The sequence below is a fragment of the Hyperolius riggenbachi genome, chromosome 4, assembly GCF_040937935.1.
Source record: "Hyperolius riggenbachi isolate aHypRig1 chromosome 4, aHypRig1.pri, whole genome shotgun sequence".
Taxonomy (NCBI): Eukaryota; Metazoa; Chordata; class Amphibia; order Anura; family Hyperoliidae; genus Hyperolius; species Hyperolius riggenbachi.
The window spans coordinates 493771116-494059473 of NC_090649.1; the positions used below are offsets into that span (position 1 = coordinate 493771116).

Genomic DNA, 288358 nt, shown 5'->3' on the forward strand with positions numbered 1-288358 from the left:
CATATTATTATTATGTATTTATATAGCACTGACATCTTCTGTAGCACATTACAGAGTACATAGTCATGTCCCTAACTGTCCTCAGAGGAGCTCACACTCTAATCCTACCATAGTCATAGTATAATGTTCTACCATATTATTATTATGTATTTATATAGCACTGACATCTCCTGCAGCACTTTACAGAGTACATAGTCATGTCACTGACTGCCCTCAGAGGAGCTCACAATCTAATCCTACCATAGTCATAGTCTAATGTCCTACCATAGTATTATTATGTATTTATATAGCACTGACATCTCCTGCAGCACATTACAGAGCACATAGTCATGTCACTGACTGTCCTCAGAGGAGCTCACAATCTAATCCCTATCATAGTCATAGTGTAATGTCCTACCATAGTATTATTATGTATTTATATAGCACTGAGAAAGAGAAGAACCGAGAGCCCAATATGGTGTAGTATGTAAAGGCAAATGGAAAATTGGAACGAGTATAAATTGAATACTCACAAACCAGGGTTACCTCCAGGCAAGCACTGTATAGGCAGGTGAGGAGATTAGACCTGTCCCCACTCAGGATTAAGAAGTCGCTCTCTGTAGACTTGAAGACAAGAAATGGTATCCCCCTCCACCAAGGGTGGATATAAACGTGTTATATTTGAGAACAGAGGCGCCAAAAGAATAAAATCAGTATTTAAAAGTTTAAAAATTATTGCTTAGGAGGCCGTCACTAAGGCGCCAGGTGCTACCCAGACATACTGCTGTTGTGTGCTCCTTCCTGTATTTGCCTGATGAAGCGGGCTTGACCTGCGAAACGCGTTGCGATCCACTTTTGGAGTATACCAATAAATATCCCTTTTGTGAATACACAGTTTGTTGTGTCTGCTTATGGGAGGTAAGTCCACCACTGCCTCCTAAGCAATAATTTTTAAACTTTTAAATACTGCTTTTATTCCTTTGGCGCCTCTGTTCTCAAATATAATACGTTTATATAGCACTGACATCTCCTGCAGCACTGTACAGAGCACATAGTCATGTCACTGACTGTCCTCAGAGGAGCTCACAATCTAATCCTACCATAGTCATAGTCTAATGTCCTACCATATTATTATTATGTATTTATATAGCACTGACATCTCCTGCAGCACATTACAGAGTACATAGTCATGTTATTGACTGTCCTCAGAGGAGCTCACACTCTAATCCTACCATAGTCATAGTCTAATGTCTTACTAAAACATTATTATGTATTTATATAGCACTGACATCTTCTGCAGCACGTTACAGAGTACATAGTCATGTCAATGACTGTCCTCAGAGGAGCTCACAGTCTAATCCTACCACAGTCATAGTCTAATGTCCTACCATATTATTATTATGTATTTATATAGCACTGACATCTCCTGCAGCACATTACAGAGTACATAGTCATGTCACTGACTGTCCTCAGAGGAGCTCACACTCTAATCCTACCATAGTCATAGTCTAATGTCCTACCATATCATTATTATGTATTTATATAGCACGGACATCTTCTGCAGCACTTTACAGAGTACATAGTCATGTCACTAACTGTCCTCAGAGGAGCTCACACTCTAATCCTACCATAGTCATAGTGTAATGTCCTACCATATTATTATTATGTATTTATATAGCACTGACATCTCCTGCAGCACATTACAGAGTACATAGTCATGTCACTGACTGTCCTCAGTGAAGCTCACAATCTAATCCTACCATGGTCAGTCTAATGTCCTACCATATTATTATTATTATGTATTTATATAGCACTGACATCTTCTGCAGCACTGTACAGAGTACAGAGTCATGTCACTGACTGTCCTCAGAGGAGCTCACAGGACTTGGCGCTAGGGACTGGAAACACTTATTATGTAACCTGCAGTAAACAGATAAAAGATGCTGGATTGCTGTGGATAAATGTTACATTGGCACATATATAACTGTAAATGTTTATTATCAAGTCCACACGACTCCCTGTCTGTAACAATAAGACTGAAGGACTGCATTACTGACTCTCCACAACACACAGCTCGCCAGTACAATACTCTCCTATGTAATATTGTCAGTGCAGCTGAGCTTGAAAAGACAATTTACTAAATTCTGGTGCAGAAGAGAATTGTGTATTAATGCAGCTGGAGGGATCGATACGGTTATGTACCGGTAATGTCACAATTCTGTTACGTTTAATGACCAACATTCAGAAGGAATTGAGCTAGTCATGTTTTTGTAAGTGCAAGTTTGCCCTCTTGTGGTAAAACTACTGAACTACAGTCCTGCATCAGAATAACAAACAGCCATAAGCTGAAGTCCTAAAGGAAAAGAAAAAAATACAACAGATGTGAAATTTAGATTTTAACAGTAAAATTAAAGTTGATTCCCAAAGCGGCGTTAATATTGCCATACACAGACTGCGCCTGGCAATGTTACGGTACTAACTGCAGCAGAGTACTGCACATTGCTTAATGGGTAATGTGAACGTTGCTACGGTAACAAGTGTTACTGTACAGTAAAATCCCATTATAGTAAATGCTAAGGGACTGACCAGGAAAAGTAGTATACTATAACAGAAGTTTACTATATTAGAAGTTTACTATATTAGAATTAAACTTACATTGTATAGTTATACAGAGGCATTTGCTGGGACCTGAGGACTGAGTTCACTCCAGTTTACTATATCACAGTTCACTATAATGAGATTCTACTGTACTAACGTAGAGCGTGTTACCGTAGCAAGGATGTGACGCATGTACTGTGGGTTGCGCTAACTGCGCAAAAAGCAGTACTCTGTTACCATTAGTAGCGTAATATTACTGGTGCTACGTGAATCAGGCCCATTGCTTCTTATTTCTGCTGCACTTCTGGGTAGGGCAAGTGCAGACAAGGCCCCATGTGATGTCATCATTCAGCCTCCACCAATACACAGGCCTGTGCACAGTCATGTGGGCAAGTGCAGACAAGGCCCCATGTGATGTCATCATGCAGCCTCCACCAATACCCAGGCCTGTGCACAGTCATGTGGGTAAGAGCAGACAAGGCCCCATGTGATGTCATCATGGAACCTTCACCAATAAACAGGCCTGTGCGCAGTCATGTGGGGCAGGTTGCTGAATTCTCATTGAAATACACAGTGACTCCATCAGTAAGACAGAATGAGACGAATAACATTTCTATCCCGCTTTCCTCCTGGCGGACTCAAATTACTTGAGCTATGTCCACTAGGGCACGCTCTACAGGCAGTAGCAGTGTTGCCCAAGGTCTCCTACTGAATAGGTGCTGGCTTACTGAACAGGAAGAGTGGCGATTAGAAGCAGCTCTCCTGTATCAGGGGTAGAGCCCTATGCAGTACACTATCCAGTATTTCCAGTGCTGGTACGGCCTAACTATTATATTAACCATTTACCGCCATCCTAACGTATTAAAACGTCATGCTTACCGCTATTAACAGCAACATGACGTTTTAATACGTCGCGCATTCCCGCCGCTGCTACCGCCGTGTGTCCGCCGCTACCGCCGCCATTACCGTCGAGATCCCGTGCTGGGCGATTGGGGAAGAGGACTGAACAGTCCTCTACCCAATCGCAGTGCCTGGAGTGAATGGACGTGACCGCGAACAGCGGCTACGTCCATTCACATAAACAGGAAATGTAACAGTTTAATAAAGTGTGTAAAAAAAAAAAAAAAAAAAAAAAGTGAACACGTCCTATGAGTGTTCACCAGCGCCATCTTGTGGCCAAAAAGTATATTACACCTACAAAATACATACATTTTCAAGTATATACACATCATTAATAAAATTACACTTCCAACCCTCCCCCCCAAAAAAAACACTTGTAAAAAAAAAAAAATCAGCTTAAAAAAAAAAATAAATAGTTGCCTTAGGGACTCAGCTTTTTTTATTCTATATTTTATGGGGGAAAATTAATTTTAATTTATTACATAGGGGCTTGTAATTATGGCCAGAACAAACAGAAAAATAACAACTTATATTTCAAAATAATATACTGTCGCCATACATTGTGGTAGGGACATAATCTAAACGGTTTAATTATCGGGACCACTGGGCAAATAAAACGTGTTTGTTTTATCCACAGGAGAATGTTTAATTTTAAAACTATAAAGGCTGAACACTGAGAAATAATGATTTTTTTTCTTTTTTTTCTGTTTTTCTCATTAAAATGCATTTAGAATAAAAAAATTCTTAGCAAAATGTACTATCCACAGAAAGCCTAATTGGTGGCGAAAAAAACGAGGTATAGATCATTTTCTTGTGATAAGTAGTAATAAAGTTATTAGGGAATAAAAGGGAGGAGCGCTGACAACTGAAAATTGCTCTGGTCCGTTAGGATAAAAACCCTTGGGGGTGAACTGGTTAAAAGCCATTCAGGTCTGCTGAATTGGCAAATTCTGAAACCCATCATTGCTGATTTGTGCAAATCAGGCTTTAGGCTGGATCCACACTATAAGCGCTTTTCTGAGCACTTGCTGACCGAATGTGGTTGCTGAGCACTTTTTAAGAATCAATCCAATTCAATTTCATTAAAATCGCAGTAAAAATCACGTAAAAATTGCCGTGTATGCAATTGTGCAGTCGTGGCGATTTTTATGTGATTTTAATTAAAGTGAATGGGAGTGATTTTTATGAAGCAAGTGCTCAGCAATCACAAGCGCTCAGAAAGACAAGACAAATAACATTTATATCGCGCTTTTCTCCTGGCGGACTCAAAGCGCCAGAGCAGCAGCCACTAGGACACGCTCTATAGGCAGTAGCAGTGGTAGGAAACTTGCTTAAGGTCTCCTACTGAAATAGGTGCTGGCTTACTGAACAGGCAGAGCCGAGATTCGAACCCAGGTCTCCTGTGTCAGAGGCAGAGCCCTTAACCATTACACTTTCCAGCGCTTATAGTGTGGATCCAGCCTTATCAAGCCTTTTACCGTCAATGAAACCTTCAAAAATATGTGTCTTCCACGGAAGCCCTGCATGAAATCATACTGACTCATGCAGTGGCGTACCTAGGGCATTTGACACGCGGAGCTGGGTATTGTAAGACAAAAGTAGCATTGTTGCCCCAGTATAGGTAGCTAGTATAGTTGCCCCAGTATAAGTAGTATAGTTGCCCCCAGTGTAGGTAGTATAGTTGCCCCCAGTGTAGGTCCTTTAGTTGCCCCCAGTGTAGGTCCTTTAGTTGCCCCCAGTGTAGGTCCTTTAGTTGCCCCCAGTGTAGCTAGTATAGTTGTCCCCAGTCTAGGTAGTATAGTTGCTCCCAGTGATGCTAGTATAGTTGCCCCTAGTATAGCTAGCATAGTTGCCCCCAGTGAAGGTAGTACAGTTGCCCCCAGTGTAGGCAGTATAGTTGCCCCTAGTATAGTTGCCCCCAGTGATGCTAGTATAGTTGCCCCCAGTGATGCTAGCATAGTTACCCCCAGTGATGGTAGTATAGTTGCCCCCAGTGATGCTAGTATAGTTGCCCCCAGTGATGCTAGCATAGTTACCCCCAGTGATGCTAGTACCCAGTGATGCTAGCATAGTTACCCCCAGTGATGGTAGTATAGTTGCCCCCAGTGATGCTAGTATAGTTGCCCCCAGTGATGCTAGCATAGTTACCCCCAGTGATGGTAGTATAGTTGCCCCCAGTGATGCTAGCATAGTTACCCCGAGTGATGGTAGTATAGTTGCTCCAGGAGGGGGAGGAAGCGCAGGAAGGAGGGGCAGCGGGGACAGTGGTGGGGAGGGGGGGCAGAAACCCTCCCCCCCCTCACCTGGGTCCCCTCCTCCTGCTCTCTCCCCCCTCAATATATTAGCAGAAGGCAGGAGCGGCAGGTGGATAATTACTCACCGGACTTCTGCATTCCAAGCGCTGGAGCGCAGCGTCACCGTCGTCACGGATCTCCGCCTTCAATGTCGCCCACTGTGCTTCCACTAATCAGGAAGCACAGTGGGCTGCATTGAAGGCGGAGACCTGTGACGACGGTGACGCTGCGCTCCAACGCTTGGAAAGCAGAAGTCCGGTGAGTAATTCTCCGCCCACCGCACCTGCTTGATGCTAATATGGATGGGGAGAGAGCAGAAGGAAGGAGGGGACCCAGGTGAGGGAGGGGGGTTCTGGCCCCCCTCCCCGCCATTGTCCCCGCTGCCCCTCCCTCTAGCGCTGCTTCCCCTCCTTCTCTGCCGCTGTGGGAAGTCGTGGTTACACCCCCCTGGCTGTCAGTCACACGGTCCGCCACGCCCCCTGCGCCCAATGGTTGGAACACCCCTGGACTCATAATAGTTTTATTCACAAGTTGTAGAGCTTTAGAAATAATCATCTCATAATAACTGCCCCCTTTATAACACGTTCAGCCATTAACCCCTTATAATCAGTGTAGCTATTATCTCTTTATAACAAGCGTACCCATAATCATGCCCATATGATAGAAAGCGTCTTGACCAATTGCATGACGGCCTGATACAACAGCTGCACCAAGACTGCCAGAGAAGCCCTTCACGGAGCTGTAAAAACAGCAGAAGCAATTATCGGGCAGCGCGGTGGCATAGTGGTTAGCGCTCTTGCCTTGCAGCGTTGGGTCCTCGGTGTGAATCCCAGCCAGGTCAACACCTGCAAGGAGTTTATATGTTCTCCCCGAGTCTGCGTGGGTTTCCTCCAGGCACTCTGGTTTCCTCCCACATTCCAAAAACATGCGGATAAGTTAATTAGCTTACCCCTAAATTGGCCCTAGAATACAATAAATACACTACACGATATAGACATAGAACTCTGGTAGAGATTAGATTGTGAGCTCCTCTGAGGGACAGTTAGTGACAAGACTATATACTTTGTACGGCGCTGCGGAAGATGTTGGCGCTATATAAATACTAAGTAATAATAACTACCATCACTGGAACTCTTGTATGAAACTCGCTGTATGAGAAGGGCCAAAAATGCAATACAATAACATTTATAAAGCACTTTTCGCCTATACGACTCAAAGCAACTGAAAACCATTTTTTCCCATCTGCCATAAACTTGTTAATCTCAGGGTTAGGGTTATTATTTCAGAGAAGAATCTTCTTTGAAACAATGACCACGGTGTACAAACTGTTTAAATATTTAAAATACCTGGCATACTTGTATAGCATGGTGGCGTAGTGGTTAGCACTCTCGACTTGAAACTCGACTCTCTGCATGTTTCTGCATGGGTTTCCTCTGGGCAAACCAGTTTCTTCCCACATCCCAAAAACATAAAGGTAAGTTAATTGGCTTACCCCTAAGTTGGCCCTAGACTTCGATACATACACTACATGATACATACATAGACATATGACTATGGTAGGAATTAGATTGTGAGCTCCTCTGAGTGAGAGTTAAGCGACAAGACAATATACTCTGTACAGCATTGCGGAAGATGTTGGCGCTATATAATTACTAAATCCTATATAATAAAACCTAACTGCCCCTGCGTACATCTGTCCCTGTGTGCTTGGGTCCGTGCTTTTTGCTACTGCGCATGTGCGCAGCACGGACAGCCGTTGGGAATGGAGGACGGGGCCAGTTAGCTGGGCAGGCGTGTGTGAGCGGACAGGTGCGCGCGTGCACACGAGCGGCGGGTGCGTGCGCATGCGCACTGACATGCAGCAGTGGCAGCGTTAAGAAACAGACCTAGAGCCTGTTTTTAAACGGGCTAAGGCCGTTAGTATAGTATAATTCCTCTATTTCTACCTTTGTTTCTATCACTATGTTCCTTATATGCACCGTGGAGCTGTCACGAAAAGTAATTTTGTTGTGTTGCATGATGACAATAAAGTTCTGGAATCTCTTGAATAACAAAGGAATCCATCACCATTACTAAGTAACAAATGCAGGCATCGTTACCCACATACAACAAATGCAGGCATCATTACCCCCATATAATAAGTACAGGTGGCCCCCTTCTTACAAAGTTGAGTCTTATACATGGTGAAACGTGGATAAATGATTTATTTATGGACAACTGTGGATTTGGACATATGGTATAAACTATGTTTTTAGGTTGTTTCAATGTGCTTTTAAAGTGTGCTAAACTACTTACAATACTTCTTTATACAATACTGTAGAAACAAATATGTAATACAAAACCAGTATTGTATAATTTGTACATGAAGACAACTTTGTATCTCTGAAATGTTGTAACTCGAGTTGTTTGTAAAAAGGGGATTGTCTTTACGGCCATCATTATCCCCAGGTGTCTTCATGTACAAATTATATGAAATTAGAGCGCTCCATAGTGTATTACCAAAGCAAAATGTATTTGTTTCTATAAAGATTCTAGTTACAAGATTAAAACCACATTGGTGCTTATCAAAAGTTAGGAGGCTGGTTCCCATCTCCCTTGTGCGTTAAACCTCTCTGGGCTGTGGCCAGCAGCGGAGGTGTCCGAAGTCCCGGTCTCTCGGCGGGCTCAGGTCTGGGCGGGTCCTAGCTCCTACCTGCCTCCAGCGTCATTATGTGTTTCGGCCTTCACACACCTTCGTCAGATCAGACAAACGCACGTGAATGCTGAAACGCATATTGACGCCTGAGGCAGGTAGGAGCTAGGACCCGCCCAGACCTGAGCTCGCCGAGAGACCCGGACATCAGAGACCTGTGCTGCTGGCCCAGCCCAGAGGTTTGAAGAACAAGGGACACCCATGCTAACCTAGAAATAAAAAAAAAACACATCTATAAGTAGATAAATACTACTTCTACTTACATAACAGATGTATTGTGCTGTCCACGTAATGATTCCTGTGAATTTTATAAAGGAGAAGCAGAAAATCCTATTCTAGGCAGTGGCCATCTTGCTAAGCTAATGCTGACATCCTCCCTGACTCTTGTTTCCCCCCTCCCTTCTCTTGCTCATTGTGTATTCATTAGCTGCCCTCCTCCCAGAGTCTTCAGACACTCCCACTGAGGTGTATACTAACAACTGCACTGTCTTATCCTCCAATCACTGAGTCACCTCAGCCTTGCTTGTAAACACAAGTGTGGGCGTGTGGTTGAGAGACATAGAGTCCCGGATCCTCTTGATCATGTGCACGGCTCTCCTTCCTACCCCTCGCCTTCCAAGCTGCTCCGTCTTGCATCGCATCATTACCCCCCTGCCCCCCCCGCCCCCTCAACTGAACATGTCACTAGAGCCTTGTGATGTGTCTGTACAACACTCAGCCTCGAACTGTCAGCTAAGGGAGCCAATCCATGCGAACAACATTTTTTTGTATCTGTTATTTTGCTCCCCTTTATACTTGCGGTGAAAAATAATTTGAGATAGTTCAGGAGAATTTTTTTGTGGTGAAGAGCAGATGTATGAAACAGCTAATTTTATTTGATTGACTATTTCTGCAGTTTATACAAATGTGACTTGTAAAGCATGTGACTGTGTGTGTGTCTGTGACTGATCATCTGTGACATCAGTGTCACTGTACACCTGCAGTGCTGCTCAGTCACTCTCGTGGGACAAACTTAATTACTGTTCGGGTAAAATTGGGTCCGTGTGTCCGAGTGACCTGATCCAGAGCCTTGGATTGCAAGTAGTGTGGGGCTCGCTCCATCTCCTGACAAATACCTCCCCACATAATCCTTGTTATCGGAGGGCCCTCTCCAAGAGGGAAACTGAAATTCTCCAACCCAGCCAGCAAAGTACACCTGTCTAATGTCAACAGCACGGGGGTCACGGCAGAACCTTGAGTGGCAATCGTGATTTAACACAAATTGTTGATTTCAACACAATCTGAGATTGGATTGTGTAGAGAAAGCACACTTTGTTTTCCTTCAGGCCAGGGAGAAAGCAAAACCAGAAACTAAGATATAGGTGTGACCAAGCCTAGAAAAGACCATTTGGTGTAGCTGCCTGCCAAAGCAAGCCCTAAACCAATGGCAAAGCTAAGAAGCTCTGGGCCCGATGCAAGTTTTACAATGCCCCCCTCCCCCCAAGCACTCTAAACATACAGTGGGATGCGAAAGTTTGGGCAAACAACACAGCATTCCAAGAAAAACACCTGCTACCTACAGTAAAATATGGTGGTGGTTCCATCATGCTGTGGGGATGTGTGGCCAGTGTAGGGACTGGGAATCTTGGCAAAGTTGAGGGACGCATGGATTCCACTCAGTATCAGCAAATTCTGGAGACCAATGTCCAGGAATCAGTGACAAAGCTGGAGCTGCGCCGGGGCTGGATCTTTCAACAAGATAATATGGTAGGACATTAGACTATGACTATGGTAGGATTAGAGTGTGAGCTCCTCTGAGGACAGTCAGTGACATGACTATGTACTCTGTAATGTGCTGCAGGAGATGTCAGTGCTATATAAATACATAATAATAATATGGCAGGACATTACACTATGACTATGGTAGGATTAGATTGTGAGCTCCTCTGAGGACAGTCAGTGACATGACTGTGTACTCTGTACAGTGCTGCAGCAGATGCCAGTGCTATATAAATACATAATTATATGGTAGTAGGACATAAGGCTATGACTATGGTAGGATTAGATTGTGAGCTCCTCTGGGGACAGTCAGTGACATGACTATGTACTCTGTAATGTGCTGCAGAAGATGTCAGTGCTATATAAATACATAATAATAATATGGTAGGACATTAGACTATGGTAGGATTAGATTGTGAGCTCCTCGGAGGACAGTCAGTGACATGACTATGTACTCTGTACAGTGCTGCAGAAGATGTCAGTGCTATATAAATACATATAATATGGTAGGACATTAGACTATGACTATGGTAGGATTAGAGTGTGAGCTCCTCTGAGGACAGTCATTGACATGACTATGCACTCTGTAATGTGCTGCAGAAGATGTCAGTGCTATATAAAAACATAATAATAATATAGTAGGACATTAGACTATGACTATGGTAGGATTAGATTGTGAGCTCCTCTGAGGACAGTCAGTGACATGACTGTGTACTCTGTACAGCGCTGCAGCAGATGCCAGTGCTATATAAATACATAATAATAATATGGTAGGACATTAGACTATGACTATGGTAGGATTAGATTGTGAGCTCCTCTGAGGACAGTGACATGACTATGTACTCTGTACGTGCTGCAGAAGATCTCAGTGCTATATAAATACATAATAATAATAATATGGTAGGACATTAGACTATGACTATGGTAGGATTAGATTGTGAGCTCCTCTGAGGACAGTCAGTGACATGACTATGTACTCTGTAATGTGCTGCAGGAGATGTCCGTGCTATATAAATACGTACAAGTAAAAAAAAAAAAGTGCCTGGAAAAAAGGGCCCATGTACCCCAAGAAATGTAAAAAAAAAAAAAGTTTAAAGGAGATCTTAAGTAAAAAAAAACAAAAAACTGTTTAACTTACCTCTGGCTTCTTGCAGCCCCCTGGAGTCATCCTGTTCCCACGTCGTGCTTCTGAGCCCCTCCGGCCAGCAGCGGCCACCCCTGCAAAGCTGGCTCATCACTACAGTACGCAAATATCGCTAAGGTGTGCACGGCTCGGTCCCATGCGTGCGCAGTAGCTGGCGACGATCCAGCTTTGCTAGCCAGATGGACTCAGAAGCACGTCATGTGCACAAGATGACTCCAGGGGGCTGCAAAAAGCCCCAGGTAAGTTATACTTTTTTTTTTTACTTAAAAGAGTCATCAGGCAAGTTCAAAGAAAATAAGTGGTACTTACCGGGGGCTTCCTCCAGCCCCAAGCTCCCAGCACGTCCCTCACCGCATCTCCGCCCGCAGCCGTTCGCTGTAGGTTCGTCCCGGTGGCCGGTGATGACGTCAGAGCGACCTCCAGGTCGCTCTGTACTGCACCTGTGCGAGCGACGCTGTCAATCACTGCCACGTGGGCTGGAGCGGACTGCGCAGGCACAGTAGTTCTGCGCCTGCGCAGTCCGCTCCGGCCCACGTGGCAGTAATTGACAGTGCCGCTCGCACAGGCGCAGTACAGAGCGACCTGGAGGTAAGTAACACTTATTTTCTTTGAACTTGCCTGATGACTCCTTTAAAGCGGAACTGAATATAAAAAAAAAAAAAAAAAAGTGTTTCATTCACCTGGGGGCTTCTGCCAGCCCCTTGCAGCCGTCCTCCACGATCCTCCGTCCTCCCTCCGCCAGCTAGTTTCAATACCATCGTACTGCAGGTGGGAACACGAAGAAACATACGCGTGGCCGGCGGCGCAGTTGTTGCGTCGACGGCAACTGCCGTCAGGAGAACGGAGTATCATGGAGGACCGGTGCGGGACAGGAAGGCTGCAAAGAGCTGCCGGTAGCCCTAGGTAAGCGAAACACTTTTTTTTATATATTCAGTTCCGCTGTAAAGAGAATCTGTACTCTAAAATTCTTACAGCAAAAAGCATACCATTCTATTCATTATGTTCTCCTGGGCCCCTCTGTGCTGTTTCTGCCACTCTCTGCTGCAATCCTGGCTTGTAATTAACAGTTTTAGGCAGTGTTTACAAACAAACTAACCAGCTTGTGATAGGCTCACATAAGCAGAGTGTGTGAGTCATACAGAGCCTGCAGGGGGCCTGCAGAGGGTGTGTATCGCTTCTATCCAATCACAAGCAGCCCTGCACATTCCACACATTCAAGCCTTAGCCCGACAGAAGGAAACAGATTAGATCATATAACAGAGATAATACAGCCACTGTGCAATTAGGAAAGGCTGCAGTAAGCCAGAGCACATTAGAACAGGCAAAGGAACTTATAGGATAGAAGAACTAAGGCTGAAAATTTTGTTACAGAGTCTCTTTAAAGTAAACCTGAGATAGGCAAAGTAAAAGATTTTATACTTACCCGGGGCTTCCTCCAGCCCCATGAGCACCGATGTGTCCCTCACCGTCCTGAGTTCGCCTGGTAATGTGGCTCAGCCATGTCAGTGATGCTCTTCTGCACCTCAGAAAAGACGACTAGCGCGAATGAGCCACATTACCGGGATTGATACCAGGCGAACGGAGGCACGCAGGAGGACAGTGAGGGACACATCGGTGCTCATGGGGCTGAAGGAAGCCCCAGGTAAGTATAAAATCTTTCACTTTGCCTGTCTTAGGTTTACTTTAAATCTCCCTTTATGCAAAACGCTGATACTCAAGCATTCATTGATGTCTAAAATGACACCTCCCCCCCCCCCCCCCCCCCCAAGCAAAGATAAACAAAACCTAGTAAAACAAATAGCTTTAAAGGGGTTCTCCGGGGGGTTTGAGAATAAAAACAGACACTTACCTGGGGCTTCTATCAGCCCTTTGTAGCTGTAATGTCCCGTGCCTTCCTCCTCCGATCCGTCGTTCCCGGTCTAGCGCGGCATCCCATGCAACTGTGGCTCGCTCCCGCGCGTGTCATCTGAAGCTTACTGCGCAGGTGCAGTACAAGAAAACTTCGTACTGCGCAGTAAGCTTCCGATGACACGAGCGGTAGCGCGCATTATTCGCCTTGTTAGACTAATAATTGCCCGGTGCTGGCGGCGGGAAACAGAAGAGGACGGCGCCGGACATTACAGCTACCGGGGGCTGATAGAAGAAGCCCCAGGTAAGTGTCTGTTTTTATTTTCAAACCCCCCGGAGAACCCCTTTAAAGAGAACCTGTAACAAAAAATATGTTCCCCTGTGGGGTACTCACCTCGGGAGGGGGAAGCCTCAGGGTCCCAATGAGGCTTCCCCCTTGTGACGGACGGTTGCGTAGCCGCAGCCGCGTCCTTGAACCGCCCGTGCAGAACATGCGATTGCAATCGATTCTCTGCATCGATGCGGTTAAGATCGATAGAATCTAGATTGGTTGTGTAGGAGCATCTGCAGTCAATCTGGGCTCTCTTTTCTCAGCAGAGAGCTAGCAGGACTTGGGAGCAGGATGTCTTTTGATTTGTTAATTAGCTTGGGCCAGGCTTGTGTTCAAGGGAATGTTTATTTTTCATTACCTCAGGGAGATGTCCCTAGTCACCAGATGGGGACTCTATTCAGAGAAAGGCTTCCCTCACAGCAGGAGGCTATTCAAAACCTGCCTTCACACAGACTTCATGGCACCGATGAAGGGCAGATCTGAATGCATGTGTGGTATGATTTCCTGTCGGTATACGAAAACCGTTTATCACACAGCTATGAAATTCATATAGTCTTATTCGTTAAAGTCTGCCCAACGTGTGAATATAAAATTCATGGCAATATCTCGTCCAGTTATTGCAGTATGAATCTTCTCAGGAACCTGAGAAGCTACCTGTCAGGAATATAGCCGCTAGTTATGAGGCTGATAATGTTAAGGATAATAACAGAACATATTTCTGTCCTGTTTCTGTCTACTGGGTAAAACCTCAGATGTGTATTGTGCTTGGGAGTAATTGGTGACCTGGCCAGAGTAAACTGAAGTCTAATGTAATTCTGTATGTAGATGTCCATTAACTCTGCCCCATTGTCCAGCAGGGGAAACTGTGTCTACTGCTAATTAGCTGCCAATTGAGGAAGAATAGGCTGGTCGGCATGGCTTTTGAGTCTGGTGTCAGCCATTGTCCCATTATACAAGGCCAGCCTGCCAGAGTCTTGGGGACAGGGGGAAGCTGACACCTGAATGTTTGAAATGTATTTGACAGCCTACTGGAAATGATTGAAGGGGTGAAGTCCTTTTGATACCATTTTCTACCTGTGGAAATTAAATTATTGGTGGAGGTGCAAACTATATCCTTATCTTTGATCAGCTAGGAAATACTGTCAACAATGGGGTTGTCACCTGTAACTTGGACTAGGGAAATCTTTTCATGTATGTGGATGCTAGATCTCTGGAAATCCAATTATGACTGAGGATGTAATTAAATCTAGGTCCCCCCCGTCCACACAGGCTTACAGCCTCGAGGCGAATATTTCATTATAAAAACCAGGGGACAGCTACCTCAAATCAGTCCCCTCCTGACGGTAGCGGCTGCTGGTCTCCTGGCCCAAGCTAGTGGACTCCTGGTCTAACCAGAATTGTGTCCGTCCACAAAAGTCCAAGGTTCTTCTATCTGGATTCCTGTATTTTGGTAAGCAAATTGCTTGGTGTGTATCTTTGTAACCTCCTATTTTTGAAACTTTTATCTTTGTAACTTTTTTACTTTATTTTTGTACATCTTTTGTATATATTAAGTTCTGCATTGCTCTATGTTTTTATGGAATATTAAATCATTATTTAATAAGCTTGACTTCTGCTGTACTAAGCTAACACTCATAGCCTAGAAGAGACTGAAGTGTAACCGTGTATAAGTTCATGCCTAATTGTACGATGTACAACAACACTACCGTATGAGATTGTAATTGCATTGTGTGTATGAGGCACTTCTGCGCTCGACAGCCGAGTGGGAAGTCTAACAGTATCGTTCGGAACGACTGTTAGTGGTTTTGCTGAACGACAGTGTAAGATTGCAACTGTGTGTGTGTGCGTGGCGTTCTCGTATTCGGCCTAAGCGCAAAGCTGACCCAAATACGAAAACGTGGAGTGCGTGTTGAGCACTCGACAGCTGAGTGAACGTGTCTAGCAACGGCTAGTGGTGGCAGTGGGAAGTGTTTGAGGGGTTCCAGCCTTGTTTTTAGCTTAAATAAGGCTGTTCCCCGCTTGATCAGGTCAAACCCGCAGTCGGGAACCGTATACGCAGGCGTGCCGCGGGCCGGTTCCTGACATAATTGGTGGCAGCGGTGGGATCGTTTAGTACATTAGTACGCAGTTTAGCTCGCTATTCTGAGTACTAAAGGCTGAAAGCTTGCTAGAAGCAACTAGCCTACAGAAGTCTACTCAGTGCAGAATCTATATACGGTTTTTTTTTTGTTCAAAGATACACACTTGGTGTTTTGCTTTCCCTTCCCCCCTTTTTTCTTTTTATTTTTTGCAACACGATGGCTCAGAAAGCATCCAGCTATGCAAGGCAAAACAAAGAGATACTACTCAACCTGTGTGAGCACAAAGGCATCGAGACGGTGAGCGGCCAGACTAAGGAGCAGTTAGTTCGTGCGCTCGAGGAGTATGATGAGGCAGAGCGAGCCCGTGCTTCAACGTCAGCGGATGCAGCTCACGACACGCCAGAGGAGGAATCGCTCCCGCCACAGAATGCGAGTGGAGACGATGTCCGGGATGATCCACCAAACATGGGGATGCCATCTCTGGAAGATGATCTACAGCTACTGAACTCGGCTGATCCTGAACTGCGCCTAAATCTGATCCTACTGCACCGACAGGCAGAGGAGGGAAGAGCTGAACGGCGACACCAGCTGGAGCTGGCTAAACTTCAGCAGCAGAACCGGTCTGCTGGACCCGCAGAACGCGAAGGTGAGCGAGTCCACAGAATCCCCCTGGATAAGTTCCCCGCTATGGACAAGGATTCTGACATAGACACTTTCCTACAGGGGTTTGAAAGGACTTGTCGGCAGTATGGGGTGCCCCGTGAGCAGTGGGCAAGATACCTCACACCAGGGCTGAGAGGCAAGGCCCTGGAGGCATTTGTGAGTCTCCCCCTGGAGGAAGAAACAGACTTTGAGGCGATTAAGAAAGCCATCATTGCGCGATACCACCTCACGCCAGAGGTGTATTGAAAACGTTTCAGGACAGTGCAGCGAGGTCCTAATGACAGTTACCTGGATCATGCGTGCAACCTGCGCACTGCCTTCCAGCAGTGGCTAAAAGGACTGTCAGTGGAAACCGTGGATGCCCTGCAGTTACTGATGATAAAAGACCAGTTCCTCCACACGTGTCCTGTTGATGTCCGGCTGTTTGTGCTGGATCGAGAACCAAAGACAGTGGATGAGGCTGCGGAAATGGCCGATTCCTACACGGCCCATAGAGCACCCGAGTCCCGGAGGACTACTACGCCCGGCTGGAGAGGAGAACAGATTGCTAAACCTGTTTCACCCAGCACCCAGAGGAGGCAAGCACCGCTGTCTCCTGGATTCAGGCAACCAACCACTGACACTCGGAAATGCTTTGTATGTGACAGTGTGGGTCATATCAGCACGACTTGCCCAGAGAGGAAGAGGGAGGCCCCAAAATCCAGTGAGGCCTCAAACCCCCGTGAAGTCCCAACTGCTCTGTGTGCTACCAGGAATGCCACTGGCTATGCAGAGAATCTGCAGCTTGTCACGGTTGGGGGTACAGTTGCCACTGGGCTGAGAGACACTGGAGCAGAAGTGACTCTCATACATCCCCAGCTTGTGAACCCAGAGCAGTACATACCTGGGAAAATGATTGCTGTCAGAGGAATTGGGGGTGTCACCCCAGCAATACCCACAGCCTTGGTCCACCTGGATTGGGGGGCCGGCAGCGGACTGAAAGAAGTTGGGGTAACTGACAAAATCCCCACCAACGTTTTGCTGGGTACTGACCTGGGACGGTTAGTGGCCCGGTATGAGCCTACTCCAAACCCCCGTGGAGCCCGCTTCCCCAGCAGAAGTTCAGGACTCTTGCCAGGTGCTGTTTGATAATGCTGTGCAAGTGGGGAGTGCTGGCGAGGCCCCAGGGGCTACGGACTGTATGCTAGGAGCCAGCCCTAGTGATTCTCCAGTGCCTAGGCCTGGAGTGGGACATGTTGATACGGAGAATGCAGAAACTGATGATGTCATTTATGACGCACGGACTATCGAGGCGATCGATGCAGGAACTGTTGATGATACTTGTGAAGTGCTGAGTAGCAATGTGTGTAATGATACCGATAATGTGGATGTTTTCTGTGATGTTCTAAATGTCAATATGTATAAGACGGATAATGCTGATGTCATATGTATTGTGCTACATAATGCTGTGTGTAATGTGGGCGCTCCCTCAGCTGCCGTGGTAACCCGCAGCGCTAGCGAGTCTACAGCAGAGGGACTGTCCACTGAAGTGACAAATGTTGCTGGGTCAGCCACATCCAATTCGGAACCTGGCTCTGAGGGCCCAGGAGCCTCTCCGTCTGCAGCCTTCCTAGAATGTGTGACAGGCAGCACTGAGCTCTCTGGGGCTGTGCGATTTGACAGCAGCCTGGAAGAGCTCAGGGGTGTGGCCAGCAGGTCACCAGCTGGGAGGGGCGGGCTGAGAGGGTTCTGGGAAGTTATTCCCTCGGAGCTGTCCGGAGTGGAGGAGGCAGACCGGCAGATAATCGTTCCCCAAAGGGACCGATAGATAGCTCCTGCCACTGTAGAGAAAGTGCGGGTAGCGACTGTTGGAACCCTTCCCCAGCTGCAGCACCGTCTCTATGGTTGCGAATTCACGGTCGTCACTGACCCTCATTCCCCTGGTTGGTTACGTCAGGTTGTCAGGGGCAATGACACATTGCAGCAACTTGACCTAGCTTTCCAGTCCTGTAGCTTGGAGCTAAGGAGTTACCCCCCCAGGCCCGGCCGTCAGTGTCGGCTTTGGCAGGACGATTCGTTAGAATCATCTGCCGGCGCCATCTGGAAGAGGGGGCGTGTCAGGAATATAGCCGCTAGTTATGAGGCTATGAGGTTTTTAACCGTTTTATTTGCAGGATCAGTCAGTCAGTCGGTAGGGACCACTGGCCCATACCAGTGGTGGTGGCAGATATACCCTGGAATAGTGTGTAAGTTGTAATTACCGTAACCCACAGGCCCCCTTCTGGTTTGTCCCAACGGTTTCTGCGCATTGACTGCGACCACAGTTTGCACCATCTGTGCGCTGGAACCGTTTGGAAGGCATTTTGCGTTCCAGCCACCAGGGCTCCTGTGACACCCCTCCCTTGTAGCTGCAGGCAATCCAGTGCTGGCTCCCCCAAAGTGTCCCAGAATCCTCCCTCGACAAACCTGTCAAGGCTTGCTATATTTACCTTTCCTGGCTCCAGCGGGGGCGCTGTTGCGGCTCTCATCACGGAGATAAGCAGAAATAGCCGATCTCCGTCGGGTCCGCTCTACTACGCAGGTGCAGGAGACTTGCGCCTGCGCTGTAGAGCAGCCCGACAGCAATCGGCTATTTTCGCCCATCTCCGAGCAGAGAGCCGATACACGCCTGCGCTGGGGAGGTAAAAATTTACATCCCCGCTGTTCGGAGAGTTTTATCGTGCTGGCGTGGGACTGAGGAGGACGGGGGAAGCCTCGATAGGATTCGGAGGCTTCCTCCACCTGAGGTGAGTACCCCCCAGGGGAGGTTTTTTTCGTTACAGGTTTTCTTTAAAGGGGTTCTTTCGTGAAAAAAAGTAGGCAGTTAAAAAATGTGACAGATGACAGGTTTTGGGCCAGTCCACCTTTTTAAGGGGGATTCTCAGGGCTTTCTTTGTTTTCAACAGCATTTCCTGAACAACAGTTGCAAAATCTAACTGACATAATAGTGTGCAAGTGATTAGGGAGGCCGGCTGGTATCTCGCTATTTTGGCAGTTAAACTGCTGTTCAGGAAATGCTGTTGAAAACAAAGAAAGCCCTGAGAATCCCCCTTAAAAAGATGGACTGGCCCAAAACCTGTCATCTGTCACATTTTTTAACTGCCTACTTTTTTCGCGAAAGAACTCCTTTAAGGAAGTCACATGTTGGACATGAAGTATCCAGCAGGGCTGTGGAGCCGAAGTCAGAGCAATTTTGGGTACCTGGAGTCGGAGTCTGTGGTTTCCATAAACTGAGGTATCCGATGATTTTTGTACCAACTCCACAGCCCTGGTTTCCAGACAGGATCACAGCAAGTTCATCTACCTGGCAACCTAGCAGGGGCCTGGGGCCTAGTGGATGTCAAAGGGCCCACCTACTCCTTCTCTGACCTCTCTCCACTTCTGCTCACCAAACTGACCACAAGGAGCTGCAAATGTACTACCTCACCCAGGGCCCCATCTTCTGGGAATGCTTTCTTTCACTGTGCGACCTTTTCTTTCAAAGTGTACAGATGAGCATATAGGTGAAATATATGTAAAGCGTATGACTTCAGCATGTGGGTATTACGTGCAAACATTTCTGCTCTCTGCTCGTCCCTCCTCCCTTCTCTGTCCACTCCCTGCCCTCTGTCCATCTTCTCCCCTTCTCTGTGTGTCCACCCCCCTCCCCCTCTCCTGTCCACAGACCTGTCCTGCTGTTCATTTCACCCCCGAATGCTTCCGGTAGTAAAATGATCCGAGATTCGGATCAAAGATCCGGATCTCTTCAATGATCCGATTCGAATCATCCGGATCATTGAAAAGATCCGAACTTCCCATCTCTACTCAATCCATCTCTGGGCAGGATGTTCATAACAGCACCTCCCTTTCTTACATTCCCCAACAACGCCCCCTTTCCCACACTGCCACGCCCAGTCTCCAGATCTACAGCATAACAACTCCGCCTGCTCACCATAGCAACCGCTCTGACCGGCCACGTGCTCAGCCAGAAGGCTTGTCCCCGCCCCCTCACCTCATTGGCTAACCTTGCACATGCTGAGCCCTCAGCCTTGCTTCGCCCCTCTCTCTCCTCATTGGCTGACCGTCCAGATGCTGAGCTCTCTGATTTGTCCCCGCCCCCTCTCTCTTCTCATTGGCTGACCTGCCACATGCTGAGCCCTCAGCCTTGCTCCGCCCCTCTCTCTCCTCATTGGCTGTCCGCAGCGCGCTTGCCGTGTGGAGAGTTTTCCCGCCGCCTGTGCCGTGTGAGGGGGGAGCGGGCAGAGCGGAGCCGCCATGGCCAAGCAGAGCACGCTGTTCAGCTTCTTCACCAAGTCCCCGACCCTCTCCAGCAGCCGGAGCAAGAGCGCCACTTCCGGCTCCCCCACCGAGGCCGACGTGCCCTCCCTGCGGGGGAAGAGCTCCAGCACCTCCCCGGGAGAGTCTGCGGGGACCCCGAGGCATGGAGGGAAGGCGGCCGGCCCGAGGAGGTACCGGGGCTGGGCATGCTGGGAGTTCTAGTGCCGCTGTGGGCATGCTGGGAGCTGTTGTTCCGCTGTGTGCATGCTGGGAGTTGTAGTTCCACTGCTGCTGCCACTCATCCTAAAATGCGACTTATGACTGGGATAGAGAGGGAGGAAAGTGCTAAAGTTGCCCATAGCAACCGCATAAGTGCCACAGTGACCGTTCACACGCCGTAGCGACTGCACATGTGCCACAGTGACCGTTCGCACGCCGTAGCGACTGCACATGTGCCACAGTGACCGTTCACACGCCGTAGCGACTGCACATGCGCCACAGTGACCATTCACACGCCATAGCGACTGCACATGTGCCACAGTGACCATTCACACGCCATAGCGACTGCACATGTGCCACAGTGACCGTTCACACGCCGTAGCGACTGTACATGTGTCACAGTGACCGTTCACACGCCATAGCGACTGCACATGTGCCACAGTGACCGTTCACACGTCGTAGCGACTGCACATGTGCCACAGTGACCGTTCACACGCCGTAGCGACTGCACATGTGCCACAGTGACCGTTCACACGCCGTAGCGACTGCACATGTGCCGTAGTGACCGTTCACATGCCATAGCGACTGCACATGTGCCACAGTGACCGTTCACACGTCGTAGCGACTGCACATGTGCCACAGTGACCGTTCACACGCCGTAGCGACTGCACATGTGCCACAGTGACCGTTCACACGCCGTAGCGACTGCACATGTGCCGTAGTGACCGTTCACATGCCATAGCGACTGCACATGTGCCACAGTGACCGTTCACACGTCGTAGCGACTGCACATGTGCCACAGTGACCGTTCACACGTCGTAGCGACTGCACATGTGCCACAGTGACCGTTCACACACCATAGCGACTGCACATGTGCCACAGTGACCGTTCACACGCCATAGCGACTGCACATGTGCCACAGTGACCGTTCACACGCCATAGCGACTGCACATGTGCCACAGTGACTGTTCACACGGCGTAGCGACTGCACATGTGCCACAGTGACCGTTTACACGCCATAGCGACTGCACATGTGCCACAGTGACCGTTCACACGCCATAGCGACTGCACATGTGCCACAGTGACCGTTCACACGCCATAGCGACTGCACATGTGCCACAGTGACTGTTCACACGGCGTAGCGACTGCACATGTGCCACAGTGACCGTTTACACGCCATAGCGACTGCACATGTGCCACAGTGACCGTTTACACGCCGTAGCGACTGCACATGTGTCACAGTGACCGTTTACACGCCATAGCGACTGTACATGTGTCACAGTGACCCTTTACACGCCGTAGCGACTGCACATGTGCCACAGTGACCATTCACACGCCATAGCGACTGCACATGTGCCACAGTGACCATTCACACGCCATAGCGACTGCACATGTGCCACAGTGACCGTTCACACGCCGTAGCGACTGTACATGTGTCACAGTGACCGTTCACACGCCATAGCGACTGCACATGTGCCATAGTGACCGTTCACACGCCATAGCGACTGCACATGTGCTACAGTGACCGTTCACACGCCGTAGCGACTGCACATGTGCCACAGTGACCGTTCACACGTCGTAGCGACTGCACATGTGCCACAGTGACCGTTCACACGCCGTAGCGACTGCACATGTGCCACAGTGACCGTTCACACGCCGTAGCGACTGCACATGTGCCGTAGTGACCGTTCACATGCCATAGCGACTGCACATGTGCCACAGTGACCGTTCACACGCCATAGCGACTGCACATGTGCCACAGTGACCGTTCACACGCCGTAGCGACTGTACATGTGTCACAGTGACCGTTCACACGCCATAGCGACTGCACATGTGCCACAGTGACCGTTCACACGTCGTAGCGACTGCACATGTGCCACAGTGACCGTTCACACGCCGTAGCGACTGCACATGTGCCACAGTGACCGTTCACACGCCGTAGCGACTGCACATGTGCCGTAGTGACCGTTCACATGCCATAGCGACTGCACATGTGCCACAGTGACCGTTCACACGTCGTAGCGACTGCACATGTGCCACAGTGACCGTTCACACGCCGTAGCGACTGCACATGTGCCACAGTGACCGTTCACACGCCGTAGCGACTGCACATGTGCCGTAGTGACCGTTCACATGCCATAGCGACTGCACATGTGCCACAGTGACCGTTCACACGTCGTAGCGACTGCACATGTGCCACAGTGACCGTTCACACGTCGTAGCGACTGCACATGTGCCACAGTGACCGTTCACACACCATAGCGACTGCACATGTGCCACAGTGACCGTTCACACGCCATAGCGACTGCACATGTGCCACAGTGACCGTTCACACGCCATAGCGACTGCACATGTGCCACAGTGACTGTTCACACGGCGTAGCGACTGCACATGTGCCACAGTGACCGTTTACACGCCATAGCGACTGCACATGTGCCACAGTGACCGTTCACACGCCATAGCGACTGCACATGTGCCACAGTGACCGTTCACACGCCATAGCGACTGCACATGTGCCACAGTGACTGTTCACACGGCGTAGCGACTGCACATGTGCCACAGTGACCGTTTACACGCCATAGCGACTGCACATGTGCCACAGTGACCGTTTACACGCCGTAGCGACTGCACATGTGTCACAGTGACCGTTTACACGCCATAGCGACTGTACATGTGTCACAGTGACCCTTTACACGCCGTAGCGACTGCACATGTGCCACAGTGACCATTCACACGCCATAGCGACTGCACATGTGCCACAGTGACCATTCACACGCCATAGCGACTGCACATGTGCCACAGTGACCGTTCACACGCCGTAGCGACTGTACATGTGTCACAGTGACCGTTCACACGCCATAGCGACTGCACATGTGCCATAGTGACCGTTCACACGCCATAGCGACTGCACATGTGCTACAGTGACCGTTCACACGCCGTAGCGACTGCACATGTGCCACAGTGACCGTTCACACGTCGTAGCGACTGCACATGTGCCACAGTGACCGTTCACACGCCGTAGCGACTGCACATGTGCCACAGTGACCGTTCACACCCCGTAGCGACTGCACATGTGCCGTAGTGACCGTTCACATGCCATAGCGACTGCACATGTGCCACAGTGACCGTTCACACGTCGCAGCGACTGCACATGTGCCACAGTGACCGTTCACACGTCGTAGCGACTGCACATGTGCCACAGTGACCGTTCACACACCATAGCGACTGCACATGTGCCACAGTGACCGTTCACACGCCATAGCGACTGCACATGTGCCACAGTGACCGTTCACACGCCATAGCGACTGCACATGTGCCACAGTGACTGTTCACACGGCGTAGCGACTGCACATGTGCCACAGTGTCCGTTTACACGCCATAGCGACTGCACATGTGCCACAGTGACCGTTCACACGCCATAGCGACTGCACATGTGCCACAGTGACCGTTCACACGCCATAGCGACTGCACATGTGCCGCAGTGACTGTTCACACGGCGTAGCGACTGCACATGTGCCACAGTGACCGTTTACACGCCATAGCGACTGCACATGTGCCACAGTGACCGTTTACACGCCGTAGCGACTGCACATGTGTCACAGTGACCGTTTACACGCCATAGCGACTGTACATGTGTCACAGTGACCCTTTACACGCCGTAGCGACTGCACATGTGTCACAGCGTTTACACACACCTTACTAACTGTTCACACACCTTAGTGATCTTTTTATGCGGCACAGTGTCTGTTAACATGCTGCGCTGCTGTTTACCAAATACCGGTAGCCTGTTCTACTTTTTGGGAAGGGGAGGTGTGAGAATGAATGGTGGGTTCCCTGGTGCAGGAACAATCATTACAACAAAGTTGGCTTGTAGTTGTGAATCACTAACCTTGTCTGTTAAAGAGGAACTCCAGTGAAAATAATGTAATAAAGTGCTTAATTTTTACAATAATTATGTATAAATGATTTAGTCAGTGTTTGCCCGGTGTAAAATATTTCATCTCGCTGATTTACATTCTGACATTTATCACATGGTGACATTTTTACTGCTGGCAGGTGATGTCAGTGGAAGGAGATGCTGCTTGCTGTTTTTGTCAGTTGTAAACAGCTGTTATTTCTTACAATGCATTAATAAACCGAATGGGCGTACAGGTAATATTTGTTCACCAACAAGGGACCTAACCTATATGTACAAAATAAGTGACGTAAGGAGTCACTGGTCAATCAGCTGGATTGTAGTCTTGTAAACCAGTGATCAACAGGTCTCCAAATAACATATATACAAGGATGGGGAGAGACTTGACACAAGTGCAGTCTCACACTTAGCTTCCACCACAGTTATGTTACCATACTCCTACTATAACAGTAATCTGCCGTGGTGGGACTAGCTACACCCCAGTATCCTGTAGCACTGGGGGGGGGGGGGGATCAGCAAAGACCTCTCACCTTACAGCAACGTACTTTTATTTCTTTCTTGCATATATATATGTGTGTGAGTTCTAAAGTGAGACTGACAGTTATGATACTTGTGTCAAGTCTCTCCCCATCCTTGTATATATGTTATTTGGAGACCTGTTCAGTGTTCTCCCCAGAATTTTTTTCCAGCCGGGTGGCATGAAAAAGTAGCCGGGTGGGGCGAGATGAAAATGCAGGGCAACTGTGCTTACAGCATAGGAGGAGGTGAAGAGGTGAGCCGATGACAGCCGGGTGGTCACCAAATCTAGCCGGGTGGAGCACCCGGCTAAAAGAGCCTGGGGAGAACACTGCTGTTGATCACTGGTTTACAAGACTACAATCCAGCTGATTGACCAGTGACTCCTTACGTCACTTATTTTGTACATATAGGTTAGGTCCCTTGTTGGGAGTTCTTACAATGCATCAAGTCTCCCACACTGTGATGTCAGTACCTCAGTGCTGTGAGGCGTTAACATTTGTGGAAGGGGTTTCACCACAATATCAGCCATACAGCACCCCCTAATGAGCAATTGGAGAAAAGGAAAAGATTTCTCATGGGAAAGGGGGTATCAGCTTCTGATTGGGAGGAAGTTCAATTCTTGGTTACGGTTTCTCTTTCAAGCTGTCTCTATGTTTTTGCATGAAAAAGTATAAATAATACAGTAATCAGAGGCAGATTCATTCATTCTGAATCAATGTTATCAGCTATGCTATAGATAGCTATACTTCCCCTAAATGTTTGGAAGAGAAGATCACAAATGTTAACCCAGTTTCTGTATTTAAAAAAATAAATAAAAAAAAATAGTGTGCTGAGACATCAGTGGTCCTGGGATCCATGGTCTCCTTTACAAAGCTGGCTTCAAGAAGTAATATTCAAAAGAGAGCTGCTTTGACTTTAGGCTAGGAACACACTAGGCAAAATCACATAAGCTTTTCCATAGCACGTAGTGGAAAATGCACATGCAATTCTGCCTAGTGTGTTCCTACCCTTAAAGTGGACGCAAATTAAAAATACAAGATTTCAGAAATAAAGTCTATTTTCTAAATTATAATAATAAATAGCCTTTTTTCAGCTGCATGATGACAAATATAAAATATTTTACATTTATTGGAGGAACCCCTCCCTTCCTTCCATATTGCCGGGACAGAATCCGGCACACTGGTGGAGGAGATAAAAAAACAAAACACAGGCTGCTACTGATGATGTCACAGGGGAGGTGATCTCAGCTTGTGTGAGATTTCACATAGATGACACCTCTGTGAGGGAGGGTAGCTGATGACAAACATCCCCATGATCTGGAACCTCCTACTAAGCTCAGAAGTAATGGCTGCCAACTGTATAACCCTAGTTATGAATAGAGAAGGGTGAAAAGGATGCACTGAAATGCTCATAGGCTTGAAGGAGTGTTTGTTTATCTTTGTATGTGTCAGAGTGGTGCAACTAAATATTTTGAATTAAAAAAATGTTTGGTTTGGGTCTGCTTTAAAGCTCAGGTTCAAAATAAGAGATTAACTTCAAAATAAGATATTAACCTGAAGAGGAGGAAGCTTCAGGATCCTATTGAGGCTTCCCTCAGTGGTCCGATGTCCCACGTCACTGGTCCCCTCCTCCCCTGTTACGAGCGAGGCCGCGCAGTAGCACGGAGTCCACAGATCACTGCGCATGCGTGGGCGAGCTTGCCCGGCCACGCTGAAGGAAGAGGCGCTGTGCAGCCTCAATGTGATTAATGACAATGCTTTCCGGGGGGCAGAGATGGGAACATCAGAGCACCGAGGGAATCCTCAATAGGAGGCTTCCCTCTCTTTAGGGAAGGATCTCACAAATCGCTTTAAGTGATTTGTGCATTATCAGATTATATGGGGTGAATGAAGCAGCCCAGCAGGTGTAATCCCTGTGTGACTGCTCTTTGCTGCAGAGATGACCTGGTCACTGGCAGGCATGTGGGTGTTATGTGAAGTAGCGAATGGAGTGACAGTGACTTGTCCCACAGCTGCTGCATCATGGATGTGTGTTCTCAGATCCTGAGTGGAAGGATGGTAAACTTCCTGCTGGAGCTAGTACAGTGATCTGCAAACTTGGCCCTCCAGCTGTTAAGGAACTACAAGTCCCACAATGCATTTGCCTTTATGAATCATGACAGTGGCTGTTCGACTCCCGCAATGCATTGTGGGAATTGTAGTTCCTTAACAGCTGGAGAGCCATGTTTTCTGATCACTGAGCTAGTATGTTTGAGGTGACCGAGCATGAGATTCCATAGGGAACAGTTCTCCAATCACAGCAATGTCTACATCGTGAAGCATTCTAATTGGCCATACAGTGTGGGTGTATTACTACAACCTAACTGTTCAAGAGGGTGCTGTCCCACCCAATCAGATTAACAGAACTTCCCTATGGACTTTATCGCTGGCTCACCTCAACCTTGTGCTGACCTAGTGGAGGCTGCCTGAGCTTGTAACCTTATTTGCTGCAGTGCATTTTTGAGGTGAAGTCCTGACTCAAGCTGGCATCAAGTTTGAAGAAAACCTGAAAGCAGGGGGGAAAAAAAAATAGATAGATAGATAGATAGCTTCCTCCAGCCCCCTTCAGGCTAATCAGTCCTTTCTTGTCCTCCTCCACCACCTATATCTTCTGCTAGAAGCCCCATTAAAGCAGACCCAAACCAAACTTTTTTTTTTTTTTTAATTTCACAATATTTAGTTGCACCACTCTGACACAGAAAGATAAATTAACACTCCTACAAGCCTATGAGCATTTCAGTGCATGCTTTTCACCCTTCTCTATTCATAACTAGGGTTATACAGGTGGCAGCCATTACTTCTGAGCTTAGTAGGAGGTTTTAGATCATGGGTGTGTTTATCAGCTACCCTCCCTCACAGAGGCGTCGTCTATGTGAAATATCACACAAGCTGAGATCACCTCCCCTGTGACATCATCAGTGGCAGCCTGTGTTTTGTTTATCTCCTCCACCAATCTGCCAGATTCTGTCCCGGCAAAATGAAAGGAAGGGAGGGGTTCCTCCAATAAATGTAAAATATTTTTTTTGTCGTCATGCAGCTGAAAAAAGGCTGCTATTTATTATAAGTTAGAAAATAGATTTTATTTCTGAAATCTTGTATTTTTAATTTGGGTCCACTTTAAGCATCTGGCAGCGCTGGCCAAGGTGTTCCAGTTCAAAAAGTGCAGTAGTGTTCGTTTCTGTGGAGGGTCCGACTCCTGGACAACATTCGGCAGAGGAGTCAAGATTGTCCACCGGTGATATACCTATGTGCAGCTTTCATAATGCAGGGTGTGCGTTGGGAAGTGTGCCCAAATGCATAGCTACTTCTACTCCCTCTAGCTTGAATATTGCAGCTTTGTAACTCTCCTCCTAGACCTCCAGGCTCACTGCAGTCTGAATGGGGAAGGCTGGGTCAGCTTATCCGTGAGTGTCTTGTATCTTTTTTCTTTAATTTTGTAGACTTATGCCCATTTGTTTCCTCTTTCAGTGTTTGCGAATTCTCACCTGGTGACCTTGTTTGGGCCAAGATGCCAGGGCATCCATGGTGGCCATCTTTAGTCTACAACCACCCCAAGGAGGATACGTACTTCAGAGGGAAGGGCAAGAATCTCCATATCCATGTGCAGTTCTTTGATGAGCCGCCAACCAGAGGATGGATAGGGGCCAAATATATGAAGAGCTACACTGGTAACAATCGTTTGTTTTGATTGACCAAGGCTTTCTAGGGCTGGAGAGCTTAAAGCAGCATACCTATGGTTTTGGCGCAGGGTTAAGCCGATAGACGGCTCACCCTGTTCCTGTCCTAGTGGCGTTAGTTACTATTTCCCCTTCAGGCCACCGTGGATAGTGGGGGAAAGATGTAATTTGTCTTACAGCTTTTGCTAGCAGCCAAATTAGTTTTGTTGTTTGGTGGTTTGTTATATGGAAGCCGACCTGTTTTTCATTTTAAACAATGCAGATTGCATGGCTTTCCTGCTGGTCCTCTGTCTCTAATACTTTTAGCTACAGCCACTCAACAAGCATGCAGATCAGGTGCTCTGACTGAAGTCAGACTGGATTAGCTGTATGCTTGTTTCTGGAGTTATTCAGACACTACTGCAGCCAAAGAGATTAGCAGGACTGCCAGGCAACTGGTATTGTTTAAAAGGAACTGAATATTGCATCCACCGTATGATTCTCACTTCGGGTTCCCTTTAAAGTGGACCCAAACTAAAAATACAAGATTTCAAAAATAAAATCTATTTTCTAAATTATAATAATAAATAGCAGCCTTTTTTCAGCTGCATGATGACAAATATAAAATATTTTACATTTATTGGAGAAACCCCTCCCTGCCTTTCATATTGCTGGGACAGAATCCGGCAAACTGGTGGAGAAGATAGTGTCCAGCAAAGGAGGAATTGCTAGTGGCTGCCACCTGTATAACCCTAGTTATGCAAAGAGGAGGGTGAAAAGCATGCACTGAGATGCTCATAGGCTTGAAGGAGTGTTTAGTTATATTTGCATGTGTCAGAGTGCTGCAACTAAATATTTTGAATTAAAAAAATGTTTGGTTTGGGTCCGCTTTAAATTATAATCAAAATTTGCTCCAGTAGGTTAACCCCACTATTCTGAACTCATTAATAGGTTTACTTTCATTTTCTCTTTCAAGCCTCATCAGTTACTGAGCTCTTCAGGCTGCCAGGATGCTGGTTTTTAATCTCAGAATATAAGAGATAAGAATTGATGTAGAGAGCTTCTTTGGGCATGGTACATTGACAGAAAATTGTATATTGAGTAAAATCGTGTATATGGTTGAAACTGGATACAGTAATCATTTTATTATGCAGGAAGCCGGCTACAAGTTCAGTTGAATTTTGTGCAGTGGGTTCCATGAATTGGCTAGTATTGGATTTATTGAAGTGTAACTGTCGGACATAAAATCAAAAATCCTTTATTTTTATCTGGTAAACAAGTAATAAGGATGCTAACCAGGCAATCCAAAAGTTACATTCCCCAGTTTACCTGACTCTTATTTGGTACGTTGCTGCAAAAAGGAAGTTGCAGGGCATGCTGGGTTGTCTTTTTTTGCTTCTTTATTTCCCCTCAGACTTAACTAATGTACAGAAGCAAAAAAGGACAACCCAGCATGCCCTGCAACTTCCTTTTTGCAGCAACGTACCAAATAAGAGTCAGGTAAACTGGGGAATGATCATTTATCAACAAGAAAGTAATAGAGATTTTAACCTTTGGATTGCCTGGTTAGCATCCTTATTACTTGTTTATCAGATAAAAATAGTAGTAGCAGTAGGGTATTGTACCGTGTTAGCCATCAGTAAAAGCAAGAAGTTTTAAACCAGGATGATACCATTTAGTGGCTAACTAAAAATGAATAAAAATAAGCAAGCTTCCGGCCTTGCAGCCTTTGTCTGGCTTATATCCTGTTAGTGAATTGATTTTATGCAGTTACTCTTTAAAGAACAATTCTTTAGCACTGACTAAAATTGTGCACACGTGTGGGATAACTGCCTCATGATGTGATCTTTCATGATTGCTTAGTTGATGGATTACCTTCAGTTGATGTACAGATGAGCTGCAGTGTGTCCTATGCAAGGAGGATCAGGAGATGTCAGAACTGTAATAGCACTCCACTGAATATTCTCCAGTGCGGTTCATCTCAGACACCCTGCGGATTTTGACAGGGCCCCTGTACACTTATGTGAATGAATGTCCAAGCTTATAAGAGATGAAGTGCAATCATTTGATTTCTGGTGCCGACGGTAGCCAAGAGTTACCACTAAAAACAACTAGAGGTTTATGTGGTCAAGCTTTATAACTGGCTTCATTAATAAGATTTTACTCAGTATGTTTAGACTAGCTTAAAAAGTACAGTAGTACAATTATACCTGAAACCTATTTTATAATCACTTTGTTAAATGTTTAACTTCAAGCGTAGCTCAGACCAATAAGGATTTATACTCACCTGGGCCTTTCTCCAGCCCTCTGTTGGCCGTGGTCACCCTCGGTGTCCCTCTGGTCCTGTCCGTTTTCCCATCCTCAGCTCCAATAAAGTCCCCGAATGAGCCAATCAGGGACTACTGCATGTGCATTGCTCGTGCCTACTTGTTTGCACTCCCATGTCTGGGTGCGATCTGCACAGGTACAAGAATGCTCTTGGCCACAGGGAGCTGCACGGCTAGATCCGCACATGTGCAGTAGCCCCAAGCTACCGGGGCTGACAGCGGGAGAATGTGCGGGACCAGGCGGACACTGAGGGAGCCCTCTGGACTACAGGGGACTGGAGGAAGCCCCAGGTAAGTATAAGTCTTTGTGTTTGGGCTCAGATTTGTTTAATGCAGGGAATACACCATGCAATCTATTGTCAGATAGATGGGTCAATAGATCATTTCGGACAGGTTCAGTCTGACCAATTTGTATAGAAGTGATCGGAAATCAAATCGGATCTGTTAGAAATTATCGATCGACCCATCTATCTGATGGAAAATTGCATACAGGCTACAACATTTTTCCTGGTATCTTTTCTTTCAATATCCTTTAAAACCTCTGATTAGTAATCCTTTCCATGAATGCTTTGGTTTTCCCACGACAGAATTAAGGGGCCCATACACTGGTCGATTTTAAGCCATAGAATCAATCAGAAATCAATTCTATCAAGTTGGTCAATTTATAGCCAATTTCGATCAATTTGACCTATCTGGCAGGATTGCTGGCAGCAGATCGATGGCCCATAGAGTTGCATTGTATCTAATGGTCTATTGGAAATCTGTTCCTAGTGTGTGGCACACATCGCATAGATTCCTGTCAGATTCGACTTGACAGGCATCTGACAGAAATCTATCTGATGGTCGAATCTGTTGCAAATCTATCAGTGGATGGCCACCTTTACTTTCTATAGAATTCAATTACATATAATTGACTTGAGTAAGCCTAAAGTAAAGGTGGCCATACACTGGCCCGATTCACGTCAGTTTCGACAGCAGATTCGATCCTGGGATCGAATCTGCTGCCAATCGCTTGCGCAAAACGCACCCGCCGATCCGATTTCCTCCCGAAATCGGATCGGTCCGTCGATCGCGCCGTGCGGGAAATTACCCTCGATCGCCCGGCGGTAGGAGCGCGTCGCTTGCGGCGTACGATTCGGGCCCGATCCGACGCATGTATACATTACCTGACGCTGGCTCCGGGGTCCTCTTCTCCTCGCTGCACCGCATTTCCGCATGTCCCAGTGTACGGTATACTTCCTGTGTCACTCCAGTGACCAGGAAGTTGAAATAGAGGGCGCTCTATTTGAACTTCCTGGTCACTGCAGTGACATAGGAAGCGCCGGGATGGAGCAAGAACAGAGCGGTGCGGTGCAGCGCGGAGAAGACGCCCGGGAGCCAGCGTCAGGTAATGTATACGGGGGGGGGGCACAGGCGGCAGGAGCAGCTCAACAGATTGTGATCGGTTTCAGGCTGAAATCGATTCACAATCTGTTTGCAATTAAGGCAGCCATACGATCCCTCTCTGATCAGATTCGATCAGATAGGGATCTGTCAACTGGTCGATCTAATGGCAAATCGACCAGTGTATGGCCACCTTAATGCAAACGCTCAGCTTATTATTCCCAGTTTGTGGATAAAAGGTAGCAGTAACACCCTGCTGTATAGCCAATATCTACTCCTAGAGTTTATTTAGTAAACATTGTTTACTTTTATCCTCACTGTCACTCCAGGTTCCTCGGCAGCAGAGGCCCAAAAAGGTGGAACGTTCTTCAGTACCAGACCTGAAATAATTAAAGCAATGAAAATGGCAGATGATGCAGTGAAAAGCGAGAAGGAGAAGAGGCTGTCCCTGGCTGTGTGCACAGAACCCTCCGATTCTGAGGAGGAAATGGAGGTAAAGAGGTGCATGTGACAGAGATGACCCAGATGTGTGCTGCCGCTTCCTCCCACCAGCCGTGTACCACAGATGTGCTGCCTGTATATAGATCATTTACACTCTGTGCTCATTTCCATTCTGAGCAGTCTGATAGAAAATGTGTGCTGGGTGACTTCTCTATTCATTGGAATGTATTGTATCCATTGTAGATTCTGTTACTTCTCACTATAGCACAGCACACAGAACACCAAATTGTTATATTAAACAAGCCATAATAGTTTAGTGTCCTTGTTACTGTCACAAGTCGCACTTTAGTGTGTGAGGTATATGGCGGATGCCATAATTATTTCCTTTAAAAAATATTAGTTGCCTGGCTATTCTGATGATCTTCTGCTTCTATTACTTTTAGCCATAGCCCCTGAACAAGCATGCAGACCACATGTTTAAAGTCTGACTGCATTTTATGCATGCTTGTTTCATGTGTGTGATTCAGACCCTACTGATGCATGAAAGATCAGGAGGATCCAGGCAGCCATGGCTGGCCTGTAGAAGTAGGAGACCGGGGCCCATATGAAATTCACTTTCTCCTGAGTTCTCTCTTAGGTTATAAGGCATATTATATTATTAATATGCCTTTTTAAACCACCAGCAAACAAGAACATTCTCAAAATAAATGTGATAGTACTTTTTCACCAAGTTTTGGGTACTTATTTCAATTGTAAAAAATTTTTAAAAAAAATATGAAAATTAATTATTTCCTAGGCGATAACTCGGATGAAAAAAATATTTGCATATGGGCCATGGTAATTTTTGTTCTGGACTTTTCTTAACCTCATTTGATTATTTTGTTTCTAGTACTTGCATGTGTCACTAGAAATGCAGCATAAATAAGGGCCTTTTGTTTTTCCATTTTTTATTAGGTTGATGAAAGTTCCACAGTTAGCGATGAAGATGTTCCAGACAGGAAATCAGACAGACCAGCTCGTCAAAACGCAACTAATGGGAAGCCCAAGAGGAGGAGGATCGTGGTTGCGTCAGACAGTGAAGATGAATGTTCTGACGAGGAATTCAAGCCTGATGCAAAGGATTGTGGGAGCAGCGATGAGGCAAGCAGTGGAGTAGATGAAGATGCAGTGTCTTCACCAGAGGATACAGAAGAAGACAGTCCCGTCAAAGTCCCTGTCAAGCGAAAGCGAGTAACTACTTCAAAGGCTCCACCCGCAAAAAAGAATCTGAAAAGCGAGATTTCAGAAACGCCAAAGAGAGCCAGCAATGTATCTGCAGAGGCCAAGCTAAAGCTTTCATCATTTTCAGCCCCAGAGTCCTTCGACTCTCAGCCAAGCGCTGGAGGTGGGGGAGCCGTTACGGTGTGGGATCACGAGAAGTTTGAGTGGCTACATGATGGACGCAGAAAAGATGCCAATCGCAGAAAGCATTCTGATGACAATTATGATCCAACAACACTGTATGTTCCGGATGATTTCCTCAATAGATGCACCCCGGGAATGAGGAAGTGGTGGCAGCTTAAATCTCAGAATTTTGACACGGTCATATTCTACAAGGTTGGGAAGTTCTATGAATTGTACCACATGGATGCAGTCATCGGTGTGAATGAATTGGGTCTTACGTTCATGAAAGGCGTCTGGGCCCACTCTGGGTTTCCAGAGATTGCATTTGGACGATTCTCTGACGTTCTGGTCCAGAAAGGCTACAAAGTAGCTAGGGTGGAGCAGACCGAAACGCCAGAGATGATGGAAGCACGTTGCAAGTCCATGTCTCACCCCACCAAATTCGATAGGGTAGTGAGGCGAGAAATTTGCAGAATTATCACTAAAGGAACACAAACCTACAGCGTCTTGGATGGAAATCCCTCAGAAAGCCACAGTAAGTACCTTCTGAGCTTCAAGGAGAAACTAAACGATTCCCCTGGTCAGCACAGAACATACGGCGTCTGCTTCGTGGACACATCGGTGGGAAAGTTCCACGTTGGTCAGTTTCACGATGACCGACATTGTTCACGGTTCAGAACTTTAGTAGCTCACTTTCCTCCAGTTCAGATACTCTTCGAGAAGGGTAACCCTTCCTCCGACTCAAAGAAAGTTCTCAAAAGCTGTTTGTCCACTTCAATTCAAGAGGGGTTGCAACCTAACTCTCAGTTTTGGGATGCCACTAAAACACTAAAGATCTTAGCTGAAGAAGGTTATTTTGCAAAGGATGGTAAAGGTCATGAGAATACCACTTTACCTCCTGTTATTAAAAACATGACTTCAGACAGCGACTCCTTGGGTCTCAGTCCCGACGACAAGAGCGAGCTGGCTCTTTCTGCTCTTGGCGCTTGTGTCTGTTACATGAAAAAATGTCTTATCGATCAGGAGTTGCTTTCCATGGGCAACTTTGAGGAGTACATACCTGTGGACACGGACATTGAAAGAGCCCAGAGCTTCAGCAGTTTCTTCGCTAAAACCAGTCAGCGTATGGTTCTTGATGGAGTAACGCTAACCAACCTAGAAATTCTTCAGAACGGGACAAACGGTTCTACTGAGGGAACACTACTGGAAAAACTAGACACTTGCTTCACTCCCTTTGGAAAACGCCTATTAAAGCAGTGGCTTTGTGCTCCACTGTGCAACCCATTCTCGATCAACGACCGCCTCGACGCAGTGGAAGATCTCATGGCCATCCCGGGTAAGATGTCTGAAGTTGGGGAGCTCCTGAAAAAACTTCCCGACCTGGAGAGGCTCCTCAGTAAAATCCACAGCATTGGCTCTCCACTCAAAAGCCAGAACCACCCAGACAGCAGAGCCGTGATGTACGAGGAGACGAGTTACAGTAAGAAGAAAATAGCTGACTTCCTCTCCACCCTTGAAGGTTTTAAGGTGATGCGTGATGTGGTTATGATAATGGAAGACGCTGTTGACGAGTTCAAGTCAAACATTCTCAAGCAGGTTGTGTCCCTCAAAGATAAGCATCCTAAAGGCCGATTCCCGGACTTGTCCTCTGAGCTGAAGAGGTGGGACACCTCATTTGACCATGAGAAGGCCAGAAAGACAGGTGTGATCACCCCAAAAGCTGGCTTCGACCCAGATTACGATGAAGCCTTGAGAGATATCAAAGCAGGAGAACAAAATCTAACGGACTACTTAGAGAAGCAACGCAAGCGACTTGGATGTAAAAACATTGTTTATTGGGGGACTGCCAAGAATCGCTATCAAATGGAAATACCAGAGAGTGTTACGGAACGCAATCTACCAGAAGAGTATGAGCTGAAGTCCACCAAGAAGGGCTACAAACGCTACTGGACAAAAGCTATTGAAAAGCTATTTGCCGACCTGGTAAATGCAGAGGACCGCAGAGATGCAGCGCTGAAAGACTGCATGAGAAGGTTGTTTTACAACTTCGATAAGAACTGCAAGGAATGGCAGACAGCTGTGGAATGCTTTGCTGTACTGGGTAAGTTTTGGTCACGTTTCTTTCTCACTAAAAACATAACTTGCAGTGTTAAAGGGAACCTGAGATGAAAAGTAAAAAATGTATAGATACCTGGGGCCTCCTCCACCCTTCTTTGGCCTGATCGCTCCCTTGCTGCCATCCTCCACCTCTTGGATCTTCCATATATATCCTCCCGGTATCTTCGGCTAGTCGGGGCGTTCAGTGCATGCGCAGCCTTGTGGGCTCTCTCTCCCGTCGCCTGTACAATCCTCTCCTGGCCTCGGGAGCGAGACGGGGAGCGCACTCGGCTGCACTGCGCATGCGCACTAAGCCCCGACTGGCCGAAGATATCTGGAGCATTTACAGAAGATACAGGACAGCCTTTCTCAACCTTTAACTTGAAGGAACCCTACAAATTTTTGGATCTCAAGGAACCAGGGCTGTGGAGTCGGGAGTCGGAGCAATTTTGGGTACCCGGAGTTGGAGTCGGTGATAAATGTCGGATGATTTTCGTACAAAATCCACCGCCCTGGTAAGAGACTAAGGAGTTGGAGTCGGAGCCATTTTGGGTACCCGGAGTCGGTGGTTTCATAAACTGAGTCTGAGTTGGAGTCGGAAGATTTTTGTACCGACTCCACAGCCCTGGCCCTGCAAATATTTTGGGATCTCGAGGAACCCCTGCATTTGTTTTGCTAGAGGCATGGTCTTTAAAAGTAGGTGTGGCTGTTTATTTCCCTACCCCCTATTACACTGCCACTCATTATACTGTCTCCTTATTCTAGTGCTTTTTATTAATGTGCTCATTATTATTCTGATACTCCTATTATAATGAGCTCTATTCTACTCCCCCCCTCCCCCCCAAATGATGGGGAAAAATGCCAAGGAACCCCCTGCAGAGTACACAAGGAACCCTGGTTGAGCAAGACTGATCCAGGAGCCGGAGGACGGCGCTGAGGGGAGTGATCAGGCTGGAGGCTGCAGATATGTCTGTTCCACCTCCTGCTCCTTTTCCTGTCTTCAAGAATGTCCTGACCTGCGAGCAGCTGAGCAGTGATCACAGTAAATTGTGGACAACCTATTAAGATGCCCTTACACTGACCAAATTTACGGAGTAACAACTGATCCAATTTACACTTTGTCCTTAAAGGGAACCAGAGAGGAACGGGCTGAAAAAAAAAGAACAAGCTTTTATACATACCGGGGGCTTCTTCCAGCCCCATAAGCCTGGATCGCTCCCACGCCGCCATCCTCCGCTTCCTGGAACCGCCGTTACCGGGCCCGTCACTTCCGGCGGACGCGGCCAATTGTCCGCATCACAGGGGCTCCCTCCATACATGTACGCATGCGGCTGCACAGCAGGCAGCCACATGCGTACTTGTATAGAAGGAGCTCCGTGTGATGCGGCGAATCGGCCGCGTCCGCCGGCCGACTGGCCGACTAGCGGCAATGACGGGACCCGGTACCGGCGGATCCAGGCAGCAGAGGACGGCGGCGTGGGAGCGATCCGTGCCTATGGGGCTGGAGGAAGCCCCAGGTATGTATTAAAGCTTCCCCCCAACCTCTCTGGTTCCCTTTAAAGTGGGATTATACAGTACTCCCAAAACTAAAACTTCAGGGACTATTCCTAGTTACATTAAAGAACATTAAAACAATATTAAAATTAAAAAACAGGGAAAGTAGTACTTGCCTCCCCATAGAGGATTCAATATGAAATTGACAATAAAAATCTTTAATGGTGTACTCCAAAAATGTGGTGGTTTTCGTGGGGCACAGCCCACTTCATCAGGCAATTGCACAAGAGCAGCACGCGCACGCACGCATGCACACGCTTTAGTGTTTAAGTGGAATAGCCAGTTGGTATAGATGCTCTCATTTACATTCGATTTAATTAATGATATGCATGATGAATTTGCATAAAATCATAGTTTGTTTGTACCCCCAGCTTCTCCTGTTCTATTGCCTGATGAAGTGGGCTGAGTCCCGCAAAACGCATCAAATTACATTTTTGGAGTACACTACTGTATTAGGTTATTTTTGTTGCCAACTTTGTGTTGAATCTTCTACGGGAAGGTGAGTACCACTTCCCCGCTTTTTTTAATTCATTTTAATATTGTTTTATCTTGATTGTCGCCTATGTGCCTTCGCTACGATTGCCAAATCCACCTAGGGTGGAGGGTTTTTTTTTCCCCCCAATTTTATTCTGTATACAGAGAGCGGCATCTTAATATACCCAAAGGGGGCGGTTCCAAGTTCCCCCTTCTGCTTATTAATTGGTTGCCGGCGGGTAACCTACACTTGTATGTAATTACTCCGCCTTAAACTTTCTTGAATATGCACTATTGTGGGCTTTTCCCTTTTTATATCTTACATTTACGGTAAAATTTACATTTCAGCCACTAGATGGCAACAGAACAAAGTAGTTCAAAGCTGAAAGCTGCATGATTTTCAGCCACGAGGTGGCAGCATAACTTTTATTTCAGTAGTAACTAGTATTATGGTTTAACTTTAGAGACACTAACATCAAAAAATATCCCCTGGGGGGTACTCACCTCGGGTGGGGGAAGCCTCCGGATCCTAATGAGGCTTCCCACGCCGTCCTCTGTCCCACGGGGATCTCGCTGCAGCCCTCCGAACAGCCAGCGACAGACCTGACCGTCAATTCAATATTTACCTTTGCAGGCTCCAGCGGGGGCGCTGTGGCTGCTTTAGGCTCGGAAATAGACGGAAATACCCGATCTCCGTCGGGTCCGCTCTACTGCGCAGGTGCCGGAGACTTGCGCCTGCGCAGTAGAGCAGACCCGACGGCGATCGGGTATTTCCGCCTACTTCGGAGCCGTCAGAGCGCCTGCGCAGGAGCCAGGAAGGTAAATATTACGTCACCGCTGTACGGAGGGCTGCAGCGAGACCCCCGTGGGTCGGAGGACGGCGTGGGAAGCTTCATTAGGATCCGGAGACTTCCCCCACCCTAGGTGAGTACCCCCCAGGGGATGTTTTGACGTTACAGATTCTCTTTAAAGTTATCCTTCGTCCAGCCTCCCCCCCCCCCCCACCGTCGGCCGTCCTGTGCCTGCTGCGTACCGAACCGATCCTCTGTTCCCCTGCCGTGGCTTGGTTTCGTTTCTGCCGGCTGAGAACCTTTTACTACGCCTCAGTAGGACGCCTTCGCTGCTGTGAATGCTTATGAGGATAGGCTTGGCAAGGGCCGCGCAGGTGCAGTGGACTGCCGACCGAAAACGAAAGTAAGCCATGGCGGGGGAACGGTGGATCTGTTTGGCACTCTTTGGGCACAGGACTGCTGTGGTGCTGGTCGAAGCCCCAGATAAGTGATACTCAGTAAAGTTTTTCAGTTAAAGGACTAATCAGGCAATTTTACAAAAATCTGCTTTACTTACCTGGGGCTTTCTCCAGCCCTTTGCAGCCGACTGTCCCGCGCTGACCGCTCTGCTCTCCGCCGCCATCCCGGGCTCCCCGCACGGGGTCTCGTCAGATGCCCTCTACTGTGCCTGCACAGTAAGCCGCGGACAACGTGGGCTTGAATGACATCGGTGCTTTACTCAGGCGCAGTAAGGGCGACCTCGCGATTGTCCTCTGCACCGTGCGGAGACAGTGGGGCAGCGGAGGTGACAGCGTTGGACAGTCGGCTGGAGAAAGCCCCAGGTGAATAAAGCAGATTTTTGTAAAATCGCCTGATGATTCCTTTAGAGACTCTGAAACGAGTCTTAACTCCACTTTTTTTTAAAGTTGAGCAGTATAAACCTTGCTAAACCGCCGCATCCCCGCGGCAAAATGAGGGGTTTATACCCCCCCCCCCCCCCCCCCCCGATTCCCCTCTTCAAAATCCACGACTTTCTTCGTTGTGCATTTTGCTGCCCAGGGAGGCAGAGATTTCAGTTGCAGCTCTGCCTCCATGCGTGTCAATCGCTGCACGGATCTCCGCCTCTCCCCCGCCCCTCTGTGAAGGCAGATTGTGAGAGGCGGCGAGAGGAAGAGCTACAGCCATAAGCTCTGCCTCTGCAGAAGCGCTTCCCGGACTCAGCAGACGGGATTTGGGGGGTATAGAGCCCTCGTTTTGCCACGGGGATGCGGTTGTTTAGCAGGGCTTATAGTGCTTTACATTAATAAAAGTTATAAAATTGGCTTGAGATTCGCTTCAGTCTCTCTTTAAGGATCACTTTAACCATAATTCTGTGCCTGATTCTCAGAGCTGAGGCTCTGCCAAAATGATTTCCTCCTCCCATTATTTCTGTAAATGAAACTAGAAATGCTAAGAAATAGCCAGTGCCTGTCCAGTGTTAATTGCATCTCACACACTCGACGGACACGTAGACCTATTTAATAAGGAATTCAGGAGCCAGCAGAAAATCTTGGAACAGTTTAAAGCACATCTGAATTGAGAGGGATATGGAAGTTGACATAGTTATCTCCTCTTAAACAATGCACATTGCTGGGCAGTCCTGCTGATTCTCTGCTTCTAATACTTTCAGCCACAGACCCTGAACAAGCATGCAGCAGATCAGGTGCCCTGACGTGTGACTGGATTAGCCGCATGCTTGTTTCTGGTGTGATTCAGACACTACTGCAGCCAAATAGATCAGCAGGGCTGCCTGGCAACTGGTATTGTTTACAAGGAAAATAATATGGCAGCCTCCATATGCTTCACACTTTAAGCGTCATTTAACAATACAAAATAAGGCCCCAGATCAGTTCCTTATGACTGGCACAGCACTGGTCACGTGATCTCTTCTTTGTAGCCCATTGATGTAGTGGCTGTCTAGGCTAGAAGGGCTCCCTCTGCAAACTCCTAAATACAATCTCAGGAAATTTCATGAATTATTACATTCTAATTGGTGTTCAGGAGAGCCGCCATTGCTGCTTTACTGGTTTATTAACCCCTCCAATGGAAAAAGTAACGCAGACACTTGGAGACACCGAAGCGAAAAACAAAATTGATTTGTATGTGTAGTACAGCTAAGAAATAAAACATTATCAGCAGAGATATGAGTCTCATATTGTTTCCAGTACAGGAAGCGTTAGAGACCCCGCAGCCTCCAGAAAACACTGTTTTTATTTTACAATGCTGTTAGTTATCAGGCAAAAAAAATTTCACTTACCTGGGGCTTCTACCAGCCCCATGCAGCCATCCTGTGCCCTCGTAGTCACTCACTGCTGTTCTGGTCCCCCTCCACCAGCTCATTTAGTTTTTGCCAACCTCGGGGTCTGCGGACCGCATTGCGTACATTTTGACGCATTCCCGCTGGTGCAGGAACCGAAACGCATACATTTTTACGCGTTAGTGGTTCAATGCATAAAATTTTACACGTTGAACCAGTAACGCGTAAAAATGTGTGTTTTTCTGTTCCTGCACCAGCGGGAAGGCATCAAAATGTACGCTATGCGGTCCGCAGACCCAGAGGTTGGCAAAAACGAAACGAGCTGATGGAGGGGGACCAGAGCAGCAGTGAGGGCACAGGATGGCTGCATGGGGCTGGTGGAAGCCCCAGGTAAGTGAAACCGGAGCAGTGCTTTTCAGCGCTGCTAGATTTGGGCGCAACCAGCGCCGCCATAGACTAATAGGAATCAGTCTATAGCGGTGCTCAGTGAGTAACATCGGCGCCGTCAGAAGATGGAGCCGAGGTTGCTTAAAAAACACAATAATTCGGCCTCCTGCAATAGCTGGAAGCCGATTTTTTTTTTTTAATATCTTATTCCCCACCATCCACATGGACCTGGAGGGGGAATAGTAATTTAATACGCCCGGACTTGTGCAGAAGCAGGATCAGCCATATACCGGCTGTATCCTGCGCCCAAGTCTACCGGTGCCGATTTCAAATGTACTCAGTAAACCCCCCCCCTTTTTTTTTTTTTTTTTTTTTTTTTTCTCTTCTCTCCTGATAACTCCTTTAAGCATAAATGCCCCCTCTGAAACGCTGCATCCCCACGGCTGAAATCTCAATTAATCCCCCCCAAAAAAATCCACGACTTTCCTGGTTGGGATTTTGCTGCCCGGGGAGGCAGAGCTTTGAGCAGTAGCTCTGCCTCTACTCAATCAACGCTGATCGCCGCCTTTCCCCCACCCCAGAAGACTGAGAGGGGCAGGAGGAGGCAGAGATCCGCGCAGATTGACTGAGTAGAGGCAGAGCTACTGCACAAAGCTCTGCCTCTACAAGGAAGCACTCCCCTAATCTTCCCCTGGGGATTTCGGTGGGGGGATTAATTCAGATGTCAACTGTGGGGAAGCAGAATTTTAGGTAGGGCAATCATGCTTAACAGCATTGTAAAATAAAGTGTTTTCTGGAGGCTTCAGACTCCAGTTGTCTGCATAGAGTTGTGGAACTCTATGCAAGAGCCATTGAGTTCCACAACTTTCAAAGTTGCAGAGAGCTCTGTCTTCTGCAGCTTATCTCAAGTGTCTGACCCCCTTTTTTTTTTTCGTTTGCAGAGAACAGTTTAAAAGTTTACTAGCCTGCTCTGTAAAATCATTTAGAATGTGGAGTAGTGTGTAAACTGCAAATATTAGAGAATGGTGCATTGGTATAAAAACACTATATAACTGAAAATAAATGAGAAAATTTTCTTTGCTACTAATATTTTGAAGTAATTATGCGTACTACACAAACCAATTCATCATATCATCTATTTTTATTTCTTTTCCGCTTCAGTGTCTCTAAGTCATTTTGGCACTATCTGTAAATAGGTTGATCTCATTGTGCAGCTTAAAGTGGACCTGAACTCAGAACTTCTGCTCTAAAAGATACACAACAGCACAATAACCTTTTTAAATAAAAGTTCTTTGTTAGTGCTTGTTCACACTGCAGGCGTGGTTTTTTTTTTTTTTGGTTTTTTTTTTGTTTTTTTTTGTTTAAGCACAGGCAGTTTTTCAAAATCGCCCTGAAAGTGCTTACACCACGATTCTCTATTAGAGAGAGTTCATATCTGAGCTGTTCGTTTCCGATCCGTTTAGATAAGCGAGCCATTTTTGAGGGGATTCTGCCTCAATAGAAGGTATAGGAAAACGCTTGCAAAACCGCTTTGTGGAGCGATTGCCTTTCGCGTTTTTTTAAGAAGAAATGCATTGTATTTATTTTTTGCGGATCAAACAGTTCACTTCCTGACTTGCACCAGGGAGTAATTTACCAAAACGCTCGGGAAAAACTATTAGGAAACCGCTAACCACAAAAAAAGAATCGCCAACCGGAGCCCCGGGAATCGGAAACAAAAAAAAATCTCAAAATAAGCCCACGCAAGCCAAACGCAGCGTGAACAAGGCCTTACGGCTGATACAAATCCTGCAATAAATCTGCAGTCGACTTCCTGCTTTTATGAAAGCAGACAAAGGGTTAACATCCTGTTTACAAATTAGCTGCTCTACCCAGGCAACCAGCTGACACAGCTGAGAGCTCAAATTACAACTTGTGATTAGGCACAGATGAGGGTGAGTTAGACAGGCTAAACTCTCTAAATACATATAGGGTGGATTTCTCTGTTTTCCATCTGTCCTGTACAAGAGTTCAGCTCCACTTTATGTACCCAGTCACCTAGTTGGTCAGCTATTTCTGTTTTCATATTTTACAATATTATAAATATGACATGTAATATACAAACCTGACAACGCTCCCTTTATGATCTGGGGTTCTGACAGTGAGGTTAGATGGAGCCACGCAGCTTTCGTGTCCCATTCACCACTCTTGTGAGGACAGTAGACTCTCATTAGCATGTAGTAAATGAAGCTAAGCCAGTGGTTATTTATTCTCTGCAGATGTCCTCATGTGTTTGGCTCAGTACAGCCGAGGAGGGGACGCACCAGTCTGCAGGCCTGTCCTAGTATTGCCCGATGACACCGCACCCTTCCTGGAGCTCAGAGGATCCTGCCATCCTTGCATCACAAAGACTTATTTTGGAGATGACTTCATACCAAACGATGTTGTGATTGGTTGCAAAGAAGAGGACTGTGAGGAAGACAGTAACGGGGCGCACTGTGTGCTTGTGACCGGCCCAAACATGGGCGGCAAATCCACTCTGCTCAGACAAGTAAGCTAGCCATTCACTGAGGAGCTATGTCACTATTACATACAACTATAGTGTAATCTTGTTACTCTGGTATAGTAAACTACCTCTCCAGGTCCTGGCCAATCTACATTATAACTATATGGGAGCAAAGCCTGGTATAGTAAACCCAAATATAATAATACTTCTGTTTATAGTAAACCTGTGTTAAGCCCTGTGTGATGTGACTCTGGATATAGTAAAAAGTGGGTGGAGCATGTCAGGTCAGTGTGAAACCCATAGTGTGCTGCTCCCTTCAGGCTAGTTGCAGGTGAGTTGATGCCTGATAACAGTTGTTTGAGCGCAGTACAGGCTACTTTCACTTGAAGTGCAGATCAGAGCGAGCCTACTGTCTGCAAAACTAAGGAGAGTGGAGAGGAGTGTTAAGTCCCGCCCGCAGAGGTATTGGAGCCATTCGCAGGAAGCGATTGGCTGCCTCTAGTGACGGCTGCAATTTTTAAGGAGCCCTGGATACTGTACTAGTGAACTGTCCAGCCTGGCTATGCTACCCTAAGGTATACTCCTACTTGTATTCCACCAAATGTGCAAGTGCTTGTACTGTACCTCCAATGGGAGGACAGAGCTGCTCCTGTGCAGCAGAGAATGTACCAGGGCATGCTGGGATATTTCTAGGACAAGTGCTTGTACTGTACCTCCAATGGGAGGACAGAGCTGCTCCTGTGCAGCAGAGAATGTACCAGGGCATGCTGGGCCATTTCTAGGACAAGTGCTTGTACTGTACCTCCAATGGGAGGACAGAGCTGCCCCTGTGCAGCAGAGAATGTCCCAGGGCATGCTGGGCCATTTCTAGGACAAGTGCTTGCACTGTACCTCCAATGGGAGGACAGAGCTGCTCCTGTGCAGCAGAGAATGCACCAGGGCATGCTGGGATATTTCTAGGACAAGTGCTTGTACTGTACCTCCAATGGGAGGACAGAGCTGCTCCTGTGCAGCAGAGAATGTACCAGGGCATGCTGGGACATTTCTAGGACAAGTGCTTGTACTGTACCTCCAATGGGAGGACAGAGCTGCTCCTGTGCAGCAGGGAATGTACCAGGGCATGCTGGGACATTTCTAGGACAAGTGCTTGTACTGTACCTCCAATGGGAGGACAGAGCTGCTCCTGTGCAGCAGAGAATGTCCCAGGGCATGCTGGGCCATTTCTAGGACAAGTGCTTGCACTGTACCTCCAATGGGAGGACAGAGCTGCTCCTGTGCAGCAGAGAATGCACCAGGGCATGCTGGGATATTTCTAGGACAAGTGCTTGTACTGTACCTCCAATGGGAGGACAGAGCTGCTCCTGTGCAGCAGAGAATGTACCAGGGCATGCTGGGATATTTCTAGGACAAGTGCTTGTACTGTACCTCCAATGGGAGGACAGAGCTGCTCCTGTGCAGCAGAGAATGCACCAGGGCATGCTGGGCCATTTCTAGGACAAGTGCTTGTACTGTATCTCCAATAGGAGGACAGAGCTGCTCCTGTGCAGCAGAGAATGTGCCAGGGCATGCTGGGATATTTCTAGGACAAGTGCTTGCACTGTACCTCCAATGGGAGGACAGAGCTGCTCCTGTGCAGCAGAGAATGTACCAGGGCATGCTGCTATATTTCTAGGACAAGTGCTTGTACTGTACCTCCAATGGGAGGACAGAGCTGCTCCTGTGCAGCAGAGAATGCACCAGGGCATGCTGGGCCATTTCTAGGACAAGTGCTTGTACTGTACCTCCAATGGGAGGACAGAGCTGCTCCTGTGCAGCAGAGAATGCACCAGGGCATGCTGGGATATTTCTAGGACAAGTGCTTGTACTGTACCTCCAATGGGAGGACAGAGCTGCTCCTGTGCAGCAGAGAATGTACCAGGGCATGCTGGGATATTTCCAGGACAAGTGCTTGTACTGTACCTCCAATGGGAGGGCAGAGCTGCTCCTGTGCAGCAAAGAATGTACCAGGGCATGCTGGGATATTTCTAGGACAAGTGCTTGTACTGTACCTCCAATGGGAGGACAGAGCTGCTCCTGTGCAGCAGAGAATGCACCAGGGCATGCTGGGATATTTCCAGGACAAGTGCTTGCACTGTACCTCCAATGGGAGGACAGAGCTGCCCCTGTGCAGCAGAGAATGTACCAGGGCATGCTGGGATATTTCTAGGACAAGTGCTTGTACTGTACCTCCAATGGGAGGACAGAGCTGCAGAGAATGCACCAGGGCATGCTGGGCCATTTCTAGGACAAGTGCTTGTACTGTACCTCCAATGGGAGGACAGAGCTGCTCCTGTGCAGCAGAGAATGCACCAGGGCATGCTGGGCCATCTCTAGGACAAGTGCTTGTACTGTACCTCCAATGGGAGGACAGAGCTGCTCCTGTGCAGCACAGAATGTACCGGGACGTGCTGGGATATTTCTAAGACCTTTTCTCATAAAGTAAACCACTTTGCCTGGTGCTTTGGAGTTTACTTTAACAAGATTATACTATACCTGTAGGGAAAGTTCCCCATTTAGATAGTTCAGTAGTGGGGAGACTCTGGATAATCTAGAGGCTCCTCCACCACCGATCCAGAGCAGGGACCTCCCCACAATCCCAGTCAGCAAGGGCGTGTGGAGAGGTGTGCGGTCCGCTCCTGTCTGAAGGGGCGGGGCCACACAGCGCAGGACACCTCCTGGGCAGTAGCATGGAGATGCTCGAGCTTTGTCTGCCAGGCCTGAGCAGCTCCGTGGTACTATACAGTGTGGCCACGCTCCTTCACAGATGGGAGCGTGGCTGCAAACTTCCTAAAGGGTCCCAGCGCTGGATCCGGTGGTCTCGAGGATGAGGAAAGTCTTCCCTCTACCAAGATAAGTATGTGACTCTCTTTAAAGTCACAGGTTTGCCTTAAAGAACACCTGTAGTGAGAGGGCTATGGAAGCGGCCATGTTTATTTCCTTTTTATGCAATACCAGTTGCCTGCTGATCCTCTGCCTCTAATACTGTTAGCCACAGCCCCTGAACAAGCATGCAGCAGATCAGGTGCTCTGACTGAAGTATGACTGGATTAGCTGCATGCTTGTTTCCAGTGTGATTCAGATGCTATTGCAGCCAAATCGATCAGCAGAGCTGCCAGGCAACTGGTATTTAACAGGAAATAAAAATGGCAGCCTCCATATCTCCGTCTTCAGGTGTCCTTTAAGCACCGCTGTTTAAGAATGACCTCATTATACACTGTTAAAGTTTTTGTTCTTGGCGTGTCTATTTATAATCTTCCTGTTTCCAGGCTGGTCTGTTGGTGGTGATGGCGCAGCTGGGATGTTATGTACCTGCTGAAACCTGTAGACTTACTCCAGTGGACCGAGTCTTCACAAGACTGGGGGCATCAGACAGAATCATGGCAGGTAATATTGAAACTCACAAAATGTGAAGATGTAAAGTGCACCTGCTGCGAGGAATTAAATACTGTACAGTGCTATTATAACCTAGTCCCAGTGGCCCCTGTCTGTAGCTGGATACCCCTCCCCCTCGTGACTGTGTGGGAGGGGTCAGATCTGAGCCACAGGAATTGGCTAGCACTCCAATTTTTATTTACAAAAATGGTTTAACCACTTCACGTCCAGACTTTGTTTGCCCACTTATGGACCAGAGCAGTTTTGACATTTTAACTATGTCCCTATTTAATCAGCAGTAACGTTACCCATACTTATGACGCCTAAATTAACCATTTCAGCCCGCTGGGATTTTCACCCTATGCATCAGAGCAATTTTCACCTCCCATTCATTCGCTAATAACTGTATCACTACTTGTCACAATTTATTGATCTATATCTTGTTTTTTCCGCCCCTAATTAGGCTTTCTTTGGGTGGTACATTTTGCTAAGAATTATTTTTTTATAAATGCATTTTAACAGGATTAATAAGAAAAAAATGGAAAAAAAATTCATGATTTCTCAGCTTTCGGCCATTATAGCTTTAAAATAATCCACGCTACCATAATTAAAACCTATGTATTTTATTTGCCTGTTTGTCTCGGTTATGACACCATTTAAATTTTGTCCCTATCACAATGTATGGCGCCAATATTTTCTTTGGAAATAAAGGTGCATTTTTTTCAGTTTTGCATCCATCACTATTTACAAGCTTAAAATTTAAAAAATGTGTAGTATACCCCCTTCAAATGCATATTTAAAAAGTTCAGATCCTTAAGTAACTATTTATGTCTTTGTAATTTTTTTTTTTCCATAAATTTTATTTGGGTAATATTTTGGTGTGGGAAATAAAGTTAATTTTTAATGTTATATGTGTAAATTGTAATGTAAAAAATATGTAGATGTAGTTTTACTATTTACTTTTAACTTTTTTTTTCCCCTCCTTTGTGCTTCTCGCTAAGCAGAAGTACAAGGGGGGATGCGGAAATTTATCCGGGCAGAAAAACTTGAAGCCTCATGTGTGAGTGCTCTGTTTTTTGTGCGGGGGACACAGATCGGTGTTTTGGGAACCATGTTCCTGTTCACTGATCCCACGGTGGCACGATCGGGGCGCACTCGCGATCGCGTGCCAAATCACAGCAGAGCAGCCACCCGGACGTGAGCTTCAATAGTTTTTTTTTTTTTGTTTTTTTGTTTGTTTGTTTTTTCCCAAGACTAACTAGGCCTTCATTGTATGGCTTGGTTTTTTTTTTTTTTTTTTTTTTTTGTTTTGTTTTTACCTCGAAAAATTGTTTTCTATGCATTTTAAGAGGAAAAAAAAATTGAAAAACACAATTCTCAGTTTTACCAATTATAGTTTAAAAATAAAAAGCGCTGTTGTAGATTTGAAACACAATTTTTTTTGTTTATCACAAAACTTAAATTATGTTCCGGTCACAATTGGTCACAATTTATGTTAAAGATATTTGATTCTGAAATAATTTTACAGCCTGTATTTTTCACTATGAACTGAGAAAATAAAATGTTGGTAAAAATCAGGGCTGTGGAGTCTGTACAAAAATCTTCCAACTCCTCAGTTTATGAAACCACGACTCCAACTCTGGGTACCCAAAATGACTCCGACCCCTTAGTCTAATATTTAACAGGGCTGTGGATTTTGTACAAAAATCATCCGACTCCTCAGTTTATGAAATCAACGACTCCGACTCCGGGTGCCCAAAATTGCCTCGACTCCGACTCCACAGCCCTGGTAAAAATCAACCTTATTGGCTCAGGGAACATATATTCCCTTTCACCAATGAGTGCTGCAGCAGATAGTGCTGGAGGTTTTGCACAAGAGCTCGCCCAGTCCTGCACAGCTGTGCTTCAGCTACACAACTTATATCTACGTCCTTGTGGCTTAGAAGAAGTCAGAGGATGTACATGTACTGTAGTGGTGGAAAAAGTGGTTACATTTTGTTTTACATCTTACAGCTGAACAGCTTTTATGTGACCGTTCTTTGTAGGTCTGGTTGTTTGGACATTGTGTGCATGGTCATTTTTAATCAAGGTCAAGCTGAATGCAAGGTGGTGTCTGCTCTGTTCTGTCTGCTAGGAGCAGCTGTTAAAGTCGCACACATATAGCTGTGAAATGTCACCTCCTTCAGGTGACATTGCAAAAATCTGCTAAAGCTCAAGTCCTACCATTTGTTTTGTTTTTGTTTTTTACACTACAAATTAGATTCCTTTAGAAGAGATGTCCTCTTTGTTTAGCAGTAAGTGTTATTTTAAAAATGCATATTTTTTTTTTTTTTTTACCTTTTTAGGTGAAAGCACATTTTTTGTGGAGTTGAGTGAAACTTCCAGTATACTCCAACATGCGACGGAGCATTCCCTGGTGCTTCTGGATGAACTGGGTATGTCTGTATATGTCGTGTAGTATTGTGTAAGAGCTGCAGTGTAAAGATAATCCAGTACAATACATTACTGAGTGAGGGAATGTGTCATATCTTTGGGCTGCTTCACACGGGTGTTACCATGCGGCAGTCGAGGTGTTCGTCTCTCTCATCCTTTAAAATGAATGGAAGCACTTTTTAAACAGTACCGGCTTTTCCCACCTTTGTCAACCCCACATTTGATCCCGTTGTATCTGTTTCCCTAAGGCAGGGGTGTCAAACTCCAATACAAAGTGGGCCGAAAGTGAACAGTGGGACCACATCGCAGGCCAACCTCAATGTCTCCTGACCACCTTCTTCCCTTATACAGTTCCCAGGTGGCCCCCACCCTCCCTTTTTATAAAGTTATTTTTGTGTCTAGTGCTCCTCCCTCCCCTACACAGATTCCTAGTGTTTAGTGCTTTCCCACTGCCTCCCCGTATTGCTTCCCTGGTGTTCTAGAGCAGTGTTTCTCAACATTTTATTATGTACCCTTTTTAAAACCCTGTACTCTCCATACCCCCTAGCATAGTAAACCTTTTCACAAGTACCCTTTGACAAATATATATTTAACCGTAGTACATAATTGGTTTTAAACAATTTCCAAGCATTTACTATTGCTTTTAATTAGCTAAAAAATGAATTTGATGTTTAAATAAAAATGTGTAATTTTCTAAAACTCTAAGTTTGTTGTTCTTGCTTAAAAATATCAAGTCTGAGTACCCCCTGGAACCATCAGAGTCGGCCAAACCTAATGTAACGTGGGGAAACCACTTGAGGGCCAAATTAAATGGCGCCGAGGGCGAAATTTAGCCCGCGGGCTGGAGTTTGACATGTATGCCCTAGGGGGCTTTAAAGTGTGAGTGAAACACTGGTAACCAATGCTAAAAGCTTTCCTGCTTGGGTGAAAAAAAGCTTCTTGCATTGTCTGAAAGCAGGTGGGACCTAACCCTTACTTACAAGCCCCCAATTACATTTCATACTGGTGCCATAACTGTGCAATGTTGGCCAGTGCAGTCTGATGCGTGGTGGTGGATACACTTTCGTCCTGCAACATTGCAGGTCCCTGACTTAAAGTGGATCCGAGATAAACTTTTACTCATTGCATAATTGTGTTCCTTTCATATAGTTTATAGGGCATTCCTCAAGCCAAACACTTTGTTTTTTTGTTTTGTTTTAATACTCTAATTCCCTATAAACTAAACAAGCTGTGCCCACAGCTTTTCAGAGAGCCTTGGCACTCAGTCCCAGGTAGCAAGGGATAAGGGGGCTCAGTCTGGGCAAGAGGAGGAGGTTACTAGCCAGAGATTTTAGAGGCAGAGACATTTTCCACAGGCTGTGGGCTGGAGATGCAGACCAGCTTGCCTCAGTGTAATGATCACAAGCAGAACATGGCTGCTCTCATTGTATCACAGGAATAAATAATCATAAACCATTGAAGTGGTTTGCAGCTAGATTTGCTGAGTAAACTTCAGATAAGATATATAGACAATTTACTTGTTATAGTTACTTTTACATCTCGGATCCGCTTTAAATCAGGGCCAGGACACTATCTGCATAGCATTTGTACGCTCTCCTGGTGTTTGCACAAGCTTGCTTTTACATTCCTAATTATACTGGTAAGTTGATCGATATCTGTGTATTCAGTTGCCACCTAGTGTTAGTGGATGGGAGGTGTAACCTGCTGGAAGAGCTGCAGTATGAGAAGCTAGCACCAGGGAGGGGAGCACTGCACTGGGGAAGGTAGCAGAGCAGTGTTGTACTTAGCAGCAGGGCCCATATCCAGGGCCCATAATTTTTTATTTTTTTTATTTTAAAAACGCTGAAAGGAGAACTGTAGTGAGTTATATGGCGGCTGCCATATTTATTTCCTTTTAAGCAATACCAGTTGCCTGGCAGCCCTGCTGCTCTATTTGGCTGAAGTAGTGTCTGAATCACACCAGAAAAAGCATGCAGCTAATCTTGTCAGATCTGTCAATAATGTTATAAACACCTGATCTGCTGCATGCTTGTTCAGGGGCTATGGCTAAAAGTATTAGAGGCAGAGGATCAGCAGGACTGCCAGGCAACTGGTATTGCTTAAAAGGAAATAAATATGACAGCCTCCATATATCACTCACTACAGTTCTCCTTTAAGTTAATTTAGAGAATATGAAGATTATCTCCTAGGAGGTAACTCAGGAGAAAAAATTACCACATTTTGCGAATGTTAAGACGCACCAGAACCAGGGAAAAAAATATACTAAACCTGGTTCATCCATAGTGAAGGGGGATCTTGTGGATTATGCCCCTTTTGTACCCCATGCCCCCCTGTACCTCCTGTGTCCCCATGCCTCCTTGTGTCCCCATGCCTCCTTGTGTCCCCCATGCCTCCTTGTGTCCTCAGTTTGTCCCCCTGTGTCCTCCTCTGCATGGGCACAGTACAGGAGTCCCCCACATTGCGGCTGGTTGGAGGTTGGTATTGGCAGCATTCACAAGTCAGGAACTCCCTGCATTTGGACTATAAGATGCACTGACTTTCCCCCCCACTTTTGGGGGAGCAAAAGTGAGTCTTATAGTCTAAAAAATACAGTAATTGTGTATGGGCCCAGTTCTCATGTGTTTATTTTCTTACTTTTGGGTTTTAGTTACCCAAATAAAGTGATAGGAGTACAAACTTTTTCGGTTTCATTAATGCCTAGAAATGGCTACAACATGTGACATTTGTTAAGGTTTGTTTTGATACCTCTTTGTCCTTTGTTTAGTGATTAGTCTGTAAACTTCTGCCCGCTGTGTGGATTTCCCCTCTGTAGGTCGCGGCACGGCTACGTTTGATGGGACAGCCATAGCCAGCGCCGTCGTGAAAGAACTCTCTGAAAGGATTAGATGCCGCACTTTGTTTTCCACACATTACCACTCCTTGGTGGAGGATTACTCCCACACACCAGCCGTCAGGCTCGGCCATATGGTGAGTTGCCTGAAGGCTGAATGGGGGAGGGCCGTTCCTGTGTGTCTCCTCTGATACTGACCAATGTTCTGTTTTCAAGGCCTGCATGGTTGAGAATGAATGCGAGGATCCCAGCCAGGAAACCATCACTTTCCTGTACAAATTCATCAAAGGTGCGTGCCCAAAAAGCTATGGCTTCAACGCAGCGCGGCTCGCCAACATCCCCGATGACATCATTCAGACTGGCCACAGGAAGGCCAGGGAGTTTGAAAGCATTACTCTCTCACTCAAGATATTCAGGTAGGTGTGGATGCTGTGCCTATATGAGTATATATTCATCACTGTCCGTTCTGCTGGCAGTGCTTTTTAAAGGGAAGGTTCAGGGACAATAAAAAAAAAATCCAAATCCACTTACCTGGGGCTTCCTCCAGCCCGTGGCAGGCAGGAGGTGCCCTCGGCGCCGCTCCGCAGGCTCCCGGTGGCCGACCCGACCTGGCCAGGTTGGGCTTCTTCTGCGCTCCATTATATGTTTCACGCCGGCGCGCTGATGTCATCGGACGTCCTCCGGGCTGTACTGTGCAGGCTCAGTAGTTCTGAGTAGTTCCTGCCTGCGGAGCCGCGCCGAGGGCACCTCCTGCCGGTCACGGGCTGGAGGAATCCCCAGGTAAGTGGATTTGAATTTTTTTTTTTATTGTCCCTGAACCTTCCCTTTAACTGTAGTCTCCTGAATGTGACACTACCCTGGAACAAGCATGCTGCCACTAAGGCTGTAATGATGGGAAGTGAAGATCAAAACAGAAAACTAGAACCTGCAGCTCTAAAACCATCTCCGTAATGGCAGCTCTATATTTTTTCTGTTTACACAGGATCATAGGAATTTTTAATTATTAAAAATGCATATTATTTACAAAATGTCCAATTAGGTAACCTGAAAAAGTTGCGCTGTTTATCATCCATTTCCCATAAGTGAAGTGTTGATGTAAGTTGGGTTAGCGATATCTCTCTTGGGCCCACATGAAATTCACGTTTTCTCCTGGGAGGTACTTTCTCACCTTATCATAAAATGCCTTGTAAACCACCAGCAAGAAAGAGAAAATGCTCAAAATAATTTTAATAGTAAATGTTCAACAACATTGAAAACTGATGAGATGGCGAAAAACATGCTGTCTGACCCAACCCCCAGCACAAATTTGCATATTATAGGAAATAAGCCCAATTTGCTGGAGTGTGTTTTTTGCGTAGTTTTTTCCCCTGTTCGGTAATAACGTTATCGCTAATTATCACAGTGAAATTATATATTTATATTTTGTGCAGGACAAACTAAGCTTTCTTTGGGCAGTACTTTATTCTAAGATTTATATTTTTATATGCATTTGACAGGGAAGAAGAAAAAATTAACAATTTCTCAGCTTTCAGCCATTGTAGTTTAAAAATAAAATGTGCTATTGTAGATAATACATTTTATTTGTCCTGGTTACTACAAAGTTTAAATTGTCCCTAGTACAATGTATGGCAATATATTATGTTGGGTTAGGGGGTGAAGGAGTTAAAAAATGATGTATTTAATTTTTGTATGGTAAGTGTATAATGGTGTATTTGGAAGTAGTTTTACTTTTTGTCCACAAGATGGTGCTATACTAACTACGTTTTCTAAAAATAGAAAACAGAAGTGTTTACAGGGGTTTATAAACAAGGACATAGAAAAGCGTGACAGAAGTTGCTAAGTGGTGCAAAATTTGCAGTGAAACTCTAGGGTTAGTGGATTGTTCTTGATGTGAAATAATTTTTCCTCTGAATAATTAAGTGTTAAACTATAAGCCCCAGGGTTCCATAATCAGTGTTTACGTAACATCAAGAGATTATGACATTTGTCAGGTAAAGATCAAATAGCGCAGTTTCCTGGAAGAGTGGTTTATGTTAATTTGCAAAGTTTTTTTTTTAAAGTGACTAAAGGAAAAAAAAGTGTGTTTATAACATGCAGCTCCATCACCACACTGGTACTCATGGGAACATGTACCAAGGTGTTTACCTCACAAAGGTCTTTCACCAGAGTAACCAAGCAGCTCGGGGTGACCTAAACCCACAAGTAGAGTATATAGGGGACTAAAAGACTGAAAAGCCCTCCTACTAAAAAGCAATGCTTAGTGTGGTTTGTCTTCTTTAAACAGAGGGAATTTGTGATAATTCAGCTTAAAGTGAGTGTCCAAGCTCGTAAAAAAAACAAAACCACTTATCTGGGGCTTCCTCCGGCCCGTGGCAGCAGTCCTGTGCCCTTGCCGCAGCTCCAGAGGCTCCCGGTCTTCTCCCCTGGCACAGCTGACCTCGCCAGGTCGGCCTCCGGCGCGGGTCACGTGCTCTGGCCGACATAATCAGGACTGTACTGCGCAGGCTGAGTAGTTCTGTGCCTGCACAGTACTGTCCTGTTGTCGGCCAGACCACGTGACCTGCGCCGTGGAGTGCATAATACGCCAACCTGGAACCTGACCTGGCTGTGCCAGGTGGAGAAGACAGTGAGCCTCGGGAGCTGTGGCGAGGGCACAGGACTGCTGCCAGGTGCTGGAGGAAGTCCCAGGTAAGTGGATCTTTTTTTTGTATGCATGTAAACAAAGGGGATTTCTTTCCCCTTTTTGTTTACAAGCAGCCTGCTAGCCGCGATCGGAGTCTAGCACGCAAATCGCGGAATTCAGTTCACACAATGATCACACATACGCGCGGCTGTTCCCTGGGAGGCTGCAGCCCCAGGACTTGACGCCAATCGGTGTTAGGTGGTCCTGGGGCTGCCACCGTGGCCACGCCCATCAGTGCTAGGTGGTCCCCAGGTGGTTAAAGTGAGCAGCTGTGGTTACCCACAATGCACCACTGCTGAATATGCAAATGATCTCTTTATGCCCCTGAAGTCAGGCTTACACCCAGAACTGCTGGTGTATAGTGAGCCTATAGATTTACATTTTACAGAGCCACATCTTCTGTTTTAAGAAGGAAAATTACACTAAAGGTCTTTCACAAAAGCTAAACGGGCACAAATCTGGGCAACATACAGCACTGGAGTTATTTCACCAAGGACACTAGCTGCATGGGGGCGTGTCTGTCACACCATTCACCAGACCTGAGTGCCTGAGCCTGCTAATACAATTGTGTCCACTTCTCAACATCTGTAATATTGATGGGTTGCTGATAATCGGACACAGCTGTGTTACTGGGCTCGCTCCATAAAGAAAACAAGCCTTCTGCTTTGTACATATTCTACTGTTGTCACCCCCCCCCCCCCCTTAGTTTTAGGGTATTGAAGACTAGCTCCCCCAATAACATTTAGGCACACCGTACAGTTAAGACCTATTTCCACTAGGCACAAATCACAGCCAGTTTCCACACACTATTTTGGATGTGAAATCTTGGCCTATTGAAATGGGCTGCATTTGAATTGCAAACAAGGAATTGATACGCAAAGCAATACAGATGCTAATTTGCATTAGTTTGGGGGCTGTAGTCAATTTAGTAACCGACTTGGCACCCCAGTGGCAATGCAGCTGTGTAGTGCCTTGGGTATTTAGTTATACGATGGGGATGGTCAATGGAATGCAAATAATGCTGAGATTATGCTGACTGAAAAAGGACCAATCAAATGGGGAGGGAGAGAGAGAAACGGTGCTAACAGCTAAAGTGATTTGCCAGGACTGTGGGTTGAGGGGCTGCTGTCCACACCCTAGACACGGCAGTTATCAGCTGACTCTGCCTAGTTTCATCTGGAATGGGTGCTGGCCTTAAAAGATACACAAACTGAGGAAAAAAAACGTAGGAGTTTTTTCTAGCACGATAAGTCTGTGTCCCTTGCTGCAATCCCATTGCTGGGAGCTTCCAACGTATAGCCCACTATAGGGCTGACAGTGGGACTGTAGCAAGGGACATAGACTTAAAGAGGAACTCCAGTGAAAATAATGTAATCAAGTCTTTCATTTTTACAATTTTATAAATTTAGTCAGTAATTGCCCACTGTAAAATCTTTCCTCTCAGATTTACATTCTGACACTTATCACATGGTGACATTTTACGAGATGTTGCTTGCTTTTTTGGCAGGTGGAAACAACTGTAAACAGCTATTTCCCACAATGAAATAAGATGCAGACAGGAAACTGTCAGGACCATGGTCATGACATCACATGTGGGAGGGGTTTCCTCACAATATTAGCCATACAGACGCCCCCTGATGATCCGTTTGTGAAAAGGAACAGATTTCTCATGGGAAAGGGGGTATCAGCTACTGATTGGGATGAAGTTCAAGTCTTGGTTACGGTTTCTCTGTAAAGCCCTTTCACACCACTTGAGTTCTGTTTGGTTTTTGAAGTCTTATGATTTTCCAAATGCAAGTACAGTTAAAAAAATGGAATTGTGGGAATGCATTCACACTGCATGCATTTCCAACTTTCTAGAAGGGCAGTCAAAGCTCTGCTGCATTTTTCCTGCACTTCGATTGAAGCCAACATAATGAAAATGGCAATGCACATTTGTTTTAAGAGCCACTAGTAAAGCTTGATTTCATTTTTTCCCCCTCAGTTTATGTATCCTTTAAGTCATGTAAATCTTGTGTCCTGCTTACTGCAGGTGTCCAGGGATGAGAACTGTTCTGAGTTACATTCCATTTTGTGTAAACAATACAATTAAACAGCACACTACAAATGAGTCAGAAAATGAGCAGTTTACCTAGTGTAATTTAATTTTAATGGAATTTGAAGCACTACATATAATTAAACATTTGCTATAGTATGTTACATACATCCCCTGCTTAACGATCATGTCACAGTAAAGGGAGGGGCTGTAGTGACCAGGCAGGCAAGAGCTTGCTGAGTACATAAACTTAATAGTTATAGTGCAGCTGGGAAGGGGTAACTGAGCAATAGAGGCAGTTGAAGGTCTGTCCCCCTCCCTCCCACCTAAAGAAAATCTGAGATGAATAGTTTTATACATATCTAGGCCTTCCTCCAACCCCCTTCAGCCTAATCAGTCCCTCGCTGTTCAAATGCTCCAGTAGATGTCCTGTTCTCCTAGCCAGTCGGGGTGTACAGTCTGCATGGCCCAGAATGCTTCCAACCGCGAGAGAGCGAGGGCAGCTGGACTGCGCTGACTGGCAAAGATAATGAGACATCTACTGCAGCATCTAGACAAAGGAGAACAGTGAGAGACCAATTCGGCTGGAGGAAACCCCAGGTATGTATAATACTTAATTATTTATCCGGGTACACTTTAAGCCTCATTCACACTGGAATCTTTTTAACAATTTCAGCAGTACTTTCCAACACTTGCAGTTCGATGAGCACTACTGCAATGTAAAGTCAATGGCAGTGTTCAAACTTCAAGATTGCAGAAATCGCAAACACACTGCAGATTTTTATAGCGATTTGCAATTCTATAACATTGAAATACAATCTCTCCAAAATCCCTTTACTGGATGGTGAAAAATCGCTTTTCAATACGCTGGTGATTTTAGAAATCCCAGTGTGAATAAGGCCTTACGCCACAATCGCACCGGGGTGCTTTCAGCCTGCATTGTGCTGATAGCAGGGATTACTCGCAATGCTGCATGTTTATATTTTCCTGGCATTGTGTAGTGATTCTTATTCTCTGGAAAGGGGTTCACAAAATATCACAATTGCATAATGTGTGTGGGGCCTTAACCCTCCTTAGCGGTAATCCCGAGTCAGGTCTGTGATGGAAATCTGCAGCTCACAGCGGTAATCCCGTGCCCGAGTTGTATGCTGGAGCTGCTGCAGATCTCTCTGTGGGATGTTATTGTTTTTAGGCTCTAAAAACTTGTGAAAAATTGTACAGCTTTTAGATCCTAAATCTGGAACTAACGCCAGGGAGGTATAAGGGCTTATTGACACTGGAGTATTTTGCTAGCACTTTAAAAAGCGTTTTGGCAATGCAAATCAATGGCAGTGTTCACACTGTAGCAATCAGCTAAAATCAAACTTAGTATAGGCAGTGGTTTTGCAGCATTATATTTTACTCTCATTCTGCACGTTTTAACTTCTATCAAATATCCACCGATTACCTCAGCTGCAATGTAATTGATAGTAAAACCCACATAGGCCTCAATTCATTAAGCTTTATCAAATGTTTGATAATTTACCTCATGTGTAAAACCTAATTTTGAATTTGCTAAGGTGTTATAGATTTAACCAGCTGAGCGGTCTGGACGAGCTCAGCTCGTCCAACACCGCCAGCGGCTGCCGCTCAGGCCCTGCTGGGCCGATTTTGATGAAATAAAAAGCAGCACACGCAGCCGGCACTTTGCCAGCCGCGTGTGCTGCCTGATCGCCGCCGCTCTGCGGCGATTCGCCGCGAGCAGCGGCGAAAGAGGGCCCCCCTAGCCGCCTGAGCCCTGCGCAGCCGGAACAAAAAGTTCCGGCCAGCGCTAAGGGCTGGATCGGAGGCGGCTGACGTCAGGACGTCGGCTGACGTCGATGACGTCACTCCGCTCGTCGCTATGGCGACGATATAAGCAAAACAAGGAAGGCCGCTCATTGCGGCCTTCCTTGTTTATTCTGGGCGCCGGAGGCGATCGGAAGATCGCCTCCGGAGCGCCCTCTAGTGGGCTTTCATGCAGCCAACTTTCAGTTGGCTGCATGAAATAGTTTTTTTTTTTATTTAAAAAAAACCCTCCCGCAGCCACCCTGGCGATTTAATCAGAACGCCAGGGTGGTTAAAGAATGTGTTATCGATAAAACATTCAATAAATCTAGAACACCTTGGTGAATTCAAAATTAGGTTTTACTCATGTGGTAAATTATCACACTTCATAAAGCTTAGTGGAATTGAAGCCATCGTGTCTGGAAAAAGTTTGTATGCAGACATTTTTTATAAGAATATAATAAATGCATTGAAATGTGAGCAAGCCCTTTGATTAACTTAAAAGGAAGGTTCAGGGATTCAAAAAATAAAAATCAATTTCCACTTACCTGGGGCTTCCTCCAGCCCGTGGCAGGCAGGAGGTGCCCTGCCGCCGCTCCGCATGCTCCCGGTGGTCTCCGGTGCCCGACCCAACCAGGCCGGCTGCCAGGTCGGGCTTTTCTGCGCTCCATTTCCTGGGACTTCTGCGTCCCACGACGGCGCGCTGACGTCATCGGACGTCCGCCGGGCTGTACTGCGCATGCGCAGTAGTTCTGCGCATGCGCAGTACAGCCCGGCGGATGTCCGATGACGTCAGCGCGCCGTCGTGGGACGCAGAAGTCCCAGGAAATGGAGCGCAGAAGAGCCCGACCTGGCAGCCGGCCTGGTTGGGTCGGGCACCAGAGACCACCGGGAGCATGCGGAGCGGCGGCAGGGCACCTCCTGCCTGCCACGGGCTGGAGGAAGCCCCAGGTAAGTGGAAATTGATTTTTATTTTTTGAATCCCCTCCCTGAACCTTCCCTTTAAGAGAACCTAAACTGAGAGGGATATGGATGTTTCCTTTCAATCAATCCTGCTGATCTATTTGGCTGCAGTAGTGGCTGAATCTCAGACCTAAAACCAAGCATGCAGCTAATTCAGTCAGAGCACCTGATCTGCATGCTTGTTGAGGGGCTGTGGCTGAAAGTATTAGAGACACAGGATCAGCAGGACAGTCAGGCAACTGGTGGTATTTTAAAAGGAAAAAAAAAAAAAATCATTTCGTTCTCAGTTTACGTTCCCTTTAAGTTTTCAGTTTAGATGCACTTGCAACATCTGTAAACAGACTTAAATGTACTCCCAGCCTTTGGGTGGATTTACACTGTTACATATATGTGTAATTAAGACTGCCTTAGAGAATGCTTTACTTTATAGGGCTATTGAACTGAGAAGAATATGAAGGCTGCCATATTTATTTCTGTTAAACCACTTTAGTATTAAAGGGGCCAAAGCTATCCACGCCTTTTTAAAGGGAAACTGAAGTGAGGTATATGGAGTCTAGCATATGTTCTTTTAACATTCCTGGCGGTAAGCCGCGCAGGAGGTTTTCTCAGGCCCTGCTGGGCTGATTTGCATAATTTTTTGCTGCACGCAGCTAGCACATTCCTAGCTGCGTGAGCACCCCGATCGCTGCTATCTACTCCACCGCCCCCCCCCTCCCCCTCGTGCGCTGCCTGGCAAATCTGTGCCAGGCAGTGCTGAGGGGTGGATCAAGACTCTCAATGACATCAGTGATGTTATCCTGCCCCATCGCCATGAGGATGGGGGAAGCCCTCCAGTGATCAGAGATCGCCTGCGGCGATTGAAGCGGGAGGGGGGAAGGGAATGCCGCTGCATATTCGCTATCTGGGCTCGCTACAGGATTTAAAAATTAAACACTACTGTACTGCCCCCTGGTGGATTTTAATAAACCGCCAGGAGGGTTAAACAAAACCAGTTGCCTGGCAGTGCTACTGATCTATTTTGTTGCAGTAGTGTACGAAGCTCACCAGAAACAAGCATGCAGCTAATCTTTTCAGATTTGAAAATGTCAAACGGCTGATCTGCTGCATGCTTGTTCAGGGGCTATGGCTAAAAGTACAAAGAGGTAGAGAATTAGCAGGACAGTTGTATTGTTTTGAAAGGAAAGAAATTGCAGCCTATATCTACCTCTTACTACAGTTGTTGTTTGAAGCTTGCATGCAGCAGTTCATTACAACTTACAGCAAACCGGCCCAAACTATTGCATGGGCAGCAAGTTCATCAGAATTATTCTGTATTATAATGGATATAGTGTGAATGCACCCTTACTGCATACTCAGTCCCAGCTGTTACATAAACTACCATTCATCAGTTTTATATTTAATTTTTTACAAACAAAGGACTGGCAGATGTTAACTCTTATTTACATTAATAAAAACTAAAATGTGCCTGAAGTGACTTGGAGTCTGCATCTTCACAACAATCCTCTAATAAGGTTAAAAAGTGGGAGTGGCTAGAAAAAGGCTCATATGATGCAAAATTTATACAGCTTGGAACTAATAAATGTCACCTTACAGCCACATTTGTACTGTACTAACATGGAATAATTTCATTCCTGGGCCATAGGAGTAAATGGCAATTATGTGACAAAGATGGTTAGATTGGCATTCATACTGTGTGCAGCTTCAAATTGGAACAATAAATACACTCCTGCCAATATTAATTTTCAAGCTGAATATAACTTACATAAAATATTTGAAGCCAGATTGCTTTACAAGCTGTGCTGTGAGCTAATCCTAGATGCATGGTCTGTGAAGCTGCTGGTGTAGGGGCAGACATGCTATATCTTCTATAGGTCTATGGACACGACTCATTTTCACTCCCAACTTCTAAAAATACTTGAATATTTTTCCCCTTTAAATAAAATGAGTGATTTTGCAGTGCATTGCAAAATCGTGAACGCAATCGCCGGGAAGTTTCCTGCACTTGCGATTCAGCAATCATTAGCGTTTAGCGCGATTGCTAGTGGAAAAGGGCCCTCAGGCCAATTTCACATTGAGTGTTTAACACAGTGCAGACTAGCTGATGTGTCCTTAACATAACGTGCCATGTAACATACACCTTTATCCAATAACAAACTGTAAGAAGTTTTTGGATGATAAAGTCTATTGCAAAATCCTCCTACAATTGGATAGGAAGTGTCCACATGAAGCAATTTGATTGCGCTTAGGCTTAAAGGTAGCCATACATCTACTGTAATTATTATTCAATCAACAAAAGTGAATATTTTAGGAGTTTGGTTGATAGATTAATAACCCCACACTATAAACTATATCCTATGCAATTCACAAGATGGGGTTTCCATGCTCTGAATCGATTCAGAGTTCATCAAATTGACATATGACCAGTGGCTGATTCCTGTCCAATTGACAGATCTCTTGCATCCTGCTCAATACACATGAAATCAACAAGTAAATTTATTGGCAATTCTGGTACACAAACACGATTCTGTAAAATGATGAAATTGAATAGTAAATCATACAGCTAGGTGTATGGCTACCTTAATACCAACAATTAGGAGCTTTAGGATTTGCAGAAAACTGGTTTAGTGTAAAAACAGATGAACGTTTAATCATGGATAGACTATTAGTATGTGCAGCATTTTGTATCCTGTGTGTATCACATCTTATTCTCCCCCTCAGATGGTCGCATAGAAACAGCTGCAATGGTTAATGCCATATTTTTTATTTTTTTTCCTCTGCAGGGAGCTGAATAAACTGCTGGACCAACAGACCTGTGACCCCAAAGCCATCAAAAAACTGCTGCAATTACTTTAACTTGTTTAAAAAAAAATACTCACTTGATTTTTTTGGTGTTTATTCACAAGGCTGGTTTTCACACAGTATGATCTAATAAACTTTATTTTTTAAAAATGACCATATTTCCATTTCTCTTTCCTAGGAAATTAAACCCCTTTTATTTCATACCTACCCTCTACATAATGGTTATTGAATACTCCACAATATATTAAGTCTAGATGTTATGGTACATGCATACACTTTCAGGCTGTTTGATTACCCACTGTCACCAATACATATAAATGGGGGGAGGAAAAAAAACAAACAAAATTAAGAAAAAAAAAATAGAAAGCTATGAAACTCTATATATGCTCGTCTCAGCTTCATAAAGAGCAGGAAATCTCTACAATTCTCCAGCAATATACAAGTTCCAGGCTGTTCAAACAAAAAATGAACAGTAACAAACAGGCATGTGGATCTGAGGAGACAAGGAAATTTTTTTTTAAAAACCAAACTGAACATCCCCACCCAGTGGTGGAGTGATGAAAAAGCATACACACTTGCAGCTTGGGGTTTCGCCTCGTACGACCGTCTTCCTCCAGAACAGTATGGGGAATGAAGATCGGCGCGGAGGAGGTACGAGGGGAAAGGAGGCAATATTCTAACTTTTTTTTTTCTTTTCTTCAAAAGGATACCAGAAAAATTGCTGGATAAAGATTAGTGTTTTTCCTCTTTCATAGAAAGAACATAGATACTGGGACATGAGTACAGTTTTACAGCTATGCTAATGGTGTGCTAACAAAACAGGACACGTTCAAGTACAATAAACTTTTGCTTGAAATTAAAAAAAAAAAAAAACTACATGAGATTAAAGCATTAAAATATCTCAATCTGAATACGTGTTAAAAAATAAATCGAAAAGAAAAAACGCAGAAGTGCTAGCTCACATTATACCATGTTACAAAAAGCAATTGGTACCCATGTCCGTGTCTTTGGCAGCTACAACAAACGCTGCCTGTCTAAAGGATAGAACTACTGCAAATCCGCGCTGCCTCCGAGCGCCTCGCCTGAGGAAGGGCCAGCAGAGGACAGTATCTATACAAAACAGTAGCTTATTTTTATTTTCTTCACTTCTGTCTTTCTGAAACGTCTTTTTGAGTAATGCTAAAATAAACAAAAAAGAAAAACAAAATGCCCAGTTCTTCCTTTATATCCTGAGTCAATATATTGCCTCTTCATCTTATTTCTTCTTCCGTTTTTGGCAAGTTGAGTTTGCTCGCATCATCAATCTTCCAGAAATGGGCAATTTTTTGTTTTAATTTTTTTTTCTCCAAACGAAAAAAAAATTTTTTTCTTTTAAACAGTTATGTTAGAATGGCAGGATCCCCTTTTGAAAATCAGTTCAGTTGTGTTGCAATGTATTAGATTCTATAGGTGGAGCAGAGTCATATAATGTATCTGTGTCGTGTGTGGGCTCTCCGGCTAACGTACAAGGATTGGACAGCGTCCCGGCGCCGCAGTCACAGAAGAACCTGCAGAGGAGGAGATGGATCATTAGTATCGGCAAGCGTTTATTTTCCCCTAGCACAGAAACGGGATGGTTCTCTGTACTCACCTATCATGCCTAATAAACTCTACATCATGGCCTTGGTGACACTTCTTGATACAGTTCACGCAGATGGCATTGCGGTCTGTCGTGTTGCAGGTGTGACATCTGAGGGGGGAGCAAGGACAAACAAAAACCATTAACTCTGCTTCATCACTTCCTGGTGCTCCAGCTTACCACTAAGACAAACACCCATTCCTCATTATCTCACTGTGTATAACTGCTCATCTCCCCCCACCTCTATGCAATTCCAGTGGAATGGATAATTTGTTTCTATCACAGGTTCTCTTTAGACTCCTACACTTCAATCTCTCGGTTGTTGTACAGTTCTTCTGCCATTGCATGACAACGGTGCGCTGTGACCATACAGTACTAATCAAAGCATGCCTCCTATGGTAAACGCACACATTCACTGTTTCCCCGAAAATAAGACATTTTTTCCTTCAAAAGATGTACTAGGCCTTATTTTCAGGGAGGTCTTATATTTTGTGGGGGTAGCCAAATTCCTCTTCTATATAACTTAATTTCCCCCTCCCCCAGAAAGTCCAGATCCCTCTGCTGCTTATGCCCTGCATAATTCACACTGCTGAGCAGCGGTGAAGAGAGCACCGCTGTATACAGGAAGTAAATAGATCACTTCCTGAATATGGCAGTGCTTGCTGGACTACATGACCTGCCTTCACTGCGGTGTGAATTATGCAGAACATAAGCAGCAGGAGATCCAGACTTTGAGGAAGTAGAGCGGGGGTGGGAGAGCAGGTCCCCAGCTACTGCCTTTTCCACTTCCAACATGGCTTATTGTAGGAGGAGTGGTCTATGTCAAGCATACTCGAAATATATACTAGGGCTTATTTTCAGGAGAGGTCTTAAATTCAGGGAAACCCGGTAGTACTGTTAATTCGTCAGGACCCGCTGCACCACGATCAATGTCATAGCCCCACAGTACTATCACTGCTTCTGCAACAGGATGCAGCGTATTTGTGTGACGCAGCATGTTAAAGCCAATGGGTACCGGTAAAAAAAAAAAGAAAAAGTCAGATATTCACCTAAGGAGAGGGAAGGCTCAGTCCTAATGAGCCTTCCCTCTCCTCTCCCGGTGCCCTCGATGCTGCGCTGGCTCCCCCGTTCACGTCCGCCGCCGCAGGGACTTCGGAGGTCTTCGGGAGCATTCGGGCTTCCGAAGACGGGCCGCTCCATACTACGTACGCGCGAGTGCGTCATAGAGGGCGCTCGCGCATGCGTAGTATGGAGCGGCCGCGTCATCCAGAGCCCGAGTGCTCCCGAAGACCTCCGAAAGCTCCTGAAAGCATGCGAAAGTGGCAGTATTTGACCGAACTGGTCAAATACTGCCACGGGGGATCCTGCGTGGGACCGGGCACCGGGAGAGGAGAGGGAAGGCTCATTAGGACCGAGTCTTCCCTCTACTTAGGTGAGTATCTGAATTTTTGTTTTTTTTACTGGTAAACATTCACTTTAAGTGTGATAAGTCTTGGAGTGTGCTGCTTAGTAGTCTACCCGCACCTCTCACCACAGAATACTCTGATCTTCATATCTCCCATTCCAAAAATGCCATCTTATCACATTCCTTAAAGGGTACCCGAGGTGACATGACATGTATACACACAGGGCCATGCACACAAAACTATGCTGTGTTCCTTTTTTTTGCCTGAAAGTTAATCAGGTATGCAAGTGACACCTTCTCTAAAGTCAGAACTATAGCGTAACCCTCTCTTACAAGGAATAATAGCCATAAAACCCTCTCCTAGTAGAGAAAACTGAGTGCAGGGGATAGATTAAACAAAAAAGTCAGCACGGACAGCCATTGGGACAGGAGCACGAGGCCAGGGAGCCAGACGGGTACACGCACTGTGACATGTGTTGGTGTGACAGAGACCTAGACCCCCATTTTTAAACGGGCTTAGGTCAACTAGTAGTGTATATATTTTGGCTTAGAACACTCTTCTGTGACTGTGAGAACTATATCATTCAGTTGAGACTACTACTTTTTTTTAGCTGATACAAAGTACGGGAAATCTTTTTTTATAACCTGAGCGTTTTGCAGCTTTTGAGTTCCCAGCATTAAAGGAACAGATTGCATGGCTGCAAAACCTTTAGCTATTACTAGGCAAGCTAGTATAGGTAGCGGCACCCTCCGATCTCCCCGATCCAGCCGCTTAATACATTCCCCAGCCTGGATCCAACGATCGGGACAGCCACCCCGCACAGCTCCGGTCTCTCTATGGGGAGGATCATACATGTCATGCTCAAACCCGATCCTCCCCATAGTGAAGACCGGAGCTGTGCAGGGAGGCTGCATGATCGCTGGAGCCAGGCTGGGTAATGTATTAAGCGGCTGGATCGGAGGGTGCCGCTACCTATACTAGCTAGCCTAGTGATAGCTAAACGTTTTGCAGCCATGCAATCTGTTACAATAATCCTGGGGAACTCCTGAGGCGAGTGAGCGGTAAGCCTGACAGTGTCGGGGATACCACTAAGGAGGTTAAAAGAAAAATCATTTTAGGAGGATGATGGGTACAATTTATCTCCGTTTATTCACATCTCAGATTTCCTTTAATAGTGTCAGGTGACCATGAGAAGTGTGTACATTAACTTTACATTACATTAACTTTTATATAGAAGAAATTTACAATAACCGGAATCTCCAGTATTGTAGGAGTTCTATAAACAATATAATTGCTGTTCAAATTTGTAAATGTAACTCCACATCTAGAGAGACTGCTCAGATGTGGGGAAGGCTAGATCGGAGATCTTCAGTATTCTGGACATTAGAAATACATTTATATATTTAAGTATTTTAAATCAGAATACTTTCTTTAAAAGGTACAGCAATGAGGATCTGCTCAGTAGGATTCACGATCAGGTTATCCCAACAACCGACCATGTTTCATGGCCATGCAAGGTCCCATTTGTCAAGGTATTAAGACAATACTGTCTGCAGATCCTCATTGCAGTATATGGGGAGGTTCCAGAAACTGCTGCTGCATAAGAGGTGCCATCCTGAAGAGTTAACACTTTCTTTATAAAGGATTAGTGGCTTTTTCTACCCTCCCTTGCAAAAACAAAACAGAGAGATATCCCAAACTGACAGGGATTGGCCAGAGCTTTCTGGTTGCTTGAGAGTTAAAAATAGGCCTAGCTAACGGGGCTGTGGAGTCGGTACAAATCATCCAACTCCTCAGTTTATGAAAACTTTAACTCCGGGTACACAAAATTACTCTGACTCCTCGACTCGGACTCCTTAGTCTAATACTTACCAGGGCTGTGGATTTGGTACAAAAATCATCCGAATCAGTTTATAAAACTACCGACTCCGACTACCCAAAATTGCTCCAAATCCGACTCCACAGCCCTGGTAGCTAATACCGTTCTATACCCACAACTCTATATACATAACAATCTGTGTATTAAATGGAAAAATACAGTAACAAATTATATTAACCTTTGGGGAGCCATGGAACGACATGTGACATGATGAGATAGACATGTGTATGTACAGTGCCAAGCACACAAATACCTAGGCTGTGTTCCTTTTTTTCTTTCTCTGCCTGAAAGAGTTAAATATCAGGTATGTAAGTGACTCAGTCCTGACTCAGACAAGAAGTGACTACAGTGTGACCCTCACTGATAAGAAATTCCTCTTTATCTCTTTCTTGCTCTCAGAAGCCATTTTCTGCTAGGAAAGTGTTTAATAGTTGGAATTTCTTATCAGTGAGGGCCACACTGTAGTCACTTCCTGTCTGAGTCAGGACTGTCAGCCACTTATACAACTGATATTTAACTCTTTCAGGCAGAGAAAGAAAAAAAGGAACGCAACATAGTTATTTGTGTGCTAGACACTGTACATACACATGTCTAACACATTATGTCACATGGCACCTCAGGTATCCTTTAAGCACAGAAGAGCCCACACACAGCCTAAGGGCCCACTCGCATTCAAAATCACAGAACTGTAGTGCTTAGCATTACGGTTTTGCACAAGGGATTTTACAGCGATTAGCGTGGTAAAATCATTGTACACTTCTGTAATTCAAAGTGATCACAAAAATCGCTTTTATAAGTACTGTACCGCCATCACTCCAGAATCGCAGCAAAATGCTGCAGGTAACATGTTTTGCTATTGGTGCTAATCGTAGCAGTGAGATCACTGCCATAGGGTTAGAATAGCAATAGCGGCAATTAGCAGGAATCGCCGTAGTGTGTAGAAGTTTGGCTTCACCACTGTGAGCACTGGCAGCTATTTGTGCTGGTTAGTTGAGAATTCCGGTTAGTTGCGTTCCGGATAACCAGGGCTTTACTGTATGTGCTGCTGTACACAGATGGGCTGCTGTACACAGATGGGCTGCTGTACACAGATGGGCTGCTGTACACAGATGGGCTGCTGTACACAGATTTTCTGCAAGGCATTCTCCTTGCCCATCCTTAATAACAGGGAAGTATTAGAAAACTAAAAGGGAACTCTTCAGTCTCTGGGTGGAGCTAGCAGTTATGCTATGAAAGCACACACTGTACTGTAACTGTATACTTTTGGTTTGGGCATTGTGCTATAGTAGCAGATAAACTTCAGCAGCTTTTCTTATAGCGGACCTGAACTCAGAACTTCCCCTCTGCTCTAAAAGATAAGCAACAGCATAACCACCTTTAAAAAAAACTCTGTTACAGCTGATACAAATCCTGCAAAAATTCTGCAGTGTCCACTTCCTGCTTTCATGGAAGCAGACAGTGTGTTTACAAATCAGCTGCTCTGCCGAGGCAGTCAGCTGACACAGCTGAGAGATAAAGTTACACTTGTATTACATTTTACTGTATGTTGTTACAGTGCCTCTGTAATGATTACTCCCCAACACTCAAAAAAAAATCCCCAGGATGCAACAGGATGAGAGCACCTATACTCCACTTAGAGTATATGGGTCAGACGCTCTCATCTGACATTGGCTACAGAGAATGCCTCCCCCCTCCAGGGCCTGGGAATGGCGAGAGTTACCTGTAGAAGTCATGCATTGGGTAGCTGGTGTAACTTGAGATCTTGTATAGACACTGGCCTCTAGTCACTGCTTTTTCTATGGCATCTTGATTGTTCATTATTTTGTTATCTGAAAGAATTGTGGGAAATATAAATGAATTGAAATTGATCTGCAAACCACATTCAGTCATTGTAGGTTCACAAGAATGTAATTCTTTTTGTAAGGACGACAGAATGCAGCCGCATTTCAGGACAAGGTGTTAAAGGGCCACTGTCACAAAAAATTGTACAACACAAATAAGAAGTACATTTCTCCCAGAGTAAAATGAGATATTAATTACTTTTCTTCTATGTCGCGCTCACTTACAGTAGTTAGTAGAAATCTGACATGTTTTGGACTAGCCCATTTCCTCGTGGGGAATTTTCAGGGTTTTCCCTATTTTCAAATCACTTAGTAAACAGCAAATGCTCATTCCAACTGCCAGAATAATGTGCAAGCAGACTGGGGGAGGGGGGCAGTCTGCATCCTTCTATAGATTCTTTCCTGTGAGTGTTTTTGAAAAGAATAAATAAAATACTGAGAATCCCCCATAAAGAGATGGATTTTAAAAAACTGTCAGTTCTGTCAGATTTCTACTAACTACTGTAAAACATTTTTGGCGATCGTGGTCCTTTAAAGGGAACCAGAGACGCCGACCATAGAAAAAGAAAAAAGATTTCATACATACCTGGGGCTTCCTCCAGCCCCATAAGCCTGGATCGCTCCCACGCCGCCATCCTCCGCTGCCTGGATCGGCGGTACCGGGTCCCGTCACTTCCGGCGGACGCGGCCAATTGTCCGCATGCACAGGGGTTCCCTCCATACCCGTACGCATGCGGCTGCGCAGTACGGAGCCGCACGTGTAAGCGTATGTTGGGAGCCTCTGTGATGCGGACAATTGGCGGCGTGCTGCCGCCGACTGGCCGAAACTACGGGACCCGGAACTGGCTGATACAGGAAGCGGAGGACAGCGGCGTGGGAGCGATCCCTGCGTATGGGGCTGGAGGAAGCCCCAGGTATGTATAACTTCTTTTTGCTGACGTCTCTGGTTCCCTTTAAGTGCATTTCATTTCAAGGGATGGTCAATGGAATGCAAATAACTCGGCGTTAATGCAGGATTATGCAAATTTGTGCAGCTTGAAAAGGGACCAATCAAATGAAGCCAGGGTGGTTTTTGATTGGTCTTTTTTTAAGCTGCACAATTTGCATAGAACATTAGCCTAATCCTGTATTTGCGTCTCAGTGGCCATCCGCCTGGGAACAGTGGTGCCAGTCACATCCATACTGCAGGCGAGCAAAGGATATAGGCCAGTGATGGCTAACCTTGGCACTCCAGCTGTGACAAAACTACAAATCCCATCATGCCTCTGCCTCCCAGAGTTATGCTTGGAGCTGTCAGAGTACTGCAATGCCTCATGGGACTTGTAGTTCTACCACAGCTGGAGTGCCAAGGTTAGCCAACACTGCTATAGAGTAAACAGAGAGCCCGCATTCTATAACTAATGAAACAGAAAAGAAGAGTCTGCGTTCTCCAGGATACATGAACACAGCAAGGCCAACTATACCAAGAATTAAACAAAGGTCAATTCTCAAAAGCAATTGTACAGATTAGTGTCAATTACACAAGCATCATCTCTGAAACGGACCTTTTCAAATTGAAAACATTGTGTTCAGCTGTGCGCCTATCCACACAGGCTTACAAACCCATCATTTACTGTGGAAGAGTTGTCTTCACATACTGCATGTATGGCAGTATATCTACACCCCCAGAGGCTTCATCTAAACTCCCAGAGGGTGTAGATAATCGTCTGTGACTTCCTATGTGCCAAGCTCCGATTGGTGATCAAAGTTCCTGGTGCTTGGCTGGTCATTGCATAACCCAGCTGCAGGGATCATTCATAGCAATGTTAGTAAATAAAGCAACGTTTCATTTACTGTATTCTCATCCTCTCTGGGATCTTAGCTAAAGAGACCCCCGTTAGCCTGTTGTGGGGGCATCTTGTGGATTTTCTGCACCTGCCATTTATCTTTAAAGTGAACCAGAGGTGAGTGTGATATGGAGGCTGCCATATTAATACCAGTTGCCTGGCAGCCCTGCTGATCTATTTGGCTGCAGTAGTGTCTGAATGACACCAGAAACAAGCATGCGGCTAAGAATGTCAGAAACACCTGATCTGCTGCATGCTTGTTCAGGGGCTATGGCTAATAGTATTAGAGGCAGAGGATCGGCAGGACAGCCAGGCAACTGGGATTGTTTAAAAGGAAATAAACATGGCAGCCTCCATATCACTCACCTCGGGTTCACTTTAAGCCCATTAACCCCTTGTCACCCTGTCAGTTGACCCCTCTCCTCCCACTTTAACTTTATTTTTCAGCCCACAATTTTCTACCATTTCTCCATCTACACTACTTATGCATATCTATTTCTCCCTTGTCCTATTATCCCTCTAACGTTACCTGCCTTTATTATAGTTACAGGTAGCTAACAGGACAAAGATGGTGAGGAGGCTACACAACACAGGAGAGGTGTGTGCCATTCTGCGGAACCGCTGCAGCGAAGAGGAGGAATCAGGCGCTGAATGGCCACTAATCCAGGAGTCACTGACAGAGATGCAACTCAAGTTCCGAGTCTAATGGACCACCGGCTCACCAGCCTAGAGGGGCGGAGCAGGCGAGGGGCACCAGCCTAGAGGGGCGGAGCAGGCGAGGGGCACCAGCCCAGAGGGGCGGAGCAGGCGAGTGGCACCAGCCCAGAGGGGCGAAGCAGGCGAGGCTCACCAGCCTAGAGGGGCGGAGCAGGCGAGGCTCACCAGCCTAGAGGGGCGGAGTAGGCGAGGAGCACCAGCCTAGAGGGGCGGAGCAGGCGAGGGGCACCAGCCTAGAGGGGCGGAGCAGGCGAGGGGCACCAGCCTAGAGGGGCGGAGCAGGCGAGGGGCACCAGCCTAGAGGGGAGGAGCAGGCGAGGGGCACCAGCCTAGAGGGGAGGAGCAGGCGAGGCTCACCAGCCTAGAGGGGCGGAGCAGGCGAGGCTCACCAGCCTAGAGGGGCGGAGCAGGCGAGGCTCACCAGCCTAGAGGGGCGGAGCAGGCGAGGCTCACTAGCCTAGAGGGGCGGAGCAGGCTAGGGGCACCAGCCTAGAGGGGCGGAGCAGGCTAGGGGCACCAGCCTAGAGGGGCGGAGCAGGCGAGGGGCACCAGCCTAGAGGGGCGGAGCAGGCGAGGGGCACCAGCCTAGAGGTGGCGGAGCAGGCGAGGCTCACCAGCCTAGAGGGGCGGAGCAGGCGAGGCTCACCAGCCTAGAGGGGCGGAGCAGGCGAGGCTCACCAGCCTAGAGGGGCGGAGCAGGCGAGGCTCACCAGCCTAGAGGGGCGGAGCAGGCGAGGGGCACCAGCCTAGAGGGGCGGAGCAGGCGAGGGGCACCAGCCTAGAGGGGCGGAGCAGGCGAGGGGCACCAGCCTAGAGGGGCGGAGCAGGCGAGGCTCACCAGCCTAGAGGGGCGGAGCAGGCAAGGCTACCAGCCTAGAGGGGCGGAGCAGGCGAGGCTCACCAGCCTAGAGGGGCGGAGCAGGCGAGGGGTACTGTTCCTGCTATACGCAGTGACAGTTACTCAGCGGGTGAAGGGCCAATACCCCAACCCAGTAGTCAGACGGCCAACAGGCGAAGCAGAGCATGCCAATCAAGGGTACCACAGGACTCATTTCATCCCCAGTGTCACCTGCAACCATGGAGGACCCTTAAGGCACCTTTACAGCCAGAAGTGGCGATTCAGTGGCTACCGATAATATGATGCCACTTCATTATTTCACCGACCAAACTAACATGTATGCAGAACAATTCACAGCAGCCAATCCAACCTCATTTGCATCAATGTGGAGCTTTTAGAAAGAGCAAAAAACAGAAGAAAACTGGCACCGCTGTAGTGGCAAAAGATCAGTATCGAAAAAGTGAAACCTTTTGCACAAAGTTGCATGAAACATGAATGCACATACCAGGGTGAGTGAGGAGGTGCTGTAGGTATCGGGTGCCGGGTACAGGATCCTCACTCACCCTGGTATGTGCACTCATGTTTCATGCAACTTTGTGCAAAAGGTTTCACTTTTTCGATACTGATCTTTTGCCACTACAGCGGTGCCAGTTTTCTTCTGTTTTTTGCTCTTTCTAAAAGCTCCACATAAATTTACCACCTCTATGAACTTGAGCAGGCGGACATAGGGCCCATAAGAGGAGGGGCATATCATCCTACTAGTGCATGTTCTACAGCTGAACTGTATCCATACTGCAGTGACAACCCACCACTATCTTCTGCATTTGCCTCAAGATGGAACCCCACAAACCCCTGTGAAATAAGTGTGTTTTTAAGGCCTTACATTCAGCTTGGGGCTTATCAAAAAACCACAGCTAGACAAGACAAAACACTCATTTTGTGCTTTTCTCCTGGTAGACTCAAAGCGCCAGAGCTGCAGCCACTAGGATGTGCTCTATAGGCAGTAGTAGTGTTAGGGAGTCTTGCCCAAGGTCTCCTTACTGAATAGGTGCAGCTTACTGAGCAGGGACAGCCGAGATTCAAACCCGGGCCCCCTGTATCAGAGGCAGAGCCCTTAACCAGTACACTATGCTAAGGCTTTACTGGTGCCTCTATAATATGCCCATGTATTCAGCTGTACTGACAAGAATGCCATATTCAACAATAATGTAGACATGCGAGGACCCAGCCTACAGAGTCTGACCTCTGGCATAGCTGACAACCACCCTCTGGAGTCTGACCTCTGGCATGGCTGACAACCACCCCCTGGAGTCTGACCTCTGGCATGGCTGGCAACCACCCCCTGGATTCTGACCTCTGGCCTGGCTGACAACCGCCCCCTGGATTCTGACCTCTGGCCTGGCTGACAACCACCCCCTGGATTCTGACCTCTGGCCTGGCTGACAACCACCCCCTGGATTCTGACCTCTGGCCTGGCTGACAACCACCCCCTGGATTCTGGCCTGGCTGACAACCACCCTCTGGAATCTGACCTCTGGTCTGGCTGACCACCACCCCCTGGATTCTGACCTCTGGCATAGCTGACAACCACCCCCTGGATTCTGACCTCTGGCATAGCTGACAACCACCCCCTGGATTCTGACCTCTGGCCTGGCTGACAACCACCCCCTGGATTCTGACCTCTGGCCTGGCTGACAACCACCCCCTGGATTCTGACCTCTGGCCTGGCTGACAACCACCACCTGGATTCTGACCTCTGGCCTGGCTGGCAACCACCCCCTGGATTCTGGCCTGGCTGGCAACCACCCTCTGGAATCTGACCTCTGGTCTGGCTGACCACCACCCCCTGGATTCTGACCTCTGGCATAGCTGACAACCACCCCCTGGATTCTGACCTCTGGCATAGCTGACAACCACCCCCTGGATTCTGACCTCTGGCATAGCTGACAACCACCCTCTGGAATCTGACCTCTGGCCTGGCTGACAACCACCTCCTGGATTCTGACCTCTGGCATAGCTGACAACCACCCTCTCAATTCTGGTTTGGATAAAAGCACTGCCGTTTCTGACTTCTTCAGCGGTAGGTACCAATGTATTTGTGTTCAAGGTTAAGAGCCCTTGCTATACTTGTTCAGCCTTTTGGTTAAAGCTCAGTGAATAGGGTTAGACACCCACCATGACCAGGCCTTAGTCTAACAAAGTGCCTCCTATAAAAAATACATAGTATAAGTCCTCAGTATGCTTTGCTAAGAAAGAATGGCTCTGTAATTGTTAAAAAGAAAAAAAAAAAAAGTTGGCTTTGAAAAAGCTGTGTGCTGAAAAAGCGGATTACGTATATGGTGTGTCATTTTAAAGAGGATCTGTAACGTCAAAACGTCCCCTGGGGGGTACTCACCTCGGGTGGGGGAAGCCTCCGGATCCTAATGAGGCTTCCCACGCCGTCCTCTGTCCCACGGGGGTCTCGCTGCAGCCCTCCGTGAAAGATGACGTCAATATTTACCTTCCCGGCTCCTGCGCAGGCGCTCTGATGGCTGTCGGCTCCGAACTACACGGAAATACCCGATCGCCGTCGGGTCTGCTCTACTGCGCAGGCACAAGTTTCCGGCGCCTGCGCAGTAGAGCGGACCCGACTGAGATCGGGTATTTCCGTCTATTTCCGTGCCGAAAGCAGCCACAGCGCCCCCGCTGGAGCCAGCAAAGGTAAATATTGAAATTACAGTCGGGCCTGTCGCCGGCTGTTCGGAGGGCTGCAGCGAGACCCCCGTGGGACAGAGGACGGCGTGGGAAGCCTCATTAGGATCCGGAGGCTTTCCCCACCCGAGGTGAGTACCCCCCAGGGGATCTTTTTTGAGGTTACAGAGTCTCTTTAACCGAGACTAGCAAGAAAATAGAATTTGAGTCGGTTTAGGGCCGAGGACGATGTCATGTGAATTCAGGGCTTGTAATTACTGATCAAGTACAATGAGAAAGCAAAAAAAACACAAAATGGAAAAAATACATTTTTATTTCCAAATAAAATATTGTCACTATACATTATATTAGGAACAATTTCAGTGTTATAACCAGGACAAATGGACAAAAAATGTGTGACTTATTTACAGTAGCAGTTTATTTTAAAACTATAGTGGTTGAAAATGGGAAAAAAGTGGATTTTTTTTCTTATTTTTCCCTTTAAAATGCACTGAAAATAAAATTACTAAAAATAATACATATAAAATCTACAAAAAGCCTCATTTGTGGAAAAACAATGTACAGATGATTTAGTTTTCTACAGTAATGTATGGATTCTGAGAAATGTAGTCTGACATATTTATTGTTCCTACAAGGTCACACTTGTATTGCCTGCCAGCTGAACCTAACACACAGAGACAGCAAACAGAATTCAGAACCAAACACGACTGGCCATGAAAAGGTACAGTATATACTTGAGTAGAAGTCTAGATATTTAGGTCTGATTCACGCCATAAAAGTATAGAGACCGACTTATACACGAGTCACAGGCGACACTGAGCACACTGAGTAATATGTGTAATAGAGACATTCCCATGTGCAGCAATGTACCCTGTGATAAGTGATACTTTGAGGAAAGGAAACGCCAAGAACACACAGGTGTGAAAGTCCTGGAAACAACAATTAACAAGGAAAGGGGCAGAGGGGGAAATACTGGGCTGCATGAAAGGGAGAGAATAATTGCCGCATTTGGGGGCCTGGAGGAGGTATTGGCTGCACTTAAGGGACTGGAGGGGTTGATAGCTGCAATACTGTAAGCAGTGCAGTCATTACCCCACCTGAGCCCCAATTGCACCCATTAACTTTCCTGGATAGACTTATACTGGAGTCAATAAAAAATTCCAGCTTAAGAGGGCTGAATAATTGAAGTCGGCTTATACACGAGGTAAACTTGTAATAGAGTAGATACGGTATTCAGGTGACCACTTAGAATTTGCTCACGGTTTATCACGTAATGACTGCCATTTGAGTTTGCCTTCTATCTGGGTTCAGTTGGGCTTCAAACACAGAATCATTTGCCCAACAAAGCAAGAGGAGAACTATGGAGACTGGCATCTCTCTCTGAGATCACCCCACCCCTTTAATGCCAGTTTACCCGCTGCCATGCTCGACTTCTGGCTTCAATGGTAGAGAATCTGCAACCAGCATGCAGCTAATAGAGTGAGAACACCTGATCTGCATACTGCCTCTGAGTCAATGATTCACACAGTATTCAAGCACAACTGAAGAGAGAGGTATATGGAGGCTGCCATACTTGTTTTCTGTTAAACAATACCAGTTCCCTGGCTGTCCTGCTGATCTATTTTGCTGCAGTAGTGTCTGAATCACACCAGAAACAATCATGCAGCTAGTCTTGTCAGATCTGACAATAATGTCAGAAACACCTGATCTGCTGCATGCTTGTTCAGGGTCTATGGCTAAAAGTATTAGAGGCAGAGGATCAGCAGGGCTGCCAGGCAACTGGTATTGCTTAAAAGGAAATAAATATGGCAGCCTCCATAGCCTTCAGCTGTCTTTTAGATCAGCGTGGAGCATCGTCAGCAGTGCTTTCCATTGGCTGTATTTTACATTCACATTGGATATCTGAAATGCTCCCATTGCGCAGACATCTACAATGCTCTGATGGTAAGTACCCTGCTCACGTGAAAAGGGGCGGGTACCATGAGAAGAGATGGAACCAGTGATTGAATGAGCTCACCAGACTCCTCCTACGGGCGGAGCACAAACATCCTTTTAAACAAAGCTACGTAAGTAGCCCACGGCAGTTTATGGGCAAGTAAGTGGTGTCAATACCTTTCATAGTAACGTTAACACCAGATGCAAGAAACAGCCCTCCAAATCGGTTGTTGAATATCTGATTGCCTTCCAGAGTCGCTGTCGCATGGTTTGTTATTTCAATACCTTCAAGAAGCAAAAGAATATTTCATGTTAGTTACACGTAAATGCTCGCATTCACATCAGATCTACATCTGCTCAACAATCGTTCATTATTCAACGTTCTGCTCGCTCCCATCCACAGGAGGGTGCAAGAGAGCGCAAAAATGGGAAATAAAAAGCAAAGATCCGGAAAATGGATCCCAGCATCTGGTTAATCAGACATGGAGTCCAGGTAAAGGGATCCACTTCAGCGTGATCATTCCTAGAATTAGGTCACATGACAAACCTGCGGCAAATCCATCAAATATTCGGTTTTTCCTTAGCACGGGGTGACTGTTGGTGCTGATGAGCACTCCGGCTTGAGCGTTCCTGAAGATGTCGTTCTCCTCAAGTAACCCTGTGATAAGAGAAGTTTGTTATAGAATGAGAAATGTATGAATTCTGGCTGGACAGGTCCTCTTCCCACTATTCATGCCACATTTCTATTTACAGGACTTCTGAACAGGCTTCATAGAGCTGCTTTACCACGAGCCGGATGCAGAGGGGAGATTTATACAGAGATGGTAGAAAATGTTACAGATAATTTACTATCAGCTATTCGCCGGTGCCCAAATTTCCTTGCACCTCTGTCGCTTATGTGCGTTGAAGACCACTTTAAAGCACACCTGAGATGGGGAAGAAGTTCTGTTATACTTACCTGGGGCTGCTTCCAGACCCCCACAGCCTTGCAGGTCCCCTTGGTTTCCTTCTGGAACGTTGCCATTAGCAGGCTCAGGCCGCGTGCCCTGACTGGTCCAGTCGGCAATCTTTCAAAGGGGACCAAAGGAACCAGGAGGAAACTGAGGGAACTGTAAGGCTACAGGGGGGGGGGGGGGATTAGCTGGAGGAAGCCCCAGGGTGAATAAACAGTGTAGTATTTCTGCTGCTCACTGGGCACTTCCTATCCATCCATTAACATGGAAGAATATGGCCACATGGCTCCGTTCACACTAAGGATTGGCTGCCAGGTCCTGTACGGCACGGTACTTCTGGAGGGAAACAGGAAATGTATAGTGGCGGAAGTTTGGGTGCTGCCATAGGTGGCAGGCACAGTTAAAGTGGCAGGAACAGTTAAGGTTAGCCACTGGAGGTGGGTGGTTAAAGCGGATCTGAGATGAAAAACTAACTATAACAAGTAACTTGTCTATGTATCTTATCTAAAGTTTAGATAGTTTACACAGCAAATCTAGCTGTAAACAGCTTCAACAGTATAGGATTATTTCTTCCTGTGATACAATGAGGATGTTCTGCTTGTGATAATTACACACAGGCAAGCTGATCTGCATCTCCTGCTCTCAGCCAGTGAAATATTGGTATTTAATACCGACAATTTACCAACTGCTTTAACAGTAGAATATCGGTAAATCAGCTTTCTGGGTGGCCTTTTTTGATGTATGCCTTGTGTACCTCCCTCTGATGTTCAGAATGGCCAGACTGTGGCTACAATTTCCCCTGCAGTAAGCTATCCTCCTCTGTGCCTGCCAACCGTCTCTCACCACCATACCCCACCCTAAGCACCTACCTCCCTGTGGTGGGTGTGGCTGATCCCGCCCTAAGCACCTACCTCCCTGTGGTGGGTGTGGCTGATCCCGCCCTAAGCACCTACCTCCCTGTGGTGGGTGTGGCTGATCCCACCCTAAGCACCTACCTCCCTGTGGTGGGTGTGGCTGACCCCACCCTAAGCGCCTACATCCTCTGTGGTGGGTGTGCAGCTGTTCAGTGGTTGGATGGCGTACAGGGTAAGGGCTCTGCCTCTGACTTAGACCTGTGTTCAAATCTCAGCTCTTCCTGTTCAGTAAGCTAGCACCTATTCAGTAAGGAGTTCTTTGGGCAAGACTCCCTAACACTGCTGCTGCCTACTGAGTGCGCTCTATTGGCTGCCTCACAAGCGCTTTGAGTCTGACAGGAGAAATGCGCTATACAAATAAAGAAAGGAATTATATAACTGCAATTACACAACTGCTGATTCACTGACCTTTCGGCAACACTCCACTTAGTTACATATGACCCAGACTACAATTCTAATCCCTTGCCACCTAATAGCTGACAAAGCTTAATAAATCTAGGCCAGCTCTGCAGAACATTCTCCAATTACCGCCAGCACAGACAGCCTTAATAAGACCAGCCTATTGTCACCACAATGCCGAGAATTAAACCTGAACTGAGGCATGCTGAACGTGTTATCTAGATTTCTTATGGAACACCAGCTGTCTCTCTGTCATGCGGGCTTCAGCTATTTCTGAGCCCCTCTTGTGACCAGCATACAGCCAGCTGATCTGAGCGGAGTCTAAACACCAGATCGGCACATGCTTTCCAGGCCAGAAATCACCACACAATATAGGCTCAGCATGACGGCCGCGTTACGTAGCGAGAGATCCAGCAATGACCCCCTCTTCCCATGACCAGTACTGAGGGAAACACTTACCTCTGCCGCCATTGAATATACAGATTCCTCCGTCTCTCCCGTCATGGATTTTGTTTCGCCTTAACGTTGGATTGCTGTCCGTTTTTATCCAAACACCAGCCATTGCATTGTCAAAAATCTCATTGTCCTCGATGAAGCCGAGGCCTGTGGGGGAGAGTATAGTGAGGATACATTCTAGAGAAGATCATCAACTTTCACCTCACTAGCAGGGAAAAAGTAACTCATGTCATTGGAGGGAAAATATACCTGCTACAGACAAAAATAAAGTTCCTTCTGCTTCACAGAAACGTGGATTTTTGCGAAGCAGCTCAACTAGGTACATGCCGTGTGCCGTGCGGTGCATGGTATCGGCAGTATTGGTAATTCGGGTGCCAGCAATAGCCAGTCCACTAATTAAATAACACCAACCCTTCCCGAGTTGTTCTGACTTGGGGTGGGAATAGTATTTAAAGCTGTCAGGTATTTCGGCGGCAGCAGCAGCAGGGTGAGCAGGCATTCGGCTTGTCCCGCGTGCCAGCTCACCGGCATGTTTGTATTATGTACACACATTTCACACTTTATCTGAACTGCTGAAGGTCTCACTCCTTCACAGCTCCAATGAAGGTTTACACTAGTAATATAGTCAGTATGTTACATGCAGAATGACCGGACATAACCTCCTCCTCCTTCTGGTGGTAGCTCCTGCCTAAAAGCACACCTGATCTGAGGCAAAGCTCCCCAAGGTAAGCACAGAGGTGTGCTCCTGCTGGACCCGCCCCCACCTCTGTGCATTGTCTCATTTCCTCTTCCTGTCTTCACAGTCTTTGTAATCACTCCTTACAAGGTTGAGGTTTAGCTAAGGTGGTGTTTTCAGACAGGAAGTTTTCTGCAATGTTCCCTCCTACCACCCTATAAACATTCCATCCTCTCCCCACCAAGGGGGCTGAATAGGGTGGGGAAGAGGGGGGAATGGGAGGGGATAGGAGGGATCACAGCAAATCTGTTGCCTCCTGTCAGAAAACTTGACCTTAGCTGAAAGTCAAATAAGAGTGATCACAAGGACTGGGGGAGGAGAACAGACAAGGCATAAAGGTATGTGAATGAACAATCCTCTGTCGGGTCAGGGGGTGGGGCATACTTAAGCACAACTGACTGTCAGCCGTTCATGAATAAAATATCACAAGTATTTAGTGAAGCCCAATGAGAAGAGATTACTGATAGTCCGAGCTGGATATTCTCTGCTCTCAGGAGGCATTGCACAGAGTCTTTCCTAAGCTTTCTATTCCAGTGTTGGGGCCCCTTATTCCGCAAGGGCTTGTCTAATATGTTCGCACAGCTCTCATCCATGTACATTTATTTCAGAGTCTCGTTCGGAAGCCTTTCATACTGGTGGTTTGAGAGTGCGTACGTTTTTTTTTTTTTTTTTTAAATGGGTCAGACTTAAATGCAATGTTATGCTGTGTTGATGCAATTCGTATGCGGAGGTAAAGGGGTTCTGTGGAGGGTTGTAAAAACAAAAAACTGACACTTACCTGGGGCTTCTATCAGCCCCCTAAAGCTGTCATGCCCTGTGCCGGGTTATTAAGATTCTCCGTTCCCCGCCTAATTATTCGCCTAGACAAATACTGTTCATGTCTCTGGGAGCTTGCTGCATCTACGCTGCGCAGGGATGGGAGCACGCACGCGGCCACGCAGCCGCAATAGTATTAGATGATTAACTTCATGGGGACCGCCGGTGGGGAACAGAGGATCTGAGGAGGACGGCGCAGGACACGACAGCTGCAGGGGGCCGATAGAAGTTCCAGGTAAGTGTCAGTTTTTTGTTTTTACAACCCTACAAGAACCCCTTTTTAAAGAGACACTGACGCGAAAAAAAATATATGATATAATGAATTGGTTGTGTACTATGAATAATTACTAGAAGATTAGCAGCAAAGAAAATATTCTCATACTTTTATTTTCAGGTATATAGTGTTTTTTCTAACATTGCATCATTCTATAATATGTGCAGATTACACAACACTCAGCATTCAAAATGATTCTTTCAGAGCAGTCTGTGAAGTAATGACCTCTCCTCTAGCAGAGAAAAAGTAAATAGTCCAGGAACAGTTGAGATAATAAGTCAGATAACAGCCCTCTCCAGACTAACTTAGTCGGAGAGCTTAATGGCTTGTTTGCATACAGATAACAACTGGAGTTTCTCAACTCTTCCTGTACTGGAAACAATTACACTGATGTATCTGATCTTAATGTTTTATTTCTTAGCTGTGCTACACATACAAATCATAATATCTTTTTTTTTTCGCTTCACTGTCTTTAAGTATTTTGTACCATTTGCTGTGGATAGGCATGCACTCATTTATGCCATTTGTGGTCCTTTATTCTATATAATTAATTTATATCGGTTAGATCATTTCATCAAACCTAACATACTCTGTTCAGTTTTCAAAGCATTCAACCAGATTTTTCCAACACATCCGATCAGATCTTTATCGTAAAAACACAGAAAAGCTATTTTTTTTCTTAAAGCGGTTTAACACCCAGCATTACAACTTTGCTTTAAAAGATTGCTTACAGCTTACAAACTATTATGCCAGATTTTTTTTTAAGCAGAAATTCACTCGATGGGTTAAACATGACATTTTAGTGTTGGATTTAACTAGGAATCCGGATCCGTTCTTATCTGTAGTTACAAATGTATCTTTATTTGGAATACAAATAGACCTTTGAAAAGCCTGCCAGGGAAGCCCTCTTTGTTCTCTCAGAGCAGTGTTTGTTTGTTACATTGTAGATAGATACATTTGTAACTAAACAAGCAAGCACGGAGGAGGATTTCTAGCTAAATGCAGCACTAAAATGTCATGTTTAATCCATTCAGTGAATTTCTGCTTAAAGAGTAACTGTCAGGCTGCATTCTCCTGTGTTAAACAGTTTAGAAGGAAGCCATAAAGGCATTATTGAAGATAAAAATCTCTTTTACCTTTGATGTGTTCTTATCAGAAAAGCTGTTAGACCTAAGAGGACGCAAGCCCCATACTATACTGCAAAGCATTCTGGGGCCCTCCCCTCGGCTGCTAATGAGACGTTTCAGCAGCTTGTAACTCAGTCCAGCGCGTAGCACTGATAAATCTCCGGGGCAGAGTACACTGCAGGAGTCAGCTATTGTTCCTAGCCACATGGCTCATTAATATTCACTGCACACTGTGTTGTTCAAGTAGGAGCTTATCTGTGATCAGGAAGCAGGCAGGACATGACGACACATTTGACAGAAAAACATGGAGCCTGCCATGAGCTGTCAGGAGCATCTATCTCTGCATATACTATATATACAAATTCTGTGAAGTACAAACGTGGACAGTGAAATGCATATGTAATGTAAGTACAGCCAATCTTTAGCTACTGATATATGTGTTTATTTTCTCTGAGACCTTATACCTAACAGCTCCTCTTTAAAAAAAAATCTGGCATAATAGTTTATAAGCTGTAAGCGATCTTTTAAAGCAAAGTTTAAATGCTGGGTGCTAGACCACTTTAACCAGTTCACCTTATCACAACTAAATGATCTATACCTCGTTTTTTTCGCCACCAATGAGGCTTTCTGTGGGTAGTACATTTTGCTAAAAAAATTTTTTTATTCTAAATGCATTTTAATGTGAGAAATCCAAAAATAATGGAAAAAAATAATTATTTCTCAGTTTTAGCCATTATGGTTTTAAAATTAAACGTTCTCCCGTGGATAAAACCGTCAAATTTTATTAGCCCAGTTGTCCAGATTATTAAACCGTTTAAATTATGTCCCTATCACAATGTATGGCAACAATATGTTATTCTGAAATATAGGTGTTATTTTTCTGTTTTGGGTTTGCTTTTTTTAGTCGGGTCTAGAATTACAAGCTCCTATGTAGTAAATTAAAAGTAATTTTCCCTCAAAATATAGATTAAAAAAAAGCTGTCACCCTAAGGCAACTGTTTATGTATTTTTTTTTTAAGCTGATTTTTTTTTTTACAAGTAGGGGGGGGGGGGGGGCTCTGGAAGTGTAAGTTATTAATTGTATTAATATTGTGTATAAGTGTATGTGTATGTATGTGCCTGTATGTGTAATATACTTTTGGCCACAAGGTGGCGCTAGTGAACACTCTCCCGTTATAGGAAGTGTTCACTTTTTTTTTTCATTTTGTTATACTGCGACGGCTTCCTGTTTTCTGAATGGACGCGCCCGCTGTTTGCGGTTACATCCATTAATTCCAGGAATTGCGATTGGGTAGAGGACCGCTCGGTCCTCTTCCCCAATCACTTAACACGGAATCCTGATGGAAACGCGCAACGTATTAAAACGTCATGTTGCCGTTAACAGGCTCTAACATGACGTTTTAATACCATACAGTTAATTTACCTCCTCTGTAGTTAATTTACCTCCTCTGTAGTTAATTTACCTCCTCTGTAGTTAATTTCACATGCAGCTAATTAACAGCCTGTCTAACTCTGGAGTTATTTTAAGGATTGGAGAGTTAATTTAAAGACAGAAGAGTTAACTTTAGGCTTGCCTGAGGTAAAATGTTTCCTGAATACTACATGCCTTATCACCATGGTAACAACTCTAGAAGAGTTATTAAAGACAGGAGATAAATTTAGTGAATTGAGGCTAAAGTCATTAACTGGTTAAGTGAAAAAAAAAATTTTTCAATTTTTAATTCAATCTTTTTTTTAATCAAAGATAAAAATCCATCATTTGATTGTTTAATACAGACAGATATTTTCACACATAAAATGTAGATAACGTACCAGAATTATACACAAGTATTCCACCATTCTGGCCTCCCCAGATTTTGTTCCGTCTTATCTTAGGATTGCTTCCAGTTCTAGAAAATGCACATAAATAAGATGTCTTATTAGGATGTAAGGGTCTGTTTTATATCTGATGGACAGGCATGCAAAAAAAAAAAAAAAACCCCACTCAGATCAAGTACAGCATAACTACACATACATACTGTACATAACTGCTAATGATCATATCAGGCAATACATCTAAAATCTATCTTACCTGTAACTTTAAAAAGTTACAGGAGGGAAGCCGGGTCCAGGGGTTCTTCATGTCACCTTTGACCCCAGCGCAGCGGCCATGCTCTCCTCCGTGTATGAGGAACTTTGGCGTACTGCACCGGCCTACTCGTGCATGCGCAGTTTAGTCGCCCTTGTACACGGAGGGGAGTGCGTCCACGAGAACATATCCAACAAGATCTTGTCAGACATGCTTGGAGGGATCCTGCACCACAGCGGTGGGCTCCAGGATGGAATGGGAAGCCTCTGGCCCACCCAAAGCTTTCATCTATGTGGGTACATGTCTAATTTTTTTTCTTATTCTAAGTTACAGGTTCTCTTTAAATTGAGGTACATTATCCCTTCCAAGGACATCTTTGTACGGAAGTGGAACCAATTCCTTCATTCAAATAACATATTAGGGTTTTTGTAGTGGTGTGGACATTCTACATATCTGGCCAGCACAACTACCCCGGTGAGCCACTGACTCTGGTCATTTCTATGGCAACAAAAGTGACAACAAGAAGTTCAGAAACAGAAGGAGCTGCTTACCGTATCTGCACTCCGGAATACATGTGATTATAGATGTCATTGTCTTCTAGTACTCCGTGTCCATTGTCATAGAAGTACACACCCACCTAAGACACAAAAAAAATTGTTTTTACAGTATTATAGAAGAGGAAAGCTTTTTATTAGATTGTTGTTTCTTTCTACAGAAAACAAAACCAAACATGCTTTTACCGACATTTTATATATTACAATTTATCACAGTTGGTAGAGGGGGAAAGAGGGGGGCACAAGACACAGGGGAACAGAGGTAACACAGGGGAGCAGAGGTGACAGAGGGGGACACGGAAAGCACAGAGGAGGTACAGGGGGACAGAGGTGACACGGGTAGGGGCTGGAGGAGCCTTTGGCAGATGTGGAACAGAGCAAAACAGAGGTGACACAGAGGGGGGACAGAGGGGGTACAGGGGGACAGAAGTGACACAGAGGGGGTACAGGGGGACAGAAGTGACACAGAGGGGGTACAGAAGTGACACAGAGGGGGTACAGGGGGACAGAAGTGACACAGAGGGGGTACAGGGGGACAGAAACGACACAGAAGGGGTACAGGGGGACAGAAACGACACAGAGGGGGTACAGGAGGACAGAAACGACACAGAGGGGGTACAGGGGGACAGAAACGACACAGAGGGGGTACAGGGGGACAGAGGTGACAGAGGGGGTACAGGGGGACAGAGGTGACACAGAGGGGGTACAGGGGGACAGAGGTGACACAGAGGGGGTACAGGGGGACAGAGGTGACACAGAGGGGGTACAGGGGGACAGAGGTGACACAGAGGGGGTACAGGGGGACAGAGGTGACACAGAGGGGGTACAGGGGGACAGAGGTGACACAGAGGGGGTACAGGGGGACAGAGGTGACACAGAGGGGGTACAGGGGGACAGAGGTGACACAGAGGGGGTACAGAGGGGGTACAGAGGGGGTACAGAGGGGGTACAGAGGGGGTACAGAGGGGGTACAGAGGGGGTACAGAGGGGGTACAGGGGGACAGAGGGGGTACAGAGGTGGTACAGGGGTACAGAGGTGGTACAGGGGTACAGAGGTGGTACAGGGGGACAGAGGTGGTACAGGGGGACAGAGGTGGTACAGGGGGACAGAGGTGGTACAGGGGGACAGAGGTGGTACAGGGGGACAGAGGTGACAGAGGGGGTACAGGTGACACAGGAGGGCAGGTGACAGAGGGGGGACAGGTGACACAGAGGGGGTACAGGGGACAGGGGGTACAGGGGGACAGAGGTGACAGGGGGTTACAGGGGGACAGAGGTGACACAGAGGGGGTACAGAGGTGACATAGGGGGCATAGGGGGTACAGGGGTGACAGAGATGACAGAGAGGGTACAGGGGTACAAATGTGACACAGGTGACAGAGGGGGTACAGAGATGACACAGAGGGGGTACAGGGGGGACAGAGATGGCAGTCTTCCAACTTAAGAACGGATTCAGGTTAAGAACTAACCATCAGTCGGTGTCTTGTTTGTTAAGCAGGGACTACCTACATCCTCATACGGGTGATAAAGGTCACAGGACAGAGAGCAATACATCCCCATACAGGGTGATAAAGGCCACAGGACAGAGCAGTACATCCCCATACAGGGTGATAAAGGTCACAGGACAGAGAGCAGTACATCCCCATACAGGGTGATAAAGGTCACAGGACAGAGAGCAGTACATCCCCATACAGGGTGATAAAGGTCACAGGACAGAGAGCAATACATCCCTATACAGGGTGATAAAGGTCACAGGACAGAGAGCAACACATCCCCATACAGGGTGATAAAGGTCACAGGACAGAGAGCAATACATCCCCATACAGGGTGATAAAGGTCACAGGACAGAGAGCAGTACATCCCCATACAGGGTGATAAGGGTCACAGGACAGAGCAGTACATCCCCATACAGGGTGATAAAGGTCACAGGACAGAGCAGTACATCCCCATACAGGGTGATAAAGGTCACAGGACAGAGAGCAGTACACCCCCATACAGAGTGATAAAGGTCACAGGACAGAGAGCAGTACATCCCCATACAGGGTGATAAAGGTCACAGGACAGAGAGCAGTACACCCCCATACAGGGTGATAAAGGTCACAGGACAGAGAGCAGTACACCCCCATACAGAGTGATAAAGGTCACAGGACAGAGAGCAGTACATCCCCATACAGGGTGATAAAGGTCACAGGACAGAGAGCAATACATCCCCATACAGGGTGATAAAGGTCAGAGGACAGAGAGCAATACATCCCCATACAGGGTGATAAAGGTCACAGGACAGAGAGCAATACATCCCCATACAGGGTGATAAAGGTCACAGGACAGAGAGCAGTACATCCCCATACAGGGTGATAAAGGTCACAGGACAGAGAGCAGTACATCCCCATACAGGGTGATAAGGGTCACAGGACAGAGCAGTACATCCCCATACAGGGTGATAAAGGTCACAGGACAGAGCAGTACATCCCCATACAGGGTGATAAAGGTCACAGGACAGAGAGCAGTACACCCCCATACAGAGTGATAAAGGTCACAGGACAGAGAGCAATACATCCCCATACAGGGTGATAAAGGTCACAGGACAGAGCAGTACATCCCCATACAGGGTGATAAAGGTCACAGGACAGAGAGCAGTACACCCCCATACAGGGTGATAAAGGTCACAGGACAGAGCAGTACATCCCCATACAGGGTGATTAAGGTCACAGGACAGAGCAGTACATCCCCATACAGGGTGATAAAGGTCACAGGACAGAGAGCAGTACATCCCCATACAGGGTGATAAAGGTCACAGGACAGAGCAGTACATCCCCATACAGGGTGATAAAGGTCACAGGACAGAGAGCAGTACATCCCCATACAGGGTGATAAAGGTCACAGGAGAGAGAGCAGTACACCCCCATACAGGGTGATAAAGGTCACAGGACAGAGAGCAATACATCCCCATACAGGGTGATAAAGGTCACAGGACAGAGAGCAGTACATCCACATACAGGGTGATAAAGGTCACAGGACAGAGAGCAGTACATCCCCATACAGGGTGATAAGGGTCACAGGACAGAGAGCAATACATCCCCATACAGGGTGATAAAGGTCACAGGACAGAGAGCAGTACATCCCCATACAGGGTGATAAAGGTCACAGGACAGAGAGCAGTACATCCCCATACAGGGTGATAAGGGTCACAGGACAGAGAGCAGTACATCCCCATACAGGGTGATAAAGGTCACAGGACAGAGCAGTACATCCCCATTCAGGGTGATAAAGGTCACAGGACAGAGAGCAGTACATCCCCATACAGGGTGATAAAGGTCAGAGGACAGAGAACAATACATCCCCATACAGGGTGATAAAGGTCACAGGACAGAGAGCAGTACATCCCCATACAGGGTGATAAAGGTCACAGGACAGAGCAGTACATCCCCATACAGGGTGATAAGGGTCACAGGACAGAGAGCAGTACATCCCCATACAGGGTGATAAAGGTCACAGGACAGAGCAGTACATCCCCATTCAGGGTGATAAAGGTCACAGGACAGAGAGCAGTACATCCCCATACAGGGTGATAAAGGTCAGAGGACAGAGAGCAATACATCCCCATACAGGGTGATAAAGGTCACAGGACAGAGAGCAGTACATCCCCATACATGGTGATAAGGGTCACAGGACAGATAGCAGTACATCCCCATACAGGGTGATAAAGGTCACAGGACAGAGAGCAGTACATCCCCATACAGGGTGATAAAGGTCACAGGACAGAGCAATACATCCCCATACAGGGTGATAAAGGTCACAGGACAGAGCAATACATCCCCATACAGGGTGATAAAGGTCACAGGACAGAGCAGTACATCCCCATACAGGGTGATAAAGGTCAGAGGACAGAGAGCAATACATCCCCATACAGGGTGATAAAGGTCACAGGACAGAGAGCAATACATCCCCATACAGGGTGATAAAGGTCACAGGACAGAGAGCAGTACATCCCCATACAGGGTGATAAAGGTCACAGGACAGAGAGCAGTACATCCCCATACAGGGTGAGAAAGGTCACAGGACAGAGAGCAGTACATCCCCATACAGGGTGATAAAGGTCACAGGACAGAGCAGTACATCCCCATACTGGGTGATAAAGGTCACAGGACAGAGCAGTACATCCCCATACAGGGTGATAAAGGTCACAGGACAGAGGGCAGTACATCCCCATACAGGGTGATAAAGGTCACAGGACAGAGAGCAGTACATCCCCATACAGGGTGATAAAGGTCAGAGGACAGAGAGCAGTACATCCCCATACAGGGTGATAAAGGTCACAGGACAGAGAGCAATACATCCCCATACAGGGTGATAAAGGCCACAGGACAGAGAGCAGTACATCCCCATACAGGGTGATAAAGGTCACAGGACAGAGAGCAATACATCCCCATACAGGGTGATAAAGGTCACAGGACAGAGAGCAGTACATCCCCATACAGGGTGATAAAGGTCACAGGACAGAGAGCAATACATCCCCATACAGGGTGATTAAGGTCACAGGACAGAGAGCAATACATCCCCATACAGGGTGATAAAGGTCACAGGACAGAGAGCAGTACATCCCCATACAGGGTGATAAAGGTCACAGGACAGAGCAGTACATCCCCATACAGGGTGATAAAGGCCACAGGACAGAGAGCAGTACATCCCCATACAGGGTGATAAAGGTCACAGGACAGAGAGCAATACATCCCCATACAGGGTGATAAAGGTCACAGGACAGAGAGCAGTACATCCCCATACAGGGTGATAAAGGTCACAGGACAGAGAGCAATACATCCCCATACAGGGTGATAAAGGCCACAGGACAGAGAGCAGTACATCCCCATACAGGGTGATAAACGGCACAGGACAGAGCAGTACATCCCCATACAGGGTGATAAAGGTCACAGGACAGAGAGCAGTACATCCCCATACAGGGTGATAAAGGTCACAGGACAGAGAGCAGTACATCCCCATACAGGGTGATTAAGGTCACAGGACAGAGCAATACATCCCCATACAGGGTGATAAAGGTCACAGGACAGAGAGCAATACATCCCCATACAGGGTGATAAAGGTCACAGGACAGAGCAGTACACCCCCATACAGGGTGATAAAGGTCACAGGACAGAGCAGTACATCCCCATACAGGGTGATTAAGGTCACAGGACAGAGCAATACATCCCCATACAGGGTGATAAAGGTCACAGGACAGAGAGCAGTACATCCCCATACAGGGTGATAAAGGTCACAGGACAGAGCAGTACATCCCCATACAGGGTGATAAAGGTCACAGGACAGAGAGCAATACATCCCCATACAGGGTGATAAAGGTCACAGGACAGAGAGCAATACATCCCCATACAGGGTGATAAAGGTCACAGGATAGAGAGCAGTACATCCCCATACAGGGTGATAAAGGTCACAGGACAGAGCAGTACATCCCCATACAGGGTGATAAAGGTCACAGGACAGAGCAATACATCCCCATACAGGGTGATAAAGGTCACAGGACAGAGAGCAGTACATCCCCATACAGGGTGATAAAGGTCACAGGACAGAGCAGTACATCCCCATACAGGGTGATAAAGGTCACAGGACAGAGAGCAATACATCCCCATACAGGGTGATAAGGGTCACAGGACAGAGAGCAGTACATCCCCATACAGGGTGATAAAGGTCACAGGACAGAGTTTCTGTCTTACCTGCTTGCCGCTGTGTATTCTGTTCCTCCGTAACACTGGCGTGCTTCCTGTTGTTACCCAGACTCCAGCCAACGTATTACTATACACCTCGTTCTCTTCTATTACGCCTTGCCCTTTCTCATGCTGGAAGCAGAAGATACGCCATGAATGGGAATACAGCAGAATGTATAACATGCAGTATTAGCATTTTATATAGAAGCAGTTCTGCATTGTAGCACATGTAATATTCCACTTTAACTACTAAGGCCTCAATTCACGGAGCATTATCAAACGATTATCAAACACTTTATCAAACGTTAGTGAATTTAAAATGAGATTTTACCCATGAGGTAAATTATCAAACGTTTGATAAAGTGTTTGATAAACGTTTGATAATGCTCTGTGAATTGAGGCCTAAATATGCTGAATTGACTGTCTGCACTTAGCTGCCAGATGCAGTGAGGTAGACCAGAGTCTGAGCTTTCAGTATCACAGTGTAATCAGGTTATTTACAGACGGAGAGGTAATGAGACTAACAGCCAAAATTCCAGATTCGGTTTTTGGAGGGGGAAGTAAAAAAAGATTGCTTAGGAGGGGGAAGCATCTGGATCCCAACGAGGGTCCTCTTCACCCTCCATCCAGCGCGGGCAGCTCAATAACAAAGGAGTCAGCGCTACTGCAGTGCAAGCAGTAACAGATTCTACCTCAGGCTCTGGCAGAAATGCCCAAGCCAGACTGGATCTTCTCTACTGTGCAGACCCGATGTGCCTGCGCAGGCTCAGCAATTACTGCCGGATTTGGCTAGAGACATCTCCCATCATCCTCGCCATTCCAGCGCTGGGATCCTCCGAATATATTCAAAAAAAGTTCTTGTGGCCACTCTCTCGTGTACAAGCACGACCGCACAGTGCAGGTGCCGTTATGGGTCACACCTGTGCAGTAGCACGGAGCCGTGCATTCATGGCTCTTTCCTGCGTGCACGAGCGGCTTTGTGCCCCTGCGCTGGCTGTTCTTCCACCGGCTGTGAAGAGCGTCTTAACAAGAAGCGGTGAGGTGGAGGTGGTCAGGGGAAGCCTCTAGATCAGTTCTGGGCAAACTACAGCCTGCTGTAAATTCAGATTCCTCTCCTCCCTGGAGGGTCGCAAGCGGGTGATAAGGGTGAAGAAAAAACTCACCAGCGGCGTCTCCATTGCCTCACGTGACACTCACCAGCGGCATGTCTCCATGGCCTCACGTGACACTCACCAGCGGCATGTCTCCATGGCCTCACGTGACACTCACCAGCGGCATGTCTCCATGGCCTCACGTCTCACACACCAGCGGCATGTCTCCATGGCCTCACGTCTCACACACCAGCGGCATGTCTCCATGGCCTCACGTGACACTCACCAGCGGCATGTCTCCATGGCCTCACGTGACACTCACCAGCGGCATGTCTCCATGGCCTCACGTGACACTCACCAGCGGCATGTCTCCATGGCCTCACGTGACACTCACCAGCGGCATGTCTCCATGGCCTCACGTGACACTCACCAGCGGCATGTCTCCATGGCCTCACGTGACACTCACCAGCGGCATGTCTCCATGGCCTCACGTGACACTCACCAGCGGCATGTCTCCATGGCCTCACGTGACACTCACCAGCGGCATGTCTCCATGGCCTCACGTCTCACACACCAGCGCCATGTCTCCATGGCCTCACGTGACACTCACCAGCGGCATGTCTCCATGGCCTCACGTGACACTCACCAGCGGCATGTCTCCATGGCCTCACGTGACACTCACCAGCGGCATGTCTCCGTGGCCTCATGTGACACTCACCAGCGGCATGTCTCCATGGCCTCACGTGACACTCACCAGCGGCATGTCTCTATGGCGTCACGTGACACTCACCAGCAGCATGTCTCTATGGCGTCACGTGACACTCACCAGCGGCATGTCTCCATGGCCTCACGTGACACTCACCAGCGGCATGTCTCCATGGCCTCACGTGACACTCACCAGCGGCATGTCTCTATGGCGTCACGTGACACTCACCAGCGGCATGTCTTCATGGCCTCACGTGACACTCACCAGCGGCACGTCTCCATGGCCTCACGTGACACTCAAAAGCAGTGTGTCTCCATGGCTACAGGGCCTCACGTGACACATTTCGCCAGGACAGGCCAGCAGCGTGTAATACACTGGCAGGTCCTGACTGTGTATCATGTGACGCCCTGTTGCCATGGATTCAGCAATCAGGTGAGTTTGAACCTACTCTTATCACCTGCTTGTGACTCTGCAGGGGGGAGGGAATGTGGACCGCGGTTTGCTAGATCATTGAGAGGCTTCCTCAAAGAGGTCAGTATCCAAGTCACAGGTTTGCTTTAAAAGTACAGATTGTTTCTAAACATGGGTCGTGACATCATGATTAGTGTTTCTTTAGCACAACTTTACTCCAGAGCAACACAACGATCATGAAGAGCGTACACAAGGAAGATTCCTGACAGAATCAGCGCAATAATTGTGATTACTCACCACATAGATCCCACCATGCTGACCGTCGTGGATCTTATTGTGCCGGACAATGGGGCAGCTGTTTGTACGGATCTGTATTCCTGCTAAAGCATTGCCTGGGGATGGGAAGCATGAAGATCGATTACCACAAACAGGAAAAGAAAGACCAGAATAAAACAAAAAGGAAAAAAGAACACATACCATAGATGTCATTCTCTTCTATAAGGCCTCTTCCGTCACCAAAGATGTACACGCCTCCTTGGTTCCCATTAAAAATTGCATTTCCCCTGAAAAAGAACAACCACATTTCAATGGTAAACCAATATCAAACCTTTTTGTTACTTAGGATTAGATACAGAGGGAAGCTTGATAAGCTATTTTGACTCAATAAAAACAAACTAGGCAGGCAAGTCCAAAGTCTGGCCCGGGGGACAAATGCACCCCTTTGAGCCATTTCTGGTGCCCCTCCTCCCAGGCGCTCTACAGTTGTTAATTCCATATGGCTTGCAGTGCAGCATGCAGGGGCAAGCAGCAGTAACACCACTGATTAGCACCCAACACTGTGCCAGCAGCAGTAACAGACACTGATTAGCAGCCACCACTGTGCCAGCAGCAGTAATAGCCACTGATTAGCAGCCGCCACTATGCCAGCAGCAGTAACAGCCACTGATTAGCAGCCGCCACTATGCCAGCAGCAGTAACAGCCACTGATTAGCAGCCGCCACTATGCCAGCAGCAGTAACAGCCACTGATTAGCAGCCGCCACTGTGCCAGCAGCAGTAATAGCCACTGATTAGCAGCCGCCACTATGCCAGCAGCAGTAACAGCCACTGATTAGCAGCCGCCACTATGCCAGCAGCAGTAACAGCCACTGATTAGCAGCCGCCACTATGCCAGCAGCAGTAACAGCCACTGATTAGCAGCCGCCACTGTGCCAGCAGCAGTAACAGCCACTGATTAGCAGCAGCCACTGTGCCAGCAGCAGTAACAGACACTGATTAGCAGCCGCCACTGTGCCAGCAGCAGTAACAGACACGGATTAGCAGCCGCCACTATGCCAGCAGCAGTAACAGCCACTGATTAGCAGCTGCCACTATCCTAGCAGCAGTAACAGCCACTGATTAGCAGCAGCCACTGTGCCAGCAGCAATAACAGCCACTTATTAGCAGCTGACACTGTGCCAGAAGCAGTAACAGCCACTGATTAGCAGCTGCCACTATGCCAGCAGCAGTAACAGCCACTGATTAGCAGCCGACACTGTGCCAGCAGCAGTAACAGCCACTGATTAGCAGCAGCCACTGTGCCAGCAGCAGTAACAGCCACTGATTAGCAGCCGACACTGTGCCAGCAGCAGTAACAGCCACTGATTAGCAGCAGCCACTATGCCAGCAGCAGTAACAGCCACTGATTAGCAGCAGCCACTGTGCCAGCAGCAGTAACAGCCACTGATTAGCAGCCGACACTGTGCCAGCAGCAGTAAAAGGCACTGATTAGCATCAACCACTGTGCCAGAAGCAGTAACAGCCACTGATTAGCAGCTGCCACTATGCCAGCAGCAGTAACAGCCACTGATTAGCAGCAGCCACTGTGCCAGCAGCAGTAACAGCCCCTGATTAGCAGCCGCCACTGTGCCAGCAGCAGTAACAGACCCTGATTAGCAGCCGCCACTATGCCAGCCGCAGTAACAGCCACTGATTAGCAGCCGACACTGTGCCAGCAGCAATACCAGCCGCCACTGTGCCAGCAGCAGTAACACCACTGATTAGCAACCAACACTGTGCCAGCAGCAGTAACAGACACTGATTAGCAGCCACCACTGTGCCAGCAGCAGTAATAGCCACTGATTAGCAGCCGCCACTATGCCAGCAGCAGTAACAGCCACTGATTAGCAGCCGCCACTGTGCCAGCAGCAATACCAGCCGCCACTATGCCAGCAGCAGTAACAGCCACTGATTAGCAGCCGCCACTATGCCAGCAGCAGTAACAGCCACTGATTAGCAGCCGACACTGTGCCAGCAGCAATACCAGCCGCCACTGTGCCAGCAGCAGTAACACCACTGATTAGCAGCCACCACTGTGCCGGCAGCAGTAATAGCCACTGATTAGCAGCCGCCACTATGCCAGCAGCAGTAACAGCCACTGATTAGCAGCCGCCACTGTGCCAGCAGCAGTAACACCACTGATTAGCAGCCACCACTATGCCAGCAGCAGTAACACCACTGATTAGCAGCCGCCACTATGCCAGCAGCAGTAACAGCCACTGATTAGCAGCTGCCACTGTGCCAGCAGCAGTAACAGCCACTGATTAGCAGCAGCCACTGTGCCAGCAGCAGTAACAGACATTGATTAGCAGCCGCCACTGTGCCAGCAGCAGTAACAGACACGGATTAGCAGCCGCTACTATGCCAGCAGCAGTAACAGCCACTGATTAGCAGCTGCCACTATCCTAGCAGCAGTAGCAGCCACTGATTAGCAGCAGCCACTGTGCCAGCAGCAGTAACAGCCACTGATTAGCAGCCGACACTGTGCCAGCAGCAGTAAAAGGCACTGATTAGCATCAACCACTGTGCCAGCAGCAGTAACAGCCACTTATTAGCAGCCGACACTGTGCCAGAAGCAGTAACAGCCACTGATTAGCAGCTGCCACTATGCCAGCAGCAGTAACAGCCACTGATTAGCAGCAGCCACTGTGCCAGCAGCAGTAACAGCCACTGATTAGCAGCCGCCACTGTGCCAGCAGCAGTAACAGCCCCTGATTAGCAGCCGCCACTGTGCCAGCAGCAGTAACAGACCCTGATTAGCAGCCGCCACTGTGCCAGCAGCAGTAACAGCCACTGATTAGCAGCCGACACTGTGCCAGCAGCAGTAACAGCCCCTGATTAGCAGCCGCCACTGTGCCAGCAGCAGTAACAGACCCTGAATAGCAGCCGCCACTATGCCAACAGCAATACCAGCCACCACTGTGCCAGCAGCAGTAACAGCCACTGATTAGCAGCCACCACTGTGCCAGCAGCAGTAACAGCCACTGATTAGCAGCTGACACTGTGCCAGCAGCAGTAACAGCCACTGATTAGCAGCTGCCACTATCCTAGCAGCAGTAACAGCCACTGATTAGCAGCAGCCACTGTGCCAGCAGCAATACCAGCCACCACTGTGCCAGCAGCAGTAACAGCCACTGATTAGCATCAACCACTGTGCCAGCAGCAGTAACAGCCACTTATTAGCAGCTGCCACTATGCCAGCAGCAGTAACAGCCCCTGATTAGTAGCCGCCACTGTGCCAGCAGCAGTAACAGCCCCTGATTAGCAGCCGCCACTATGCCAGCAGCAGTAACAGCTACTGATTAGCAGCCGACACTGTGCCAGCAGCAGCAACAGCCCCTGATTAGCAGCCGCCCCTGTGCCAGCAGCAGTAACAGCTACTGATTAGCAGCCGCCACTGTGCCAGCAGCAGTAACAGCCACTGATTAGCAGCAGCCACTGTGCCAGCAGCAGTAACAGCCACTGATTAGCAGCCGCCACTGTGCCAGCAGCAGTAACAGCCACTGATTGTCAGCTGCCACTATGCCAGCAGCAGTAACAGCCACTGATTGTCAGCTGCCACTATGCCAGCAGCAGTAACAGCCACTGATTGTCAGCTGCCACTATGCCAGCAGCAGTAACAGCCACGGATTAGCAGCCGCCACTATGCCAGCAGCAGTAACAGCCACTGACTAGTAGCTGCCACTGTGCCAGCAGCAGTAACAGCCACTGATTAGCAGCCACCACTGTGCCAGCAGCAGTAACAGCCACTGATTAGCAGCCACCACTGTGCCAGCAGCAGTAACAGCCACTGATTAGCAGCCACCACTGTGCCAGCAGCAGTAACAGCCACTGATTAGCAGCCGCCACTGTGCCAGCAGCAGTAACAGCCACTGATTAGCAGCAGCCACTGTGCCAGCAGCAGTAACAGCCACTGATTAGCAGCTACCACTGTGCCAGCAGCAGTAACATCCACTGATTAGCAGCCGCTACTGTGCCAGCAGCAGTAACAGGCACTAATTAGCAGCCACCACTATGCCAGCAGCAGTAACAGCCCCTGATTAGCAGCCGCCACTATGCCAGCAGCAGTAACAGCCCCTGATTAGCAGCCGCCACTGTGCCAGCAGCAGTAACAGCCCCTGATTAGCAGCCGCCACTATGCCAGCAGCAGTAACAGCCCCTGATTAGCAGCCGCCACTATGCCAGCAGCAGTAACAGCCCCTGATTAGCAGCCGCCACTGTGCCAGCAGCAGTAACAGCCTCTGATTAGCAGCAGCCACTGTGCCAGCAGCAGTAACAGCCCCTGATTAGCAGCCGCCCCTGTGCCAGCAGCAGTAACAGCCACTGATTAGCAGCCGCCACTGTGCCAGCAGCAGTAACAGCCACTGATTAGCAGCCGCCACTATGCCAGCAGCAGTAACAGCCCCTGATTAGCAGCCGCCACTGTGCCAGCAGCAGTAACAGCCACTGATTAGCAGCTGACACTGTGCCAGCAGCAGTAACAGCCACTGATTAGCAGCCGCCCCTGTGCCAGCAGCAGTAACAGCCTCTGATTAGCAGCAGCCACTGTGCCAGCAGCAGTAACAGCCCCTGATTAGCAGCCGCCACTGTGCCAGCAGCAGTAACAGCCACTGATTAGCAGCCGCCACTGTGCCAGCAGCAGTAACAGCCACTGATTAGCAGCCGCCACTGTGCCAGCAGCAGTAACAGCCACTGATTAGCAGTCGCCACTGTGCCAGCAGCAGTAACAGCCACTGATTAGCAGCCGCCACTGTGCCAGCAGCAGTAACAGCCACTGATTAGCAGCCGCCACTGTGCCAGCAGCAGTAACAGCCACTGATTAGCAGCCGCCACTGTGCCAGCAGCAGTAACAGCCACTGATTAGCAGCCGCCACTGTGCCAGCAGCAGTAACAGCTACTGATTAGCAGCCGCCACTGTGCCAGCAGCAGTAACAGCTACTGATTAGCAGCCGCCACTGTGCCAGCAGCAGTAACAGCCACTAATTAGCACCCGCCACTGTGCCAGCGGCAGTACCAGCCACTAATTAGCACCCGCCACTGTGCCAGCAGCAGTAACAGCCATTGATTAGCACCTGCCACTATGCCAGCAGCAGTAACAGCCACTGATTAGCAGCCGCCACTGTGCCAGCAGCAGTAACAGCCACTAATTAGCACCCGCCACTGTGCCAGCAGCAGTAACAGCCACTAATTAGCACCCGCCACTGTGCCAGCAGCAGTAACAGCCATTGATTAGCACCTGCCACTGTGCCAGCAGCAGTAACAACCACGGATTAGCAGCTGCCACTGTGCCAGCAGCAGTAACAGCCACTAATTAGCACCCGCCACTGTGCCAGCAGCAGTAACAGCCATTGATTAGCACCTGCCACTGTGCCAGCAGCAGTAACAGCCACTAATTAGCACCCGCCACTGTGCCAGCAGCAGTAACAGCCATTGATTAGCACCCGCCACTGTGCCAGCAGCAGTAACAGCCATTGATTAGCACCCGCCACTATGCCAGCAGCAGTAACAGCCACTAATTAGCACCCGCCACTGTGCCAGCAGCAGTAACAGCCATTGATTAGCACCTGCCACTGTGCCAGCAGCAGTAACAGCCACTAATTAGCAGCTGCCACTGTGCCAGCAGCAGTAACAGCCACTAATTAGCACCCGCCACTGTGCCAGCAGCAGTAACAGCCACTGATTAGCAGCCGCCACTGTGCCAGCAGCAGTAACAGCCACTAATTAGCACCCGCCACTGTGCCAGCAGCAGTAACAGCCACTGATTAGCAGCCGGCCACTGTGCCAGCAGCAGTAACAGCCATTGATTAGCACCTGCCACTGTGCCAGCAGCAGTAACAGCCATTGATTAGCACCCGCCACTATGCCAGCAGCAGTAACAGCCACTAATTAGCACCCGCCACTGTGCCAGCAGCAGTAACAGCCACTGATTAGCACCTGCCACTGTGCTAACTGCACACGGTATATGGGTTATTTCCTGTGAAAATGTTTTTTGCAAAATGTCACAGGCACACAGTGTACCTAACGGCAATCAACAAAAATGGTTCTAATTTTCGCTAGTTTGGCCCCCTAGCGCACTCAAGAATGGGGAAATGTGGCCCTTGGCCTAAAAAGTTTGGTCACCACTGCACTAAGGGAACTGCACAAGAAATATGAAAACAATTTGTGATTAAATATGTTGTTGTTTTTTTTTTCAATGACTGTAATCAAAGTTTATCAGAATCATATTCTTCATTTATACACAGTGTTCTCGCCACATGGTTGGCTACTGTAATAGCACCAGTATGATGGTGAGATGCATCCTGCCTTGCAAGTACTCCTAGATTTGCATCAATAATCCATCTGCAGATGGAATACTGACTCCTATCTCCTCTTTCTGGAATGGTCATACCTGCCAACCCATAGTATTGGAATATTGACTCATACCTGCGAACCCATAGTATTGGAATATTGACTCATACCTGCGAACCCATAGTATTGGAATATTGACTCATACCTGCGAACCCATAGTATTGGAATATTGACTCATACCTGCGAACCCATAGTATTGGAATATTGTAGTTGTCAGGCGCAGTTCATTTACTGAGTACTCCTAGATTCATTACCCAAACTGATAGCAATGACACTGCCGCTGACCACATGTGACTACCGATGCTGCCAGCCGTTTGGAGAGATGAAAGCCATCATTTCCCACAATGCATCAAAGTTCACAGAGAGGAAATTAGCAGGGTCATGGCCCTGACATCACACTGTGGGGGAGGGGTTTCACCACAATATCAGACACACAGACTGCCCCCCCCCCCCCCCATGATTTATTCAAGAAAAGGTGAAGATTTCTCATGAAACGGGGGCTGGGGGTGAACAACTACTGATTGGGATGAAGTTCGATCTTGGGTTAGAGATTCTCTTTAAAGGGAACCTGAACCAAGTAAAATTGTTTAAAATAAACACATGATGTAAAGTTCAATTGTACTGCTGCGCTCTCCAATCCTGTAGATAAAAAACACTATAGATTGTAAAGCACGGGGCATTGTGTAATTATGACATTACTGACACTACCAGGAAGAGCCACAAGATGGTGCATTACACGTATGCATAAGCAAGGGGTTTGCGCAATTTATGATAAAGTAAATACATGTAACAAATGGTGACAATTATAGATAACAGAATATAATCTTAAAGGTTTTTTTATGTGTTTTTGTAAACCATGCCCATTTGGAAACAGTGTCAATGATCTTCCAATCAGTAGGCGGCAGGTACTATGTAGTTAGACGTCAGGTGTCAGGAGGCGGAGCCCCCGAGTCTGGCGTAGGGCGGAGCTATACGTCTGACGTCGTACGGATCCAGGAAGCGCACAGACCGGCTGGTCAATCGAGAAGCGCACGGAATCAGACCCTGCGACTGGATGAGGAGGCGGAACGGGGGAGCGCGGACTTCCTAAGACGCACCCGGGAGCCAGACGGATGGGCATTGGTATCCATCTGTATACGATATGCGCAGACTGCTTCTGAAGGCGTAAGTGAGATGTTATTGCGCACAGAGGCATTCTCAACAGTATTACGCTATATGCGTCTTTTTTTCTCTTTTAGGTTTTTATTGAGCATTTTTAACAGTGAGAATAAAGAAAAGTCCTTGCAGGAGGATTTTGTAAACTACTGGGGATCGTGCAATTGATTGGATCAATATAGAGTGCAGTTTCCACCCATGTAAAGAGGTGGGCTACATCTGGTGAGCAGTGTGGCATGTATTGTGGTGGATTGGCACTGGTCACAGGTGTAAATACAGAGGCACGGTGTCTGCAATAATTGAACGGTTTTGCCATTTGAACTGTATTACCCTATGTGGAGATCCTTTTTTTCTACAGAAACAAGCAGATTTGGTTATAATGCTCTGCCTAAAGGTGCCCATACACTCGTCAGATTGGCAGCAGATAGATAAGAAATGCATCTTATGATCTATCTGATGCGTTTTTAGAACATTTTTTACCATGATAGAATTCCAATAGATTTCAGTTTGAAATCTATTGAAAAACGATCTGATGGCATTTTTTTGCCATCAGATTTCCATTAAGGCCAATGCAAACTGATAAGCAATCTCATCAGATCGACCTAAATTTTCCATCCTGCCAGCTCGATGGAAATCCATCGAAATCGGCCATCGATCGGTCGATTGGCCAACCGATTTGCAAACGATCGATCGATCGATCGGGATCGATCGGTCGGATCGGCCAGAAAATCGGCTGAGTGTATGGGCCCCTTAAGACCCACCTGAGGTGGTACTAATCTGGTGAGCATCTAGTGAGAGGGGATGAGGGAGATAGATGTGATTAATCATCTGGGGAGCACAAAACACGGGTGACTTCTAGGAGATGGAATAGTGTAATATAAAGTCCGAACAATATTGCCTTATGTGGAGTTTGTGTTTTATTTACAGGATTGGAGAGAGCAGCAGTACAATTGAACTTTATTATCTAGTAACTGGACTTTCTGCAGCGAACTCATTGACTGTTGGTTGTATTAAGTGGTAATCATTGTGTGAACTGTGGCGCAGTGTTTTAGGATTTGAAACACGTGATGTACCTGCAAATTAATTTTACACACTTACCTCACCACCAGTTCCTCTCAGAAGCTCATTTTCTTCTCACAATGATTCCATCCAGTTCTAACAACATTTTGTCCGAACTGAAATGTATCAGTTACTGTCGGTTATAACTGAAAGGACAACTGATGAGCAAGGTAATGTCCAAGTTTCCTTATGGCTCAAGTGGGCGTTATTGCAGTGTAACAGTGTGCTGACCAGGAAGTTGTTATAGGGTAATGGCCATTCTCAAAATTGAGAACTGAGCATTCCATTGATCACAGTGGGAGGAGAAAGATGAAAGGACACCTGAAGTGAGAGGAATAAGTAAGCTGCCGAATGCATTTCCTTTTCTACAATGCCAGTTGCCTGGCAGCCCTGCTGATCTGTCGTGCACCAGTAGTGTCTGGATCACACACCTGAAGCAAGCATGAGGCAATTGCAGTAAAACATTTGATCTGCGAATGCTTGTTCACGGTCTATGGCTTAACGTTTCAGAGGCAGGGGGATCAGCAGCACAGCCAGGCAATCTGCCTTCCTTAAAAGGAAATAAATGTTATCCCCCATATCCTTCTCGCTTCAGTTGTCCTTTAAGGAGTAGACTACACGGGAGGTAAGTATGTCGTGTATGTTTATTTTGACTTAATTTTCAGTTCAGGTTCTCTTTAACCACTTAAGCCCACAGGGTTGAAATTCTTTTGCATCTGAGCAACTTTCACCTCCCATTTATTTGCCAATAACTTTATCACTACTCATCACAATGAATGGATCTATATCTTGTTTTTTCCGCCACCAATTCGGCTTTCTGTGGGTGATACATTTTGCTGAAAATGAATTTATTCTAAATCCATTTTATCAGGAATATTAAGAAAGAAATGGAAAAAAATCATTATTTCTCAGCTTTTGGCCATTATAGTTTAAAATTCATACATGCTACCATAATACATACCCATGTACTTTATTTGCCAATTTGTCCTGCTTATTACACCATTTAAATGATGTCCCTATCACAATGTATGGCGCCGATATTTTATTTGGAAGTAAAGGTGCAATTTTTCAATTTGCGTCCATCACTATTTACAAGCCCATAATTTTAAAAAAAATATAATATACTCCTTTGACATGCATATTTATAAAGTTCAGACCCTTAGGTAACTATTTATGTGTTTTGTTTTGTTTTATTATTATTGTAAAAAAAAAATTAATTTTTTTTATTAAAAATTGTATGAGGGTAATTTTTGGTGTGGGAGGTAAACAGTTTATTTTTAATGTAAAAAAGTGTATATGTCTAAAGGAAAATGTATGTGGGTGTAGTTTTACTATTTGGCCACAAGATGGCCACAGTCAAATAGTCCTGGGAGCGATCGAGCTTGCTACCAGGAAGAAGAAAGAAGACACGGAACTTTTTGGCACGCAGAAAAGCTGAGCTGCAGCGTCTAGAGAGACTCTTGTCGGCTTTTCTCCGGGGGGATGCGATCGGTGAAAGGGATCTATAATCCCTTTCACTGTTCGCTCGGCTAACGGCAGGTAGCGGGAGTGTGCACGGGGGGGGGGGGGGGGGAATAGGGTGGGGCGGGGGGGGCCACGGGAGCGCGCGCGACCCTCGGGAGTGCGCGCAGCCTAACTAGACGAGAAATCTCGTCCAGTTAGGCTTAAGTGGTTAAGGTACAGTGAAAAGACTATACCAAAAAATGAAATGTCAAAAGCCCTGATATGTCCTCTGTTATATCATAACTATTTGGCATTAGTGTTATTGTGATAGTTCTCCATTACAAACCTCCAGAATTGTAAGTCATTAAAGAAATCCTATCCAACCAGACTTTTTGGCACAACTTTGAGCAGGCATCACAGAAGGCATGACTGCATTTGGCAACAAAAAAGGCAGGCAAGGCATGACGGCACTGGGGACAGAAGATTTGCCCCGAGGCCCGCCCCCGGCTCTCAGCACTTCCTGCACATTCCTCCCGCTTACCGTATGGTTGGGTCACTATTTGAGGTAATCCATACACCAGCAAAATTGTTTGCATAGATTTTGTTCTCCAGGAACTGTCCTCTCCCTTTCTCGTGGACGTAGATCCCTCCCGTCTGGCCGTGGTGAATTTCACATCGGACCACCGTGGGGTTGGCATAGGCTTTCACCTCAAAGCCTGCTATTCGATTTCTGTGGATGTTGCAGCTTTCAAAGTAGCCCTGCAAGAAACCACAGCTGGTTATTTATCTTCCACACACAACACCACATGGGAGGTTTTTATCATTTTTTCTGAAGCGAAGCTCTACTATTCAATGAACTTTGCTCCTGAGCTTTCCCAGAGATAATTTTTCATTTTCAAAGATTTTCAGCACTGAACTAAAGAAGATAGTAAAAAATAAATACCGTATATGCCGGCGTATAACACGACTGAGCATATAAGAAGACCCCCCAAATTTGCCAGTTAAAATATAGAGTTTGGGATACACTCGCCGTATAAGACTACCCCCACCTCTGCATCCTCCATCCACCTGCCCCACCCCTGTATACCAACCCCTTTGCACCTAACATCAAAATGATTGTATCATAAAAGATTTATCATAGGACAATATAGGACATAAACAGAACAAATGTATAAAATATTTACTGAATAAAAGATACCGGTAGTAGCAACTGGCATTACCGGGGGGGGGGGGGTTGCAGTCATCAGGGGAGGGAACAGAGATCGCGCTGTGCTGGCCATGCGGGGACCGATGACTCCATCACTGTACCATGTGCTGGAGTCATCAGGGAATTGTTGCAGGCTTCGGGCTCTCCATTTTGCGTTAAAGTTTCCAGCAATCCAGATGGCATATTGCGAACAGCCACTCGCGCGGGTAATAGAGCAGCTTCCTGGTTACGGGTCACCTAACCGGTGACATGTGTGCTCCACAGTCCGCCGGCAATCTCTTCCGGCGTGAGCACACATGCCACCATTGGAGCACACACGTCACCAGTCAGGTGACCCCCGAACCAGGAAGCTGCTCTATTACCTACGCGAGTGGCTGTTCGCAATATGCCATCTGGATTGCTGGAAACTTTAACTCAAAACAAAGAGCCCAAAGCCTGCAACGTTTCCCGATGACAGCAGCACCCGGTTACAGGTCAGCCTAACATGTGCTGACACCTGGCAGCCTGTCACCCGGCATATAAGACGACCCCCAACTTTTCAGAAGATTTTCAGGGGTTAAAAAGTCGTCTCATACGCCAGAATATACGGTAAGGAATATTCTAGAGTCCTGATTAACTGGGACTCCACCAACCTTGATTATGTGGCAGTAAAACAGGGAGTTTGCATAACCCTCTCTCATTACTACAGAACAGCGCGCAGCAGAACACTCCGGGTGCAGACTTCTTACAGCTACCAGCTGCATCCTCAACAGTCATGTGTCACATGACATGCATCGAGTCACGTGACACATCAGGAGCCACAAGCCAAGGTGTTTAGAAGTCACTGCTCTGCATTAGCGGGAGAGAGGGCTCTGTGTTGGGGGGTGGTAAACAGAGACCTTACGCATTCTCTGCCTGTGCAGGTAGTACAGACCCTACTGTGTCAGTTATTTTGAGCATTTCCTCACTTGCTGGGGGGCTCAAGTTAATTAACAAGGAAAATATCTCCTGAAAGAAAACTCTAGTAAATTGAATAGGTGCTAATGTGTTTAGCTCATCTCTGCATAGGTGTGTGGTGGATTATTATCTTCCCTGTATAGCTTATAACAGAAATGTTCTGCATAGTCTCATAGTTTGTGTACTCCTAACACAGCATGAAGGGTACTACCGCTAAAGCACAGAAGAGAGATTTCAGCTGAGTACTTAAAGGGGTTCTGTGGTTCTTTATAAAAACTGACATTTATCTGGAGCCTCTACCGGCCCCCTGCAGCAGTCCTGTCCAGCGCCATCCTCTACGATCCTCCGTACTCCGCCGCACGCGCCCTCGCGTCTCCGGGAGCTTACTGTGCAGGAGCAGTGCGAGAAAACTTCATACTGTGCCTGCGCTGGAGGCTCCCGGAGACGTGAGCGGAAGTGAGAGCGAGGATGCGCAAGTTAGACAAATAATTGGATTTTAACCGGCGGCGGGGAACGGAGGATCGTAGAGGATGGCGCAAGACAGGCCAGTTGCAGGGGGTCGGTAGAAGCCCCAGGTAAGGGTTTTATAAAAGAACCACAGAACCCCTTTAACGTTAAACATGCCAGGCCCTGTCTGAATCAGGATGGATGACTGGGGTGGGAATATCGCGGAGATTAATATACCTATCCTGACGCCTTCAGGTGATGCTCCGCCCCTCACCCTGGCAGTGTGTCCATGGCCACAATTCCAAAGACTGCCAAAGCTCTTTGGAAACCTCTGCCTGCAAGGCCACGGTCCGCCCCCAGCTCAGCAGCACCCACCAATCAGGCTGTGGCTGCTGAGCTGGGGGCAGGGTGAGCGCCTTGGCAGCGAATAAAAAAAAAATTGCCAGGGTCTGTTCTTTGAGAGGGGTGGAGTAATCACCTGCCTGGAGGGAGGACGTCAGGACAGCTGAGTATTTAACCCCACAAGTTCATCATTCAGACATGTCATTTTTGCGTTTAGGTACTCTTTAAACTGCAGAGGGTCTTGTGAATAGTCTCTCTGGTTTATTTAGCTTTGCCAAAAGCTGCCATTTAACTTTTGAGAAAACACCTTATTTGTAGAACTGATGTTTCTGAGAATTAATGGACAGCTGATACAGACAGTAAAGGGTTATATCAGCCTCTACTGCTCCTCTGACATATGTATGTTTACAGTAGAGAGGCCCTGCAGTGTCAGAATCAGGCAATGCTATTGACTTGGCACAGACACGACGGTGAAACGATTTTCAAGTAAAGGGGCTGCAGCTGTTCAAACAAAAAGCATTAGTGGAACCACTTTGTGGGGGGAGTTTACAATAAAGCTCTTGAGTTCAAATATATAGTAAAAAACAATTTTTTTGTGCATAATAAAACATAGCTATCATTCCCTGGAAAGAAAAAAAAAATCTGTGCAAAAATATAATACAAAAATTATATAGTTACAAGATACGAGAGTGTGAATCATACCATTCCGTGGTCAAACGTGAAAACACCGACATCCCGGCCGTGGTGTATATGGTTTCTCCTAATGATGGGGTTCCCATGGTTTTTTACCCATATACCAGCTAGCGCATTATTGGAAATTTCATTGTCTTCATAGATCCCCTGCAGGACAAAAATCACAGTGAAATTCCTGTCAACTGACCAAGTCTTAGCACTTTTACAGACTTTGTCACTAGAAAAAGAGCACTTCCAGTTTACCCATTTACTTAGGTATAAACACAAACACTCTGGGAGAAAACAGATCTTAACCAATTCACAACTGAGAGGTTTTACCCCTGGAGCACCAGAGCAATTTTCACCTTTCAGCGCTTCTTCCATTCATTAGTCTATAACTTTATCATTACTTATCGCAATGAAATGAACTATATCGTTTTTTTCTCCACCAATTAGGCTTTCTTTAGGTGGGACATTATGCCAAGAATTATTTTATTCTAAATGTGTTATAATGGGAAAATAGGAAAAAATGTGGGGAAAAAAAATCATTTTTCGGTTTTCGGCCATTATAATTTTCAAATAATGCATGCTACTGTAATTAGAACCCATGAAATGTATTTGCCCATTTGTCCCAGTTATAAAACCGTTTAAATAATGTCCATATCACAATGTTTGGCGCCAATATTTTATTTGGAAATAAAGGTGCATGTTTTTCAGTTTTGCGTCCATCCCCAATTACAAGCCCATAGTTTATAAAGTAACAGTGTTATACCCTCTTGACATAAATATTTTAAAAGTTCAGTCCCTAAGGTAACTATTTGTTTTTTTTTTTTTTCATTGCAATTTTTTTTTTTTAATTGCAAAAAAAATTGGGGAGTGTGGGAGGTAAGGAGTTAATTTTTAGTGTAAAACTATTGTATTTGTATATGAAAAATGCTTTAGGGTGTAGTTTTACTATTTGGCCACAAGATAGCCGCAGTAACTTTTTGTTTATGCGACCTGCAAGCGTACAGGAAGTACGCTTGCAGGAAGTGTTATGAGGTTGGGAAACTGGGTTTTCTTCCACAATGATCGCTGCTTCTCATAGAAGCAGCGGATTATTAAGGGGGCTTAGATCAACGAACGGGAACGGTTTTCCAGTTCATTGATCTCCGGGCGAGCGGGCGGCGGCGTGCACGAGAGTGGGTGCGCGCGCACGGGTGAGCTCCGTCCCTGGGGGTGAAAGGATGGAAAAAGGGACGGAGATATCCACACCGCTGGGGGTAAAGTGGTTAAACTTATTGGCCATCAACAACCGCCAAAATTTCAGAAATTCAGACAGAGGTCATTCAGCAACTCTCAGGGAAAAATGGTTTCATTTTAGAAGGTAAGACTTTACACACTGTGCCTGTCATGACACTGCTGTAATTTAAAAAGCATCTCTGCAACAGTCTTTGCAGACACACACATATATATATATATATATATATATATATATATATATATATATATATATATATATATATATATATATATATATATATATATATATATATATATATATATATATATATTGACCATAAAACATGCCCAAATGTATAAAGTTCTGAAAAGGAATGATACGATTTACTGGCTAACGAATTGAAGAGTAAGCTTTGTGCGGCACAGTGGTGTAATGTGGTGTACTATAGTCCCTTTTTCCATTACAAGTTTACTTTAATGCCAATTGACACCCACAAAATCAAATTCCATTTACCCATTCTGTGTTTTTTATGCAGCCTGGAACCTATAAGCCTGTAACCTATCTAATCAGAAATGTTTCTTCAGTTGTAATAAATCTTATCTCAGTCCACCTGGCTTTTATTTGGTACATTCCTGACAAGGAAGCTTGTCATCTTTCCTCTCACATTTCTGCTCCTCACCGATTGGCTCAAGGCAATTCAGTGAGCTGCTGCTGTCAGATCTCTATGCTGTGCTCACATGTGTTTATAAAGCAAGCTAGCTATGACAGTGCAGTTTCTAGGAGAACAAAAAAGGGAGGAAATGACATCAGCATTGGATTCAGTTAGAGGGAGTTAAGATGGAAAATACCAGGAACAGTTCTCTATTTACTGTATAAAATGCAGTGAAATCACAATGTGGACAGTACAATACATATGTAAGTAGAACAAGTATTTATCTACTTATAGTACGTGTGTTTTTTTCCTGGGATAGTATGGATGTCCCTGCTGCTTTAAGAATTCAGTACAGCCCAAAATTACTTTTCCTTGTTTTATCCAAAACCCCAGCAGCAGCAGATGTTCTGATCCCAAATGGACACCAAGTCATCTTGTTATAGCTTCTAAAATGTCATTCTCCCAGAGGTGGGCATTAGAGTCCTAAGCCAGCAACACTCGCCCCTCAAGCAATATTACAGGTTAGCTGAGGCTTCCCACTGTTCAGCACTACATTTTTAATGAAGGAATCTTTTAGTATTGTTGATGCATCTTGCAGTCTTTGTCCTCTGCGTGAGATGTCTGCTAATGGCAAAGGCTGCTCTAATCTATGCAGCTACCTAAAAGATAATGTCAAATACATCAATGTCTGCGACAGTACGGCAACCTCTTCCAAGGAACGATTACAATCGCTGCGTCTGACATTTAGTGACAGAGTGTAATTCTCACTACAAATATAAAAGCAGAAATCAGAGAATAAAGAGCAACGATTACCTCTGCATGGTCGGTGATATACAGTCCTACATTTTCACAGTCACTGATGTTACAGTGTTTGATGGTGGGACACGCCCCCTGGCCACTCACACATACTGCAGAGCCGACTGCAAGGAAAAAACAGCAATCAGCGCATACCGGGGAAATGACACCGCTACGCTGTCTGGCCAGACAAGAATACGCGGGTTACCTGTGCAAGTGCTGCGGATGATACAGTGATCAATGACCGGGCTGCAGTTCACTGTGATCTCTAAACAATGATGTGCATTGTGGTGCTGGGCAGACTTGTCATCAGGGTTAAACTATAATAAAAACCGAGGAAGAGAAAAAAAACTAATTAAAACATTACTGATCAACCATCATCAGCTTATCTATCACATCATACATACTCTGTACAGCAGGGGTGCCTTGAGTAGATCGCAATCTACAGGTAGATCGCAAAGGACTTCATGGTAGATCCCGACCACACTACATTTTCCATTCTATATATACAATTGTGCTTCTAAAATTGTACATAAGTAGATTACTCAGGACTGGAGACGGTACAAAAATCATCCGACTCCAACTCAGATGACTCAGTTTACGAAACCACTGACTCCAACTCCGACTCCTCAGTTTATGAAACCTCCAACTCAGACCCCTCAGTTTATGAAACCTCCGACTCAGACCCCTCAGTTTATGAAACCTCCAACTCAGACCCCTCAGTTTATGAAACCTCCAACTCAGACCCCTCAGTTTATGAAACCTCCAACTCAGACCCCTCATGTGACGCCGGGCGACGCCCAGTCGTCCGAGGATTCGCGGCCGATTGTCCGATCGCAACCGTGATCGGAAAACTGACATTCTTTATTTTTAAAATAGAAGTTTTTCCTTCCTGCCTTCCCCCCCCCTTTTGCCATGAGGGCTGAATGGGCCTGCGTTAGCATATGGCTAAAGCAACCTGGTTTAGCAAGAAATCCTGTTAAGGCTCCCGGAAAAGCTCTGGTGACACTAATGTGCTAATTGGGCAGAGCTGAAATACCAACAGAGTCTATTCAACAGGGGAAGCTAGCACAGCATGAGGTCTATTGACACCTACATTCCTCCCAGTCTTGACGGCACCGACTAAACTGAGTATGGAATGCATGGTGTTGATAACTTTGTCACATTTTGCAAATACCATCCATGGGAGGAATATGAAAATTACATAATTTTGTTTCCCTAATTCTGTAGAATATGGTGATACTAGACATAGCCAGGTAACCCGAGCAGGGGCTGAGATATGAATAATGGGGTCCCCGTGCGCCCCAAATATTGCAAGTTTGATGTCCTATGAACGTGTATTCTCAGCCCAATCTGAATATGAAATCGGTTTGCATGTGCGACAAAACCCCGGCGGGGTATGAAATTGGACATATTTTGTGGATGGCTGGAAGTTCCTCCCCTGAGAACTCACTGCCTGACACGCCCCTGGGCTGAGCTTGAGACTCCGCCCAGAAATGTCAGTGCTCAAAACTGATTGCATGAGGACCCCCAGCCAATTCCCCCACTTTCCATCATACCGAAAAGACTGCCACTGCTTGGGGAAATAGCAGTGGCCATCTTGCAGGCGGAGCAACGGCCATGTGGTTCGGCCATATTGCGAACTAACTGCAACAAAGGAACTTTGTCTTTTCCCGAACGGACTTTCCACAGAATCATAAGTATTCGTTCTTTTTATCCCTTTTTCTTTTATGTACTGGGTTATCACTGTCTCTCATCGTTTAATTGTTCACGATTGTCTGTATATATTAATTATTTATATTGTAACAAATAAAGGCTTTTTAAAAGGTCTTTACCTCTCAGTAAAACCTTCTATTCAGTATACACAGACGAGACCTAAACTTCCGAAGGGACGCTACTGTTTTGATAGATAGATAGGAATTGCACAGTTTTAACCGGTTGTTTGTTTCACAGGTCTATAGCCAGTTAGCAGTTTTCTCTGGGCTGATAGAAAACAGAGATGGTGGCAAATCTACCCCTGGGTTGGAGTAAAAGTGTATTTTCGTAACCTCACAGGCTCCCTACTGCGTCGTGACGCTCAAACTCCGCCAATTCTACGCAGATTGCGTCCATAGCTCTCAATCTGTGTGCTAGAATCGGATCGGACGGTTTTGCGTGTTCACGGCCAGTGGGGCTCTTGTGACACCTCAGTTTATGAAACCTCCAACTCAGACCCCTCAGTTTATGACACCTCCAACTCAGACCCCTCAGTTTATGAAACCTCAGACTCAGACCCCACAGTTTATGAAACCTCCAACTCAGACCCCTCAGTTTATGAAACCTCCAACTCAGACCCCTCAGTTTATGAAACCTCCAACTCAGACCCCTCAGTTTATGAAACCTCCAACTCAGACCCCTCAGTTTATGAAACCTCCAACTCAGACCCCTCAGTTTATGAAACCTCTAACTCAGACCCCTCAGTTTATGAAACCTCCAACTCAGACCCCTCAGTTTATGAAACCTCCAACTCAGACCCCTCAGTTTATGAAACCTCCAACTCAGACCCCTCAGTTTATGAAACCTCCAACTCAGACCCCTCAGTTTATGAAACCTCCAACTCAGACCCCTCAGTTTATGAAACCTCCAACTCAGACCCCTCAGTTTATGAAACCTCCAACTCAGACCCCTCAGTTTATGAAACCTCCAACTCAGACCCCTCAGTTTATGAAACCTCCAACTCAGACCCCTCAGTTTATGAAACCTCCAACTCAGACCCCTCAGTTTATGAAACCTCCAACTCAGACCCCTCAGTTTATGAAACCTCCAACTCAGACCCCTCAGTTTATGAAACCTCCAACTCAGACCCCTCAGTTTATGAAACCTCCGACTCCAACTCAGACCCCTCAGTTTATGAAACCTCCGACTCCTATTTCAACTCCAGCTACCCAAAATGGCTCAGACTCCTTGACTCCGACTCTTTAGTCTGATACTTACCCAGGGCTATGGATTTGGTACAAAAATCATCCGACTTCCGACTCCTCAGCCCTGAGATTATTTTGACTTGCTAATTTTTAAAGTAGCCTGTCAGAAAATCTCTTATTAATGCAGAGAAATTATCTCCATCTTGCTTTGAGTTGATTATATGTGTTTTGAAATGTTTTGCAAATTATTTAATTATTTTTTAATTATAGTGAAGATGTCACGAGCCGAAAAAGTGTGGGCACCCCTGCTGTACAGATATGTAAACATACAATACATCATTGGGTAAATAAAACATTTACTGTAACTGTACCGCAAATTACTTATGTGGTATAAACATAAAAGTTTCCAGGTAGTGTTCCAAGAGTCAGATAGTGAAATATTTTCCAGGCGGGGGGATATTAATAGACTTGTGTCTGAGGGCAACAGGAGCGGAAGACACTTCCTGTATCAACTGGAATGACATTGCACACGCACAAGTGACCACATAGACCACTAAACTTAAATACAACTGAACGATTTTGAATATATTTAAAACAAAAATGACACATGCAGCATTAAAACATGGCTTTAAAGTAAACCAGAGATGAGTAACTTGGCGCAGTACTCTCCCAGCGGCCTGAGAGACGGAGAGAGCGCATTGCGCATGTGTTGACTGGCCGAAGTTACGGGACCCGGCCCTTGAGCTGGAGAAGACAGAGGACGGAGCAATCCGTGCGGATGGGGCTGGAGGAAGCCCCAGGCATGTATAAAACTTTTAAAGTTACTCCTCTCTGGTACACTTTAAATCTGTCTAAGGCCCGTAACCCACTAGCCGCCCTTTTCTGAGCGCATGTGATTTAAAAAAATCTAGCTAATGTAATGCTATGTGTGTGATCCCACAAAAAGGAGTAGTCAAGCAACTCCTGCTACCCATATTACTACTTACCTAAGGCTTCCTTCAGCTCCTCGCAGCCGCTATGTCCCTCGCCGCAGACTGGACACTCCGTATTGAGCACCCGCCAGCGCTCTCTCTTGTGCATTCAAAAGTAGAGCCGCTGGTATTCGGGAGCCCCAACGCTTCCGAAGGCTGTCGAAGTCTCTTCCAGCGGGAGATACAAACGGAGGAGCCTGCGGGGGAACGAGGAGACCGGGAGGAGACCGGGAAGGCTATAGGACCCACAGCCTTCCCTCTCCTTAGGTATCTGTTTTTTATTTCCAATAACGGACTCACTAGAACACGTATTACTGAAATTACAATATTACCTATGTGAAGAATACTGGAGCACTGCTTCATTACAGTACGAGTGTATTTAGAAATCTATTACACGAGTCCCAAATTGTGCAGCAATTAAGAACACAATTCTAGTGCATTATTGGGATTTCTTGTGCATTATAGGGGTTTTATTCTTTGAAGGAGATCAGAAATCCTGTCTGCCTATTTACAAAGCCCGCCCTCCATTGCAGCTTGTATACTGTGTACACTGATGGGTCTGCATTCTGCCAGCTGCCCTACACCTCTTCCCTGCTAGGATGCTACCGCTGTCCATTCTATATGAAATCTGTGGTCACACATCTGTGATCTATAAAAAGGTCTGATCAATGCTCTGTGCAGATCATTTCCTGTTCCTGTCTGTGGAGAAGGAGGAAGGACAACAACAGCAAGGATGGTACAGAGGAATCATCCTATTGGACCATCGTCATGCGATTATGTACACAGGAATGAAGAGATCAAAGATCGTGAACAATGGGCGCAAAGCACAGGCTGCAGGTGGAGGAAAGCAGCATGGTACAAAAACAAATTGGCAGCCTGGGGGTTCTTCATTCACTTTAAAGGACAACTAGAACTACCCAAAAAAAGTTAGGAAGAGGCGGTAATGCTCTGTATTCCCTTAGAGCACAGGTGTCAAACACAAGGACCGAAGGGCTAAATGCGGCCCTCCATGCCATTTTATGTGGCTCTACAAAAGCACCAAATGTACATCTTGCAAGCAGCAAATGAACTGCAGCAGACTGCCGGTGACCGTGCTACTGGTGAAAGAGAAACTGAACTGAAAATAAAAAGTCCACATAAACATACACAGGCCATACTTACCTTCCATGTAGTCTGCTCCTCAATTTCTTTCTCCTCTCCTGCGTCCCTTTTGCCCACTGATCAATGGAATTCTCTGTCCTCCATTTTAAAAATGGTCATTACCCCGTAACAGCTTCCTGGTCAGCAAACTGTTAAACTGTAATATCGCCCACTTGAGCCACAGGGAAACATGGACATTACCTTGCACATTCAGTTGTAACTGACAGCTGCTGATATATAACTGACAGCAACTGGTATATTTCAGTTCTGACAAAATTTTGTCAGAACTAGAAGGGACAACTGTAAGAAGAAAATGCTGAGCTTGTGAGAGGAACTGACGGTGAGGTTAGTATGTAATATCCATTTGCAGCTATGTCATGTGCTTATTTTAAATAATTTTCCTCACTTCAGGTTCCCTTTAAAGTATTGTCAGTTTGAGGAGGGGTGCAGGAACAACCCACGGGAACCGCCCCTCACACCATTCTCCCCCCCCCCCCCCCGCAAAATTACCAGGGAATCCAAACACCTTCATGTGGCTAGTAATATAACCCCACTACCTCAACTTTGCTAAAAAAAAAAAAAAAACTTGAGGAAGTGAAGGATAGCATCTTGCCTTGGGACACATTTCATCTTGATCCCTTTCTGCTGAAGTAGCACTGAAGCAGGTAAATATTAAACTGCTCCGCTGCACTACATTGCAGGAGAAGGAGCTGGCCAACATGGTCACTACAGCTACGCTACTTAATTTGAGGCAGTTCAACTTAGACAATGTTTTCAATTTTGGCCCCAAACATGATTGAGTTGGACACCTCTGCCTTAGAAATGTCCTGTTCCCCTCTGCGTTCCCACGCCAGGCCCCCATTCCAGCCTCCCAACGTTAAAGAGGCCTTCAGGTCTTCTCGGAAGGCCACTGTAATACTCGGGTCTTCCAAGTACTTCCAAAGACGAGCAGCTCCACATGCGAGCGTCTTCAGAAGTATTCGGAGACCCGCAGACGGCGAGGGGACCGGGAACACTGAGGGATCCACAGCCTTCCCTCTTCTTAGGTAACTTTTTTGTTTTAGGAGATTACAGTTGTCCTTTAACCCCCTTGCCGGTTATCCCGAGCTCAGCTCGGGGTAACCTGCGCAGGAGGATTTCTCAGGCCCCGCTGGGCCGATTCCTATGAAATAAAAAGGAGCACACGCAGCCGGCACTTTGCGAAAGAGGGTCCCCCCAGCCGCCCGAGCCCAGCGCAGCCGGAACAAACAGTTCCGGCCAGCGCTAAGGGCTGGATCGGAGGCGGCAGACGTCAGCTGACGTCCATGACGTCACTCCGCTCGTTGCCATGGCGACGAGGAAAGCGAAACAAGGAAGGCCGCTCATTGCGGCCTTCCTTGTTACTTTTGATCGCCGGAGGCGATCAAAAGTGCGGAAACGGAGCGCCCTCTAGTGGGCTTTCATGCAGCCAACTTTCAGTTGGCTGCATGAAATGGTTTTTTTTTTAATTAAAAAAAAACCCTCCCGCAGCCTCCCTGGCGATTTTAATAGAACGCCAGGGAGGTTAATGGAACAAAGCCTAAATTAACACATTCTTGTTTGAAATACACATCCTGTCACAAGGAAAAGTATGAATTAAGAGATTTTGGATAGCATGTTTTGCATTTAACCACACTACCATTCGCCCTACCTCTCAGGCCCACTGTCTGGGTGTCACACTGGACTCCGCACTCTCCTTCACTCCCCACATCCAAAACCTCACAAAGTCCTGCAACTTCCACCCTTTCCTGACCTCTGCCACCACCAAACTCCTCATCCATGCCCTCATAATTTCCCGCCTTGACTACTGCAATGTCCTTCTGTCTGGTCTCCCTATGACCTGAACAGCCCCGCTGCAGTCCATCATGAATGCGGCTACCAGAATTATCCACTCCTCCCATCGCTCCACCACAGCAACTCCTCTCTGTGAATCCCTCCACTGGCTTCCTATCCAGTCCAGAATCAGATTCAAGATACTGTGTCTGACCTACAAATCTGTCCACAAAACCTGTCCAACCTACATTTCCGATCTTACTCAGAGGTACACACCTAGCCGCTCAATCCACTCCTCCAATGAACTTCGCCTAACCGCCCCCCGCATCACCCTGTCCCATGCACGCCTCCAGGACTTCTCAAGAGCTGCTCCAACACTATGGAACTTCCTACCTCTACCCATTAGGGCAGCCCCCTCCAACATCTTAAAGAAGGCCCTCAAAACTCACCTTTTCATTCTGACCTACCCCACCCCCAATGGGCAGTGTCCTGCTTTTGTGTCCTACCCTACCCATCCTATGCATTTAAGTGAACCTAACTTGCCTAATCTCCATGCTCCATCCAGTGACTGACTAAGCATTACCTTGTACTCATACTGTGCTGTGTGATCTGGTCTTTCTTGTATTCCTGTATTGTCTTATTGCTGTATGTCACCCCTAAATATTGTCTGTAACCTAAACTAATCTCCAGCGCTGCGTAATATGCTGGCGCTTTATAAATACAATAAATAAATAATAAATACAAATATAACACAAACGTATGGCATGGGCACCACTAACACTGCCAATCCATGCATGCATTCAAGGAAAACATTAAATCAATACTCACCCTGATTGTCATGTACCCAACATACGCATCTTCTGAGCCCTCCATGAACACAAACGTTGAGTCTCTAGTGTTTTCAATGATAACTTTGTCTGCAACCTTTCCCGGCGCTGTGAAGCCAAATCACACAAAACACTGGTTACCTTACATCACATTAACACACTACGTCAGGGGGTTGGGACACACACACTGTTACCCTACCTGCACCAATCATCGTTATCGGGGACTCGATGTAGATCCATTCATCTGTGTAGATGCCAGAATGCACAAAGATAAGACCATCAAAGTGCGCCTCCTGAACGCCCCCCAGAGCATCTTCAATGGTGTCGTAATACTAGGAGGAAACAGCAGACGCACACAAGCATTTACTGACACAGCAGCACCCAAGCATTTACTGACAGCACACAAGCAATTTACTGACAACAGCACACAAGCATTTACTGACACAGCAGCACCCAAGCATTTACTGACAGCACACAAGCAATTTACTGACAGCACACAAGCAATTTACAGACACAGCAGCACACAAGCAATTTACAGACACAGCAGCACACAAGCCTTTACAGACACAGCAGCACACAAGCCTTTACAGACACAGCAGCACACAAGCCTTTACAGACACAGCAGCACACAAGCCTTTACAGACACAGCAGCACACAAGCCTTTGAAGACACAGCAGCACACAAGCCTTTACAGACACAGCAGCACACAAGCCTTTACAGACACAGCAGCACACAAGCCTTTACAGACACAGCAGCACACAAGCCTTTACAGACACAGCAGCACACAAGCCTTTACAGACACAGCAGCACACAAGCCTTTACAGACACAGCAGCACACAAGCCTTTACAGACACAGCAGCCCACAAGCCTTTACAGACACAGCAGCCCACAAGCCTTTACAGACACAGCAGCCCACAAGCCTTTACAGACACAGCAGCCCACAAGCCTTTACAGACACAGCAGCCCACAAGCCTTTACAGACACAGCAGCCCACAAGCCTTTACAGAGAGCACACAAGCCTTTACTGACACAGCAGCACACGCGCCTTTACTGACAGCAGCACAAGCAATTTACTGACACAGCAGCACATAAGCCTTTACAGACAGCTTGCACCCAAGCCTTTACAGACAGCTTGCACCCAAGCATTTACTGACAGCTTGCACCCAAGCCTTTACAGACAGCTTGCACCCAAGCCTTTACTGACAGCTTGCACCCAAGCCTTTACTGACAGCTTGCACCCAAGCCTTTACAGACAGCTTGCACCCAAGCCTTTACTGACAGCTTGCACCCAAGCCTTTACTGACAGCTTGCACCCAAGCCTTTACTGACAGCTTGCACCCAAGCCTTTACTGACAGCTTGCACCCAAGCCTTTACTGACAGCTTGCACCCAAGCCTTTACTGACAGCTTGCACCCAAGCCTTTACTGACAGCTTGCACCCAAGCCTTTACTGACAGCTTGCACCCAAGCATTTACTGACAGCTTGCACCCAAGCATTTACTGACAGCTTGCACCCAAGCATTTACTGACAGCTTGCACCCAAGCATTTACTGACAGCTTGCACCCAAGCATTTACTGACAGCTTGCACCCAAGCATTTACTGACAGCTTGCACCCAAGCATTTACTGACAAGCTTGCACCCAAGCATTTACTGACAGCTTGCACCCAAGCATTTACTGACAGCTTGCACCCAAGCATTTACTGACAGCTTGCACCCAAGCATTTACTGACAGCTTGCACCCAAGCATTTACTGACAGCTTGCACCCAAGCATTTCCTGACAGCTTGCACCCAAGCATTTACTGACAGCTTGCACCCAAGCATTTACTGACAGCACCCAAGCATTTACTGACAGCACCCAAGCATTTACTGACAGCACCCAAGCATTTTTTACTGACAGCACCCCAAGCATTTACTGACAGCAGCACAAGGACAGCCTCTGCTCATACCACATAGAGACTGGCACTTACCAGCATGTTTTCTCTGCCTTTATATCTCGTGGGATTGCTGTAAAAATGTTCTGCAAACCCTGGTTTCACGTGAGCTCCTTTATACTGTGACAAGCAGAAAAAGAAAAATACTGTGAATTTTTAAATGTCTAAAGGGAGTTTTATGTATAGCACCTTAGCATGCTGCACTATCACTGCTCAGCAATTTCTACTTATGAGAAAACATCTGGGAATCCACTCCAAAAATGCTGTTTGGACTTAAAGCGGACCTGAACTCAGATCATCCCTCTGCTCTAAAATATACACAACAGCATTATAACCTTTACAGAAAAACACTTCTTTGTTACAGCTGATACAAATCCTAAAATAAATCTGCACTGTTTCTACTACCGGATTCATGAAGCATACATATTGTTAACAGTCTGTGCTTTCAAATGAGCTTACCTGCCATCTCTGATATGTGACACAGGGGAGAGATCAAATGACAACTCTTGTGATTACTCACAAATAAGGGGGAATTAGACAGGCTAAACTCTAAAATACATACCCGCCCAAACCACCCTTCAAACGATCCCCCTCAAGACCAACCTTTTCCTGCACCCCCCCCCCCCCCCCGTACCATTTCTGCTGGGCACCCCTAACCCCCCCCCCAAACTACCTATTGTGTCTCTCCTCCCTTTAGATTGTAAGCCTCCAGCAGGTTACACCACTCTAGTGTTTCCAGCTCTATTATACAATCTCACCGTCAGTCACCCCTCTTGTGGACTAGAACAGACTATTTTAAACACGGACACAGAACTACTGTTAAGGTAGCCATACACTAGTCGATTTGCCATTAGATCGACCAACTGACAGCTCCCTATCTGATCGAATCTGATCAGAGAGGGATCGTATGGCTGCCTTTACTGCAAACAGATTGTGAACCGATTTCAGCCTGAAACCGATCACAATCTGTTGAGCTGCTCCTGCCCCCCCCCCCCCCCCGTATACATTACCTGAAGCTAGCTCCGGGTCCTCTTCTCCGCGCTGCACCGCATCCCAGCATCCCGCACCGCATCCCAGCGTACACTGTGTCACTCCGTGACCAGGAAGTTCAAATAGAGCGCCCTCTATTTGAACTTCCTGCCCACTGCAGTGACACAGGAAGTTAATGTACGCTGGGATGGAGCAGGAACAGAGCGGTGCAGAGCGGAGAAGATGACTGGGAGCCAGCATCAGGTAATGTATACCTGTATCGGATTGGCCGCCGCTAGCAACGTGCTCCCTACCCGCGCCCGATCGACGGTAATTTCCCGCACGGCGCGATCGACGGACCGATCCGATTTCGGGAGAAAATCGGATCGCCGGGTGCGTTTAGGGCGAACGATTGGCAGCAGATTCGATCCCAGTGATCGAATCTGCTGTCGAAACGGCAGCAAATCGGGCCAGTGTATAGCCAGCTTTACAGTGTTCTCCCCAGGCTTTTACCAAGGTGCTCCATCCGGCTAATTTTGGTGACCACCCGGGCAGGGGTTTCGTTGTCTCGTCGCTCGTTCCGTCCAACCTTAAACCAACTTCGGCCCGAAAATCTTGCGGCATGCGCATTCGTCCATGCAACAGATTTCTGTCCCGAAATTGAACGCTTTGTCGGTCGGGCATGAACTTGGTAGCACCAAGTTACATCCAATTGGATTATAATAATTGAATTGGATGGTCGATCGGCCACCATGTCGCCTGATGTATGGCCACCTTTAGGAGGTCCAAAAGACCAAACCGTGCAGCTCCAAGAGAGGAGTTTGCACTTCGCACTTCAGTCTTATGGCTAATGCATGCCATGCAATTGTCCCGTCAGATCGACTGATCGATCATTTCTGAAGCAGGTGGTTTGGGCACACGGCGTTCAGCGGCAGGTGCCAAAATTACATCTCCCTCCGAGTTGCAGCCACGCCGCCGGGGAGTTTTGCACCAGCAGGGAGAGGAGTCAATCATCTCTCCAGGCGATCAACTTACCATGTGTACATACGTATGCATCATTTCCGGCTTGTCTGATCTGCTTCTGATGGAGAAAGGGATTAATTTGTGCAGTACTGGTCTCAAAATTGATCCCTTTCTCCATCCAAAGCAGTCCAGGCAGGCTGGAAATTATCACTCGATCCATTGATCTGACAAGAAAATTGCACAGTGTGCATCAGCCATAAAGCCTCATACACAGGTATGCGGCAAAATCAGCAGAGAGGCGGTGTACTCCCCAGAAATTTTTTTCCAGCCGGATGGCATGAAAAAGTAGCTGGGTGGCATGAAAAAGTAACCAGGTGGGGCGAGATGACTGAATGCAGGGCTGGTGTTTTTCTGCTTACAGCATAGGAGGAAGTGAGCTGATGACAGCCGGGTGCTCACCAAAACTAGCCGGGTGGAGCACCCGGCTAAAAGAGCCTGGGGAGAACACTGGAGAGGGATCGGGACTCGATCCTTCGGGGGACAGTGTGGGACTGAGGCTGTACAGAAGCGTCACTGGCTAGTTCTGCTATGATCCAGGGAGGAGGGGGTCCAACAGATTGCAATTTGAGTAGCATCATGCAGCGGACATGGTGCGCGGGGAGAATGCCCTTGCTCAGCCAAGTCAATCCGCCAGGCAGATCGATTCACCCGAGCATCCAGTTGGGATCGGGGGCCACTGTACACAGGCTAGATTCTTGTCAGAGGGGGTCGTTATTGTTGCCTCGGCCAAGTTTAATCTAGCCTGTACGAGGCTTAAAGTGAACCAAGCACCATTTTAGCACCCGGGGCATCTCAATTGTACGTTATGAATTCATGCCAACAATGTAGCTCATTAATTAAAAGAGGTAGAATTGAAGTTTTTTTTTTTAATATTTAAACATTTAGCAGAAGCTTTTTATTATCCTACTTCTGAGGCCTGCCCGATCACAGATAGTTCAGGCGGATAAGGACTGATGTAATGATTTTATTGCACACATTAGCAGAGAGCAAACAAAAGCTTTCAGCAGTAGGGGGTGGGGAGATGGGATCTGTGACTTCTCTAAAATCTTTGAAGCACAGTAACCTATCTTTGCACATTCCGCAGTATAAATAATGGGCAGCTAGAAGGGCAGGGGAGACCATGGCAGCTCCCATAGCTATAAGAAACCAGAACAAACTGCAGAAGAAAGGTGGCCCTTGGTTGCCTTTAAGTTCATCCCCTCAAGAGAGGAGGAGCTTCAATCCCACTCAGCTTTGACACCCAGACTCCACATGCTCCAACAGCTGATTTCACCTAACAAGGAGACTTAAGATTTGAATTTGCTGTAAGAATCATGAGTGATCCACATACCAGCTGCTGAAAACTCTCCTTCCAGGGGTTTGGATGTTCATACTCTTCAGGATTAATCTGATAAAATTTCCCAGGTTCTGGATGCATCAGAGGCCTTGTAAATTCAAACACTTCCATATATAATCGTTTCCTGAAAAGAAAAACAGCATGAGGCAACACTGATCCTTATCACAGCATTTACATAAGTATGTAGTCTATTAATAGCTCTTGTACAACAAACCAGTTCCTGACAAGCTGCTATTCCCTACCTGTCAGAGGATTGCCTGCATTGCTGCCTCCTCTGTGCTGCTACGCAAGCATTGCTGCACCGTAACCATAGCATCAGTATGTCACAGCAGCATGATCACACACAGGAACAACTCCCCCTGTCAGAAGATTGCCTGCATTGCTGCCTCGACGCTACTACACCAGCATTGCTGCACAGTAACCACAGCATCAGCATGTCACAGCAGCATGATCACCTGATCACACACAGGAACAACTCCCCCTACCTGTCAGAGGATTGCCTGCATTGCTGCCTCCTCCTAGCTTCTACGCAAGCATTGCTGCACAGTAACCACAGCATCAGTGTGTCACAGCAGCGTGATCACCTGATCACACACCGGAACAGCTCCCCCTACCTGTCAGAGGATCGCCTGCATTGCTGCCTCCTCCTAGTAATTACGCAAGCATTGCTGCACAGTAACCACAGCATCAGTGTGTCACAGCAGCGTGATCACCTGATCACACACAGGAACAGCTCCCCCTACCTGTCAGAGGATTGCCTGCATTGCTGCCTCCTCCTAGCTTCTACGCAAGCATTGCTGCACAGTAACCACAGCATCAGTGTGTCACAGCAGCGTGATCACCTGATCACACACCGGAACAGCTCCCCCTACCTGTCAGAGGATCGCCTGCATTGCTGCCTCCTCCTAGTAATTACGCAAGCATTGCTGCACAGTAACCACAGCATCAGTGTGTCACAGCAGCATGATCACATACAGGAACAGCTCCCCCTACCTGTCAGAGGATTGCCTGCATTGCTGCCTCCTCCTAGCTTCTACGCAAGCATTGCTGCACAGTAACCACAGCATCAGTGTGTCACAGCAGCGTGATCACCTGATCACACACCGGAACAGCTCCCCCTACCTGTCAGAGGATTGCCTGCATTGCTGCCTCCTCCTAGTAATTACGCAAGCATTGCTGCACAGTAACCACAGCATCAGTGTGTCACAGCAGCGTGATCACCTGATCACACACAGGAACAACTCCCCCTACCTGTCAGAGGATCGCCTGCATTGCTGCCTCCTCTACTCTGCTATGCAAGCATTGCTGCACAGTAACCACAGCATCAGTGTGTCACAGCAGCATGATCACCTGATCACACACCGGAACAGCTCCCCCTACCTGTCAGAGCATTGCCTGCATTGCTGCCTCCTCTACTCTGCTATGCAAGCATTGCTGCACAGTAACCACAGCATCAGTGTGTCACAGCAGCATGATCACCTGATCACATACAGGAACAGCTCCCCCTACCTGTCAGAGGATTGCCTGCATTGCTGCCTCCTCCTAGCTTCTACGCAAGCATTGCTGCACAGTAACCACAGCATCAGTGTGTCACAGCAGCGTGATCACCTGATCACACACCGGAACAGCTCCCCCTACCTGTCAGAGCATTGCCTGCATTGCTGCCTCCTCTACTCTGCTATGCAAGCATTGCTGCACAGTAACCACAGCATCAGTGTGTCACAGCAGCATGATCACCTGATCACATACAGGAACAGCTTCTCATACAATAACAAACATTTTAGAATTCAAAAACAAACTTCATAATACAAAATAAAAAGTTGTGTAGGACAGCAATTTCCCTACAGATTCCTTTCAAAATAAACTAAAAAAGAAAGAAAACTGACCCAACAGATCTCAGCAATGGAAAAACATTGGCCAAGTTATACAGATTCAGCTCATTGCCACAAATCTGTCAGAGCCCACCAATCTCATTTACGGAAAACCCCAATGTTACCTACTACATCCGTAACACTAACCACCCCCACCGTATCTTTGTCTGACATAAGAAGGTGAGAGGTATATGGAGGCTGCCATATTTCCTAATACATAATACCAGTTGCCTGGCTGCCCTGCTGGTCTATTTGGTTGCAGTTGAGCCTGAATCGCACACCTGAAACCAACATGGCAAATGCAGTCACACTTCAAGGGGAACTGAAGTAAGAGGTATATAGAGGCTGCCATATTTATTTCCTTTTAATCAATACCAGTTGCCTGGCAGCCCTGCTGGTCTATTTCTCTGCAGTAGTATCTGAATCACACCAGAAACAAGCATGCACCTAGTCTTGTCAGATCTGACTATAAAGTCCAAAACACCTGATCTGCTGCATGCTTGTTCAGGGGCTATGGCTAATAGTAGTATTAGAGGCAGAGGATCAGCAGGGCTGCCAGGCAACTGGTATTGCTTAAAAGGAAATAAACATGGCAGCCTCCACATCTCTCTCTTCAGTTCCCCTTTCAGTCAGAGCACCTGATCTGCATGCTTGTTCAGAAGTATAAGCTGAAAGTATAAGAGGCAGAGGATCAGCAGGACAGCCAGGCAATGTGCATTGCTTAAAAATAAATAAATAGGTCAGCCTCCATGTCCCTTTCAGTTCAGGTGTGCTTTAACTCTAGACTCACCCACCGTGACAGTAACCATAAACATAACACTAACCACGCCCCATCAGAACCCCAACACAAATCTCATACATCGCAATCCCAGTACAAGTTTTACTGACTGTGATTCAAATATTATCCACTATAACCCCAACACTGACCTCACCCATCCAGAACCACAACGCTAACCCCTGCCAGCCACACCAACAAAAACTATAACCACTGTAACACTAACCCCACCCTTATCCATCCAACTCCACTCTTCAGAATGCAGCACTAACCCCACCCAGCATAATCCTAACCCCACCCTCATCCATCCAACTCCACTCCTCAGAATGCAGCACTAACCCCACCCACCATAATCCTAACCCCACCCTCATCCATCCAACTCCACTCCTCAGAATGCAGCACTAACCCCACCCACCATAATCCTAACCCCACCCTCATCCATCCAACTCCACTCCTCAGAATGCAGCACTAACCCCACCCACCATAATCCTAACCCCACCCTCATCCATCCAACTCCACTCTTCAGAATGCAGCACTAACCCCACCCAGCATAATCTTAACCCCACCCTCATCCATCCAACTCCACTCTTCAGAATTCAGCACTAACCCCACCCACCATAATCTTAACCCCACCCTCATCCTCATTCAGAATGCAGCACTAAGCCCACCCACCATAATCTTAACCCCACCCTTATCCATCCAACACCACTCTTCAGAATGCAGCACTAACCCCACCCACCATAATCCTAACCCCACCCTAATCCATAAGAACTCCACCTCCACTCTTCTGAATACATCACTAACCTCACCCACCAAATCTCAAAAAACTAACCTCACTCAGAGCCCCAAAATGATCCTCATTCACCAGAACCCTATCCTCAAACACTAGAGCTCCAAAACTATCCCCACTCATTCACACCCAAAGCTCTGGTATTAGGAGGACTTAATTCACAACCTTAATACAAGCTACTGGGACCCCAACATTAATCTTAACTCCTGATAGCCCAATCATTACCTCAGCCATTTAAACCCCACCCAGGGATCAAGGTCTTCAAAAGTCACAAAATTAGGTCCACAAAGAAAATTCAAAAAGAAGCACCTACCATAAAATAGGGTCATTTGCAAGTTCACTAAAACGCTTGCAAACACAAGCCGCTCGACAGAGGTCCTGCTCCAACAGGTACGAGAAGATCTTCAGCACCACTTCATCCGGCAGCTTTTCCTGAAGGTACTGTTCTGCCGGTGCTGCTGTAAAAGCAATAGAAAGTAGTCAGGACACTAAACTCTACATCTGCTGAAGGAAGCAAACAAGCCAAAAATGCAGAAGATTTGCTCGCTGGAAATGGGGAGAGATAAAATGATACAACCATGTTGCTAAAGAACCTACCTTCACCAAAGGAAAAATACAGCAGTCTCAACTAAAAGGGCCCGTTTCCACTAGCCGCAAATTCGCATTGCACCAAACCTGAAGCCAATACATGTCAACGGAGTAGTTTCCACTGCATGTAAATTTTCAGATGCAATACGACCCTGGAAAATTATGGATGGTATCTGAAGATATCCACAGCATGCATCAGATTCCCCTAGACCATACATGTCAAACTCTGGCCCATGGGCCAAATCTGGCCCTCAGAGCCATTCAATTTGGCCCTCAAGGGGTTACCCCACTTTGCATTATGTTTGGCCTACTCAAGACCACCAGGGAAGCTATACTGGAAGTGAATCTCTAGAACACCAGGGAGGCCATATGGGGGAGGAAGGGGGAAAGTGCTAAACATTAGGAAACTGGGTGGGGGCCTCTAGACATCAGGAAACTGTATAGGGAAGGGATGATCACTAGACACCAGGGAACTTTACGAGGAAGGGAGGACCACCACTAGACACCAAGGAAGTGTATAGGAGTTGGAGGGGGGCAATTAGACACCAGGGAACATTATAAGCTGGCCAGTAGACTGAGGTTGGCCCAGGGCTAGATCTCAGTGTTCAATTTCGGCCCACTTTGTATCGGAGTTTGACACCACTGCCCTAGACAGAAACAGACGCACGCATCCAGACTTCTGGAAGACAATCGGAAAGTCACCTGCGTTGCGATGCAATCGTATCCGGGCACTGGAAATGGGCTTAACGCCCTTTTCTTGCCGGGCGGATGGAGTTTACTGATGGCTGGCCGAGAGCCTTGTTCTACACTCACCCCACCCGCCACGACATCACTCGCGCAAAGCCCTCCTCCCCATGCATAGCAATAGAACACATTGCTAGCCTAGAGGCTAGTGACGTGTCTGTGCAGTATCAGCGCTACACTGTTGCCCGGTTCCGCGTACGGGTGAAAGAGGCTTCAATCCTCCTAAGATGGGTTAATCACCTTACAAAGCACTATATATCAGCAACATACAATGCTGCTTTATCATCATTCCTCAGCAATTTGAAAGTAGATACACACTAGCCAAAAAGGGGAACTAAACAATTTGCATGATGAGTTAGCTGGCTGCATTCGGTTTCTTGCAATAAGGGCATAATGTGTCCATATAAGGAAAGTTTTTCTGCAATTTTCAAATTACTAAGGGTCAATACTGGCCTTAAAGTGATATGGGCACCATATTTGAAAAACCGAGAACCTTCCCTAAGGTCACCTAAAGGTGCCCATACTTCTAGTGACTTGGCAGCCGATTAACCAGGGCTGTGGAGTCGAGGGGTCAGAGCAATTTGGGGCACCGATCTTCGGAGGTTTCATAAATTGAGGAGTCGGGAGTCGGATGATTTTTGTACAAAATCCACAGCCCTGGTAAGTATTGGACTAAGGAAAGGGGGGAGGGGAGGTAACTTCGAACCAGCAAGGTGGAAGTTGGGTCACGAGGCCGATTCCCGAGAGATTTTGCGCTGAAATCGTTCAGAATCGGCCTGCGATGTATGGTCAGGCAGAAGATCTCTCTCCGATTAGATTCAATCACAGAGAGATTGGTCTCTTCATCTGATGTGAGCGCCCCTTTAAAGGAATCATCAGGCTGTAAGGCCCCCTCCCCGATCTACTTATCAGTGGCTTCCTCCAGAAATACTGTGCCTGTGCAGTACAGCGCGGACAACGTGGCGGTGATGGACAGCGCCGCTCACGCAGGCGCAGTACGAGGCTGTCCCTGAGGCCGGCCTCCGTACCGGCGGGGATACCAGGCTGCGAGTGGAGCTGCGTCGTGGGACATGTTGCCGGGAACGAGCTGGAGGAACCACTGGTGAGTAGATCGGAGAGGGGCCTTACAGCCTGATGATTCCTTTAAGGGATTGAGTCCCTATCCCCATGATCGGCAATCATTGTGTGTGTGTGTGTGTTCACATCTCTTAACAATCAGGCAGGGTATACCATGTGCTTCTACATTAAATGCTGTTTTCCTAAGAGCTTTACAGTCAATTAAAAAATCCTGTCTGTAGTTAAATCTCATAAAATGGTAAAGAACAGACAGATTATGCATAATGACTGCGAGTAAAACAAACTGCTAACTCTTAACTGTTGTTCTGGAGAGGACAGCCAATAAAACAAAGCTGTGTATTGTTCACCAAAGTAACCCAGACTTCTATGTAGAAGCACGACCGACATGGATGAGGCTGTATGCCTCTGGGTGCTGAGCGTCAGCTCTCTTGCCGAGACAATAGTCTAAGGGACACATTATAAAGCCTTTCTTGATCACTGCTGCAATGAGCTTGCCCCAGTCATGGTAGTAGAAGGTACCAGTAGCATGTGACCAGCACCCCACTCCGCAGAGCACTTGCGATTATGGGGCTATCAGAAGGACGGTCAGGCACTTCCTGTACAGTTTTTGTCCTGTGAGGTGTATGATCACCTTGCAGGAAGTACGGCTTCTGCATGTCATCAGTATCCTGTGTAAGGTAAGTGGAGGTGAAGCAGTCACAGGACAGGGGTCATACAAGCAGCACATTACACAAGCCAGTGAAACGGAACATCCTTACCGGGCAGGTCTTGTGACTTCCCAGACAATCGAGGACGTTTTGCTCTGTGGCTGAAGTTTTCTGTTGTCGACGTTGAAGCACCCTTTGAGAAAAGAGAAAAAAGGTCAAGTCATCTCTCAGGCTCATTACAACAAAAGTGCTGCTACTACATGTCAATATTTTATGTAGTCAATATGTTTCCAAAAACTTGTCAAGATCAACTATACTAATGCAAAGATTTCTGGAAGCATTCATGCAGATCTCTACCCACATGGGGAAAAGATTTCAGGACAAACCTTTTAAGGCACACCTGAAGTGACAGGAATAAGGAGGCTGACATGTATTTCCAGTTGTCTGGCTGTCCTGCTGATCCTCTGCCTCTAATACTTGTAGCCACAGCCCCTGAACAAGCATGCAGCAGATCAGATGTTCCCCTGAATTATGATTGGATTTGCCACATGCTGGTTTCAGGAGTGTGATTCAGACATTACTGCAGCCAGAAATCCACTTAACTGCCAGGCAACTGGTATTGTGTAACAGGAAATAAATATAGCAGCCTCAGTATACCTCCCACATCAGGTTCCTTTTAAAGGACAACTGACCTGAGAGGGATATGGAGGCAGACAGTTATTTCCTGTTAAACAATACCGGTTGCCTGGCTGTCCCGCTGATTTCTTTGGCTGCAGCAGTATCTGAATCACACACCTGAATTAAGCATGTGACAAAGTCAAAGTAAAGTCAAACGTGATCTGCATGCTTGTTGCGGGGCGAAGGCTAAATATATTAGAGGCAGAGGATCAGCAGGACAGACAGGCATTGTTTAAAAGGAAATAAATATGGTGGCCTCCATATCCCTCTCAGGTCACTTCTCCTTTAAAGAGGACCTGTCAGCCATACGATCTCAGAAAAAAAAAAACACATAAGTAGATAAATACTTGCTCTACTTAAATACGTATTGCACTGGCCACGTTTTGATTTTAGTGATTTTTCTACAGTAAAAAAGAGAAAATCCTTCTAAAAATGTCCCATTTTAACTGTGGTTATTTTGAAGCCAATCCTGATGTCATTTCCTCCCTTCTCTCCTCTGCCTGATTGTGTATGCATTGCCCGCCCTTCACTATAGAAAGTGCATTGTCTCAGCATGAGAAATATTGGCCAATCAAAGACCAGAGGTGTGGGAGGGGAAAGAGGCTTCAGCCAATCAGGCTGCATTAGTTATGTCTGAGGGGAAATAGAGAAGCAAAAGACAACCCAGCATGCCCTGCAACTTCCTGTGTGTTCCAAATAAGAGTCAGGTAAACTGGGGAATGATCATTTATCAACAAGTAATAGTTATTTTAACTTTTGGATTGCCTGGTTGTTCACCAGATAGAAATAATGAATTGATTTTTGATTGTATGCCCGACAGTTACACTTTAAGAGTGTTCTTTAAGTGTTCTTTAATGTGCATAGTAAGCAGGAGGCTCGTCCTGCTCTAACCTGTATTATATGCCATGTATTCAGGCTCAGCTACATAGTGTATAGGGGTACAGGGGAAGCACAGAGGGCAGCTGGCCAGCAGGGTGCCGCCTCTTCCTTCCCGTTTGCATCACACATTCTCAGGGGAGCGGACCGGAGAGAGGCTTGGCACCGGCATTCCAGGTGCGATTCCTGAGATACTCCCCTACTGGCAGCGGAGGACACTAATGAAGGCGAGGACAGGTTCAGGGAGGTCTGAAAAGTCCAGCAGAGTTCCCTGAAAGCAGGCATACCTTATTAATCAATATCTGCTTAATATCCATCATACCAGGGCTGTGGAGTCGGTCCAAAAATCCACCGACTCAGACTCCTCAGTTTAGGATTCCACCGACTCCACGACTCCGACTCCTCTAATTTGCATATTACAATTTTGATGATTGAAAGTATGTAACATGAAATTCGTCTCTTAACTGCCAACGCTTAGGAATTTTACAAGACAACTGAAGTGAGAAGGATATGTAGACTACTATATTTATTCCCTTTAGACTAAAACTAGTCCTTGGTAAGCGTACTTGTAAAAGGTACAAACCGGAACAAAGAACATCTATCAGGTCCTAGGCAATGTAAGTGTGGGTACATGTAAGAATGATGTGCAGGTACTCTGCAGGGGAATGAGGAGATTCTTCCTCTATTACACATTCTTCATGCACAATCTGAACAAGGTTTATGGGTGACAGACAACACCTCTGTGTTCAATGTGCACAGCATTCTCAGTGGATTCCCTGCAGCTCTGTGGGGAGTGCATATGTAGAGTATAGTACTACTGTGTAACAAAGTAAACCTGAGACAGATGAAATGAAAGTTTTATACATACCTGGGGCTTCCTCCAGCCGCCTTCAGGATAATCAGTCCCTCGTTGTCCTCCTCCACCACCTGGATCTTCTGCTATGAGTCCAGGTACTTGAGCCAGTCGGGCGTAGTGCGCATGCACACACTCCGCCACCAGGAGCATACTACACCTGTGCAGCACTATTGCGCAGGTGCAGAATGTTCCTGGCTGTAGGAGCGGCATGCGGCCGGACAGCACTGACTGGCTGAATTACCAGGACTCCTAGCAGAAGATCCGGGTGGTGGAGGACAGCGAGCCGGACAGCACTGACTGGCTGAATTACCAGGACTCCTAGCAGAAGATCCGGGTGGTGGAGGACAGCGAGGGACTGATTAGCCTGAAGGGGGCTGGAGGAAGCCCCAGGTATGTATAAAACTTTACTTTTCATCCGTCTCAGGTACCCTTTAATTTGTAGTCACCAAACCAAATTTTAACAACATATCAAATTATTTGATTTCATCAACAAAGGAAGTGCATACATTTGCATAAATCAGCATCAATGCAGAATTATTTCCATCTCGTTTACCATCTCTATTAGTGACACAGCTACACATCAGGCTTTATTCTTACAGCATAGTATTTAGTATATATAAGAGATTCCTGTGTACACATCATATATACAGTCACAATCAGATATGTATATCTGACCTTAAAAATACGGGGACTGCTTTATTGAAGCAGCACAAGTAACTAATTTTGATTGGTTTATTTCATTTTTGTGGACTAAGCACAGCTATTACTGTATATATACATTATTTTTAATGACTATTATCTGAGAAATAGAACATTTTATCATATTTTCTATTTTAATTACAGTTACAAATTTATTAGGAGTCGGAGCATTTTTTTCCGACTCCGGGCACCCAAAATTGCCCGACTCCACGACTCCGACTCCACAGCCCTGCATCATACGGCACCCTGACCTGCCCGACATTGGATGTGATCTCTGCATATCGTCCGCACTGCTGCTACTCCATGCAGCACAAAGCCAGGCAGCAGTCACTTGTGAATGGCTCTGCCTGCAGTCACCTGTTCATATCAATGTTCAATCAATAAAACGTTCAAAACATCAATTCAAGGAAGTTGCAGAGCATGCTGGGTTGTCCTTTTTGCTTCTCTACTTCCCCTCAGACTTATAACTAATGCAGCCTGATTGGCTGAAGCCTCTCTCCCTCCTATTTTCCCCTCCCACACCTCTGTTCCTCTCTGATTGGCCAATATTTCTTATGTTGAGACAATGCACTTTCTATAGTGAAGGGCGGGCAATGCATACACAATCAGGCAGAGGAGAGTAAGGGAGGAGGAAATGACATCAGGATTGGCTTCAAAATAGCCACACTTAAGAAGGCTCTTTTTTTACCATCGAATAAAATTCACTAAAATCAAAATGTGGACAGTGCAATACATGTTATTTAAATAGAACAAGTATTTATCTACTTATATGTGTTTTTCTTCTGAGATAGTATTGCTGACAGCTCAACTTTAACCCTGTAGGTACTTCCATGAAACCAGGAAGTAATCACACTACAGCATCTCTGAGGAGCTATATAAGCTGTAACAAAGAAATGTTTTTCTGCAAAGAGCTACACTCGGGGGTAGCCGCCGCAGAGGATTTCTCTGCCCCAGGAGGGATTTTTTTGAAGGAAACTTGTTGAAGCCTTTGTAGCTAGCACTTTGCTAGCTACCATTTTCCCCCAAGTCTCTCCGCTCTTTTATGATCGCCGCCGTTATACGTACCCCCCCCCCCCCCCCCCCCCCGATGGCGCAGCCTCTCCAATCAGCTCCAGGCTTCGCTATGGGGAGGATCGGGATTGCGCATGACGTCATAGCCCATCCCATCGTCGCCATAGTGGCGACTGAAGCTCATTGTGGAGGCTGCAGCTCTCGCAGGATTGCGGCTAGGTAACGTATAGCGGCGGCGATCGGGGGATCAGAAGGATGCGGGGGGACAATGGTAGCAAGCCTAGTCCTAGCTACAAAGCATAAAACAAATGTAATTCAAAAAAATCCCTCCCATGCACGCAGCCTCAGAATCTAAGTACCGCCAGGGAGGTTAAGAGCAGAGAGGAAGTGCTGGTCAGTCAGCCAGCAGATGGAGTTCCTAACAAATATCCCATTTTCACTGATATTTAAAAAAAATAGATTCTTTACAGAAAGCAATACTAGTGAATATAATAAGCAAAACTGAAAAAGCTTACATAACACACATCTCACATGATTATTATTATAGCCAAACAAAGCTGAACACAGAAGGTCTCGCTTGTTCAAAGAAAGCTAAACCATAAGAGTTGGGAACATGAATATTGGAATGGTTTCCTAATATTGTAGAATTCTTTCCGAGTCAATGAAGATTATCTGTGGCATGCTGGGAAATTCTCAGCCATTCCTGTGAAGTGCACAGAGAGCAGGGCCAATGGGCTGCAGCCACACGGGTGAGTATTTATAGATGGCAGCAGCAGCCTCAGGCACATGGAAGTAAATATAGGAGGCCTATATAGCAGCTACTGACTTCACACAGATATTAAATGATGTGTTTGTTGCTATAGGTCTCGTGCCAGCACCACGGTGCACATCTGTGCATGTGACAAGTACACAAGAAGGGCAGAGGGCTTTCCTGTTCCTTTTACTCAATTTAAGGGTTATTTTTTAGTGTACCTGAGATGGGGGATTATAAAGAAAATATACATACCTGGGGCTTCCTCCAGCCCCCTCCAGGCTTGATCGTGCCCAAGCCGTCCTCTTCTGCCTCTCTGTTTGCCTGCAACTGGCCCCGGAAAATCCTCCAGTCTGGGTCAGTCGGCGCAGGAGTAGTCCGGCCAGGCACATTCTGCGCCTGCACAGTAGTCGGCCGTGGGGGGAGGGGGGGAGCGCACATACGCAATTAGCCCCAGCTCGGAGGACATTCTGGGGCCAGTTGCGGGCGAACAGAGAGGAAGAAGAGGACAGCGTGGGAGCGATCAAGCTGGAAGGGGCTGGAGGACGCCCCAGGTATGTATATTTTCTTTATAATCACCCATATCAAGTTCCCTACAAATATGTAAATCCAGTAAAACACAGATCTATTTATTTCCCTTTATGGACTATACGGGCCTGAGCCCACTAACGCCGCTGTGTCCGCTTTTCAGCAACACATCAATGTTACAGATGCTGAAAAGCAGACACAGCTGCGCACAACTGCGTTAGTGGGCTCAGACCCTCAGAGAAGACCAAGTTAAAACCGTTAATTATACATACAGTATTTATAGCTTAAAGAGACACTGAAGCGAAAAAAAATGATGATATGATTTGTATTTGTAGCACAGCTAAGAAATAAAACATTAAGATCAGATACATCAGTGTAATTGTTTCCAGTACAGGAAGAGTTGAGAAACCCCAGTTGTTATCTCTATGCAAACAAGCCATTAAGCTCTCCAACTAAGTTAGGGCTGGTTCAGACGGGCGTTTTTGTGGCGTTTAACGCAGCGTTTCAGACGCAGCGTTTTTTGGGATCTACTGCCATCCCGTGCAAGTGAATGGGAGCGTTTAGAGCTGGCTTTTGCAGGCTTTCATGAAAGCCTGGCAGTAGATCCCAGCGTCGCGTCTAGTCTCAAAAGCAACATGCTGCTTTCAGAGGCAGTAAACGCGAGGAAACTATAGCAGAGACCAGAACTGCTAGCCTTGAACGCTTTTCAAAAGCTTTCAAAAGCTAGCTTTTAAACGCTGGCGTTTAAACGCTGGCGTTTGAACGCAAAGCCAAGCAAAAGCTCAGCAGATGCCCGTGTGAACCAGCCCTTAGTTGTGGAGAGGGCTGTTATCTGACTTTTATTATCTCAACTGTTCCTGGACTATTTACTTTTCCTCTGCTAGAGGAGAGGTCATTACTTCACAGACTGCTTTGAAAGACTCATTTTGAATGCTGAGTGTTGTGTAATCTGCACATATTATAGAATGATGCAATGTTCGAAAAAACACGATATACCTGAAAATAAAAGTATGAGAATATTTTCTTTGCTGCTAATCTTCTAGTAGTTATTCATAGTACACAACCAATTCACTATATCATATATTTTTTTTCGCTTCAGTGTCTCTTTAAAGAGACACTGAAGCGAAAAAAAAATGATGATATGATTTGTATGTGTAGTACAGCTAAAGCCCCATCTACACCATGGGACATTGAAGCGATCCGGCGGCTCGATTAGCCGCCGGATCGCCTCTTCCGCGTGCCCGCCGCGTCCCCGCTCGCGCGCTGCATTCGATTCCCCGCTCGTCCCCGCCGGCGCCGCTTATCTCCCGCACGATTCCCTGCCATTGTTCCCTCGTGGGGATCAAGCAGGGAATCGGCGGTGCGAAGATCCGTCCTGCCGGATCTTATCAATCGAGCCGCATCAGCGGCTCGATTGATCAGAAGCATCGCGGCCACATCTACGCGTGTAGATGCGGCTTAAGAAAAAAAACATTAAGATCAGATACATCAGTCCAATTGTTTCCAGTCCAGGAAGAGTTAAGAAACTCCAGTTGTTATCTCAATGCAAAAAAGCTATTAAGCTCTCCGACTAACTTAGTGGTGGAGAGGGCTGTTATCTGACTTTTATCTCAACTGTAATTGAACTGTTTACTTTTCCTCTGCCAGAGGAGAGTTCATTACTTCACAGACTGCTCTGAAAGACTCATTTTGAATGCTGAGTGTTGTGTAATCTGAACATATTATAGAATGATGCAATGTTAGAAAAAACACTATATACCTGAAAATAAAAATATGAGAATATTTTCTTTGCTGCTAATCTTCTAGTAATTATTCATAGTACACAACCAATTCATTATATCATTTATTTTTTTTTGCTTCAGTGTCTCTTTAAGTGGTAAAACAAATGCTATAAAATAAAATGTGTGATTTTGGGGACAGCTTCCAGTAAAGCCAGTGAAGGACACTGCAGCATGCAGCCTCTCCTAAGCTACACACAGACATGGATTTCTGAAAATGCATTGAACATAAGCCAATCCTCAGGATGACTGCATGTATATCAGAACTACATGGAAGGGACTTTCTCCTGACAGGGCTAGGGGTGCTTCAGGGCAGTTAATACAATAACCTCTACAAACTGCCACCAGCAGTGACCTATTTCACTGAACTGGACCTGCCCAAGGAGGGTATTCCAAGTCTTAGCAATCCCAGGTTAGTAAACACACACTGCTATAGTCCAGATCAGCATGTTACTAAAGTTTGGTACAGACATAAGATAGTTACCGATTCACTGAATATGGGACCTGTCCGAAAGATTCAAAACGTATTGATTTTAGGACTTCATTGCTCAGAAAACCTGATCAGGAGCCATGCATGGAAACTGAATTGGATGGTTCATATGGGTTCCCAAACACATGTAATAAGTTATAAAACCGTAACCTGTGCTTAGCAGCCAATTATAATCATCAGTCAACATGAGGGAATGGCTATTGCAAGCGCAGATAATAGAACAACACTGACAAACAAACAATAGATAGCAACTATTATTTACTTATGCAAAACACCACAAATCCATTTTATAAAAACAGCCACCACCCTAAAACAAAAAAAGAAAGCCTGTACATGAATGTGTAGAAGCAATAAGCTTCTGCTATACACTGCAATACAGTCACAAACATCAGTGTAATTATGCAGAAATGATCAATAAGCATGTGCTATTTTACTAGGAATCTTTAAGGGAGGGTTTCACACTTATTAAAACTCATGTGCAAACTGTGAACGTGCTGGAATGCCTTCGCCCCGCACATGTAATGGAAGTCAATCACACTTCTGCTAAAATTCCCAAAAAATGTTGTTCACATTTTCACACTGCACAGTAAAAAATACATCTTGCAGAACAAATGTGCACATTGCATGCAGATTCCCATTGCTTCATGAGCTGCACTACTGAATTTTTTTTGTTAACTTAAATACATTTTCCTCCTATTTATGTTATCAGAGAAAAAAAAATTAATAAAATTACTATATATATATATATATATATATATATATATATATATATATATATATATATATATATATATATATATATATATACATATACATACACACACACACACACACAGCTGAGCTCGGGCTATGCCGCGCAGGAAGATATCTCAGCCCCTGGTGGGGCGATTTTCGCCGTTTAAAGTGCTGTGCGCACAGCTTGATCGCCGCCGCTCTGCGGCGATCACCCGCACGCAGCGGCAGAAGAGGGCCCCCCGCCAGAGCCCTGCGCTGCCCGGACCAATGAGTTCCGGGCAGTGCTATGGTAAAAAAAAAAAAATATTATTGGCTCAGGGAACATATATTCCCTTTCAATAATCACTGCTGCAGCAGATAGTGCCAGAGGGTTGCACAGGAGCTCGCCAGATCGTACACAGCTGTGCTTCGGCTACAAGACGTATATCTACTGACTCGTGGCTTAGATGAAGTCACAGAGGACGTAAATATACTGTAGTGGTGGATAAAGTGGTTAATAGACTGCCATTGAGCAGAGACAATAAAACATTATATATATATATATATATATATATATATATATATATATATATATATATATATATATATATATATATATATATATACACACACACACACATACATATATACACATACATATATACACATACACACATACATACATACACACATACATACATACATACATACATATACACACACACTGTATATATGGAAGAGGATAGATGCAATTGTTTAACTCATCAGTTTCTTTTCATGGAAGGTTCTCTTTAATCTGGGAGAGGGGGGTGGGGATAGTTGCATGAACACCTCATGTCTATAACTGCCCTTCGGCTGCATACTGCTAATACACGGACTTGCTGACTAGCATCTCACCACCGGAGCAGTGCTTTTCAGCGCTGCTAGATTTGGGCGCAGCCGGCGCCTCCATAGACTTCAATAGGAATCATTCCTATTGAAGTGCTCAGTGAGTAACGTCGGCTCCGTCAGAAGACGGAGCCGAGGTTGCTTAAAAACATAATAATTCGGCCTCCAGCAATCGCTGGAAGCCGAATTATTTCATTCCCCTACTATCCATGTCGGCCTGGAGGGGGAATAGTAATTAAATCGGCCCGGACTTGTGCAGAAGCAGGATCAGCTATATAACGCTGTATCCTGCGCCCAAGTCTACCGGCGCCGATTTCAAATGTACGCTCTCACCACACAGGCTTGTGTTCTGGGGCTGCTGTACAGTGGACTCTGCAATACATGAAATGGATATGACAACAAGTGAAAAGTTTGGCTGCATGAAGGCTGGGTCATGATGAGAGGACAGCAGGTGCCACAGCTGGATGTAGCGATCAGGTGATGTGAGGACACTGCAGCCAAGGAACGGAAGGAAATTGGCACACGGCTAGAAATAGCATCACATGATGGACAGCAAGGCTTACAGACCCCTTTCCTGGCCACATAGCAGCTTTTATATACACAGGAGGAAAAGGGCCACTATCTTTACCTTTGCTTTATACTGGCCATATTTTCCATGCTGTGCAGAGTGTACGTCTACCTAAAGGAAATACTGATGTGTCATGAGGCATTCCATAGGAAAACCATTTATGATATGTCTTTCAGTCTTATGCAGCCAGCTGGCTGGCTGACTCACCAGTATGAATATAAAGAGTAAAGCCTGGTACACACTAGCTGGGCAGCCTCTTCCAAGAATCTAGCACGAGTACAGTGGTGCATCGCCAATAGATCCACATTTCTGCATCAGCTTAGCTCCTTAACCCCTCCCACCACTTGAAGCCGCCCAATCGTGCACCACGTGGTTGTCCCGCCTCCCCTTACATAGCAACAGATCATCATGTTAGCCTGCAGACTAGCCACGCATTTGTATAGGTCTTCACCCTGGACGGTTGTCTGAGGAATCAAGTCCTGACAGTAATGGTGTGTGGGGTCTGGGTGGGTTTGTGGATGTGTGTTAAGACATAATGGTTTACTGTGTGGCCAGGCTGAAAGAGAGGCCGAGGTGGGCTCATATAATGATCAGGTAGCAGCTATCTCCGCCGCTCCGTTCCCCTGCATTGGATCACTTTCCCTTTTGTGACCTCTGGAGTCACGACGCTGGATGGAGAGAGATTCTCTTTCAGCATGCAGGGAGACGGAGGAGCAGCAAGTGGTCCTTTAACAGTTCAGGTAGTCCCTAGTTAACGAACAAGATAGGGACTGTAGGTTCGTTCTTAACCTGAATCTGTTCTTAAGTCGGAACACTGTGCCATCTCTGTCCCCTGTACTCCCCTGTGCCTCCAGTGTCCCCCTCTGTGTCACCTCTGCCCTCTGTGCCTGCTTATACAAGTTTAAGGGCCTTTTTCCACTAGCCTGCGATTTGCGATTTGCTTCTAATCGCAAATCGCAAGGTACATTAAACTAATGGAAACTGCAGCAGCAATTTCCATTAGTGCGATCTGATTGCGATGCGATTTTGGTCAAAACGCAATCGTCGTCCTGCCGCGTTTTGTATGCGATTGAGCTGGACTATAATGAATATAGTAGCTCAATCGCAATCGCATGGTGGAAATTGAAACGCGATTGCGATCGCGATCGGAATCGCGATCGATCGCATTTCATAGTGGAAAAGAAGCCCTAAAGCCATATTTTCTTTTGAATTTTTTAAAATCGAGGGATTACCTGTACTAACAAATCCTCAGTTGTCACAATCGGCACCTTCCCCCTCCCATCTCTAGTGATCTCAGCTGCTGCCATTATCACCTGTGTTCATCAGACACCATCACCTGTCATGTCACACAGTCTCCGCTCACTTTGTATCCCTGGACTACCTGCAGTCTGCTCCTGTTACTCTCTCCCTTTCCTCTACTTCAAAGTGCGCAACATGTGGTGCTAACATTTCATATTTACAGAATACCAGATCCACTAACAAAACCTTCCAAGTATCACCAGCTGTGTGGGGAGATGCTCTCTCTACAACACCAGTCATATTATGGAGGAGGGGCTGCACCAATGAGCAACGCAGGCTCATGTGGTCACACTACAAACCATAGCAGCCTTCCCAGTGTGAACCATGCTGTAAAGGTGCATTATACTCAGCCTCTAGCACTGGACACACTTCCAAAGCATCGTGCCCTTCAGGGATCTCAGCAGCAGATACCGTTGGGCAACATTGCTGGGCCGGACTGCACACGCTTGTCAGCTGTGTTGCTAAGAGGGGGGCAGGGGACAATGGAGCAACGGCTAGCCGGCGCATGAGTGGCGTAACGTGGCGGGCAAGAGAACAGCACGAACAATGGATCGGTGTCGCTGGGGTTGAGTAGATCAGTCTGGCGAATCAGCCCAGGTGATGTGATCAGAAGGGAAGCTCAGGAAAGAACTGGTGGGGGGCCAAGGCCAGGGGTGACAGCGGTCGGAAGGGGAGGGGGGGGGGGGGGGGGGGGGAGTCACCCCCCTCCCTCACCTGGGGTCCCCCATCCCCTCTACCTCCAGCTATTTGTGCAAAACTTGTTAAAATGTACAGTATGTCTTCTCTCCTTGCGTTGCACCGCTTGCCTTCCTGCAACGTTGCCCTCAATACTTTGGAGGGCGGCACTGCAGGAAGCAGGGCTGTGGAGTCTGTACACAAAAATCTTCTGACTTTCAACTCAGACTCCTCAGTTAATGAAACCTCCGACTCAGACTCCAACTCAGACTCCCGGTACCCAAAATGGCTCAGACTGACTCCTTAGTCTAATACCAGGGCTGTGGATTTTGTACAAAATCATCCGACTGACTCATCAGTTTATGAAAACAACGACTCCAACTCTGACTCCAGGCACCCAAAATTGCCTCCGATTCCTCGAGTCCTACTCCACAGCCCTCGCGCAGGAAGTGACGCAGCAAGCGCGAGGAAGTGGAGAGAAGGTAAGCTCTCCGCTTGCCACATACATAGGGGGAGCGGGGGACCATCCGTTCTGGCTTTTAACCAGCTGGGGCTGGTATGGACGAGCTCAGCTCGTCCATCACCGCCGGAGGCTGCCGCTCAGGCCCTGCTGGGCCGATTTGCGCCAAATAAAGAGCAGCACACGCAGCCGGCACTTTGGCCAGCCGCGTGTGCTGCCCTGATCGCCGCCCGCTCTGCGGCGATTCGCCGCGAGCAGCGGCGAAAGAGGGTCCCCCCAGCCGCCTGAGCCCTGCGCAGCCGGAACAAAAAGTTCCGGCCAGCGCTAAGGGCTGGATCGGAGGCGTCTGACGTCAGGACGTCGACTGACGTCCATGACGTCACTCCGCTCGTCGCTATGGCGACGGTGTAAGCAAAACAAGGAAGGCCGCTCATTGCGGCCTTCCTTGTTTATTCTGGGCGCCGGAGGCGATCGGAAGAACGCCTCCGGAGCGCCCTCTAGTGGGCTTTCATGCAGCCAACTTTTCAGTTGGCTGCATGAAATAGTTTTTTTTTTTATTTAAAAAAAACCCTCCCGGCAGCCTCCCTGGCGATCTTATCAGAACGCCAGGGTGGTTAAAACGATTCCTCCCGAAGGAAGACAGATCAGTTTTGTTTTGTTTTTTAAAGTGGATCCGAGATAAACTTTTACTCATTGCATAATTGTGTTCCTTTCATATAGTTTATAGGGGCATTCCTCAAGCTCAAATACTTTTTTTTTAATTGTGTTTTAATACTCTAATAACCTATAAGCTAAACAAGCCTCGCCTACAGCTTCTTCAGTGCCTTGGCACTGTAGCAAGGGCTTATGGGAGCTCAGTCTGGGCAGGAGGAGGAGGTTACTAGCGATTGATTTCAGAGGCAGAGTGAGAGGAGGGAGGGGACTGAATTTACACACAGGCAAGCTGATAGCATCTCCAACCCACAGCCTATGACAATGTGACAAACAGAACATGGCTGCCCTCGTATCACAGGAATAAATAATCAAATTCTAATGAAGCTGTTTGCAGCTAGATATACTGTGTAAACTTTAGATAACACAGACAAGATACTTGTTATAGTTTAGTTTTTTATCTCGGATCCGCTTTAAGTGAAGGATACTATTTTTAACATTGGTATCTGAGGCTCCGTTTTTGATCCGGCTCAAAAAACAAGTGTGAACCAACTCTTACATTCAGTGTTCCATAAACAAGCTGGAAGAAAAATACATTTATTCCAGCAGGACACCATTCAGCACCTGCATCAGGCATCTTGTGCGAGAATTATATAGAAACTGCCACTGATAAATTCATTCCAAAAGAAAACACAACTGAAAAATGTCTGGCTGACCTTTAGGCTTCAAAGGCTTTCTAGACGCACACCTGTAATGCTCAGCATACAACTTTGTACAATAGATAAGTGGCTGGCTACAAATTGCTTCTTATGTGACAGAGGAACCAGTCTATAAAGCAGTGAGCAATGCTGCTTCATAAAGTCACATATCATCACTAGTGACGGTCATGTCTAGGGGAACTCCTGGAGAAGCATGTGATCAGTTTGGTCGATTTGTATGGAAGTGATCAGAAAAATGATTGAAATGAGATCGGAGCGGAAATTATCTATCGAGCCATCTATCTGCCGAAAAAAAACAGGGCTGTGGAGTCAGAGTTGGAGTTGAGGAAATTTTGGGCACCTGGAGTCGGAGTTGGAGTCTGTGGTTTCATAAACTGAGAAGTCAGGAGATTTTTGTACCAACTCCACAGCCCTAGAAAAAACTCATTGTGAATTCCCAGCAGTAGTCTCTGTAGAATTCATATGTTTAGGATTTTTTTTTACTACATTTTTTTAATTTTATTAAATTTATTTATTGAACACTGAATATGCCACACTGGCTGGAATCCTCACTACAAGCACTCAGTATGAGCTCACTAGCTCCATCCATTATTATAACACTGTACACTGGCTGGAATCCTCAGTACAAGCACTCAGTATGAGCTCACTAGCTCCATCCATTATTATAACACTGTACACTGGCTGGAATCCTCAGTACAAGCACTCAGTATGAGCTCGCTAGCTCCATCCATTATTATAACACTGTACACTGGCTGGAATCCTCAGTACAAGCACTCAGTATGAGCTCGCTAGCTCCATCCATTATTATAACACTGTACACTGGCTGGAATCCTCAGTACAAGCACTCAGTATGAGCTCGCTAGCTCCATCCATTGGTATACCACTACACTGGATGGAATCCCCAGTACAAGCACTCAGTATGAGCTCGCTAGCTCCATCCATTATTATAACACTGTACACTGGCTGGAATCCTCAGTACAGGCACTCAGTATGAGCTCGCTAGCTCCATCCATTATTATAACACTGTACACTGGCTGGAATCCTCAGTACAAGCACTCAGTATGAGCTCGCTAGCTCCATCCATTATAACACTGTACACTGGATGGAATCCTCAGTACAAGCACTCAGTATGAGCTCACTAGCTCCATCCATTATTATAACACTGTACACTGGCTGGAATCCTCAGTACAGGCACTCAGTATGAACTCGCTAGCTCCATCCATTATTATAACACTGTACACTGGCTGGAATCCTCAGTATAAGCACTGGCTGGAATCCTCAGTACAAGCACTCAGTATGAGCTCACTAGCTCCATCCATTATTATAACACTGTACACTGGCTGGAATCCTCAGTACAGGCACTCAGTATGAGCTCGCTAGCTCCATCCACTATAACACTGTACACTGGCTGGAATCCTCAGTACAAGCACTCAGTATGAGCTCGCTAGCTCCATCCATTATTATAACACTGTACACTGGCTGGAATCCTCAGTATAAGCACTCACTATGAGCTCGCTAGCTCCATCCATTATTATAACACTGTACACTGGCTGGAATCCTCAGTATAAGCACTCAGTATGAGCTCGCTAGATCCATCCATTATAACACTGTACACTGGCTGGAATCCTCAGTACAAGCACTCAGTATGAGCTCGCTAGCTCCATCCATTATTATAACACTACACTGGCTGGAATCCTCAGTATAAGCACTAAGTATGAGCTCGCTAGCTCCATCCATTATTATAACACTGTACACTGGATGGAATCCTCAGTATAAGCACTCAGTATGAGCTCGCTAGCTCCATCCATTATTATAACACTGTACACTGGCTGGAATCCTCAGTACAAGCACTCAGTATGAGCTCGCTAGCTCCATCCATTATAACACTGTACACTGGATGGAATCCTCAGTACAAGCACTCAGTATGAGCTCGCTAGCTCCATCCATTATTATAACACTGTACACTGGCTGGAATCCTCAGTACAGGCACTCAGTATGAGCTCACTAGCTCCATCCATTATTATAACACTGTACACTGGCTGGAATCCTCAGTATAAGCACTCAGTATGAGCTCGCTAGCTCCATCCATTATTATAACACTGTACACTGGCTGGAATCCTCAGTACAAGCACTCAGTATGAGCTCGCTAGCTCCATCCATTATTATAACTCTGTACACTGGCTGGAATCCTCAGTATAAGCACTCAGTATGAGCTCGCTAGCTCCATCCATTAGTATAACACTGTACACTGGCTGGAATCCTCAGTACAAGCACTCAGTATGAGCTCGCTAGCTCCATCCATTATTATAACACTGTACACTAGCTGGAATCCTCAGTACAAGCACTCAGTATGAGCTCGCTAGCTCCATCCATTATTATAACACTGTACACTGGATGGAATCCTCAGTACAAGCACTCAGTATGAGCTCGCTAGCTCCATCCATTATTATAACACTGTACACTGGCTGGAATCCTCAGTACAAGCACTCAGTATGAGCTCGCTAGCTCCATCCATTATTATAACACTGTACACTAGCTGGAATCCTCAGTACAAGCACTCAGTATGAGCTCGCTAGCTCCATCCATTATTATAACACTGTACACTGGATGGAATCCTCAGTACAAGCACTCAGTATAAGCTCGCTAGCTCCATCCATTATTATAACACTGTACACTGCCTGGAATCCTCAGTACAAGCATTCAGTATGAGCTCGCTAGCTCCATCCATTATTATAACACTGTACACTGGCTGGAATCCTCAGTGCAAGCACTCAGTATGAGCTTGCTAGCTCCATCCATTATAACACTGTACACTGGCAGGAATCCTCAGTACAAGCACTCAGTATGAGCTCGCTAGCTCCATCCATTATTATAACACTGTACACTGGCTGGAATCCTCAGTACAAGCATTCAGTATGAACTCGCTAGCTCCATCCATTATTATAACACTGTACACTGGATGGAATCCTCAGTATAAGCACTCAGTATGAGCTCGCTAGCGCCATCCATTTTTATAACACTGTACACTGGCTGGAATCCTCAGTACAAGCACTCAGTATGAGCTCGCTAGCTCCATCCATTATTATAACACTGTACACTGGCTGGAATCCTCAGTACAAGCATTCAGTATGAGCTCGCTAGCTCCATCCATTATTATAACACTGTACACTGGCAGGAATCCTCAGTACAAGCACTCAGTATGAGCTCGCTAGCTCCATCCACTATAACACTGTACACTGGCTGGAATCCTCAGTACAAGCACTCAGTATGCGCTCGCTAGCTCTATCCATTATTATAACACTGTACACTGGCTGGAATCCTCAGTACAAGCACTCAGTATGAGCTCGCTAGCTCCATCCACTATAACACTGTACACTGGCTGGAATCCTCAGTACAAGCACTCAGTATGAGCTCGCTAGCTCCATCCATTATTATAACACTGTACACTGGCTGGAATCCTCAGTACAGGCACTCAGTATGAGCTCACTAGCTCCATCCATTATTATAACACTGTACACTGGCTGGAATCCTCAGTATAAGCACTCAGTATGAGCTCGCTAGCTCCATCCATTATTATAACACTGTACACTGGCTGGAATCCTCAGTATAAGCACTCAGTATGAGCTCGCTAGATCCATCCATTATAACACTGTACACTGGCTGGAATACTCAGTACAAGCACTCAGTATGAGCTCGCTAGCTCCATCCATTATTATAACACTACACTGGCTGGAATCCTCAGTATAAGCACTCAGTATGAGCTCGCTAGCTCCATCCACTATTATAACACTGTACACTGGATGGAATCCTCAGTATAAGCACTCAGTATGAGCTCGCTAGCTCCATCCATTATTATAACACTGTACACTGGCTGGAATCCTCAGTACAAGCACTCAGTATGAGCTCGCTAGCTCCATCCATTATAACACTGTACACTGGATGGAATCCTCAGTACAAGCACTCAGTATGAGCTCGCTAGCTCCATCCATTATTATAACACTGTACACTGGCTGGAATCCTCAGTACAGGCACTCAGTATGAGCTCACTAGCTCCATTCATTATTATAACACTGTACACTGGCTGGAATCCTCAGTATAAGCACTCAGTATGAGCTCGCTAGCTCCATCCATTATTATAACACTGTACACTGGCTGGAATCCTCAGTACAAGCACTCAGTATGAGCTCGCTAGCTCCATCCATTATTATAACACTGTACACTGGCTGGAATCCTCAGTATAAGCACTCAGTATGAGCTCGCTAGCTCCATCCATTATTATAACACTGTACACTGGCTGGAATCCTCAGTACAAGCACTCAGTATGAGCTCACTAGCTCCATCCATTATTATAACACTGTACACTGGCTGGAATCCTCAGTACAAGCACTCAGTATGAGCTCGCTAGCTCCATCCATTATTATAACACTGTACACTGGCTGGAATCCTCAGTACAAGCACTCAGTATGAGCTCGCTAGCTCCATCCATTATTATAACACTGTACACTGGCTGGAATACTCAGTACAAGCATTCAGTATGAGCTCACTAGCTCCATCCATTATTATAACACTGTACACTGGCTGGAATCCTCAGTACAAGCACTCAGTATGAGCTCGCTAGCTCCATCCATTATTATAACACTGTACAGTGGCTGGAATCCTCAGTACAAGCACTCAGTATGAGCTCGCTAGCTCCATCCACTATAACACTGTACACTGGCTGGAATCCTCAGTACAAGCACTCAGTATGAGCTCGCTAGCTCCATCCATTATTATAACACTGTACACTGGCTGGAATCCTCAGTACAAGCACTCAGTATGAGCTCGCTAGCTCCATCCATTATTATAACACTGTACACTGGCTGGAATACTCAGTACAAGCATTCAGTATGAGCTCACTAGCTCCATCCATTATTATAACACTGTACACTGGCTGGAATCCTCAGTACAGGCACTCAGTATGAGCTCGCTAGCTCCATCCATTATTATAACACTGTACACTGGCTGGAATCCTCAGTACAGGCACTCAGTATGAGCTCGCTAGCTCCATCCACTATAACACTGTACACTGGCTGGAATCCTCAGTACAAGCACTCAGTATGAGCTCGCTAGCTCCATCCATTATAACACTGTACACTGGCTGGAATCCTCAGTACAAGCACTCAGTATGAGCTCGCTAGCTCCATCCATTATAACACTGTACACTGGCTGGAATCCTCAGTACAAGCACTCAGTATGAGCTCGCTAGCTCCATCCATTATAACACTGTACACTGGCTGGAATCCTCAGTACAAGCACTCAGTATGAGCTCGCTAGCTCCATCCATTATAACACTGTACACTGGCTGGAATCCTCAGTACAAGCACTCAGTATGAGCTCGCTAGCTCCATCCATTATTATAACACTGTACACTGGCTGGAATCCTCAGTACAAGCACTTAGTATGAGCTCGCTAGCTCCATCCATTATTATAACACTGTACACTGGCTGGAATCCTCAGTACAAGCACTCAGTATGAGCTCGCTAGCTCCATCCATTAGTATAACACTGTACACTGGCTGGAATCCTCAGTACAAGCACTCAGTATGAGCTCGCTAGCTCCACCTATTATAACACTGTATGGAATCCTCAGTATAAGCAGTCAGTATGAGCTCGCTAGCTCCATCCATTATAACACTGTACACTGGCTGGATTCCTCAGTACAAGCACTCAGTATGAGCTCACTAGCTCCATCCATTATTATAGCACTGTACACTGGATGGAATCCTCAGTACAAGCACTCAGTATGAGCTCGCTAGCTCCATCCATTATTTTAACACTGTACACTGGCTGGAATCCTCAGTACAAGCACTCAGTATGAGCTCGCTAGCTCCATCCATTATTATAACACTGTACACTGGCTGGAATCTTCAGTACAAGCACTCAGTATGAGCTCGCTAGCTCCATCCATTATTATAACACTGTACACTGGCTGGAATCTTCAGTACAAGCATTCAGTATGAGCTCGCTAGCTCCATCCATTATAACACTGTACACTGGCTGGAATCCTCAGTATAAGCACTCAGTATGAGCTCACTAGCTCCATCCATTATTATAACACTGTACACTGGCTGGAATCCTCAGTATAAGCACTCAGTATGAGCTCGCTAGCTCCATCCATTATTATAACACTGTACACTGGCTGGATTCCTCAGTACAAGCACTCAGTATGAGCTCGCTAGCTCCATCCACTATAACACTGCTACAATCTATACAATGTGTACCGCGCTCCTGCAGAGAATGGTCATCCCACACAAAGTGAAAATGGCACCTTTCATTACAGAGAAATGACAACTGCCACTGCTGACCTTTTAGAAGTACTGACTTCCCAAGCAGAATATCAGAGTCACTGACCTGGAACAGGACAACAGATCAGGTGACATTTTCCTGATTGTGCACTTGTTCCAGGTGAGCAGCGATGGCAGCCTTCCTACTTCTAATGACAGGCTTACTTTAATGTCTAACTGCATTGACACAAAAGCAGTTACCAGACAGCCCACCAGTAATGTAGCTTCCTCTGTAATGCTCGCAGTAATAGCGGACCTTTCTCTCTGTATGAGACATAAGCAGTAATGGAGTAAGGTTAGACTTACTGACCACTGACGTTTATACCGATGGTCACACTTATTCAAAAAGGACAGCAGCTTCTTCCACAGACACCTGATAAAGGTGCTGCTGAGGTTTAACCTCTCCCAGATGCAGGAAATCTACATGCCGTTTGCAGACACTTATTTTTGAACGGGCGTAAACTTCAATCTCTCGTTGTAGCACATCCCCACGTCTATCACTACATCACTCTGCTGCTGTCTGACACACGGAGTTCCATACATATGATGGGGGAGCATCCTCCTGGCTCCTCCTTAACGGTGACACCACGCGTTATCACGGTGGCCGGCGTCACAGTCCAGTTTTCAAGTGCTCTAGGGCAACTTATTTTAACTCATTTTTTAATTTATTGTTATATTTCCTTGTTTCTAATTAGTATTGCTGTAATGTGTATTTATGGCCACTTATCACTAAGGGGCAGTGTGAGACAATCAGAGGACTTTCGGAGGACTGCTTTCAGTTTCTATATCCTCTGCTAGCACAGAGAAATTAAAGCATTCCAAGAAATTACAGCCCTATGAGTTCTGCCATCTCAAACCACATAATTCCTTGGAAGCTGCTAATAGGTTAAGGAACCTTATAGATAATACTGAACAGTCTGCCCATGCACGTAAAACATTTCACCAACCCAGAAAGCATACAGAATAACGCCATGAATGGATTCACTCACCTCCATGCTGCTCTTGGCTGGACAAGCGGTTCTTTTAGGGACAAGAGTTTTTCTGCGGAGTTGATATGGACTATTCTGTGCATTAGGACCTGATTCTTCTGCAACCATGTCTGCAGGCTCTTCATCTGCGCAGAGAGGAAAAGAGGTGAGCTATTGCACTACTTTACTTTCTCTATTAAGACAGTTCACATTATAAGCACTATACAGTCAGAAGTCAAAGTCTCTGTGTTGAGTGTCACGAGTAGAGATCGCCCATGACAGGCTAATGAGTCCGGCTTACATGGAAACTCGCTGCAAGCTATAGAAAGTTCTGAGTATGAACCAATCAAAATAGACAGAAAGTGCAGCTTATTGGCACAATTCCAAGCTGCGTACAACTTGCATTCAGTTTGTATGCAATCCAGAATCATTAGCACTGTCTAGAAAGCCGATGGTCAGGACACTAAAGCTCCATAAAAACAGCAGACACAATGGTCCTATGTGGAGGCATCTCATGCTGAGAATACATGATGCAATTTCTCGCCTGATTGACTGGAATTATGCAAATATTCCCGACATGTCCGATCCTTTTCCGATCGAGAAAGGAATCGATTTTGTGAAGTTAACTGAAAATCAATTCCTTTATCGATCGGGAGCAGTTAGGATGAGTACACATGGTACGAGAGATTGCATAATGTGTTCCCAGCATTAAAGGGAACATGAGGTGAGAGTGATATGGAGGCTGCCATCTTTATTTCCTTGTAAACAGTGCCAGTTGTCTGGCTGTCCTGTTGATCTACTGGCATAAGTAGTGTCTTGAGTAAAAACCCTGGAACAAGCATGCAGCTAATCCAGTAAAACTGGAGTGAGTATCTGATCTGCTGCATGCTTGCTCAGGGTCTATGGCTATATGTACGCAGGATCAGGACAGCCAGGCAACTGGCATTGCTTGAAAGGAGATAAATATGGCAGCCTTCATATCCCGTCACCTTGGGTTCCCTTTAACATTGCCTTGGACTAATTTCACGGTGTACAATGTCATCATCGTAAACGTAACAGGAAGCTCAACAAACATTTTGTTATTTCTTAAAACAAATACTAACATTGCCCAGAGCAACCAATCAAAATCCTCATTTCTTTTACCAGCTGTAATCTGAATGGCTGCTTTGGGCAGCTGCTCCACAATTGCTCCGGTTTTCTATGCACCTGTCTGTGAATCTGCCCTCCTGCGTGGCAAATCTAATGCGGATGTTATGGGAGGGGCTGGGCTTGACACCTGGAGAGGCTGGGGTTAACACACCTGGAGGGGAGGGGCTGGGGTTAACACACCTGGAGGGGAGGGGCTGGGGTTGACACATCTGGAGGTTTCTGATGATAAGGTTTTTGTATAATAGTTGCTTTATCCACATATTATAAATGCTACACATGAGAGTTCAGCTGCGCGCTCTCACAATAAATACACCTTCAGCCACAGCCATCACATCACCGCATATAAACACGGCACATTTACACACTCATACTGCAAGTGCTAATTTGTTAGGAATTATATGACCACAAAACAGGCAACAACAGACGGCAGTCCCCAAATATGGAAATTCCTTTTTCACTGTAAGATGATCAGGTGTTGGTAGCTGCATGGAGAGCAGCACCTGTACACAGATTCATACACACAACTGCGGGAAAGAGGAAACCGCACACTCCTCTTCCCTCTGACCAACCTGGAGCACAGAGGAACCTATAACATCAGGACTACAGGGGTGATAATACAGAAGCCAAGCACTGTTTGCAGCTGCTGAAGTTTGTCATTGTCTTTCACAATGTACACGGGGGGGGGGGGGGGGGGGGGGGGGGGGGGTCTCCCATTTAAATGAAAAAACATGCAGAACATAGCGGGACATAAAATGCCTCAATTGCAAAGGATCCTGATGTGTAAAAAACAGACCAAAAAAAACTTTAAAAGTCATTTAAATCTTTAATTTAGTAATGTGCCATCCCTGGTGACACCTTATGGCACTAGCAGGTCGACGCATTTACTTTAGTTCAGGTATGACGGAAATGTGACCGTTCTAAAAGTAGATAAGGGTTTCAAATGAGTCAGCGACCGGACAGAGGGCCATAGGACAAGACAGCTGGATACCAAGTGCCTAAATCACAAAGGACTAAAGGCAACATTGAGCACCAAAGCAATATTACTACCATCTCTACCGCAACCAGAGCTTTTTATTACTACTTCAGCATCCTTAAAGAGGAACTGTAAGCAGAATAACATATTCCCTAAAAAGTAGTATATGAGAGTGACCGAGGTGTATAGATAAGAACATGCGACTAATAAATCTCCTAAACCCTGTCAACAAGGTGCTGTAAAAATGCCATAGACAGTGTGGGAGGATCCCTGTTTACTTCTGGCAGGATTAGCAAGTTTTTTTTCCTTCACTCTAGCAGTTGAAAACACGCCCACAGTGAAGGTTGTTACACCCTCCTCCACCAACCTTTTTTTTATATTTCTAACTGACATTTGCAGAAGGCCAGGAAGTGTAATATGCACATGTGTGAAGAGAAGCAGACAGGGAATCAGCTGTAGATGCTAAGTAGTGTACTGTAATGTTTTAGCTGAATAGAGTAGGAAACATAGGAAACTATGAAAAGTGTAGTGTATGTGCAATTTACATAAATAGCTATTTGGATATTGTTTATAGGAGCCTAAAAGATGAGAGCGTGCTGTCTGTATAAGCAAGGTGATGATGGGTGGGTGTAAAACTATTTTAAGTAAGTAATGGTCGCAGGGTAAATAAATTCATGTTTTATTATGATGAACTGGAATAGAGGAGTATGCAGATTGTGTTTATTTCTGTTTGTGTGTATCAAATGTCAGCCTAAATGACAGTGCATGAAATAGTTGCTGCCTATTTCATGTCGCCCCTCTGAATAAAGGCAAACACTTTAGATTGTAGATGCATGTATGGTACATGAGTGAAAGGCAAAAGGTAGCCATACATCTAGTGATGATGGGCAGATTGACCAAGAGACAAATCTCTCTCTGATCGAATCTGATTAGCGAGAGATTAGTTGGCTTTCAATACACTGCAGGCCGATTCCCAAACAATTTCATGCTGAAATTACTGAAATGAAATGACAATTCAGTTCAGAGCTGTGTTACAGTGTGAAGCTGGACAGTAATGCTAAGTACACATCATACAATTTTCCGTTAGATTTACCTGCCAGATCGATTATTTCCAACATGTCCGATCTGAATTATGATTGATTTTTCGATCGATTGTTAGATTTACCTTCCAGATCAATTTTCAGATCATTTTTAATCTTTTTTTATTCATTTTTTCCATCAATTTTCGTTCAGTTCTATGAATATCGATTACAAAACTATCAAAAAAAATGATAAAAAACGATCAGAACATCTATCTATGGAATGTAAATCTTACAGAAAATTGTATGGTGTGTACCTAGCATAACTGTCTCCATTTCCCCTGCCTCACTCGAAATAATTGTGAATATATATATTTTCGCTTCTCTCCATATAAGATGTGCTAGCCTCAGCCCTGTTTCTAGGGGTGTGCAGGCCGTGCGGCTGCCCTGAGGGGAGAGGGGGGGGGGGACTCCGTGATCGAAGGGGGAGCCGTGGCTGCGGGGAGGGTGAGGTCAGGGCTCTGTGCTCCCTCCTTCACTGCTGAGTTAGAATAGGGAAAAGTTGTATTGAGCAACTCACCTCCCTGCCGTTCCAATCGCCGATCAATTTCTGCTGGTCTCTGCATAGCCGCTGACACACGCTTTACTTGTGCCAGAGAGACAGAGAGAGTCACTGGGCATGTGGAAAACTGGCCGAACTGTCTGGCCGAAGTTACGAAACCAGATATCGGCGGTGTGGGAGTGATCCATGAGGATGGGGCTGGAGGAAGCCCCAGGTATGTATAAATCTATTATTTTAAATCGTCTGAGTCTCTCTAAAGAAAACCTGTAACAAAGAAAACCTCCCCTGGGGGTACTCACCTCGGGTGGGGGAAGCATCCGGATCCTATTGAGGCTTCCCCCGTCCTCCTCGGTCCCACAGCAGCGGCGAAAATCCTCCCAGAATGGCAGCGATATAAATATTTACCTCCCCGGCTCCAGTGCAGGCGCAGTATCGGCTCTCCGCACAGAGATAGGTGAAAATAGCCAATCTCCGTCGGGCCGTTCTACTGCGTAGGCGCAAGTCTCCTGCACCTGCGCAGTAGAGCGGACCCGCCAGAGCCAGGAAAGGTAAATAAGTCAGCACTTATTAGTGCTTGACAGGCTTGTTGAGGGAGGACACTGGGAGTCTTCGGGGGAGCCAGCGCTGGACTGCCTTCAGCTACAGGCGTGGGGGAAGCCTCATTGGGACCCTGAGGCTTCCCCCTCCCGAGGTGAGTACCCCCCAGGGGAACTTTTTTTTGTTACAGGCTCTCTTTAAGGACACATCTGAGGTTGCCAAAAAATGAGATCTACTTACCCGGGTCTTCCAGCCCTAGCAGCTGACATGTCACTCGCCGCAGCTCTTGTGGCTCCCGGTCCCCTCCGGTGCAGATGCTGACCTTGCCAGATCGGGATCTTCTGCGTCTGCAGAAGTGCCGCTGTCAATCACTCGCACGTAGTCAGGAGCGTTGTGCGCAGTACACTCCCCACTACGTGTGAGTGATTGACAGCGGCGCTCGCTCAGGCGCAGTAGATGCCGACCTTGCGCCTGCACCGGAGGGGAACGGAAGCCACCGGAGCAGCAGCGAGGGACAGGTCAGCTGCCTGGGGCTGGAGGAAGACCCGGGTAAGTAGATCTCAATTTTTTTGGAGACCTCGGATGTGTCATTTAACCTCCTTAGCGGTATGCCCGACACTGTGTCGGACATACCGTTATCTGTCCTCCTGAGTGCTCCCGCTGAATAAATGTGCTGTAATACCTGCAAAACCTTCTGCCAGCACTAGGCTAGCTAGTAAATGTGTCCTGCACCCTCCGCAACCCCCCCCCCCCCCCCCGTTTATACATTACCCTGCCTGGATCCAGCGATCGCGCAGCTTACCTGCACAGCTTTGGTCTCTCTATGGGGAGGATCGGGTTTGCGCATGACATCAGCGACGTCATGTGCGATCCTCCCCATAGTGAAGACCGGAGCTGGCCGGGGAGGCTGCGCCCATCGCTGGATCCAGGCGGCGTAATGTATAAACAGGGGAGCGGTGGGGATCGGAGGGTGCAGGACTCATTTACCAGCTGGCCTAGTGCTGGCAGAAGGTTTTGCAGCACATTTATTCAGCGGGGGGCACAAAGTTGCATTACCTCCTGAGTGGCGTAACGCTCAGGAGGTTAAGTTAAATTTTAAAAATGATTTTAACTTACTTCTTGCAGCCCCCTGGAGTCATCCAGTGCCCATGACGTCAGTCCAAGTCCCTCCGGCAAGCAGCGGCAACCCCACAATGCTAGCCTGCCATGCGCCTCATCACGCTCCAGTGGCTGGGAGTGTTCTGCGCATGTGCAGTATGCGAAAATCGCTATTTCACATGCGCAAATTGCTCCCTTCCTTAGGAGCGCAATCAGGGTGCGCATGCGCAGTAGACGCTGACTGGCGGCGACCAGCCAGCTTTGCACGGGTCACCGCTGCTTACTGGAGAGAGTTGAACCAACATCGTAGGCACAGGAGTACTCCAGGGAGCCCCAGGGAAGTTAAAATCATTTTTTTTAAAATCAATTTAAGCCTCCCTTTAACTATATTTTAGGGAACTGCAAGTCTCAGCATGCTCTGAGAGGACTTGCTGGCCCGTGTTTTCAAAGGCTTAGGGCTCGTTTCCATTTAGCAATGCAGCAGCCATGCGTCAGCGCAGCTCTGCGTTGCCTGTGACTGTCACTGGGGCAGCGCTTGCGATCCCATTCATTATAATGGGACCGCAGCCGCAATCGCCCCAAAATGCAGGCACTAATTCAGTGATAAATCGCAATGCATGTATGGAAACATCAGAGAGTGCAGTCTATGCACTGTCTGCTGCGATTGCGTTTCCATAAGTGCGTCTGAAAGTGCGCATGTGGAAAGGAGCCCTTAGTGTTTGCCTTTCAAGAGTTAAGGGCTTGTTCACACTTTGAGCATTTGCAGATTTTTTTAAAGTGCTGGCGATATCGGAAATCGCTCTGAAAGCACTTGTGCAATGACTTGGGATGGGAGTGTTCATATATGAGCGTTCCGCTTTCTATTGAATCGCAAGTGCGCTACCTGTACCATTTTTGGAGCGGTTTGTGCTCAATAGAAAATATAGGGAAATTGCAAAGTGCTTGAAAATGCACTTTGAATTGCGATTTCCCGAGTGGTTTAATGAATGAATACTTTGTATTTATTTATTTCTGGGTACAAGAGTTCACGAAGTGCCAAAATTAATCGCAGAGTAAAAGCGCTTAGAAAAACACTTTTCTAAGCGCAAAGCTTCAAAGAGTTCACTTCCTGACTTGCGTCAGGGAGTGAATTAAAAAACGCTCTGGAATAGCGCTTAGAAAAGTGCTTTTCACAAAAACGCAACCCCCACCCAAGCCTCAAGAATAAAAAAAAAATGTGTAAAGAAAAGCCCAACGCAAACGCTAACACGAGTGGAACGCAATGTGCACAAGGCCTTAGAGAGAAGTAAAGGAGGAGGACAAACGTCAAGAGGTGAGCTGACTTGATATTTACACAGATCCCAGGTTACAGCTGGTCAGAGGGATACCTCTGCAGACCAGGATTCCTGCCTGTGTGCTGTGTCAGGTATTACACAAGCAGCTCTCTCTGCAGCCAGGGTTACCCCCTCTCTCTCTCTGTCAGTTGCCATCATGTGATTCCCCTGCATCTTTCCATAGTGGGTGTGATGCCTCTCTCATGCTGCCAGCCTGCAGAAGTATGTAGATTCCCAATCACTGCACCATCTTCTCTCTTAACAGGCAGCCTCCAAATGTCCAGCTGTGAAGTTTCTTATGGGGGGAGGGAGAGAAGCTCAGGATCAGATGCATACCTTACTCCAATCTAGCCGAAGCTGTACAGCGTCTGGCTGTCCTCTGCTCAGCACTGGCTAGTGGCTACACATGAATCACAGCTTCGGGCTGCACCACCTGAAATGGAGGGGGTGGGGAACATTTGCCCATAGAATACTCTGCTCTGTTGCAGAACCCCACACCCCCCTTCAGCATTAAATTCCAACTAGGTATCATTCAGGACCAGGGGAAGATATAAGAAAAAAAATAAAGGGCTAAATAATTTACTTATTTTGGCAGATGTCTTGCTGCCCCCCATCATGCAGTCCATGTGCCTTGCTAAGATGCCCTGGCTCTGCATAATAAATTAATCAGCTGATGCTCACAGACAGCAGGAGCAGCATCGCTGATAACAGGCAGCGTGTGCAGTCTATTGACACGAGATCTCCACTCTGCAGGGAGGAGGAGAGGATGCAGTAATCCTCAGCTCAGATAGAGCCTCTAGTGACGTTTTTCACACGTCACTACCCATGAGGCAATGGGGCTAGGGCTAATTAATATACTTCCGCGGAGGAAAGTCTCCTGGTGGGCGTGGCTAAAGGCTTAAAGGGGTAAAAACAAAATAAATATAGGTCAAATCCTAATAAAAGCCAGGTTTTTCCCTATAATGTGGATGTGATCTATACACAGGCGGTGAGCAGGTGAGGAGCTTACAGTACCTCTTTAATATCTTATCTGTGCACAGCAAGCAATTAGGGACAAGCTGCGAAAGAAAGAAATAGAAATCAGAAGAGGAAAAAGCCACTGTCATCAATTAGTATACAGCTTGAAACTGGACTAACTAAATACAGGTTCTGCCAATTTGGACTTGCATTCCTCATGGTATCCTTACCAAGCTGCATACATAGTGCATCAAACTGCAGGCGCTCTATGCACCAGCATCCGGCACATTCACACATGAGAAATAGGCGCTTTTAGTTTGGCCTGAATGGTGCATGCAAACCATGCCTCAGCCCCTGGAGCTCTGGGCCATCAAACTCAAAGCATCCCTTAGCATTTCCAGTTGGTGGGCGGTCAGTAAGGGGGCAAAATGTTTTCCAACTACTTTATTCGCCACGTGTGAACTGAACCTCAAACAGAATAAAAAAAATCCTTGTAAATTTTCTTTTAACTTGTAAACTGTTAACCATTTCTTCTTTAGATTTCATTACAGTATATACTGTATATACTCGCATATAAGCCTAATTTTTCAGCACAAAAAATTTGCTGAAAAGTTACCCCCTCGGCTTATATGCGAGTCAGTGGAGCAGACCGGATGGTGGAGCAGGTTGTGTTACTGGCAGAGGAGTGTAAGGCTTGTGCACTAGTGATCCTGCTCTTGCCAGCTGGCTCCCTGCTGTTTCTGTGCTCCCCATCCCCTGCAACATGGTGTGCAGAGTGCGCTGCTCAAGACTACCTGTGTCCCCCGGCTTGTGGAGCTGAGCATGCCAGCAACGTGTTAGCGGTGCACTGAACAGGGACACAGCATTATCATTCTTGGGACACATCTGGCTATGGGGAGAGGGGCTGACTTGCACTGGGGGCACATCAAGCTACTGTGGAGGGGGCTATACTGGGTAGGGGACTTGTATGCGAGTCAATCACTTTTTCCTGGTTTATGAGGGAAATGTGGGTACCTCGGCTTATACGCGGGTCAGCTTATACGCGAGTATATACGGTATTTAGTCCGACACCAAATTTTTAACAGTGCTCTCCCCAGGCCCTTTTAGCTGGGTGCTCCGCCCGGCTAATTCTGGTGAGCACCCGGCTCTCATCGGCTCCCCTCCTCATCCCCCATTGCTGTAAGCAGAGTTGAGCCAGTCCTGTATAAATCCCTCCCACCCCAAACTGGCTACTTTTTCATGCCACCCAACTGGAAAAAATTCCTGTGGAGAACACTGAATTAGGATAATCATAGAAGCTTTCCATGTCCTAAACTAAAGGAACTCTATAGCCCACAAAGATGAAGAACGTAGTCCATATTATTCAGAATCTAACTAGCTAAGCATCAATTTGCACAGGTAACATCACTTTAAACTGGCACCCATACATCGTCTTCCATGGAAAGCATTTGTCTCCCAATCTACAAAGCTGGTCCCCAACAGAGTTATAAATGACAGGAATTACTGTCTATTGGACAAGTGTACAGGAAGTTGAGGTTTTCTCTTTGCCACGCCAGTGACTATCAGTTTCAGCGTACAGCAGACCTCCGGCGGATAAAATCACTCCCAGCAAATGGCTGGTCATGCTCATCATGTTCACGCTGCTCCCCGGAGTGACGTCACGCACGCACCGTTCCACCTCCCCGCATAGCAACACAGCGCGTTCTCCACTCCATAGCTGACATGTCTGTGTAGCCCGGCCCAGCGATGTCACCCAAGGGGGCCGGATCCTAATCCCCAACAGGCCACGCCCATCAAAAGGTGTGTACACCCCATAACAGGCACGTCTGAAAAGACCCAAGATGCAAAAGCAATAAATGCATGTTTCTTATGTTCAACCACTTTAAATGTCAAACACAATAACGTTCTGTGAATGCCTCAAATACATCAAATAAAAAAATCAAATCTCCATAACCAAAGGCATACGCTGCTCAACCTCAAAAGATAAAAGTAAGAAATGTCAGGACTAGTGCTGCCTCGTACAGCATTGCTCCACATGTCTGACATGACAATTTCCTCTCAGTAGCAGTCTCCTCCTCACTGGATAATATATATTGTGGGTACTGTCCTTTAAAACTTAAAGGCAAAAAAGTACAGTCCATGTAGCGGGTGTTCCACACTGGAACTGGAGACAGCCGGAGAATAGTGGCCAGACCCCACAATGCGAGATAAGGTAGAGATCTGACCAGCATTCTTCTACAGTCAGTCAGTGTTCCCATCCACTACTGCTAGCCAACATGTGCGCACGTCACCATATGGTAACCTTCAGCAAGCTCTGCCCTCTGAGACGCAGCAGTCAGATCTCAGACAGGAGAGACAGGCCCGGCAGAGGAGAGCCTTGTACAACACTGCAGAAAACGGGTCACATATGCAGAGCAAAGCTATACCAGTGTGTGATAACAATGGCTTGCATTCAGCTGCAGCTCGGAACTGGAGCAATTAAAGAAAAAAAGTAATCAGCAGAAGGATTTGGACTATCCCACCTTGCACTGCTGTCCATCATAAATAAACATAGGGGTTAGCGAAAGCCTTCTTTATAGAAGCCAGTTAATCCTTACTAATAATAATAATTCCAATATTTGTAAAGCACACTTTTCTGCTGTCGGATTCAAAGTGCTTGCAAAGCAGCCACTAGAGCGCACTCGGTAAGCAGTAGCAGTGTTAGGGTGTCTCGCCCAAGGTCTCCTTACTGAATAGGAAGAGCCAACTATGTAGGCGGGCTGTGAGCCTGGCCTCTTAGAACAGTTCAGTTCTACACAGGCGGGCTGTGAGCCCGGCCCCTGGGAATTGTGCAGCCCACCCTATGCAGGTGGGCTGTGAGCCTGGCCCCTGGGAATTGTGCAGCCCCTATGCAGGCGGGGTTGTGAGCCTGGCCCCTGGGAATTGTGCAGCCCCTATGCAGGCGGGCCTTGAGCCTGGCCCCTGGGATTTGTGCAGCCCCTATGCAGGCGGGCCTTGAGCCTGGCCCCTGGGATTTGTGCAGCCCCTATGCAGGCGGGCCTTGAGCCTGGCCCCTGGGATTTGTGCAGCCCCTATGCAGGCAGGCCTTGAGCCTGGCCCCTGGGATTTGTGCAGCCCCTATGCAGGCGGGCCTTGAGCCTGGCCCCTGGGATTTGTGCAGCCCCTATGCAGGCGGGCCTTGAGCTTGGCCCCTGGGATTTGTGCAGCCCCTAAGCAGGCAGGCCTTGAGCCTGGCCCCTGGGATTTGTGCAGCCCCTATGCAGGCGGGCCTTGAGCCTGGCCCCTGGGATTTGTGCAGCCCCTATGCAGGCGGGCCTTGAGCCTGGCCCCTGGGAATTGTGCAGCCCCTATGCAGGCGGGGTTGTGAGCTTGGCCCCTGGGATTTGTGCAGCCCCTATGCAGGCGGGCCTTGAGCCTGGCCCCTGGGATTTGTGCAGCCCCTATGCAGGCGGCTGTGAGCCTGGCCCCTGGGATTTGTGCAGCCCCTATGCAGGCGGGCCTTGAGCCTGGCCCCTGGGATTTGTGCAGCCCCTATGCAGGCGGGCCTTGAGCCTGGCCCCTGGGATTTGTGCAGCCCCTATGCAGGCGGGGTTGTGAGCCTGGCCCCTGGGAATTGTGCAGCCCACCCTATGCAGGCGGGCCTTGAGCCTGACCCCTGGGAATTGTGCAGCCCCTATGCAGGCGGGCCTTGAGCCTGGCCCCTGGGATTTGTGCAGCCCCTATGCAGGCGGGCCTTGAGCCTGGCCCCTGGGAATTGTGCAGCCCCTATGCAGGCGGGCCTTGAGCCTGGCCCCTGGGAATTGTGCAGCCCCTATGCAGGCGGGCCTTGAGCCTGGCCCCTGGGATTTGTGCAGCCCCTATGCAGGCGGGCCTTGAGCCTGGCCCCTGGGATTTGTGCAGCCCCTATGCAGGCGGGCCTTGAGCCTGGCCCCTGGGATTTGTGCAGCCCCTATGCAGGCGGGCCTTGAGCCTGGCCCCTGGGATTTGTGCAGCCCCTATGCAGGCGGGGTGTGAGCCTGGCCCCTGGGATTTGTGCAGCCCCTATGCAGGCGGGCCTTGAGCCTGGCCCCTGGGAGCTCTTCAGCCCCGTAAAGCCGCACACACGGAGAACAAACAGGCTTCCCTTCTCAGCCACTAACACTCCCACAAAACTGCAAAACTGAAAATAAAGTAAACACCCCTGAAACGTGCTGAAAGCCGAGGCTGAGCCACACCCAGCCACATTATGACAGCGTTTCTGGCAGAGTGTGATGTGTAGATCGCACGACAAAGGTGGAAATGACAAATGCCCGGCGTGCCATTCCCATGCCAAGGAATCTTCCAGCTACACAAAGGCCTTCAATCTGCCGTCACCTCAGATACTCCCAACTGCAGCAATTCCTGACGGCTCTGACACAACCGGCTGCTGCTGTTTATTCTGAAGGCGCTGCTGATGAGTGTAATAAATAAGCTGGGCTAGGAGGCTGCTCAGGGTGCTGATGAGGCTGACACTGAGTAAGAATCAGAAGGAGAGAAGACAAAGCACCGCACTGAAGTAACCGATACAAAGCAGCTCTGCTGCAGAGAGATTCCATCACTCCCTGCAGCATGACACAAGCTTGCTGCCATGCCAGGTTATTAACCTCCCGCCCACCAGTGAGCACAACGGCTACAAACGACAACATTCATTACAAACGCGCATCTGTTATCCCCACACTGCACAGCTGTGTATTCATATCCTGTTAGCATGATCCACACAATCTGGCCGAGGTCGGATGGCAGGAGTGGACAAAGGGAATCAGACTAGCACAGTATGGAGATGCAGCTCTGAGGTAACCATTGTCCAATAACAGCTCTCATCAGCCTGAGGGTGAAGGGATTGCCTCCCAGGCTCTTCACACTGACCAGCTGCTAATCACGGATACTGGCTGGCAGAGCAGCCCTGAAAAGGAACCTGCAGTGACAGGAATACAGAGGCTGCCATCTTCATTCCCTTATAAACAATGCTGGTTGCCTCACTGCCATGCTGATGAGTCACGCCTGCAGCTAGCATGCAGCCAGCGGGGCCACGCCTGCAGCCAGCATGCAGCCAGCGGGGTCACGCCTGCAGCCAGCATGCAGCCAGCATGCAGCCAGCGGGGTCACGCCTGCAGCAAGCATGCAGCCAGCGGGGTCACGCCTGCAGCAAGCATGCAGCCAGCGGGGTCACGCCTGCAGCAAGCATGCAGCCAGCGGGGTCACGCCCGCAGCAAGCATGCAGCCAGCGGGGTAACGCCCGCAGCAAGCATGCAGCCAGCGGGGTAACACCTGCAGCAAGCATGCAGCCAGCGGGGCCACGCCTGCAGCAAGCATGCAGCCAGCGGGGCCACGCCTGCAGCAAGCATGCAGCCAGCGGGGACACACCTGCAGCAAGCATGCAGCCAGCGGGGTCACGCCTGCAGCAAGCATGCAGCCAGCGGGGTACCGCCCGCAGCAAGCATGCAGCCAGCGGGGTAACACCCGCAGCAAGCATGCAGCCAGCGGGGTAACACCTGCAGCAAGCATGCAGCCAGCGGGGCCACGCCTGCAGCAAGCATGCAGCCAGCGGGGCCACGCCTGCAGCAAGCATGCAGCCAGCGGGGACACACCTGCAGCAAGCATGCAGCCAGCGGGGACACACCTGCAGCAAGCATGCAGCCAGCGGGGTCACGCCTGCAGCAAGCATGCAGCCAGCGGGGTACCGCCCGCAGCAAGCATGCAGCCAGCGGGGTAACACCCGCAGCAAGCATGCAGCCAGCGGGGTAACACCCGCAGCAAGCATGCAGCCAGCGGGGCCACACCCGCAGCAAGCATGCAGCCAGCGGGGCCACGCCCGCAGCAAGCATGCAGCCAGCGGGGCCACGCCTGCAGCAAGCATGTAGCCAGCGGGGCCACGCCTGCAGCAAGCATGCAGCCAGCGGGGCCACGCCTGCAGCAAGTATGCAGCCAGCGGGGCCACGCCTGCAGCAAGTATGCAGCCAGCAGGGTCACGCCTGCAGCAAGTATGCAGCCAGCGGGGCCACGCCTGCAGCAAGTATGCAGCCAGCGGGGCCACGCCTGCAGCAAGCATGCAGCCAGCGGGGCCACGCCTGCAGCAAGTATGCAGCCAGCGGGGCCACGCCTGCAGCAAGTATGCAGCCAGCAGGGTCACGCCTGCAGCAAGCATGCAGCCAGCGGGGCCACGCCTGCAGCAAGCATGCAGCCAGCGGGGTCACACCTGCAGCAAGTATGCAGCCAGCGGGGCCACGCCTGCAGCAAGCATGCAGCCAGCGGGGCCACGCCTGCAGCAAGTATGCAGCCAGCGGGGCCACGCCTGCAGCAAGTATGCAGCCAGCAGGGTCACGCCTGCAGCAAGTATGCAGCCAGCGGGGCCACGCCTGCAGCAAGTATGCAGCCAGCGGGGCCACGCCTGCAGCAAGCATGCAGCCAGCGGGGCCACGCCTGCAGCAAGCATGCAGCCAGCGGGGTCACACCTGCAGCAAGCATGCAGCCAGTGGAGTCACAGCACCTGACCTGCTGCTCATATTGGGCCAGTGACTTACAGTATTAGAAGAGAAACATCAGCACAGAGGTTAGGCAACTGGCAAGTTGTGGTCAGTAATTTGGGGAGGAAAGGGTAAAAAGGAAGTAGGCTATTGCGTTTCGCGTGTCTGGCCCACGTCATCAGGTATTGCCCTGGCTTGACTTACTCTCACACTGTTATGAGCGCCTTAATTTGAAAGAAGCCAAACCGACAACACCCGACGAAGTGGGCCAGACCCGTGAAACGCATTTATGCGCCAATGTGATTCCAATCATATTTCACTTAGATCATTTTATGCGCGGTAAGTGCAATACTTATATCTTATTTTAAAACTTATCTGGGCAACTCCAGCATAGCTTTACTGAAGATACAAAAATAAAAACCAGCAGCGGTCCAAAACCACCTAGTGGGTAAGAACTGTTCCCTATGAACATTTTCGCACTACCCGATGTAGCCAGCAGGTGGAGATCAAAGCAAACCAGGCATAAAACAACACACAGCTTACTAATGCTAGGTACACACAATACAATTTTCTGTTAGAAACATGTTGGGAAAAAAAAAAAAATCTATCTGGCAGGTAAATCTAACAGAAAATCTAATGCTGGGAATACACAATGACATTTTTCAGCAGATTTACTGTCCGATCGTTGTTACGATCGATTTTCTGATCGAATTGTATTCACTTTTATGAGAAATCGATCAGAAAAACAAAAATCGAAAATCAGACCGGACATATCGGAAATGATCTACTGAACCATCTATCGGCCAAAAAAATCTCATGGTGTATTCCCAGCATAACGGGAAATTGTATGGTGTGTACCTAGCATAATGATGGTTAAGGGCCTGTTTCCACTACACGCAGATTCTGCATGCAGAAAACTGACTCCAATGAATGCCTATGAGAAATCTGCATCAGAAAAATCGCGTTCAGTGGAAACAGGCCCATAGGCATTCATTTGAGTCAGTTTTCTGCATGCAGAATCTGTGTGTAGTGGAAACAGGCCCTAAGGATATGCTAACAATTTCGGCTTGCATGCAGGTTTAATGTAAATGGTCTGTGTTCTATTAATTCTGACTGGTCCAATTCAAAGCTGCATCCAATTTGCATGAAATTTCCCATTTACAAAGCCAGAATCATTTGAATGTAATTGCCCATCGGTTGGAGAAGCTTGCACTTTCCAGGCCTGGCAGGTTATGCAGGGGGCGTCAGCTTGGAGAGATCTATGGCATGGAAGATATGATCTGCACCCACCATGCAAATTTTCCCAATGATTTTTCCAACAACCGGCATTTTTTTTTTTTTTTTAGCAATGAGCGGTCTTTTCCACGATCTTGCGATGTGGAGACAGGTGTGCGATCACATGAATGATGTTTAGCGATGTGCGCCGATAATGAATGACAGCGAATTAGAAAATCTCTGACTCCGAGCAAAGTACCGCGATCGCTTGACTTCCCGTTCGCACCTGTCGTGTAACGCCGCGTGATGTCACGAGTAGGAATAACTAGCCTTTTCTAGTGTGGCACTGTGGTTTGCGAACAATCAAGGTCAGCGAGCGAGGAGGGGGCCAGTGTTTATGGAGGCAATATAGGCAACAGCGCAGTATTATGACTTGCCGCTTTTTATGAGGCCAAAACAGTAAAGCTGTGTCCATATAAATACAATGAGCTTTCCTTTAGGACAGACAATGACATGCACGGCTGATGTAAAATGATGCCATTACAAAGATGTCAGAACTGCTCCTCGACACACTCCCCAGCAAGACGTGTATTTGTAACACTTTAACTATGGCGGTGCCCCCCCCACATACAAAACCCATATACGCCTACAATGATTGTGAAGGCCTCCATCACATCAGACGCGTTGCCGTCCGTGTTTCAGCAACGCGTGCAGGAGGCCAACACGCACGTACAACAGAAGTGCATAGACTGATGTCTGATGTTCACATTACGCGGACGCACTGCTTCACGCATTGTTAGGCAAAACACACGGCTGACCCATTCACTTCAGTAAATCGGATGAGCCATGCAACACATGGAAACGCAGATGGCGTGCGTTCGTACGCGTTGCAAACCCAGTGCTATCTGCGCGTCATGATGTGAACGAGGCCTAAGTGTACAGCAGCATGATGCCCAGCAGCCATTTCACCAGCATGGAGACTGCTTATTCTTTGCTGGGTTCTTATGCGTCTTATGCCCCGAACACACGCCGAACGAAATGAAATTTTAAAAAAGTTTTTTTTCTTCAGAATATAGTTTTTTTTTGTTTGTTTGTTTTAAACCTATAAAAAAAAAAAAAAAAAAAAAAAAAAAAAAAATCGCAGCAGCAATCAAATACCACCAAAAGAAAGCCCTATTTGTGAGAAGAAAAAGGGGTTACAATTAATTTGGGTGCTACGCTGTATGACCGAGCAATAAACCGTTAAAGTTGTGAAGTGCGGAATTGCAATACATGGCCTGGTCACTAGGGGGGTGTAAACCTCTGGGGCTCAAATCGTCGATGTTGTAAATATGTTTATTATTAAAAGCACTTGCTGAATGGCAGTCGTTCAGTTCAACTGCCAAAATAGTGTACAAATCGAGTAGGGCAGGCGGCCAGCGTACATGGGAGAAGGCCACAGGGAAATCTGAGTGCGGGGACAAGTGGAATTACAGCGCTCAGTGAACTGTTCTCCAGACTTTTTTTATTTATTTATTTTTAAATACATTGCCCTACTGTAACCCTATTAACAAAGTTCCCTGCCGCCTTCCTTTACATACTTCAGGCACTATCGCTGTAATTCCCTTTACAGCCTATGGCGGCAACCAAACACTCCACACCACGGGATGCCCAAATTTACTGGTGCAAGGCAACCAGCATCTTTATAGATTATTTCATAAATTACTTATAATTTATATATCATTTCAATAAATTGTTTCTCTCATCTGTTTACATTCATCTCAGGTTTACTTTAAAGGGGTACTGTAGGGGGGGTCAGGGGAAAATGAGTTGAACTTACCCGGGGCTTCTAACGGTCCCCCGCAGACATCCTGTGTTGGCGCAGCCACTTATCGATGCTCCGGCCCCGCCTCCGGTTCACTTCTGGAATTTCAGACTTTAAAGTCTGAAAACCACTGCGCCTGCGTTGCCGTGTCCTCGATCCCGCTGATGTCACCAAGAGTGCACAGTGCAGGCCCAGTATGGTCTGTGTCTGCGCAGTACACTCCTGGTGACATCAGCGGGAGTGAGGACATGGCAACGCAGGCGCAGTGGTTTTCAGACTTTAAAGTCTGAAATTCCAGAAGTGAACTGGAGGCGGGGCCGGAGCATCAGTGAGTGGCTGCGCCAACACAGGATGTCTGTGGGGGACCATTAGAAGCCCCGGGTAAGTTCAACTGATTTTCCCCCGACCCCCTACAGTATCCCTTTAATTGCAACAACCAATTCAACCAGGCAGCTACTGTTAAGCCCCATCTACACGATACGATTCTTTGTACGATTCAATTACCATTCTATTTCCGATCCGATTAAATCCGACATGTCCGATCATGATTCGATTCGATTCAATTCGATTTGGCATTGTTTTGCAAAGGCAAATCGAATTGAATCGAATCGAATCATGATCGGACATGTCGGATTTAATCGGATCGTAAATAGAATGGTAATTGAATCGTACAAAGAATCGTATCGTGTAGATGGGGCTTTATGCACACATCCTGGAGTTATTTGAAGTGACCTTGACATGAATAATAAAAGATTTATACATACCTAAGGTTTCCTCCAGCCGCCTCCGCACCGATCGCCCCCTCATTGTCCTGCTAGACGCCCTGATAGCCTAGCCAGTCGAAACGCATGCGTACCCCAGCCACGTGCGCAAACTGCGCTCCCATGACCGCTCTGCGCTTGCTTGGTACTGCTGCGCAGGTGCAGAACACTCTCAGCCACGGGAGAGAAACGGCGCATGCACCAACTGGCCAAACTTACAGGGCCGATACCGGGACAATGAGAAGGTGGAGGAAGACGGCGAGGGAGCGATCGGTGGAGGAAGCCGCAGGTATGTATAAATCTTATTAATCGTCTCTGGTACACGTTAAAGAAAAATTAAAAAAAAAGTATCTACCTGCATATTCCCAGCAGCAATGCCCATACAAGCTGTGAAGGTGCCAGGACATGAGGTTATTTGTGGTCATTACCAGCTCAGCTTTTTGTGTAACAATACAGCACAAGCACGTTCCCAGGCCAGGGAAGCTGCAATGTAAATCTCTGCCAGAGCAACCTATGGCAAACCTACAAATTCTCTGAAAATAGAAGCCAGGTAAAAGTATCGGATGCTGTGGCTCCCTGGCTGCTGGGCCTTGTGCAGCTGAGGTGCACATTATGAAACGTCTGGAGATTCACATTATTAACTGCACTGGGTTAAAGGGATACTGTAGGGGGGGTCGGGGGAAAAGGAGTTGAACTTACCAGGGGCTTCTAATGGTCCCCCGCAGGCATCGTGTGCCCGCGCAGCCGCTCACCGATGCTCCGGCCCCGCCTCCAGATCACTTCTGTAATTTCTGACTTTAAAGTCAGAAAACTCCTGCGCCTGCGTTGCCGTGTCCTCGCTTCCCCTGATGTCACCAGGAGCGTACTGCGCAGGCACAGACCATACTGGGCTTGTGCTATACACTCCTGGTGACAGCGGGAACGAGGACACGGCAACGCAGGCGCAGGGGTTTTCTGACTTTAAAGTCGGAAATTCCAGGAGTGAGCCAGAGGCGGGGCCAGAGCATCGGTGAGTGGCTGCGTCAACACAGGATGCCTGCGGGGGACCATTACAAGCCCCGGGTAACTTCAACTCATTTTCCCCCGACCCCCCTACAGTATGGGTTGATGGCAGCGTAGTCTGAAAAGCTGGCAATCTGTCAGGCAGGAGTAATCAAGATGCTCACCTTATTCTACTCAATTCCAATCAGATCTCAGAAAAATCTAATTGAGAACTGATCTGTTTCCATTGTACCACTGAATGCATCACAACTCTATGCCGCTGTCAATCCCCCTTCCCCTTAAAGGGAAGGTCCAAGGAACTTAAAAAGAAATCCACTTACCTGAGGCTTCCTTCAGCCCCTGGCAGCCGCCCTGTGCCCTTCGCCGCAGCTCCAGTGGCACTTGGTCACCCCCGGTGCAGAAGCTGACCTCGCCAGGTCGGCATCTTCCTGCATTCCATTGCGTGGCTCATTGAGTCGCACTGACGTCAGCCGGGCTGTTCTGCGCAGTACAGTCCGGATGATGTCAGTGCGACTGAGAGCCACTCGCGCAGGCGGCATCTTGCCTTAGATAGGACCCCGGACCACCAGTGTGCAGAGCGGAGCTGCTGCGAGGGCACGGGACAGCTTGGCAGGGGCTGGAGGAAGCCCCAGGTATGTGGATTTATTTTTTTTTTTGAAAGTCCTCGGATGTGTCCTTTAAAAAGAACCCGAGGTGGGTTCTAACAATGCCATCTGCATACAGAGGCTGGGTCTGCTTATACTGCCCAGCCTCTGTTTCTATACCAATCCCCCCCCCCCCCCCCGCGCTCTGCTATTCCCCCATAAATCACCCAGCGTGTCGCAGCCGGCTGTTTACCTATGTAGTGTCAGTCTCACCGCTCCCCCTCCATAGCTCCGGTCCCCGCCTGCGTCCCTTCCCACATCACTGATTGGAGGGAAGGGAAGCGGGTGGGGACCGCAGCTATGCAGGAGGCGGGGGGGGGGGGGGAGCAAGCAGACTGACAGTACAGAGGTGAACACAGCCCGCTGTGACATGCTGCGTGTCGGCATCGCGACTGTGATTTATGGAGGCACAGCAGAGCGCGGGCGGGGGGGGATCGGTATAGCAACAAAGGCTGGGCAGTATTTGCAGACCCAGCCTCTGTGTGCTGATAGCATTGTTAGAACCCACCTGGTACACACAATGCAATTTCCTATAAGATAGATGGGTAGAATATATAATTTCCAACAGGTCCGACCTGATTTATAATTGTTTTTCTGATCGATTTGCATAGAAGTGATCAAAAATCCAATCGGATCTGCCAGAAATTATCTATCGACCCATCTGATGGGAAAATGCATGGTGTGTACCAGCCATAACCATATACCAGAAGTGACAGGAGATGATAAACATACATACAGTACATATAGTACCAATTTTTTTTTAAATTCATTTAATAGGTTAATAAACTAGTGCTTTATCTATGCTGCTGAAGCAGTGGGACCAGAAGTCAAATACAGTAGCAAACCTGAAAACAAGAAAGCAATATAGTGATTTGGGGTGGTCAATCAGATTCAAATAATTCCGAGGTAATGCAGTTATTTAAACTGTGTATGCAAATATATGCGCCTTGATAATGAACCAATCACATTCCACCTTTATGTGATCTGGTTGGTCCATTTTCAAGCTGCATAATTTTGCATCACCCTGCATCAGCTCGGAATTCCTTGCATCTCATTGACCAAAGGATTATTAGACTCCAGTGAAGTTCTAGTTACCATTAGTACTGTAGAAACAATTAAAGATCTCTTAAGGGGCCCATACACCTAATTATTTTCCCGCCGATATACAGCCGTTTCGATCACAGTGATCTAAACGGCTGTGAAATCGCCGCGCACACCGCTGACAGAACGATTGATTTCCGTCTGAAATCGATCGTTCCCATCGATTCCTGTCGACCCATCCGTGCGGAAGATTTTTCTCGGTCGCTGGGGGGGGGGGGGACGACGACCGACGCAATACAGTGGTAACACATTACCTGCTCCAGCCGGCGCGAGTCCCCTGGTCTTCTTCTCCGCTTCGGGCTTCGGAGCTACACAGAACTTCCTGTCCCGGCAGGAAGTTTAAACAGTAGAGCGCCTTCTACTGTTTAAACTTCCCCTGGACAGGAAGTTCAGTAGCCGGAGCGGAGAAGAAGACAGCTGGGACCAAGGGACTCGCGCCGGACGGAGCAGGTAATGTATGCCGGGGGGGGTATTTGGCAGCTCCACAGATTGTGATTGGTTTCAGGCTGAAATCGATTCACAATCTGTTTGCAGTAAAGGCAGCCATACGATCCCTCTCTGATCAGATTCGATCAGAGAGGGATCTATCTTTTGGTCGAATCTGATAGCAAATCGACCAGTGTATGGCCACCTTTAAGTTTATTTTCACATCAGGTTTGTTTGCATAAACATTTACTGTCACTAACAATTTCTCCTTGTTAATTAAACTGTCTGGCCAGGGACCCACTAGAGTAACTTTAGCTGCAGTTTGGCATCCCACTATGAAGTGCATGTAGGTGAATCCACAGGAAGGAATGCAATTTGGGCTAATTGCAAATACAGGTCCTACAGCCTTTTCGGAGTGATTGTGCATCCAATGCTAAGGATAGGACGGCTGCAAAGTCACTTCATATTCACTTTTCAAAAAGCAATTTTGCAGGTAATTTTCTTCTTTGAAGTGTACCAGAGCTTAACAAAAAGATGTTATACATACCTGGGGCATCCTCCAGCCCCATTCGCTCGGATCACTCCCATGCCACCTTCCTCCGCTGCCCGCAGCTTCGGTTCTGGGTCCGGTCACTTCCGTCAGTCGGCTCCAGTCTACGCAGGAGAAGTGCGCACTTCTCTTACGTCAGACCGAAGCCGACTGACGGAAGTGGAGAGACCCGGTTCTCGTAGCTGCGGGCAGCGGAGGAAGGTGGCGTGGGAGTGATACGAGCGAATGGGGCTGGAGGATGCCCCAGGTATGTATACATTTTTTCGTTTCATTCAGCTCTGCGTCCCTTTAAATAAAGTTTTCTTAGTTCTCCTAAGTTCAGGCCTGCTGGAGAGGTCATCAGCGCTTCTCTATTTGGAGATAAAGAAGTGCCAATTACTTTTGTGCAAGGTGTTGGGGTTAAGCACCAGAAGCCAACACACAAACACCCTGGGTGACCAGGCAGGTAGTTAAAAGTAAAAAAAAAAACACCCACACAATCTATTGTATTTACTTAAAAGGCTCAATAAAAAATGATTGGAATAAAAAAAAAAAAAACACAAATGACAAAGCTTTACAATCACTGTCAACCGCACTGCAAAGCATGGCCGAAAGCGCTACACAGAGCTGCTATCAGATCAGCCGATTGATCTGATGCTTTCAACATACCTGATCGACCGACTTCCAAATAATTTCAAAACTGGTCAAATTTGCCAGGGGGAAAAAACAAACAAAAAACTCCTGTATGACGAGTTGTAAGATCTTTTCTGGCAACTGTAAAACAACAACTTCCTATCCATACCTAGAATCAGAAATAACTTGAAAAAGCTAGCCTAGCTAGTCCCTCTGGAGGTTGTCTAGAATGAAAGCATACTGACGTAAGAGTTATCTGCTCTTCACATGCATACTTTACTCTGTGAGTCACTCCAAAATCATCTAAACACATCTGACCAGCGAGCGGAGAGTGTCCGGAAATCATACTCAAATATAGGCAGCTATGCTGGAAGCAGCAACGCACTCAGCAGATTACAGCAGCCGTTGTGCAACAACTCACAGGCCTCAGTCCCGGCCAAGTCTGTAAATACTGTATTCGTAGCATAACAAGGTGAGGGATCTACACTGGCTCTGCACTGCTCACCTAGATTTGTATGGTGCTAGCTTTTGAAAGCGTGGGCTAAGAACTTGCCAGAACTTGACTGTCAAGTAGCTTCAGAGAAACTATTCTCATTAGTGGAGTTTATAGTGAGTCACTTGTGAAGACATCTTCAGCAGTTGCAGTGGAAGAGGAACAGGGCTGCAAAGGGAGCCACTAGTTGCTTAAACGTAAGATTTTCTGTAGTGCTGCATTACGGCTACAGGCTACTTCCTATTTTTGGTTGACTTCTGGATTGAAGGGAACCTGAAGCAAGTAAAATGATTTAAAATAAACACGACGTAGCTGCAAATGAATATTGCATACAAACCTCGCCGTCAGTTCCTCTCAGAAGCTCACCATTTTCTTCCTACAGTGATCCCTTCCAGTTCTGACAAGATTTTGTCAGAACTGAAACATACCAGTTGCTGTCAGTTATACATCAGCAGCTGTCAGTAAAAACTGAATGTGCAAGGTAATGTCCACGTTTCCCTATGGCTTAAGTGGGTGATATTACAGTTTAACAGTGTGCTGATCAGGAAGCGGTTATGGGGTAATGGACATTTTTAAATTGGAGGACAGGGAATTCCATTGAAGAGAGGAGAAAGAGATCGAGTGGTAGACTACATAGGAGGTAAGTATGACCTGTGTATGGTTATTTTGACTTTTCATTTTCAGTTCAGGTTCTCTTTAAAGTAAACCATCACTCAAATCTTATGAAGTACAGCAAACTCATAAAAACAAATCGGTTGCATGAAATTGGTCGCATTGTCAGTCAGGCATGCATGTGACGGCACAGATTTTCATCAGATTATAATAATGGAATCGGATGGTCGATGGGGCGCCAAGTCGCCTGATGTACGGCCACTTGACATGAGAAGCAGGGCAAATGTTTCAGAGGAACCATCAGTCAAGTCTCTCATAAACCGAGGAAGGCAAAGGCAACGGACTGACTTTCTGCTTTCTGTGCTGTGCGATTGGAAACTGAATGCAAAAAACTGCAGACAAGAAATGAGAAAACAGACACGTCTATCACCCATAATATTATGTACTGCACTCAACCTATTAATGTGAAGGCTCAATTAGATGCCATTTATGCTTGCATGAACATTCAATGTAAACTGTATGCGGCGTGGAACTGGGGCAATCAAAACTGACAGGAAATGCATTTGATTGGTCCGAATCCAAAATGTGATGCAGAAAAAATTATTAGTATGCGATTGACAATGTATTGATTAAGCACATTTTTGATCTAGGTTTGTTTGAAGCCCCCCCCCAAACATTTGACATTCCTGTGTCGTGGTGTCACCATAGTCTCTGGTGCTGGGCAGGATACGCTACACATCAGCAACTAGTTGTGTCACTTACTGCAATTTAATTTTAGTTTATCTCTGTAATTATCAAATATTTGGAAATCCTACTCAAGTCAGTTCTGCTACTGAAAACAATATCACAAAGACCACAAAGACAAACCCTTCAGAGTCCCCTCCCCCCCAACCCCATCTACTGATGCCTGACCCTAAGACCTCCCTCTACTGATGCCTGCCCCTAAAACCTCTCTCTGCTGATGCTTGACCCTAAGACCTCCCTCTACTGAAGCCTGACCCTACGACTATCCCTAAGACTTAACTCTACCCATGTCCAAACTTGAACTTCCCCAGATGGTGCCTAACACTTAAAGGGAACCTTAACTGAGAGGGATATGGATGTTTCCTTTTAAACAATACCAGTTGCTTGTCAGTCCTGCTGATCTCTTTGGCTGCAGTAATGGCTGAATCACACACCTGAAATAAGCATGCAGCTAATCCAGTCTGATTTCAGTCAGAGCACCTGACCTGCATGCTTGTTGAGGGGCTGGGGCTAAAAGTATTAGAGACACAGGATCAGCAGGAGAGTCAGGCAACTGGTATAATTTTAAAAGGAAAAATCTATATCCTTCTCAGTTTAGGTTCCCTTTAACCAGCACCACCCCTCCCCCAACCTTAAAGTGAACCTCTAGACTAAAAATCTACTCAGCAGCACTGATAAGGCTTGGTGTTTCTTTAACAGTTTCATAGCATCAGAACTTTGTTTTTCATACCCAAGCCGCATTTTTAGCTGCACAGAAGCTAAGCTCCGCCCTATCAAAGAAAACTGCCCAGGCATTTTTCCCCTGATGCTGTGCAAAGCATGATGGGATTTCTGATGTGCTCAATGCCTAGCAACTGGGAGAGGCGCTCAGCACACAGGACAGTTGGAACTGTGTCTCATGCTCCCTGTCACCTCCTTTCAACCAAAAAGATGGCTGCCCTCATGAAATCACAAACCTTTGCTTGTTTTTTTTAAACAGGGTGGGAAAGAGATAATATCTATTTTAACTAACATAACTAATGTAACTTAATGGCTGAAGTTCCTCTTCAAGCACATTTTTGATCTAGGTTTGTTTGAAGCCCCTCCCAACTATTTGACATTCCTGTGTCGTGGTGTCACCATAGTCTCTGGTGCTGGGCAGGATGTGCTACACATCAGCAACTAGTTTTTTTCTGTAATTATCAAATACATGGAAATCCTGTTCAAGAAATTTCTGCTACTGAAAACTATCACAAATACCACAATGACAATCCTTCAGAATTCCCCCCCCCCCCCTCCAACCCCATCTACTGATGCCTGACCCCAAGACCTCCCTCTACTGATGCCTGACCCCAAGACCTCCCTCTACTGATGCCTGACCCCAAGACCTCCCTCTACTGATGCCTGACCCCAAGACCTCCCTCTACTGATGCCTGACCCCAAGACCTCCCTCTGCTGATGCCTGACCCCAAGACCTCCCTCTGCTGATGCCTGACCCCAAGACCTCCCTCTGCTGATGCCTGACCCCAAGACCTCCCTCTGCTGATGCCTGACCCCAAGACCTCCCTCTGCTGATGCCTGACCCCAAGACCTCCCTCTGCTGATGCCTGACCCCAAGACCTCCCTCTGCTGATGCCTGACCCCAAGACCTCCCTCTGCTGATGCCTGACCCCAAGACCTCCCTCTGCTGATGCCTGACCCCAAGACCTCCCTCTGCTGATGCCTGACCCCAAGACCTCCCTCTGCTGATGCCTGACCCCAAGACCTCCCTCTGCTGATGCCTGACCCCAAGACCTCCCTCTGCTGATGCCTGACCCCAAGACCTCCCTCTGCTGATGCCTGACCCCAAGACCTCCCTCTGCTGATGCCTGACCCCAAGACCTCCCTCTGCTGATGCCTGACCCCAAGACCTCCCTCTGCTGATGCCTGACCCCAAGACCTCCCTCTGCTGATGCCTGACCCCAAGACCTCCCTCTGCTGATGCCTGACCCCAAGACCTCCCTCTGCTGATGCCTGACCCCAAGACCTCCCTCTACTGATGCCTGACCCCAAGACCTCCCTCTACTGATGCCTGACCCCAAGACCTCCCTCTACTGATGCCTGACCCCAAGACCTCCCTCTACTGATGCCTGACCCCAAGACCTCCCTCTACTGATGCCTGACCCCAAGACCTCCCTCTACTGATGCCTGACCCCAAGACTTCCCTCTACTGATGCCTGACCCCAAGACTTCCCTCTACTGATGCCTGACCCCAAGACTTCCCTCTACTGATGCCTGACCCCAAGACTTCCCTCTACTGATGCCTGACCCCAAGACTTCCCTCTACTGATGCCTGACCCCAAGACTTCCCTCTACTGATGCCTGACCCCAAGACTTCCCTCTACTGATGCCTGACCCAAAGACTTCCCTCTACTGATGCCTGACCCCAAGACTTCCCTCTACTGATGCCTGACCCCAAGACCTCCCTCTACTGATGCCTGACCCCAAGACCTCCCTCTACTGATGCCTGACCCCAAGACTTCCCTCTACTGATGCCTGACCCCAAGACTTCCCTCTACTGATGCCTGACCCCAAGACTTCCCTCTACTGATGCCTGACACTAAGACCTCCCTCTACTGATGCCTGACCCTAAGACCTCCCTCTACTGATGCCTGACCCTAAGACCTCCCTCTACTGATGCCTGACCCTAAGACCTCCCTCTACTGATGCCTGACACTAAGACCTCCCTCTACTGATGCCTGAACCAAAGACCTCCCTCTACTGATGCCTGAACCAAAGACCTCCCTCTACTGATGCCTGAACCTAAGACTTCCCTCTACTGATTGCCTGACCCTAAGACCTCCCTCTACTGATGCCTGACCCCAAGACCTCCCTCTACTGATGCCTGACCCCAAGACCTCCCTCTACTGATGCCTGACCCCAAGACCTCCCTCTACTGATGCCTGACCCCAAGACCTCCCTCTACTGATGCCTGACCCCAAGACCTCCCTCTACTGATGCCTGACCCCAAGACCTCCCTCTACTGATGCCTGACCCCAAGACCTCCCTCTACTGATGCCTGACCCCAAGACCTCCCTCTACTGATGCCTGACCCCAAGACCTCCCTCTACTGATGCCTGACCCCAAGACCTCCCTCTACTGATGCCTGACCCCAAGACCTCCCTCTACTGATGCCTGACCCCAAGACCTCCCTCTACTGATGCCTGACCCCAAGACCTCCCTCTGCTGATGACTGACCCCAAGACCTCCCTCTGCTGATGCCTGACCCCAAGACCTCCCTCTACTGATGCCTGACCCCAAGACCTCCCTCTACTGATGCCTGACTCCAAGACTTCCCTCTACTGATGCCTGACTCCAAGACTTCCCTCTACTGATGCCTGACCCCAAGACTTCCCTCTACTGATGCCTGACCCCAAGACTTCCCTCTACTGATGCCTGACCCCAAGACTTCCCTCTACTGATGCCTGACCCCAAGACTTCCCTCTACTGATGCCTGACCCAAAGACTTCCCTCTACTGATGCCTGACCCCAAGACTTCCCTCTACTGATGCCTGACCCCAAGACTTCCCTCTACTGATGCCTGACCCCAAGACTTCCCTCTACTGATGCCTGACCCTAAGACCTCCCTCTACTGATGCCTGACCCCAAGACTTCCCTCTACTGATGCCTGACCCCAAGACTTCCCTCTACTGATGCCTGACCCCAAGACTTCCCTCTACTGATGCCTGACACTAAGACCTCCCTCTACTGATGCCTGACCCTAAGACCTCCCTCTACTGATGCCTGACCCTAAGACCTCCCTCTACTGATGCCTGACCCTAAGACCTCCCTCTACTGATGCCTGACACTAAGACCTCCCTCTACTGATGCCTGAACCAAAGACCTCCCTCTACTGATGCCTGAACCAAAGACCTCCCTCTACTGATGCCTGAACCTAAGACTTCCCTCTACTGATTGCCTGACCCTAAGACCTCCCTCTACTGATGCCTGACCCCAAGACCTCCCTCTACTGATGCCTGACCCCAAGACCTCCCTCTACTGATGCCTGACCCCAAGACCTCCCTCTACTGATGCCTGACCCCAAGACCTCCCTCTACTGATGCCTGACCCCAAGACCTCCCTCTACTGATGCCTGACCCCAAGACCTCCCTCTACTGATGCCTGACCCCAAGACCTCCCTCTACTGATGCCTGACCCCAAGACCTCCCTCTACTGATGCCTGACCCCAAGACCTCCCTCTACTGATGCCTGACCCAAAGACCTCCCTCTACTGATGCCTGACCCCAAGACCTCCCTCTACTGATGCCTGACCCCAAGACCTCCCTCTACTGATGCCTGACCCCAAGACCTCCCTCTACTGATGCCTGACCAAGACCTCCCTCTACTGATGCCTGACCAAGACCTCCCTCTACTGATGCCTGAACCTAAGACCTCCCTCTACTGATGCCTGAACCTAAGACCTCCCTCTACTGATGCCTGAACCTAAGACCTCCCTCTACTGATGCCTGAACCTAAGACCTCCCTCTACTGATGCCTGAGCTCAAGACCTCCCTCTACCGATGCCTGAACCTAAGACCTCCCTCTACTGACGCCTAACCAAGACCTCCCTCTACTGATGCCTGACCCTAAGACCTCCCTCTACTGATGCCTGAACCTAAGACCTCCCTCTACTGGTGCCTAACCAAGACTTCCCTCTACTGATGCCTGACCCTAAGACCTCCCTCTACTGATGCCTGACCCCGAGACCTCCCTCTACTGATGCCTGAACCTAAGACCTCCCTCTACTGATGCCTGAACCTAAGACCTCCCTCTACTGATGCCTGAACCTAAGACCTCCCTCTACTGATGCCTGAACCTAATACCTCCCTCTACTGATGCCTGAACCTAAGACCTCCCTCTACTGATGCCTGAACCTAAGACCTCCCTCTACTGATGCCTGAACCTAAGACCTCCCTCTACTGATGCCTGAACCTAAGACCTCCCTCTACTGATGCCTGAACCTAATACCTCCCTCTACTGATGCCTGAACCTAAGACCTCCCTCTACTGATGCCTGAACCTAAGACCTCCCTCTACTGATGCCTGAACCTAAGACCTCCCTCTACTGCTGCCTGACCCTAAGACCTCCCTCTACTGATTCCTAATCAAGACCTCCCTCTACTGATGCCTGAACCTAAGACCTCCCTCGACTGATGCCTGACCCTAAGACCTCCCTTTACTGATGCCTGACCCTAAGACCTCCCTCTACCGATGCCTAACCCTAAAACCTCCCTCTGATGCCTAACCAAGACCTCCCTCAACTGATGCCTAACCAAGACGTCCCTCAACTGATGCCTAACCAAGACGTCCCTCAACTGATGCCTAACCCTAAGACCTCCCTCTACTGATGCCTAACCCTACGACTACCCCTAAGACTTACCTCTACCCACGCCCAATCTTTAACTTCCCCAGATAGTGCCGAACACATAACCAGCACCACCCCTCCCTCTACTGATGCCTGAGCTCAAGACCTCCCTCTACCGATGCCTGAACCTAAGACCTCCCTCTACTGATGCCTAACCAAGACCTCCCTCTACTGATGCCTGACCCTAAGACCTCCCTCTACTGATGCCTGAACCTAAGACCTCCCTCTACTGGTGCCTAACCAAGACTTCCCTCTACTGATGCCTGACCCTAAGACCTCCCTCTACTGATGACTGACCCTGAGACCTCCCTCTACTGATGCCTGAACCTAAGACCTCCCTCTACTGATGCCTGAACCTAAGACCTCCCTCTACTGATGCCTGAACCTAAGACCTCCCTCTACTGATGCCTGAGCTCAAGACCTCCCTCTACCGATGCCTGAACCTAAGACCTCCCTCTACTGACGCCTAACCAAGACCTCCCTCAACTGATGCCTAACCAAGACCTCCCTCAACTGATGCCTAACCCTAAGACCTCCCTCTACTGATGCCTAACCCTACGACTACCCCTAAGACTTACCTCTACCCACGCCCAATCTTTAACTTCCCCAGATAGTGCCGAACACATAACCAGCACCACCCCTCCCCCTACCTTAAAGCGGACCCAAACCAAACATTTTTTTTTTCAATTCAAAATATTTAGTTGCACCACTCTGACACATACAAAGATAAATAAACACTCCTCCAAGCCTATGAGCATTTCAGTGCATACTTTGCACCCTTCTCTTTTCATAACTAGGGTTATACAGGAGGCTGCCATTAGCAATTCTTCCTTTGCCTGACACCTCCTACTCCACCAGTCTGCCGGATTCTGTCCCGACAATATGAAAGGAAGGGAGGGGTTCCTCCAATAAATGTAAAATATTTTATATTTGTCATCATGCAGCTGAAAAAGGCTGCCATTTATTATAATTTAGAAAATAGATTTTATTTCTTAAGTCTTGTATTTTTAATTTGGGTCCACTTTAAAAAGTGAACCTTCAGAGTAAAAAGGTTTGGTGTTTCTTTAAGTTTCACAGCATCAGAACTCTGTTTTTCTTACCAAAGCCTCACTTTTAGCTGCACAGAAGCTAAGCTCCGCCCCATCAAAGAAAACTGCCCGGGCATTTTTACCCTGATACTGTGCAAAGCATGATGGGATTTCTGATGAGGTTCTTGTTGCTTAGTAACTGGGAGGGGTGATCAGGACACAGGACAGTTGGAACTGTGTCTCATGATCCCTGTCACCTCTTTGCAACCAAAAAGATGGTTGCCCCCATGAAATCAAACACCTGTTCTTTAATTTAGTTCTATCTATTTAAATTAACATAACTAATGTAACTTAATGACAGTATGTTTGTTTAGGCTGACGTTCCCCTTTAACCTACCCCCTGGTGCAAAGTAGGGACATTTGGTAACCCAGAGTTGGGGTAAAATGGGGGGGGGGGGGCTTGCCGTTATGCAAATTGTAGCAGATTGTAGCATTACATAGCAGCCCCTTCCGCAAGGGCTCCTGCGCCATTTTTTTCTTTTTCAGTGAAAAGGATCCACCCCATGATGCACACCATTCTCAATTGCATAAAATGTGTCTTTAAACAATATGTCAAAGCAGTTTATAAACAGAAAACTGTATAAGCAATCACAGTAACTGCTATAACATACAGCAATAACCAAACAATTGCAGTTTAACAGATGCGAAGTGAAAACGTATACAACCCATCATCTTCCTTTATAAATGTTGGCCTAGGTGAAGCTGCTGACTATACAAAGGACTATTATTTTATTGGTTGGCACATCATGGAAATTCATACCCTTTATGGAATATCTGCTGGTCTGAAATTCCAAAACTAAAGGTCCGTACACACGCCGGACTGGAGGCAACGGTCGGGTCCGTCGTCGCCTCTCGCTGGGTGGGCGTTCCAGCGACAGTCTGGCGTGTGTACAGTCTGTCGGCGGACTGATACGGCTGTTTCTGAGCGATCCGCCGATCGCCGGGGGGGGATCGCTCAGAAACAGCCGTATCAGTCTGCAGACAGACTGTACACACGCCAGACTGTCGCTGGAACGCCCACCCAGCGAGAGGTGACGACGGACCCGACGTTGCCTCCAGTCCGGCGTGTGTACGGACCTTGAGGCTGTACCGCTTGATGCAGGGCTATACAGCCATCAACAACCTCCATCCCATGGAAATTATCCCAACATTACCCATATCACACTGCAAGAATCGATCATAAGTAAATTCATGAGATATGCTGGGGCAATAGACATTGCCGATCAGAAGTAATGATAAAGGTAGAGGTAACAAACTGATACGTGTATACCGAAGCTTTCCTAAAGGCTCATGCTCACCTATTAACAACCTGTCCAACTATCTTCCCAACTTGTCTGTTGGAAGAAAAGTTGGGCGTGTGCACGGCTGGCAAACAACCAAATGACCAACTGATAACAGGTTGTATGCCAGATCCAACCGGTGGATCAATCTGACCAACTATCAAGCAGGTTGGAACGTGTGTACAAGTCTTTAGAACAACTTTGATGTTTTGAATGCTGTGCAGTTTGTCGTTTAGCTTGTACGCATAGTATTTGAGTTGGTTGTTTAGTTGGTTGGCGTGTGCGTAGGTACTTGTCAGGTAAACAACGTCTTGTGTGGTTGGTCATCTTGAGTGGTTGGTGGGCTTTACGTTGGACGTATGCATGCGCCTTAAGCTCCAAGTGTTTAGAGGGGCTTTGTTGACTGGACTGGCTTTCTTATGTAACATTCTTGGCATCTCTGGGATAAAGGAGACAAGCAAGGCCATACAATAGTACCTCAGGGTGGATTGTCCCCCACAAAGGGTCACATGTGAAGGGAAAGCAGAAAGTTAGCTGAACTGGAGGGACTGGCGCACAATATAGTGAAAGGGTGAAGCAATTCCCCAAATAATCCCAAAATCTCTGGAACAATACAGCCCAGCACAAGCAGCACTAGGCATGAAAGACAGCACAGCAAGAGGCGAAACGTCACGGGGGAGGGGAGCACAGCTGAATGCTCAGGCAACAGGGGGCGGCAAAGACATTTGTCTCAGCAGGTCACTGACAACACTGATGCATCTACCAATACAAAACAGCAATAAAAGTGAAGGGATAAACCATTATTTGAGATGGAAAGCAGCGTTAATAGATGCACAAGACTACATAAAGCCATGAAGAAGGGAGAGCCTTGGAGGAGAACGCCTAGGCAGCCAACACAACCTTAACAGATAAGTCATTAGGCAGCCCAGCTGTTCTGAACTACAACTACCATTCTCTGCAGACAGAGACAGGCAGAGGAGTAGGGGGGATGGAGCCATGACAGCTGGAGGGCAGATGGTTGCCATGTCTGACTTGGGTGCACATTATTCACTGATTGTAGGAAGATGCACACAGACAAGTCTCCGCTGACCGGCTACAACAAGTCTCCGCTGACTGGCTACAACAAGTCTCCGCTGACTGGCTACAACAAGTCTCCGCTGACCGGCTACAACAAGTCTCCGCTGACCGGCTACAACAAGTCTCCGCTGACCGGCTACAACAAGTCTCCGCTGACCGGCTACAACAAGTCTCCGCTGACCGGCAACAACAAGTCTCCGCTGACCGGCAACAACAAGTCTCCGCTGACTGGCTCTGTGTAGACACCTGTCAGACCTGTCGAAAATAAGTGATAAGACCCGTCTATCTGATGGGTAATTGCATGTTGTGTACCAAACAGAGGCAGAGGATCAGCAGGACAGCCGGGAAACATGCATCCAGGTAATGGAAGAGCAGTGGATTTGGAAGAAGGACGGGCACCGCGACACAGGAGGGGGAATGTATAAATGCACACATACATGCACATTTATGCACTGGGAGAACAGTGCCAGGGGTTTCTTTACATTTGTCCCGATATCGCTCGCCATGACCTCCGCACATCCAATCAACTACGACTGCCCGACATCTTGCAGCGTGTACAATCGACATACTTGGCCCGAAATTGGTTACACTGTCAAACGGGCACATACTTGGCAGCACAGATGATCAGATACGATATGGAATCAGATGGTCGATCGGTGGCCAAGTTGCTAGGTGTATGGGTACCTTTAGTGGGAGCAGCAGCACCCGTACCGCAGTGACAGACAGAAGGCCTGGAAAGGAGGAACACTGGTGGTGTTATTACAGGATTTTGCAACTAAAAATGGCTTTACATTTGGTCAACTTTATGGAAGATCTAATGACTGACCAATGTAATGCAGAATGGTAAGTATCAAGTGGATTATGGGCAGTACATTGATGGAAAGCTTAAAGGGGAACTAAGGCGAAAAATTGTAAACTTTAAAATATGTGCAACCAATAAGTAGTATGTTTTTTCCAGAGTAAAATGAGCCATAAATTACTTTTCTCCTATGTTGCTGTCACTTACAGCAGGTAGTAGAAATCTGACAGAAGTGACAGGTTTTGGACTAGTCCATCTCTTCATGGGGGGGGGGGGGGAATTCTCAGGGATTTATTTATTTTCAAAAGCACTTAGTGAATGGCAGTTGCTCTGTCCAAATGCCAAAAAACTGTGTAGGGAGCAGGGAGGCTGGCCAGCATCATTGTTTAAATCCTTTTTAGGGAATATCTTTATAAAGAATAAAAGCCTTGTTGAGAATCCCCTATGAAGAGATGGACTAGTCCAAAACATGTCGCTTCTGTCAGATTTCTACTACCTACTGTTAGTGGCAGCAACATAGGAGAGAAGTAATTTATGGCTCATTTTACTCTGGAAAACCGTACTCATTTGTCTAGGTTTGCACATATTTTAAATTTTAAAATGTTTTCACCATAGTGCCCCTTTAACTGGTGATGTGGCACAATTCAGCTGAGCAGACAGGCAATTGCTTTACTGGCTTTATTCAGTATTGAGCGGTATAAATCTAGCAGGATGGCAGTTTGATCAATTGTATCCAATCTCTATTGCAATTTACAAAACCGACCACTTGTTAGACCGAAACAGACGCTTGTACACCCAGAGGTACAGACTAACTAGCAAGCTCATGGCCAACCAGAACTCACTGGAGTATGTGAGGGGCTACAATGTACAGCTAGAAAACCCAACATGAACTGATAAAATGATCAGCTAAACAATTGTATCTATAGCCCTACATAGAAGTACAATTTTCTTGGAATCCAACAGACTTCGGCACAGTTCACACTTGACCCGGCTTTCCATCAGCCAGCTGGAGCAGACAGTGCAGTATCCGTTGGGAGTCTGCAGGCTGATGTGTTGTCACCATAGGTTTCTATGGGAAACACATCCCCTTGTCTGGGGTGAAAAACAAACAATACACACAGATCGGGTCTTAGCGTTCTGCTGATCGCAATGGGTCTTTAGCAGACAGACATGTGAATGCATCGCATTAACCTCATGAGCGTTACGCCGCTCAGGAGGTTTTGCCAATTTGTGCCAGCCAGTCCCCCCCAGAGATCCCGCGGCTGAAAACCCGCTAGCTAGTACAAATGCAAAAATCCCCCGTTTATACTTTACCCCCCTGGATCCAGTAATCGGCACAGCCTCCCCATACAGCTCCGGTCTTCACTATGGGGAGGATCAAACATGACGTCATGTGCAAGCCCGATCCTCCCCATAGAGAGACCTGAGCTGTGCGATCGCTGGATCCAGAGGGGGGAATGTATTAACATGGGGAATCGGCGGGGATCGGGGGGTTCCTGGCACATGTACTAGCTAGCCTAGTGCTAGCTATAGGGTTTTCAGTCGCGGGCCAGGAAGCGGTATGCCCAACAGTGCAGTGTTCTCCCCAGGCTCTTTTAGCTGGGTGCTCCACCCGGCTAGATTTGGTGACCACCCGGCTGTCATCGGCTCACCTCCTCCTATGCTGTAAGCAGAGTTGCCCTGCATTTTCATCTCGCCCCACCCGGCTGCTTTTTCATGCCACCCTGCTACTATTCCAGGCCACGCGGCTGGAAAAAAATTCTGGGGAGAACACTGCAGTGCCGGGCATACCAATAAGGAGGTTAACAACATAGGATCTGTGGACATCTGGGTGTCTGCGTCCATTCCAATCCGGCAAAAGGAGTGCTTTGTGTTCTGATGTAAACCAAGCCTTATTTTGTGTTTATGCCTATGTATTTCGCTTTCAATGTTTTTATTGCCTCAGCTGATGACAGATTTACTGTTTTACAACCCTCATCTTGAATTATTGACCTTTTTATCTATTCCCTTTCATTTAGAATTGTGTCTGGGCCATGCAAGAGTTATAGCCTGCAATTACTCCCTGGCTCTATGTAGCCTAAAGCCCCATACTCACGCTCAACAGCTGGCTTTTATGCAGCACAATTGCTCAACAACTTTAGTTGAAACCGCTAAAAAAAAAATAAGCCTTTTTCTATTGTTCAAAAAGCTGGTAAGACTGATAAGAAGTCAATACAACTGTTGGATTAACTTCTTATCAGTCTTATTAGCTTTTTAAGGCCCTGTTCACACTAACAAATTGCAAAACGCTAGCGATTACTGCTAAAATTTTGCATAAGTGATTTTTTCCGTGATTAACACAGAAAAATCACTGGACACTGTAGCGTTTTGGGAGCGATCGCGATAAGCATGTTGGGAGGGATCGCGATTAGCATGTTGGGAGGGATCGCGATTAGCATGTTGGGAGGGATCGCGATTAGCATGTTGGGAGGGATCGCGATTAGCATGTTGGGAGGGATCGCAATTAGCATGTTGGGAGGGATCGCGATTAGCATGTTGGGAGGGATCGCGATTAGCATGTTGGGAGGGATCGCGATTAGCATGTTGGGAGGGATCGCGATTAGCATGTTGGGAGGGATCGCGATTAGCATGTTGGGAGGGATCGCGATTAGCATGTTGGGAGGGATCGCGATTAGCATGTTGGGAGGGATCGCGATTAGCATGTTGGGAGGGATCGCGATTAGCATGTTGGGAGGGATCGCGATTAGCATGTTGGGAGGGATCGCGATTAGCATGTTGGGAGGGATCACGATTAGTGGTTCTATACATGCTAATCGCGTTCGCTCAAGAATCGCCGCCAAAACTTTGCATGTAACGCATTTGCGATTATCACTAATTGTAAACCGCCCGCGATTGCGGCAGTGAGAACACTGCCATAGGGAAACATTAGCTACACGGTTTAAAAAACCGCTAGCGTTTTGCGGTGAGCGGGAATCGCACTACTCCCATTCAAGTGTGAAGAAGCCCTTTGACTAGTAAAATACTTTCTTTAGCGGTTTCAACTTGTTTCACAACAAAAGTTGTTCAGTTCTGCATAAAAGTCCGCTGTTGAGCGTGGGTATTGGTATGGGGCTTTAGGCTCAGTTCCCTGCAGCCAGATCGCGTGGGGCCAGCGGAAGCAGATAGTATAGAGCCCACTCCAATGGTCCGCTGTGATCCGGCTGGAGCTTGGGGGAGAGGAGTTATCCCAATAGGCTAAAGGGGAATGCATCTGCCTGGCTTGGGGTTATCGAGAGCTCTCTGTGAGCCAGTAATTTAGGCTACGGAATGGAATAGGGCAGTTCCACAGAGGTGGCAGTTAGGAATTTTCCCACTAGAGGGCCTCTAGATGGTCAGGCTATCGCAGCACATCACTTCTATACAGGGGGAAGGTAAGATGCCGTACGCAGCGGAGCAGGGTTGGGAAACATGTGACGTCCTGAAGGGGAGTGGCTTATATGCATAGAGCGGCGTTACCCGGGAAACCCGATGCCGGGAATTACTTCCGGGATCGCGAGACTCTCATTAATTGACACTGCGGGGACACAGCACTTCTGGGTTGGACAGGGGGAAGGGGGCGGACATAGTTATCGGGTATAGGTATAAAGTATGATGGCATCTGGTCGAGAAAATACCGCATTCGGTATTCTAGATTTTTGTGCGCCAATTCATAAAAATTGAACAGGTGGGGTAGAAGTTCAGTAAATTACCGAAGCCGACTGAGAAAAACCTGTTTCTAACAGCAGAAGCGAGTGGAGTGTATCCGTGTTGTTACAAGCTGTTCCGTGCAGTGAGGGTATGACAATAGCAAGAGGCATCCCAGACATCCCTGAAATCCCTTTAGATGTACATGTTCTTATTCTGCCTCTGCTTACTCTGAATCGGCTCTGAATCTATTAGTCTTTCTCTTTAATTGCCACAGCTTAAATTAACTTCCAAGAAACTTTAGGCAGGGAACACACTTGTCTTTCAGTTTTCCGCGCGCGTTTTCCTGCATACTTTTTCTGCACACCAAGTGTGTCTTCATGCAGGAAAACGCGCGCGTTTTTTCATAGCAGCTGATGTAATTGATACAAAAAACTGACAAAATGTGCAGAGTCATGATGCAGAATGTCAGTTTTTTTTCTGCGCGCGAACAAAATATTAAGTGTGTACTAGCCCATTGATTAACATGAGTTCTCAGTTTTTCTGTGCATTAAACGCGTACGAAAACAGTCAAGTGTGTTCCCTGCCTAACACATGTCATACTTAGGTGATTTTCCCCACTAGCCCCTACACATCTTCAAACCGGAATCAAAGAGGTTAAACAGAAAGCCTAAGGTATTCAGGGGAAGCCTGTTTTGTTCCAACCTCACTATGCTGCTGCCTGGGGGGGTAGCTTGTCCCACCTGAGAAGGCTGCGGGTCCTATCAGATTCCATCGTCCAGACCTGCAGGAGAACAGGGGCTGTTTCTATTGGCTCTCTGCTCCTGTCAGTCACAGCTGCCTCTGCTTGTGAGTCACCCTCCCAGCAAAGTCTCCTTACATAGACTTCGCACTCTTTTCACCACTTCAAAGCAGACGGTATTGCTTCGGGGGTTTACCGCATGTTGTACGCTTTATGATTTGACATTTACTGACGTGTTGAGGTGTTTACCGCACAAGCCGGTAATTCACTTGCACTTTTTGAAATGTGGGCACTTTGAAAAGCGCTCTTGGTGTGAACCAGCACTAAAACTCTGTAAAAGTAACAGAACAATGGATATTTACCGTTAAAGAAAACTGAAAAGAAAAGGCAATACTCAAACTGACAGCACCACACTAATGCCTGGTACACACCATGCAATTTCCCCATCAGATTGACGGGTTGAACTGATAAATTTCCGACAGGTCCGACCGGATTTCTGATAATTTTATAATAGATTTTCTGATCACTTTTGTACAAGATCGATTAGAAAGGAAAAAAAAAAAGGAATTTAAAAAATGGACCTGTTGGAAATGACTGTTTCAACTCATCGATCAGAGGGGAAATTGCATGACAAGCTGGGCTGTGGAGTCAGACTCATTTTTGGTTATCGGAGACTGTGGTTTCATAACGGAGTAATCGGATGATTTTTGTACCAACTCCACAGCCCTGGTAAGTATTAGATTAACCTCCTTAGCGTTCTGGACGAGCTGAACTCGTCCAGAGACGCCAGAGGGTGCCGCTCAGGCCCTGCTGGGCCGATTTTCACAAAATAAAAAAGGAGCACACGCAGCCGGCACTCAGCCAGCCGCGTGTGCTACCTGATCGTCGCCGCAGCGCGGCGATGCGCCGGTCCCCCCAGCCACCCGAGCCCAGCGCAGCCGGACCAAACAGTTCCGGCCAGCACTAAGGGCTGGATCGGAGGCAGCTGACGTCAGGACGTCGGCTGACGTCCATGACGTCACTCCGCTCGTCGCCATGGCGACGAGGAAAGCAAAACAAGAAGGGCCGCTCATCGCGGCCCTTCTTGTTACTTCTGATTGCCGGAGGCGATCAGAAGTACGCATTAGGAGCGCCATCTAGTGCGCTTTCATGCAGCCAACTTTCAGTTGGCTGCATGAAATAGTTTTTTTTTATTAAAAAAAAAAACGTCCGGTCGCCAGCCTGGCGATCTTAATAGAACTAATGACAAGACGAGTAACATTTATATTGCCTTTTTCTCCAGGGAGACAAAGGAGTTGAGCTGCAGCCACTAGGACACACTCTATAGGCAGTAGCAGTGTTAGGGAGTCTAGCCCAAGGACTCCATGCTGAATGGGGTGCTGGCTTACTGAACAGGAAGATTCTAACCCAGGTCTCCTGTCAGAGCCCTCAAAGTAAATCAGAGGTGAGTTATATGGAGCAGGGCTGTCTACCTGGGAGTCGGTGGTTTCATAAACTGAGGAGTCAGAGTCGGGTGATTTTGTACCAAATCCACAGCCCTGGTAAGTACTACACTAAGGAGTCAGGAGTCTGAGCCATTTTTGGTACCTGGAGACTAAGGCCTCATAAACTGAGGTGTCGGAGTCTGAAATTTTTGTACCGACTCCACAGCCCGGACATGAAGGCTACCATATTTATTTCCTTTTACGCAACACCTGTCCTCCTGCTCCTCTGCCTTTAATACTTCTAGCCATAGACCCTGAACAAGCATGAAGCAGATCAGGTGGTTCTGACAATATTGCCAGAGCGGACATTAGCTGCATGCTTGTTTCTGGTGTCATTAGGACACTACTGCAGCCAAATAAATCAGCAGAACTGCCAGGTTACTGGTATCGTTTAAAAGGAAACCGATATGGCAGCCTCCTCTCACCGCAGGTTCACTTTAACCATTCCATTATCCAGCATGGTGTGTACCAGGCATTACAAAGAGACCTATCACAGATTCCATGGTGTAATCTGTATATTTTCAGTTACAGTAAATTGTTACTATAAACACTACAAGCCCACAGCGGAGCGTTATCCCCACAAGTGCAAATACAACCACCGGCAGTGCCAGCAAACATGCAGCTCTTGGCACCACATCAAGGGCAAACCGTTTCATCTTGACAAAGAAACCTAGTCCATGGATTTTACTGCACAGCTTAAAGATGAAGCGTAAAAACATTTTCCTTAAAGTGGACCTGAACTCAGAACTTCACTCTGCTCCAAAAGATACACAACATAATAACCTTTAAACAAAAAACATTTCTTCGTTACAGCTGATACAAATCCTAAAAGAATTCTGAACAGTTTCTACTTCCTGATTCATGGAAGCAGACATACTTTATAGCCTGTGCTTTCAAATGAGCTTATCTGCCATAGGCAGTCATGTGACACGGGGTGGGTCGGGGGGGGGGGGGGAGACAAAATTACAACTAGTGATTAGACACAAATGAGGGACAATTACATAGGCTAAAGTCTTTAAACGCATACATGGTGCATTTCAGTTATGTTTTCCTCGTGTCCTGTGCAAGAGTTCAGGTCCTCTGAATATGTGCAACGTAAGCCAAAAGGAAATTTTTATTTCACATTAAGATATCGCCAAAATCCTGGGTTCTGCCCTGGTGAACAACCTGCATGTATTGTGAAAGGAAGGAGCTAAGCTGATGCACTGCTCTGCTACCCGCTCAGTGAAACGTGCCAAAATCTATTCTCTAGTATGATTGAAAACAATGGTATCTGCACACCAAACATCTGTAGTATCGCTTGAATCATTCATGCTGCTTTGTTTGATCAAGAGTAACGAACAATCCTCTCCAAATGCAAAAATGCACATAAACCAGCAGCTACGAGTGAGATGTGTGAGAGGTTCTCGTTTTACACAGGTTTAAATTAAAACGGTTCTGAAATAAAGAATGCCAAATGAGCCGCTTTTGTTTGAGCTGCACGATCTGTTTAGAATAACTCAAGTCAAGCAGGTGCACAGAGACTGCAGGAATGCCGGAGAGAAAGAGCACAAAATGCGAGAGAACAGACCGAGCTTCAAAGGTGTCCAGTGTCCCCGCTTAATCATAAGGCCGAGTCTCAGCACTCTGACTCTACACACACTGTATGTTCCTCAACAGAATCGATCAATCCCTGCTGTCTCAGCTGTAATCTTACCGGTGTACAGGTGTCCCCAATGCCACTAGGCTCCTCTGTGATGACCCAGCAAGACAGATTGCTGTCACCCAATTGTATTCTTTAAGGGTAGGGACACACTAGGCAGAATCACACATGAGTTTTCCAATATATGCGATGGAAAACACATGCGATTCTGCCTAGTGTGTTTATACCCTAAGGGCCAGTTTACACTGGAAGCAGTGCAATGCGGCTACACGGCATGGAATAGTTTCCACTGTGTGCATGTTGTGAGGAGCGATCCAAGAATCTGCAGCATGCTACAGATTCTCGCACGGCCGCAGCCCATCTCCTCAATTGACTTCCGCATTGGGAGATGCGGAAGTGAAGCGGCCAGCAGCGGAAGTGATGCGATGCGGCTAGGCATCCGCATCACAATCCTTGTGGCTGCTTCCTGCTGTTTTGTGCCAATATGTTAGAAGGAGGCCCTGAATGTGTCGCTAGTGCAGAGTCACTGCAGCCTCTGCAAGTGGATTGTGCTCCTCAGAACGGCCAGTTTCTTCAATAGTGTGAACTAACGTTCTGTTCTCTCATTGCCCCCCCAGGCAGCGCTGTTCTGTTACGCTCAGCTGTCCGGAAAAATTGCTGCAGGAGGAAACCCGCGGCCCATTCAGCAGATCGTGCTCCGGATCCGTTCCAGCGGACGAATGAACGGATCCAAAGGTTAACACTGGATCCAGTCTGTTGCGGAAGTATCTGTACCACGAACTAACTTTTTTTTATTAAACACCAGTGTGAACCGGGCCTAACACACATGAAACAAGCATGCAGCTCATCTTGTCAGAAACATATGATCCGCATGCTCGTTCAGGGTCTATGGGTAAATGTAGTAGAGGCAGAGGATCAGCAGGACAGCCAGGCAATCTGCATTGTTTAAAAGGAAATAAATAGAGGCATATGCCTCTCACTTCAGGTGTCCTTTAACCCCCTTGCCGTTACAATTCTGGCGGCAAGGGGGCAGCGCAGCGTTTTTTTTTTTAAAACTTTTTTTTTTAAATCATGTAGCGAGCCGAGGGCTCGCTACATGATAGCCGCTGACAAGCGGCATCCCCCTATCCACTCTGATGAAGGCGATCAGAGTAAGCAGGAAATCCCGTTCAGAACGGGATTTCCTGCTGGGCTTCCCCGTTCGCCATGGCGTCACCGACGTCATGGACGTCAGAGGGAATCCCGATCCATCCCTCAGCGCTGCCTGGCACTAATTGGCCAGGCTGCGCAAGGGGTCCTGGGGGGGGGGGGCGTCGGGTAGCGGTGGATCGGCAGCGAGCGGAAACTGCACGCAGCTAGCAAAGTGCTAGCTGCGTGCAGGAAAAACAATTGTGAAAATCGGCCCAGCGGGGCCTGAGAAATCCTCCTAGCTGAGCTCGGGATAACCGGCAAGGAGGTTAAGCTATACTTCTATAAGCCAGCATATCCTTTCCTACATTTTGGGCTAAAGTTTGAGAGTGGACCCATCCACAGATCCTCACTCAGCATACAGACAGGGTCGCCATGCAGAGGGTGTGCATCCGTGTCACATCTACTGGCTCCCCTGCACCTTTATAGGACCACTATCACAAAAAAAAAAGTAGACAGTTAAAATCTGACAGAACCGACAGGTTTTGGGCCAGTCCATCTCCTCATGGGGGATTCTCAGAGTTTTGTTTTCAACAGCATTTCCTTAACTGCAGTTTAACTGCCAAAATAGTAAGATACCATCCAGCCTCCCTACTCACTTACACGCTATTTTGCTAGACTTTGCAAATGCTGTTCAGGAAATGCTGTTGAAAAAAGAAAACCCTGAGAATCCTACATAAGAAAATGGACTGGCCCAAAACCTGTTGGGTCTGTTAGATTTTAGCTGCCTAATTTTTTCGCGATAGTGTTCTTTTAAACAGGGAGAGCTTCAGGGCTTCACTGTGGTCACATGACCCGGGAGAAACCTGTCAAAGCAATAGCGTTGTTTATTAGTGCAAACTATGAGTATTATCATTGGAACTGAACATTCAAAAAACCCCATTGTGTATTATAGTTTGTTTAGTAAGGAATACAGATGTGCATGTAAGGCTTGTCTGAGCAACAAGGACTGTAAGAATTGAAGAGTCTGGCGATTGATGTACACACATTGGATTCTTAGCAGAGGCAATTATCGGCCATCTTGGCAGAGTTTCATCTAGCGCAGTGATGGCTAACCTTGGCACTCCAGCTGTGACAAAACTACAAATCCCATCATGCCTCTGCCTCCCCGAGTTATGCTTAGAGCTGTCAGAGTATTGCAATGCCTCATGGGACTTGTAGTTCCACCACAGCTGGAGTGCCAAGGTTAGCCATCCAACAGGTCTGTTCTGATTTCCATTCGATTCTCTGTACACTTTTTTGGATAATGGATTGGAAAGTCGATCAGAAATCAGATCAGACACGTTGCAAATAATCTGACAGTAAATCTGTCAGAAAATTGCATCATGGGTATCTAGCAGACTACAAAAAGAAAGTGAAATAATAACTATGCTAGATATTAGATTGTGAGCTCCTCTGAACTCTGAAGTCCTCTGTGCTCTAAAAGATAAGCAACAGCATTATAACCTTTAAATAAAAAAACACTTATTTATTACAGCTGATGCAACTCCTACAATAAATCTGCACAGTTTCTACTTCCTGATTCATGGAAGCAGACATATTGTTAACCTCCTGTGCTTTCAAATGGGCTTATCTGCCATCTCTGCCATAGGCAGTCATGTGACACAGGGGAGAGATCACATTACAATTTGTGATTAAACACAAATGAGAAGGAATTAGACAGGGTAAACTCTCTAAATACATACAAGGGGTATTTCTCTCTATTTCCCTTCTGTCCAGTGCAAGAGCTCAGCTCCACAATCTAATTATATAAACTATATAATGGAACGGCCGAAGATATGAGCTCTATGCAAACAATAGTAAAAGTAAAACTATTACAGTACATACTTTTGTTACCTGAATCATGCCAGTCATTATTGAAAAATAATAAGCACATCACACAATGTAGTAACCGAGAAAGAGAAACTCAAACCACAGATGAGAAAAGATTACAATGAACCACAATGTCTGCTCAAGCAAGCCATCAAGGTAGCATCTGCAAATTCAATCATCTCCTCCATCAAGCTTACCCGAAGACCCGAAATGTTTACTACCTTCCACAAATGCTACAAGCTAGACCTCTGTTGTGACATCTCTGCACCAGAATACTTTATTGTTCAGCAGGTTTGTTTCCAGTTACCTTTGCTTGGTTAGTTGCTTGTGCAACACAATTCTGCTGTCATGATGTGTCCCTAACTCCCTGTAGCTACTAGTCCCATAGCAATGTGTGAATATACACAGTTACTATCACAGGCACTGATGCCAGGAGCTAATTGGTTGGTAACACAAATTTTTATTACAGGGAGTTTCTGAAATTAGATGAAGTACTTTTACAGGAACACTTTATTTACCATTATTATTATTATTTACTACTAAACATGATTTATGCCAGAACAATTCCAAAATAACATTACATCAGTAAATGTATGAAGACTATATGTTTACACCTACCACATCTAAGCTGATTTTGGAATGTGATTACTCACAAAAACATCACTGCTAAAATATGCATAAAAGATTTGTAAAACATTTGTTCCAGAATAAAATGCACTGTAAATGGCTTTTTCTCTGTGTAGCTGTCACTTACAGTTGCTATTAATCTTTTCGAAGGCATTGTTCATACTTGCCACATTGGGATATTTTCTTTTACAGAATGCGAAAAACACTAGAACTGGCAGCCGTGTAAATTACTCCGTGGATTTGTTCACATCTAAGGCCAATTTTCACTGGTGGAAAATAAAATCTGACAGCCTTTTTGCATTTCTCAGACACCGCATGCAATTTCTCTATTATTTACATTAGCTGCTATGAAAAAAAAAAAAAATGCGGGATACCCAGGGTTTCCTTAGGCGGTGTTCCCACTTGAGCTGAGAATAGACTTTTTTTTTTGTCTTTTCCGCTCATCACAAAACTGACCGCGAGCCTCTCTTTCATATATAGGAGCGGTTCATACTTGTCAGTCTGCATAGATACATTGGACCCGTTGCTGCGAGCAGACAAACACATTGAACCCCGGGTGCTCAGCACTAAGGCCTCAAATACATCCTAAAGCAGATCAGGGCCACTTTTGCTGAGAATCTAGACTGTGTACAGCGACCCCAAAGGGGTGTGCAGGGGGGTGCCCCCAGTACAAATACAAGTTCACATTAAACATGAGCAGCTGAGGGCAGTGAAATCACCGCCTGTCAGCTGCTCCCGCTCTCAGGTCGGGCGCTCGCTAGCGCTTGGCACAGGGGGTGGACAGGCACCCCTCCCCTATGTAGTGGCATCTGAGGACAGCGGTTGCCATGCTCAGGTGTGACATAGAACGCATTTTCGTTGCCGCGTACTGTGCTGCTGAACACCGCAATTCCGCATCATGTAACTGCACCCAAATGGAGGTCGTGGACAGCCCAACAAGTGCGCAGTTCAGCCGTCCGTGGAAAATAGGCCTAAAATGGCAAAAGTAAAATCAGGTCCTGGTGGTACAACCTTTATAATTAAAGCAGAACTAATGTCATCTCACTACATATAATATGAACTATAAGGTATGCTGCCATGAATGGGTTCAGTTTCCCTTTGTCACTGCTTTTCTCACAAAATAAAACCATTAGTGAGCTCTCAATCTCCCCTCCAACTGCTCACTGCAGCCTAGGCATAGGAAGGAGACACTGCTGGCTGCCATGGCAACCTGTAAACAATACTGCTCCACAGGAATATTTTGTGCCTTTCCGATGGTGCAGAATATTCCTCTTGAACCACGCTGACCTTGCTGTGGGAGCAGACAGGGACAAGGAACACTTCAGTTAACCATAAACTGCTCTAAAGCAGCCTGATCCAACAAGCAATGAATGACAGCGGAGCAATTTACACAATAATTACATCGCTCAATCTTACACAAATTTCAGGAAAAACCTAATTGAGAACTGCTAGAACAACTGCCCGATAGCACTGTAATGCTCAATGCAGTACGACAAAGCCATACGGCTGCTGATTCCACCCACTCAACAAAAGACTAAGGACAACTCACAGAAACAGGTAACTTATAGACAAACTGCACTACAAACAAACTGTCCTCTAGCAATATCACTAAATATCCCTGTGTGTAGCATGTGTAGTCACAGGAGGCGTGTCCTTGCATCCTGGCTGTGTATAGTCTGTGGTCACCTGACCAAAGCAAAGCTAAAGGGGAAATAAAGTTATGAGATAAACAATTGTATCTGTAAAAGTAAATAGGACTATCCTGGTGCTCCCTATTATCAGGGCTGTGGAGTCGGTACAAAAATCTTCCGACTCCGACGTTTCTGAAACCACGACTCCGACTCCAACTCCAACTCCGGGTGCCCAAAACTGCCCCGACTCAGACTCCTCGACTCCAATTCAGACTCCTCAGCCCTGGTTATTATTCCCTATTATTTCAGGTTTCAGGGTTGGAAATCTCAGCCTGAGTCATGTAACATCATTGCTTTTTCATGCAGCTCCCATACAGAGAAATGATGACCTATGGACCGTGTACTCCTCATCCTGCTATGATAAGGGCCTGCACAGCCACACAGAGGTTCAACAGCTTTTCATTAGTTTTCAGCAGAGCTGCTGCTGCAGTCTGACTGCACAGATAAACATTTTTGCAATGAAGAAATTAAAAAAGTGAGCATGGGCACTGGCCACGGCTTGTTAAAGTGGACCTGAACTCAGAACTCCTCTCTGCTCTAAAAAGATACACAGCAGCACAAAAACCTTTAAAGAGAACCCGAGGTGGGATTTAATTATGTTAGTGGGGCACAGAGGCTGGTTGTGCACACTAACACCAGCCTCCGTTGCCCCATGGTGTGCCTCCAGGACCCCCTGCGGGCCGCTATACCCCCCGCAGTGCTAGCGACACACAGCGTGTCGCCAGCACAATGTTTACCTGTGACTGTCAACGCCGCTCCCCCGCCTCCTCTGTATCGGCGCTACCCGCCTGCTTCCCTTCCCTCCAATCAGCGGGAGGGAAGGGACGCGGGCAGGTAGCGCCGATACGAAGGAGGCGGGGGAGCGGCGGTGACAGACACGCATAGGTAAACATTGTGCTGGCGACACGCTGTGTGTCGCTAGCACTGCGGGGGGTATAGCGGCTTGCAGGGGGTCCTGGAGGCACACCATTGGCAACGGAGGCTGGTGTTAGTGTGCACAACCAGCCTCTGTGCCCCACTAGCATAATATAATCCCACCTCGGGTTGTCTTTAAACAAAAAAAGATTTTTGTTACAGCTAATACAAATCCTAAAATAAACCTGCAGTTTCTACTTCCTGATTCATGGAAGCAGACATATTGTTTACAGTCTAAACTTTCAAACGGGCTTATCTGCAATAGGCAGTCATGTGACACGGGGGAGATCAAATTACAACTAGTGATTAGACACAAATGAGGGGGAATTACACAGGCTATACATACAGGGTGCATTTCTGTTAAGTTTTCCTTGTGTCCTGTGCTGGTGTTCAGGTCCACGTTAATTCTCTTTACTGGCACTAGAAAGGCAGCTTCCCCATGAAGTCAGATCTGAGCGTGGCCTGAGCCGTGTTCGGATTTAACATGTCACAGTCCTCTGCAGCCACGCTACACCAACACGTCAGCGCTTGACATGCATGGTGTTACTTAAAACTGCACTCGGGGGCGGCAAGCACGAAGTTCATCCTCCCCACTGAAAAGGGCATAAGACACCTTTCCCTGCATTGAAAAACGCAATAGTCGTCGCAACCCAAAGTGGTTGCGATTTCCATTCATCGTAATGTGAGTTAATCACAATGCATTTGTTTGTTTTTGGTCAGCAGCCATGCATTGCATTTCCGCAGTGAATAGCAATACATGGACGGGGATATCAAAGACTGCAGTCTATGCACTTCTACTGTCCCTGCAGATCGCGTCGCCTCAACCAGAAATCAGGTGTGAAAACGCACATGTGGGGAAGGGGCGTAAGCATAAAAACGCAATACTAAACTCACTATGGACTTTTTGCTCACAAAAACTTTTCTTCCAGCAAGTAGTATTCAATGTGTATTCCGAAATTCCTAAATGGCAACTGGTCCACAAAGCACAAAACCTCGACGAGTGTAAACTACAGGCAGCTCGAGTGGAAACTTGACTGGAAAAATCTCCTTACACCCAAACTAGATGTAGAAATAAAGAAATACATTTATAAAACAAAACTGAAATGCAGAATGAAGGCCAAGAGGCTAGCACCACTGCTTTGCAGCAATAAAGGCTCAGGTTTGAATTCAGCATGTTTGTACATGGATGTCCTCCAAACCAGGGCTGTGGAGTCGGAGTCGTGGAGTCGGAGTCGTGGAGTCGGGCAATTTTGGGTGCCTGGAGTCGGAGTCGGGAAAAAATGCACCAACTCCGACTCCTAATGAATTTGTAACTGTAATTAAAATAGAAAATATGGTAAAATGTTCTATTTCTCAGATAATACTCATTAAAAATAATGTATATATACAGTATATATACAGTAATAGCTGTGCTTAGTCCACAAAAATGAAATAAACCAATCAAAATTAGTTACTTGTGCTGATTCAATAAAGCAGTCCCCATATTTTTAAGGTCAGATATACATATCTGATTGTGACTGTATATATGATGTGTACACAGGAATCTCTTATATATACTAAATAACATCTATGCTGTAAGAATAAAGCCTGATGTGTAGCTGTGTCACTAATAGAGATGGTCAACGAGATGGAAATAATTCTGCATTGATGCTGATTTATGCAAATGTATGCACTCTCTTTGCTGATGAAATCAAATAATTTGATATGTTGTTAAAATTTGGTTTGGTGACTACAAATTAAAGGGTAACTGAGACGGATGAAAAGTAAAGTTTTATACATACCTGGGGCTTCCTCCAGCCCCCTTCAGGCTAATCAGTCCCTCGCTGTCCTCCACCACCCGGATCTTCTGCTATGAGTCCTGGTAATTCAGCCAGTCAGTGATGTCCGGCCGCATGCCGCTCCCACAGCCAGGAACATTCTGCACCTGCGCAATAGTGCTGCACAGGTGTAGTATGCTCCTGGCGGCGGAGTGTGTGCATGCGCACTACGCCCGACTGGCTCAAGTACCGGGACTCATAGCAGAAGATCCAGGTGGTGGAGGAGGACAACGGGGGACTGATTATCCTGAAGGCGGCTGGAGGAAGCCCCAGGTATGTATAAAACTTTAATTTCATCTGTCTCAGGTTTACTTTGTTACACAGTAGTACTATACTCTACATATGCACTCCCCACAGAGATGCAGGGAATCCACTGAGAATGCTGTGCACATTGAACACAGAGGTGTTGTCTGTTTACAATCTCCTCATTCCCCTGCAGAGTACCTGCACATCATTCTTACATGTACCCACACTTACATTGCCTAGGGCCTGATAGATGTTCTTTGTTCCGGTTTGTACCTTTTACAAGTACTCTTACCAAGGACTAGTTTTAGTCTAAAGGGAATAAATATAGTAGTCTACATATCCTTCTCACTTCAGTTGTCTTGTAAAATTCCTAAGCGTTGGCAGCTAAGAGACGAATTTCACGTTACATACTTTTAATCAACAAAATTGTAATATGCAAATTAGAGGAGTCGGAGTCGGTGGAATCCTAAACTGAGGAGTCGGAGTCGGTGGATTTTTGGACCGACTCCACAGCCCTGCTCCAAACCCCAAATATACACATACAGGTAGGTTAACTGGCTTCCTGCAAAACCAGCCCCAGAACAGAGCTAGGCCAATATCAGCAGTGTTCTTCTCAGGCTTTTTTAGCCGGGTGCTACACCCGGCTGTTTATCAGCTCACCTCCTCCTCTGCTGTAAGCGGAGTTGCAAACAGAAGCACCAGCCCTGCATTCTCATCTCGCCTCACCAGGCTACTTTTTCATGCCACCCGGCTGGAAAAATTTTTTGGGGAGAACACTGATCATGATCCAGTAGCAGGTAGTCAATCCAACATAAAGGACAACTGTAACTAGAGGGATATGGAGGCTGCCATATTAATTTCCTTTTAAGCAATACCAGTTGCCTGGCTGTCCTGCTGATCCTCTGCCTCTAATTCTTTTAGCCATAGCCCCTGAACAAGCATGCAGCAGATCAGGAGTTTCTGACATTGTCAGATCTGACAAGATTAGCTGCATGCTATTTTTTGGCGTGATTCAGACACTACTGCAGCCAAACAGCAGCAAGACAGCCAGGCAACTGGTATTGTTTAAAAGGAAATAAATATGGCAGCCTCCATATTCTTCTCATTTCAGTTGTCCTTTAAAGTTACAGATGGCTTCTAATAGGAGCTATTCTTTGATTGCGGTCATTAGCTCTGATTTAGCAAAAAAAAATTCAAGGTGGACTGGAGCAAATGCTCAGTTAAAAAAAAAAAAAAAAAATTACAAACAGAGATAAATGATGTTTTTATAAGCACACAATGCTGTTACTCCTTTCAAGGTGATTTTTGCAGAGTACAAGGTAGCATGCGTTTGAAAAACTACCACTAGTGAAATCCATCCTCAGCTTTTGTGTTGCCTCCATGGCTGTGCTACAATCACAACAACAAAGACTGTCACACAGCTTGTAACTTGCTGCTATCCTTAGATGCCCTGGAGAAACTAATGGTAGCCATGATGCATGTTGCAGAGACAACTGCCAAGGTATCACAATGCATGTGGTTCACCTTGCTATGGCAATGGACAAGCATGGACTTAGCGGCACCAAAACATTGAGCAGACAAACTGTGCACTGCTTTGTCTAGGTCAGCTGACTGAGTATGTCCTTTCAGGATCATGAATATACAAAAAATAATCACTCATAGGTCCAGTGCACACCAACAACCTCCAGCAGATCTGCAAAACGCTTGAGGTTTTAAGCAGATTTTAGAGCGATTCTAGGCATGTTTAGAGAGGTTTTCTAATGCCTAGCGGTTTTTGGAGCGTTTTTGTGTAGCAGATTTCATATATTGTTACAGTAAAGCTGTTACTGATCAGCTTCTGTAACAAAACCGCCTGGAAAACCGCTCTGATCTAGCGCTTTTCAGAGCCGTTTTCCACTTTCCTATACTTTACATTAAGGCAGAAAGGCCTCAGAAATCTAAAAAATGCTGCAGCCCCAGAGATTGCGTTTGTGGAAAAAAACCGAACCGCTCTGGTGTGCACCAGCCCATGCTGGTGTGCACCTAATTCCTTCAGAGGATCTTCCAACCCTAGTTCATGCCTTCGTCACATCAAGGTTAGACTACTGCAACATCCTCTACACAGGCCTGCATAAGAAAGACTTACGCCGCCTGCAATTAGTACAGAATGCCGCCGCAAGGCTGTTAAACCAACCTGGCCATTGCCACATAACACCAACCCTGTGCTCACTCCACTGGCTACCAATAAAATGGAGAATTCTGTTTAAGATTGGCTTACTGACATTCAAATCCTTGCACAATCTGGGCCCTGGATACCTGAAGGACTTGTTGCAACTGCATCACACCCCCCACAATCTTAGATCAAAAGGACGTAATACCTTGGTTACCCCCAGAGTCCACCTCAAAACCTTTGGAGACGGAGCCTTTTGTCATGCTGCCCCTACACTGTGGAAGTCCCTGCCACACCCAATCAGGACAGCTCCATCCCTACCTCTTCAGTCTGGCATTCATGAACATCTGACTATCTCCTCTGTAACACAACCCAGCCTGCACCCATGTATTAATCTGAGACACATCTATGCGCTTTGAGTCCTATGGGAGAAAAGCGCTTTACAAATGTTATTGTATTGTATGCTACAAACAACAAGATTTACAAGTATAGAGGGGGGCCTCAATTTATGTAAAATGTGATTCAATTGTTTCAGCCAACTCATACACTGAATCTGTCAACTCTTCCCCCCCCCCCAGGTTTTTATCACCACTGAAAGTGAAGTGTGGCCTAAAATGGCCTCCCTCCCCATCTACCACACTAAAGGTGCCCATACACTTGTCAGATTAGCAGCAGATAGATCATCAGATGGAATTCTTATCGATTTGATGAGTAAGGCCCGGTTCACACTTGCGGTGGCCCTCCGGAATCGCCGTGCCGGAGCCGCACCGCCTGCAGAACGGACGGAACGGACGCACGGCATAGCAATTAAAGCCTATGCGTCCGTTCACATGGGTCCGTTCTGCAGAACCGGAGCCGGACCGGATCCGGGCCGGATCCGGACTCCGGCCTCCGTTCCAACATGCGCTATTTTTTCATCCGGCCCCTCCGGCAGCCGTATCCGGGGCGGAGCCGGACTGCACCATCCGGCCAATACAAACAAATGGGAACCGGAGGCCGCACAACACACTGGCTGAGAAATCCGGATCTTCTACCCCACTTCCTATGCGGATTTTTGCGGCGATATTGGCTGGGGACACATGGGCAAGCATTTTGGAGTGGAGCAGCACGAGCTGGAGGTGTTGGCAGGATGTTGGCAGCATGTCGGAGGTGGAGGTGAGTGCTAAAAAGCAGAGGGCCTGATTCCACAGGTCCCCCTTCTGCTGACCTCCCAGACCCCAACATTTTTTTTTTTTTTACGTATATTTTGCCAAACGGATCCGGATCGCATCCTGATTACCACCTGATGCAACCTGACCGGATCCGGATCAGAACCGTACGGTTCCGATCCGGATCCGGTCCGGATCCGGTCAGGTCATCCGGTCCGTTTGGCAAACAACCGCTAATGTGAACCGGGCCTAAATGGAACATTTTTTACTAGAATAGAATTCCAATAGATTTCAGTTTGAAATCTATTGAAAAACGATCTGATGGCATTTTTTTTGCCCTCAGATTTCCATTAGGGCCAATGCAAAATGATAAGCAATCTCAACAGATCGGCCTAGATTTTCCACCCTGACAGTTCGATGGAAATCCATCAAAATCGATCGAAATCGGCCGTCGATCGGTCGATTGGCCAACCGATTTGCAATAGATCAATCGATCGATTTTGATCGATCGGTCGGCCAGAAAATCGGCTGAGTGTATGGGCCCCTTAACTCTCAGCTGAGCACTTTCTCTACAGCCCAACCTTATGTCCCGCACCCACCCTTCAAATTGTAAGCTTTTGGCAGGGTCCCCCCCCCCACCTTTAGAGTGTCCTCCTTAATCTTGCAACCCTACTATTGACACCCTTCCCATGGAGTAACGCGGTGTTGATTTGCTGGGTCTCCGTAAAATCACATGATCATGCATCTTATACCCGGTTTGCATGGATAACATTGTGCTATGCTGTAAAACGGTTTGTTACTTCTGTGTGTCATCCCTTGTTTACATTGTATGCATCCCTATTTATTGTACAATGCTGCATAATGTGTTGGAGCTTTACAAATACAATTATAATAATAATAATATGGTGTATGGTGAATATGGTGTAGTTATTGTTCACTATTCTATTGACTTGATGTAAATGATTTTAATGACAAAATGCTTAAAAAAAAAAAACTAAAAGCATGCATGCCTGTATACAAATTCAACAGAATATGTTCTTTCTAAACACAAACCGGCTATGTTGAATGCAAATATATAGTAATGGTTTAAGCTTCGTTGATAGACATTGACGTTTCCCGATGCAGGCCGTGATCAGACGTATGAACAACTAAACCAAGTGTAAGCTAATGTATTCTCCAGACGGAAACAAATCCAATCAACTTGCTACAGGCCTTTACAGAAAGCTGTGACTTTCACAGAGGCATAAAGATTCTCAGCTGCTGCTCCTCACAGCCCACAGAAGCCACTGGGTACGGAAATAAATGGGAAATCGCGGTAGTCACCGTAAACTGCAAATGTCATCTAGTAAATGTTCAAAGTGTTGCACAGCACAACTGCGCTCTATTCCAGAGCCTAAGTTTATTTAGCATTTATCTCTCAGGATACGGAACTACAACTGAAGAGGCAGGTCGGTAGCATGGAGAAAATGGCAAATGCTGATGTACAAATTAAGCAATGTTAAAGAGAAGCTGTCAGCCATACTATCTCAGAAACAAAAACACATGTAGATAAATACTTGCTCCACATCTTGATTTTAGTGATTTTTCTATAGTAAAAAAGAAAAAAAAATCCTTAGGATTTCCCATTTTGTCTGTGTCCATCTTGAATCCAATCCTGACATTTCCTCCCTTATGCTGGATACACACCATGAGTTTCCGCGTTCAATGCGCCCGTCGATACGCGTCGATTCGATTATTTCCGACATGTCCGATTCACGGTTCGATGGATCGTTAGGTCGATTTGCCATACTTTACATGGCATTCGACCTAAAAATAATCGAAATGCGCTCGGAAATGCTCGGAAATAATCGAATCGACGCGTATCGACGAACGCGTGCGACACGGAAACTCATGGTGTGTATTCAGCATTACTTGTCTGTGTTTGCATTGCCCGCCCTCCTCCCAGTCTTCAGACATTCCCACCCAGCTCTGCAGTAGAAAGTGCATTGAGAAATATTGGCCAATCAGAGAGGAACAGATGTGTGGGAGGGGTAAACAGGAGGGAAAGAGGCTTCAGCCAATCAGGCTGCATTAGTTAAGCCTGAGGGGAACGTAAAGGAGAAAAACCCAGCATGCCCTGCAACTTCCTTTATGCGTCAGATGTACCAAATAGGAGTGATTTTTAACTTTTGCATTGCCTGGTTAGCATCCTTATTAATTGTTTACTAGATAAAAATAAAGAATTCATTTTTGATTTTATGCCCGACAGTTACTCTTTAAAAGAATGCCTCAGGTACAAATGTCTTCATGACACACTGGAGGGGGAATGGGGGGGGGGGGCGTTTAAGGGGGTTAAGGTTAAATACCTGTGCTAGTGTCAGGTCTCTAAGCAAGAGCAAGTGTGATTGCTAGAGTGAGAATCGCAAAACAATTGCAGGAAAAAAGTAATGCAAAATCACAATTGCAATCTTTAAGCGATTGCGATTAGCATTTGTGTGTGAATGGGCCCTTAAGGTAGCCATACACTGGTCAATTTGCCATCAGATTCGACCAACCGATAGATCCCTCTCTGATCCAATCTGACCAGAGAGGGATCGTACGGCTACCTTTACTGCAAACAGATTGTGAACCGATTTCAGCCTGAAACCATTCACAATCTGTTGTGGTGGTGGTGGTGCCGCCGCTCCCCCCGCCCGCATACATTACCTGCTCCGCCGGCACGACTCCAGTCCTCAGGTCTCCGCTGTCTTCTCCGCTCTGGTCTCCAGGTCCAGCATGCTTTACTTCTTCCTGCCCGGCAGGAAGTTTAAGCAGTAGAGCGCCCTCTACTGATTAAACTTCTTGCCGGGCAGGAGGAACTGAAGCATGTCGGAGACCAGCGCGGACACGGAGCAGCGGTGACCGGGGGTAGTCGTGCCGGCGGAGCAGGTAATGTATGCGGCTCTATTGCGTCGGTCGTCGGGTACTTGAACGCCGCTAGCAATGCGCTCTTTACCCGCGGGCGGTCGACGGTAATTTTTCGCACGGAGCGATCGACGGGATCGGGCGAAATGGATCGAAATTCGGCGTGTAGCCCGAACGATTGGCAGCAGATTCGATCCCAGTGATCGAATCTGCTGTCGAAACGGCAGCAAATCGGGCCAGTGTATGGCCAGCTTTACTGTTACGTGCACAGCGTGCAATACAGGACTGCCCTGAAATAAAAGTCCAAATAAGCAGTCTCACAGTAAAGAGAAGTGATAGGGTGGGACAGCAAGCAATCCCAGGTAATAAGAACAATGGCCTGCACAGTCATTTTCAGCCAGGTTAACAGGTCAGCATAGTAAATAGAGGTCATTCAATGCTGCAGTGCACACAAACTCCTCCTCCACCTCTCCATCTTGGACACAGGATTAGTCATGCTTGTCTGTATGAGAACTCATGGGAAAGCGTTCGATCAGCTGATTTCCTAGGCTCCGATTTGCTGTGATCACTTTCTAATTATATTATCTGACATTGACCAATGTACGGCCAGCTTCACTGTCTGCTTCTACAGAAGGGTAACCTACCCATACACTGTATCCTTTGTGATAGATCAGGTAAACAATCAACATGTTCTACATATTGTTTCATTATCTGGTCTGTCACTTTTCTACAGTAGATATTAGACAAGATTTGAGTAGAAATCTTGAGCAATATGGATTGTAGTAGCTATGCAACATGTACTGATCATATATAGCACCATGTCTCCCCCGCACTGCTGCTGGGACTGACTGAGAAAAGAACATGCATCTCTGATCAATATCTCAATATCAGTCAATCCCCCAGCACCAGAAGCTTTGCCTCCTTGGATTAGATGATAGATGACATCACCCCCCCCCACCTCCATGGGAACAAAGTAAATAAGCTGCAGTTTTTGTCTCTTGCCCACATCCTCCTATTAACACGCGCGCAAACTCTGTCAATAAAGCTGACCAGAACTCAGAACTTTCTCTCGCGTCTACAAAATAAGCAGCAGCACAATAACCATTAGCCGATAGAAATCCTGCAATAAATCTACAGTGTGCCTGTTTCCTTCATGGAAGCAAACATATAGTTAACATCCTGTGTTTACAAATTAGCAGCTCTGCCAAGGCAGTCAGCTGAGAGATCAAATTACACTTGTGATTAGTCACAGATGAGCGGGAATTAGACAGACTCAACACTCTAAATACATACAGGGTGAATTTCTCTAGGTTTCCCTTTTGTCCTGTACAAGAGTTCAGGTCCACTTAAAACTTACTACCGCTCCTTCCTATGAAGACAGTACAATTGTCCATCAGTGCCATGGTTGGGTATTGTATGGGTCGCTTTAAAAGAAAACAGTCTGATCGACCAAGCAGCATTTCTGCACATGAAATCAATAGTAAATAGTAAACCTATCCCCTGGTATACAATCACCTACAATTACTAAGTATGCACGGTATGTGTCATTTAATAACGTCCCTGAATAAGCAAAAACACTTTCAAACCTCGTGTCCGTGTTAATCTGTGATGAGAGTTGCTGCCTGTAGCATAATGGGAGTCAGCAAGCGTTTCATAACTAAACTGTCATTTATCATCATTTCCACCTACAGCTTGATGTCTGTACAGCAATCTACAGCTTTTCGGCCTGCATTTCCACTTGTGCGGTGCGAATCGCGTGGTAAAAATTTGCATGTGGATGCGAATTTCGCATGCAGGTCTATGCGAATTTTAATGCGAATTCCCATGGATGACGATGTATGCGAATTTAACCATGGCAGTGCTGGTGTGCTTTTCCGTTGTTTCTATGCGAATTCGCATGAAAATTCGCATACCCAAACCTCATGCGAATTTCCTATTAAATACATTGTATGCGATTCGCATAGCGGTATGCGAATTCTGATGGTTCTGCCATGCGAATTTTTTCTGCACAGAAAAACGCAAAGGAATCCTGACAAGTGGAAACAGTCCCATTCACTTGTATTGCTAAGCGAATTTGCATGTAAAAAACGCATGCGAATTCACGATAGTGGAAATGGACCCTTCCACTCAATATGGTGGCATTGAGAAGCAACTGGGCAGGCATTTGGTGCTGAAACAAGGCTAATGTATGTAAAATTGGGTATCCTGAATGTAGTACATCCTACTACTGTTACACTGCCTGGTGACAGCCACATGGATAACCACCGCTCCAGCAAGTTTTTGGACTTTAACCACTTTTTCCACCACTACAGTATATCTATGTCCTCTGCGATTTCATCTAAGCCACGAGGACGTAGATATACATCTTGTAGTTCAAGCACAGCTGTGCAGGATTGGGCATTGCTCCTGTGCAAAACCTCCAGCACCATCTGCTGCAGCACTAATTGGTGAAAGCAAATACATGTTCCCTGAGCCAATAAGATTGATTTTTATCAATAAAAATACTTTTATTTTCTCAGTTCATAGTAAAAAAAAATACACCCTGTAGATTTCAGAATCAAATATTTTCATCACAAATTGTGCCAAGAATGTAATTTAAGTTTTGTGATAAACCGTACAAATAGCCAAACAAAGTCAGTGTTTTAACTACAATAGCGCTTTTTATTATTAAACTGGAATTGGCAAAACTGATTTTTTTTCTATTTTTCCCTCTTTTTGCTATTAAAATACATAGAAAACAAAACTGTTGGGAGAGAAAAAATGGCAACAATGAAAGCCTAGTTAGTCTTGTAAAAAAAATGATACACATTTTATTTAGGTATCATAAGTACGGATAATGTTACTGCTGATTATATAGGGACATAGCTAAAATGTCAAAACTGTTCTGGTCCATAAGTGGGAAAGAAGGTCTGGATGTGAAATGGTTAAGCTGGATTATGATGAAGACTCTAGCTTGATATCTGCATCCATAAGCAACATGTCGCTATCTGATAGCCAGATCTCAGCAGCTCCAGAAAAACAAAACAAAAACCACAGTCTACGTCCCACGAGCAGCATGTCTGCGATAAAGAAATACTAGAAATGAATCCATAAGATGGAGGAATAACAGGTGAGGCCCACTGCATGCACACCCACCACAGGAAAGACAGGATCTCACCTTATCCTACATTTATACAGAAACTTCCCAGGACATTCCATCATCTTCTGTATTGCTGGAACTCCCAGGCTCTGCCAGGACTGAGTCACGGATATCACCCATGTACTTATTAACATAGTGCCCTCAATTGTCCAATGCTAAATATAGCTGTATTTAGCAGTAATTATAAAGTATTTACCAGGAAGCATGTGTCAGAGGTTCACTGCTGCTGTCACGGAACGCTTACCTAGACTCTCACGTGTCATCTCAATCATTCTGCCAGGTAAACTACATATAAACAGTAAGACGCATTGCTTCATGCTAACAGCTAAATACCAAGCTGATCACCGGACAGCCAACACACTAAACATTACACTGTATCTCCAGTCACAGAAATAAGATTGCCTCTTATGTAGCCTGGCTAACATTAAATAGTACAGTAAAGAAATGTTTATCATTATATACTAATACAGTAGAGCCTCGGTTGTCCGGCACCGGTGGGAATTGGTTGAATGCCGGGTAAGGGTGCTTTCTGGTTGCTGCGCCTGCGTTGGAGCTGGGAAGGTAATTATTTACATGCCCGCCATTCGGGGACTTCTAGTGCTGCCAACATGAGACGGAGGACAGGGGAAGCCCCAACAGGATCCAGAGGCTTCCCCCTCCCGAGGTAAGTACCCCCAGGGGCTGTTTTTTTTGCGTTATAGTGTCTTTCTAAATGTTAAAATATAAAGTATATTAAGTTTGGGGGAGCCATGGAACCCAGTGTTTAGGCACAGCCTACAGTCACAGAGGTTGTCCTTCACCACTGAGTACTGCTGGTGATGTGTGCTGGATAGCTGATTTTTGAATAATACTTTATTTTGATGTAGTAATTACTGTATCTGTGACCTCTCTCCTCCTTTGTGACCCAATTCCTCTTCCTGTAGCCGCGTTTGGAAGTGACGGGAATGCATTATCTGACAAGTCTCTCTACACTTTCACACAAGCCCGATGAATCTCTAAACCTTGTTTACTCAGTAAAATGAACTTGGCCAGGGCAGACATTTGGCACCATCATGGCTGAGAATCCAGCTTGTATACAGGTGTCCCATGAAAGAAGCCAGGGCACTGGTGTCACTTCCACAGCCTTCAGGAAGCTGCTCTATTGGTGCGCAACTCCAATCACTCCTTGAAGACGCAGCTCCCCGCCTGCCGCCATCTTCCCCATTACACATCATCATCTGGCACGTGTCTGCACAGCGATGTCACCCAAGGGTCCCGATACCTGACCGGTGACATACATCACAGGTGTGTACGCAGCTTAAAGGACACCCCAGGCCAAAATAAACGAATGAAATAAGTGATTGTATCTCCCTTCTCCTAAAAATGACTTAAGATATTCCAAAGTTTTATGTTTAAACCTACTTAAGTTTTAACTGTTTTACAGTTTTTGCTAAATGGCACATTCATTGACGTATGCCAGAGCTAAAATGTATAAACTATTGAACCTTTTTACCTCTTTCCTGCTCTCAGAAGCCATTTTCTACTAGAAAACTGTTTTATAGTTGGAATTTCTTAACAGTGAGGGTCACACTGTAGTCACTTCCTGTCTGAGTCAGGACTGAGTCAGCCACTTACATACCTGATATTTAACTCTTTCAGGCAGAGAAAGAAAAAAAGGAACACAGCATAGTTATTTGTGTGCTAGGCACTGTACATACACATGTCTATCTCATGTCAGATGTCACCTCGGGTATCCTTTAAAGAAAGGTGTACCACTCTGCTCTACCTAGTTTCTCAAATTACACAGTGGGTGCCGCTATAGCCACAATTAACATTGTGGTCTATGTAATGCCTATTTTACCAAGCGGCTTAGAGGTAATATGCTATAATTTTATTTTATTTTTGTGGTTGAGTGAAGAGAAGAGATTCTGGGTTACACACTGTGCATTGCGCTAGGAGGCATGGGCAGAGCACTAGCAGAAGTGGCCCGAAAAGGTCCTGCCGCTGCTCCCAGCTCTGGATTACATAAAGTAAAGGGTGGTTTTTAGTAGGCAACACCTGCTTTATCACGTACAGTTCCTGCAGGGGGCAAACCTTGGCAGCGGTTTTGCTGCCGGAGTTTAGCGGCCTTCAATTCATCATGACAACACAATGAACCTGAGTGCACTGCTGTTACTGTGAGTATCATTAGTAAATGCTAATCAGGTATGGGACTCCTGTTATGGATCATCAAAGAAGACAAATGTCCATATAATGATTGTCTCTGCTAACACCCTAAACTGATAAAGGCCCAGTGACACACCCACACAAAGCCAAAAAATGACCAAAAATGTCTCCTGCTCCATGTCGGCAATATTCTGCTAAAAGCTACAAATTAACACCTAAGAGCTTTAATATATGAAAAGATCATATACTCCCATCTAAAGACACTTCATGAGCCATTTACAAAACCCTAAAAAGAATGGTAAATAAAGGCAAACTAAAACCAAGAAACATACTGTATACTTTGTTTGCAAGGAGTATTTGTTATACTGCACAAGTACGCTACACCTAATATTTACAGTAAAACGGACTCAGGCTGTACTTCATCCTCCGTGTTCTGGTGCTGATATCAGCAGGGAGAATAATGAGTGGGGGAGAACACTTCACAAGTGGGGAAGACAGACATTTCAGCAGGAATCATTACATACAACAGTAAAGTGTACTATCTGCATAGGTACAATGTTATTACACATTTGGAGGGTGACATATGGAAGTAAAATAAAAGCAAATGTTTTGCATTATTGATAAGATCCCTTATTTACAACACGTTATCCCCAGTCAAGTAAGTACACTAACCTTAATGTGAACCTGATACTTCCTTTAACAAATTAAATAAAATAAAAAAAAAAGCTTTGTACATCAGAGTATGCTTACAACCTACTAAAATATGTACTTCTTAAATACCCACAAGCAGTGTTCAAATACTGTACACTTTATCTGTTCAAATAATGACTAACTAATCAACTTCTGAAGCAATGGTCCTCCCCTCCATCTCCCCTCAGTTGCTAGTAGCTGATCACATGACTCCCCAGTGGGACTGATGTCATCAAGTTTACCTCACTTTAGCGTCAATTGTAAAATTCACTCTAATCCAGGGGTGGAAAATAACATCTGGTTCCCAAGTTTTGTGCTCATCTCTCGATGTTGAGGAGTAGATTTAAAAGGAGTTATCAGGGATAAATTAATAAAATAAGTGCTACTCACCAGGGGCTTCCTCCAGCCCCAAGCTCCCAGCATGTCCCCTGCAGCAGCTCCCTCCCGGTCCCCGGCGATGACGTCAGGGCGACCTCCAGGTCAGCCTGTACTGCGCCTGCTCAGTCCGCTCCGGCCCATGTGGCGGTGATTGACGGCGCCGCTCGCGCAGGCACAGTACAGGCTGACCTGGAGGTCGGCCTGATGTCATCGCCGGGGACCGGGAGGGAACTGCAGCGAACGGCTGCCGGGAGAGCTGCAGCGAGGGACATGCTGGGAGCTTGGGGCTGGAGGAAGCCCCCGGGTAAGTAGCACTTATTTTATTAATTTCTCCCTGATAACTCCTTTAAGGTGCGCATACCTACACAGACAGATTGCAACACAATGTGGCAAACAAATCAGTCCGTCTCTGATTTGAACCCGATTGAATCCCCATAAGGTGCGCACACACCTCTGACTGATGTCATAAAAAGGGGCCAGGCTGAAGAGACGCAAAGTCAGCTGTATAGCCGATGATGCGCTTTGTTGCTAAGCAAGGGGCAGAGGAACGTTGAGGCGGCACAAATGTGACGTCACGCAGCAAGTGGGGGAGCAGTAGGCACAATGGAGTTGGCCGTTAATCTGCCCGGTGGATAGCTTGTGGAATAGCAGTCGGGGGCCACTGTACACACACCTGGCTATAATCTGAGGAGGTCGATATCGGCTGCCTGAAGTGACTTTAGTCATGCGTGTGTACATAGCTATACATTTTACTATATATTGAAAATGTATGGAACTGCAGCGCTGCACAATGTGATGCAATGCTACAGGCTGTCAATCTACCACTGCTCCCGATTGCCGGAAATATTCTGTCTGGCCCAATTGTCATTTCTATCGATTTCTGCCACAGAGCAAAATTATGAGCAGTGATCGAATCTGCTTAAGACGAAAAAAATAAATAAAAATGTATAACTGAGGTTAGGTTCACAGTAGGGTGTTGCCTTGTCATGCGATGATGAAGTTGCAACACAACTTAACAGCACAACAACAAAAAATGGTAGCACACAATATTGCTGCATTACAGTCGCATACAGCAGGTACAGTAAAGCATACAGGCAATGAAAGGTGCTTTACTGTACCTGGTAATGTGTGCATTTACAGGTAACGCACTGCAGCGGTGCGTTATAAGGCTACACGTTACAATGCGACGCCAACATTGAACTGTGAACGTCGCATAGATTTCTTATTGCAGTGCTGTAAGCTGCGTTATAACAGCTTCACAACGTCCTACTGTGAGCCTAGCCTGAATGGCCTGCTTTACCATACTTACAAAAATGCTATAGAGGTTAAACCGCAACTACAGACACATAAGAGACCAAACAACTTTCACTGTGACTGACAAAGCCCAAATATGAAACGTACTCATTTTCTTCACATCCCATCATCACTCTCTGCTGTACACAAGCCTGGCATAATGGTCCGAGACCCTAAAGCCACAGGCATATGGTCTTTGATGCCCAAAGCAATCATTCATGATCGTTTCAGCCGACAGTCACAAATCCCACACGCATGTCTCAACTGAACAGCTCGCTACTGTCCTATGAAGAAGGGAGAGAAGGAGGAGACAGAAAGCCCCCTTTTCATTCAACATGGAAAATGCATAATTATATTAAAAAGAAAAGTGAGATTTAGAGGTACCAAAAACTGACTAGTAAGGAGGCAAATGATTCATGTGCCAATTCTCCAGTCCTGCTGCACACATGTATGTAAGTGACTAGGCCCCTAAAGAGTGGAGGATGGCAACTGCTAGAGGTCTCTATACACATGATATACGGTATAATGATGCGGATCACTGTATCTGATCTACAATTCACATTCTATATCTGGTTTTCCAGGGCTTTTTGTAATGGAGGGTATGTCATCCCTCTGAAAACAGACCAAAAGCCCTGAAATCCTAACATTCTATAAAAGCACCTTGTTTCCTCCCTATTCCTAGATTGTAAGTGTTCTCTCACCCTTTTGTGTCTTGGCAATTGCTAAACATTTTGTTCAACATACTACATTTGTCACTGTAATGACTGTGTCATAATAGTGGTAACTTACAACCAATAATTCATTAAGTCAAATGGCTGCATAATCAATAGCAGAAAAGCCAGGCACATTATCCAGCAGTAACAGGTGTGAGACCTGGCCTATCTTGTGCACAAGTCAAAATACAAACACCAGACCCCAATTCTCATGCAAGTCATCTAATGTGTACATGATACTCTGCATGAAATGCCCCTCAAGAGGTTATCTATATAGGGGAAACAGAACAAAAAACTGCACACAAGAATGAACCACTGCCACTTCAAAATCAGTGAGGGTAAAACTGACACACCAGTGGCCCAACACTTCTGTGAACCAGCACACAGCATGAAAGATCTGAAAGTACTGATTCCTAAGATAGATTGGGGAGCACTAGTCGGGAGGGACGTCACCAGATCCATCTTCCTGCATCACTGCCGTGAGTATGTAGCTTTAAGGGTAATTTCAAAAGTAAACATTTAAGAAAAATTCTGAATACAAATTCCTGAGAATGTTCAAGACAGAGGGTTTAAAGAGAAACCGTGAGCAAGAATTGAACTTCATCCCAATCAGTAGCTGATACCCCCTTTTACATGAGAAATCTTTTCACAAACAGACCATCAGGGGGCGCTGTATGGCTGATATTGTGGTGAAACCCCTCCCACAAGAAACTCTGAGGACCGTGGTGCTCCTGGCAGTTTCCTGTCTGTGAACCTTGTTGCATTGTGGGAAATAGCTGTTTACAGCCGTATCCAACTGGCAATAAAGCAAGCAGCAGCTACATCACCTACCAGCAGTAAAAATGTCACCATGTGATAAATGTAAGAATGTAAATCAGGGATTTAAAAGATATTACAATGGGCAAACACTGACTAAATCAGTTATACATAATTACTGTAAAAATGAAGCATTTTTATTACATTATTTTCACCGGAGTTCCTCTTTAAATTGTGGAATGGGATTCAAGACACCCTATTTAACATGACTGACTTGTCTTCATGTTCTGCAGGAGCCAGCTGGACTTCAAACTGAATTGCATGAGCTCACTGGCTTCAGCCTACTGACCACCTGACACGTAACTGCTAAATAATAACCAGTACAACTGTCAGTCATCTACATGTTTACTATTTACCTGCATCAGTGATTTACTATAACTAACATCTGGAAATATGCCTGGAGAAGGGGACTAGTTCACTGAAAGCTTGCAAAATTAAACTTTTTTAGCCATAAAAAGGTATTACTTTTACAAAACTGTTCCTGTTCCTACCTACATAATTCTATTGGCTGATACGGTGCAGAAATTATTTTGCTACCATGTCTACCATATGGTTCGTCATCACAATATTGAATCCAGTTACTGATCGAAGCACTTTCGACCAAGATTTCCCAGCATGCCCGACTGATGCATCAGACAGATTATGACCTGCAATCCAATCAAATCCATTGCTCGGGCTGACATGTGGCTGCACTGTTTTTCATCAGATTTGATAAAATTATTGGGACGCAATATATGTAGATGTATGGCCAGCTTAAAGGACTTCCTAGGTCAAAAATCAAAAAGTTAAATACCTGTCCACATTCTTTATCCACGGAGGACGCCATCCACGCCCCCGTTTCATTCCTCCTGGTCTCCCGCGCTGTTACCGTCCCCAGTCGGGTCCCGACCCTACCCCACAGGTTGCATTATCCTAGACGTGAGTTCTAGGCCCTTCTCCCACCGCGTCCTCCCTCCCGGCTGTGTTTTGTGCGTACATCGGAAGGAGGCGCTAGAGCTGCACAGCCGCTACAAGCTTTGTCGGCTATATTGTGCGGGGAAGGATATCACAACCCGTGGGGTAGGGTCGAGCCCCGACAGGGGGGTCTGTAACTGAGTGGGAGACCAGGCAGAATGAAACTGAAGGCGCAGACGGCGTCCTCAGTAGATAAAGAATGTGGACCAGGTATTTCATTTTTGACCTCGGGAAGTTCTTCAAGAAAACATCATATAGGTAGCAGCCTTAAAGTACCCCTGAACTGTATTATCACTGTTAAAGCCCACGGTGCGCTAGGTTACCTTTTACTGACACTGCTCGTTGTCATCGGGATCCCACCACACCCGCGGTGCTCCCTCTCCCTGCTCCTTTGCAGCCGTCTGGAAGTATCTCCGAGTGGTGCACAGCAAAAAGTGAACAGAACAGGAACGAGTTCAGGACTGCACCTGAGCAATGAACGAGTGTTTTGCTTTCACTGAGCTGATCCGGATCGCACGTGGCTACGGGAAGCAGTTTCTTCAACTGCAGATCCAGTCAAAGAAGTAGAGGACAGGGGTGACCCCAACAACAAGCAGCGGCAGCGGTGTAAGCTGAAGGCCATCATGAGCTTTAATAGTTGTGATACAATCTACCAAGAGACAGATCTCTCTCCGATCAAATCTGATCTGATCTGTTGGCTGCCCATACACTGCAGGGCCATTTAGGTATCGGCACTGTGATGCCGCCTCACTGCCAAATGTTATATTTGCGCCCCCCCCTCATTAAATACTTTGTCACACCACCCACCGCTAGTGTCCATCGAGTGTCTGCTTTGCTCCAGCACTGGCGTTCTAGCATGTGGGGAGCATGTGTGACATCACACACGTGCCACATGTGCTACCTGCCGGCAGTCATGTGAGACGAACCTGAATGCAGAAGTACAGCAGACACGAGCAGGAGGCATGACAGGTTAAGTACTGTATATACTCGCATAAAAGCCTGTGCCCCCTGATCGGGGATACTTCCTGTGTGGCAATCGCTGTCTCATATCTATGACTCCATCTAGTGGCGTCTTGAGACAACTATCATCCTTAAGGCACAACTGGCTATGGAGAGGGGGGCTGACTTGTACTGGGGACACATCTGGCTACTGTGGCGGGGCTATACTGGGGAGGGGGCTTATACACGAGTCAATCACTTTTTCCTGGTTTGTGAGGGAAAAGTGGGTACCTCGGCATATACGCGAGTATATATGGTACTGAGAAGGATATGGATTTTTCCTTTTAAAATAATACCAGTTGCCTGACTCTCCTGCTGATAATGTGTCTCTAATACTTTCAGTCGCAGCCTCTCAACAAGCATGCAGATCAGAAGTCAGACTGGATTAGCTGCATGCTTGTTTCATGTCTGTGATTCAGCCACTACTGCAGCCAAAGATCAGCAGGACTGCCGGGCAACTGGTATTCAGTGTTCTCCCCAGAATTTTTTTCCAGCCGGGTGGCATGAAGAAGTAGCCGGGTGGGGCGCACCCGGGGAAATGCAGGGCCGGCAACGCTGCTTACAGCATAGGAAATCCCTGCACCCCCTATCATGTCCCATTCATCCCTGCACCCCCACCCCCCATCATGTCCCATGCATTACTGCAACTCCTATCACGATCAATGCATTCCTGTACCCCATATCCCATCTCATCCAGTACTGCAACCCCTACCACGTCCCATGCATCCCTGCACCTCCTATCAGGTCCGATGCATTACTGTACCCCCTATCACGTCCCATGCATCCCTGCACCTCCTATCAGGTCCCATGCATTACTGTACCCCCTATCACGTCCCATGCACCGTTGTGCTCCTTATCACGTCCCATGCATCTCTTCACCCTCATTACCATAATACATTACTGCAGCTCCACAAATCTCCGAATAGACAACGCAAACAATACTGAGTCCTTATAACACAGGTTATTGCACTCTCAAACACATTTCATACACTACTATCACATTCCACATATTATTGCATTCAGTAAGCCTGCATAGAGCACCCACCACACTCCACATACTACTGCACCGACCTACAGGCTCCATAGCTTTTTAGTGATAACATTCCATCACCCTCCTTACATTACAGTACAGGAAAATACATTACAGCACATACATTGCAGTCCACGCATTACTACAACCATTCTATACCACTATGATTATTACAACCCTCTGGCCTGATCCAGTGAGCTTGCACTCTTACACCTCCCCCTCCTCTATGTCACCCCCTCCTTCTGCTCACCCCTTTGGCAGCCGGGATCTGGATGATGAGCTGGATGGATGGCCTTCATGTAATAGCGCCCATCCCCCGACCACCAGCACACCTTCCTGTCGCTCGCTGGGCTCTGTGCACTCCGTGACGCTCTAAAAGTTCTGCGTGCATTGGAGCTTCTGCTGGAGCCCGGTGACAATCTTTAAAGCCATGATCGGCTGCGAGGAGAGATCAGACAGGGGAGCACTGGCTAAGACGCTCTACGGACGGGGAAGGAAGTACTGGAGGATGTGTTCCCTAGTTCAGGCTGCGCTGCCCGCCCGTCAGACCTTCAGATCAGCGTCAAACCCGCCGGGGTCAGAGAGGGGAGCGATGTACTGTAACGCGCCATAGACTTCAATACAAGTGATGCCACTTCCTACATTTGAAGTCTATGGCGCGTCACCGCACATTGCTCCTCTCTCATATCCCTGCAGGCTGCTGGAGGTCTGACGAAGAACTCTACGGGCGGGCAGTGCAGCCGGAACTGGGAACGGCTATGCAGTGGGAGACCCGCACCGTGCGAGCGGACAGCAGCGATCAGAACTTTGTGTAAATGCGGGCGGGCCTCGGAAAGCACCCGGGCGGGGTCTCAAAACAGCCGGGCGGCCTGCCCACCTAATTAGGCCTGGGGAGAACACTGGGTATTGTTTAAAAGGAAACATCCATTTCCCTCTCAGTTTAGGTTCCCATTAAATAATGCACGGGCACATATAGCACTGGGGGATACGGGGTGGAAGACAGCGGTCAGGGGGTCCATCATATTCATCGGTCACGATATCGCACATTGTAATTGTTGTGCACCCGATCGACCACATCGGCCTGAGATTTCCCAGCATGTACGATCAATACATTTGACCAACTTTGGCCCAAAATCTGTTAATCGACAATCGAGCATTCTTGTTGCGGCACTGATTTTCATGTATAATTATCGATTCAGATGATTGATCAGCCGCAAAATTGTCAGATGTATGGCCATCTTTATACAACCAGAGATTTATAAAAGTACAATAATGGTGCTTATCACCCTTTGTATGCAAAAAACCCACATAAATGCCGGTCCTATAAAAGTAGTGATTTATCAGGGTGATCTGTGTAATGTGCTCAGGGAGATTACAAGTGAAGAGCTCAGCCTTTGTATTGAAAATACAATCATTAAAGGCTTGCACACCCGCTATATGGAACTCTCCAGAATCTAGTGTGTGCAAAGATGTTCCCAAAGGTTGCCTAACTTTCCAGCAAGTCAGATCAACAGAAACCCATTGTTACCCTCAACCCGCCTTCCAGAACCCCCTCCACCATATGCGGCACCATTGACTCTTTCTACCCGCTCCATACAGACAGTAGATGCCGCTAAGTATAACCAGCGATGTGTCTGTACAGTGCTCATCCTCTGCAGTGTCTCTCATAGGATCGAGCTCAATCTCCATGGGCAACACTTACTGACGGTCGCCCTGGGGTCAGGTAGCCAATAGACCATAACATTTATAGCAGATTACTAAAACTAGGCATAGATAGAGAGATCTTGTATTTTTAATTTTGGAGGAAAGACAAAAATTATACATACCTGGGGCTTCCTCCAGCCCCCTCCAGGCTGATCCCTCGCTGCCCTTCTGCGCCTCCTGGACTGTCTGTAATTCTCCCCGGAAAGTCCTCCAGTAGTGATACTGCGCAGGCGCAGAACGCTGCCGGCCACGGGAGTGCAATGGAGGCGCACGCACAACTGCCCATGCACAGTAAGCCCAAGACCGGAGGACTTTCCAGGGAGAATTGCGGACTATCCGGGAGGTGAAGGAGGATGGCGAGGGACCGATCAGCCTGGAGGGGGCTGGAGGAAGCCCCAAATATATATAATGGCTCCGACTCCTTAGTCGAATACTTAACAGGGCTGTGGATTTGGTACAAAAATCATCCGACTCCCAACTCCTCAGTTTATGAAATCAATGACTCCAACTCCGACTCTGGGTGCCCAAAATTGCCTGACTCAGACTCCTCGACTCTGACTCCAACTCCACAGCCCTGTTTCTCTGTCATTAATGAAGCAGGCTCTTTAAAATGACAGAGTTGGTTCTGGATTGGACAGACTGGTACCCGAAATTCCAAATCAATATGTCCACTGCTGCATTGAAGGAGTTTTAAAATACCAATTTATACTACTATTATAAAGTCAATGTGAGAGTGACATGTGCAAAAAAAAATGAAAAAAAGGGATATAAGACAACCTTTGTATACTGAAGCCACCACAGATACCATGCCTATAAAACCAGTTTAAATGAGTTTAGTGCAGCTGGTAATCACATAGGCCATAGACCAGTCACCTAATCAAATAACTACTACAGAGATGCCAATGTGTTATTAGAGAGATGTATATAAGTTGTATCAGTCACTGTACACAACCAGGTGCTACCATAGACATGCCAGTGAGTCATCGCAGTGACATGTGTAATCAGCAACAACTATACCAGTCACTCGATACAATAAGACAACCATGCAGATGCCAGTGTGTCATCAGCGATAGGAATAAATGAGTGATCACAGAGAGGACCATTATAGCAGTCACTGGTAGTCACACTAGGAAGGACCATAAAAATAATCTGATAGTAGGGTGATTAGACAAAACAAGACAATAATATAGAGTTGTGATGTTATTAGAGTGACATGTATAAATTACCACACATAGGACTTTCAAAGCCACCCACCGACACAACAGTAGTATAGAGATGCCAGGCTGGGAGACATATACACACGATCCCACAGAGCACTAGTGTACCAGTCACAATAGGTCATCACCATAGAGATGTCAGTGGCATGGCGTGTAGATACAGGATCACCCCAGTGACTGGGGGGGGGGGACACACAGTAAAGCACCGCACAGAGGACGCAGCCGTTATCAGGGTGACAGGTACACATTGTCTCACAGAAAAGAAGTACATGGGCATAGTGGGACAGCGTCAAGGATATGCCAGTGTGCTATCAGTGTCATTTGTATGTATACACAAGATTATACAGGGAGATATTACACCTGTCACTAAAGCCTCATACATACAGAGAGGAAAAATCATTAGGAACAAACGATGAATGACTTATCTTTCAGATGTTTTAAACTCCAAAGCACAAACGACAAAGTACAAGTGAAGGGAGAGGAAAAAGGAGGCTGCCATATTTATTTCCGGTTAAACAATACTAGTTGCCTGGCAGCCCTGCTGGTCTATTTGGCTGTAGTAGTGTCTGAATCACACTAGGAACAAGCATGCAGCTAATCTTGTCAGATCTGACAATAATGTCAGAAACACCTGATCTGCGGCATGCTTGTTCCGGGTCTATGGCTAAAAGTATTAAGAGGCAGAGGATCAGCAGGACAGAAAGGCAACTGGTATTGCTTAAAAGGAAATAAATATGGCAGCCTCCGTAGCCCTTCTGCTACAGTTGTCCATTAAGGTAATGCTAAACGAATGTTCCACAATGACAGATCGTTCTAACAGATAACTATTCATCGTCAGGAGTGTATACAGAGCTACGAATGTTGGGTTTTCTTCTTTTAAACGGTGTGTCCATGAAGTGTACGGCAACTCCCTCTACATCGCTTAAACATCGTATTGGTTGACAATGGTTTGGAATTTCGGCTGCTGTCTTCTGCTGCCACTCGCATCGTTTAACATCCTCTGTATTAATCGCTCATCGATTGCTTCACGATTCTATCTTGTGGATTGTACGTAGCTTTAAGAGTACTTAAAGTAAACCTGTAGGGAAAGTAGTGGCCCTGGGGCTACTTCCCTCGGGAGGAGAAAGACCCTGGATCTAAATGAGGCTTTCCCCTGTCATCCTCAGCCAGCCGGATCCAGAGAGGAGACCACCGAAGACTGCAGAGCCGTATTTAAATGCGCCCACTAGCAGCTCTCCTGCGGGCTCCAGCAGAAATAGCCGAGTTGGATCAGGCTCTGTTTTACTGCTCAGGGACAGACGGCTCACACCTGCGCAATAGAGGCACCGCACCTGCGCAAGAGAGCGCACCGCACCTGCGCAAGAGAGCGCACCCAATCAGGCTCAGCTATTTCCACCAGAGCCCAAGAGAGAGCCACTAGAGCACATGCGCACACAGCCGACAAGCGGATCGTCAGGAGTCCCAACACTGGATCCTCTCTAGTGAGGAGAGTGGGGGAAGCCTCTTCAGGATCCAGAGGCTCCTCCTCCTGAGGAAAGTACTCCCCCCAGGTGAGCTTTTTTTTCCCCTTCACGTACACTTTAAAGTAAAAAAGAGCAAGCCTGTTATGGCAGATTGTCTTTATGATACAGAACTGGGAGGGTCTCAAGGTTCAAGTGGATCCGAGGTGAACTTTTACACATTGCATAATTGTGTTCCTTTCCTATTGTTTATTGGGCATTCCTCAATACTTTTTTGTTTTTGTTTTATTACTCTAATTCTCTATAAACTAAACAAGCCACACCCACAGGTTTTCAGAGAGCCAAGGCACTTTCAGACAGTAGCAAGGGCTCATGGGAGCTCAGTCTGGGCAGGAGGAGGGGGAGGTGTTACTAGCTAGAGATTTCAGAGGCGGAGGAGGGAGGAGGAGGGAGGATTAGGTTTTTTTTTTGCTCAAGATGCAAATAAACCTGCCTCTGTGTAATGTTTACAAACAACATGGCTGCTGTCATCTCACAGGAAGAAATAATCATATTCTATTAAAGCTGTTTGCAGCAAGATTTGCTGTGTAAACTATCTAAACTTTAGATAAGATATTTAGACAAGTTACTTGTTATAGTTAGTTTTTCATCTCAGATCAGCTTTAAATACTTACCTGATCCTACACAATTTATCCAGGCAGGCATTTGCTCTGCTTCCCCCTCCCCTTTTCCTTGGAATTGCAGCCACTGTGTTTTTTTGTTTTTTTATACACATCTACTTAGACTCTTGGCCACCCCCATCTGTGTTGCCACGGCCTGCCCCCCCAGCCACAGCCTGTTTGGTAGCTGCTAAGCTGTTGTTGGGCCACAGCAACAGATGCAGATGTCCCCGAAAAGCTTCGGCAGCTTCGGAAACATGGCCGCAACTGCGCTTCCGAGGAGGGGGACAGAGCATCACCCGAGTCTCTATTACGTCAGATCAGGTATTTAACCCCGAGACCCCCAATCCTGTAGGATTATGAAAGGCTCTGTCTTTTTATACTGGAGGTACCATAGTCTTTCTGGACACAATTGAGCAGCACCATAAAGAGATTCCGTGGCGTTATCAGGGTGACTTTAGAGTTAAACCACAGACAAATGCCAGGCTTTCATGTACAGTGGGATGTGAAAGTTTGGGCAACCTTGTTAATCGTCATGATTTTCCTGTATAGATCGTTGGTTGCTACGATAAAAAATGTCAGTTAAATATACCATATAGGAGACGCACACAGTGATATTTGACAAGTGAAATGAAGTTTTTGGGATTTACAGAAAGTGTGCAATAATTGTTTATACAAAATTAGGCAGTTGCATAAATTTTGGCAACACAAAAAAGTGAAATTAATATTTAGTAGATCTTTTTGCAGAAATGACAGCCTCTAAACGCTTCCTGTAGGTTCCAATGAGAGTCTGGATTCTGGTTGAAGGTATTTTGGACCATTCCTCTTTACAAAACATCTCTAGTTCATTCAGGTTTGATGGCTTCCGAGCATGGACAGCTCTCTCTAACTCACACCACAGATTTTCAATTATATTCAGGTCTGGGGACTGAGATGGACATTCCAGAACGTTGTACTTGTTCCTCTGCATGAATGCCTTAGTGGATTTTGAGCAGTGTTTAGGGTCGTTGTCTTGTTGAAAGAACCAGCGCAGCTTCAGCTTTGTCACTGATTCCTGGACATTGGACTCCAGAATCTGCTGATACTGAGTGGAATCCATGTGTCCCTCAACTTTGGCAAGATTCCCAGTCCCTGCACTGGCCACACAGCCCCACAGCATGATGGAACCACCACCATATTTTACTGTAGGTAGCAGGTGTTTTTCCTGGAATGCTGTGTTTTTCCTCCATACATAACGTCCCTTGTTATGCCCAAATAACTCAATTTTAGTTTCATCAGTCCACAGCACCTTATTCCAAAATGAAGCTGGCTTGTCCAAATGTGCTTTAGCATTCCTCAAGCTGCTCTGTGCTGTGGGCAGAGAAAAGTCTTCCTCTGCATCATTCTCGCATACAGCATCTCCTTGTGTAAAGTGGGCCGAATGGTTGAAAGATGCACAGTGACTCCACCTGCAGCAAGATGATGTTGTAGGTCTTTGGTGCTGGTCTGTGGGTTGACTGACTGTTCTCACCATTCGTCGCTCCTGTTTTTAACGAGATTTTTCTTGGTCTGCCGTTTTGAGCCTTACCTTGAACTGAGCCTGTGGTCTTCCATTTCCTCAGTATGTTCCTAACTGTGGAAACAGACAGCTGAAATCTGAGACAGCTTTCTGTATCCTTCCCCTAAACCATGATGGTGCACAATTGTTGTCATCAGGTCATTTGAGAATTGTTTTGAGACCCCCATGTTGCTACTCTTCAGATAAATTTAACAGGAGGGAAACTTACAATTGACCCCCTTAATTATTTGATTCACCTGTGTATATAGGTCAGGGGTCACTGACCTTACCAAGGCAATTTGAGTTCCAATCATTAGTTCTAAAGGGTTTGGAATCAATAAAAAGACAAATTTATGCACCTGCCTGATTTTATTTAAACAATTATTGCACTCTTTCTGTAAATGCAATAAACATTTCACTTCTCAAATATCACACTGTGTGTCTCCTATATGATATTTTAACTGACACTTTCTATCATAACAACCAACGATTTATATGGGAAAATCATGATTAACAAGGTAGCCCAAACTTCGCATCCCACTGTATAACTAATCACAAGGAGACTGCTACATCACTGACTGGTGGACACAATAAGGCAGTACCAGAGAGGGGGGCACGTTAAAATTAGGGGGAAATGTATACATGACCACACTGGGGACTATGGACACAATAGGGCAGCACTATAGAGAGAAATGTCAGGCTAATAGTAGGGTATCAAGCTGATGTTGGGGTGACCTGTATTATGGGATCACACTGAGGACACATTAGGACAGCACCATAGAGAGCAATGTCAGGCTGATGTTGGGGTGACCTGTATTAAGGTAAAACCACTTTCCTAGCGGTTTGGGTCATCCTGAGCTGCTTGGTCACTCTGTTGTACTGGTCCAAGCCTTATCCCATACAGTCATATCAATCCCTGCCATGTACTGAGGAAGTCCAAAACAGGCAGTCTGCATGTGGGGTTAATGTGGTTCTGTAACATGTATAAGCTATAGGCTTGCTAGACACCAGCGGTTCTGGATGTAAGCCTGGCTTACATTGGCATAAAGAGATAATTTACATATTCAGTAGTGGTGCATTGTGGGTAACAACAGTTGTTCACATAGGTGAATTATTGCAAGAACCTTCTGTTTTAAAAAGGCAAATCACACCAAGCACTGTATTATGGGTTCACACTGACACAATAGGACAGCACCAGATAATAATGTCAGACTAATGGTGGAGGATCAAGCTGATGGTGGGGTGCCAGGCTGATTGCTGATGTTGGGGTGCTAGACTGATTGCTGATATTGGGGTGCCAGGCTAATGTTGGCGGTGGAGTCAGGCTACTGCTGTTAGGCTGATGGCTAATGTTATGGTATCAGGCTAATTGCTGATAGTGGGGTGCCAGGCTGATAGCTAATATTGGAGTGTCAGACTGCTGATTTTGGGTTGCTAGACTGATTGCCAATGTCAGGCTGATTGCTGATGTTGGGCAGTCAAGCTGATTAATATTGGGGGTGCCAGGCTGACCGCTAATGCTGGAGTACTAGGCTGACATCAGGGTGCCAGGCTAATGTTGGGGAGCCAGGCTGATTACCGGTGTTGGGGTACCAAGCTGATGATAGGATACTAGGCTAATATTGTGGTACCAGACTGATGGCTAATGTTTGGGTGCTAGGCTGGTGGCTAATGTGGTACCAGGCTGATATTCGGTTGACAGGCTAATGTTAGGGTGCCAGGCTGATGCCTAATATTGTGGTACTAGGCTTATATTAGAGTATCATGCTGATTGGTAATGTTAGAGTGTCAGGCTGACTGGTGATGTCAGGGTACCAGGCTATTTGGATGCTAGGCTGCTGCTGGGTGTAAGGCTAATCTTGGGGTACCAGGCTGATAGCTAATATTGGAGTACCAGGCTAATGTTGGGATACTAGGGTGATACTACTGTACCAAGCTGACATTACGGTGCCAGACTGATTGGTAATGTTAGGGTGCCAGGCTGATGGCTAATATTGGGGTACCAGGCCACTGTTGAGGTATAAGGATAATATTGGGGCATCAAGCTGATATTGGGGTGTCATGCTGATTGGTCATGTTATTGTCAGGCTGCTTGCTAATGATTGGGTACCAGGCTGATATTAGGGTGCCAGGCTGATAGCTAATGTTAGTGTATCAGGCTTATATTGGGTTGCCAGGCCACTGTTGAGGTATAAGAATAATATTGGGGCATCAGGCTGATTGCTGGTGTTGGGCAGTCAGGCTGATGGGTAATGTTGGGGTATCAGGCTGATGGCTAATAGTGTGACAGGCTGACATTGGGGTGTCAGGTTGGTGTTGGGGTACTAGGCTGATTGCTGATATTGGGGAGCCAGGCTGATTGCTGATATTGGGGAGCCAGGCTGATGTTGGTGTACCATGCCGTATGTTGATATTGGGGTGCCAGGCTGATTGCTGACAGTGTGCCAGACTGATTGGTAATCTTAGGGTGTGAGGCTGATTGTTATTAGGTGCCAGGCTGATTGATAATGTTAGGGTGTCAGGCTGATGTTGGGGTACCAGACTGATTGTTGATATTGGGGTTCCAGGCTGATTGATGTTAGGGTGTAAAACTGATGTTGGGGTGCCAGACTGATGTTGGGGTAACAGACAGTGTTGATATTGGGGGGCCAGGCTGATTGATTGATACTGTTAGGGTGTCAGGCTGATGTTTGGGTACCACACTGATTGTTGATATTGAGGTGCCGGGCTGATTGGTAATGTTAGGGTGTTGGGGTACAAGACTGATTGTTAGGGTGTTGGGGTGCCAGGCTGATTGGTAATGTTAAGGTGCCAGGCTGATATAGGGGTGCCAGGCTGATTGTTGGGGCATCAGGCTGATGGATAATGTGGGGGTACCAGGCTGATTGCTGACAGTGTGCCAAGCTGATGGGTAATCTTGGGGTACTAGGCTGGTATTGGGGTGTCAGGCTGATGGATAATGTGGGGGTACTAGGCTGGTATTGGGGTGTCAGGCTGATGGATAATGTGGGGGTACTAGGCTGGTATTGGGGGTGTCAGGCTGATGGATAATGTGGGGGTACTAGGCTGGTATTGGGGGTGTCAGGCTGATGGATAATGTGGGGGTACTAGGCTGGTATTGGGGTGTCAGGCTGATGGATAATGTGGGGGTACTAGCAGTGTTCTCCCCAGGATTTTTTTCCAGCCGGGTGGCATGAAATGGTAGCCGGGTGGCATGAAAAAGCAGCCGGGTGGGGCGAGATGAAAATGCAGGGCAACTCTGCTTACAGCATAGGAGGAGGTGAGGAGGTAAGCCGATGACAGCCGGGTGGTCACCAAATCTAGCCGGGTGGAGCACCCGGCTAAAAGAGCCTGGGGAGAACACTGACTAGGCTGGTATTGGGGTGTCAGGCTGATGGATAATGTGGGGGTACTAGGCTGGTATTGGGGTGTCAGGCTGATTGCTGGTGTTGGGCAGTCAGGCTGATGGGTAATATCGGGGTGTCAGGCTGGTATTGGGGTGTCAGGCTGATGGATAATGTGGGGGTACTAGGCTGGTTTTGGGGTGTCAGGCTGATGGATAATGTGGGGGTACTAGACTGGTATTGGGGGTGTCAGGCTGATGGATAATGTGGGGGTACTAGGCTGGTATTGGGGTGTCAGGCTGATGGATAATGTGGGGGTACTAGGCTGGTATTGGGGTGTCAGGCTGATTGCTGGTGTTGGGCAGTCAGGCTGATGGGTAATATCGGGGTGTCAGGCTGGTATTGGGGTGCGCAGCAGATCTGTGGGCGCCCGTCCGCTGTTGGGGTCACCGGCTCGGCAGCGCAGGCGGGCCCGGGGGTCACACACACGGCAGCCGGGAGGAGCTCGGCCTTTGTACGCCGCGCCGGGCACAGAACACGGCCGATCCCCGTCAGACAAAGCGCGGCCTGCAGTAGAGGCCCGGAGCCCCCGCACAAGCCGCGCACTGTCCTGGCAGCGCCCCCCGAGGCTGAGGCGGGCACTGCTCCCCCCTCCCCCGCCCTTCCCCTCCCCGCTCTTACCCCGCTGCTCCCCGGCGTTGTTTCTCTCCGGCTGCACCGGGCGCGGCCTGGACACTCGCCTGGGTCTCCTGCTGGCTGCTCGGACCGAGTTCATTTGCCGGCCTGCTGGCTCCGGGCTCGCCGCTGTGTGAGGAGAGCTGCGTCACCGTCCGCCTGACTCCTCCTCCTCCGCCTGACTCCGCCTCCCGGCAGCCGCTCTCTCCGCGTCCTCCTCACTGACGCCCCGCAGCGATCCCCTCCCGAGAGCCCCGTCTGTCCGCCGCAGGAGGAGCCATGGACACCGCCAGAGACAGTCACACACAGCTGAGGAGGGGGGAGGAGGGGCGGACGCGCAGACACGCCCCGCCCACACCGCGCCTCGCCCAATGGCGGCCGGCGACACGGCACGCGGCCCGCCCACCAGCCAATCAGCGGCCGCGACACTGCGCTGAGGGGACGCCGCAGCCAATCAAAGACCGTCTCGCAGCAGCACGGCCGGAGCAGGGAAGATGGAGGCCGGGGCGGAGCTGTGCGGGGCGCTCGGAGAGGGACGGCTGGAGGAGGGGAGGGAGACCGCGGAGCTGCGAGCGGACCGAGGAGCGGCTGCGGCGGCGTCCGGGATATGGCAGGCCGCTCTCCCGGGGGTGTGACGGGCGGCGGGAGGGAGGAGGGGCTGGTGACGCAGTGCGCGACCACGTGACTCTCTCCAGTCATAACCCTGTGACCGCATTACTGATCCTGTGACTACATACTGCCTGCTATACTGACTGCACAGCCTGCTCCAGTGACCGCATACTGATCCTGTGACTGCATCCCGGGCTATGCCTGCTATACTGACCATACTGACCGCACAACCTGCTCCAGTGACCGCATTACTGATCCTGTGACTGCATCCCGGGCTATGCCTGCTATACTGACCATACTGACCGCACAACCTGCTCCAGTGACCGCATTACTGATCCTGTGACTGCATCCCGGGCTATGCCTGCTATACTGACCATACTGACCGCACAGCCTGCTCCAGTGACCGCATTACTGATCCTGTGACTGCATCCCGGGCTATGCCTGCTATACTGACCATACTGACCGCACAGCCTGCTCCAGTGACCGCATTACTGATCCTGTGACTGCATCCCGGGCTATGCCTGCTATACTGACCATACTGACCGCACAACCTGCTCCAGTGACCGCATTACTGATCCTGTGACTGCATCCCGGGCTATGCCTGCTATACTGACCATACTGACCGCACAGCCTGCTCCAGTGACCGCATTACTGATCCTGTGACTGCATCCCGGGCTATGCCTGCTATACTGACCATACTGACCACACAGCCTGCTCCAGTAACCGCATACTGTTCCTGTGACTGCATCCCGGGCTATGCCTGCTATACTGACCATACTGACCGCACAACCTGCTCCAGTGACCGCATTACTGATCCTGTGACTGCATCCCGGGCTATGCCTACTATACTGACCATACTGACCGCACAGCCTGCTCCAGTGACCGCATTACTGATCCTGTGACTGCATCCCGGGCTATGCCTGCTATACTGACCATACTGACCACACAGCCTGCTCCAGTGACCGCATTACTGATCCTGTGACTGCATCCCGGGCTATGCCTGCTATACTGACCATACTGACCACACAGCCTGCTCCAGTAACCGCATACTGTTCCTGTGACTGCATCCCGGGCTATGCCTGCTATACTGACCATACTGACCGCACAACCTGCTCCAGTGACCGCATACTGTTCCTGTGACTGCATCCCGGGCTATGCCTGCTATACTGACCATACTGACCGCACAACCTGCTCCAGTGACCGCATACTGTTCCTGTGACTGCATCCCGGGCTATGCCTGCTATACTGACCATACTGACCGCACAGCCTGCTCCAGTGACCGCATACTGTTCCTGTGACTGCATCCCGGGCTATGCCTGCTATACTGACCATACTGACCGCACAGCCTGCTCCAGTAACCGCATTACTGATCCTGTGACTGCACTGCCTGCTATACTGACTGCACAGCCTGCTCCAATGCCCGCTTACTGCTCCTGTAACTGCACTGCATGCTATAGTGACTGCATACTGCCTGCTATACTGACCGCACAGCCTGCTCCAATGACCGCATACTGCTCCTGTGACTGCACTGCATGCTATAGTGACTGCATACTGCCTGCTATACTGACCGCACAGCCTGCTCCAGTGACCGCATACTGCTCCTGTGACTGCACACCGGGCTATGCCTGCTATTCTGACTCCATACTGCTCCTGTGACCGCACTGCCTGTTATGCTGACCGCATACTAATCCTGTGACTGTATACCGGGCTATGCCTGCTATACTGACCGCACTGCCTGCTATACTGCTCCAGTGACCGCATTGCCTGCTATACTGACCGCATTGCCTGCTATACTGACCGCATTGCCTGCTATACTGACCGCATTGCCTGCCGCACTGCCTGCTATACTGGCTCCATACCGCTCCAGTGACTGCACAGCCAGCTATACTGACCGCACAGCCTGCTCCAGTGACCGCTTACTGATCCTGTGACTGCATGCCGGGCTATGACCGCACTGCCTGCTACAGTGACTCCATACTGCTCCAGTGACCGAATACTGATCCTGTGACTGCACACCGGGCTATGCCTGCTATACTGACTCCATACTGCTCCTGTGACCGCACTGCCTGTTATGCTGACCGCATACAAGACAAGACAAATAACATTTATATTGCGCTTTTCTCCTTGCGGACTCAAAGCGCCAGAGCAGAGCAGCAACCACTAGGGCGCGCTCTATTGGCAGTAGCAGTGTAAGGGAGACTTGCCAAAGGTCTCCTACTGAATTAGTGCTGGCTTACTGAACAGGCAGAGCCGAGATTCGAACCCTGGTCTCCTGTGTCAGAGGCAGAGCCCTTAACCATTACACCATTAGCCAGCATACTAATCCTGTGACTGTATACCGGGCTATGCCTGCTACACTGACCGCACTGCCTGCTATAATGCTCCAGTGACCACACTGCCTGCTATACTGACCGCATTGCCTGCTATACTGACCGCATTGCCTGCTATACTGACCGCATTGCCTGCTATACTGACCGCACTGCCTGCTATACTGACCGCACTGCCTGCTCCGCATGCAGTCACTGGAGCAGGCTGTGCGTATGCAGCCCCGCATGCAGTCACTGGAGCAGGCTGTGCGTTTGCAGCTCCGCATGCAGTCACTGGAGCAGGCTGTGTGTATGCAGCTCCACATGCAGTCATTGGAGCAGGCTGTGCGTGTGCAGCCCCGCATGCTGTCACTGGAGCAGGCTGTGCGTATGCAGCTCCGCATGCAGTCACTGGAGCAGGCTGTGCGTATGCAGCTCCACATGCAGTCACTGGAGCAGGCTGTGCGTATGCATCCCCGCATGCAGTCACTGGAGCAGGCTGTGCGTATGCAGCTCCACATGCAGTCACTGGAGCAGGCTGTGCGTATGCAGCCCCGCATGCAGTCACTGGAGCAGGCTGTGCGTTTGCAGCTCCGCATGCAGTCACTGGAGCAGGCTGTGCGTATGCAGCCCCGCATGCAGTCACTGGAGCAGGCTGTGCGTATGCAGCTCCACATGCAGTCACTGGAGCAGGCTGTGCGTATGCATCCCCGCATGCAGTCACTGGAGCAGGCTGTGCGTATGCAGCTCCACATGCAGTCACTGGAGCAGGCTGTGTGTATGCAGCTCCGCATGCAGTCACTGGAGCAGGCTGTGTGTATGCAGCTCCGCATGCAGTCACTGGAGCAAGCTGTGCGTATGCAGCCCCGCATGCAGTCACTATAGCAGGCTGTGCGTATGCAGCCCCGCATGCAGTCACTGGAGCAGGCTGTGTGTATGCAGCTCCACATGCAGTCACTGGATCAGGCTGTACGTATGCAGCCCCGCATGCTGTCACTGGAGCAGGCTGTGCGTATGCAGCTCCGCATGCAGTCACTGGAGCAGGCTGTGCGTATGCAGCTCCACATGCAGTCACTGGAGCAGGCTGTGCGTATGCATCCCCGCATGCAGTCACTGGAGCAGGCTGTGCATTGCAGCCCCGCATACAGTCACTGGAGCAGGCTGTGTGTATGCAGCCCCGCATGCAGTCACTGGAGCAGGCTGTGCGTATGCAGCTCCACATGCAGTCACTGGAGCAGGCTGTGCGTATGCATCCCCGCATGCAGTCACTGGAGCAGGCTGTGCATTGCAGCCCCGCATACAGTCACTGGAGCAGGCTGTGTGTATGCAGCCCCACATGCAGTCACTGGAGCAGGCTGTGCGTATGCAGCCCCGCATGCAGTCACTGGAGCAGGCTGTGCATTGCAGCCCCGCATACAGTCACTGGAGCAGGCTGTGCGTATGCATCCCCGCATGCAGTCACTGGAGCAGGCTGTGCATTGCAGCCCCGCATACAGTCACTGGAGCAGGCTGTGCGTATGCATCCCCGCATGCAGTCACTGGAGCAGGCTGTGTGTATGCAGCCCTGCATGCAGTCACTGGAGCAGGCTGTGCGTTTGCAGCTCCGCATGCAGTCACTGGAGCAGGCTGTGCGTATGCAGCCCCGCATGCAGTCACTGGAGCAGGCTGTGCATTGCAGCCCCGCATACAGTCACTGGAGCAGGCTGTGCATATGCAGCTCCGCATGCAGTCACTGGAGCAGGCTGTTTGCAGCTCCGCATGCAGTCACTGGAGCAGGCTGTGCGTATGCAGCTCCGTATGCAGCTCCGCATGCAGTCACTGGAGCAGGCTGTGCGTATGCAGCTCCGCATACAGTCACTGGAGCAGGCTGTGCGTATGCAGCTCCGCATGCAGTCACTGGAGCAGGCTGTTTGCAGCTCCGCATGCAGTCACTGGAGCAGGCTGTGTGTATGCAGCTCCGCATGCAGTCACTGGAGCAGGCTGTGTGTATGCAGCTCCGCATGCAGTCACTGGAGCAGGCTGTGTGTATGCAGCTCCACATGCAGTCACTGGAGCAGGCTGTGTGTATGCAGCTCCACATGCAGTCACTGGAGCAGGCTGTGCATTGCAGCTCCGCATGCAGTCACTGGAGCAGGCTGTGCGTATGCAGCTCCGCATGCAGTCACTGGAGCAGGCTGTGCGTATGCAGCTCCGCATGCAGTCACTGGAGCAGGCTGTTTGCAGCTCCGCATGCAGTCACTGGAGCAGGCTGTGTGTATGCAGCTCCGCATGCAGTCACTGGAGCAGGCTGTGTGTATGCAGCTCCGCATGCAGTCACTGGAGCAGGCTGTGTGTATGCAGCTCCACATGCAGTCACTGGAGCAGGCTGTGTGTATGCAGCTCCACATGCAGTCACTGGAGCAGGCTGTGCATTGCAGCCCCGCATGCAGTCACTGGAGCAGGCTGTGCGTATGCAGCTCCACATGCAGTCACTGGAGCAGGCTGTTTGCAGCTCCACATGCAGTCACTGGAGCAGGCTGTGCGTATGCAGCCCCGCATGCAGTCACTGGAGCAGGCTGTGTGTTTGCAGCCCCGCATGCAGTCACTGGAGCAGGCTGTGTGTTTGCAGCCCCGCATGCAGCTACTGGAGCAGGCTGTGCGTATGCAGCCCCGCATGCAGTCACTGGAGCAAGCTGTGCGTATGCAGCCCCGCATGCAGTCACTGGAGCAGGCTGTGCGTATGCAGCCCCGCATGCAGTCACTGGAGCAGGCTGTGCGTATGCAGCCCCGCATGCAGTCACTGGAGCAGGCTGTGCGTATGCAGCCCCGCATGCAGTCACTGGAGCAGGCTGTGCGTATGCAGCCCCGCATGCAGTCACTGGAGCAGGCTGTGTGGTATGCAGCCCCGCATGCAGTCACTGGAGCAGGCTGTGCGTTTGCAGCCCCGCATGCAGTCACTGGAGCAGGCAGTGCGTATGCAGCTCCGCATGCAGTCACTGGAGCAGGCTGTGCATTTGCAGCCCCGCATGCAGTCACTGGAGCAGGCTGTGTGGCTTGCAGCCCCGCATGCAGTCACTGGAGCAGGCTGTGTGGCTTGCAGCCCCGCATGCAGTCACTGGAGCAGGCTGTGTGGTTTGCAGCCCCGCATGAAGTCACTGGAGCAGGCTGTGCATTTGCAGCCCTGCATACAGTCACTGGAGCAAGCTGTTGGGGTGTCATGCTGATTGCTGATGTTGGGGTGCTACTGCAAATGCACGGCCATGTGCCTCCTCAACCGCGCTCCTGTTGCCGAGCTGACATCTACGCCAGCATCCTCCTCCTACACTTCAGTTCTGCTTTCAACACAATCTACCTGAATATCCTGCGTGACAACCTAGTGCAACTTGGTGTTGATTACTCTCTTTGCACATGGATCAAGGACTTCCTCACCAACCAGATGCAACTAGTCAAGCTCGGAGGCTGCTTCTCCCAGGAAAGAGCCGCTAACTTGGTCATCAGGGTTCCAAGTTCCTGTGCACAACCATCAGCAATGACTTGAGATGGGGCGAGAACATAACCAAAACTCAGAAGAAGGCTCAGCAAAGATTGTTCATCCTGACAACTAAGGAAATTTGGTGTGCCATGGAATCTGCTGACCAGCTTCTACATTGCTACCAGTTCTATCCTCTGCTCCTCCAATATTGTCTGGCATGCAGGAGTAACTGCAAGCGACAGGTACCAACTCCATAGTACATTGGTCCTCAAACTAGTGCCCGCGGGCCGAATGCGGCCCCCTGAGGCTTTCACTGGCTACCCAAACAATGTTTTTCAACATCATTTTATAGACGTTCCGGCCCCCAACAGTCTGAGGTATGTTGACCCGATCCTTGAGCGAGAAAGTTTTGGGACCCCTGCCATAGTTATCACCACTGCGGAAAGGATCATTGAGTCATCGCTGGACCCCATCCATACATCTAGGCTGAGGACCAGGGCCAATAGGATGAGGCATGACCCTTCCCACCCCGGCAGTCGTTTCTTCAATCTTCTCCCTTTAGGCAGCCGCTACAGAACCATACCCACCAAAACCTGCAGGTTTTTGCCCCGTGCAGGCCTCCTGAATTCATGTGCCTTTCGCAGCATCACCTCCCAGCATCCCATACCGGCCATTCTGGTACCTTTTGCATTACTGATACTTATGCCTCAATTAGCTCTATTGACAATCTTTTTCTGCATGCGGTAAACTACTTGTGGGAAATTTGCGACCAAAATAAGACCATGTTGACATTAAATGACTTCCAAGGCCAAATGACCAAAAAAAGTTAATTACCTGCATCATCTTTTAAGGCACGGAAGATGCCGTCCGCTCCCTCCGTGCCGATCCGCCGGGTTCCCCCGCTCATTAGCCCCCCGGGCCGGATCCCGACACCACGGCCCGGGTCGGGCTCTCCTAAAATGGCCGCTTGATCTGGCCACGGCTGCGCAGCTCTAGGGCCAAACACCTCCCCCCCGATCCACGCAAATGATGCAGAAAATTACCGCAAAAGACAGTACTTTCCGCAAAAGATCCAAATTCACAATAAAGTGAGGTGCATTATTTCTGCGTTGAGTATCGATTTTTACAAGGAGCAGGTGATATATTTCGATTCCCGTTGATTTAAATAGAATCTGGAGGCTCAAGTGCGGTTTGCTGGACTTTGCGACTCTTTTCAGCCTGTTTATTGCAAGTTTAATGCCTGTTTACACGTGTTACCGAACCTTTTTTTCCGCAATATACCCGCATGCGGAAAACATATGGAAAATTTTGGTAAATTCGGAAATTACAGCTGTCGGTAATTTAGCGGTTAAAAAAAATCCTTTACTGCATGCCTGATTGTAAATAGAGCCCAATATCTGTATGTCTGTCCTCTTTACTGTCTCTAAATTTGCACTATGTCCAAGGCCAAGTATGTACCAGAAACCATTCCAAGTGCAACAACTGTCGTACTTCGTGAATCAATATGATTATAATTGCTGAAGGGTTAGTAATTAAAGTGTTATAAAATCAAGCATTAACTCTTTGCTCTTAAAGACTTTTTACTGCATAAAATCTACTACCTCGAAAAAAAAGGAAAAAAAAAAAAAACAGTTGTAGCAGAACAGCATTCAAACAGTTAAACACAGCTCTTTGTTCTTCAGTGGAAATCTTGCTTCAGTGGGCAGCTTCTGGCTGCATTCAAGAGGTGATCACATTATCCTTTACGTTCCTTTGTCAGATAAATTTAGTAAACTTTCATAAACTGTTGAAACTGAGCTTTCTCTACTTCTAGTATGTGTGCAACTGATATGAAATTCCACGGTATGATAACCTTAAAAAAAATACCACGGTATGATGGTATACGGTATTAAACAATTCTTTGGACCCGGGGGCCCCCCTTACATTAAATGTGCCCCCCCCCCCAACCCAGTAGTAGGTGGTCGCAGCATAGGTAGTCAGAATTAGGTGGCCGCAGATTAGGTAGCCAGGGATAGGCGTAACCAGTAGTAAGTGGCTGCAGCATAGGTGGCCAGGGATAGGCGTAGCCAGTGGTAGGTGGCCTCAGCATAGGTAGCCAGGGTTGGTGCCCGCAGTATGGAGAGTCAGGGATAGGTGTAGCCAGGATTGGTGGCTGCAGCATAGGTAGCCAGGGATAGTTTTAGCCAGGATAGGTGCCTGCAGCATAGGTAGCCAGGATTGGTGCCTGCAGTATAGAGAGCCAGGGATAGGTGCAGCCAGGATAGGTGTCTGCAGTATAGAGAGCCAGGATAGGTGCCTGCAGCATAGGTAGCCAGGGATAGGTGTAGCCAGGATAGGTGCCTGCAGCATAGGTAGCCAGGATCGGTGCCTGCAGCATAGAGAGCCAGGGATAGGTGCCTGCAGCATAGGTAGCCAGGATTGGTACCCGTAGTATAGAGAGCCAGGGGAGACGCAGCAGCAGGGGGTACAAAACAAATATTTGCTTGCTGGCAGCCAGGTCATCCTGCACGCTGTACTAGCTTCATTCTACTTCCTGTTCTTGCATCATCTTGTAATAGCGCGCATAGGGCACTGTTTCAGGGGAATAGGACAAGAACAGGAAGTAGAATGAAGCTGGTACAGTGTGCAGGACGACCCTGCTGCCAGCAAGTGAGTATTTGCTTATCCTCACTGCTGTTCGTTCGCCCGCCGCTACGTTGGTCCACTCCCCAGTAGCCCCGCCCCCCGAAAACCAGTAAAACGAGATTGTGCATGGTATGATTACCATGCACAATCAAACCGCGGTATATCATCAAACCGGTATACCACAGCAACCCTAGCTGGCTGACACCTCACTTTTATTTAGCTCTTGGAGATGTCATTAGTCTAGTCCAGGGGTCAGGAACCTTTTTGGCTGAGAGAGCCATAAACGCCACATATTTTAAAATGCAATTCCGTGAGAGCCATACAATATGTTTCAAACTGGCACAGTGCGCATGCGCAGCAGAGGGCTCGTGTCTTTTTGCCATGGTGATGTGTATACAGTTGAACCGCCGGGCAGTGGAAGCTTTAGACATGTCTTGAGCTTCTTTTGGGTTTCAGCAACAGGGATGCTCATCCGGGTAACCCAGATATCCAAACTTTTTTACTCTATCCGATTCGGATTCCGGATATCTGTGGATATTTGGCCACGTAACGCGGATATTGCGGATATCCGGATCTGAAATACTGTAATTAAGGAGATGACGTCCTGGAGCCAATCAGAGGGCTCCCAGCAGAAGACCTAGCAACCAATCACAGAGGAGAACCCTGGCCAGCCCCACCTGACCTCATTGAGCCAATCAGAGAGCTCCCAGCCTAAACCCTGGCACCCAATCACAGAAAGGAACACTGGCCAGCCCCCCCGTATAATAAGGAGGGCTGCCATGATGAGACATATCGTCTTTGCTTGGGAATGCTCACTGAGAGACATGCTCCAGTGCTGCTGGCCTAGCAACTGCTGTACACAGTGATAAACCTAAAGCGGTTCAGTGATTAACTCCTTCACTACTATCACTACACTATTGTTAAATCATTAATTAGCTTGATGTCATTTGTGTGACAGTCAGTGTGTGTGCTGCAGGCAGCTGCTATGTGTGTGTGCTGTGCACAGACCAGGCCAGCTGCTAGCTGCTGGCCAGCTATTAGCCTTAGGTATAGGTTAGGTAAGGGATTAGGGGATGGGATTACTGTGTTATTGTGTAGTTAGTACTGCAGTCAGTGCTAGTAGTTGTGAGAGTAGTAGTACTACTGTGTTAGCTTTCTACAGAAGTGCTGTGAGCAGTGACAGTTAGTGTGCACTAGTGTCTTCTCTGCTGTCTGGCTGTCACTCGGCACGTGGCACTTGTCACGTGGCACTTGCCAAGTGCCACTTGGCAAGTGACACGTGCCAATTGCCATGTCCGGCATGCTCCTGGCACACGTTACACCTGCTGCTGCTGCATTGCCCTGCTCCTGCTGCCTGTGCAGCTCCCACCACCAGGGTGCCACAGGCCACTGATACCACCTATATTTAACCTAAAACACAATTGCTGCGTAATTTTTTGGAGGTGTCTTGGCTGAAAACTGTCATGTCCCAGTTGTGCGGTTGGAATTTGGACACAATGTGGGCTGCACGACCGCTGTCTGGAACCTAGGCCTGATGTTAATTGACAACCATTTTTTTTTTGGGGGGGGGGGGGGGCATTTTAAGTCTCTACATCATCAATTAGTGTTCCCCTTTTAGAAAATAATGATGCTACTTGCCTCATTTACCCTAAAAAAACGTTTTTAAAGCAATATAAAGGACACTTCTGTTTTTTCTATTCGGATATCCGCATGAACGCGGATATCTGAAAGTTCGGATTCGGATATCTGATCCGGATATCTGGGTATCCTGATCCGGATCAATTCGGATTTTGAAAAGTGGTATCCGAGCACCTCTGTTCAGCAACATTATCAATTTCCCTGAGAGCCAGACAGGAGAAATACAGACTAACAGCTTGTACAATTAGCTAGCTGACTTGGAGGTTGATTCACTTTGTAGGATGAGATCCTCACTCTTTGATTGGCCCAATAGGCTGCGGGTCACTTGACAGGCAGCCAATTGGGCCAAAGTGTGTGAATCTTGTCTTACAAAGTCACTGGAGCTGACAGGGTCCAGATGAGTAAGTTAGTGGTGCACACTATAGCAGTAGCATACCTTCTTTGAAAATTGTGTTTGTGCTTCCACACTAAGCTGCACTGCTTGAGCAGTGTAGCTTCGTAAATCAACCCCTATTGATTTGTATGTGAGCCAGATGTAGCCATCATGCGCCAATAACTTTATCGCTGATTATCACAATGAATTGATCTAGATCTTGTTTTTTCCACCACCACTTCGGCTTTCTTTGGGTGGTACATTTTGCTAAGAATTATTTTTTTCTAAATGCATTTTAACAAGAATATTATGAAAAAATGGGAAAAAAATCATTATTTCTGTTTTCGGCCATTATAGCTTTAAAATAATGCATGCTACCATGATTAAAACCTATGTATTTTATTTGCCCATTTGTCTCGGTTATTACACTATTTAAATTATGTCCCTATCACAATGTATGGCGCCAATATTTTATTTGGAAATAAAGGTGCAATTTTTTCAGTTTTGCATCCATCACTATTTACAAGCTTACAATTTAAAAAAATGTTTACAATATACCCTCTTCACATGCATATTAAAAAAGTTCAGACCCTTTGGTAACTATTTTGTTTTGTTTTTAATTGTAATTTTTTTGTTCATTAAAAATGTTATTTGGGTGATTTTTGGTGTGGGAGGTAAACAGTTAATTTTAAATGTAATAATGTGGGTTTATTTAAAAAAAAAATATGTAGATGTAGTTTTACTATTTGGCCACAAGAAGGCCACAGTGAATTTTTTTTTCTTTTTTTAGCCCTGGAAGTGAAGTGCCCGCTTCCAGGAAGCATAAGGAGGTCGGAAACTTTTTTTTTTTTTTAACTATGTTCCCATTCATTGATCTCCAGGCTACCAGGGGCGGCACAGAAGCGCGCAGAGAAGCACAGCAGCAGCTGCTTGGACGTGACACCTTTAAAGGGACACTTAAGCCAGGAATAAAAAAATCAGTTTTACTTTCCTGGGGCTTCTACCAGCCCCCTGCAGCCATCCCGTGCCCTCGCAGTCTCTCACGGAACCTCCGGTCCCCAGCCGCCAGCTAGTTTAGTTTTCGCCGACAGGCCTGGCCATGCATATTTTTAATTGCATTTCCTTCCGCAATAGCGTCTTGCGCCTGTGCAGGATGCTGTTGAGGACGGGAACATGAAGAAGGATATGCGTGGCCAGGCCTTCGCAGGCGCAGAAAGCTCGCCGACTCTCTGTTGGGGCCTGTCAGCGAAAACTAAACTAGCTGGCGGCGGGGCACCGGAGGATCCATGAGTGACTGCGAGGGCACGGGGTGGCTAGAGGGGGCTGGTAGAAGCCACAGGAAAGTAAAACTGATTTTTTTTTTAACCCAAACTATGGACAGATATGACCAAGGTGAGGAAGTCAAGTATTTACCACTTAAGCTGTGTCCACACTTCTAAATTTGATTGGCTAATTACTGGACAATGTTACCACTTACATGTGGTATGAAGGCCAACAGTTTTTGAACACATTGGTGCCAATTCATCAAGGTTGTTCAATAAACAAAAAACAAGTCGGGAAAATACCGCATTCAGTATTTTAAACTTTTGTGTGCTAATTCAGCAATATTTTTACAGGTGAGGTAGAAGTTTGGTGATTTCCCGAAGCCCAGTTGTCGGTAACAGCAGAAGAGTGTGAGTTGTCTGTGTTGTTACATCTGTTCTCCATGCAGAGACAGCATTACAATAGTAAGAGGCATCCCCACATCCCTTTAGATGTACATGTTTTGTTATACTGCCTCTGCTTGCCCTGAATCTGTCTATTAATCTTTCTTAACATTTTATTTAATTGCCACAGCTTAGATAAACTTCCAAGAAACTTTAAACATGCCCTGCTTAGGGGATTTCCCCACTAGCTACTCTGCATCTTCAAACAGGAACGGAAGAAGGTGAAACTGCGAAGGAAGGCAGTAGAAGCGTCTTTTGTTCTATTTCTCTTTGCTTGCTGCCTGGGGGGTAGGAAAGCAGGACCTGCCGGAGAAGGCTTTGGGTCCAATAAAAATCACTTGCAGGAGACAGGGGCTGTTCATATTGGCTTCTGCTCCTGTCAGTCACAGGTAATCCTCTCTGCTTCTGTGAGTTCCGCACTGATTCTGATAGGGGAGAACTGCCGGTAATCATCCAGGGCTTTACCGCATGCTGTAACATTGATGAATTGATGTTTACTGACATTTGTTGAGGTATATACCACACAAGTCGGTAATTTACCTCACTGCTCAGGAATTTCAGCTTTTCATGCGGTAACAGCTTTTATGAATTGACATTTTCCTAAGTGCTCGGTAAAATCAGGTGTTTTCAGTATTACCGAATGCGGTAATGCTTTATGAATTGACGCCTATCAACAGATTGTGTAGGTAAGCTCTGAAGGAAGGAACACACTTGCAGGGCCATTTTCCCTTGCAATTCCCGGGGTTCCATCGGCTTTTGCTATCGAATTTTCCACAAACGTTTTGCTGTAATTGTTACGCAATTTTCCGTTTGTGGCGGCATATACTGTAATTGCAAATGCTCCCGTCGTGCAGGAAAAAAGCGGAAATTTCAAAAAGCTTGAAAATCGCAAACAAGCGGTTGCGATCGTTTCCTGAGCGAGGATATTGACTTCAATAGTCTGTGGAATCATGCGTGTTTTGCCGTCCAGTTTTTTTTCCCTGCCTCATACTGCAGTATATTGAAGTGGTAAAGTTGCCTAATTAAATGTGTGTGTGTGTGTGTGCTGAACACTTCCTGTATATCTTTACTAGAGATGCTTTGAGATGTGTTAGTAAATCAGGCCCACGCATACAGTTTGAATAATACAATACAATAACATTTCTATAGCGCTTTTCTCCAGTAGGACTCAAAGCGCTTAGGCTCTCTCAGATTCAGTAATTAGTAGGATGAAGTATTCACACAACAAAAGTTATATTTCTGCAAATGCCAAACTGAACAGGTGAGTTTTCAGTCTGGATTTAAACACGTCCAGGGATGGGGCTGTCCTGATCTGTAAAGGTAAGGAGTTCCAAAACGTAGGGGCAGCATGGCAAAAGGTTCTGAGACCAAAAGTTTCCAAGTGGACTCTGGGTATGACTAGATTATTAGAACCTGTGGATCTGAGAATGCAGGGATTGCTACGCAGCTGCAACATATCTTTTATGTATCCGGGCCCAGATTATTCAGTGATTTAAATGTCAGTAGGCTGATCTTGAATAGGACCCTCCATTCTATAGGTAGCCACTAGTGTTGGGCGAACAGTGTTCGCCACTGTTCGGGTTCTGCAGAACATCACCCTGTTCGGGTGATGTTCGAGTTTGACCGAACACCTGATGGTGTTCGGCCAAACTGTTCGGCCATATGGCCGAACTAAGAGCGCATGGCCGAACGTTCGGCTAGCGCTGTGATTGGCCGAACGGGTCACGTGGTTCGGACCCGAATGCGCTCTGATTGGCCGAACGGGTCACGTGGTTCGGGTAAATAAATACCCGATCCACGTCATTTCTCCGCCATTTGGTTAGGCAGGCAGGGTGGTTCCCTCTCCAGCCAGGCTAGCCAGGGTCCCCCCAGTCATTGTGTGTCGCTGCTGGGAACAGTAGTACACCGCTCACCCACACTATATAGCATTGTGTTTACTGCCACTCTGTGTACACCGCTCACCCACCACTGTATAGCAATGTGTTTACTGCCACTCTGTGTCGCTGCTGGGAACAGTAGTACACCGCTCACCCACCACTGTATAGCATTGTGCTCTGTGTCGCTGCTGGGTATAGTAGTACACCGCTCACCCACCACTGTATAGCATTGTGCTCTGTGTCGCTGCTGGGAATAGTAGTACACCGCTCACCCACCACTGTATAGCATTGTGCTCTGTGTCGCTGCTGGGAACAGTAGTACACCGCTCACCCACCACTGTATAGCATTGTGCTCTGTGTCGCTGCTGGGTATAGTAGTACACCGCTCACTCACCACTGTATAGCATTGTGCTCTGTGTCGCTGCTGGGAATAGTAGTACACCGCTCACCCACCACTGTATAGCATTGTGCTCTGTGTCGCTGCTGGGAACAGTAGTACACCGCTCACCCACCACTGTATAGCATTGTGCTCTGTCGCTGCTGAGAATAGTAGTACACCGCTCACCCACCACTGTATAGCATTGTGCTCTGTGTCGCTGCTGAGAATAGTAGTACACCGCTCACCCACCACTGTATAGCATTGTGCTCTGTGTCGCTGCTGGGAACAGTAGTACACCGCTCACCCACCACTGTATAGCATTGTGCTCTGTGTCGCTGCTGAGAATAGTAGTACACCACTCACCCACCACTGTATAGCATTGTGCTCTGTGTCGCTGCTGGGAACAGTAGTACACCGCTCACCCACCACTGTATAGCATTGTGCTCACGCAGAAGTGCCTGGGACCCCCGCGGCCCCCCGGTTGTATGGGGGCAATGGGAAGCCTCCTCGTGGCGCCCCTGGATAGTGCTATAAAGCATGAACTAATTCCCGCAGGGCGATTGTTTTGCGGTTTTTGGTTTTTGACCCTGCATATTTAGGCATGCGAAAGCAAATGCTTATTTGCATGAGCAATGTCTCGTGATTAGCCAATAGGCCAAATTTGCAAAGCCAGATTTGTCAGGTTCACTTGGTTGATGCACACATGTTCTTTCTCTGTGGTAATTAGCATTGCATTTCTTTTTTCTGAGGGCAGGTAGTGAGTGGCTTGTTTTAGGAGGTGAGAGCCCTGGAGCAGGCTATTTGCGCCTGTCCGCCCCTTATGTGTCGTGCCCAGGTTATGCGCATATAGCAGAACGCAATGGACGTTAAGATAAGTGCCTGTTTTTAATCTTGGGATGTGGGTGCGGGCGGCTCTTCCCGGCGCTGGCCACGCTGGGGAGATCGCCTGCACCCCCCAGCCTCCACCTCCGGGGTGCCGCTGTGTGGGTTCCAGGCGGTGAGAGTGCCTGGGACCCCCGCAGCCCCCCTGTTGTATGGGGGCAATGGGAAGCCTCCTCGTGGCGCCCCTGGATAGTGCTATATAGCATGAACTAATTCCCGCAGGGCGATTGTTTTGCGGTTTTTGGTTTTTGACCCTGCATATTTAGGCATGCGAAAGCAAATGCTTATTTGCATGAGCAATGTCTCGTGATTAGCCAATAGGCCAAATTTGCAAAGCCAGATTTGTCAGGTTCACTTGGTTAATGCACACATGTTCTTTCTCTGTGGTAATTAGAATAGTAGTACACCGCTCACCCACCACTGTATAGCATTGTGCTCTGTGTCGCTGCTGGGAACAGTAGTACACCGCTCACCCACCACTGTATAGCATTGTGCTCTGTGTCGCTGCTGGGAATAGTAGTACACCGCTCACCCACCACTGTATAGCATTGTGCTCTGTGTCGCTGCTGGGAATAGTAGTACACCGCTCACCCACCACTGTATAGCATTGTGCTCTGTGTCGCTGCTGGGAACTGTAGTACACCGCTCACCCACCACTGTATAGCATTGTGCTCTGTGTCGCTGCTGGGAATAGTAGTACACCGCTCACCAACCACTGTATAGCATTGTGCTCTGTGTCGCTGCTGGGAACAGTAGTACACCGCTCACCCACCACTGTATAGCATTGTGCTCTGTGTCGCTGCTGGGAATAGTAGTACACCACTCACCCACCACTGTATAGCATTGTGCTCTGTGTCGCTGCTGGGAACTGTAGTACACCGCTCACCCACCACTGTATAGCATTGTGCTCTGTGTCGCTGCTGGGAATAGTAGTACACCGCTCACCAACCACTGTATAGCATTGTGCTCTGTGTCGCTGCTGGGAACAGTAGTACACCGCTCACCCACCACTGTATAGCATTGTGCTCTGTGTCGCTGCTGGGAATAGTAGTACACCGCTCACCCACCACTGTATAGCATTGTGCTCTGTGTCGCTGCTGGGAACAGTAGTACACCGCTCACCCACCACTGTATAGCATTGTGCTCTGTGTCGCTGCTGGGAATAGTAGTACACCGCTCACCCACCACTGTATAGCATTGTGCTCTGTGTCGCTGCTGGGAACAGTAGTACACCGCTCACCCACCACTGTATAGCATTGTGCTCTGTGTCGCTGCTGGGAATAGTAGTACACCGCTCACCCACCACTGTATAGCATTGTGCTCTGTGTCGCTGCTGGGAACAGTAGTACACCGCTCACCCACCACTGTATAGCATTGTGCTCTGTGTCGCTGCTGGGAATAGTAGTACACCGCTCACCCACCACTGTATAGCATTGTGCTCTGTGTCGCTGCTGGGAACAGTAGTACACCGCTCACCCACCACTGTATAGCATTGTGCTCTGTGTCGCTGCTGGGAATAGTAGTACACCGCTCACCCACCACTGTATAGCATTGTGCTCTGTGTCGCTGCTGGGAATAGTAGTTCAAGAGGGCGTGAAACCGTTAGCGTTACCGGTCCCTTTTCCTGGAACCTCTTATCTGTATTACATTTATGACTGCATGGCGACAAAAAGCATGTTACCTGTGCAAAGAAAAATGACATTTTCCGCATTTAAAAGACATTTTTTCCTTTGAAACTTTACAATCAATTTTCTCAAAAACTATAAGCTCTTTTTGCTACATTTTTTTTCCTCTTGTACCCACTCCCAAGGTGCACATACCCTGCAAATTTGGGGTATGTAGCATGTAAGGAGGCTTTACAAAGCACGAAAGTTCGGGTCCCCATTGACTTCCATTATGTTCGGAGTTCGGCTCGAACACCCGAACATCGCGGCCATGTTCGGCCCGAACCCGATCATCTAGATGTTCGCCCAACACTAGTAGCCAGTGAAGGGAGTGCAGGACTGGCGTTATGTGGCAGTGACGGGGTTGGTTGGTTAGCAGTCTGGCAGCAGTATTCTGTATCAGCTGTAGACGGTACAAGACCTTTTTTGGAAGGCCAGTGTAGAGAGCATTACAGTAGTCCAGTCGGGATGTGATGAAGGCATGAACTAAGGTTGGCAGATCTTCTGGGGGGGGTGAGGTGCTTGATTTTTGCGATGTTCTTCAGGTGAAAATAGGATGATTTCACCACAGCAGGGATGTGAGTTCTGAAGTTTAAATCCCCATCAATTAGAACTCCCAGGCTACGCACATGATCAGAGCTGCGTAGATCCGTGCCTCCTATTCCCAGTGGTGAAGACTGCAAGTTAGGTTGTTTTGTTGTCATGTGCTGCCCTCCGATCAGAAGGACTTCAGTTTTGTCTGCATTTAGTCTCAGCCAGTTGTCATTCATCCATTGCTGTAGTTCATGTAAGAGGAATAAAATGGATAAATGGTGAGAGTGATAAAGGTTCACCCAGTGGCGGAGCAACAAACCTCTGGGACACGATGCGGAATTTGGATGTTGGTCCCCCCACCTTACATTAAATAGCCAGAAGTAGGTGCCTCAGTGTAGATAGTCAGGAGTAGGTGCCTCCAGTATCGATAGCCAGGGATAGATGCCTCACTATAGATAGTCAGGCATAGGTGACTCAGTATACAGTCCTGGCCAAAAGTTTTGAGACTGTCAAAACTATTGGAAATTAAAAAAGTTGGTGCTTAAGTTTTTATAATAGCAATTTGCATATACTCCAGAATGTTATGAAGAGTATTCAGATGAATTGCATAGTCCTTCTTCTTTGCCATGAAAATTAACTGAATCCCCAAAAAACCTTTCCACTGCATTTCATTGCTGTCATTAAAGGACCTGCTGAGATCATTTCAGTAATTATCTTGTTAACTCAGGTGAGAATGTTGAGCACAAGGCTGGAGATCATTATATCAGGCTGATTGGGTTAGAATGGCAGACTTGACATGTTAAAAGGAGGGTGATGCTTGAAATCATTGATGTAACGATCGGTGTCAGCACGCAGAGAGAATCTGATTATTGGCTATCTGCAGCATCACCAAGAATACAGATCTATACCTGATTATGGATGATCTGCAGAATCACCAATAATACAGATATAGTGCTAACCTCTGGACACCTCTGCAAATTCCTTGCTCGATCAGTTCCAATCTGGCTTCCGGCCAAACCACTCCACAGAAACAGCCCTCACCAAAGTAGCTAATGATCTCCTCACAGCTAAATCCAAAGGCTATTATTCCATACTCATCCTTCTAGATCTGTCATCAGCATTCGACACTGTCGATCACACTCTACTCCTACAGATCCTTTCATCTATAGGAATAAAGGACCTCTCTCTCTCCTGGATATCTTCCTAACTGTCTGGAAGGTCTTTCACTGTTTCTTATTCAGATCAGGCCTCCTCTTCACATCCTCTGTCTGTAGGGGTACCTCAAGGCTCTGTCCTCGGTCCCCTCATCTTCTCCATCTACATGCACGGTCTTGGTAACTTAATTAGCTCATTTGGTTTCCAATACCACCTATATGCAGACGATACACAACTGTACCTCTCGGCCCCAGACCTTAACTCCCTCCTCACACGGGTTCCCGACTGCCTGTCCGCTATCTCCTCTTTCATGTCCTCTCGCTTCTTAAAACTTAATATGAATAAAACTGAACTAATAGTCTTTCCACCATCCCTGTCCACCCCTTTGCCTGATATTACAATAAATGTTAACAACACGTCTATATCATCAGTTCCCAAAGCACGGTGCTTGGGGGTAATATTTAATTCTTCTCTCTCATTTACTCCTCACATTAACTCCCTAACCAGCTCCTGCCATTTCCAACTGAAAAACATAGCACGTATCCGACCTTTTCTCTCCCATGACACAACCAAAATGTTAGTACATGCTCTTATTATATCTCGATTGGACTATTGCAATATATTGCTGGGTGGACTTCCAACTAACCGACTAGCACCGCTCAATTCTGTACTGAACTCTGCTGCTCGACTCATTCATCTCTCCTCTCGCTCTTCCTCTGCTGACCCTCTCTGTCAAGCTCTTCACTGGCTACCAATTAATGAGAGGATTCAGTTCAAACTCTTAACCCTAACCTACAAAGCTCTCCACAATCTCTCCCCTGTACATCTCCTCACTAGTCTCCAGATACCAACCCAACCACAATCTCAGATCTGCACACGAGCTTCTTCTATCCTCTTCTACAATTACCTCCTTACATTCACATGTACAAGACTTCTCACGTGCCTCACCCCTCATCTGGAATGCCCTTCCACAACACATCCGCCACTCTCCCACCTTTGAAATCTTTAATCGTTCCCTCAAAACCCACCTTTTCCGACAAGCATATTCTCTAGCTTAGGCCATGCACCCACTAAATAACCTAATTACGCACTGCCTGTACAAATACTGTATACTTCCCCCACCTCTTGTTTCCACCCCATTCCTTTAGATTGTAAGCTCGCAAGGGCAGGGCTCTCACCCTTTTGTGTCATGGAATGTTATTAATTCAATTGCTTGCACACTGTTAGACATTTATACATTTTAGTCATCATGTTAAATCAAGTTGTAATCAGCAGTGCTGTATCTTGTATCAGTGTTCATATTTCATGTATATCATTATGTATCCCTTGTTTGTTTTCTTACATTGTACAGCGCCACGGAATATGTTGGCGCTTTATAAATAAATAAATAATAATATATATGGTGAGTGTTTGGTGTAACAGTATGACTTTGAGCAACCCACCTGATGAACAGGTGACCCTAAGCAGTACAGAAGACACTGCTATGGAGGGTAAAGAAACCTTCCAGAAACCTGAGACTCTCCAAGGGGTGGAGTCAGGCTGAAGGTAGGAAGGACTATGATAATACAAGTTCCCTAGTCTTGGGTGTGAGGTCCGTGGTCCGTGATAACTTGTATTATCATTCTGTTATACTTCAGACTAGTTCCATGGTGTAGAGACCACGGACCTCACACCCAAGACTAGGCATTGTTTGATATCTGTTATGACCTGCTTTTCTGACTATCCCTCTGCTTTCTGATTCGGTACCTTCGCATATCTGATTATCTGTTGCCAAACCTTGACTGCCTTTGGATACCGAATCAGCCTTCTGTCTTTGTACCTTGACTGTCCGTGTGTTGCCGACCTGGCTAGCCCGACCTTGAGAGTTATCTCTTCCCTTAAGAGATAGCCTCCAGACCTGCTAGTGACATCCACCTTCCAGGTGTCACTCACTCTCAGGTCCTTCCTATCTTCAGCCTGGGACTCCACCCTTTTTGGAGGTCTCAGGCTGCTCAGTAGCAGTGTTACCCATACTGCCAAGGACCACCTGCTCATTAGCTGGTTTACTCAAAGTTATTACTGTTACACCAAGCACTCACTATACATTCAGGTGTCCAGAGGTTAGCGATATATCTGTATTATTGGTGATTCTGCAGATCATCCATAATCAGGTATATATCTGTATTCTTGGTGATACTGCAGATCACCAATAATCAGATTCTCTGTGTGCTGACACCGATCGTTACACTCTCACAATTGATCTTCCGATGTTAACCATGGTGACCAGCAAAGAAACGCATGCAGCCATCATTGCATTGCATAAAAATGGCTTCACAGGCAAGGATATTGTGGCTACTAAGATTGCACCTAAATCAACAATTTATAGGATCATCAATAACTTCAAGGAAAGAGGTTCAATTCTTGTTAAAGTGAATGGGAACCCATAATTAAATTAAAAAAAAGTCAGATACTCACCTAAGGAGAGGGAGGCTCTGGGTACCATAGAGCATTCCCTCTCCCGGTCCGGTTGTTGTGCTGGCTGCCCCGTAGCAGTATCCAACCGTTTTAGTGAAATACCGCTGTTTCCCTGCCGAAGGGAGGCTTCGGGAGCCTGAGTGCTCCCGAAGATGGGCCGCTCTACACTGTGCATGCACGAGCGTCCTCTATGACACACTCACATGTGCGCAGTATGGAGCCGCATGTGTTTGGGAGGACTCGGCTCCTGAAGACTTCCGAAGTTCCCGCGGCGGGGGATTTGAACAGGGGAGCCAGCGCAGCACCGGGAGAGGAGAGGGAAAGCTCATTAGGACCTGAGCTTTCCCTCTCCTTATTTGAGTATCTGCCTTTTTTATTTAATTACGGATTCCCATTAGCTTTAAAAAGGCTTCAGCGTGTCCAAGAAGGTCCAGCAAACACCAGGATCGTCTCCTAAAGAGGATTCAGCTGCGGGATCGGAGTGCAACCAGTGCAGAGTTTGCTCAGGAATGGCGGCAGGCAGGTGTGAGCGCATCTGCACGCACAGTGAGGCGAAGACTTTTGGAAGATGGGCTGGTGTCAAGAAGGGCAGCAAAGAAGCCACTTCTCTCCCAAAAAACATCAGGGACAGATTGATCTTCTGCAGAAAGTATGGTAAATGGACTGCTGGACTTGATATTCTCCGATGAAGCCCCTTTCCGATTGTTTGGGGCATCTGGAAAAAAGGCTTGTCAGGAGAAGAAAAGGTGAGCGCTACCATCAGTCCTGTGTCATGCCAACAGTAAAGCATCCTGAGACCATTCATGTGTGGGGTTGCTTCTCATCCAAGGGAGTGGGCTCACTCACAATATTGCCAAAAACACAGCCATGAATAAAGAATGGTACCAAAACACCCTCCAACAGCAACAATCCAACAAGTTTGGTGAAGAACAATGCATTTTCCAGCACGATGGAGCACCGTGTCATAAGGCAAAAGTGATAACTAAGTGGCTCAGGGACCAAAACATTGAAATGTTGGGTTCATGGCCTGGAAACACCCCAGATCTTAATCCCATTGAGAACTTGTGGTCATTCCTCAAGAGGCGGGTGGACAAACAAAAACCAACTAATTCTGAGAAACTCAAAGAAGTAAGAATGGGCTGCTATCAGTCAGGATTTGGCCCAGAAGTTGATTGCAGAGGTCCTGAAAAAGAAGGGCCAACACTGTAAATACTGACTCTTGCATAAATCTCATGTAATTGTCAATAAAAGGCTTTGAAACGTATTAAGTGCTTATAATTATATTTCAGTACATCACATAAACCACTGAAACAAAGATCTAAAAGCAGTTTAGCAGCAAACTTTGTGAAAACGCATATTTTTGACAGTCTCAAAACTTTTGGCCAGGACTGTAGATAGCCAGGGATAGATGCCTCCAGTATAGATAGGATTAGATGCCTCAGTATAGATAGGAATAGGTGCCTCCGTATAGATTGCCAGGTTTAGATGCCGCAATATAGTTAGCCAAGGATCGGTGCCTAAGTATAGATAGGGACAGGTGCCTCAGTATAGATAGCCAGGGATAGGTGCCTCCGTATAGATAGCCAGGTTTAGATGCCTCAATATAGTTAGCCAGGGATAGGTGCCTCAGTATAGAAAGCCAGGGATGGGTGCCTCAGTATAGATAGCCAGGATTAGATGCCTCAGTATAGGTAGCCAGGTTTAGATGCCTCAATATAGTTAGCCAGGGATAGGTGCCTCAGTATAGATAGCCAGGGATGGGTGCCTCAGTATAGATAGCCAGGATTAGATGCCTCAGTATAGGTAGCCAGGATTAGATGCCTCAGTATAGGTAGCCAGGATTAGATACCTCAGTATAGATAGGCAGGATTAGATGCCTCAGTATAGATAGCCAGGATTAGATGCCTCAGTATAGATAGTCAGGATTAGATGCCTCAGTATAGATAGCCAGAATTAGGTACCTCAGTATAGATAGGCAGGATTAGATGCCTCAGTATAGATAGCCAGGATTAGATGCCTCGGTATAGATAGTCAGGATTAGATGCCTCGGTATAGATAGCCAGGATTAGATGCCTCTCTATAGGTAGCCAGGATTAGATGCCTCTGTATAGGTAGCCAGGATTAGATGCCTCAGTATAGATATCCAGAGATAGGTGCCTCAGTATAGATAGCCAGGCATAGGTGCCTCAGTATAGATAGCCAGGGATAGATGCCTCAGTATAGATAGTCAGGATTAGATGCCTCAGTATAGATAGTCAGGATTAGATGCCTCAGTATAGATAGTCAGGATTAGATGCCTCAGTATAGATAGTCAGGATTAGATGCCTCAGTATAGATAGCCAGGATTAGATGCCTCTGTATAGATAGTCAGGATTAGATGCCTCGGTATAGATAGCCAGGGATAGGTGCCTCGGTATAGATAGCCAGGATTAGATGCCTCTGTATAGATAGCCAGGATTAGATGCCTCAGTATAGATAGCCAGGATTAGATGCCTCAGTATAGATAGCCAGGATTAGATGCCTCTGTATAGATAGTCAGGATTAGATGCCTCAGTATAGATAGCCAGGATTAGATGCCTCAGTATAGATAGTCAGGATTAGATGCCTCAGTATAGATAGTCAGGATTAGATGCCTCAGTATAGATAGCCAGGATTAGATGCCTCAGTATAGATAGCCAGGATTAGATGCCTCTCTATAGGTAGCCAGGATTAGATGCCTCTGTATAGGTAGCCAGGATTAGATGCCTCAGTATAGATAGCCAGAGATAGGTGCCTCAGTATAGATAGCCAGGCATAGGTGCCTCAGTATAGATAGCCAGGGATAGATGCCTCAGTATAGATAGCCAGGATTAGATGCCTCAGTATAGATAGCCAGGATTAGATGCCTCAGTATAGATAGCCAGGATTAGATGCCTCAGTATAGATAGTCAGGATTAGATGCCTCAGTATAGATAGCCAGGGATAGGTGCCTCGGTATAGATAGCCAGGCATAGGTGCCTCGGTATAGATAGCCAGGATTAGATGCCTCAGTATAGATAGCCAGGATTAGATGCCTCAGTATAGATAGCCAGGATTAGATGCCTCAGTATAGATAGTCAGGATTAGATGCCTCAGTATAGATAGCCAGGATTAGATGCCTCAGTATAGATAGCCAGGATTAGATGCCTCAGTATAGATAGCCAGGATTAGATGCCTCAGTATAGATAGCCAGGATTAGATGCCTCAGTATAGATAGCCAGGATTAGATGCCTCGGTATAGATAGTCAGGATTAGATGCCTCGGTATAGATAGCCAGGATTAGATGCCTCTCTATAGGTAGCCAGGATTAGATGCCTCTCTATAGGTAGCCAGGATTAGATGCCTCTCTATAGGTAGCCAGGATTAGATGCCTCTCTATAGGTAGCCAGGATTAGATGCCTCTGTATAGGTAGCCAGGATTAGATGCCTCAGTATAGATAGCCAGAGATAGGTGCCTCAGTATAGATAGCCAGGCATAGGTGCCCCAGTATAGATAGCCAGGATTAGATGCCTCAGTATAGATAGCCAGGATTAGATGCCTCAGTATAGATAGTCAGGATTAGATGCCTCAGTATAGATAGCCAGGGATAGGTGCCTCGGTATAGATAGCCAGGCATAGGTGCCTCAGTATAGATAGCCAGGATTAGATGCCTCAGTATAGATAGCCAGGATTAGATGCCTCAGTATAGATAGTCAGGATTAGATGCCTCAGTATAGATAGTCAGGAGTAGATGCCTCAGTATAGATAGCCAGGATTAGATGCCTCAGTATAGATAGCCAGAGATAGGTGCCTCAGTATAGGTAGCCAGGATCAGATGCCTCGGTATAGATAGCCAGGGTTAGATGCCTCTGTATAGGTAGCCAGGATTAGATGCCTCAGTATAGATAGCCAGGATTAGATGCCTCGGTATAGATAGTCAGGATTAGATGCCTCGGTATAGATAGTCAGGATTAGATGCCTCGGTATAGATAGCCAGGATTAGATGCCTCGGTATAGATAGCCAGGATTAGATGCCTCGGTATAGATAGCCAGGATTAGATGCCTCGGTATAGGTAGCCAGGATGAGATGCCTCGGTATAGGTAGCCAGGATTAGATGCCTCATTATAGATAGTCAGGATTAGCTGCCTCGGTATAGATAGTCAGGATTAGATGCCTCGGTATAGATAGCCAGGATTAGATGCCTCGGTATAGATAGCCAGGATTAGATGCCTCGGTATAGATAGCCAGGATTAGATGCCTCGGTATAGGTAGCCAGGATGAGATGCCTCGGTATAGGTAGCCAGGATGAGATGCCTCTGTATAGATAGCCAGGATTAGATGCCTCAGTATAGATAGCCAGGGATAGGTGCCTCAGTATAGATAGCCAGGGATAGGTGCCTCAGTATAGATAGCTAGGATTAGATGCCTCTGTATAGGTAGCCAGGATTAGATGCCTCAGTATATACAGGTACCTAAAATGGCTTTGACTCAAACTCCTTAGTGTAAAGCTGGGAATACACGGTGCATTTTTGCGGCACGATTCTGCCGCCCGATCGATTTCCCCGCTCGATTTCGCGCCCGATTCTCTTATCTTCCATTCGTTTTTCTTTTCCCATTGTTCCCTCTGCGAAATCGAGCGTGGAAACAATCGGGCGGGAGATCGGACATGTCGGAAATGATCAATCGAGCCATCTAAATAGCTAAAAAAACGTACCGTGTATTCCCAGCATAATGGTGGGAATACACCATACAATTTTCTGTTAAGGTAGCCATACACTGGTCGATTTGCCATCAGATTCGACCAACAGATAGATCCCTCTCTGATCGAATCTGCTCAGAGAGGGATCGTATGGCTGCCTTTACTGCAAACAGATTGTGAATCGATTTCAGCCTGAAACCGATCACAACCTGTGGAGCTGCCGCCTTTTATACATTACCTGATCTGTCCGGCGCGACTCCCCCGGTCTCCGCTGTCTTCTTCTCCACGCTGGGCTCCGGTCCGACTGGCTTGCTTCACTGAACTTTCTGTCTAGGGGAAGTTTAAACAGTAGAGGGCGCTCTACTGTTTAAACTTCCTGCCGGGACAGGAAGTTCAGTGAAGCTGGAGCCCGGAGCGGAGAAGAAGACAGCAGAGACCGGGGGAGTCGCGACGGCCGGAACAGATAATGTATCTCCGACCCGCCGGCGATCGAGAAAAATCTTCCGCACGGACGGATCGACGGGAATCGACAGGAATGATTGATTTTGGACGGAAATCGATCATTCTGTCAGCATTTGCGTGACGATTTCACAGCAGATATATCTGTGGGAAAATCGTTAGGTGTATGGGCCCCTTTAGATTTACCTGCCAGATGGATAAAATTCAACATGTTGGAAATGTATCTATCTTACCATCTATCTGCCGAGCAATTAAGCATTGTTCTACTCAGCAGGAGATAACCAGAAGACAATGCACCAGAGATAAGGATCAGTTTCTACAGAAAATAATCTAATTATGCATTATAACAGAAAATTGTATGGTGTATTCCCGCTCACTGCAAACCGCTAGCGATTTTTAAAACCGCTTAGCAGTTGTTATCCTATGGCAGTGTTCTCAGTTAACTGCTTTTTCCAACTGCCAAGCAAGCAGTATCTCCCTCTGTGCATAGAACTCACAGTAACGAACATTCTGTACAGATCACCTGGCAGAACTAAAGATGTCACCACCAGTGATAAATTTCAGAATGTAAATCAGGGAGAGGAAAGATTTTACAGGGGGCAAACACTGACTAAATAATCTATACATTTATGTTGTAAACAATAAACAATTTTACAAATGATGTTCCTCTTTAAGTCCGTTTAGGCCTCGTTTCCATTGCGGTTTTTTTCTCTCCCAGCGCTTGGGTGGGCGATGCGATTATCTTAATAGCACTTTTCTAAGCGCTTTTCCCGAGCGGTTTTGTAATTCACTCCTTGACGCAAGTCAGGAAGTGAACTCTTTGAACCGTAAAAGAATAAATACAATGTATTTATTCTTAAAAGCTCTCACGCAATCGCCTATACCTTCCATTGTGGCGGAATTGCCTCAAAAATGTTACATGCAGCGCTTTGCAGAGCGGATTGGAAACGAACCGCTCAGATGTGAACTCTCTCATACAGAATCATTGCACAAATGCTTTCAGGGCGATTTTGAAAATCGCCAGCGCTTAAAACCTCCTGGGCGTTACGGACGAGCTCAGCTCGTCCAGTAACGCTGCAGGGGACCGCTCAGGCCCTGGTGGGCCGATTTGAATATTTTTTTTTTTGAAACACGCGGCTAGCACTTTGCTAGCTGCGTGTTTCTCCGATCGCCATGAAAGAGCCCCCCCCCCCCTGCAGACCTCGTGCACAGCCTGGCCAATCACTGCCATGCTGCGCTATGGGGTGGATTGGGACTCCCTATGACGTTGATGTTCAACAACGTGAACTGAAGCTAAATGGTCCTGCACACTAGTCCCATGTGATTTATGAACAGACCTGCAGTGAGATGTTTTTTTTCTTCTTTTTAGAGGGGTGTAAATCAAGGCTGTCTATTATTTGTATAAGATAAACAGTACCAAATTACAGCTTCCACAAGCAGCATTGTTCTATTTCTGGCACTATAGATCTTTTATTCCTGCATCTACTGCATCATTTTCAGTTTCTAAATTCATAGCTTTCAAGGACAAAGAGGCAAAGTTTACATAATATGCACAGTAATGTCACAACATGACGGGGAAAACAGAGATCACCTGGTCAATGTGCCACGGGCCTTCTGTAATGCGTGAAATGTCACTTCGCTACGTGAAACTTCACATGTGACCATGCCGTCCACTCAGTGTGGTCTGACACGTTTATATTTCAAACATACAAAAAAGGCTAAAAGTCACTTAATAACTGTCGGGCATAAAATCAAAAATCAATTCTTTATTTTTATCTGGTAAAGAAATAATAAGGATGCTAATCAGGCAATCCAAAAGTTAAAATCACTATTACTTTCCTTGTTGATAAATGATTATTTTCCCCCAGTTTACCTGACTCTTATTTGGTACACACAAAATTTGGTACGCAAAAAGGAAGTTGCAGTGCATGCTGGGTTGTCCTTTTTTGCTTCTCTACTTCCCATCAGACTTAAGTAATGCAGCCTGATTGGCTGAAGCCTCTTTCCCTCCTGTTTTCCCCTCCCACACCTCTGTTCCTCTCTGATTGGCCAACAGTTCTCATGCTGAGACAATGCACGTTCTATAGTGGAGGGCTAGCAATGCAAACACAATGAGGCAGAGGAGAGTAAGGGAGGAAATGACACCAGGATTGGCTTCAAAACAGCCACAGATAAAATGGGAAATGCTCTTTTTTACTGTAAAAAAATCACTAAAATCAAAATGTGGACAGTACAATACTAATGTTATGTAAGTAGAGCAAGTATTTATCTACTTATATAGTATGGCTGACAACTCCTCTTTAAAGTGAACCTGAACTCTTTCACAGGACAGAAGGACAACATAGAGAAATGCACCCTGTATGTATTTAGAGAGGTTAGCCTATTTAAAGTGGATCCGAGATAAACTTTTACTCATTGCATAATTGTGTTCCTTTCCTATTGTTTATAGGGCATTCCTCAAGCCAAATACTTTTTTGTTTTGTTTTAATACTCGAATTCCCTATAAACTAAACAAGCCTCGCCACAGCTCCTTTTGTGCATTGGCACTGTAGCAAGGGCTTATGGGAGCTCAGTCTGGGCAGGAGGAGGAGGAGGTTACTAGCCATTGATTTGAGAGGTGGAGGGAGGAGGGGAGGGGACTGAATTTACACACAGGCAAGCTGATAGCATCTCCAGCCCTCAGCCTGTGACAATGTGACAAACAGAACATGGCTGCCCTCATTGTATCACAGGAACAAATAATCATACACTTTTGAAGCTGTTTGCAGCTAGATATGCTGTGTAAACTATCTAAACTTTAGATAAGATATATGTAACGATTGGTGTCAGCACGCAGAGAGAATCTGATTCTTGGCGATCTGCAGTACCACCAAGAATGCAGATATACTCCTGATTATCGATGATCTGCAGAATCAGCAATAATACAGATGTATTGCTAACCTCTGGATACCAGAATAGTTGAGAGTGTTTGGTGCAACAGTAACAACTCTGAGAGGAGACCACCAGAGGAGCTGGCGGCCTAAGACTCCTGAGGAATTCACCCCTGACTGTGGGTGATATTCCTGTAGCCTGTGGACCCCTGGGCGAGGGACCGAGGCTGGGTTGCAGGAAGCCCTGCTGCTAATATGAAAGGTTTTGCCCTGAACTGGGCTAACGTAACACAGTAATAGCACAATCCTAGTAAGGAGTACTGCACAAACTCCTTCCGAAGACCTGAAATCTCCCGGAGGGAGGAGTCAGGCTAAATGTAGGAAGGACAAACCGAGAGTGACACTCAAGGGGGAGTGTCACTATCAGGACTGGGAACCGCCTCTAACAGTAAGGTCGGTTCTCGAGGTCGGACAAGCCAGGTCGTAACCACACAGACAGATACAGTACAGATTCAGAAGGCGGATGCGGGATCTAATAGACAAGCAGGGTTCGGCAACAGTACGGTGACCATACGTCCCGCTTTACCCGGGACGCGTCCCGCCTTCAGGGGGCGCTGTCCCAGGCTGCATGAGGTCCCGGGAAACGTCCCGCTTTTAGCAGCGGGACGTCCCGGCCTCGGGACTCTGGCCACCGTACAATGAACTAGCCGCAGTGTCTACTAGACGCTGCGCTTGTTCATTCCCCGCAGCCCCGCTCCAGCCTGCATTGTCCTCCTCCGGCAGGCACAGGCAGAGCAGGGCTACGGGAAGATGGCGTCTGCCCTGTATTGGAGACTATTTGTGTCTCCAGTGCAGGGCTCCGCCTCCGGACGCCATCTTGCCGTAGCCCTGCTCTGCCTGTGAGAGGCTGAGCGGGAGGTTGAAGATCGTCCAGGCCAGGGGGAGCTGCACACACCAGAGGCCGGCTGCGTGAGGGGACATCTTCTGCCAGGTGAGTAAATGCTTTTTCTTGCAGGTGAAGTGTTTGCCCACATTGTGTACATTTTGTACTGACATGTTTGCCCGCAGTGCGTTTATCTTGTACTGACATGTTTGCCCGCAGTGCGTTTATCTTGTACTGACATGTTTGCCCGCAGTGCGTTTATCTTGTACTGACATGTTTGCCCGCAGTGTGTTTATCTTGTACTGACATGTTTGCCCGCAGTGTGTTTATCTTGTACTGACATGTTGCCCACAGTGCGTTTATCTTGTACTGACATGTTTGCCCGCAGTGCGTTCTTGTACTGACATGTTTGGCCGCATTGCGTGTATTTTGTACTGACATGTTTGCCCACAGTGCGTTTATCTTGTACTGACATGTTTGCCCGCAGTGCGTTTATCTTGTACTGACATGTTTGGCCGCAGTGCGTTTATCTTGTACTGACATGTTTGCCCGCAGTGCGTTTATCTTGTACTGACATGTTTGCCCGCAGTGTGTTTATTTTGTGCTGACATGTATGCCCGCAGTGCGTTTATCTTGTACTGACATGTTTGCCTGCAGTGCGTTTATCTTGTACTGACATGTATGCCCGCAGTGCGTTTATCTTGTACTAACATGTTTGCCCGCAGTGCGTTTATCTTGTACTGACATGTTTGCCGGCAGTGCGTTTATCTTGTACTGACATGTTTGCCCGCAGTGCGTTTATTTTGTGCTGACATGTTTGCCCCCATTGCGTTTATTTTGTACTGACATGTTTGCCCCCATTGCGTTTATTTTATGCTGACATGTTGCCCGCAATGCGTTTATTTTGTGCTGAAATGTTGCCCATTGCGTTTATTTTGTGGTGTCTGGGGTAACTGTTGCTGCATTTATTATTTAATGGTCATAGTTGGCTGTGTTTGCTGCTTTGGGGTTATGGCATACTATTAAATAGCATCACACAGTTTCTGAACACCTATGATGTGAATCCACGTTTGACCACATCACGGCGTAAACACTGCTTTCTTATGCCTCGCTGTTGCATCATTACGTTAGCTCCGCCCATAGAATGTCATGGCCACGTCCATTTTTCGTGCACGCTGCAGACACCACATTTTTCGGCACAAATTCCCCCCGTCCCAGGTTGAGCCTACAAAAATCTGGTCACTCTAGGCAACAAGGTATCAGCAGAAATATCGAGGTACAAAGTCGGGAGGCAGATGCGGAGTCTCAGGGCGAGCCGAGGTTCGGCAACAGAGTATCAGAAATATCGAGGTACAGGATCAGAGTTCAGAAGAATGGTCAGACAAGCAAGAAGGTCATAACAGATAATCACAATCAAACTAGTACTTTAGACTATCAACAGAATCTAGCTAAATGTAGGATTACAGCTCCAGCTGGTCCCGGCACACTTTAGGATCTGACTCTGGTCTGAGTGCTACCACGTAGTGATCGCAACGGCAGACAACTTGAGACTGAACAGCCAGCAGTATATATACAAAACTCCTTCACCAGCCCCTCCCTAAGTGCTGGACCAATGAAATGAAGCAGGATTGTCAGCTGACCGTCCTGGTCAGCTGACCCTTTTCTGACTGCCATATAAGTTCTGCCTCTCTGCGCGCACGCGCGTCATTCTGAATCTTGGTGGACTATCAGTCCCAGCCACACCAGTACTGTCCTGCAATGTGCCTGCCGACCCGGGCGCGGGGTTGGTCGCACCGCCCTCAGCACCGGCGGCGGCCTCCCCGCGCTGGGTCAGATTGCTCGCAACAGTTCCATGCGCGCCAACCGCCGCATCAGACACGGCGGTTTTTTCACGTTCAGCCATGCCATGCGCGGAAAGAGACGCCTCCCGCTGACTTATAGCGGCGGCTCTTCCGCGTTTCTTTAAAGTACCCCCCCCCCCTGAGGAGTGGACTCCGGACAGCTCCTTCCAGGCTTTTCCAGGTGTAAAGTGTGGAACTCCCTCTTCAAACTATCCGCATGCATACGGCCCTCAGGTACCCACATTCTTTCCTCAATACCATACCCCTTCCAGTGCACCAGATATTGTACTGCGTTCTGCACTATACGTGAGTACAACTCATTTTCTCTACTTCATACTCAGGTTGATTATCCACAATCACAGGAGGAGGAGGAGTGGGACCTACATGAACCGCTGGTTTGAGCATCGACACGTGAAAGGACCTTACCCCACGCATGCTGGCGGGAAGATCAACGGTATAAGTTACGTTGTTGATATTTTTTGGCTACCGGGAATGGACCCACAAACCTGGGACCAAGCTTGTCTGAGGGTTGTCTCAGGGTCAAGTGACGTGTGGACACCTAAACCAAGTCTCCTGGCTGGAACCTCCATTCTAAAGAACGTCTCTTGTCAGCTTGACCCTTTTGACTCTGAAATGCCTTTTCCAAATTACTTCTCACCGTCCACCAAATGTCTTTAAATGACTTCTGCCAGGCCTCCAGTGTAGGAAACGTAGTGGAGGCTACTGGCAAAGGGGAGAATTTGGGCGATCTCCCTGTCACCACCTGGAATGGCAAAAAACCAGAAGAAGAACTCCTCAAATTATTCTGCGCAAATTCTGCGAAGGGCAGAAATTTTACCCAGTCATTCTGCGCCTCCGCAACGTAACATCTTAAGAACTGCTCCAATGACTGATTGATCTGTTCAGTCTGCCCATTGGTCGGTGGGTGGTAGCCCGACGAGAATGACAGCTTCATGCCCATTTGGTGGCAAAATGCCCTCCAGAATCTAGAGATAAATTGGACTCCCCGATCTGACACTATGTTTTCCGGAATGCCATGCAGCCGGAAAACGTGGACGATGAACAAGTCGGCCAATTCCTGGGCCGAGGGGAGTCCTTTCAAGGGCACGAAATGGGCCATCTTGCTGAAGCGGTCGACTACCACCCAAATGACCGACATACCTTCAGACCTGGGAAGCTCACCCACAAAATCCATGGACAAATGGGTCCACGGCTCACTCGGGGTGGGTAAAGGCTGCAAGGTACCCACAGGTGCCAGCCGGGAGGGTTTACTTTTTGCGCACACCGCACACTCCCTAATAAATTCCTTGCAGTCAGCTGCTAAAGAAGGCCACCAAGCACACCTGGACACAAGATCTTGCGTTCTAGACGCCCCAGGGTGTCCCGCATACTTGTGTGAATGGAACATTTGCAAAATGCGGAGACTAAATGGCAAAGGCACAAATATAACTCCTTCAGGCTTCCCTTCGGGGACATCCTGCTGAAAGGGACTCAGGGTCTCTGTCCAGTCTTCCCAAGTCTCTGTTACTGCTAACACCAGTCTCTGTGGGATAATGGTCTCAGGGGCAGGGGGCTGGGCTGTCTCTAACTCAAAGCATCTGGACAGGGCATCTGCCTTAATGTTCTTGCTGCCCGGGGTGTACGTAATTATAAATCGGAACCTCGAAAAGAATAATGACCATCGAGCCTGACGGGGACTTAATCTCTTAGCCCCCTCGATGTATTCCAAGTTTTTGTGATCAGTGTATACTGTAATCGTATGTTCTGTGCCTTCCAGCCTATGACGCCATTCCTCAAAGGCAAGTTTAATGGCAAGGAGCTCTCTGTTGCCTATGTCGTAGTTCCTCTCTGCCGGAGAGAACCTACGAGAAAAATAAGCACAGGGGTGCAATCTACCCTGCAACCCTGACCGCTGAGACAGCACAGCCCCTACCCCGACCTCCGAGGCGTCTACCTCAACAATGAAAGGATAAGAGGTGTCAACATGTCTCAGGATGGGAGCGGAACAAAACAAATCTTTCAAAGTGGAAAATGCATTTAGAGCTTCAGGAGATCAGTGGGTGGTATCTGCCCCTTTCTTAGTAAGACTGGTGAGGGGTGCAATGACCATGGAATACCTCTTTATGAACCTTCTATAGTAATTCGCCAAGCCTAGAAACCGCTGTAAAGACTTCAACCCCACTGGCTGCGGCCATTCCAGAACAGCGGAGACTTCGGCAGGGTCCATAGACAGGCCTGAGGTGGAATTTATGTAACCTAGAAAGGCGACAGATGTTACCTCAAAGATACACTTCTCCAATTTAGCATAAAGCTGGTTCCGCCTTAGTTTTTCCAAAACAAATTTGACCTGAGACCGGTGCTCAGAGAGGTTGTTGGAAAAAATAAGTATATCGTCTAGATAAACCAAGACAAATTTCCCCAACACCTTCCTAAAAATCTCATTGATGAGTTCCTGGAAAACGGCCGGGGCATTACACAGCCCGAAGGGCATCACCAGATATTCGTAATGGCCGTCAGGTGTATTGAAGGCCGTTTTCCATTCATCGCCCTCTCTTATCCGCACCAGGTTGTATGCCCCCCGCAAATCCAACTTTGAAAAAATCCTAGCATCGGTGACTTGCGTGAATAAATCATCTATCAATGGTAACGGATAGCGATTCTTTATAGTAATTTTATTCAGGGCCCGGTAATCAATACATGAGCGCAGGCCCCCGTCCTTTTTCTTTACAAAAAAGAACCCTGCCCCTGCTGGTGCCCGGGACGGCCGAATAAAGCCCTTGACCAAGTTTTCACGGATGTACTCCTGCATGGACGTTTTTTCAGGCCCAGATAAGTTGTACAGATGACCCCGCGGGGGCATACAACCAGATCGGAGATCAATGGGGCAATCGAAAGGGCGATGTGGGGGTAATTTGTCTGCTGCCTTGGGACAAAATACGTCAGAATATTCCCAATACTGTTCAGGAACCCCCTCCACCTGAATTCTGGTTTGACCCAAAGTTACCTTCCCTAGACATTGCTGAAAACAATGATCTGACCAGGAAATAAGTTGACCGGTGGCCCAATCAATGTGTGGAGAATGAAGATGTAACCACGGCATGCCAAGTATGATAGTGGACGTAGTCATGTGTAATACGAAGAACAATAATTTCTCCCAATGCAAAACCCCCACAGTGATCCCCACCTCTGGTGTCTGGGACAGCGGGTGATTCCTCTGCAGCGGGGAATCATCCACTGCCGTGACCTGAATGGGTGGTTCCACCGCAGTGAGCGGAATACCTAATCTTTTAGCGAACTCAAAATACATAAAATTAGCCGCGGAGCCTGAATCAATGAAGGCTTTCGTGGCTTCGGTCTTATCTTCCCATGTAACTGTGCAGGGAAAAAGCAACCGTTTTTCTTCTAGGGGTACAAGTCGGGCGCCTAGGGTGTTATCCCCTACAACTCCTAGGCGGTAGCGTTGCCCGGCTTAAAGGGAAGGTTCAAGCAAAAAAAAAAAAATGAGATTCACTTACCTGGGGCTTCTACCAGCCCCATGTAGCCATCCTGTGCCCTTGTAGTCACTCACTGCTGCTCCAGTCCCCCGCTGGCAGCTTTCTGACCTCGGAGGTCAGGGCCACATTGCATACATTTTTACGCATTCCAGCTAGTGCAGGAACAAAAATTTACGCGTTTCACCACTAACGCGTAAAAATGTATGTGTTAATGATCCTGCACTAGCGGGAATGTGTAAAAATGTACGCAATTTGGCCCTGACCTCCGAGGTCAGAAAGCTGCCAGCGGGGGACTGGAGCAGCAGTGAGTGACTACGAGGGCACAGGATGGCTGCATGGGGCTGGTAGAAGCCCCAGGTAAGTGAATCTCATTTTTTTTTTTTTGCTTGGACCTTCCCTTTAATGGGGCAGTCTCGTACTCTATGCCCCTTTTCAGCACAATACAGACACAACTGTTCTGTCATCCTCCGTCTTCGCTCCACCTGGGACAGTTTTGACAGGCCTATCTGCATAGGCTCGGGTGGAGGCAAGACTGGAGCAGGTGAGACAGAGGGAGGTGACGTTACTTGGGGTGCCGCGTAAGACACCACTCTGACACAATGACCACCCCTGGTCTGTTTTTGGTAGCGCAGCCTGCGGTCAATTCGGATGGCCGCAGAGATGGCCTCATTGACTGTTCTGGGCTCGGGCTGAGATAACATCAGGTCAGAGACCTCATCAGACAACCCTGACAGGAAACAATCCAACAGGGCAAAGGTGTCCCACCGGGCTGTAACTGACCACCTTCTAAATTCAGCCGCATAATCTTCGACCGGACCTTTGCCCTGACGCAAAAGCTTGAGCTTCCACTCAGAAGTCAAGGCAAAGTCCGGATCGTCGTAAATTACTGCCATGGCTTTAAAGAATTCCTCCACAGAGGTAAGGGCTAAGTCACTGGCGGGCAAATTGTACGCCCAGGTCTGGGAGTCGCCAGATAACAGGGTTTTAATAAATGTGACCCGTTGGGTCTCGGTCCCCGAAGATCGGGGTCTCAATTCAAAATAGGATAACACTCTACTTTTAAAATTCCGAAAGTCAGATTTGTGGCCGGAAAATTTCTCAGGTACGGGCATACGTATGTCAACACTAGGAGGGGATCGCACTTCATCCACTGACGACTGGAGGGTTCTTACAGACCCTGATAGGGCATCAATTAACGCTTTGTGATGGCCCAGTGCTTGATGGAAGTTATCCACTGAAGTGGCAAGTACCCCCAGAGGGTCAGCGCGTGCGTCCATCTGTTTTTTGGTCTGCCGTTCTGTAACGATCGGTGTAACACAGAGAGAGTCTGATTACCGGTGATCTGCAGTATCACTGGAAATACAGAAATATACCCGATTATTGATGATCAGCAGTATCACCGATAATTAGATATATAAGCTAACCTCTGGACACCTGAGTAGAGTGAGAGTGTTTGGTGCAACTGTAATCTTCAGAGGACTAGGCCTCAGAGCAGTAAGGAGTACTGCACAAACTCCTTTCGAAGACCTGAAATCTCCCGGAGGGAGGAGTCAGGCTAAACGTAGGAAGGACAAACCGAGAGTGACACCCAGGGGGGAGTGTCACTATCAGGACTGGGAACCGCCTCTAACAGTAAGGTCGGTTCTCGAGGTCGGACAAGCCAGGTCGTAACCACACAGACAGATACAGTACAGATTCAGAAGGCGGATGCAGGATCTAATAGACAAGCAGTGTTCGGCAACAGGGTATCAGAAATATCGAGGTACAAAGTCAGGAGGCAGATGCGGAGTCTCAGGGCGAGCCGAGGTTCGGCAACAGAGTATCAGAAATATCGAGGTACAGGATCAGAGTTCAGAAGAATGGTCAGACAAGCAAGAAGGTCATAACAGATAATCACAATCAAACTAGTACTTTAGACTATCAACAGAATCTAGCTAAATGTAGGATTACAGCTCCAGCTGGTCCGGGCACACTTTAGGATCTGATTCTGGTCTGAGTGCTACCACGTAGTGATCGCAACGGCAGACAACTTGAGACTGAACAGCCAGCAGTATATATACAAAACTCCTTCACCAGCCCCTCCCTAAGTGCTGGACCAATGAAATGAAGCAGGATTGTCAGCTGACCGTCCTGGTCAGCTGACCCTTTTCTGACTGCCATATAAGTTCTGCCTCTCTGCGCGCACGCGCGTCATTCTGAATCTTGGTGGACTATCAGTCCCAGCCACACCAGTACTGTCCTGCAATGTGCCTGCCGACCCGGGTGCGGGGTTGGTCGCACCGCCCTCAGCACCGGCGGCGGCCTCCCCGTGCTGGGTCAGATTGCTCGCAACAGTTCCATGCGCGCCAACCGCCGCATCAGACACGGCGGTTTTTTCGCGTTCAGCCATGCCATGCGCGGAAACAGCCGCCTCCCGCTGACTTATAGCGGCGGCTCTTCCGCGTTTCTTTACACAGTACAAGGAAATCTGGCTCAGTGTGAATTCCCGAGTCCTCTTGGTTCAAACACACTGTAAGGATCTGACTATGGTCTGAATGCTTCCACAAAGTGTTTGCAATGGCAGACAACCAGCAACTGACAAGCAGCAGAATATATATTAGCTGGACTCTGCCGCCCCGCCCGAGCCATTTAGCCAATCATGAGTCCTGCAGGAATCAGCTGATCGTCCTGATCAGCTAACACTTCCCCTGCTGGTATAAAGGTCCTGAGTTCAGGCCCACGCGCGCGTAGCTCTCCATCTGCCTATGTGCACTAACAGACCCAGCCACACCAAGCGCACGCCGCTGCATGCAAACCGCCGCGTTGGACGCGGAAACGGCCGCTTTGCTGTCAGGACATGCGGCGGCCTTTCCGCATTCCACCATACTACCAGACGCGTGTCCATGCGTGCAAACCGCCGCGCTGGACGCGGAGTCAGCCGCCTGGCTTTTCCGCGTTTTCTCACAATATATAGACAAGTTACTTGTTATTGTTAGTTTTTCATCTCAGATCCGCTTTAATTCCCCCTAATTTGTGTCTAATCACGAATTGTAATCTAAACTCTCCCCTGTGTCACATGACTGCCTATGGCAGAGATGGAAGATAAGCCCATCTGAAAGCACAGGCTGTAAACAATATGTCTGCTTCCATGAATCAGGAAGTAGAAACTGTGCAGATTTATTGCAGGTTATTATGCTGTTGTGTATCTTTTAGAGCAGAGAGGAAGTTCTGAGTTCAGGTCCGCTTTAAAAATAAACAAAACTATTTATTCACGGCTACTGTCCATCATCAGATATAACTAAGGGAGAACAATCTGAATAATCTCTCGCTTCCTCATTTTCTAAGTTCTAGCTCTATTTCTTTTCTTACATAAAACACACACCCTTATTTGTCTTTTTTTCCTGATTTTGTAGCTTTCTTTTTACAAAACATACACCCCTTTTTTTTCTGCCGGATTTATGTAACATTGGCTTCACGTTCGCTAGACAGGTTTGGTAAAAATGTCAAGTTTGGTAATTTACCTCCGGGCCTTTTTCTAATTGCTGTGATCCACTTCAAGAAATCAGATCGCAACCGTTTTGCCGATCGTATTAGCACCGTGATTTACATGTAAAATGTGGTGCTTATTTTCTACTACTTTGCTTCGTTTTGTCCCCGTACGCAATCGCCGGCCTGCACGATTCTCGCATTTAGTCCTGATGGCTGCACGCCACAATTACAGCAAGTGGAAAAACAGCTTGCACGATCGTAAGCGCATCACAATTGCGCTTGCAATTGGGTTTGCTAATGGAAAAGGGCTCATATGGTATTTTAGTAGTTTTTGTTTCCTTAAATTCACTAAGATTCTCCCACATGCGGTAATAATTCTGCAATTTACTCTCCAAAAAAACTGCATGAAAATTCACAACGTTGTGGTATTTCATTCAGTATTTGATGGAATTATTGCAGCGCAGGGAAAATGGATGAAATATGTGATACAGGCAGCATTTATTATCATTACTAGGTATAAGCCTATCTGTTTGAAACTGGTGCTCAGCTGCAACCCCACTCACCACCACCTTGCCCACATGCCCTTTCCACCTCGAGCGCACACGGTCGCGCTACCCCTGCACCCGGCCTCCTGCTCTCCAAAGTCTGCCCACGTGCCACACATGCGCAGTAGCGCAAACGCACGGACACAGGGACAGAAGAGGACGCATGGACACAGGGACAGAAGAGGATGCAGGGACACAGGGACAGAAGAGGATGCAGAGACACAGGGACAGAAGAGGACACAGGGACACAGGGACAGAAGAGGATGCAGAGACACAGGGACAGAAGAGGACGCAGGGACACAGGGACAGAAGAGGACACAGGGACAGAAGAGGAAACAGGGACAGAAGAGGACACAGGGACAGAAGAGGACGCATGGGCAGAGGGACAGAAGAGGACGTACGGACACAGGGACAGAAGAGGATGCAGGGACACGGACAGAAGAGGACGCAGGGACAGAAGAGGACGCAGGGACACGGACAGAAGAGGACGCACGGACACAGGGACGGAAGGAAGAGGACACGTGGACACAAGGACAGGAGAGGACGCACGGACAGAAGAGGACGCAGGGACACAGGGACAGAAGAGGACACACGGACAGAAGAGGACGCACGGACACAGTGACAGGGACAGAAGAGGACGCACGGACAGAGGGACAGAAGAGGAGGCACGGACACAGGCACGGAAGAGAACAGAGGGACAGAAGAGGACGCACGGACAGAGGGACAGAAGAGGACGCACGGACAGAGGGACAGAAGAGGACGCACGTACAGAGGGACAGAAGAGGACGCACGCACACAGGGACAGAAGAGGATGCACGGACACAGGGACAGAAGAGGACGCACGGACACAGGGACAGAAGAGGACGCACGGACACGGACAAAAGAGGACGCACGGACAGAGGGACAGAAGAGGACACACGGACAGAGGGACAGAAAAGGATGCACGGACAGAGGGACAGAAGAGGACGCACGGACACAGGGACAGAAGAGGACACAGGGACACAAGAGGATGCACGGACACAGGGACAGAAGAGGACGCACGGACACAGGGACAGAAGAGGACGCATGGACACGGACAGAAGAGGATGCACAGACAGAGGGACGGAAGAGGTCGCACGGACAGAGGGACTGAAGAGGTCGCACGGACAGAGGGACTGAAGAGGACGCACGGACAGAGGGACAGAAGAGGACTCAGGGACAAAAGAGGACGCACGGACAGAGGGACAGAAGAGGACGCACGGACAGAGGGACAGAAGAGGACGCACGGACAGAGGGACAGAAAAGGACACACGGACAGAGGGACAGAAGAGGACGCACGGACAGAGAGACAGAAGAGGACGCACGGACAGAGAGACAGAAGAGGACGCACGACAGAGGGACAGAAGAGGACGCGCGGACACAGGGACAGAAGAGGACGCGCGGACAGAGAGACAGAAGAGGACGCACGGACAGAGAGACAGAAGAGGACGCACGGACAGAGGGACAGAAGAGGACGCACTGACAGAGGGACAGAAGACGCACGGACAGAGGGACAGAAGACGCACGGACAGAGGGACAGAAGACGCACGGACAGAGGGACAGAAGAGGACGCACAGACACGGACAGAAGAGGACGCACGGACACAGGGACAGAAGAGGACGCACAGACACAGGGACAGAAGAGGACGCACGGACAGAGGGACGGAAGGAAGAGGACGCACGGACAGAAGGACGGAAGGAAGAGGACACACGGACACAGGAACAGAAGTGGTCGCACGGACAGAGGGACAGAAGAGGACGCACGGACAGAGGGACAGAAGAAGACGCACGGACAGAGGGACAGAAGAGGACGCACGACAGAGGGACAGAAGAGGACGCACGACAGAGGGACAGAAGAGGGCGCACGGACAGAGGGACAAAAGAGGGCGCACGGACAGAGGGACAAAAGAGGGCGCACGGACAGAGGGACAAAAGAGGACGCACGGACACAGGGACGGAAGAGGACGCACGGACACCGGGATGGAAGAGGACGCACGGACAGAGGGACAGAAGAGGACGCACGTACAGAGGGACAGAAGAGGACGCACGCACACAGGGACAGAAGAGGATGCACGGACACAGGGACAGAAGAGGACGCACGGACACAGGGACAGAAGAGGACGCACGGACACGGACAAAAGAGGACGCACGGACAGAGGGACAGAAGAGGACGCGTGGACACAGGGACAGAAGAGGACGCGTGGACAGAGGGACAGAAGAGGACGCATGGGCAGAGGGACAGAAGAGGACGTACGGACACAGGGACAGAAGAGGATGCAGGGACACGGACAGAAGAGGACGCAGGGACAGAAGAGGACGCAGGGACACGGACAGAAGCGGACACAGGGACAGAAGAGGACGCAGGGACACAGGGACAGAAGAGGACGCACGGACACAGGGACGGAAGGAAGAGGACACGTGGACACAAGGACAGGAGAGGACGCACGGACAGAAGAGGACGCAGGGACACAGGGACAGAAGAGGACACACGGACAGAAGAGGACGCACGGACACAGTGACAGGGACAGAAGAGGACGCACGGACAGAGGGACAGAAGAGGAGGCACGGACACAGGCACGGAAGAGAACAGAGGGACAGAAGAGGACGCACGGACAGAGGGACAGAAGAGGACGCACGGACAGAGGGACAGAAGAGGACGCACGTACAGAGGGACAGAAGAGGACGCACGCACACAGGGACAGAAGAGGATGCACGGACACAGGGACAGAAGAGGACGCACGGACACAGGGACAGAAGAGGACGCACGGACACGGACAAAAGAGGACGCACGGACAGAGGGACAGAAGAGGACGCACGGACAGAGGGACAGAAAAGGATGCACGGACAGAGGGACAGAAGAGGACGCACGGACACAGGGACAGAAGAGGACACAGGGACACAAGAGGATGCACGGACACAGGGACAGAAGAGGACGCACGGACACAGGGACAGAAGAGGACGCATGGACACGGACAGAAGAGGATGCACAGACAGAGGGACGGAAGAGGTCGCACGGACAGAGGGACTGAAGAGGTCGCACGGACAGAGGGACTGAAGAGGACGCACGGACAGAGGGACAGAAGAGGACTCAGGGACAAAAGAGGACGCACGGACAGAGGGACAGAAGAGGACGCACGGACAGAGGGACAGAAGAGGACGCACGGACAGAGGGACAGAAAAGGACACACGGACAGAGGGACAGAAGAGGACGCACGGACAGAGAGACAGAAGAGGACGCACGGACAGAGAGACAGAAGAGGACGCACGACAGAGGGACAGAAGAGGACGCGCGGACACAGGGACAGAAGAGGACGCGCGGACAGAGAGACAGAAGAGGACGCACGGACAGAGAGACAGAAGAGGACGCACGGACAGAGGGACAGAAGAGGACGCACTGACAGAGGGACAGAAGAGGACGCACTGACAGAGGGACAGAAGACGCACGGACAGAGGGACAGAAGACGCACGGACAGAGGGACAGAAGACGCACGGACAGAGGGACAGAAGAGGACGCACAGACACGGACAGAAGAGGACGCACGGACACAGGGACAGAAGAGGACGCACAGACACAGGGACAGAAGAGGACGCACGGACAGAGGGACGGAAGGAAGAGGACGCACGGACAGAAGGACGGAAGGAAGAGGACACACGGACACAGGAACAGAAGTGGTCGCACGGACAGAGGGACAGAAGAGGACGCACGGACAGAGGGACAGAAGAAGACGCACGGACAGAGGGACAGAAGAGGACGCACGACAGAGGGACAGAAGAGGACGCACGACAGAGGGACAGAAGAGGGCGCACGGACAGAGGGACAAAAGAGGGCGCACGGACAGAGGGACAAAAGAGGGCGCACGGACAGAGGGACAAAAGAGGACGCACGGACACAGGGACGGAAGAGGACGCACGGACACCGGGATGGAAGAGGACGCACGGACACAGGGACAGAAGAGGACGCACGGACACAGGGACGAAGAGGACGCACGGACAGAGGGACGGAAGAGGACGCACGGACAGAGGGGCGGAAGGAAGAGGACGCACGGACACAGGGACAGAAGAGGACGCACGGACACAGGGACAGAAGACGGCACAGGGACACAGGGATTTTAGTCCAAGCTGCATGGCAATAACATAAAATTTGTATATGCTCATAACCAGTACTATCTTATTAACTATTTTTAATTACTGCATAATAATATTGTGAAATTAGGGAGATATATTTTTATTATTAAAGAGAGCCCGAGGTGGGCTCATAAAATGAAAAAAAAAAACTAGGCTATTTGTTCTGGGAGGCTGAGCGGATCAGGTAGCCTCAAAAACCGCCGCTCCTGTGGGCCACAATGGCCCACTTTCACTTTCGTGACCTCTGGGTCTCGGCGCTGCAAAAAGAAACTGTGTGTCGCAGGGAGGTTGGGGAGCGGCCAGGGAAAGAGTGTTGCCCAATGGCAGCTCTGGAGACCCTGTAGGAACACCCCAGGTGGGCGTTTTGAACAGGGAATCCCTCTCCTCCTTGAGATAGCGACAAATAATGTCGCCAAACTCGGGGGGGCATTAGCGCAGATGTGGGGGGGGGGCAGATAGCGGCAGTGTGGGGACACAGAGGCAAGTCATGATGCAGAGAACATGCTTCTGTGTCCCATCTGCACCCCCCCAAAACCACATCGGGTTCTCTTAAACTTAAAGAGGAACTCTAGTGGACATGATATAATAAAAAAATGGTTCATTTTTACAATAATTATGTATAAATGACTTAGTCAGTGTTTGCCCATTGTAAAATCTTTCCTTTCCCTGATTTACATTCTGACATTTATCACATTTTTACTGCTGGCAGATGATGTCACTGGAAGGAGATGCTGAGTGTAAGCTCAGGAAAGCATGCAGTAGTGTGGATACAGTGTGTGGCAGCTGAGTGTAAGCTTAGGAAGGCCTGCAGTAGTGTGGATACAGTTTGTGGCAGCTGAGTGTAAGCCCAGGAAAGCCTGCAGTAGTGTGGATACAGTGTGTGGCAGCTGAGTGTAAGCTAAGGAAAGCCTGCAGTAGTGTGGATACAGTTTGTGGCAGCTGAGTGTAAGCCCAGGAAAGCCTGCAGTAGTGTGGATACAGTGTGTGGCAGCTGAGTGTAAGCTAAGGAAAGCCTGCAGTAGTGTGGATACAGTGTGTGGCAGCTGAGTGTAAGCTTGGGAAAGCCTGCAGTAGTGTGGATACAGATTGTGGCAGCTGAGTGTAAGCTCAGGAAGGCCTGCAGTAGTGTGGATACAGTGTGTGGCAGCTGAGTGTAAGCTAAGGAAAGCCTGCAGTAGTGTGGATACAGTGTGTGGCAGCTGAGTGTAAGCTCAGGAAAGCCTGCAGTAGTGTGGATACAGTGTGTGGCAGCTGAGTGTAAGCTTGGGAAAGCCTGCAGTAGTGTGGATACAGTGTGTGGCAGCTGAGTGTAAGCTTGGGAAAGCCTGCAGTAGTGTGGATACAGTGTGTGGCAGCTGAATGTAAGCTCAGGAAAGCCTGCAGTAGTGTGGATACAGTGTGTGGCAGCTGAGTGTAAGCTCAGGAAGGCCTGCAGTAGTGTGGATACAGCTTGTGGCAGCTGAGTGTAAGCTCAGGAAAGCCTGCAGTAGTGTGGATACAGTGTGTGGCAGCTGAGTGTAAGCTCAGGAAATCCTGCAGTAGTAAGGATACAGTGTGTGGCAGCTGAGTGTAAGCTCAGGAAGGCCTGCAGTAGTGTGGATACAGCTTGTGGCAGCTGAGTGTAAGCTCAGGAAAGCCTGCAGTAGTGTGGATACAGCTTATGGCAGCTGAGTGTAAGCCCAGGAAGGCCTGCAGTAGTGTGGATACAGTGGGTGGCAGCTGAGTGTAAGCTCAGGAAATCCTGCAGTAGTGTGGATACAGCTTGTGGCAGCTGAGTGTAAGCCCAGGAAGGCCTGCAGTAGTGTGGATACAGTGTGTGGCAGCTAAGTGTAAGCTCGGGAAAGCCTGCAGTAGTGTGGATACAGCTTGTGGCAGCTGAGTGTAAGCTCAGGAAAGCCTGCAGTAGTGTGGATACAGTGTGTGGCAGCTGAGTGTAAGCTCAGGAAATCCTGCAGTAGTAAGGATACAGTGTGTGTCAGCTGAGTGTAAGCTCAGGAAGGCCTGCAGTAGTGTGGATACAGCTTGTGGCAGCTGAGTGTAAGCTCAGGAAAGTCTGCAGTAGTGTGGATACAGCTTGTGGCAGCTGAGTGTAAGCCCAGGAAAGCCTGCAGTAGTGTGGATACAGCTTGTGGCAGCTGAGTGTAAGCTCAGGAAAGCCTGCAGTAGTGTGGATACAGTTTGTGGCAGCTGAGTGTAAGCTCAGGAAAGCCTGCAGTAGTGTGGATACAGTGTGTGGCAGCTGAGTGTAAGCTCAGGAAGGCTTGCAGTAGTGTGGATACAGCTTGTGGCAGCTGAGTGTAAGCTCAGGAAAGCCTGCAGTAGTGTGGATACAGTGTGTGGCAGCTGAGTGTAAGCTCAGGAAGGCCTGCAGTAGTGTGGATACAGTGTGTGGCAGCTGAGTGTAAGCTCAGGAAGGCCTGCAGTAGTGTGGATACAGTGTGTGGCAGCTGAGTGTAAGCTCAGGAAGGCCTGCAGTAGTGTGGATACAGCTTGTGGCAGCTGAGTGTAAGCTCAGGAAAGCCTGCAGTAGTGTGGATACAGTGTGTGGCAGCTGAGTGTAAGCTCAGGAAAGCCTGCAGTAGTGTGGATACAGTGTGTGGCAGCTGAGTGTAAGCTGGGAAAGCCTGCAGTAGTGTGGATACAGCTTGTGGCAGCTGAGTGTAAGCTCAGGAAAGCCTGCAGTAGTGTGGATACAGTGTGTGGCAGCTGAGTGTAAGCTCGGGAAAGCCTGCAGTAGTGTGGATACAGTGTGTGGCAGCTGAGTGTAAGCTCAGGAAGGCCTGCAGTAGTGTGGATACAGTGTGTGGCAGCTGAGTGTAAGCTCGGGAAAGCCTGCAGTAGTGTGGATACAGCTTGTGGCAGCTGAGTATAAGCTCAGGAAAGCCTGCAGTAGTGTGGATACAGCTTGTGGCAGCTGAGTATAAGCTCAGGAAAGCCTGCAGTAGTGTGGATACAGTGTGTGGCAGCTGAGTGTAAGCTCAGGAAGGCCTGCAGTAGTGTGGATACAGCTTGTGGCAGCTGAGTGTAAGCTGGGAAAGCCTGCAGTAGTGTGGATACAGCTTGTGGCAGCTGAGTGTAAGCCCAGGAAGGCCTGCAGTAGTGTGGATACAGTGTGTGGCAGCTGAGTGTAAGCTCAGGAAAGCCTGCAGTAGTGTGGATACAGTGTGTGGCAGCTGAGTGTAAGCTCAGGAAAGCCTGCAGTAGTGTGGATACAGTGTGTGGCAGCTGAGTGTAAGCTGGGAAAGCCTGCAGTAGTGTGGATACAGTGTGTGGCAGCTGAGTGTAAGCTCGGGAAAGCCTGCAGTAGTGTGGATACAGTGTGTGGCAGCTGAGTGTAAGCTCAGGAAAGCCTGCAGTAGTGTGGATACAGTGTGTGGCAGCTGAGTGTAAGCTCAGGAAAGCCTGCAGTAGTGTGGATACAGTGTGTGGCAGCTGAGTGTAAGCTGGGAAAGCCTGCAGTAGTGTGGATACAGTGTGTGGCAGCTGAGTGTAAGCTGGGAAAGCCTGCAGTAGTGTGGATACAGCTTGTGGCAGCTGAGTGTAAGCTCAGGAAAGCCTGCAGTAGTGTGGATACAGCGTGTGGCAGCTGAGTGTAAGCTCAGGAAAGCCTGCAGTAGTGTGGATACAGCTTGTGGCAGCTGAGTGTAAGCTTGGAAAAGCCTGCAGTAGTGTGGATACAGCTTGTGGCAGCTGAGTGTAAGCTCAGGAAAGCCTGCAGTAGTGTGGATACAGTGTGCGTCAGCTGAGTGTAAGCTCAGGAAAGCCTGCAGTAGTGTGGATACAGTGTGCGGCAGCTGAGTGTAAGCTGGGAAAGCCTGCAGTAGTGTGGATACAGTGTGTGGCAGCTGAGTGTAAGCTGGGAAAGCCTGCAGTAGTGTGGATACAGTGTGTGGCAGCTGAGTGTAAGCTCAGGAAAGCCTGCAGTAGTGTGGATACAGCTTGTGGCAGCTGAGTGTAAGCTTGGGAAAGCCTGCAGTAGTGTGGATACAGTGTGTGGCAGCTGAGTGTAAGCTCAGGAAAGCCTGCAGTAGTGTGGATACAGTGTGTAGCAGCTGAGTGTAAGCTTGGGAAGGCCTGCAGTAGTGTGGATACAGTTTGTGGCAGCTGAGTGTAAGCCCAGGAAAGCCTGCAGTAGTGTGGATACAGTGTGTGGCAGCTGAGTGTAAGCTCAGGAAAGCCTGCAGTAGTGTGGATACAGTGTGCGGCAGCTGAGTGTAAGCTTGGGAAAGCCTGCATTAGTGTGGATACAGTGTGTGGCAGGCTGAGTGTAAGCCTGGGAAAGCCTGCAGTAGTGTGGATACAGTGTGTGTCAGCTGAGTGTAAGCTTGGGAAAGCCTGCAGTAGTGTGGATACAGTGTGTGGCAGCTGAGTGTAAGCTCAGGAAAGCCTGCAGTAGTGTGGATACAGTGTGTGCCAGCTGAGTGTAAGCTCAGGAAAGCCTGCAGTAGTGTGGATACAGTGTGTGGCAGCTGAGTGTAAGCTGGGAAAGCCTGCAGTAGTGTGGATACAGTGTGTGGCAGCTGAGTGTAAGCTTGGGAAAGCCTGCAGTAGTGTGGATACAGTGTGTGGCAGCTGAGTGTAAGCTTGGGAAAGCCTGCAGTAGTGTGGATACAGTGTGTGGCAGCTGAGTGTAAGCTCAGGAAAGCCTGCAGTAGTGTGGATACAGTGTGTGGCAGCTGAGTGTAAGCTTGGGAAAGCATGCAGTAGTGTGGATACAGTGTGTGGCAGCTGAGTGTAAGCTGGGAAAGCCTGCAGTAGTGTGGATACAGTGTGTGGCAGCTGAGTGTAAGCTCAGGAAAGCCTGCAGTAGTGTGGATACAGTGTGTGCCAGCTGAGTGTAAGCTCAGGAAAGCCTGCAGTAGTGTGGATACAGCTTGTGGCAGCTGAGTGTAAGCTCAGGAAAGCCTGCAGTAGTGTGGATACAGTGTGTGTGTTATGATCATGTCTGCAGCGTTTACTGCTGGCTGCAGTGGTATTGTAACCCAAGCAGTTCTGATGTCATTACATGCATTTTCTTGCATAGTTTGGTTTGCACTTAAACTAGTTGCTGATTCCATCTGCAGTCACTCTGAAATTAATGACAGTTTAACATGCTCTTGTGTAAACAAACATTGTCTGCTGCAATGGAGGGGCAGTCCCTTTCCTGCAGGCTGCATATCATTGTCTGCCTTTTCCTGCTATCAGCCTGTGATTAATTACCATTCACTTGTGTGGGAATCTGCAGGTCTGCTCCCATTGGATGACCTCAGTATAAAGAACTGCTTCCTGCAATGTCTCATGGGCTACCATAGTCTCAGATTCTATCTGTTACTCTGCTCGTGCCCCACCTCGTTCCTGGTCCGTGTGGACTGCGCTGACTCCTGCGAAGGGGTCAGCGAGTCCTCCTAGTTCTGCTCTTGTTCTGGAAGTTGTTACTTGCTTGTCTTGTGTCATATATTGGTTCATCGCCAATATATACGCATACTTGCGCATTTTGTTATTTTCCTTGAATTCGTGTTACGTTGATACATCAGTGTCGCTGATATATACGTACACGAACTGTTTATATCCTGTGTTCCGTTAGTCAGCGTTCCAGCACGCTGAGCTAGTTATCCTGTTCCTGGTCCTGTTTGTGGATTGCGTTCATCTCTGCGAAGAGATAGCGAATCCTTCTGAGTCCTGTTCCCTGTATTACTCCAGTCTTAGTCAGAGTTCCTGCTTATGTCATATATCGGTTCATTGCCGATATATACATATGTTAGTCAGACGTTACGAATAGTTTCATTGATAGCTGTAATTGTAATACGCTAGGAAATCATACTTGTTGTATATTTATCTGTGTTACGTTCATCTATCTTGATCCTGCTATTTTCTGACTATCCTGTCCTGTCTTTGTGAGGCACGCCATCGCCGCAACGCATTGGCTGCCTCATTCCAGTCTGTCTGGTTTTGGACGCTTGCTGTCGCTAAGTAGCCGCTAGCTAGCAAGCGTTTATTCTGTCTACTTGTTCTGATCTCCTCAGTCCTGGTTTATGCGCTCAGCGATACTTTGCGCTGAGACGTTATTACGAAAGTGTTGTTTGTGGCTGTTCGGATCTGCACCGGCTCTGTGCACCACAATCTCCTATTGGAGTCAGTCCTCTCCTCCACTAAACTGGGGATATCCTGATCCCTTGTGCTGGTGTGTGTACCTCCTTCACGTCAGCTTATGTGTTGTATGCTGACTGTGGAGATTACACCTCCAAGCTTAACAGTGTGGCAGCTGAGTGTAAGCTCAGGAAAGCCTGCAGTAGTGTGGATACAGTATGTGACAGCTGAGTGTAAGCTTGGGAAAGCATGCAGTAGTGTGGATACAGTGTGTGGCAGCTGAGTGTAAGCCCAGGAAAGCCTGCAGTAGTGTGGATACAGTGTGTGGCAGCTGAGTGTAAGCTTGGGAAAGTCTGCAGTAGTGTGGATACAGTGTGTGGCAGCTGAGTGTAAGCCCAGGAAAGCATGCAGTAGTGTGGATACAGTGTGTGGCAGCTGAGTGTAAGCCCAGGAAAGCCTGCAGTAGTGTGGATACAGTGTGTGGCAGCTGAGTGTAAGCTTGGGAAAGCCTGCAGTAGTGTGGATACAGTGTGTGCCAGCTGAGTGTAAGCTCAGGAAAGCCTGCAGTAGTGTGGATACAGTGTGTGGCAGCTGAGTGTAAGCTGGGAAAGCCTGCAGTAGTGTGGATACAGTGTGTGGCAGCTGAGTGTAAGCTTGGGAAAGCCTGCAGTAGTGTGGATACAGTGTGTGGCAGCTGAGTGTAAGCTCGGGAAAGCCTGCAGTAGTGTGGATACAGTGTGTGGCAGCTGAGTGTAAGCTCAGGAAGGCCTGCAGTAGTGTGGATACAGTGTGTGCCAGCTGAGTGTAAGCTTGGGAAAGCCTGCAGTAGTGTGGATACAGTGTGTGGCAGCTGAGTGTAAGCTCGGGAAAGCCTGCAGTAGTGTGGATACAGCTTGTGGCAGCTGAGTATAAGCTCAGGAAAGCCTGCAGTAGTGTGGATACAGTGTGTGGCAGCTGAGTGTAAGCTCAGGAAGGCCTGCAGTAGTGTGGATACAGCTTGTGGCAGCTGAGTGTAAGCTGGGAAAGCCTGCAGTAGTGTGGATACAGCTTGTGGCAGCTGAGTGTAAGCCCAGGAAGGCCTGCAGTAGTGTGGATACAGTGTGTGGCAGCTGAGTGTAAGCTCAGGAAAGCCTGCAGTAGTGTGGATACAGTGTGTGGCAGCTGAGTGTAAGCTCAGGAAAGCCTGCAGTAGTGTGGATACAGTGTGTGGCAGCTGAGTGTAAGCTGGGAAAGCCTGCAGTAGTGTGGATACAGTGTGTGGCAGCTGAGTGTAAGCTCGGGAAAGCCTGCAGTAGTGTGGATACAGTGTGTGGCAGCTGAGTGTAAGCTCAGGAAAGCCTGCAGTAGTGTGGATACAGTGTGTGGCAGCTGAGTGTAAGCTCAGGAAAGCCTGCAGTAGTGTGGATACAGTGTGTGGCAGCTGAGTGTAAGCTGGGAAAGCCTGCAGTAGTGTGGATACAGTGTGTGGCAGCTGAGTGTAAGCTGGGAAAGCCTGCAGTAGTGTGGATACAGCTTGTGGCAGCTGAGTGTAAGCTCAGGAAAGCCTGCAGTAGTGTGGATACAGCGTGTGGCAGCTGAGTGTAAGCTCAGGAAAGCCTGCAGTAGTGTGGATACAGCTTGTGGCAGCTGAGTGTAAGCTTGGGAAAGCCTGCAGTAGTGTGGATACAGCTTGTGGCAGCTGAGTGTAAGCTCAGGAAAGCCTGCAGTAGTGTGGATACAGTGTGCGTCAGCTGAGTGTAAGCTCAGGAAAGCTTGCAGTAGTGTGGATACAGTGTGCGGCAGCTGAGTGTAAGCTGGGAAAGCCTGCAGTAGTGTGGATACAGTGTGTGGCAGCTGAGTGTAAGCTGGGAAAGCCTGCAGTAGTGTGGATACAGTGTGTGGCAGCTGAGTGTAAGCTCAGGAAAGCCTGCAGTAGTGTGGATACAGCTTGTGGCAGCTGAGTGTAAGCTTGGGAAAGCCTGCAGTAGTGTGGATACAGTGTGTGGCAGCTGAGTGTAAGCTCAGGAAAGCCTGCAGTAGTGTGGATACAGTGTGTAGCAGCTGAGTGTAAGCTTGGGAAGGCCTGCAGTAGTGTGGATACAGTTTGTGGCAGCTGAGTGTAAGCCCAGGAAAGCCTGCAGTAGTGTGGATACAGTGTGTGGCAGCTGAGTGTAAGCTCAGGAAAGCCTGCAGTAGTGTGGATACAGTGTGCGGCAGCTGAGTGTAAGCTTGGGAAAGCCTGCATTAGTGTGGATACAGTGTGTGGCAGGCTGAGTGTAAGCCTGGGAAAGCCTGCAGTAGTGTGGATACAGTGTGTGTCAGCTGAGTGTAAGCTTGGGAAAGCCTGCAGTAGTGTGGATACAGTGTGTGGCAGCTGAGTGTAAGCTCAGGAAAGCCTGCAGTAGTGTGGATACAGTGTGTGGCAGCTGAGTGTAAGCTGGGAAAGCCTGCAGTAGTGTGGATACAGTGTGTGGCAGCTGAGTGTAAGCTTGGGAAAGCCTGCAGTAGTGTGGATACAGTGTGTGGCAGCTGAGTGTAAGCTCAGGAAAGCCTGCAGTAGTGTGGATACAGTGTGTGGCAGCTGAGTGTAAGCTTGGGAAAGCATGCAGTAGTGTGGATACAGTGTGTGGCAGCTGAGTGTAAGCTGGGAAAGCCTGCAGTAGTGTGGATACAGTGTGTGGCAGCTGAGTGTAAGCTCAGGAAAGCCTGCAGTAGTGTGGATACAGTGTGTGCCAGCTGAGTGTAAGCTCAGGAAAGCCTGCAGTAGTGTGGATACAGCTTGTGGCAGCTGAGTGTAAGCTCAGGAAAGCCTGCAGTAGTGTGGATACAGTGTGTGTGTTATGATCATGTCTGCAGCGTTTACTGCTGGCTGCAGTGGTATTGTAACCCAAGCAGTTCTGATGTCATTACATGCATTTTCTTGCATAGTTTGGTTTGCACTTAAACTAGTTGCTGATTCCATCTGCAGTCACTCTGAAATTAATGACAGTTTAACATGCTCTTGTGTAAACAAACATTGTCTGCTGCAATGGAGGGGCAGTCCCTTTCCTGCAGGCTGCATATCATTGTCTGCCTTTTCCTGCTATCAGCCTGTGATTAATTACCATTCACTTGTGTGGGAATCTGCAGGTCTGCTCCCATTGGATGACCTCAGTATAAAGAACTGCTTCCTGCTATGTCTCATGGGCTACCATAGTCTCAGATTCTATCTGTTACTCTGCTCGTGCCCCACCTCGTTCCTGGTCCGTGTGGACTGCGCTGACTCCTGCGAAGGGGTCAGCGAGTCCTCCTAGTTCTGCTCTTGTTCTGGAAGTTGTTACTTGCTTGTCTTGTGTCATATATTGGTTCATCGCCAATATATACGCATACTTGCGCATTTTGTTATTTTCCTTGAATTTGTGTTACGTTGATACATCAGTGTCGCTGATATATATACGTACACAAACTGTTTATATCCTGTGTTCCGTTAGTCAGCGTTCCAGCACGCTGAGCTAGTTATCCTGTTCCTGGTCCTGTTTGTGGATTGCGTTCATCTCTGCGAAGAGATAGCGAATCCTTCTGAGTCCTGTTCCCTGTATTACTCCAGTCTTAGTCAGAGTTCCTGCTTATGTCATATATCGGTTCATTGCCGATATATACATATGTTAGTCAGACGTTACGAATAGTTTCATTGATAGCTGTAATTGTAATACGCTAGGAAATCATACTTGTTGTATATTTATCTGTGTTACGTTCATCTATCTTGATCCTGCTATTTTCTGACTATCCTGTCCTGTCTTTGTGAGGCACGCCATCGCCGCAACGCATTGGCTGCCTCATTCCAGTCTGTCTGGTTTTGGACGCTTGCTGTCGCTAAGTAGCCGCTAGCTAGCAAGCGTTTATTCTGTCTACTTGTTCTGATCTCCTCAGTCCTGGTTTATGCGCTCAGCGCTACTTTGCGCTGAGACGTTATTACGAAAGTGTTGTTTGTGGCTGTTCGGATCTGCACCGGCTCTGTGCACCACAATCTCCTATTGGAGTCAGTCCTCTCCTCCACTAAACTGGGGATATCCTGATCCCTTGTGCTGGTGTGTGTACCTCCTTCACGTAAGCTTATGTGTTGTATGCTGACTGTGGAGATTACACCTCCAAGCTTAACAGTGTGGCAGCTGAGTGTAAGCTCAGGAAAGCCTGCAGTAGTGTGGATACAGTATGTGACAGCTGAGTGTAAGCTTGGGAAAGCATGCAGTAGTGTGGATACAGTGTGTGGCAGCTGAGTGTAAGCCCAGGAAAGCCTGCAGTAGTGTGGATACAGTGTGTGGCAGCTGAGTGTAAGCTTGGGAAAGCCTGCAGTAGTGTGGATACAGTGTGTGGCAGCTGAGTGTAAGCCCGGGAAAGCATGCAGTAGTGTGGATACAGTGTGTGGCAGCTGAGTGTAAGCCCAGGAAAGCCTGCAGTAGTGTGGATACAGTGTGTGGCAGCTGAGTGTAAGCTTGGGAAAGCCTGCAGTAGTGTGGATACAGTGTGTGCCAGCTGAGTGTAAGCTCAGGAAAGCCTGCAGTAGTGTGGATACAGTGTGTGGCAGCTGAGTGTAAGCTGGGAAAGCCTGCAGTAGTGTGGATACAGTGTGTGGCAGCTAAGTGTAAGCTTGGGAAAGCCTGCAGTAGTGTGGATACAGTGTGTGGCAGCTGAGTGTAAGCTTGGGAAAGCCTGCAGTAGTGTGGATACAGTGTGTGGCAGCTGAGTGTAAGCTCAGGAAAGCCTGCAGTAGTGTGGATACAGTGTGTGGCAGCTGAGTGTAAGCTTGGGAAAGCATGCAGTAGTGTGGATACAGTGTGTGGCAGCTGAGTGTAAGCTGGGAAAGCCTGCAGTAGTGTGGATACAGTGTGTGGCAGCTGAGTATAAGCTCAGGAAAGCCTGCAGTAGTGTGGATACAGTGTGTGACAGCTGAGTGTAAGCTCGGGAAAGCCTGCAGTAGTGTGGATACAGTGTGTGGCAGCTGAGTGTAAGCTTGGGAAAGCCTGCAGTAGTGTGGATACAGTGTGTGGCAGCTGAGTGTAAGCTGGGAAAGCCTGCAGTAGTGTGGATACAGTGTGTGGCAGCTGAGTGTAAGCTTGGGAAAGCCTGCAGTAGTGTGGATACAGCGTGTGGCAGCTGAGTGTAAGCTTGGGAAAGCATGCAGTAGTGTGGATACAGTGTGTGGCAGCTGAGTGTAAGCTCAGGAAGGCCTGCAGTAGTGTGGATACAGTATGTGGCAGCTGAGTGTAAGCTTGGGAAAGCCTGCAGTAGTGTGGATACAGCTTGTGGCAGCTGAGTGTAAGCTCAGGAAAGCCTGCAGTAGTGTGGATACAGTGTGCGTCAGCTGAGTGTAAGCTCAGGAAAGCCTGCAGTAGTGTGGATACAGTGTGCGGCAGCTGAGTGTAAGCTGGGAAAGCCTGCAGTAGTGTGGATACAGTGTGTGGCAGCTGAGTGTAAGCTGGGAAAGCCTGCAGTAGTGTGGATACAGTGTGTGGCAGCTGAGTGTAAGCTCAGGAAAGCCTGCAGTAGTGTGGATACAGCTTGTGGCAGCTGAGTGTAAGCTTGGGAAAGCCTGCAGTAGTGTGGATACAGTGTGTGGCAGCTGAGTGTAAGCTCAGGAAAGCCTGCAGTAGTGTGGATACAGTGTGTAGCAGCTGAGTGTAAGCTTGGGAAGGCCTGCAGTAGTGTGGATACAGTTTGTGGCAGCTGAGTGTAAGCCCAGGAAAGCCTGCAGTAGTGTGGATACAGTGTGTGGCAGCTGAGTGTAAGCTCAGGAAAGCCTGCAGTAGTGTGGATACAGTGTGCGGCAGCTGAGTGTAAGCTTGGGAAAGCCTGCATTAGTGTGGATACAGTGTGTGGCAGGCTGAGTGTAAGCCTGGGAAAGCCTGCAGTAGTGTGGATACAGTGTGTGTCAGCTGAGTGTAAGCTTGGGAAAGCCTGCAGTAGTGTGGATACAGTGTGTGGCAGCTGAGTGTAAGCTCAGGAAAGCCTGCAGTAGTGTGGATACAGTGTGTGGCAGCTGAGTGTAAGCTCAGGAAAGCCTGCAGTAGTGTGGATACAGTGTGTGGCAGCTGAGTGTAAGCTTGGGAAAGCATGCAGTAGTGTGGATACAGTGTGTGGCAGCTGAGTGTAAGCTGGGAAAGCCTGCAGTAGTGTGGATACAGTGTGTGGCAGCTGAGTGTAAGCTCAGGAAAGCCTGCAGTAGTGTGGATACAGTGTGTGACAGCTGAGTGTAAGCTCGGGAAAGCCTGCAGTAGTGTGGATACAGTGTGTGGCAGCTGAGTGTAAGCTTGGGAAAGCCTGCAGTAGTGTGGATACAGTGTGTGGCAGCTGAGTGTAAGCTGGGAAAGCCTGCAGTAGTGTGGATACAGTGTGTGGCAGCTGAGTGTAAGCTTGGGAAAGCCTGCAGTAGTGTGGATACAGCGTGTGGCAGCTGAGTGTAAGCTTGGGAAAGCATGCAGTAGTGTGGATACAGTGTGTGGCAGCTGAGTGTAAGCTCAGGAAGGCCTGCAGTAGTGTGGATACAGTATGTGGCAGCTGAGTGTAAGCTTGGGAAAGCCTGCAGTAGTGTGGATACAGCGTGTGGCAGCTGAGTGTAAGCTCAGGAAGGCCTGCAGTAGTGTGGATACAGTGTGTGGCAGCTGAGTGTAAGCTCAGGAAAGCCTGCAGTAGTGTGGATACAGTATGTGACAGCTGAGTGTAAGCTTGGGAAAGCCTGCAGTAGTGTGGATACAGCGTGTGGCAGCTGAGTGTAAGCTTGGTAAAGCATGCAGTAGTGTGGATACAGTGTGTGGCAGCTGAGTGTAAGCTCAGGAAGGCCTGCAGTAGTGTGGATACAGTATGTGGCAGCTTAGTGTAAGCTTGGGAAAGCCTGCAGTAGTGTGGATACAGTGTGTGGCAGCTGAGTGTAAGCTCAGGAAAGCCTGCAGTAGTGTGGATACAGTGTGTGGCAGCTGAGTATAAGCTCAGGAAGGCCTGCAGTAGTGTGGATACAGTGTGTGGCAGCTGAGTGTAAGCTGGGAAAGCCTGCAGTAGTGTGGATACAGCTTGTGGCAGCTGAGTGTAAGCTCAGGAAAGCCTGCAGTAGTGTGGATACAGCGTGTGGCAGCTGAGTGTAAGCTCAGGAAAGCCTGCAGTAGTGTGGATACAGTGTGTGGCAGCTGAGTATAAGCTCAGGAAGGCCTGCAGTAGTGTGGATACAGTGTGTGGCAGCTGAGTGTAAGCTGGGAAAGCCTGCAGTAGTGTGGATACAGTGTGTGGCAGCTGAGTGTAAGCTCAGGAAGGCCTGCAGTAGTGTGGATACAGTGTGTGGCAGCTGAGTGTAAGCTTGGTAAAGCATGCAGTAGTGTGGATACAGTGTGTGGCAGCTGAGTGTAAGCTTGGTAAAGCATGCAGTAGTGTGGATACAGTGTGTGGCAGCTGAGTGTAAGCTCAGGAAAGCATGCAGTAGTGTGGATACAGTGTGTGGCAGCTGAGTGTAAGCTGGGAAAGCCTGCAGTAGTGTGGATACAGTGTGTGGCAGCTGAGTGTAAGCTTGGGAAAGCCTGCAGTAGTGTGGATACAGTGTGTGGCAGCTGAGTGTAAGCTCAGGAAAGCCTGCGGTAGTGTGGATACAGTGTGTGGCAGCTGAGTGTAAGCTCAGGAAAGCCTGCAGTAGTGTGGATACAGTGTGTGGTGGCAGCTGAGTGTAAGCTCAGGAAAGCATGCAGTAGTGTGGATACAGTGTGTGGCAGCTGAGTGTAAGCTCAGGAAAGCCTGCAGTAGAGTGAATACAGTATGTGGCAGCTGAGTGTAAGCTCAGGAAAGCCTGCAGTAGTGTGGATACAGTATGTGGCAGCTGAGTATAAGCTTGGGAAAGCCTGCAGTAGTGTGGATACAGCGTGTGGCAGCTGAGTGTAAGCTCAGGAAGGCCTGCAGTAGTGTGGATACAGTATGTGGCAGCTGAGTGTAAGCTTGGGAAAGCCTGCAGTAGTGTGGATACAGTGTGTGGCAGCTGAGTGTAAGCTTGGGAAAGCCTGCAGTAGTGTGGATACAGTGTGTGGCAGCTGAGTGTAAGCTTGGGAAAGCCTGCAGTAGTGTGGATACAGTGTGTGGCAGCTGAGTGTAAGCTCAGGAAAGCCTGCAGTAGTGTGGATACAATGTGTGGCAGCTGAGTGTAAGCTTGGGAAAGCATGCAGTAGTGTGGATACAGTGTGTGGCAGCTGAGTGTAAGCTGGGAAAGCCTGCAGTAGTGTGGATACAGTGTGTGGCAGCTGAGTGTAAGCTCAGGAAAGCCTGCAGTAGTGTGGATACAGTGTGTGACAGCTGAGTGTAAGCTCGGGAAAGCCTGCAGTAGTGTGGATTCAGTGTGTGGCAGCTGAGTGTAAGCTTGGGAAAGCCTGCAGTAGTGTGGATACAGTGTGTGGCAGCTGAGTGTAAGCTGGGAAAGCCTGCAGTAGTGTGGATACAGTGTGTGGCAGCTGAGTGTAAGCTTGGG

General features: G+C 47.5%; 3 protein-coding genes across 4 annotated transcripts; 2 read left to right on the forward strand and 1 right to left on the reverse strand.

Moving 5' to 3' along the window:
• The first annotated feature begins 20490 nt into the window (after positions 1–20490).
• MSH6 (mutS homolog 6) lies at positions 20491–63621 on the forward strand. The gene is made up of 10 exons (XM_068233052.1): positions 20491–20754; positions 28724–28923; positions 32951–33114; positions 34017–36546; positions 44282–44553; positions 47814–47931; positions 50265–50354; positions 53165–53319; positions 53399–53598; positions 63450–63621. The coding sequence occupies exons 1-10, from the start codon at positions 20561–20563 to the stop codon at positions 63520–63522; spliced, it is 3996 nt and encodes a 1331-aa protein (XP_068089153.1). The 5' UTR covers positions 20491–20560; the 3' UTR covers positions 63523–63621.
• FBXO11 (F-box protein 11) lies at positions 63546–230167 on the reverse strand. Of its 2 annotated transcripts, none has more exons than XM_068233055.1 (23): positions 229795–230167; positions 151370–151494; positions 130529–130610; positions 127675–127816; positions 123920–124049; positions 120634–120717; positions 118865–118997; positions 118667–118773; positions 111245–111356; positions 111055–111161; positions 108398–108535; positions 105305–105522; positions 94919–95004; positions 94739–94833; positions 92243–92365; positions 86514–86599; positions 85707–85783; positions 80945–81088; positions 78767–78877; positions 78397–78504; positions 70092–70200; positions 65099–65197; positions 63546–65015 (listed from the first exon to the last, which is right to left on the reverse strand). In XM_068233055.1, the coding sequence occupies exons 1-23, from the start codon at positions 229886–229888 to the stop codon at positions 64886–64888; spliced, it is 2640 nt and encodes an 879-aa protein (XP_068089156.1). In that variant the 5' UTR covers positions 229889–230167; the 3' UTR covers positions 63546–64885. The 2 variants fall into 2 exon arrangements, with proteins under 2 accessions (XP_068089156.1, XP_068089155.1); XM_068233054.1 differs by having other exon boundaries at positions 127675–127819; positions 229795–230163.
• A 42531-nt stretch (positions 230168–272698) lies between these two features.
• On the forward strand, positions 272699–273853 carry LOC137504873 (nuclear speckle splicing regulatory protein 1-like). The gene has a single exon (XM_068233468.1). It carries the CDS (start codon positions 272699–272701, stop codon positions 273851–273853), a length of 1155 nt encoding a protein of 384 aa, XP_068089569.1.
• Positions 273854–288358: the final 14505 nt, after the last annotated feature.

Bases quoted from the DNA above. Each gene is read 5' to 3' on its own strand.
- MSH6 (XM_068233052.1), top strand. From the start codon at position 20,561: ATGGCCAAGCAGAGCACGCTGTTCAGCTTCTTCACCAAGTCCCCGACC. The intron at 28,924-32,950 runs GTAACAATCGTT...CTGTCACTCCAG, and splicing joins ATATATGAAGAGCTACACTG to GTTCCTCGGCAGCAGAGGCC. The intron at 36,547-44,281 runs GTAAGTTTTGGT...TATTCTCTGCAG, and splicing joins GGAATGCTTTGCTGTACTGG to ATGTCCTCATGTGTTTGGCT.
- FBXO11 (XM_068233054.1), bottom strand. From the start codon at position 229,888: ATGAACTCGGTCCGAGCAGCCAGCAGGAGACCCAGGCGAGTGTCCAGG. The intron at 130,611-151,369 runs GTGAGTGAATCC...CTTTTCTCAAAG, and splicing joins CAGCCAAGAGCAGCATGGAG to GGTGCTTCAACGTCGACAAC. The intron at 127,820-130,528 runs GTAAGGATGTTC...TTGCTTTTACAG, and splicing joins GAAGTCACAAGACCTGCCCG to CAGCACCGGCAGAACAGTAC.
- LOC137504873 (XM_068233468.1), top strand. From the start codon at position 272,699: ATGCACAGACAGAGGGACGGAAGAGGTCGCACGGACAGAGGGACTGAA.